We start from the raw sequence: 288,358 nt of genomic DNA on the forward strand, positions 1-288,358 counted from the left end.
TTGTTGCTGAGCTTTGTTGGTAACATATAGAAATGCTGATGATTTGTGTGGGTTTATTTTATATCCTTGCCTATAGTTATTTTAAATGAGATTTCTCTTCCTATGCTCCTGGACTTCGTTGATAACATAGAGAAAGGCCAATGATTTATGTGGGTGTATTTTATTTGGGTCCTGTAACTTTGCTAAAATTGTTAATTGTTCCAAGTAGTTCTGCAGATATTCTAAAAGCGGTATCTGGAGAACTAGGAAGTTAAAATTATTTGTCCACAGCCATACAGTCTATGGGGCAGCTTGGTGGTATGGTGTATAGAGTGCTGGGCCTGGAGTCAGGAAAACCCGAGTTCAAATTTGGCCTTACTGGCTGTGGGATCCCGGGAAAGTCACTTAACCCTGTTTGCCTCAGTTTCTTCACCTGTAAAATGAGCTGGAGAAAGAAATGGCACATGCCGGTTTCTCTGCCAGGAAAATCACAAATGGGGTCCTGAAGTGTTAGTTGAACATGATTGAAATGATGCAAGAAAAACATAATTTATAGTTGTCAAAAGTAGGATTTGGATGCAGTTCTAAGGACACTATATTACATTGGTTTTCAGCTGAATAACTATAAAATGTATGTATAAAATAAATATAAGCTAATTTAGCTTCTACTAGGGGAGCTTAAACTAGAGGAATTATAAAAAAGCCTCACAGAGAATATGTTTTTGAACTGAGCTATGAAGGAAACGAATGAGGAACTAAGAGATCTCCAAAATTCCAAGTGAGAGCTGCTTGGCAACAAGATCTCAAATAATATCTTTTAAAATCTAAATATGGCCTCTTCTGATTGAATTAATAATGAAGTAGGTAATTCTATTAGTAGGACACCATGCTTATCTACCTCTGCCAGAAGTCATTGTTCAGGCAATGTGCTCTATTTCTGGCAAAATATGAAAAAAAAAACTAAATTATAAACACTCACAATTTGTATATTAGAAGGGGTGGGCCTGGATGGCCTCCATGGAACAATGGTTAGAAAGTTCAAAGAGGCAGATTAAACTTGATGTCAATGAAAAAAATGTCTCGATAATTACAGCTGTTCCACAGTGGAATGGCCAGTACCCAGAAACAGTTGGTTTTCCTTTATTAGAGGTTTTCCACTAACTTTGGATAACAATTTGTTGGGTATATTGTAGAGGAAGATTCTCATTTTGTATGCTTTCGAAGTTCCTTCCATTCCTTCCAAATCTGACATCTGAGATTCTATCCTGTCCTGCTTTAAATCTCTGATCCTGGTAGCTCAAACTGTTTCCCCTTTATTTTTTTGGGGGGGGGTAGGGGGAATTTTAAAATTCTGAACTTATGACACCAAACAAGATGAACATATCCATATACAATGGAGAATAGACTATGTTGTATATGAAATTGAGAATTTCTATTATTTCCAGTTTTCTTTCTTTTTTTAATAATTATTGAATCCTAAATCCAACATGTATATTTCAAAGCTTTCCTGCTTGTTTATTAATCTGGCTTTCTCTCCTCTCCTCTCTTCTCTTTTCTCTTCTCTTTATTCTCTTTCCTCCCTCCTTCCTTCCTTCCTTCCTTCCTTCTTTTCTTCCTTCCTTCCTCCCTCCCTCCTTCCTCCCTCCCTTCCTTCCTTCCTTCCTTCCTTCCTTCCTTCCTTCCTTCCTTCCTTCCTTCCTTCCTCCCTCCCTCCCTTGCTCTCTCCCTTCCTTCCTTCCTCCCTTGCTCTCTCCCTTCCTTCCTTCCTTCTTTCCTTCCTTCCTTCCTTCCTCCCTCCCTCCCTCCCTTGCTCTCTCCTTCCTTCCTTCCTTCCTCCCTTCCTCCCTTGCTCTCTCCCTTCCTTCCTTCCTTCCTTCCTTCCTTCCTCCCTCCCTTGCTCTCTTCCTTCCTTCCTTCCTTCCTTCCTTCCTTCCTTCCTTCCTTCCTTCCTTCCTTCCTTCCTCCCTCCCTTCCTCCTTTCCTTCCTTCCTCCCTTCCTCCTTGCTCTCTCCCTTCCTTCCTTCCTTCCTTCCTCCCTTCCTCCCTTGCTCTCTTCCTTCCTTCCTTCCTTCCTTCCTCCCTCCCTTCCTCCTTTCCTTCCTTCCTCCCTTCCTCCCTTGCTCTCTCCCTTCCTTCCTTCCTTCCTTCCTCCCTTCCTCCCTTGCTCTCTCCCTTCCTTCCTTCCTTCCTTCCTTCCTCCCTCCCTCCCTTGCTCTCTCCTTCCTTCCTTCCTTTCTTCCTTCCTCCTTCCTCCCTTGCTCTCTCCCTTCCTTCTTTCCTTCCTTCTTTTCTTCCTTCCTTCCTTCCTCCCTCCCTCCCTTGCTCTCTTGCTCCCTCCCTTTCTCCTTTCCTCCCTTCTTCACTTCCTTCTTCCCTCCCTCTGTTCATTTATTCATTCGTTCATTCTTTCCATGATCTGAGTGGTTATCTTTTTGTCCGGAGGTAGGTAGCATTGTTTTTCACCTGTTTTCTGGAATCATAAATGGTCATGGGATTGATCATTCTTACATCTTTCAAGGTTGTCAAACTAACTTTTTAAAAGTATCCAACAGCCAAGCAGCAGCTGAGCTACTTCACCTCTCCCACGGAAACCTTTGGGGAGGCAGAACCTTCCAAGAATTTCAGTCACGCTCTTACATTCCCACAACCTGCCTGTGGGATACAATATTGTGTCTGACCCAAGCTTAGGAGTCCTCGAACTGTTCCCCAGTTGCCTGGGTAATTAGAAGCAGGCAGAGGTTTCCTGCTATGAGTCACAGACTATTCCCAAGCCTGGGTGAGGGGTAGGGCAGAGAGTCAAGGGTGTGTGAGCCCCACCTGTGGAAAGAATACCTGAGTGTGATTAGCATAAATCACCTGAACATATTTCAGTTGCTAAAAGTTCAAATCCATTGTGTGGAAAGCTGATGGTAAAATTGTCCAAGCTAAGGATAGGCACTGACTAATCAAAAAAACCAAAAAACTTAACCCAAAGAGAGGCTTTTCTGTTATTTTGATAAATACTCCATTTTCCAAAGCACTCCTTTACTGAAAAAAATTCATGAAAGGAGCTGGTCCCTCATCCCTCCTTGAAATCTTTAATTTTACTGTTACACATTATGAGAGATTTGCTTTGAGGCCCAGCATTTAGACTTTTCACACTTTATATGATGTGTTTATATCTGGAACCCTATAAATGAGATCATAGGATAATATCTTTTCTTGGGGAAAAAAAACCACAAGAGAACAGTAAAAATTGGGGTAGAGGAAGCTCTCCAAACTCTAGTTGATATGAGGCTAATATAAAAATGATATAATGAAGCAAGAATGGTGGATTAATTTTTTTTTTGGTAAATTATGATCTACATAACAACTAGATAAGCTTCATTTCCCCCAACTATATTAAAACTGGCAGGCTGGCTACTCCTCCTCCCAGGGTTCTAGGAGAGATCATATGAGTGGATATACTCCTTGTTTATTTATTTGTTATTCTATTAAGTATTATTTTTTCCACAGTTACACATCAAGAAAATTTTGAATATTCATTTTACAAAATTTTGAGTTCCAAATTTTTCTCCCTCCTTCCATCCTTTCCCTCCCCTCTTCTAAAGATGGTAGACAGTTGGATAATAGTTTATACATGTACTATCATATAAAACATTTCCATATTAGTCCGTTGTAAAAGAAGAAACAGTTCAAAAGGAAAAAAAAACATGAAAAAGAATAAGGTAAGTGAAAAATATGCTTCAATCTGCATTCAGAATCTATCACTTCTTTATCTGGCTATGGAGAGCATTTTCCTTCATAAGTCCTTCCTATATACTTGTCTTGTATCACTGTGTTGCTGAGAAGAGCTAAATTCATAGTTGATCATCACACAATGTCGTGTACAGTGTTTGAATAGATATACTTCCAACACTAGCTCAAGAGCCCCATTGGTATGCTTCACCTTAATTATTGGCTAGGACACATAGTAAAGGCATTTACACAAATGACATAAGAAAAAACAAACAAACAAGGTTCCCCCCAAAACCTGGGGCACAATTCTATAAATATACACCAAACTATTGAGGGGAAGAGTAGACACAAGCTTAAAGTAAAATGGAAGGCTGCTTACAAGCTTCAAGTAGAATGGTACTGAGACACACGTGTGGGTAACCCACAGGTGAGGTTTTGTAGCATAAATTTGTGGTGGACATAGGATGGTAATTCCTTACCTTGGTCCAGCAGTATGAGTATAGAAGTGAATGGTGACAGTGATCCAAGACTGAGGTTTAGCTGGGTGTACATGGTGATAGGATACGTGGGTTAGGGATTCAAGAAAGACAGTGTGGAATTGAGTTAGTTCACCAAGAACTGAAGATGGGGAGAAAAAAAGCCATTTGAGAGATGGCCCAGAAGAGAATCGAGGGGTGAAGGGAATGGAAGTCATGGTGTGGACAAAAAGTAAGGGGAAGGAGAGGTAAAAAGTTAATAGATTATAATCTGATAAAAGGATTATGGAATTTCTGAATGTGGAGGTGGTGCATTCATGGTTGATGGCAAGATCAAGAGTATGGCCATCTTTGTGTGGGGCTGAGGTGAGTTGGAAGGAGAAGCTCATGGAAGATGAGTGGGTTGAGGAACTGAACAGTTAGGGTATTTGACAGAGAATCAATATGTATGTTGAAATCCCCTAGTATGAGGGCAGGACTTGGAGAGGAAGTAAGGGGAATGACCTGGGGGTCTGTAAACAACATTGATCAGGTTGGGTGGTAAAAGGGAATATGATGAACCTCAAAGGAAGAGAAGTTACTGAATAATGGAGGAAGGGGGAGAACTCCTTCATTTGGGAGCTCATTTTCCGTTGGAATGGTACTGAGCTCTCTCAGGTAGTATAACCATCTTTGGCCATAGAGAGGTAGAAGTTTCTCCTTTTGCCTCCCTTCAAGTTTTGCCATCTTTCTTGTAGGAGGTAGAAGAAGTTTAATCTCTCCATTCAACAAGCCAGATCCCTGAATAAGATCCTTCACCCAGGCTATTGTAGATCATTCCCAATTCAGTCAAATACACTTCTAAGGGAGGAATGTAGTCTGTGCCCTAGGAAAAAATTTCACAATCTTTGCCCCTTCACTTGCAGTAAATTCTTCTAATGTTTATTTTGCAACTTCTATTTACATTTCAGTGTCTCTTTCTTGTGACACCTTAGTGAAAATGTGACTGGGTCATTTCATTGAACTGAACTTAAGTGTCTCTGCAACAATTTCAATAGTTTTACATTTTAAAGGATGTTTTTATTTGTGAGGGATCAAAAAAAGTTTTTCAGGTGGTTCTAAATTAAGTTGAGATGGAAACTTTGGATTGAAAACTTTTCACAAATACAGCTCAATAGCCTTATTTTCTGGTCTTAGAGAATTACTTAGGGAAACTAAAAATTTAAGTGACTTATTCAAGGCCATAAAGCTAATATATGTCGAATTCTGGGCTTAATCTCAATTTTCCTGACGTCAAGGTTGGTCAGTACTTACAATAGCTCTCCTTTATCCTTCTTATCCTGGAACTTCCTTCAACTCTTGGAACTTTCTTACCCTGTTACATCCTTCCCTTTGGACCTCTTTTCTCATTGGCAAATTCCTTTTGGGGCCTCTCCATTTGGGGAATGAGCTCAGTCCTTTATTAATGCTATTGCCTGCCTCCTCAAGATGACCATTTTATTAATAACTGTCCAAAAACAGAATAGATTAACTTGAGAGAGAGTGATTTCCCTATTAGTGGAGGTCTTCAAGTACATTACTCACTGGTTGGGCATATTGAAGGGATTCATGCTTCTGGTAGAGAGGAGTGATTTCTGAGGTCCCATATCTTTTATCTTCTCTACTATATTACCTCTCCTTCACATGCAAATCATTTCAATAATAACCGCCCATTCCTTCAACTCTCTTTTTATATATTAGTTTTCTTCATTATAATGTAAGCTTCTTGAGGACAAGAACTATCTCCTTTTTCTTGTATTATTGAGCTTGTCTGGCACAGAGTACACATTTAATACATATTTGCTGCCTTGTCTTGCTTTGAATGGATTTTTTTTTTTTTTTTTTTTTTTTTTTGGCAATGGAAGTCTTCAGGTTCATCCCTCTTCATCCGAAATGTTGCAGAAAGGATTTCTGCTTCAGGTAGGGAGAAGTTGGCTCTCTAAAGTCCCTTCCAACTCTAGAGGCTCATGAGATTCTCACTGAAGAATCAGGCTTTCTGGGTAAGGAGGAAACTCTGAACTACCTTCCCCTTCCCCTTCTCTTTCTTCTTCCCTTTCCCTTTCCCCTTCCCTTCTTTCTTTCTTTCCTTCTTTCCTCCTTTTCTCCCTTCCTCCCTTCCTTTTTTTCTTTTCTCTTTTCCTCCTTTCTCTTTTTTTTATTTCTTTTCTCCTTCTCCCCTCTTTCCTTTCTCTTCTTCCTTCCTTCCTTCCTCCCCTTTTTTTAAGACTATTTGGTTTTGATATTTACTTTTATAAGATCTTGATTTCCATTTTTTCCCTCTCTCCCTCCTCTATTCCTTCCCCAAGACAGCAATAAATCTGATATAGATAAGTCAGGCACAATACTATTAAACATAACCCCAACCTTTCAAGGTCACTCACATATGAGTTTTCTCCAACTTTCCTCTTTCCCCTCCTTTGCTTTCCCTCAAGTGTTTTGGTAAAGGGCTGAAACTCTGAGTTGATGCACTGGGGTTGGACAACCAAGAACTTAAGGCTAATTACTGGTTGGCCAATACTCTATTAGCATATGCTTGGAAAATGGTCCTTCCCACTACTCTGTGCTGGCTCAATCTTTTGGTGTATACAGAGAACTGTAGAAGGGATTAGGGAGTGGAGTAAACAAGCCAGAGTCACTTTGGGGATAGATGAAGAGAAGGAAGGTAGTAGAGATCCTGCATCCATCCCCTTCACTTCTACTCCTAAAGACCAAGAATAAAGACCAAGGACTTTTGCTTATCCTGACTAAGGTATCCAGGGTGCTAACTCAGTCTTCATATTTGGTGCTCAACGTGTGGATCAAGGACCCTGATTTCACTGAAGAAGTTGCCAATAACCAGGAAATAGGGTATTTTAATAGACAAACAGGGAACTTATTTTGTTAAGGGCTAAACTAGTAATCTTTTTTAGCTGAAATGGGGCAGATATTAGGAAAAGATTCTCCCCCAGCCCCACCCCGCCCCTACCCTGATGGGGCACTATAGAAAGCATACTTAAGTTGATCAAGGGACAAGGCTTAATTGTAACTTGGGAGCAGATCCCTGGACTCTTGGATACATTAGAATGAACGTCCCCTTGGTTCTTAAAGGAAGAGGATATAGGGACAGTGTGGTGTTCTCTTCTTTTCTAAAATATGATGGTTCTCTGGGAGCAGGTTTCTTGCGGAGGTTCTGGAGGCAGCCTTAATTACAGTTCAAATCAATAATCACCTCAAATGCAGCCAGGTGTTAAAAGTTTAAATCCTTTATTGTCGCCTTCAAAATAGCCGGTTAGTTTTCTTAGAGGCCTATCTCCCACCTTGGTTCCAAGAGCTCTTGCAGCTTGGCTGCCAGCTTCAGCCTCCAGCTTTCTCTGAATCTTGGTTCTGAATCTCCCGACTGAATTCTGGCTCTCAATCTCTTCAACTCACTTACTTCTGACTCCAGGAGCTCCTTATATATGATCTCTTAAAGGTGTGAACCCAAAAGTTGACTTCTCCTCTGAGAGAGTGGGATTGTTGGCTTCTTGTTGGAATCTTTACAAACTGTAACTAATTAGAATTGATCTGATCTTACAAGAAGATGTTTTGGGCCAGAACCTGAAACAAAGTACTAAGTAGAACTAATTAGTACAATGCTTGTGTTTACACCTTTACTCATTGGAGTTCACAAGTATGCCAGCTTCACAAAGTAAACTTTGTAAATTTGTGAGTTCACACCTCCCTTAAAGCTCTTTGGGCCAGAGAGCACTATGGGAGAAAACCCATAATCCCATTCTCTCAGAAGATATAAGGCCAGTGAAGAGAGATCTGTTCCAGAATATTTTCATTTTGTGGCAGAAGAGAGTTCAGCTGGATTGGAAAAGAGCACTCTGGTGCAGATACAGAGCACTTTGGGAGATTTCAGCGGAATTACGCCAGAAGCCCTCTCTCCGAGGCAAGAAAGAATATTTTCCACTTGGCTGGCTGGTGGCAGAAGAAGAGTTTTCAGAGGAAGAAGCTACGAGTCGAGAGTTCAGTGGACAACCAGATTCATCTTCATCTCACACTACTGTGGTTGGTGGCTGGGCTCCTGCACTTCCCCCACTGAGACCAAGTTGGTCTGAAAGACTCACCAGAAAGCTAGCCGAGCCCCAAGTGAAGGAGATGAGAGATTCATTCCATCTGGAGGCTGAAGAAAGCAGAGGCAGAGGCTGAAGGACAAAACCCTTGGATTTGGAGATATTCGGAGGGCTCTAAGCTAATCGGGCTATATTGGAGATAATAAAAGATCTGAAGAAGATCACAACAGCTTCTGACTTGTGAAACTCCCGAACTTGTGAACTCTAATGTGTGAGCTAATGTGTGAACTCTCAAAGGTGTAAACTTAAGCATTGTTTCTATCAATTCTAGTGACTTTAACACCTTGTTTCAAGTTCTGGCTCATAACAGGACAGATAATTGAAACTAGTAGGAGATCAACTATGTGAATAGTATAATGATAAAGGTCCTGATTCAATTTCCAAGGAAACATTCTATATACACAACATAATACAATTGGCCTTAAAAAATCTTGCAAGTTATAGAAAAAAGAAAAGTTTTAAGAACAGCCAAATGAGTGTGAGGAAAAAGAGGAAGACAAAGGATTTTTGCAATATCGCCAGAGAGCATGAGGAGTTAAGTGAACCTGAAGGGTGTGGTGATTCTTGCTCTCACAAGGCAGCTTCAACCCCAACTAAACCGGAACTGGTTCTTGACAGGCCCCATCAACTTCACCCTACAGGATAGAGGGAAGAGGAGTAGTGGGAGGGGCAGTGATATCATCAGCAACACCCCTCCCCTCCCCCACCCTCAGCAATCACCCCCTCCTATGACTAGATTGCAAAAGGCAGTACTTAAAGCCACAGAAGAAGGACAGGATATAGCTGATTTGAGAATAGAAATGTATCTTGTGATTCAACAGTTTAACTCTTCAGGTCAAGAAAGTAGAAGATATGCTCCTTTTGATATAGAAATGCTCAAAGACCTGAAAAAGGTTTGCACTCTTTATGGGGCTACATCAGCTTATGTTGATATTATTACGGAATTTGGCTTATGAAGTCCCCTAGGGACTGGAAATCTATAGCAAGGACATGCTTAGAACCTGGACAAAACTTGTTGTGGCTTTCTGAATATAGTGAGCTCTGTAGGATACAAGCCCAACGAAATAGTCAAAGTGGACTTAATCCTCCAATCACCTGTGACTAACTAACAGGTGTAGGTTCTTATGCAGACATTTCAGTACAGATTAATTACCCCTTGGCAGCATATGAGCAAATCGCTGCTGCTGCTGCTGCTGCTATCAAAAGCATGGGGTTTTATCCCAGGTAAATAGGACAAAGGAGAGGCTTTCACAAAAATGGCACAAAGGCCAAATGAATCTTTGCTGATTTTGTGGGACATTTGCAGACAGTTGTCATACGAATTAATGGTGAAAATGCAGTAACAGAAATTATGATAAGACAACTTGCTAAAGAACATGCTAATGAGGTTTGTAGAAGAATTGTACTAGGACTACGCAAGGATGCTCCTTTAGAGGAGATCATAAGACGCTGTGTCTCAGGGGGCACAAATATGTTTTATAGCCATACTATGATGCAGATTATCCAAGATCCAAACATGGGAAGACAGGGTCCCTTTTGGCAAGGGATTTCCAGAGAGACTCGTCAATGCTTTCAGGGTGGTAAAGTAGGCATCTGAAAGCTCAGTGTTGGCATAGAGATAGAGTGAGAAAACAGGGTGGGAGAATAAGATCCAAAACCCCATGTTCAAAATGCAACAGAGGCTTCCATTGGGCATCAGAATGTAGACTGATTCAGGGAAACTGGATGAGGGGCCCAACCCCAGGGCCCAAGGCAAAAAATACTTGGGGCATGATGGCAGCTGATGCTACACCCAGGAAGTATCTAGAAGTTCAGTACCCAGATATGACCAATGAGCCAGGAAGCAATCTGATGGGAGAAAGAGATTATACAATCAATCAGCCAGGAAGCAACCTGATGGGAGAAAGGGATTACAAGTGGGGAGAATAGAGCTGTATGCAGCTGGGACTACTGAGATACCCCCTAAAGAGGTGAAATCTGTTCCTCTCCAGCCTGTGGATCCCTTGCCTCCAGGCACAGTAGGCTTGACCATTTCACCTCCTGAGAGCACTTACAAAACAGTGTTCATCCATACACTGATGTGGGAAACTGGGGAATGTGTATATAATATCCCAGTTACTAATACAGGTAGACAATGTGTGACTTATCACCCAGGAGAAGTAGTAACATCAGGTTTACTGATACCGACTCCTAATAAGCAATCTTGTGATAGTCGCTCAGATTCTGACTCTAAGCAACAAGATCCAGGAATATATTAGACAGCAGCTGTGACAGCTGACCGACCTATGCTCACTATCTATATGAATGGCCTACCATTAGAAGGACTGGTAGACACTGGTGCAGATCATACAGTCATTAGAAATGCCAACTGGCCCAGTCACTGGCCAAAGAATAAGGCAGACACCTACATGTCTGGCGTAGGAGGATGAATAGCAGCTGAAGTTAGTGCTATCCCTTTGAGATGGACTTTTGAAGGTGAAATAGGAGTTTTTACTCCTTTTATAGTTGAAAAAATCCCCATCAATCTGGGGAAGAGACATTTTACAACAATTAGGATTACAAATGAGTACTTTGTTTTTTTAGGCAGGGCTGCTGTTGAAGGCCTGCCAGCACTTTCACCTGTTCCTATCCAATGGAAAACTGATACACCAGTGTGGATAGAACAGTGGCCCTTAGCTAGCGATACAATTCAGGCCTTATTAGACATAGTACAGGAGCAACTTGACCAAGGATGCTTACAACCTTCTCTAAGTCCTTGGAATTCCCCAGTATTTGTTGTAAGAAAGAAATCTGGAAAATGGAGGATGCTCACTGATTTAAGAAAAGTGAATGAACAGATGGAAACTAGGGGTACTCTTCAGCTTGGGCTTCCATCTCATACTTAATTGCCTAGAGAATGGCCTCTTTGGGTTATAGACATTAAGGATTATTTCTATTCTATCCCTCTAGATAAGGAGGATATGAAAAGATTTGCCTTTTTAGTGCCCAGCGTTAACTTAGCTGAGCCTTATAAAAGATATGAATGGACAGTTTTGCCACAGGGAATTAAAAACAGCCCTACTATGTGTCAAATGTGTGTTGCTGCTGCTCTTACTCCAGTAAGAAAAGCATTTCCAAAAGTAATGTTATTACATTACATGGATGATATAGTGGGATGTGCACCTGAGGAACAAATGTTAGAAGCGTGTTTACAAAAGACCATAGAAATACTAAGATACTACAAATTGCATATAGTTCCAGAACAAATTCAAAGACATGCTCCTTTTCAACATTTAGGATACGAAGTATATCCAAGGGTGCTCACAGTACAAAAACTTTCCTTAAGAACAGAGCAGCTAAACACTTTAAATGACTTTCAGAAATTGATAGGAGATATCTAATGGATGCGTCCAGTATTAGGCTTGACTACCTATCAATTGTAACCATTATATGGCATTTTAAGGGGAGACAGTGCTTTAAACTCACCACGCCAGCTTACAAAAGAAGCTCAAGTGGCTTTGAGAGAAGTTGAACTGGCTTTATCCAATGTGGTTGAAAGAGTCACTCAAAAACCCTTGGAAATATCAGTTTTTGCTACATAAGAGACACCCACAGTAGTCCTTCATCAAGGAGACAGTGTGATAGAGTGGGTGAACTTCCCAGCACAACCAGAACAAAGCCTTACTCCTTTTTTTTTTTTTTAATTTAATTTTATTTAATAATAACTTTGTATTGACAGAATCCATGCCAGGATAATTTTTACACAACATTATCCCTTGCAATCACTTATGTTTCGTTTTTTCCCCTCCCTCCCTCCTCCCCCCACCAAGATGGCAAGCAGTCCTATATATGTTAAATATGTTGCAGTATATCCTAGATACAATACATATTTGCAGAACTGAACAGTTCTCCCGCTGCACAGGGAGAATTGGATTCGGTAAAAATAACTCGGGAAGAAAATCAAAAGTCAAATAGTTCACATTCATTTCCCAGTATTCCTTCTTTGGGTGTAGCTGTTTCTGTCCATCATTTATCCAATGAAACTCAGTTAAGTCTCTTTGTCAGAGAAATCCACTTCCATCAGAATACATCCTCATACAATATCGTTGTCGAAGTGTATAATGATCTCCTGGTTCTGCTCATCTCACTTAGCATCAGTCCATGTAGGTCTCTCCAAGCCTCTCTGTATTCATCCTGCTGGTCATTCCTTACAGAGCAATAATATTCCATAACATTCATATACCACAATTTACCCAGCCATTCTCCAATTGATGGGCATCCATTCATTTTCCAGTTTCTAGCCACTACAAACAAGGCTGCTACAAACATTTTGGCACATACATGTCCCTTTCCCTTCTTTAGTATTTCTTTGGGATATAAGCCCAATAGAAACACTGCTGGATCAAAGGGTATGCACAGTTTGATAACTTTTTGGGCATAATTCCAGATTGCTCTCCAGAATGGCTGGATTCGTTCACAACTCCACCAACAATGCATCAGTGTCCCCGTTTTCCCGCATCCCCTCCAACATTCCACATTATTTTTTCCTGTCATCTTAGCCAACCTGACAGGTGTGTAGTGGTATCTCAGAGTTGTCTTAATTTGCATTTCTCTGATCAATAGTGATTTGGAACACTCTTTCATGTGAGTGGTAATAGTTTCAATTTCTTCATCTGAAAATTGTCTGTTCATATCCTTTGACCATTTATCAATTGGAGAATGGCTTGATTTTTTATAAATTTGAGTCAGTTCTCTATATATTTTGGAAATGAGGCCTTTATCAGAACCTTTAATTGTAAAGATGTTTTCCCAGTTTGTTGCTTCCCTACTAATCTTGTTTGCATTCGTTCTGTTTATACAAACAAAGCCTTACTCCTTACCCAGTGCTTGTGGCTAGAATTTTATTAAAGGCCATTAGGCGAGTAGTACAATTATCTGGGATAAGACTTGACAAGATATACAACTTTTGTACTAATGCACAAATTAATATATGCTGTGAAACCATCCCAGAATGGCAAATTTTATTGGCCATGGTTCCAAATTTTACACATGGGCCTCCATTAAAGATAACCAGACTATTACATAATAGGCAATGGATTCTTTTTTTTTGGAATTAAACATTACCTCTATTGTTTATTATTTGTGCGATCTTAGTTATTTCTTTTTTTAAATTATAGCTTTTTATTTACAAGATATATGCATAGGTAATTTTTTAGCATTGACAATTGCAAATCCTTTTGTTCCAACTTTTTCCCTCCTTCCCCCCATCCTTTCCCCCAGATGGCAGGTTGATCAATACATGTTACATATGTTAAAGTATAAGTTAAATACAATATATGTATATATGTCAACAGTTATTTTGCCATATAAAAAGAGTTGGACTTTGAAATAATGTATAATCACCCTGTGAAGGAAATCAAAAATGTAGGCAGACAAAAATAGAGGGATTGAGAATTCTATGTAGTGGTTCATTGTCACCTCCCAGAATTCTTTCCCTGGGTTCAGTTCATTAAATTGGATTTTTTGCTCTATTGGAACTGATCTGGTTCATCTCATTGTTGAAGAGGGCCATGTCCTTCAGAATTGATCATCATATAGTATTGTTGTTGAATATATAATGATCTTTTGATCCTGCTCATTTCACTCAACATCATTTCATTTAAGTCTCTCCAGGCCTTTCTGAAATCATCCTGCTGGTCATTTTTTACAGAACAATAATATTCCATAATATTCATATACCACAATTTATTCAGGCATTCTTCAATTGATGGGCATCCACTCAGTTTACAGTTTCTGGCCACTACAAAGAGGGCTGCCACAAACATTCTTGCACATACAGGTCCCTTTCCCTTCTTTAAAAATCTCTTTGGGATATAAGCCTAGTAGCAACACTGCTGGGTCAAAGGGTTTGCACAGTTTGATAGCTTTTTGAGCATAGTTCCCAATTGCTCTCCAGAATGGCTGGATGTATTCACAATTCCACCAACAATGTGTCAGTGATCCAATTTTCCCACATCCCCTCCAATATTCCGCATTATCTTTCCCTGTCATTCTAGCCAGTCTGACAGCTGTGTAATGGTATCTCAGAGTTGTCTTAATTTGCATTTCTCTGATTAATAATGACTTGGAGCATCTTTTCATATGGCTAGAAATAGTTTCAATTTCTTCATCTGAGAATTGTATGTTCATATCCTTTGACCATTTATCAATTGGAGAATGGCTTGATTTCTTATAAATTAGAGTCAATTCTCTCTATATATTTTGGAAATGAGGCCTTTATCAGAACCTTTGACTGTAAAAATGTTTTGCCAGTTTATTGCTTCCCTTCTAATCTTGTCTGCATTAGTTTTGTTTGTACAAAACCTTTTTAATTTGATATAATCAAAATTTTCTATTTTGTGATCAATAATGATCTCTAGTTCTTCTTTGGTCATAAATTCCTTCCTCTCCCACAGGTCTGAGAGGTAAACTATCCTATGCTCTTCCAATTTATTTATAATCTCATTCTTTATGCCTAGGTCATGAACCCATTTTGATCTTATCTTGGTGTATGGTGTTAAGTGTGAGTCAAGGCCTAGTTTCTGCCACACTAATTTCTAATTTTCTCAGCAAATTTTGTTAGTGAGTTCTTATCCCCAAAGCTGGGGTCTTTGGGTTTGTCAAACACTAGATTATTAAAGTTATTGGCTGTTTTGTCCTTTGAACCTAACCTATTCCACTGATCAACTAGTCTATTTCTTTGTCAATACCAAATGGTTTTTGTAACCTCTGCTTTATAATATAATTTTAGATCTGGTACAGCTAGGCCACCTTCATTTGATTTTTTTTTCATTAATTCCCTTGAAATTCTTGACCTTTTGTTTTTACATATGAACTTTGGAGTTATTTTTTCTAGGTCATTAAAATAGTTTTTTGGGAGTCTGATTGGTGTAGTGCTAAATAAATAGATTAGTTTAGGTAGTATGGTCATCTTTATTATATTTGCTCACCCAATCCAAGAGCATTTAATATTTTTCCAATTGGTTAGATCAGACTTTATTTGTGTGGAAAGTGTTTTGTAGTTTTGCTCATATAGTTTCTGATTTTCCCTTGGCAGATAGATTCCTAAATATTTTATACTGTCAGTAGTTACTTTAAATGGAATTTCTCTTTGTAACTCTAACTGTAGGATTTTGTTAGTGATCTATAAGAATGCTGATGACTTAATGTGGGTTTATTTTGTATCCTGCAATTTTGCTAAAGGTGTGGCTTATTTCTAACAGCTTTTTAATAGAATCTCTGGGGTCCTCTAAATATACCATCATATCATCAGCAAAGAGTGATAATTTGGTTTCCTCATTATCTACTCTAATTCCTTTAATTTCTTTCTCAGCTCTTATTTGGGTGATGGATTCTTGAAGAAAAAGTTTCTAAAGTTCCTCTTAAGGGATCAACTATCTTTATAGATGCATCAAAACATAGTATTTGTGCTGTGTACTCTCATGATTTAACTATAAAGAGAGTAATCAGAACTTCTTTTCAGTTCACTCAGCAGAATGAATTGTATGCAATCATGCTAGCTCTTACTTATTATCCAGGAGATATAAATATAATATCTGATTCGGCCTATTCAGTAGGTGTGGTACAAAGAATTGCCACAGCCCAAATAAAATTTGTAGCCTCTAATATATATCAGCTCTTTAAGGAACTTCAAGAGCAAGTGAGAAAACATCCAGGTAAGATTTATATCTTGCATTTCCACTCTCATAGTGGACTTTCAGGTCCTATTTTTGATGGTAATTCAAAGGCAGATAAGATAGCCTTCTAACTATGTTGGACAATCCTCTTTTATTTCAAGAAGCTCAAGAATCTCATTTGAACCAGGCTGCTCGAGCTTTACGTTTGCAATTTGGAATAACAAGAGAGGAAACTAGGAGCATAGTAAAAGTCTGTACAACTTGCCTTCCTTTCCACACTCCTACACTGCCTCCAGGGAAGAACCCTCGTGGTTTGAGACCCAGTGAAATTTGGCAAATGGATGTGACTCATTATAAATCTTTTGGTCGTCTGTCTTTTATCCATATTGTGGTAGACACCTTTTCAGGATTCACTTTTGCAATACCAACAGCAAAAGAGACAGCCCGAGTGATTCTTTATACAAGCATTTGCCATTATGGGGGTGCCACAAGCAATAAAAACAGATAATGGACCTGCATATACCTCCAAACATTTTGCACACTTTTGTGCTTGTATAATATTTTACACCCCACTGGCATACCCTTTAATCCTCAAGGACAGGCAATAGTAGAGAGGAGAAACAGAGACATTAAGATGCTCCTCTCATAAACAAAAGAAAGGGGGAGCCACAGGTAACCCTAGAGAGCTTCTAAATCTAGCTCTTTATACTATTAACTTCTTGATTTTTGACAAAGATGCACTGGCTCCAGCAGACAGGTTTTACAGCCCACCAGAAGAACAGTGTCCAGTGCGAGCAGCTCCACTATCTTTAGATAATCGCCAGGTGATGTGGAGAAACTCAGAAAGTAGTGAATGAAAGGGACCAGATAGGCTAACTGCTTGGGGGAGAGGGTTTGCTTGTATCTCTACAGATGGAGAAGGAATCAGATGGGTGCCAACGAGCCATATTTGCCTTGTCCATTGCAGAGAGACAGAGCAGACCCTTGAAATGAAGGCGAAGACCCAAGAAACATCGGGTGGTTCCATCGCTGACTGTGTCCACCACTGAAAGAGCCTGGCAGTTATGGCATTTGGCTTATGGACATCAAAAATTGTTAGACTTCAAAACCCTCAGGAATCATTGGAATCCCTGAGACATGAAAAGATTGTGTAGGACTTGAAAACCCTCAGGAATCATTGGATTCTCTGAGATATGATAAGACTGTTGTAAGACTTGAAAACCCCCAGGAATCATTGGATTTTCTGAGACATGATAAGACTGTTGTAGGACTTGAAAACTCTCTGGAATCATTGGATTTTCTAAGAAATGATAAGACTTAGGACTTGAAAACCCTCAGAAATCATTGGATTTTCTGAGAAATGATAAGACTGTTGCAGGACTTCAAAAACTTGCGGGGATCATTGGATTCTCTGACACGTGAAACAATGGACAATAAATTGGTTTTGAACTATATCTTGGCGGCTGAAGAATGTGTATGTGTGACTATTGTTTACATACCCTCCTTCTAGGACTTCTGGAAACCTTTTATTTTACAACACCATGTTGATTTATATTGTTTTTTATATCACTACTTGCATGTGCAATTCATGTTTGTTACACCACATTGAACCTGCACCGGATATGGAGAGAGTCATCACTAATAGACTGCGCATTATTGCTATGTGCTTGTGTAATACCTCCCATGCTGATGGGTTTATGCATAGCTGTTTCTAATAAGATCCTTCAGCCCAGAAACCCTCTAGCAATATCTGGCTTGACTCCCCGCTTCCCTTTGGTGCTTTTCATCTCCCTTCCTGAGAAGTCAGGGAGGGTGTGATCATCTCATTTTTAGTGCTTTTACCTCCCTTCCTGAGAAGTGGGGGGGACGTGATTATCTCCTTTTCTGTATTTTCACCTCCTTTGCTGAGAAGTCAGGGAGCATGTGATCACTTCCTTTTTGGGGTTCTCACCTCCCTGAGAAATCAGGAATGGTGTGACCACCTGTGTTCTAAAACAAAAGAAAATGGGGGATGTAAAGGGCTGAAACTCTGAGTTGATGCACTGAGGTTGGACAACTGAGCACTTAAGGCTAATTACTGATTGGACAATACTCTATTGGCATGTGCTTGGAAAATGGCCCTTCCCACTATTCTGTGCTGGTTCGATCTTTTGGTGTATGCAGAGAATTGTGGGAAGTATTAGGGGATGGAGTAAGACAAGCCAGAGTCACTTTGGCAGTAGATGAGAAGAAGGAAGGTGGTGGAGATCCTTTGTCCATTCCATTCACTTCTACCCCTAAAGACCAAGAATAAAGACCAAGAACTTTTGCTTATCCTGACTCTGGCTGATTCTAAGGTATCCAGAGCGCTAACTCGGTCTTCACATGTTTTCTTCCCAAGCTCCATCATGATTGATAAATCCAAATATGACAGTCCCTGTTCATACCAAATGTTTAGACGGAGGAAAGCTCTTCCTTGTTTGCATTTGAAACTTTTTTTTTTTTGACAGCTTGGGGGCATGAAGCCTCATTTCGTATTTGACAACGGAAGGTGGGAAGGGGAGGAATGTAAAACATCCTACATAATTTGTAAATATTGAGGGTAACAAAAATAATAAGGATTTTCCAAAACTTCTAATTTTTTTTAGCATTTATAAATGGGAGTCAAATGAAGGATTTCCCTATTTGCAAAGGAAGAAGACTGAAAAATACTTCCTGTTCAGTTCTTACAAAAAACATCTGGTAGTTAAAAAACAAAATAGGCACTCTCCCTATCCTTCAACATATAAAAGTCCTAATTCTGAAGTCTGCCCTCCCTAGTTAGGGTGTCAACATAAAGAACATGTCTATTTGATACACACGGTCATATATATTCCCCTCCACCCAACAGAATATCAGCTCCTGAAGGGCAGGGATTGTTTCACTTTGTCTCTCATTTTGTCTCTGCCAAGCAGGATGCCATCCCTGGACACTTAACAAATGCTCCTTGGATATTGACTTGCCAAGAAGGACCAAAAGGACATGACTATGTTAGAGTCGAGTTCCATTGTGGCTGATCAGACCAGTAAGAGCTTTGGACAGAAATGGTCCCCGGTGAATGTTGGGACTCTCTAACTTGGTGCATTTCGAGTTTCATCGTATTTGCGTACGTGTCTAGTAACTGACGTGTGTTCTTAAAGTTTGCAAAACTTTGAAATATAGTCATAGTTAGAGCGGTTAACTTGGAGGTGGGGGATAGGATTTGCCGCTCTCCAGGCTGCACCCTGGCCACAAGGCCAGAGTCTCTGTATCTATGTAAGCCGCTTGAGGGCAGGAACTGTTTCTTTACTCTCAGAGATTAGCACAGAGACAGCCCAGTAGTAAGTTAGTCTGTCTGCCTCCTGACCGACAGAATTCAGGTGCCCTCCAGATTCCCCATCTAAAACTCCGTTCACTACACCCTTATGCCACCTGCAAGACGTGGCCCTTATTGCCAACCGTATTGCCCCCTGTACAGATGTGGGATGGGTAAAGGGCTGTTCCATTTCAGTCTTTGTCCCTCTCCTCTCAGCAGAGTGTTTGGCACCTAGTAGGTGTTTGGAAATAAAAAGGACCCGCTGATGGATGGATTCCTCCTCCTTTTCCCCTCCCCCACAAAGTCCCACGGTCAAGTTCGAGTTTTGCAGCTTCGGTTCCTCCGTTTTGCGTTTTGGTGACCGGATTGAAGGGCTGGGAGACTCGCACAGTTTTGGGAGCTGGAGGGAAGCTCCCTCTTTTGCCCCCTCTCCATTTCTCTGCCCGGGGCGAGGGGCGGGGGGAGCTTGGGGATGGGGTGGGTAAAGGCTGCTGCTGATTTCAGGAAGATGTTTTATTTCAGTTCAGCCTAAAGGAGGAGGGCACGAACGCCAGCCCCCAAAAGCTGTAGCCTGCAGTTGGGAAGGCTCCGGCGTGTGTACACATACCCGATGGGAGCGATGGGAGTAGGGGTGGACCGAGCGTGGGCTACATCGTGGAGTTGCCTCGGGGAAGACCCCGGTTAGTGAATCCCATGGTCAGGCAGCAGGGGCGAAGGGGGTGCAGGAAAATAGGCATTTCGTGCAAAAGTTGGGGCCAAAGTTTGGCGGGAGGGATGGGGGTGGGGGCCCCCAAAACGACGACGAGGTCACTTTTCTCTCTTGTGTCCCTCGGAAACCGCTCCCCACAAGCTGGCCCCTCGCCTCTGTCCCCCCTCTCCAGGCTGGGGCTGACTCTCCTTGGGGCTGCTGAGTTCCCGGGCTCGGGCTGCGGGTGAGATCCCTGGGAGCTCATCCATTAGAGGAAGAGGGGGAGGAGAGAGGAGGCGGGGAGGAGGGAGGAGGCCGGAGAGAGGAGGAGCCCCCGTCCCCCTGCGGAGGAGGAGCGCCCTGCCCCCACCCCGCGCTCCGATTTAGGTGGCGTGTCCCCGCCCGGGCGTGTGCGCTCTGCTCAGCCCCGATGGGGGGACTCGGAGGCTGCGGGGCAGCTGGCGAGGGGCGCTCCTCTGCTCGTGAGCACTGAAGCGGGGCAGTGGGCCAGCGCGAGCCTTTCTTCCTGCGCGATTCCCGCGGCTCCCTGTAGGAGGTGAGCGTCCCCAGGCTTGGGCCAGTGGCGTCGTAGGGCAGAGCTGGGAGCGGGCTCCGCCGGGCGGATCGGCTCGGACTCCGCGGCGCTGCGGCTCCTGCGGCCGGCTTTGACAGATCGAGTCCGAGGTACGTCTGCCCGGCCCCCCGGCCCCGGCCCGAGGCTGCTCGGGTCCCCGGCTCCCGCGCGCGCCCCTCTCCTCCTCCAGCTCGCGAAGTAGCTCCGCGGGTCCCGGGGTGCCCGGCGCCTGCACGCCTCGCGACGCACGGCTTAACTGCCTGCAGCCGCGTCCTGGGTCCCCCCGGGCAGCTTGATTCACACTCAAGCCTGCGCGCGTCCTTCCGAGCTCGCAGCGACTGCCGGACCTCCGGCGTAGTCAGTAGCGGGTCGCGGGTTCGAGCCGGGACGCGGCTGCAGTTGGCTTTGGGGTGGCTCCCGGGGCTTGCGCCTTTCTCCGCGCTCGCTTTTCCAGCCTGCGGTTCTCTGAGCCCCGCGGCGGATCTGGCCGCCGCCCCCGGGGAGCGTCCCCCAGCTGCTGGCAGAAGCTCGCGGTGCTGGGCTCCCGCATCCTTGCCTTGGATCCTCCGTCCTTTCCGCCGGAGCTGGCCAACTTCCCGGTCCCGGAGCGGGCTCCGGGTTTCCCTGGGGGTCCCCCCGGTGCTCGCTCCTCTTCCCTCTCGCTGCTATTTCCCGACGCGCGTGGCTCGGGACCTTATTGCTGCCAGTTTCCTCCTGGGTTCTGATTGTCTCCTCGTCAGTTCTGTGCCCTTGATCGATTAATCAGCATAAATTTGGAGACAGTTAGGGGAATCTCTAGGGGAGGGATCATATGACTTCCAGGTCCACATGTTGGGGGAATCTAAACTCTTCTGTGCGGAGTTAATCATCCGGAGTGGGACCGATATATTTAGTGTCCGTGGTGTAAAAAGAGTCGCATCCACCTGGTGTTCCGGGTACCTGTTAGTGCCTCCCCTCAAGGACAGGAATCCTACCTTCTCCAGAGCGTCATTTGTGCAGGAGTAGAAAGCAGAAAGGATAAGAGCCCACATTCTGTAGCATTCCAACTTGGAATTTTTTGCAATTGGAATTCCAAAATTGGAAAATATTTTGCGAAGAAATGGCAAAAATCTGGACAGCACTTTTTTTTTTTTTTAACCTAGTATTTAAGGTCTCTTCCTGATGATTCTGTTGAATTGAGATTTCTGACTGCAGTCCACTTTGGCTGAACCTAATTCTTGGGCTAAGTATTGATTATTAATCGTACGTCATATAGCAGAAAAAGTTTGATTTTCCTTTTAAATTAGGAACCCTTAAAGCCGAATGGGGTACCTAGAACTTTCCCTTTTCGGAGCAATTAAAAAGTAGTCAAAATTTTAGGTGAAGTACTCCTGGGAGAACCAGAGCAATACTCTTGGGTCTCTCTACCCTGACCCATTCAGAACAATAAGATCAAGATGATAATAAAACGAATTATCTTTGTTTTTCCTTATTAGTGCGGTTTTTAAAATAATTAGTATCTTTCATTAGTTATGTAGATATTTTTTGATCAGCATTATTTGGCTTCCTTAGGAAACAGCTTGAGGTTGGCATAGGAGTCAGGGAAATAATTCTTACCCCCTTATGGGCTATTAAAATAAAATTGATTTCATGCCTTTTGTTAGCAACATCCTTTCAGCTATGTCTCTTAGAGTTCTCAGCTTTTGGCTCTCATTCTGCATTGTTTAGCATTTCAAGGTTTCAACATTTTTTTTTTTTTCCCCTTTTAGTTTGAGTCTTTGTCATTTGTCGGCTTTAATTTTTCCTGTTTTGATGGGATCTGAAATTAACTGGGCAGGTCTTAAAAAACAAAAAAACAAAACCCAAAACCCAAACCCCAGCAACGGCAGCTTCAATGACTATCCTTTTGTGAAACAAGCGTGGGACCCCCAAATCAGACTTATTGGTGCTAGGAACCTCAAAACTAAACTCTAGGGGATTGTGATTGTTATGCTGAGTGATATCCAGCAGGGGGAGTATAATATACTCCAGATGTATAAGGTGTAGAAACTAATTATTATAGGGTATTAAATAAAAACTAAAAACCATGGGCCTTTATCTCTTGGCTAATACAAAGTTGCTTTATGGACTTACACTTCACAAAGTTGAGGATAAAAGGTTTATAACCTCAGATGTCACTGAAAGAGGACAATAAACGCTTCCAGGGCAGTCATTATTGTCTGAAAAAATGCATTTTTTATTGATATATTTTGTTTTTACAGCAACTACATTTCCTCTTACAGCCAGCCATTCCTTAGAAGCAAGAATTTATTGTCTTTTTGCATATTGATTACACTGTCAATACTTTTAGTGCTCTAAGTTATATTAGGATAATTAATAATTATTAATATTAGCCAATATTAGGTTAATAATAGCCAATATTTGTATAGTGTCAGCCATTAAGTACTTTACAAATACCTCATTTGATTCTCACAACTACTCTGGGAGGTACATGCTGTTACTATCTTCATTTTACAGATGAGGAAACTGAGAGAAAGTAACATGTACATAGTTACATAACTAGTATCTGAAGTCATATTTAAATTCAGATCTTTTTTGACTCTAGGCCCAGCTCTTTATCCATTGTACCTACTTAACATAAAAGATGATTTTTTTTTTTTTTTTGCTGAGGCAATTGGGATTAAGTGACTTGCCTAGAGTCACACAGCTAGTAAGTGTTAAAGTATCTGAGGCTGTATTTAAATTCGATCCTCCAGATTTTAGAATGCCTACTCTGTTTGCCCTGCTTTTCTTTAAAAAAAAAAAAAAGTTATGTACAAATAGACCCAAATCTGTTATTTTTTTGTTATTGTGAATTCTTGGTGAGGAAACTATTTTGCCAGTGCAGATATCCCATATATATCTTAAGAGCCTATTGCCGTGGAGTAGTTAAGTAACTAATCCAGCCTCACTTTGCCAGAATTATGGATCAGAGATGAGACTTGAAATCTTGTGGATTCTGGTGCTTTATATCAGGCTGTTTGGAAGTGAATTTCTGTAACTGCACTCATGGCTTAAATTCATCGGGGAGTTTCTGCTCTAAAGAATCTTATTACAAATCCTTTTGTGAACCAAAAGTCATCATTCATGTAAATCCTGATGTTCATGTGTTATGTAATGTGAGATAGAAGCATAATTCCAGGGCTTATCTTAGGGCACATTATTCTAAATATTGGCAAATTCCATTATTATTTATGATGATCTCTAAAGAATTCACATCAGGCGTATTCCAACTGAATTGACTGATGCTGCTGCCTTTGTACAGGGGTTGTATGTGTGTGTTTAATCTGAGTGTGTATTTATATACATATAAATATAAACTAAAATAAATACATACATATACAGACACAAACACATTTCTGTATTTGTCTGTCCTCTTCCTTCTCTTGGTCTCTGTTTCTCTGTATCTCTCTGTCTCTGTGTATCTCTTGAAGCCCCCTTATAGTTTTCAAGGCTGCTGTTCTCACTCCTTTCTGAGATTCTCAATTGCTTTTGAGTTTGATTCACTCACCAAGTGGCCAAGACTTCCACCCTGAATTTGCATTAAAAGTAACCAAATCAGTTTCTTGTCTTTCCAAATCTGATTCAGGCTCAGGCTTTAAAAATAGAGTTTTGCTGAGGATTCAGCTTCCATAAAGTCTTAGTAGTTTAACTTGCCAACAGGGGTCAGGATTCCTTACTTAGCTTGAAGCTCTGGTGACTTGCTGAGATTTCTTTCCCCATGCAATGGGGGAGTTGAGGAGGGGGTTGTGTGCAGGAACCTGGCAAGGCTTTGTGCTTGAGAGAGAAATTGGGAAACCGATCCTCCCACTAGCTGGGAGCTTCCCAGAGCTTAACCTGACTCTCCTGACAAGAGGGCCTGGTTGCATCTTGTAAAAAGGCAGGTGTTAATTAGCCAATTTTACAAGGTAAGTAGCTTTGACGGCCTGCATATTTGGGGGAAGAATTTAGGTCCATGAGCTGAGGCCAGAGGAAGATTTAAAATATCTCTTACATGGGCTGGGAAGTGATTAGTCTTGACTTCTTTAGGACCAAAATGATTCCTAATTTCCAGGGTTCATAAATCACAGGAAAGTTCAGAATTCTAGTTTAAATACATTAGACAGGGTCAGCTGGAAAACTCAAGAATTCCTGTTAGGTATTATTACAGCCCTCATATTTTTGTCCAAGAATCGCTGATGATTTCTGATGCATAAAGTACTTGAGAATATATTTTGAAATCATAGCGGGCTCTATTCCCGACCCATTATTGGGTTAGGCAATCATTAATTCCAATCTCATTAGTTAATGGGAATTCTTTTTTTTTTTTTTTTTTTTAGATACCTTTAATGATTTTTTCCTGAAATTCTTTGATATTTGTCCACTAGAAAGACTTTTTTTTTAATTTTGGAAGGAAGAAATATAACTTTTATCCAAACTGGTCAAAAGAAGGCAGAAAATACACACACATATGTGCACATATACACAAGTTTGATATAGAAAGTCATTCAACTCAAGGTTACAGATAGGCTGTTAATTTAAAGAATTAGACCAGAGAAAAGCGGGGTGGTGAGACTACTGAAATGGAATGCTGTGTGCATTTTCAACTGAAATTGCTGTATTATTAATTAAGTTTGACTTTGTTACAAGAGATTTTTTTCTGGAGGTGGAGTGATCTAAATATTCAAACGCTAAAACAAAACACCAATAAAACCTAACTTTTCCAGTGAAAAATCACTGGAAAATGCTTTTGAGATTGTTAAGTACCTTTTGAAATATGTCTAACAGATGAAACTGAAAAACTTTTTAGGGATTGCAATTTCCAAGATGCTGAAGATACAGCCGTGGACTGTTCTTTCCAATGTGGAGAGAGATATGCTTCTGTCTGCCTGGGAAAAATTGTGGGTGCTTTTTATGACCTTGGGAAGGAGTAGGGCCACTTACCAAAGGGCTAGTAGTCATCAAGATGGAAAGACAGAATGGCTGTGATTCCCTAACTATATCTTGACACAATGAGAGAATTGCTCCCAGGACTGGAGCCTGGCCCATCCGATGTGATGTTCCTGATGAACTCTTTTTATAGTTGAACTATGACAACATGACTCTGGAGGTCTCTAAGGAACAGACCTGCATTTATTTCCTGGTCAAAATTCCAGATTTCTTGTTTTCTTTTTGATTAAAGAGCCCCTTTTAATCACTTGGACCATTTTTTAAAGGCTTCTGCAGGCTTTATTTTCACTTAAATGCAAAGTCCTAGGTAAAGATTTAAAACCATTTTTAAAAAAATCATGAGCTAGGTCAGTAATTTTGGTCACTGTTGAAACAGAGAGATAAGTTGGAAGGGAATTTAAGAAAGGGAATAACCATCAGTCATTTTTGAGGAAGGCCCCTGGAGTCCACTTGGGACATTTTCAGCTCACTTGCTTAAGAAAAAAAAAATTTTTTTGGCAGGAACATTTGTATTTATCTCTTTTATGCTGAAAACTCCTTAAATGACCTTAAATGTTTTTTAGCAGCTATCAAAACGTAGGGATAACAAGGCATAGTAGAGAGAGCCAATTTCAAGGCCATATAACCTGGATTCAAATCCTGCCTCTGATTTGAATTTACTGGTTGCTTAATTGTGGACAACTCATTTCTCAGTGGTCTACCATCTCTACAACAGAAGGAAGAAAAAAAGACATTTACATGATAATTTAAAATTATATATTTAAAAGGAATCACAGGTTGTACATAATAGATTCATGTGCTATCATCTTCCGCAATTCATGCCAAAGTGCTATGTTTCTATGTGCTCTAACCCTTATAGTTATTATTTATATTTACTTTGTCTCCTCCATTAGAGTATAAATTCATTTCAAATAGGGATTGTTTCATTCTTTGTGCTGATCTCTAGGACTTGGCATATAGGTTGTTAATAAATACTTGTTGATTAATATTTTCTTAATTTATTATTAATTATTTTAAACTTTCTTTTAAAATTTTGAGTTCCAGATTCTCTTCCTTCTCCTTCCCCCTCCCCCTTCTTCTCCTCCCCTTCCTCTACCCACTGAGAAATCAAACAATATGATAATTAATATGAAATCATGAAAAATACATTTCCATGTTAGCCATATGGCAAAGTAAAAGCAAAATATGAAGAAAGAAAGAATTATATTTCAATTTGTACTATTCAGTTCTATCTCTGGAAGTGGATAGATTTTTCTTTTTCTTTTTTCATCATGAATCCTTTGGAATTGTCTTGGATCACTGTATTGATTGGAGTAGCCAAGTCTTTCACACTTTATCATCATTACAACCTCATTGTGCACAATGACTTCCAGTTCTTCTCACTTTACTTTGCAATGGCTTGTATAGATTTTGCCATGCTTTTCTGACCGTCTCCCTCTCCATTTCTTGTAGCACAATAGTACTCCATCACAATTATATACCACAGTTTATTGAGCCCCTCCCCAACTGGTGAGCATCCTTTTGGTTTCCAGTTCTTTGCCCTCACAAAAAAGAGCTGCTATAAATAATTTTATATATATAGGGTCTTTTCTTTTTCTTTGATGTCTTAGTAGTGGTATTGCTGGATCAAAGGATATGCAGTTTTATAGCCTTTTGGGCAGAGTTCCAAATTGTTTTCCAGAATGGTTGCACTCGTTTACTTACTCCACCAGCAGTTCATTAGTGTAGGTTATCCTCTTCAGCATTTGTCATTTTTCAGAGATGTAATAGGGAACCTTACAGTTATTTTAACTCTTCTTTCTCTAATCAACAGTGACTTTGAGCATTTTTTAAAAATGACTTGATTTCTTAGTTTTGTTTTCATAGCTTTGATTTCTTTTGAAAACTACCTATTCATATCTTTGACCAATTATCAATTTGGGAAGTTTTAAATCTTTTATAAAATTGACTCAGTTCAATATATTTGAGAAATGAGGCTTTTATCATTGCTGTAAAATTTTCATTGTCTATGGTATATTTTAGCAATATGTAGTTTCCCATATTACCTCTTTTCATTAGGTCTAATTTTGCTTTTGCTTTATCTGAAATCATGATTGCTACTTCTATATATATATATTTTTTTACTTCAGCTAAATATTAGATTTTGCCTCTTTCCTTTATTTTAACTCTGGCTATGTCTTTCTGTTTCAAGTGTGTCTCTGTAAGCCACATGCTATTAGATTCTGGTTCCTAATCCATTTTGAACTATACTTCCATTTTATGGGTGAGCTTATTCATTCACAGTTATGATTTCTGTGTATTTCCTTTCAAACTATTTTCTTCTGTTTATGTTTCTTTCTCTCTATTCTGTCTCTCTTCTAAAGTTAGTTGTGCTTTTATTGCCTCTACCTTTCTTTTTATCACCCCTCTTCCTGTATCTCTTATCCCCTTCCCTTCCTATTTCCCTGTTCAGTAAGGTAGATTTTCTATACCCAACTGAATGTGTTTATATGTATCTGTCTGTCTATCTATCTGTCTGTCTCTATCTATCTTTTTGTGTATCTGTCTTTCTGACTATTTATCTACCTGCCTGCATGCCTGCTTGTCTGTCTGTATTTGTCTATGTCTGTCCATCTATCTACCTGTCTGTCTGTCCATCATCTATCTATCTGTCTGTCCACCCATCTAGCTACCTGTCTATCTATCTGTCTGTCTGCCCATCTATTTATCTATCTATCTGTCTGTCTGTCTGTCTATATCTATTTGTCTGTCTGTATGCCTGCCTGTCTATCTATATCTATCTATCTGTCTGTCTATTTTCCCTCTCTAAGCCAACTTGGACGAGTGATGTTTATGCATTGCCCACCACCTATCACACAACTTCCCCTCTAAAAACTCTTCCCTGTGCACAATTTCCATGTTCTCTCTTTCCCTTTCACCTTCTTCCAGGGCATTTTTTTCTCATCCTTAGTTGCTTCCTTTTGAAGTCATCCCAACATAATTGACTCACATCTGTCCCCTCTGTCTATGTAGACTCTTTCTGACTTCCCTAATTCTGATAAAAATTCTTAGGGATTACACATGTCCTATTTCCATATAGGAATGTAAGCAATTTGTTGAATCCCTTAGAATTACTCTTTTATGTTTACCTTTTCCTGCTTCTGTTGAGTCTTTTGTTTGAATGCCAAATTTTTTATTCAGTTCTTGCCTTTTCATGCTTGGGAGTCCTTTATTTCATCGAGTATCCATTTTTTTCCTGAAGAATTATGCTCAGTTTTTCTTGGTAGGTTATTCTTGGTGGTAATCCTAGCTTCTTTGCCTCCTATAATAACATATTGAAGCCCTCCATTCCTTTAACATGGAAGTTGCTAAATTTTGTGTGATCCTGACTAGCTCTGTGGTATTTGAATTGTTTATTTCTGTCTGTATCAATGTTTTCTCCTTCACTTTGAATTTCTTGAATTTCTGGCTATAATATTCCTAGGAGTTTTCATTTTGGGATCTCTTTCAGAAGGTAATTGGCAAATTCTTTCAATTTCTATTTTATCTCTAGATCCAAGATATCAGTTAGTTTTCCTTTATAATTTCTTGAAATACAATGTCTAGGTTCTTTATTTGACCATGACTTTCAGGTAATCCAACAATTCTTAAATTCTCTCTCCTTGATTTATTTCCCAGGTCAGTTTTTTTTTTTGATGATATATTTAACATTCTCTCTCCCTTCCATTTTTCATTCTTTTGACTTTGTTTTATTGTCTCTTGAAGTCTCAATGTGTGATTAGCACACCCCCCCTTGCCTAATTCTAATTTTTAAGGAATTATTTTCTTCAACAAGTTTTTGTATCTCATTTTCTATTTGGCCAATTTTACTTTTACAGGAGATTTTCAGTGAACTTTTGTGCTTTTTTTTCACCATATCTTGAATTTTATTTTTTAAAATTTTATTTTCTCCAGTAATTTTTGTGCCTTTTTAACACGCTGTTAATTCTTTTTCCATAATTTTCCTGTATCACTCATTTCTTTTACCATTTTTTTCTTCTACCATTCTTCTCTTTCTTTTAAAAACTTTTCTAGGAATTCTTACTGGCCTTGGGTCTAATTAGCATTTTAATTTGAGGCTTTGCTTATTGTTGTTTACACCTTGTTGTCTTTCTTTAAATTTATGTCTTAGACTTCCTTTCTTCTGTAGTAACTTTTCAAAGGTCAAGTTCTTTTTGTTTGTTGTTGTTGTTGTTTGCTCATTTTCTCAGTCTACTTCTTGACTTGGAACTTTGTTAAAAGTGAACTCTGCTCACCTGAGGATAGGGAGGTACCATACCAAGTTTTAGAATTTTTTGTGCAGTTATTTTCAGGTGCTTCCAGGGTGGTATTATCCTCGGACAGGTGTGGTCATTGCTTTCCTGAGTTCTGGTCTTTTTTTTTTTTTTTTTCACTAAAACTTTTTATTTTCAAAATATATACAAGGATAATTTTTGACATTCACCCCTACAAAACCTTGTGTTCTAATTTTTTCCCTCCCTTCTCCCTACTTTCTCCCCCAGTTGACAAGTGATGCAATATATGTTAAACATGTTTAAAAAATAAAGCAGTTCCTCTATACATATTTCCACAAATATCACTGAGCTCTGATCTTTCCCCAGTAAAGTCCCTATTCCCCTGCAGCCACTCTGCAACTATGACCCAGACTGATTATGTGCAATAAAGTTGCCGGTCAGCACCGACTATATGCAGTGGCTGGTATACCTGAAAAAAGGAACTTTGCTAAACAAACCTGGCAGTTTTTAGTCCTTGAACTTCTGTGGAGCTGCAATCAAGCAAGGACTATACCTTTGGAAGGCTTTGTGTATATAATTGAAATAAAATTGCTTATCTTCTGAAAAAGGGAGGAGGGATGGAAGAGGAGAATATTTGGAACTCAGAATTTTAAAAAGTGATTGTTAAATTTTTTTATGTGTAATTAAGAATTATTTAATGAAATAAATGAAAATATTTTTAAAAGGTTTGGAAGGTGAACTTTTTAGCAGTTTTAATAGATATGTCTCAATGGATAAAGTGGGGTTGTTTCATAATCTGATTTATTTTCTACTCCATGTTATGCTGTTACGGTTATTGGAAATGGAAAGAATATGTAGGGTCATTTTGCAGATGACTAGATTCTCTTTTATGTAGTGTTTCAGTCATTAATGTCCTGACTGATGCTTTTGAAATGTTCTTGTTTTTGAGAACCCTAGTTCTCAAAAATAGGGGTATGATTTAGCTGTATGACTTAAGGAGGCTTCCGTAACCTTTCTGTGTCTCATTTTTTTCATCTGTAAATTGAGGAGATTGGATTTTTTGGTCTTTAATGCTGTCTTTTCTATTTCTAAATCTATATATTTAGAATTTCATTTTACAAGTAGCTATAGATTGTTAAGAAGATAAACTTATATGAGGTAAAATATGAGTTGATTAATTCTTCCAAGCTTCCTGGGAAGGTGACAACCCAGACACTTGTATAATATTCACGCAATATTGTTATTTAGTACGGGTTCTCTGTTGGGTGGATGCTTCCTAATCCTCTCCCTGCCATTTAAGAACAGACATTTCATCTTGTTAAATTTAACTCTGTATTACCGAATTATAGCAGACACTTGTTTTCAAGTATTTGATCAGGAAGTTATCGGGAAGAGGGACTTGATTAATCCTGTGATGTACCAGAAGGCCGAGACCAGGGTACAGTGGCTGGGAGGTAGATTTTGACTTAATAGGAAGTCCTCAGATGGACTGATCTGCCATGTAAGATACCAAGTACCTGACTACCTGGAGGTGGCCGGGGAGGGGAGGCTAGATTAGAAGGATCCTTTGTTATTCTATGAATCGATGAGTAAGAGTAAATCCACCTTTGAGGGGAAGCACCTCTGACTCATACATTTTGTTTTGTTGCAGTCTTCACTTTGTGTGTGTGGGAGAAGTTTCTGAACTCCTTAATGTATATATTTAGTATTGCTGATTTACACTTTTCAACAAAGTTCCCAGGCAAATGAGGAAGTTGTAATTAATAAGCTGAAGATGCCTCTTTCTTTGGTTTTCTTGAATTTTGAATGACATTTGCTTTGTTGTTGCTGTTCACTTATTTCAGTCACGTCCAACTCTTCCCTATTTGGGATTTTCTTGGCAGAGAAAGTGGAGAGACTTGCCATTTCCTTCTCCAGCTTATTTTACAGATGAGGAAAGTGAAGCAAATGGTTAAGTGACCTATCCAAGGTCACACAGCCCTTAAGTATCTGGGGTCAGATTTGAACTCATGAAAATGAGTCTTAATGAGTTCAAACCAGTGCTTTACGCTCTGTGACACCACTTAACTGCCCATGGTATTTGCTACTTGCCTTTTCCACTGTATCCATGGTGAATTAAGAAAAACAAAACTGCAATGTATAATTTGAGAAAATAGAATATCAGTCCATTTTTCCAATTAAGTCAAAATTAGGATTTCCTCCTCATTATTCATTCTTATTAAATAACATTTACTTATATTATTATATATGATATTATTTACCATTATATAATATTATATATGTACGTGTAACACCTGAGTCAAATCCCACTTGTGACCCTAAGAAACTAAGTGACCTTGGGCAAATCAATTATCTTCTTAGAGATTCAGTTTGAGGAGGCCCGGCTAGTTGACTTCTGAGGTCCTTTCTGGTTCTGAATCTACGAGCCTGTGATAATAATAGCCAGTCTTTATATAGCACTTTAAGGCTGGAATAGTACTTTGTGTATATTATCTCACAGCTGATTTTCAAAACAGCTCTGGGAGATATCATAATTTCTACATTATAGTTGAGGAATCTGAAGCTCAGAAAAATTAAATGACTTGTTTAGGATTACTCGATTAGCTACTATTTGCAATTTCATTTGAATTCAGTTTCTTCCTGACACAAGGCATAGTGCTTTGTGAAATAAATGCTATAAGTAATGGGGACAAACTAGAATCGTTCCCCTTAAGATCATGGGTGAAACAAGCCCACTATCACCATTACTATTCAATATTTTATTAGAAATATTAGCTTTGTCAATAAGAGAGGAAAAAGAAATTAAAGGAAATCGAGTAGGTAATGAAGAAACCAAATTATCACTCTTTGCAGATGATATGATGATATACTTAGGTAATTCTAAAGAGTCAACTGAAAAACTACTAGAAAAAATTCACAACTTTAGCAAAGTTGAAGGATACAAAATAAATCCACATAAATAAATTATCAGCATTTTTATATATTACCAATAGAGTTCAGCAGCAAGAAATACAAAGAGAAATTCCATTTAAAATAACTGTAGATAATATAAAATATTTGGGAGTCTAAGTCAAAGCCCGGAACTATGTGAACACAATTACAAAACACTTTCCACATAAAGTCATATCTAATCAGAAAAATATCAAGTGTTCATGGGTAGGCTGAGCTAATATAAAAATGATATAATATATAATAAAAATGACAATACTACCTAAATTGATCTGCTTATTCAGTGCCATACCAATCAAACTCCTAAGAAATGATTTTAAAAAGCTAGAAAAAAATAATAATAAAATTCATCTAGAAGAACAAAAGTTCAAGAATTTCAAGGGAAGTAATTTTAAAAAATGCACATGAAGGTCTGTATCAGACCTAAAACTATATTATAAAGCAGTGGTCATCAAAACCTTTTGGTACTGGCTAAGAAATAAAGTAATTGATCAGTGGAATAGGTTAGCTTCACAGAACAAAATAGTCAATGACTATAGTATTAGTGTTTGATAAACCTGAAGATCATAGCTTTTGGGATAAGAACTCACTATTTGACAAAAATTGCTGGGAAAATTGGAAATTAGTATGGCAGAAACTAGGCATTGACCCACACAACACCTTATATCAAGATAAGGTTGAAATGGGTTTATGATTTAGGCATAAAGATATATATATATATATTTATATATACACATGTGTATATATAAATATATATATATATATGTATATGTATACATTATACAAATAAAACCAAGGCAGACAAGATAAGAAGAGAAGCAATAAACTGGGAAAAAATTTTTTACATTCAAGGGTTCTGCTAAAGGCTTTATTTCTAAAATATATAGAGAATTGACTCAAATTTATAAGAATTCAAGCCCTTCTCCAATTGATAAATGATCAAAGGAAATGAACAATTTTAGATGAAGAAAATGAAACCATTTCTAGTCATATGAAAAGGCGTTCTGAATCACTATTGATTCGAGAAATGCAAATTAAGACAATTCTGAGATACTATTACATACCTCTCAGTATGATGAATGTTGGAGGGGATGCGGGAAAACTGGGCCACATTGTCCACATTGTGGTGGAATGGTGAATGCATCCAGCCATTCTGGAGAGCAATTTGTAACAATGCCCAAAGGGTTATCAAACTGTGCATTCTCTTTGACGCAGCAGTATCTCTCCTGGGCTTATATCCCAAGGAGATCTTAAAGGAGGGAAAGAGACCTGTATGTGCAAGAATGTTTGTGGTAGCCCTTTTTGCAGTGTCAAGGAACTGGAAACTGAGTGGATGCTCATTAGTTGGAGAATGGCTGAATAAGTCATGGTACGTGAAAGTTATGGAATATTGTTGTTCTATAAGAAACAATCAGGAGGATGATTTTAGAGAGGCTGGAAGAGACTGACATGAATTGATGCTGAGTGAATTGAGCAGAACCAGGAGATCATTGTACATGGCAACAACAAGACTATACGATGATCAATTCTGATGGACATGGCTCTTTTCAACAACGATTCAGGCTAGTTCCAATAGACTTGTGATGGAGAGTCATTTGCACCCAGAGGGAGGGTGAGAATTGAATGTGGATCACAACATAGTATTTTCACTTTTTTTGTTGTTGTTGTTGTTTGCTTGCATTTTGTTTCATCATTTTCCGTTTTTGATCTGATTTTTCTTGTGCAGCGTGATGATTATGGAAATATGTATAGAAGAATTGCACATGTTTAACACACTTTGTATTACTTGCCATCTAGGGGAGAGGGTGGGGGGAAAGGGAGGAACACAAGGTTTTACAAGGATGAATGTTGAAAATTAATATGTTTTGAAAATAAAAAAGTTTTAATAAAAATACTATTTAATTATTTCCTTCCTTTTCTTCTCTCCTTGGTATCTCCTTTTTTGCCCCCCCCCCATTTATATATTTGTTTTCTTAATCTAACGTTTTCTTCCCTTTTTCCCTTCTTCCTCTAAAAGTTTATTAGTAGCCTATGTGAGCATTGTCCTCTCCTCTCTAAAGCCTTCGTCCTCATGCAGGCATGAGGGTCACTCAGTGCTGACCAGGGCAGTATAGGCAGAATGTAAGCGCCTGATGCTATTCCTGAGTGACCAGTGGCATCTCTATCATGTCTAATAAGCTTAGCATAGTTCAGAAAGTCTCATCATCAGATTTACTAAGCACCGTTTATTAAGTCAACAAGAGGATTTTATGGTGTCAGGAAGGGAGAGATTCCCACTGAATAAATAAATCAGTTCTTGTGGAAGGCAGGGGCTGCCTCAAGTTGGCAGATTTATTTTGTAAAAAATTGGGATGCGATTTTTTCTACTTTTGTTCTTACCTGTGTGGGGAGCTCTCTCTACTATGGCAGGTAGGCAACCTGAACTACCTTTGTCTCAGAGAAGGACTCGGGGCACTCACCGACTTACTTATGGCCGGCATGGGTCAGAAGCAGAATAGGACCCCAGCTGTCCCAGTCTCCAGGGCTGGTCCTGGTGCATACCAAGCTGCCTTTCACTGGGACATAGGGACAATCATCAAACTGGACTCAAGTTGTTATTACCGAAATCATCAAAAACAGGGCATCATATTCCATCCAAGACAAGGGGGACTGCTGGGAGCAGCCCTTTCAAGTTGAAGCGACAAAAAATCGTTTGGTTCCCCAGTAATGTAGAAAGAGTAATTAATCATGAAAAGAATATATCTATTGCCATCAATACAGGTGTTAGTCTTACTATTGCCTTCTCACTTAATCTTCTTTGGGGAGATTAAGCTGTATGGTTAAGAGGCTTGGTTTAATAAAACTAGAAGAGCAATATTATTTGTATTAAGGTATTGGACTTGGCAAGTATCATAGCCATGAAGATATTGCGCTCCACGCCACCTGTTTCCAATTATGTATCACAAAACAGTGAAACAAGCCAAGGAAAATGATCATTTTGAGGTTGGAGCCTTGGAGGAGGGAGTGTTGGGAAGAAAGGGTCGCAGATACAGTTGCAGAGAAATTGACATTGGCTTTTAGATTGGTCTCGAAATCTTAAGTGTTGGCAATGTTTTTCTTATTTTAAGGCTTGGAGGGAATCTTCTGTTCTGCTGCTTGTTATTTCTCAGATAACATACGGAAAAGTCGTTGGGTGGTTTTTGCCAGCTCCTGAGGAGTTGAGTTTCAGGCAACAGTCAGCAAGCATTTATTAAGCACTTACTATATGCCAGGCTCTGTATAATCTGTGTGTTCCCAATTGTGGATCTGGAAAAGAATTGGAAGAATTTTTAAGTCTTTACCCATTTTGTAACTACCTATCATCTAGCTGGAGGTACAGTGAATAGAGTCAAGAAGTCCCGAGTTTAAATCTAGCCTCAGATATTTACAAGTTGTATAATCTGGAAATATTACATAAACTCTGTCTGCCTTAGTTGATTCATCTGTAAAATGGGGATAATAAAATAACACATATCTCCCATGGTCATTATGAAGATAAAATGAGATCATATTTGTAAAGTGCTTTGTATACTTTAAAGCCCTAGTAAATGCTAGTTTATCATCTTCATCCCCATCATCATCATAATCATTATGTCTTCACAACATCTCTTGAATCTATTCTTTCCTCTCCATTATTATGGTTACCATAGCCAATCCTAGACTTCATTATCTCTTGCCTAGATCATTATAGCAGCAGCCTTTTAACTGATATTGTAGTTTTAATTCTTTTCCCTTTCTAGTGCCTCCTCCACAAAACTGCCAAAATAATCTTCCTAAAGTATAAATCTAATTCTATCACTCCTCCCTGTTTAGAGACCATTGTCTGTAGGATAAAATATAAACTCTTATTTCTAAGATAAAATACAAACTCTTGTTTCCAGGATAAATTACAAACTCCTTATTAAATATTAAAATATGAACTCCAAATAAAATAAAATACAATATGAATTCCTTATTAATTTTTTTTATTGAACAGAAACTTAACTTTCCTCATTTTTTTCTCCCCAATGAAAGAAAGAAAAATCATAGCCCTTGTAACAAATCTCAACTTGACTTCCAAGCTACCTCTATACTAACTTTCTAAGCTTATTGTATATATTTTTTGTATTCATTTGGTATTCCAGCCAGATAAGCCTTTTTTCAAACTTTTTTTGTTGTTGTTTGCTTTTGTGAACCCATTTGGGGGTTTCTTGGAAAAGTTATGGGAGAAGTTTGTTTGCCCTTTCCTTTTTCTGCTCATTTTCCAGAGGAGAAAACTGAGGCAAAAAGATGAAGTGACTTACTGAAGGTCACACAGCTGGTAAGGTTTTGAGGCTACATCTGGTCTTCCTGACTCCAGGCCCAGCTCTCTATCCGCTGCAACACCTAGCTTCCCAAAATTTGGCATTCCCCAACCCTGGGCCATTTTCCCCTCCTCTCAGCTCTTAGAAAATCCCAATATTCCTTCAGACTCTGCTCCTGTGCCATTTCCCATGTGGCAACATTTCTTGATCCTCTTAGTGATTGCTCTTTACCTCTTTCTCAAGTGATCATGTGTTATGTGCTCATCTGTTCACCCGTTGTGTCCTTCCACTTAATTATAACCCTGAAAGGACAGGAAATGGTTTTCATTTTGTTTTATTATCCCTGGTACCCAGTTCAATGCTCAGCACAGCATGTGCTTGTTGGATTGGACTGGATGTTGGATAATAGTTGATGTCATCATTTTTCAATGCTATATTTTTTACCACTAAGTTTTTTTTCTCTTTTTTAAATTAAGGGGCAGGGGTGGAAAGGAGGGAATAGGAAAAAGCCTAACTGGGAGTATCAGAATTACTGGGTGTGATAATTTTTATCACTGTTTATCTCAAGAAATCAGCCTTTCTCAATACCTCTGAGTTTCAGTATTTGAGATGCTGATGATAATTGAGAAATTCTCTCCTCTCCCACTATTAAAAGTATACTCCCAGGGTTCCTTTCCCATACAGACCTCTCTGGCAGTGGTTTCCAGACTTTATAGAGGGACATTCCCTGCTTAAAGATGTAGCCCCTCTTTTCTTAATACAAGCTACACAAATAGTTTTCCCCCTTTTCTTCAATCTACACAAATAGTTTTTCCCCTTTTCTTCAGTCTACACAAAGTTTTTCCCCTTTTCTTCAAACAATCTACACAAATAATTTCCCCCTTTTCTTAAAACAATCTATACAAATAATTTTCTTGGTTCACATTTTATTAAAATAAAAAGTTATCATAATTTTAATAACACCCAAATGTTAACCCCCCATAAAAGAGAACAAGAATGTAATTAGTTGCTGTGCAGCATTCACCAGGATGTCAGAGGAGCATGGATTGAGACATGGACAAGACTTTTTGGGTTATTGAAGTCCAACTTCCTCAATACATAGTTAAGTAAATTTTGGCTCAGAGAAATGAAAGGACTCAGGGACAGAATGAAGGTTTTCTGTCTCCTGTCCTCCAAATTTCCACTGCCATGTTAATCTCTCAAAGGTCTAGTGGTCTCCCTAGCATCCCTGTGGCTATTGGATATCAGGGACCAGGGTGGAGAGGAGGAGGTAGGAGAGGAAGTAGTAAATAAAATTTACAATTTTATATTGTCCCTAGTAGTGGGCTCCAAAGGACCTTGACTGTCAGACTTTTCATCAGGCTCCAGAAACCTCCTTAAGTGCCCATTTTTGACTGCTAGCAGATCTTTCCATGTCTGATCCATGGGGATTTTCATGGAAACTGATCCTGCCTCTTGTAGAATGGTGTTTCTAAGGGGATATTCCATTCAGTATATTACCATAAGTACATAACCTTACTCCCCCTCCATCTCTGCTTAGAGGATCCCAACCTTTTCTTCTTATGGGTGGGATAAGATGGTTGTTCTCTGTTGAGAGAATTTGGGGGTAGGAAGCAGGGAAATTAAATAGCAAACAATGGATGATCAAATATTGGCTATGTCAGAGAAGGGATCTAGGTTGGACTGGAGCCATTCCTGACAGACCCCCAAGGTCCTTCCACTTTAACACAGTGTCTAGCATATATAGTAAATGCTTAATAAATTCGTGTTGACCTTGACTGAGCTCTTGGGGGTGGAATCACCTTTTTTTTTTTTGTTGTTGTTGTTTTTTAAAGCAGCCCCTACTTGCTGTAATTTCTGTCTTCTTGAGTTTGTCCTTTAACCTACTTAGCTACAACAATGTCAAACTAAACACAGCCATAAAAAAATGGGAGGAGGAGGGAAGGATGAAGGGCAGAGGGGCAGAATTTCCAAGTGGTACAAATATCTTCCCTTGGCCCCGCTCCAGTTCCCATAGACTTGGGCTGCGTCTTACTGAGCATCTGTCCTGTGACCGTGCAAAATCAGTGACATCTCGTCTGGGTATATTTGCAGTTTTGATTGGCTTTCTTCGTTTCTCAGAAAACTGATTTATATATTTATTTTTGCTTTTTATTTTGGGTAAGAAGGACAGTGAACTGAGATTTGCATTAATATTTGGGATAAGTAATTCTTCTCTTTTTCACACCTGTACTTTGACCTTTAGTTTGTTAATGAGATGTTCCTGTTAATTGTGTTTGGATGATAGATTTAGAGTTGGGAAAGACCTTTTTAGTTCATCTTCTGCTCCACTTCCTTCATTTTTTTTACCCCTTCTTTCCATCAAGATGTTACCACAATAATGTTGTACTGATAGTTTACAAAGTATCTTCACACAAACATCTCTTTTGATCCATATACACCTGAAAGAATGGAGGGCAAGTATTAGAACCCCCAATTTTTAGAGGGGGAAACTGAGGCTCACAGACTTGGCTGGTTTGAGGCAGTAAGATTTTCTCTCAATCTAGTGATCTTTCCTTTGGACTGGCCATCCCTAATGATTGGAAAACATTCCCTCATGATCTCCTTTTATTATAATCTCTTGTTTCCTTCAAAACTTAGCTTTCTACATGAGACCTTTATTAATTTCATCCCTTCCCCCATTATTAGAACAATCCCCCCAAATTAGCTTTTGTTTTCATTGTCTAAATTTTATAAATGCATGTTATCTTCCCTAATTGAATGTAAGTTCCTAGGAGAGCAAAATGATCTTTTTGGCTCTAGAACCCAGAAACCTGGCTCATGGTATTTAATAAAAGCTTGGTGTTCAATTGATTTCCATACTGCTTTGAGAATGGCTCTGGTCCTTGACTTAGTTATGGGCTTTTATTGCTTTGGTTTTATACCTCTAATGGAAGGGAGGATACAATCTTGTAGCTTAGGCAGCTTTCCCCATTATTTATTTTTTCCTAAGTATAGTGTCTAACAATCAGACTTCCAAAGATTAGCCCTGTAAGCTGTATTACTTCTGCTCTCCAATCCTCCAAAGAGCCATCTTTCTCACTGGCAGATTTATGTTCTGAGCCGGGCATCCTCACAGCAGACAGGGAAGCTGACATTGCTTTGTTTGTAGATGCACTTGAAATATGGCGCTGAATTAGCAATATTGTGGTCAAGGTGAGACAGCCTAATGAGGAGCCCCTGGGAGAGGGTCTGAGAACCGCCCCATGCCCACATGCTGCATCCTAGCAAGTTTGCAGCGTGTGAAGGAGAGCTTAAGAGAACCAGGGAATGGAAGGCTCTTTGGGGAATTGAATGGAAGGATGGAGACATATGCACACGTGTGTGTGTGTGTGTGTGTGTGTGTATATACATATATATATATACAGACATATGCATATGTACATATATATTTAGAAAGATAGACTGTGTTTATGTATATATATATTATGTATATCTATCTATCTATACATATATATATATATTTGGAAAGATAGGCTGTGTGTGTATATACATAATATATATAAGTAATATATATCATACATACACATACATATATGTTTACAAAGATAGGCTGTGTGTGTACATATAATATATAAGTAATATATATTCTACATACACATACATATATGTTTACAAAGATAGGCTGTGTGTGTACATATAATATATAAGTAATATATATTCTACATACACACACATATATATTTAGAAAGATAGGCTGTGTGTGTATGTATAATATATATAAGTAATATATAATACATACACACAAATATATTTAGAAAGATAGGCTGTGTGTGTACATATAATATATATAAATAATATATATTATACATATACACACATATATATTTAGAAAGATAGGCTGTGTGTATATATATATAAGATATATATTTAGAAAGATAGGCTGTGTGTATATATAGATATATATTTATAAAAAAATTATATATACATATACATATATGTTTAGAAAGATAGGGGATGTGTGTGTGTGTGTGTGTGTGTGTTATAGACCAGTCATGGGGAGGGAAGGGGAATAAACAAATGGCTTGAATGTTCCGTAAGTTCCTTCAAGATGTACAAATGCTTAAAAGGCTTGTAACCTACATCCTTGGGAGGATCTTTAGACAAATATGGGTAAGAATAGCATAGGATGACAAAGCAAGTCTGGATTGTGATCACTGTTGTCATCCATCTTTCCTCTTTGCTAAAGTCCTAGTATAACCCATCGAGTTACCAACATTGGAACAATTCTTTTGCCCATTTTTGTTTAACCCTTTGTAGAAGGCTTTCCTGTAGAAGATGGGATTTCAAGGTTGACTGTGGCTAAAGCCAGTCCCCATAGGCTATGTGTGTGTTGCAGGAATATAGATTTAAGGTCTGTTTTAGAGGACATCCAGCTCAGCCTCCAAACTTACAAATGAGACTGAAAATAAGTTAAGTTAGGGACTTATCCGGTGTATGACGAGAGATTAGAACCTAGAAATTTCTGACTCTTAAGCCTATGTTTCCTCTGTATGAAATCATTTAAGTTTTTCCAAGTTTCTCTGTATTCTTCATATTTGACATTTCTCACTGATAGCTTTTATTCTGAGAGGCAACGTGGTCTTGAGCCGGGATGGTCCAGCCATGGCGATGTGATGACAGAACACGCTCTAAAATTCTAAGCTGTAGAAAGGGGCCATCCTGCATTGGTGGAAGGTGTTTCCTTCCCTGGGAGTTCCTTTTGCCAATTAAATCACAAGACTAATCCTAGTCTATTGCATAATAATATCTCCATTTCCTTCAATACTGTGATTTGTTCAAGTACTGCCCAGTTGGTTCCAGAGTTTGTTAGCATAAAAAAATGCTGCTGGAAGTGTTTTTGGGCAAAGGGGACCTTTCTATCTGTTGTTGGCTTCCTTGAAATCTGTGCCCATGAGTGGTATTGTTGATCAAAGTCTTGTACAATTTAAAGATCTTTTAAATAAAAGTATAGTTCCTGTCCTACAGATTCTAAATGTGTCTTGGTTCAATCATGTCCAGTTCTTCATGATCTCATTTGGGATTTTCTTGGCAAAGATATGGAGCAGTTGGCCATTTCCTTCTCCAGTTCATTTCACAGATGAGGAAACTGAGGTAAATAGAGTGAAGAGATTTGCCTAGGGTCACACAGTAAGTAACTATCTGAGATAGTAATGTGACGTGGGAATAATATTAGATTTTTTTGGACATCAATTTTTTTCCTCATTTGAAAGGCTTAGTGGTTATATTAGCAGTTTTACCCTGAGGTCTCTGATCTCTGATGCTCCATTCATCCTGGATGGGAAAAAAAAATCTTTATTTTCACAAACCTCTAACTGAAATTTCATGTTTCTTTCAATTATAAATGAAGACGACAGAATATTATTCTGTGATGGAGTCCATTGACTTTCCCAGATTGGGAATCTTTGATTTATTAAAAAAAAAGGATAATAATCCTTGGACTAGAAGTCCCTTCAGATTTTCAGATTGTATGGTTCTGAGAGAAAAGGGTCCATGTCTAACACCCATTTCTATACATCTTTAGAGCTCATTCTTTTGAATCTGGATCCCTTCAGGCTAGAAGCTTATTGTGGGCTTGCTTTGAGTTTCTAGTGCCTACAGGTGTTATCTATTAGGAGTTTCATAATTTTCTTTTATTGGCTCTTGGATGAGGTTACTGCCAGAAATACATTTTATAGGAGCTGGAGCTTTTTCCCCCTTGAAGATGGAGAAAGACAAATTTGCTATTTTAGAGCTGTTCTTCAGGCCAAAAAAGATCTTCCTTCAATCTTTACAGACATTATAAACTGTCCTAATGCATGATAAGGAGTGATTTTGAAAAAAAGATTTGAACTGATCTTGGTCTTTACATTTGGTCTCTGATGACCTCGAGATGATAGATTATAGAACCAGCCACGTTATAGATTTGAGGGAAAATGGCAGGTAGACTCTGAGAGGAGCAGATCCAGCTCTGGTTTTTTGTCTTATCTCCCCACATTTGTTTGAGACAGCAATAATTTGGGAGCATAAAATATACGTTTGATTGAAATATGGGGATCAATAATGACTAACAGGTCACATTTCTATAGTACTTTAAGATTTTTTCAAATCTCTTTATACATTATCTCATTTGATCCTCAACACTTGATCCTGGAAGAGAGATGCTATTATTATCTCCATTTTACTGATGTGTCTGAGACTGGATTTGAGCCCTACTTCCTAATTCTAAGTCCGGCACTTTAGTATAGCACATTTTGTGATCATTTCTGGTCTGGTCAGAAAGTCCAGTTTGTGTTTCCTTGGGCTCCACTTGAAAAGCTTTTTTGTTAGCTGCCACCAAGATCACCTCTTCTCATTGGTTAGTGTCTGGACCCCTAAGGCATGTAGGAATTGGACCTGGTCGAGTATTTTCATTAGTTTGGCCCAATCTCTGTCAAAACTGATTGTTGAGTTGAGGGAGAGCCTGGGCGGGGGGCTCTGGCCTCCTGGTTCTGGTTCTGCTGTGCCACGGGGCACAGTTGCCAGTCTGGAAGGCCAGACCCAAGCCTTGAGCAGTTAATTTTGTTGTTGAACGCCTCTATCAGAGAGGGGCTTTTGAGAAGCTAAAAAAAGGGGAAAACCTTCTCCCTGTTAGAACCACAGCTTGGAGTCCCAGCCTGCCTTTGACATCCCAGTGATGTTTTAAGATCTGGTGTAAACGCACTGTGGTTTGCCTTTGGGCAACGGGCTTGTTTAATTTGGCTCCATTATATTTGTAATTGCTGCATTTTAATAATTGGCCAATATTCTTGTCAGCAATTTGCAGGCCTATTTTTAGTGGAATGCTTTCTTTGTCTTTCATTTCCGCGGTGTTTCGTTCAGACCTGGGCTAAGCTTCTGGACTAATGCTAGGCTAGCCAATGAGTCAAACCAACAGTGTGCATCCATGAGGGACAGGGATCCACAAATGCCTTGTAATGGCCCTAAGATGTAGCTTAAGTACCTTCTACATGAAGCTTTTTCTGATCCCCTTCCTTCCCAAATACCTTGTGTCTAAATACTTTGTATATATGTTTATTAATCAATCAATTAGTTAATTTTCATTAATTGATAATAACATTTTATAATAATAATTTATATCTATCTGCATATTTATATAGTTGTCTCTCCCATTACAATAAATATTCACTTCAAATAGGGATTAATTCATTCTCTGCACCAATCTGCCTGTAATAGACTTTTAACAAATCCTTATTGATGGTTGATGATCTGGTCTCTTAAATATCCTTAGTCACTTTGGGTCACTTTATATGCCATGTAAAATTCTTTTGATAGCCAACCTTTTTTTCGGACACATATGATCTTCTCACTTCCTTTTTTGGTCTGAACTTGGGATTTTATTGATCTAGAAACTCTTCATTTGTGCCCATCAATAACCCTTTGTAATAGACTTAGAGAGATACATGGAAAACTGGGGAGGATTTATGGGAGACAAAAATAAGGTGGGAAGAGTGAGAAGACATGGATAGGGTTCCAATCTGTATAGTTGACCTTGATCTATTAATCAATATTTTTTGAATCTGGTCATTATAGCTTATTATCTCTCTCTGTTAATCACAAGGATAGAATAAGAAAAATCGACAAATATCATACCATAGAGGTAGGAGTGGAAGGAATGTCAAAAAAAAATCTAGGCTAACTCCTCTTTACAGGGACTGTGTTTGCCTTTCTTTGTGCTTAGTCTATTGTCTACCCCTTGGTTATTGATAGTGGCTCTTAATTAATTTCAAAGATCATGTGACTTTTAAATTTATATTTTCAGAGATTATTTACACTTTAATTAATTAATTAACTTATTACACTATTATTTTATTAAGAGTATAGTGAAATAGGGAAAAATAATTAATAAATGCTTGTTGACTTGGTTTAACTTGACTAGAAGTGTCAGTCCTGGAACCCCTAAGTCTTAGCTCTGGTTCTCTTTCTAATTAGATCATTCTAACTGTAGTCCTTTCTAAAGAGCACTAAATTGTTCTAAGTTAGACTGGTCTTGGGGAGGCTAAACAAGGCTAGTCGCTGATATTCTTCATAATTCTGGTGCTGTCTCTCCAAGATAAGAAATGTTGTTTTCATTTTATGTGACCATAAATCTTATAAGGTGATAAATCAAGCACTGTGATATCCTGACAGAATTCATTTTTCCAAGATATTATCAAATAGATTTTTATACGTGTTTCTAACTGTTAAGTAGAGGCTTTTTGTTGTTGTTATTATCGCATGATCTGATTGATGGGATGGCGAAAATGAAGATAAAGTTTCTGTTTTAATGCTCAAACTGAGATTGGCAACAAGCCAATAATGTGTACGTGGCAATTTAAACTATATGTACAAATCCACAGGTGGAGTGGTCTTATCATAAATGCCTAAGTTGGGTGGAGAAATGAATCTCTAGAGTACCTAAATAAAATTAGGCCTCCATTTTAACCTTAAAATAAATTTTCTAAGTCCTTAAGATCTTAGAAAAAGAGTGTTTAAAAAATATACTGATATACCTCCAAAATTACACACGTTCAAATATTTTGGGCAAATTGTGGACATCTTAAAATCATAAGACCAAACTCTTACCTAATACAATCTTGCATATTTGCCAAAATATCTTGTAAATGAAGATGAAAAATCTCCTCCTGAATACCAAATTTTAAAATCTATAAATACACACAAATTCATCATAAGGATAAAATTTACTTTGAAATATCCAACTTTGAAAAGAGCCTGTCTCAGACCCCAAAGGTCTTCAGCTGGTTTTGAGGCTGGTACCAGAAACAGGCTTGATTTAGTGGATAGAACACTGAATCCGGAGTCAGGAAAACCTGAATTCAAGCTATGATCCTGGGCAAGTTACTTAAACCCTGAAAGTCACTTTCCTCATATGTAAAATGGGTATAATGAGTTATGAGGATAAAATGAAATAATACTTATAAAGTGCTTTGCATATCTTATCAAGAGGCAGCAGTGGACAGAACACTGGCCTTGGAGTTACAAGGATCTGAATTCAAATTCTGCCTCAGATACTTAACACTTCCAAGCTGTGTGACCTGGGCAACTCACTTGACCCTAAGTGCCTTGCAAAGAAAAAAAAAAAGAAAAAAAACCAAACCCCACTATATATGAGGATCAATCTCATGTAGAGAATGTATATGTACATATATATATATATATCTTTTGGGGGGAGTGTTATTTATTTATTTTAATTTTTTTTATTAAAATTTTTTATTTTCAAAATATATGCATGGATAATTTTCAACATTCATCCTTGCAAAATCTTGTGTTCCAAAATTTCCCCCTTTTTTCCCCCTGCCTTAGACGACAAGTAATCAGATATATGTTAAAAATATGCAGTTCTTCTGTACATATTTCCACAGATAAAATGCTGCACACACACACAAAAAATCACTTTATCTATCTCTTTAACCATTCACTTATCTATTCACTTCCATTTGCACTGGTTATGGTTGCCATGGTCTTTATGATTGCACTCTAGTTCTTGTGCTGTGGGGATGCAATTACACATTCTACTCCAGTACTGGTCATCAGTATCTCCAGGGTAGACTATCCATGTAGGCCATTGCCCTTTGGGAGCCTCTTCTGCTCTCGAAAACGAGCTCTTTGATCCACCAAGTCAATGACTGTTTCTGACTATTAGACACTGCCATCCTGGTAACTAGCGTTTAGACTTTTGTTCCAGGTTCAACGTTGGCTACGGTAGATAGCTATGAACAGGTTATCCATAGAGACTCTTAAATAATTTAAAAGATTATATGCTTTATAATATTTATTTTAAATTTAAGAGATTACCTACACTTTTAGTAGAAATAGAAAGTATCCAAACTTTGATAAAAGTAATGAAATGGAGAAAAAGCAGAATTAAAAGGAGCATATACAACTGTTAGCTGAGGGATCTCTAGAGCCCATCCAGTGGTCTTTATGCCTGAAGCCATTGGTGCCTCGGGCCTGTAGAGAGCAACTTATTCCTCATATTTGAAGTCCTTATGAGATGTGATTGGCCTTTAGATGTGTGGAATAGCTTGATCTCTGCAGCCTTTCTGAGGGTTAGCCTCTAGGGACAGAGGCTAAAATATCTTCAAGAGTGCTCTTTGGTCACGTGTCTATGACTAATGTGAAATATATTTTCATTAGTTATAAAAATTAAAACTATAATTGTTGAAATTCAGTGGAATGCACATATCAGTGTCTACTTTTTTGCCAAGTTTTTTCCTTTTTTTTTTCAATTTCTATTCCTTTTATTTTATTTTTCATCATAAATTATACCTGAGAAATGATTCTTTAAAAGTGAAAAATTTTTCTTTATTTTGAAGGATATGTGTAAGTTATATAATTTATTCCCATTGACAGTGTTGTAGGAGATGCCATTGAAAAATGGTACAGGCTGTTCCAGTTTGTGTGTGTGTGTGTGTGTGTGTGTGTGTGTGTGTGTATTTCCAAAAATCATCAATTTATACAAAATTGAGCAATAAAACCCACAGAGTTTATGGGAAGAATCTGGCTAGGGGCACTATACTTGAAAACTTTGTGACATTAAAAATTAGATAAGAACGTAATTAAAATGGCAGCATAGTTTTATTTATTTTATATGGTTAAGAAAAACAAAAATACTATACTAGATAGTGGCCGGGTCTGAGGCCTCAGGAATAATGCTTGATCTCCACTTTGGATTGCCCAAGCAAGTTGAGCAAGTGGATGTTGGTCAGGCTGACTTTGGGCAAAACAGCTCTGGGACCTTGGACCAAAGCCAGGTTGTATGGGAATAGTGAGGATCAATCCTCATCCCTCCACCAGAGAATTTACAGTAAATATCCCCCTGTATTTGACTCTCAAATAATGGTTATGTTCTAGAAATATTATTAAGTAAAATCATTTTTAGTGGAAGAGAGACTTGATCTATTTGAAGGAATCTGGTGGTAAAAAGCTTCCTGTAAAATGAAGAGTTCTTTTTGTACAGTGAATAATCAACCAACTATTTTTGCCTGTGATGTTTCATGTGTCATTTAAAAAATTTTTTTTTTAAAGTTTGTTGGATGGCTTTTGTTTTTGATACTCAATTATTTCCTGGTATAATCAAAAATTATATCACTCTCACTCTTTCCACTGAGTCATCTCTTGTAACAAAGAAAAATACTTAAGTAAATGTGAAGGACAGAATGACTTTCTTTGGATGGTGTAGACAATATTCTAGTCTTGTAGGTCCCTGTGTCTTTGCCATGGGGAGGCCTGTTCTTGGAACTAGTTTTGTTCAGTAAAATTATTCCGAGTTTGAATGCTTTTTTAATGTTTTCATTTATATTTGTTTGAATTATTCTTGGTTCTGATTGCTTCAACTCTGTATCAATTTATACAAGTTTTCCATTGGGCTCATTGCTATCAACAAGTACATATAATCACAAAATTTAAAAACAGTTGTTTTGTGGAGTCTGATAAAGATGGAGACAGGCCTACTGAGAATGGGGCCTGGAGAAGGAAAAAAAAAGTCAATATATTAATAGACAAAAGGTTCCTTTTTTAACCAACTCATAAAATTAAAAAATTGGCTCGTATGTTTTGGAAATGCTTCCATTTCACCTTAATTTGATTTTTCAAAGGAAAGGGCATTTTTCAAAGAAGGATCCAAGTTAAAATTTATGTTTATTTTCACAGGCAATTGAAGAGTTGCAAAGAGGTGATTTCAAAGCCTCTTCTGATTTTCAAAGGCAACCTGTGACAGGAAGAATTAAAAGCCAAGCCGACTGGGGAAGGCCGAGTTTCACCAAGGGACCAAAATGGCGTCTCAATGGATGGTTACCATGTTGGGGCTGATGAATTGGTGTTTGGTGACAACAGGTAGGTCAGGTTGGTCCATGCGACTCCCATGCTTATTATTTTCTTTTGGAAATATTGTACACAAATCACTTTATTTTAGAATTCATTTCAATTCAACTAGCCTGCTTTGTGTGAGGCCCTGTGTTTGGAATGAGGCATTCAAAGACAAAAAAAAAAAAAAAAAAGAGAAAGGTTGGATTCTCTGGGAGTTTATTTTCTCTAAGAAGACATTAAATAAGCCAGAATTTCTGCAGCCTAGTTGGGGGGGATCAGATGCTGGGTCTGTCAGGACCTGTCAAATTGGTGGAATTGCAGGAATTACAGATGATAAGGTTCATTGATTACTATATCTTATATATATATTTTTATATCACATACATATTATTACTATATCTTATTGAAGAGCTATTTAAAGATATTTCACTAAAAGTAAATGAGAATAAACATCTTTTTTTTTTGAATGCCATTTTGTGACAATGAGCTGCTTATTCTTTTCTGTTACCTTCTGTGAGCATTTTCATTTGGTGACACGATGGGAGGGTGACCCACTGGTGCACACTAGCTTCTGGAAGCCAGTTTTAAATTAAATAGTTTTAAATAAAAAGCTGATTTTAAATTCCCTACTTTCCCCTACCCCCCCACCCCCGGATGCTTATTACTTGTGACTTGAGGACATGGGAGATAGATCCCCCAACTGACTCTGTGGGGTCAATTGGTCCAACCCAGACCCCATGGAGCCATATTTGAATTCACAATGACACTTATTAGCTGTGTGATTCTGGGCAAGTCACTTTTAACTTTAACGCTGTCTGCTCAGTTTTCTTATCTGTAAAATGAGCTGGAAAAGAAACTTTCGGATCACTGCCAAGAAAACTCTAAAGGGCGTCACGAAAAGGCGGACATAACTGTAATGACTGAATAGCAACAAGGCTCATTTAGGATCTGTAGAATAGGAATTACACTTTATTTTTTTAAAAGCCATTAAACTGTACATATCTTTGATGCAACAATACTATTCATGGGCGTTCATCTCAAGGAAGCCAACAATAGACAGAAAGTTCTCCTGTGCCCAAAAGCACTTCTAGCAGCAGATACAGGTAACAGAACCAATATTCCAACCCAGTATTGGACTGCAGTATAGACTTAGGAGGGATCTTAAAGGTCAACTGGTCTGTTGTCATAGGACACACATGAGGAGCCAGGCAATTAAGAGAAACTAAGTTCTGCTGTGGAGTCCTATTGGTGGAAATTACAAAGAGGGAAATTTAAGCTTGAAAAATACCCTGATTATTAGAATATTCAAAAGTGGGACAAACTGCCTTGAGACACGATCAGGGAAATGAATGAATGAATGAAAAAAGTGTTATTTACTGGTTACTTTGGGTTGATTTCCACTGTTATTTACCCATTACTTTGGGTTGATTTCCATTGTTATTTACCAGTTACTTCAGGTTATTTCCACTGTTACTTACCAGTTACTTCCCGTGTATTTCCTCTGTTATTTACTAGTTACTTTGGGTTCATTTCCACTGTTATTTACCCATTACTTCATGTTGATTTCCAGTGTTATTTACTGGTTACTTCGGGTTGATTTTCACTGTTATTTACCCATTACTTTGCGTTGATTTCCTCTGTTATTTACTGGTTACTTTGGGTTTATTTCCACTTTTATTTGCCAATTACTTCGAGTTAGTTCCACTGTTATTTACCCATTACTTCACATTGATTTCCAGTGTTATTTACTGGTTACTTCGGGTTGATTTTCACTATTATTTACCCATTACCTTGCATTGATTTCCACTGTTATTTACCAGTTACTTTGGGTTTATTTCCACTGTTATTTACCCATTACTTAGGTTGATTTCCATTGTTATTTACCAGTTACTTCAGGTTATTTCCACTGTTACTTACCAGTTACTTCCCGTGTATTTCCTGTTATTTACCAGTTACTTTGGGTTCATTTCCACTGTTATTTACCCATTACTTCATGTTGATTTCCAGTGTTATTTACTGGTTACTTCATGTTGATTTTCATTGTTATTTACCCATTACTTTGGGTTGATTTCCTCTGTTATTTGCTGGTTACTTTGGGTTTATTTCCACTTTTATTTACCAATTATTTCGAGTTAGTTCCACTGTTATTAACTCATTACTTCACATTGATTTCCAGTGTTATTTACTGGTTACTTTGGGTTGATTTTCACTGTTATTTACCCATTACCTTGCATTGATTTCCACTGTTATTTACCAGTTACTTCACATAGATTTCCTCTGTTATTTACCAGTTACTTCGGGTTAAGGCCCCTCTGTGGAAAGCCTTCACTAGCAGCCCACAGGAGGCTGGACTTGGTGGGAACCATTAAAGGTCTTTGCCCATCAGGGGATGGCATGAGTGCCTTGGAGGTAACTGAGACTATAGTCTCCTTTATTGACACCCCCTCCCCCCCCAATCAACTTCAGCTCAGCTGGTTAAACACCACTTTTGTTTTCTTTTTGAAGATTAGGCCCTAAGGAAAATAAACTGGGGCCCAGTTCACCCCTTTGGGTAGGTCTTGTGTTATTTACATTAGTCCTTCCTCTGAAGCTGGTGGCTCTTGGGCACAATGGAGAGTAGTATTCTAGGGGTCTCCTGGGGAGCTGGGGCTTGAGATCAGAGCAGAGCTGAGCCAGTTACTCAAGATCTGCTCCAGTCCCAAGAAGACCACCCCATCTGTTCCAGCCCTGTGGCCTTGCTGCCCAGGATGGCAGGCCAAACATTTCTGCTGGAGCCTGTGGTGAGGAACCAGGGGGCAGGGGGCATCACGCCCCCTCCTAGACTGCTGACTGCTTTATTTGTATGAAGCTTTTCCTCACCTGCCCCTCATCCTTGATGGCTTGAAGAGCCTTCTGGGAAGGGAGAGGAGGCGTGGGGAGGAATGGTGTGGCTGCAAGAGCCCTGAATCCCTCCAACCTCCATTGGCCGACACCCTCCCCGCTATCCCCTAATCTTTACAAGGTGTCTGAGACGGAGACTTGAAAGAAGGTCCTTGAGATTGTCGCCTTCCAGCACTGCAAAAACGGGCCTGGATCTCTCATTTGGGAGACAGGGTTCTTAATCTGGGGTCACTCAACTTGTTTTAATGCAGTGTGTGTGCATCTATATGTATGTATATATCACACATATGTAGATGTATTTGTATATGTATGCAATTCAGGAGTGTGTATTGTATATGCACACACCCATGTGCATCTACACACACTATCTAGCCCACAATGCAGATGTGTATTTGTATGTGCACACACATGTATGTGCATGCGTGTGCACCCACACATGTCACAATGTAGATGTGCACGTTTGTACATGCACGCATGCGTGTATAGGTATTATATATACACACCTATATTGTGCATATTACACAGATGCAGATGCATTTGTCTGTGTATATGCAATACATGTATATGTGTTTATATAAATTCTATTTCAAGTAATTCATTTTCATAGCTATCCCCCACATTTTAGACTTTAACAGCATTACTTTGAAATGGGACCCACAGCTTTCAGCAGAAAGAGAGGGTTGAGACCCCTGTTTTGGAACGAGACCTGGGGTGTTGAGGGAGCAGGTGATTTGATTTGGGCAACAACGACAAGCATATCCTGGAAAATCCCAACTAATTAATGCTGCACAGCTTGTTTCTGAAGTTGCTGCCGAGTGCCATACACACACACACACACACACACACACACACACACACACACACACACACACACAATTTCCTGCTGCTTCTGAAGCCTGCCAGAGTTAATTAGGATTCAGTTTCCAATAACAGGAAAAAGACGCACACAGGAAGAGTTCGGGGAAATCAGTTGAGATCGAAAGCCTGGAAGCGCCTGCTCTTGGCTTCTGAGCCAGAGTCAGGGATGAGCACGGGACCAGCCATGTCGGTTTCCTCGTGGGGGCAAAGGTCGCTGCCCGTGCCCCTGTCTCATTTTGGGGCCCAGATGCACCCTTCTGCACACGCACACGCAACTGTGCCGCTTTTCCTCTCTGCTCATGTCCCTAGGATTCCAGGGGGGAGATCTCGTGGGGGCGTGGGGAGGAGGACAGGGGTTTCTTTCAGTCAGACCCATGCTCGAGCCACAAGGTCGCTTGGGCCTTAGCTTTGGCTGCTGTGCCAGCCTCCCGGGGCTCGGGGTTTTGAATGGCCAGTCTTGCATCTGGGATTAAAACTCATTAAGTAATATGAACCTCGAAACAATTCCCCTCCTAGAATCCTGGCGTTGGACGGCTGCGGCCTCCGCAGGAGAGAGGTGGTGTTTCTTTTGGAGGTCACTGCCCCTTCCTGCCCTAAAAGCCAGATTTCTGTTTTTGGTTTCTGGGGCTGCCTCCTCCGGGAGCAGCTGAGTGAGCCCCAGGGTCCTCACTGGGGAAGACTAAAGCCTAGCTCTGATCACTCAGGGGTTGCTTTAATCTTCCCTTGGGGGAAGGTTGGTCTCTTATTTAACTCTGACTGCTTTGATTTTTTTAATCTCTCTTTTGGAACTTCGAGATGGATTCTCTCTTCCTCTCCATGGGAACCCTAGCTAGCTCAGCCCTCCCCTCCCCCTATGAATAACCATCCCCCATGAATTCTTCCCTGAATACCAGGGCCGTATGAATTTCATGAGTAGATAAGGATGTTGGAATCGGGAATACCGATGTTTAAATCCCACTTTTTTCTTTTAGTTTATTTTTCTCGATTATGCATAAAATTAAAAAAATATATAATTTGCATTCCAAACACTTTCTCCTAGCAGTCTGATATAGATTATGTATGTGAAATCCTGCAAAACGTATTTCCTTATTAGCCAACATTGCAAAAGAAAACAGACCAAAAACCAAAAAAAAAAAAAAATCCCAAGAAATGTAGGGGGAGGGGGAAAGCACGCTTTGATCCGCCTTCAGACGCCATAGATTCTTTCTTTGAAGGTGGATAGCTTTTTCCTTACTCGTCCTTCAGAACTGCCTTGGATCGTTTCCTGAGTATAGATAAGTCATTCACAGCTGATCATTGCATCAGTTCATATAATTCTTCCAGAGTTCCAGACTTGGGCCAGAGCTTTGGGTTGGTCACGGACATGGGAGGATGTCGAGATGATTGATTGTCCTCTTGCTATAATGACAGTGGCTTCCCAGCTATTCCTCAAGGATTTTGGGGAGAGTGGGGGGAGGAAGTGGTCAATCTGAATCCAGGCAGGCTGGACTTGGAGCTCAGAAGCTGGACGTTCAGGTTTTGCCTCTGACTGTTAAAGGACATGTGACCATTAGCAGACCATTCAACCCTGGTGAGAGTAATAATACTCCAAGTACAACCCCCACAGAACTGGGTGGGAATAATGATTGCAGAGAATTCTTTAAAAACACTATATATAACAACTCTCTCTCTCTCTCTGTGTATATATATGTGTGTGTGTGTGTGTGTGTGTGTGTGTGTGTGTGTGTGTGTGCATATATATATATGTATGTATAATGACTATAACAACGTCAGTTTTTTAAAATTAGATACTTAGAGACCCAAAATTGAGATTTTGGTCAAGTGTCTGAGGTAAGATTAGGTGAGTTTTTGGTGACCAAGGCGCAATTTGGCGGTGGCCCAGATCGATATTTTTGGTATTTGGATCATCCATTTCTTCCCGTTATACCGACTTTTAATATTTGTGAGATTAAATTTGATTCAGTCCTACTATGTGCAAAGAAAGACCTATGGTAGGTACTGATACCAGACAAAATAAGGGAGATAAACAGTTTATATTTCACTAGGGAATATGACTTATTCATAGATAAATATGTACATGGTAAATGGAAGCCAGAAGAGCGCTCACACCTGTAGTTTTGGACAGACAGCAGCACTTGAGCTGATTCCACTGAAAGCTCAGGTTTCCAGGAGGGAGTGGTTCCGGCCATGGTGGTGATGGTGATGGTGGTAGGGGGCACTGCCTCTGCAAAGGCGTGGAAGTGAGAGAGGGCGTGGATGTGACTTAATCAAAGTCAGGAGGTAGGAAGGGCTGGAACCAGGTTGTGAATATAGAGCTTCTTCACTGCACCCCACTAACGCGAATCCTGCTCTGCCATTTTTGACCCATCAGCACAGCCTCACCTGTTCACCCTTTCCACCTCCCAGGCCCATGGCTATCCCCCCATCCCCCAAGCTCCACCTGACACCCCCTAATCCCAGTGGAGAGAAAGCTAATTGATAGCAATAACAACAACAAAATAACAACAAATTATAACTCAAGGGTCACTTTCTATGGGAAGCCTTTCCAGATCCCAGATTTCCTAGCTATCTGATATTTATTTCCATTTCTCCTCTTTATGGGGCAGTTAGGTGGATAAAGTACCAGGCCTCTAGTCATGTGGTCTTGATGTCAAATCTGGCCCCAGAGACAGACGCTTGACCCTGTGTGCCTCAGTTTCCCCATCTGTAAAAGTATCTGGAGAAGGAAACGGCAAATTACTCCAGTATCTTTGCCAAGAAAAGTCCCGGTGGGGTCACAGAGAGTCGGACACTACTAAACAACGACAATAATCCTCTTTATAGTCTTATATATGTATATATCCATTATATATGTGTAGATACTGATTACATATGTGCATATAATTATATGTATATATACTAAGTGTATAGACGTGTAAATGCTCTGTGTGTAAGTGTATGTATTAACGTGTATTAACGCACAGATGCAATGGTGCAAGTGTACACATTTACACACATATAATAACACATGTGTGTAATAATAAGCCGTCAGATGTTTGTTCATATGTACTCATGCCCACAGTGTCTGCAGTAAGCACGGGACAGGATGCACATGCACAGAACATGTTCACACACATGTGTGTGCAACACAGGACATGCATGTAATTGTGGTGCAGTGTGTGCACCCAGAGACACACGATGCATTTGTGTCCCATGTGCACACATGGACACAAGCGTAGATAAGTAATACATGTGCACACACGTGCTCACAACACACACATGCACAGCACACGTGAGGATACATGTACGTGTCTATGTAAGAGCCATATTAACTTTATTTCGAAGCCTGCTTCAGGCTTCGTGTTTGTAGGGAACGTTTTCTCTGCTGGCATTTGTCTGGGCACTCAGGGGCTGATCACGTTGGGGGCCCGGGGCCCCAGAATCCTAAGGAGCCTCAAGGGCAGGGCTCTGGGCAGCCGGCCCGCGGGCCCCGAGTGTTCTGGGCCCCGGTCCAGCCTCAGGAGACCGGTCGGCAGTGACATGGAGGAGAGGCTGATGGGTATTTTCTCTCTCCTCCCCAAGTGCTCTCGAGCTACTGCATTTTCCTTTTTGTCAAAACATTCCCTGTAACTGTATTGGGGAGAGAGTTCTCCAGATGGGAAATCACCACTTAGCAAGGCCGTCTTCACACTCCCCTTCCCCCACTCTGCTGCCTTTTCTGAGAGTTCTTTTAAAAACTGGGCAAATTATTGCAATTTTATGCAGGGATGCTTAGGTGAATTCCTTTCCCAAGAATAAAAGCAGTATTCCTTAGGATCAGGCTGCAAGGTAAGCCTGGGGGGAGGGGGGCGGGCTAAATCTCTCTCTGTCTCTCTCTCTCCCTGTCCTCCTCTTCCTCTTCTTCCTCCTTCTCCTCTTCTTCTTCTTCCTCTCTTTTTCCTCTTTCTCCTCCTCCTCCTCTTCTTCTTCTTCTTTTTCTCCTCTTCTTCTTCTTCCTCCTCCTCCTCCTCCTCCCCTCCTCCTCATCTTTCTTCCCTCCTTCTTTTCCCCTCCTTTTCCCCTCCTCCCTTCTTCCTTCTCTTTCTCCTCCTCCTCTTCCTCTTCCTCCTTATCTCTTTTCCTTCTTTCTTGTTCTTCTTTCTTCTCCTTTCTTCTTCTTTCCTTCTTTGCTTATCCTTCTAAAACTTGGAAATCATAACTAAAAAAAGAATCTCGAAAGTAAGTCCACAAACAATAAATCCATTGAGAAAATCCATAATGTGATGATTTATTTCCAAGGAAGGAGTGGAGATTGTGAACTATTTCAGTGTTGCTTGTTCAGGTGTTTATAAGCTGTGAAACTTTCCCATGTCCAGCATTGTCCATGAAGAGAAATATAATCTGTCCCACATCCAATATGCATATGTTAGATGGAGGATTGGTAAGGTATCCACAATGAAGGATGTACAGATATGAGCTATGGATAAGCTGTAGCTTTTGAAGGTATTTGGAAGATTCTTTTTTCAATTATTTTAATTTATTACTTGAAGACTCTTTTTCAATTATTTTAATTTTTAATTTGAAGATTCTTTTTTAATTATTTTAACTTATAATTTGAAGATTCTGTTTTCAATTATTTTAATTTACTTGAAGATTCTTTTTTAGTCATTTTAATTTGTTATTTGAAGATTCCTTTTTGATTGCTTTAATTTATTATTTGAAGTGCCTTTTTTGATTGTTTTAATTTATTATTGAAGTTTTGAAAATTCTTTTTTTTGAATTTTAAAAATTTATTTCATTGTAGATTTCTCTCTTACATATAAAAAAACACCCTATGATGTGCCAATTATTGGGGATACAAAGACAGGCAAAAGACAATCCCTGCTCTCAGAGAGTTCACAGTCTAATGAGGAACCAACTCTGCATCTAGTACACAGGCCGGATAGATGAAGCTAACATAGGACAAAGAATGGACCGTATAACGCCATACAGTGCAGTTCAATGCCATGTAACTCAGTGTAATGTAATACAGTACCATGTGCTAAATGCTGGGGATGCGTACAAGAAAATCACCTGCCCCCAAGAAGCTTACAGTCTGGCCATTACTTAGTGCCCAGTCCCTAAGTAAATAGTTATAAGGAATCCCTCCTGTATCCACCTCCTTGCAGCTCTCCCGTTTGCTCTCCAGCGGCCTCCTATGCCCACAAAAATAGGAGATGGGACAGAGAAATCTGGAATACCACCTTATTTCCTCTCCTGCTTGCCCGCCCCTGGCCCTGACCAGCTCTGGACGGATGGAGCATCGGCTTTGGAAAATCACCGAGCCCTGCACTGGTGTTTTTGCTGGGGATGTTATTGCATGGCCGTGGCCCTGGTCTGTGATAATCTTTTCCATTGGAATATGTTGGCTGTTGCCAACATTGTTGTTTGATTGCTAAAAAGGTTGGGTTACACATGGTGTGTGGGGAAGCCAGGGACCAGGCCTTTGCTGTGTCTTCCCAAAATGTCTTTTTGAGTTAAAATCAGAGGGTTAAGGAAATTAGAAAAAAATTCTTTATTAGGAGAATTAATCAGTTTTTGAATAATGGCCATTTTTAGATGAAAACCGTATGCTCCAAAGTTTCCATTTTCTTTTTCATGGTACTTAGTCATCAGCCTTATTTCTGAACAAGATAAAAAACTGTATTTCCAAGCTAAAAGTGCCTGTCTCTTAAAAAAAAAAAAAACACACACACAAAAAAAGAAACTTTATCTAATAAGTAGAGATCTTTTGCCACTAAGAAACTCTCAGAATATAGGATTTTGGAGGCAGTGAAAAATGAAAGGAAAAAAGGCTTTTTTTTTTTTCCCTGATGAAATGTGTCCTCTGAATTAGCAATGAAGAAATACACTTGGGAGTGACAAGATTGGGAATTAAAAGTGAGGATTTTGTGACTCTTAGTTGATTTTTCCTAAAATAAAGGGACCCACTCAATTTAGCGGAGGCCCTATCCCAAGGGCCAAGACTCTGAGAATACTTTCCCCAATGTCACATAGGAAGCAAAGGGCAGAATCAGAATTTGAATCCCAAACTTTGGACTTGAGATTCAGTGTTTGTTATCCCAGGGACCTTAATTTTTCTGGCACACTGTACCGTGACTCACCAGAAAAAAAGACTTTATTTTGTAGAGCCAGGAAGAACTGTGTATTTTTCTTTTTAAAAATTTCACAGGAAATAACCAAATTGGTGTCATCCCAATTGATTTGTCCTTTCTTCAGTAGCCTCCCCTGTTCCACTTAGAAGTGATTCCTTCCCCCTTTTAAGATCGTAAGATTAGAGAATCATTGTCCAGTGTTCCCATTGTACAGATGAGGAAATTGAGGCTAATTGACTTCCCCAAATCATACACGTAACAGAGGCAAGGCATATGATAAGCTCTCATAGAGTGTTATTTTTTTATTTAATGTTTTATTTTTCCCAATTACATGTAAAACAATTTTTACATTTGTTTTTTAAAACTTTGAGTTCCAGATTCTCTCCCTTTTTCCTCCTCCAGACCTCCCCACACTAAGAAAACCCATATGAAGTTATGCAAAACATTTCCATAAAGAAAACAATAGATTCCCCCCCGCCCCCCTCCAAAAAAAAAAAAAAAAAAACAAACCTTCAAGAAAAATAAAATAAAATTAAAAATGCTTCAATCTGCATTCAGACACAATCAGTTCTTTCTCCGGGGGTGGACAGTATTTTTCATCATAAGTAGTCATGGATCCTTGTACCGCTGAGGATAGCAAAGTCATAGAATGTGATTTTTTTTAGGGAGCCTAGTGAAGGGGCCAGAGAATCCGGCCTAGAATCAGGAGGACCTAATTCCAAATTTGTCTTTAGACCCTTCCTAGCTGCGCGATTCTAGGAGAATCAGTTATTTTCTAAGCTTCTGAAGTGGGAATAATAATAGCACCCACTTTCTCGGTGGCTTCTGAGAGTAGCTGTAAAGTATTTTGCAAATCTTAAAGCATGAGTAATATTATTTTTGCTCTCCTTACTGACACAAGCAGATTCTAATTTGTATCTCAGTAATTTGTGAAAATGCCTTGCTGCACTTTGCGAATAGCTGGCGCCCTGAAGGAGGAACTCATTGGAAGCTTTCAGCGGCTGTTCCTGAAATCTCTGCCTTTCCCCCGTCCTGGTGAAATACTGCAGGCAGCTAGCTGGTATCATAGAACACAGAGCACTCCCCGGAATCGGGAAGACTCATTGTCCTGAGTTCGAATGTGGCTTCAGATACTTATCAGCTGGGCAAGTCACTTCACCCAGTGTGCCTCAGTTTCCTCATCTGTAAAATGAGTTGAAGAAGGAAATGACAAATTACTCCAATATCTTTGCTAAAAAAAACTCCAAGTCATTGTGATTTGAAACAACTCACCAAAATTAAGGGGTGAACCAAAACCCTATTTCTATAGCTCTATGAGATTCTCTAAAATCTTTACTTCCTGACAACCTTTTGAGGTAATTGGTCAATTACCATTGACCAATGGCTTTTTATTTACAGATCTGAAAACAGATTTGGAACAGCTGGATGACTTTGCCCGTATTCACACAGATATTAAGTGTCTGAGCTGGTCTCTGAGCTAGAGTTCCAAACTCCAAGGCAGGCTCTCTTTCTACCCCACTGCACCAGATAGTCCTGGACAGATTTCCTAGATCCATGACCAGGATCTGGAAGTTCTGATCGTGTTTTAGTTCTGATCTGCAAACATAAATTTCATATTAGTTAACTAGTGTCTTCCTGTGCAGGATAAACACAGTTGTGTCCATCTGTCCGGAAGATGACTTTCTGAGGTTCCAGGTAGAGCAGTGTTTGGGAAGTACACGTAGAGCAATTTTTAGAAACCACATATAAAGCACTTTTTAGGAACCACACATAGAACAATTTTTAGGGACTACATATAGAACAATTTCTAGGAGTCAAGATTTTACATCTTAGGAGTCAAATTCTGGCTCTTGGTGATTGCTGCCCTCTGGATGTTTCCAATCTACCAAGGGAACGTATGGTAAATATAGATAAAGCTGTCATATTTGATTTTCTTTTCTGCAAAATTAGATTTTTAGATGTGTTTGTCAATGCCAAGGGAAGAGTAGATCCATAAAAGAACAGATTAAAGCAAAAGCTAAACAAAACAAAATAATTTGCTCCCTAAAATTGTGGAGAATAAAACTTTCCTAAAAATTTGAACTGTCTGGACATGGAATGGGCTGTTTTGAGTCATGGTAGTTTTCTTCTTCCTTGGGAATCTTCAAGCAGAAGTTGGTTTTGTTGGCTATTCCATAGGGAGGATCCTGTTTAGGTAGGGTTAGCCTGGATGACTGCTAACATTACTTCTAACTCTCCAAATTTTTGTTTTTTTTGAAAAATAACAGCTAACATTTATATGGCGTCCTAAGTTTGGCAAAGCACTTTATGTATGCTTTATTTCATTTGATCCTCAAAACAATCTTGGGAGGTAGAGGTCACTATTGTTCCCATTTTATAGACAAATAAACTGAGGTCAACAGAAGGCAGTCCTCTCTCTCTACTGGATTCCCTCTTAAATAGCCTTGGAATTCTTGGTATTAGGACCCTTCTTTTAGAGCTCAAGTGATGAAAAAAATAGAAAATCACATATCAGACTTGCTCTTTTCCAGTTTAAATTAATCTGATTCAGCAAGCATTTATTAAATGTATACTGCATACCATATATAATGCCACAGATAAGGCACCATCTCTGATCGTAAGGAGCTTGTCTCGTCCTGAGGGTGATAGAATACAACATATAAATACTTTCCCATTTTCACTAGGCTGGTAGTTGGGTCTCTCATGGAAAAATGGGTTAAAAAATCATAATTCTGTGTCTCCAAACATCTCCTGGGAGGGAGCCCAGCCACTTCCCCTTTGGAAATCTGCTTTAAAATTAGTCGTCTTTGAAACAGCTGCCTCTCAATTCTCCCAGTACCCACAATTTAATCCATGTGCTGGAGAGGAAACATGCCTTTATTGTTTATTGTCTGTGGGAGTGGGTGACACAGGATGCACTTAGCTCTCCTGTTATAAGACACCTGCCACACTTTATGAGGTTAAAGCAGAAAATGAAACTTGGCCGGACACCTGCACATACACTAAACGTTGGGCCGACACCTCCTTGAAATGGTAATTTTATTTGCCTATTCTGTAATAAAGGAAAATAGCTTCTTTTCTTCTCTTGTTTTCCCTGATTCAGCAGATGGAGAATTTAGATCATTTCTGGGGAACAACCTGGAAGAAATTCGGTTCAGTTCTCTTAAATATGTGTTACGTGCAGGGCAGTGGGCTGGGTGCTGAGAATACAAAGTTAAAAACAGAATAGTACCTGCCCTCAAGGAGCTTACACTCTATTGGGAAATTATAGGAAATGCACATAGGAGAAAACACAGTTTATCGACAAGCTGATACAAAGGTATTTTGAAAGTGGGAGCATCTGATCAGAAGCTAGCCAGGAATTCTGGGAGGTCAGGCTGAAATGAGAAAGCAGTCAGGCAGAGGAGGTGGAAGGCTAGGTATGGGGAGGGGGCTATGGGCCAGCTGGACTTGAATAATGTGTGAAAGGGGAGTGTAAAATAAGACTGGAAAGGTAACACAAAGAAGAAGCATTTATTAAGTGCTTACTGTATGCAGCTAAGCCCTAGGGATAGAAAGAGGGGCAAAAGATAGTTCCTGCCTTCAAGGAGCTTACACTCTTAACTGGAGACTCAACATGCAAACAAGCTATAGACAGGGTTTTAAATAGCAGATAGTCACCAGAGAGAAGGCACTTTTCTAAGATGCTGTCATTTTTTTTGTGAGGTTTTCTTGGCAGGATCTTGGAGTGGATCTCAGGGGTATTAAGAAGTGGGACTCCTCCCCTCCCTCTTTACTTCTGGTTTATTTAGATCTCACTCATGGCACGGCATCAGAGGGCCAGGATGGTATTAATGCATTAACTTCTGCTTCTGGTCGGCTTGTTTCTGAGATGAAAATAGGAGAGGGTAGAAGAAGACACAAAGATTTTTAGTTCTTGCCTCTTGCCAAGGTTTTTCCCCTTTTTGAGGTGCCGCACTCTCTCCCCCCTCCCCGTTTGTTTATATTTCTACTCGTGCATGTAAACAGTTGGATTCTGGGGAGTGTGAGACAGTGAAAAGACATTACCAAATGTCCAAAGACAGATTTTGGGAGGGGGAAATGGTGAATTATGCAGGATTCATTGGTTGGGGTCAGAGAGAAGATGGGGGATGGGATTTATTTTAAGATTTGTTTTTTGTTTTTTTTTTAACTATGTGTGAGAAATATTGAAAACTTGGGTTTCCACAGTATGGCAAGCTTCGAGGTAGTTTGGGATAGCGGGTACCACTGACCAAAAGGTTAAGGAAGGTTAAGATTGCACAGAACCATTAATGAAGTGTTCAATAGAAGCCTTGAGCAAATAAGGAATTGGGGGGCTAGGAAGGCACAGGGGGATCCAGCCAATCAGAAAGAGTCTCCTGGTCAATGTTGGGGTCAATGACTTGATTTGATCAAATCACTAGCAAGCCAATTGAATATTCAATAACATTCATAGGACTTTTCCACCATTTTTGAACATGGGATGTATGACAAGGGAAGGAGGACATGTTTATACATATTTAGACGGGAACATATAGTGAGTGAATCAGAAAGATTGTTACCCAGAAGGAAACGGACCAATCCGGTGTCCGAGCTAACAAATATAAACTTCTTTCACTTCTGGACTTGGGGCTCCCTCTTCCCAAAGAGCCGCTTCTGCCAGAAACATTAAGGACAATTCCTTAAGATCCTTCTTTAATAATTTTTCTTCCATATTTGATTTTCAGTATCAAGAGTGTTTCTAACACTACATATTTTAAACTGATTTTGTATGTGTGTCTGTCTAGTCATCATAATAAAACTTTTTTTTTAAGCACCAAATTCCCCAAGATTTTCCCCATAACAGCTCCCTGTTAAATACAAAGGAGGAGAGAGGGAGAAAAATTTGGAACATAAAAGTTTTGCAAAGGTGAATGTTGAATGTATTTGGAATGTATTGCATTTATTTGGAAAATACAAAGTATTTTTACTGTCCCAGGTAACTCTTTCTGACTCTGTTGAGAGTTTTTTGAACCTCAAGAAATGAAATCATAGGGTAGAGTGGACTAAAATGAGCCTCAGAAAACTTGCCCACCTTCCACTCTTGCAGAATTGCCCCGAGACACACCAGTCTGACATTAGTTTCAGTCCCAGGTTTGTCCTGGTGGGGAAGGCCTCTCTGAGCCTTCCTGGTCAAGCTTTGTACTGGAGAAGGACCTTGGGAACCAAATTAGCTTAAGTTCCTGGCAAGAGTTCAGTAATGATACTGGGGGAGTCAAAAGCACTAATTAATGGTTTCAAATCATCTGCAGCATGCAGGTCGAAAATACAATGTTTATTGGGCAAAGTTGGCAGAAATAAGCATTCAGAGATTAGGTTGCACATTAACTGGCTCAGTTGCTTTTTGGACCTGGGCCAGTAAAGGAGATATTTTTCTTTAAGGGTATAGGCCATATTGTTCTGTTACTTTCCGGAAGGCTTTTTTGGATTTCCTTGATTGATCAAATTCACGAGACCTTTTCCCACTAAAGAGCCAAGGCAACTCAAATACCCTCCTTGGGGAGCTTTTGTTGGCATTTTGTTTGGTCTCAACCTTGGGCCAGTACTTAGAGACACTGTTAGCTACAACTTTAATCTATTGGGCAACTATTCACTTTCTTTCTTTCCTTCCTTCTTTCCTTCTTTTTTTCCTTCCTTTCCTTCTTTTTTCCTTCCTTCTTTCTTCCTTCCTCTTTCTGTCTCTTTCTCCTTCCCTATCCCTCTCTCTTTCTCTCTTTATTTTTTGAAACCATTCACTTTCCAAGTGTTTAAAGGCTTGAAGTAATACAAAACATGGAAGTTTGGGGTCTTTGGTTTCCCTCCCCCATCCCTTAAAAAAAAACAAACCATGAACCTGCTTCCAATTTTCGTGTAGCTCTCCATGTCAGCAAAGGGTGCACTTCCTAAGAGCCTCGCACATCTCAGCCTGGAAAGAATCCAACTCTTGAAATCTGGTGAAATTCCTCTTGATTTTAACTTTGATGAATCACTTGGGGCTGGAAGTTTTGCTAACAGAGACCTGCTGGCTTTGGGGTCCGGCAACGAAACGGGGCCGGGGAAGGGCTTGCCAGTTGGGCAGCATATTTCAGACTTCTAAGAGCCAATTAAATGTGTTATGTAAGATAGTTTTTTCCTTACTAGCATATGGCTTTTTGCAAACATTCCTCTTGGAATCTTCCCGGTCCAGACCCGTCGCCTGCTGCCGTTTTTGCCCCTCTCCCCTTGTCCATCTGTGCTGAGTGGGCTGGTGAGTAAGGCCCCACTTACGAAACCCAGACCAAATCTCACTTTATTGACGTGATTCAGGAGAAAAGAATTCGAATGGAACGTCAGAATACTCCAAGGAGCTATTTGACAGCATCGTCCAATCTTTCTGAGCTCAAGGAAGGAAGGGCCAGCAGAATCTGCTGTTGTTTTGTTTGTTCCTACGTGAGGAATTTTTTGAAGAAGGCTTCTACTAAAAAAAAATCTCACTGGGTATGTGCCAGGGGGAGGAATGTATTTATCCCTGGCTGCAGCCTCCCTCTAGGTCTGCTCTTTGGGAGGCTGAGGATGGCCTGCTGCTCTGTGGTGATCCCTTTTCCAAAGGCCCAGAGTTAGGATACTTGGCTTGAACTGCTTTTGCAGTTCATATGCTTAGGTGGCCCCATGGAGGCCTATTAGCATAGATCTCTCTCTCTCTCTCTCTCTCTCTCTCTCTCTCTCTCTCTCTCTCTCTCTCTCTCTCTATTTATTTATGTATTTTTGGCTGAGGCAATTGGGGTTAAGTTGCTTGCCCAGGGTGTCTCTCTCTCTCTCTCTCTCTCTCTTTCTCTCTCTTTTATTATGGCTTTTTATTTACATGCATGAGTAATTTTTCAGCATTGACAATTGCAAAACCTTTTATTTCACTTTTTCCCCTCCTTCCCCCCTCCTCTCTCTTCCAGATGGCAGGTTGACCAATACATGTTAAATATGTTAAAGTGTAAGTTAAATACAATATATGTATACATGTCCAAACAGTTATTTTGCTGCACAAGAAGAATCGGACTTTGAAATAGTGTACAATTAGCCTGTGAAGGAAATCAAAAATGCAGGCAGACAAAAATAGAGGGAGTGGGAATTCTACTCATTTTCCAGAGTCTTTCCCTGGGTGTAGCTGGTTCAGTTCATTACTGCTCCATTGGAACTGATTTGGTTCAACTCGTTGCTGGAGATGGCCAGGTCCTTCAGAATTGATCATCATATAGTATTGTTGTTGAAGTATATAAGGATCTCCTGGCCCTGCTCGTTTCACTCAGCATCAGTTCGTGTAAGTCTCTCTAGGCTTTTCGGAAATCCTCCTGCTGGTCATTTCTTACAGAACAATAATATTCCATAACATTCATATACCACAATTTACCCCAACCATTCTCCAATTGATAGGCGTCCATTCATTTTCCAGTTTCTGGCCACTACAAAGAGAGCTGCCATAGACATTCTTGCAGGTCCCTTTCCCCTCTTTAAACTGATCTCTCTTTAAAAAAAAATGCTTATAATATTTTTTCCCAAATGCATGCAAAGATAGTTTTCAACATTCACCTTTGCAAAACTTTGTGTTCTAAATTTTCTTCTCCCTCTCTAAGATAGCAGGCAATTAATAGATTAAATAGGTTAACCACGGATAATACAGATATCTCCTTAATAAATGGCCAGCGACTTTAGAATTCATCCCTTCCATTTTCCTGCTTTCAGAGAACACGAATAGTCTTTAGCAGGGGCAGAATAGTTATTTGTCCATCATCCAACTTAAAAAATCAGGATTAAGTCTAAGAGATGGAGAGGAGTTGTTCGGCTAAGGTAGAATGCATAAGTGGGAGTATTGGTATGTTTTTTGGCAGAGGAAAAGTTTTGCACCAGTTTTTGAGGCAGATTTTGCCTGCGTTCTGTTCTGCCCCTTTGTACTATTTTTTCTTTCTGTACTATAGGAAGGGGATGCAAGACTATAGCCCTGCTTGTATGCCACATGTTTTAATTAAAGTCATCACACATGCATTAAATGCCAACTGTATACAAAGCACTTGGCTGAATGGTATAGATACCAACTGGCTTCAATGAGTTTGCACATCTGGCTTTATATAACTTGGCAGAACATGGACCCTTTCTAATAAAACCTTCAAACATTAGAATTACCCTCCCACTGTAAGGTGATGCATTATTTATCATATGAAAACAGTGATTTTGAGGTCTTACTTTGTGTTTAAAAGAACAGAAAGGTGAAATTGGTAGCACAGTGGGTTTTGGGGTGGGTTGAGCTATTATTAAGTTGTTTGTAAATATATAAACACACAGAAATTGATGCACTGGAGTTAGCTGTGTAGATACCACAACAGTGTGGGAACAGAATGGTGTAGTGATGAATCAGAAAATCCAGAGGTTCTGAGTTCAAATACTGACTTTTCCACAAGGCTGTGGCTCATCTTTAGACCATCTACACCCACTCTATGGGGAAATTGAAATCTAGAAAGGTTCAGCATAAAATGTGAAATGTAAAATATTTAGCTTCAGTGACCTTTGGGGTGTCTTGTGGTTCTGGGTCTTAGGTAGGGTGAAAAGCAAGAAACAGAATTTCAGGTGCTTTGGGGAGAAATATTTTTCTATTCCCCTATAAAATGGTAGTAGTAGAAGTGGGAAGCCCAATGGATTGAGAACCCTTTAGCCCAGCTGTCTTTTCATACTTGTACTGTTCTTGGACTAGGAAACCAGAAGGAACTGCCTGCTAAGTAAAGAATTGGCTTCTTAGAAAGAATTTGTGATTTTAAGATTAAAGTGAACGTTTCTTCCGGCTAATTCATTGAATGCTTTGTTCAGGCATGTATTTCACAAGGCCTTGCTTTTGTTCCTTTCATCAGATTCTCTGGATTTTTTTTATCCATTAGAAACTTGGCATTATAGACATTATTGGATTTAAGTTCTTTACTCTCATCTGTAAGACTTCCAATCACTCTAGACTGTTAGAAAAAAAAAATATTTATATACAAGTATAGGCCCTCAGACATAATTCTACATCCTGATCCAAAGATAGTTAGATTAATAATATAGGATATTTAATATAAAATGTTAAAATTGAATATGACAATGAAAGGACAGTAGGTATATGAGGCCTTTCTTAACTCTCCTTTCCTTATTACTTGTGTCCCCCTCCCAAATCACATTATATACATCTATAGCTATCTATCTGTATACACACACACACACACACATATATATACACACATATATATATATATATTTCACATTATATATATAAATATAATGTATATCACATTATTTTATATATAATACAACCATATTAATAAGACAGCTTTGTGGCTCAGTGGATAGAGTATTAGACTTGGAGTCAAGAAGATCAGAGTTCAAATAGCCTCAGACATTTACTAGCAGTGTGAGTCCAGGTAAGTCACTTATCTGTTTGCCTCAGTTTCCTTATCTGGAAAATGATCTGGAGAACGAAAAGACAAAATGTTCCAGAATCTTTGCCAGCAAAACCTCAAATGGAGTCATGAAGAATTAGACATGACTGAGCAACAACAATTTTTTTTTAATTGAGGAAAGACTTTTGGTCTTTTTTTAAATTATAGCTTTTTATTTACAAGACATATGCATGGGTAATTTTTTAGCATTGACCTTTGCAAAACCTTCTGTTCCAACTTTTCCCCTCCTTCCCCCATCCCCTCCCCTACATGGCAGGCAGTCCAATACATGTTAAATATGTTGAAGAATATGTTAAATGTAATATGTGTATACATATTTATGCAGTTTTCTTGCTGCACAAGAAAAATCAGATTTAGAAAGAAGGTAAAAATAACCTGAGAAGGAAAACAAAAATGCAAGCAGACAATAACAGGAGTGTAAATGCTATGTTGTGGTTCACACTCAGTTCCCACTGTTCTTTCACTGGGTGTAGCTGGTTCTCTTCATTACTGAACAATTAGATTTGCATCATCTCATTTTGAAGAGAGCCATGTCCATCAGGATTCATCATCATATAGTATTGTGGAGCAACAACAATTTGACATTACAAATCTCTGCTTCTTGAAAAACTAAAGAATAAATAAATAAATTAATTCAGCTTCACCAGAAACTGAAAGTTTCTTCTGAGGTATACCTCATGTATGTCTGAAATATACCTAGTTGAAAAGAAGGAATATCACAAATGGTATGGTGTATATGTGATGTATATATATACCTATAATAATATAGTTTATTCATGGAAAGCTGATTTCTATAATATTTTGGTTCCTATTAGAAATGGTAACCAAATCATACTAGCAAAGAGCCAGCATCAGTATCAAAATGATCAATGTTCAAGAGTTGTCTTTAACGCTTTGAAACTAACAGTGGTCCTGGGCAAGTCACTTAACCTAAGAGATGAAGCATCAGAAATGTTATTGGTAGATCTTCCTTCGTAAGAGGAAGCACAATTTCTCTAGTTCCATTAACTCCTCAATCTTAGCCAAAAGTGAAGGCACATACCTTGTTTAGTTATTAGTCCTTCCTTTTTTCAAATAAGATGTGGTAAGGAAGTATCTCAAATTTCAGAAATAACATTTTTTTCTCCTTTTTCCATTAAGCAAAAAGCCACTGAATGACTTTAGATTTTTTTTAAATGAAAAAAAATAAAAGGAAAAGAATGGCCAGTAGAATGCTATGGACCAAAATCCAAATAGTTTTAGACAGATTTTCACATTCCTTTAAAACAGATTTTTGCCACAGCATGAGGTCAGTCCTGTCTGTCTCTTTTACCAACTGATATTTTCAGAGATATCATTGCTTAATATAAATAAATATATCTCTGCTTCTATAGATAATAGATACTAAGGTAAGATGCATAAGTGGGGGTATTGGTATGTTTTTTGGTAGGGGGAAAGTTTTGCACCAGTTTTTGAGGCAGATTTTTTCTGTCTTCTGTTCTGCCTCTTTGCACTACTTTTTCTTACTTTCTTTTTTTTAAATTATAGCTTTTTATTTTCAAAATAGATACAAAAATAGTTTTTAACATTCATCTTTGCAAAATCTCGTTCCAAAATTTTCTCCCTTCCTTCCCCTCCTCTCCTAGACAAGTTGTCCAAGTTAGGTTAAACATGTCTTTGCATTGTTTTTCAAAGCACTGGGATGCTTCACGAAGAACACGAGGAAAACCAAGGAAGATCTCAAAATTGACGTACAATGTACCGAGCAAAAACGGAAGAGCAACTTAGATAATGGTTATGGAAAGTCTTAAGAACTCTAATCAATTCGGGGATCACTGAGTCTCAAAATGAAACAAACTACCCACTTATTGGCAAAGGGATGGTGGACTAGAAGTCCAGGATGAGATGTGTGTTTATCTTTGAGAGTATAGAGGCTGAAAAATTCACCACCCAATGGCCAGCCTGGTGCTGATGCCTGTGACCTTGAGTGCACTTGGCTTGGCTCTCGGATGGCAGAAGTCATTGGGCCTCTACTAGAAGCCTTGCCAGCTTGGCAGAACCTGCCAGGCTTTGTATTCCATTGGCACAGCCTTCAAAAACCCAGGTGTGCTTATAATCTATAACTATGTTTCTTTTTTATTTTATGTCCAAAAAAGCTTTATTTTTGAAGCTCCAAAAATGTTCGCTTGTTAGTATTCCCTAAGAGAAAGCCAGTATTTTCAAGTCTTGAAAAATAAAAACTTTCTTTTTTTCTTACTAAACCCAAACAATTTCATCTGCTAATATTTCAGGACTGTATTTCATAGAGCTTCGATTGGATCCAGTAATCATTTTTCAACTGGACTTGTAATGCTTGTGGATAGACGGCGGGTGCTCTGTTTAGCTTGGACCCTGTGGGTCACCCTGAGTCCAGGGTCTGGTTTTTCAGACCAGGCTGGGTTCAGACCTCAATGGTCAGTTCATCCAAGAGTGATAAAGCCCAGAAATCTGACTGACTTGAACCAGGCTTCAGGGAACGGCTGGAGGATGACCATTTGTCAGGGATATTGTGGGAGGATTACTGTCTGGGTTCAGGCTGGATTAATAGCCTCTGAAGTCTTTTCCAACTCTGAGATCCTGGGATTTGGTGATCCATTAAGTTGATTTGGGGCAGTTAGGTAGCATGGTTGATTTGACTCTGTCGACCTACTTTGTGGCACATCGTGGGCTTAGCACAGGAAATACAAAGTATGAAACCATTCCTGCCCTCAAGGAACTTACATTCTAATGGAAGAGGTGGCAGGTATGCATAAAAGTGTACCAGTAGTATACTTATATAAAATAAATACAAGGTGGTAAATAGCTTTAGGGGATTTGGTACCCTCCATGTTCTAGGCATTAGACTAAATTATCATCAAGAATCTTACAATATATTTGGGGGACCGATGTATAATAATTTACACATAATCATCAAGAACCTTACAATATGTTTGGGAGGGTAATGTATAATAATTCACACATAATTGTCAAGAACCTTACATTATATTTAGGGGGTTATATGTAATAATTCACACATAATCGTCAAGAACCTTACAATATGTTTGGGAGGGTGATTTTTAATAACTTACATATGATTGTCAAGAACCTTGCAATATATAGTAATTCATACATAATTGTCAAGAATCTTATAATATATTTCGGGGGGCAATGTATAATCACTCACATATAATCATCAAGAACCTTATATTTGGGGGGCAATGTATCATAATTCACAATAATTGTCAAAAAGCTTACAATATATTTGGGGGGCAATGGACATAATTGTCAAGAACCTTATATTATATTTAGGGGGTTATATATAATAATTCACACATAATTGTCAAGAACCTTCCAATATGTTTGGGAGAGTAATGTATCATAATTCACATATAATCATCAAGAACCTTACAATATATTTGGAGGGCAATATATAATAATTCACACATAATCGTCAAGAATCTTACAATATATTTGGGGGGACAGTGTATAATCACTCACATATAATCATCAAGAACCTTACAATATGTTTGGGAGGGTGATTTTTAATAACTTACATATGATTGTCAAGAACCTTGCAATATATAGTAATTCATACATAATTGTCAAGAATCTTATAATGTATTTCGGGGGGCAATGTATAATCACTCACATATAATCATCAAGAACCTTATATTTGGGGGGCAATGTATCATAATTCACATATAATCATCAAGAACCTTACAATATATTTCGGGGGCAATGTATCATAATTCACACATAATTAGTTGCAAACTAGGTACCTTAGTAAACATAGAGTAATTTTGGAAAAGGAGTCAGCTGGAAATTGGGAGGCTCAGTAAGACCTGGCTTTTGCAGCATCTGAGCTGAGCCTTGAATAGAGGAAGGGATTCAGATGGGTCAGATCCTCCTATTTGCTAAGTTACTTTGTATCCTTGGAGCTAGGAGACCCTGAGAATTTCCTACATTCTTTTCTTTTTTCTTTTCCCCATCTTGAGTTCTTGATGTCTTTTGCCCTTCTCTTTATGGTCACCCTTCTTAATTAACCAGTTAATGATTTACATTCACAGATGAATTTACCCATGCAAACTTGTTCACACCGACTTGTTTTATTTTTTTACAACAAGCCTCTGATAATGAATTTTCCCCATTTTACAGGATGAGAAAGATGAGTCTTAAGGAGTATTCTTTCTGACTTTCTAATCTGGTATTTTTTCCAGCATATTGTGATCCCTCCTTTTTTAGGTGAATACGCCTACAACGGAAGTTTAGAATTAATCGTAGTTAGTTAACATTAGACCAGGTGATTTCCAAGGTCTCTTCCAGCTCTATACCTATGATCCCATCTAAACTACTTTTATATTTCATGCTTGCCTTTTCTGTATCTGAATTCTTTCCCGGAGGGGGGGGAGTTGTGGATATATTTGAAAAATGTACCTAGTTCTGGGATTTAGTTACCTTATGACTGTATTTCCAGTTTGGTACAAGAAGGAAAAAATGACCTTTTTTTCATCAGCGATGGGTACAAGAGAGGAAAATACCAAAATTTTTAGTCCCGTTCATGTGAAGGCTTGAAACACTATCAAAATTGAAAGCCACATTTACCATAACTTGACATCTTTAAATGGCTTTTGGTAATGAAACTCTTCTCTTCCCTTCCCCTTAAACCCATGTGTTAGGTAACCTAGAAACAGGAAGGAAAGATTTCTGATCGTGATATCAAAGACCGAGGCATAGACATGTGAACAGAATAAGGCTGTATAATCTGCACAGCTGGATGGGAACTCCAGCTGCAGGCATGGGTAATGTATTAGGAGCTTAGCTCTTTTCTGAGTGTTAAAAAAACCTGCTTGCCAGTAACATGAATTGTAAAAAGCCATCAAAACATATTACAACGCAGGAGAAAAATGTAGTGAAAATTCCATCCTATAATGCCAAAAAAGTTTCTTTTTGCCCGAAGTTGTTTTTGATTTCTGCTAGGTAATTTGCAAAGACGATCTGAGGTTGCGGAGAATGCATATAAAATCAAAACTGAATTATCTGAGAAAACTCTGGTGAATAGATAATTGATGGAAATTGGAGGCCCCTTTTCAGTGTTGGTTTTAATTTAATGCACCACCAACTGCTAAGCTCACGCTAAGTGATAGCACATTTAAGTCAGAAATTATTGACATATTCCCTGGAAGGTATTTTGATTAAGGTTCCCCCCTCCCCCAGGAAAATACTTTTCCTGAACTTGAACCCCAAACAAACACTGTTTGTTGGTTCACGTGGAAAGGTACTGGGCTGGGAGCCAGGAGAGCTGGAAGTACATGCATCTGGGCACCTACCAGCTGCATGGCTCCAGGACAGTTATTTGTTCTCGCGGGGTCTCCTGTCCTTTCTTGTAAGATAGGAATCGAATCAGTTCTATTGATGTCTTTATGAAATTGAAATATAGCCAAGTCTACATTAACATGAAGAAAAGGGGGATTAGGAATTGCTCTGAGCTGACTCTTGAATTCAGGGAGCCTTGAGCATGTTTTCAGCATGTATTCAGAATAATGTATTTCAGACTTGGGGGCCAGTCCATGAAGATATACAAGGAGGGCTTGAAATGACCTATTTGATGCTGGGGCCAGAAGGAATGGGAGTTTGGCTTTAGGAAAGTGATCCCAAACCAAATTATCTGGGCTATCATCGAATTGTAGAATTTAAAGCCATATGGTCCAAACTTTAGTTTCAGAATAATTTCCTCTAACATATACCTTACAAGTGATCATTTCTATCCCCTCAAGGCAGAGGATCCCCTTTTGGGATGGGGGAACCTGTTGTGAGATAGTATTATACATCTAGTCTAAAGGGGCCGTTTTTCCTGTTTTTCAGTTTCTGTCCACTGTTCTCAGTTCATCTCTTTGGGGAAAATTGGACAAATGTATCTCTTTTAAAAATAATAAATTCAGTCCGTCGCCAAGCAGTTATTAATTACTCACTAAGTGCCAGGTTCTGTGCCAGAGGTACAAGGAAAAGCAAAATCATGTAGATGGGACATCATCTCAGAGGAAAGACACATTAACATGAAGAAAAGGGGGTAATAGGAATTGCTCTGAGTTGACTCTTGAATTCAGGGAGCCTTGAGGATGCTGTTTTTCAGCATGTATTCAAGATAATGTATTTCAGACTTGGGGGCCAGTCCATGAAGATCTACAAGAAGGGCTTGAAATGACCTATTTGATGCTGGGGACAGAAGGAATGGGAGTTTGGCTTTAGGAAAGTGATTTTTGCCTCTCAGGTGGACCTTCATATGGGATGATAATTATCTTGTCTTCCCTTTTCCTTCACCCCGAATCTTTTCAGCTCCTTTGGCCAATGGCCTTCACTGTGGAGGTCGCTCTCCTAGACACTCTCCAGCTGCTTAGCAGCTTTTTCCTAGCATTATTGCCACGAGAGACTGTGCAGCATCAATATGTTTGGAGCTTCCAATATTTAGAGTCAAGCAGAACAATCTCTAGCCTTGTGGCCTCCTAATATTCTATTTTTTAAAATATTACTAATTTTTTTTTACCACCCATTGCTTTTTGAATCATGTTAGGAGAGAAAAATCAGAGCAAAAAGGGAAAAACCTTGGGAGAGGAAAAAAAACACAGAAAAAAAAAGTGTTGATTCACACATTCAATCTCCTTAGTTCTTTTTCTGGATGCAGCTGGCATTTTCTGTCCAAAGTCTATTGGGATTGCTTCGGATCACTGAACCACGAGAAGAACTAAACTTTTCATAGTTGATCATTGCACACACTTGCTGTTACTGTGTACAATGTATTCCTGGTTCTGCTTGTTTTGCTAAGTATCAGTTCATGTAAATCGTTCCAGGCCTTTCTATAATCAACTTGTTCATCATTTTTTATACAATGATAATATTCTATTATCTTCATATACCACAACTTGTTCAGCCATTCCCCAGCTGAGGGACAGCCATTCATTTTCCAATTCTTTGCTACCACAAAAAGCTGCTATAAACATTTTCGCACATGTGGGTTCTTTTCCCTCCTTTAGGATTTCCTTGGGATCCTCTCAATTTTCTAGACTAAAGGTTCCAAACACAGTGTTTTGCAACAGTCCCTGCCCCGATGCTCTTGAACAAGATTAAAGTGTGATGATATGAGAGATTGGTCCCTAACCAATCAGTAATTCTATTAATCCATCTGTACTTATTATTTTTCACTTAATAGAATTTTATTTTTTCCAATTACTGTGATGATAGTTTTTTACCATTTTGGTAAAAATTTTGAATTCTAATTTTTTTTCTCCCTCCTTTCCTTCCCTCTGCCCTCTCCAAGACAGCAAGCAATATGATATAGACTATATGTATACAATCATGTTAAACATATTTATCTTATTATTACAAATTAATAAGTAGACCAAGCATGTCCCCTTGACTCTTGTCTAATCCTTTGGAATATTGGTAACGTTTGCTGTGATTATACTATTATGTCCCCTCATTAATGAGCCAGTTAAGATTGGGGGGCAGTTAGGTGGCTCAGTAAAGTGGGGAAGATGGGGATGTGGAATCAGGAAGATCCGAGTCAGATTTAACTTCAGCTATTTGATCCTGGCCAGGCAAGTCACTTAATACCTGTTTACCTCAGTTACTTCTTCTATAGAGGTACCTCCCAGGGCTTTTATGAGGATCCAATGAGATAATAATTGTAAAGCATTTAGCACAATGCCTGGCATATATTGTGGATGCTATATAAATGTTGGCCACTATTCTCCTCCTCCTTATTATTATTATGATGATGATGGCAGAGAGTTTTGTGTTATTTACCTGATGGGATATGTGTACATCTACCTGGAGAAGTGATTCTGGGAGTAAATGAACAGAGACACCACAAAAAATACATAACTACCTAGATTGTAGTACACTACATGTTAGTATTTTAAGTAGTATTTACAAAGGGCTTTCCTCTGAACAATCCTAGTGAGAGGGATGCTTTAGATACGATTAACTCCATTTTACAGATAAAGAAAGTGAACCTCAGAAGGGTTAAGGGATTTCCCCAGAATCCCACGCTAGATAAGTAGGAGACAAACTTGAATTCCTTTGAACCTCTGGACTCTTTTCCAACTCCACTATTGCCTTGGATGACCTCAAGGTCACAGGGACTCTGCTTACAGAAATCACTTACAAAATCATTTTTTTTAATGTTATGTGTATATAGTGAATCAGCTCATACTTCATCCCATTAGGATGGCCATCTGTGTGGAAAAATTGATATGATTGACAAAAGTTGGGTCTTGGGAGAAGGCTGCTGTTGAAAAAATAGCGTTTTGGGGGTCAGGGAGGAAAGTAATTCATTTTGATGCTTGATATTGATAAGTCTCTTCTAAGTTGAATGTAAGCTGCATGAAGGTAGGGACTGTCTCTCTGGTCCCCTGCTTCTAGCCCAATGATTGCTCCATGGGAGCTTAATAGACTTTGGGAGCTTAATAGACTTTTAATACATGAGTATTGACTGATTGATCAGATTCCTCAGGCAAAGGCTTAAATTTCCCCTTTTGTTTTGCTTGCATGGACATAAAGCTTTGGGTGTGTATCCATGTGTTCTGAAGTTAGAGTTCTAGTTTAATGATTTCCAGGTATCCCATTACTTAGGTTATACAAAGACTTTTCCTTTCTTTACTTTTTTTTTTTAACTTCTTGATAAATTTTAATAGGAGAGATGATTGAGTTGGAGAAGTGATTGATTGTGAAAGATTTCAATGTTTAACATACAGAGGAAACACTTTACTCTGTGCAAACAGGAGGTCACCTGAAGCTTTTCAATTCTGCATCCTTGGGCTGTTTGTTTTAAGAGATCACCAAGATAAACTCTGAAATTCAATTTCTTTGGAAGGCACTTTTGTTTTTCCAAACACATAAAACTTACTTACCTTTCTCTACACCTGGAGCAACATAAAGCGTTCACAGAAGATAAAGATGGGAGCACTTATGCTGGAAACTATGAATCTTTATTTTCTTTCCAGCTCTATTTTCCTTGCCAATCCTGAACTGGCACTTGGGTCCACCCAATATGGAAGACTGCCATATTATATAAATTCTTGAAGCAAAGCCAGAGCATTTATTGAGCACCTACTATATGCAAGGCACTGTGTCAAGCACTAGAAATATGAAGAAAACCACAGCAAACAAAAAAAACAACAGAGAGCCCAACTACATTGGAAGCACCATACTCTGCTCATAGTGGGAGACCTTCCCATAAATCAAGTTTGTTTTGGATTAAAGCCAGAACTGTAACTAGGGTGGGGTAGTAGGTGTCTGGGCTGCCAAATTCAGAAGACTGGCAACATTTGTAGCTTTTCAACGCATGTTGTTGTTCATCCTTTTTTCTTGATGGGGACCAATGACGTCCCCGTGAGAACCAAAGTAACTTCTTGACTTGTGAGTGGTTTAAATGTGGCAGGACTGCACAGAGTTGTCAGTCTCCCTCTTTCCTAAAACCATCAAAGTCCAGGGGCAGAACAGAAAACAAGGCAATGAACTGATGGCCCAGGTTCTCGAACCCTAGTGCCCACAGAAAAGCATAGAGCCATTCTGCTCCCTCAGAGGCAGGACGTCAGAAATGGCAGAAGAATGTGTTGATTCCAAATACCAGAAAGGAGATTTCTGAGATGAGAGTTTTTGATACAGCACATTTCCTTATCTCTTTCCCTATGTGATTTCTGAGCCTTGAAGGAGTCATTGCTAAGTAGGTTGAAGGCAGAAGGGACAGAAAATAGAGAATTTGGAATTGCACAGAAACCAATATATATCTGGCACTTAATTTTGAGTTTGGGTTGTAGCTGCAGTTTAATTTGAGGGAGGGAGGGCATAGAAAATGAAAACTGAAAACTGAATATTAAAGAGATGAAGCAATTTTCCTGGAAAAAGCAGAACTTTTGTAACTTTTACATAATTAATAGAATTCAGTAAGCAAAAAAAAAAGTTAAATACCACTGAACAGTGATAACAGGAATCTGTCCTTGCCACTTCTAATTCTATTGAGGAATGGTTCATTTGTCTGTTAATAAAGAAGCCTTAAGAAATTCAGAGAATTATAGTTTCTTAGGTACCACTGAACAATAACAAGAATCTGTGCTTGCCACTTCTAACTCTGTTGGGGAACGGTTCATTTGTCTATTAATAAAGAAGCCTAAAGAAATTCAGAGAATTATAGTTTTAGAGCCAGAGAGAACTTTGGAAGTCAATTAATCCAAGTCCTTTCTTTTATAGATCTGGAAACTTGCACCCCGAAAGCTGAAATAATTTTCCCTTGGTCATATAGAAGTGAGATTTAAAACCAAGTTTTCAAATTGCTTTTTAGAACCAGGTAGAACTTTTGAAGTCAATTAATCCAAGTGCCTTCTTTTATAGATCTGGTAACCTGTACCCAAAGAGCTGAAATGATTTTCCCTTGCTCATATGGAAACGAGATTTGAAACTGGTTTTTCACATTCTAAAACCAATGCCTTTTAGAACCAGAAAGAACTTTTGAAGTCAATTAGTCCAAGTGCCTTCTTTTATAGATCTGGAAACCTGTGCCCAGAGAGCTGAAATAATTTTCCCTTGGTCGTATAGACGTGAGATTTGAAACAGGGTTTTCAAATTCTACCAGGGCCTTTTGACTTTGGCATCCCATTTCTCCCAATAAGTTTCCCATCAGTCTCCCATCTTTACTACCCATCCTCCTTCTGCAGGATATTAAGGAAATGAGCCAGCAGCTAGCTGCTCTGTTCTTGGAGGTCATGGCCAAGCTCGCCTCTCCTTCACTGATAGTCGGTCATGGAATTTGATCTTTGTGTGAGGAAGCAGACAAAAAGTAGCCAAACTCCGGTCTTCCTCAACTTGGGCAAGGGCAGCAGTCTGGAGATTAGCGGCTGCCTCTGGAGGACATCACCTTAGCAGCTGCTTCCTGGACCCATCACTGTGGCAACTGGCCCCTGTTTATGATAATGAAAGGAGCCATAAAGCCCCTGAGTGTCATCACCATGGACAGAGCTTCCCCTGGAAATGGACCGCTTGCCAGATTGCCAGGGATAGACCAAAACAAAGGCGAACCAAACAGATGTAGGGAGGGAAACGTCATGCCGTCTGTAAGGTCAGCACATCCTGAGTGCCCGAGAACATCCTCCTTCAGCACATGCAGTCACGCCAGGGCAGATTCCCATTCATCCCCATGGAGCCAGAGATACAGGGAAGAGTAAATACAATGGAACATTCTTGGAAACTCTCTTCTGGACAGAACCTTGAATCTCCTTGGCGTGATGGCCCATCGAGGAATTACAGAGTGGCGTTTCATAGTGCCCAGTGTGGGGCACTCCCATAAGGGTCATTGGGAGGAAGACATTCTTGTCAGCCTTACTGCGATCTGGAAATAGGAAGTGACGTTTAGCCCACGTTTAGTGGTATAGATCATCATTATTGATCCTGGAATCACATTCTGATAGTACATAATAACATCTCCTATTGACAAAATGACCCGAATAAAGAGCAGTTTTTCTTTAACGGCTCAGCTGTAACCACAAGCATCCTGTGAGTCCTCATTTCTCTGCTATTAGTCAATACGCTGGGCCCTATATTTGATGTTTCCTTCCCCTCTTGGCTGAGGTGCCAGGTTTTATGTGAATTTGCTGTTTGGCACACTATTTTCTGCGGTAAAATGGAACGGGAAATATTGGAGGGGAGAGTTGTTATGTTTGGGACCTCAGCATAAGTATGAATAGACTATAGGGGAGTGAGTTTGATAGTCACCCCAGTTAATGAGGGTGAGTGGCCATAAAAAGAAACGGTGTCCCTTTCTAATGGCCATCCTCCTGGAAGAATGACCTCACCATTTTGTTTTGGTGATGGGGGTGGGGTGGTGAAAACAGTGTCTTAATTGCGGCTTGTGCTTGTTGATTGTGGTCAGGCTTTGCAGAATGTATTTCTGGGTGAATCTGAAAGTATTTGCAAATTGAAACAGATGAGATCATTCAACCAAAAGGCTTCACTGGACAGAGTATTCCGGACCGACCTTGTGGTTAGATATTGGCTGTTGAATGTTGGTGAACAAGGGACTGATGAAGTTAAGAACAAGTTAGGAGAAATACTTGTCTGAACTGGCCACAACCGATCTGTACTCTGTCTTGTTGGAGATCATAGAGATTAAGGAGGCTTATTCATTCAGTAAACATGGAATGAGTAACAACCTCAGGTCGGGAGAACTCCACTCCCCAGATGGCTCAACACTGTTATACTGTCATCATAACAGAGAATAGGATGAAAATTTAACTTAGGAAAGTGCTTGGAATAATCAATAAAAAACTATCAAGTACTTATTATGTGCCAGACGCTGTAGTAGGCAGTGGGAATACAAAAGGGAGGCAAGAGACAGTCCCCTGCCCTCAAGGAGCTTATATTCTAGCGAAGGAGAAAACAGTCCTGTCAGTTAAAACATTTATTAATAGGCTACTATGTAGTACTAAGCATTGAAGATTGAAAAAAGAGACAAAAGACAAGTCTCCTCCCCTCAAGGAGCTTACATTCTAATGAGGGAAAAAACAAACCTGTTAGTTAAAACACTTATTAATCCACTACTATGTAGTACTAAGCATTGAAGATTGAAAAAAGAGACAAAAGACAAGTCTCTTCCCCTCAAGGAGCTTACATTCTAATGAGGGAAAAAACAAACCTGTTAGTTAAAACACTTATTAATCCACTACTATGTAGTACTAAGCATTGGGGAATGAAAAAAGAGACAAGAGACAGTCCCCTGCCCTCAAGGAGCTTACATTCTAATGAAGGAGTTAAAAAAAACCAGTCAATTAATAAACATTTATCAAGCACCTACTATGTGTCAGGCAGTGTACTGAGCATCTTGAATAACACAGCAGTTTCTGAACACTAATCCTCTAAAAATACTTATTTGTTAGAAAAAGCAAAGGAGGCACCCCAGAATCCTTATGGACAATATGGTGAAACCTTTGGAACTTTTCTCAGCACCAGCTTTGTAAATGCATAAAACAAAATGCCTCAGATTACAAAATAGACCAATCATTTTGAAGTATAGTTGTCAAAATATAAAAACAATAAGAAAGCCATGGGCCCTTAGTGGAGAACTCTGTTTTATTTTTTGAGAATCATTTCTTTATCTTGTTCAAGCTGGAAGCTACTTAAGAACCCAATCCCACTGCTGAATTAGCATGGGAGATTCAATCCACTTTATTTTCTGAGCTGGGCTAGTTTGTCTCTTATTGGGCAGTTCAGTCCTTTTCCTTCTTCCTGTTCTGGAAGGGGCTCACCATATTAGTATTTCATTTAGTTTAGATACCAATTGGAGTTGCAGCTCAAACTCCTGAGCACAAGAGAACCACCAGCTTCACTCATCCACTGGCAGGAATTGGGCTCCTGTGCTTGGCCAGTTTAAACTTTTTAAAAGATAATTTTTATTGCTTTGTTTTTACGTATACATACATAAATACCAAAAATATATAGCTACATCTGTATCTATATCTATATCTATATCCTTTTGTCTTTCTTCCTCATAGCTAAGACTAAAAAAAAAAATAAATCAGCATCATGCTATATAGCATTTCTATAGGAAATAAAGTCTTTTCTAACAGGTTATGTCATTTGACAAATAGGATATCAAAATGTCAATATATCATATTTAAAAAGCCTAACTATAGATGTAGTGTTCTATGCCCGTAAACATCTCTGCCAAGAAAAAGAAAGAGATTAAATGTTCCTAAAATATAGGAATTATTCTATGAGGAAATCATTCTCCATCTGCTTTCCCTCCAGAAAATAAAGAAGTTGGGTTTGTAACCTTGCCCTCTCAACTTGGAGTGTAATCAGTGTGTTTGTTGGAAGGCTTGAGACAGAAGCAATAGCAATGAGAGACCTTGTGTTCTGACAACCATGTCCTGCCTTTGTCAACTGTGGATTTACTGTCCCATCAAGGGCAATAAATCACCTCCCGGAAGAGGAGTTTATGTTTGGCTGCCAAAGGGTCCCTAGGTACTTACCTCCACTAAGGGAACAAACTTCTGGGTACAGCCTTAAGTGGGGGTGAATTGTCCTGGTTTCCTCTGAACTTTTGATTTCCTTGTAGGTCAGAGGGTTATTTTTAACCAATGAAGTCCACCAGGGCTAGAACTCATCAAGGCCAGGGTCTTTGGGTACATAGTTCATAGGTGAAACTCCTTGAGAATATTGAGCTTGTAAAGAATCCCTGAATCCATAGTCACCTTTGCCGGGTTAGTGAAGTGTGATCCATGAGACTTTGTATTCCAGAGGTGTTCTTGGATGTGGAGAGAAGAGAGAGAACAAAGTTAGGAAAGAAAAAATTCTTTTAGTTCCTGGCTTGTAGCATCCATATTGAATAATGGGGGTTGGAAGAAGAAACTAGCCTCAAAATCAGCCTCTGATTATTGATAGGTATGTGGTGTTTATCCTTCCTGAGCCTCATAAAAGGGGATGATAATTATTTTAAAATTAAAATTTGTTTAAAATTAATTTAAAATGAAAAATAATATTTTTCACAGGGCTATATCAATTCTTTGAATTTATGTAATCAAAATCAGTCTCTAGTTATTGCTAGATATGGGGTGCTTATCCTTCCTGAGCCTCATCTATAAAAGGGGATGATAATTTTTAAATTAAAATTTATTTAAAATTAAAAATATCATTTTCACAGGATTATTATATAAGTTTTTAGCAAATGTTAAAGGGCCTGCATATATACAACTTGTTTTTGCAGTGGAAAAGCAAATTATCTGGCCTAGCAGTTTGGGAAAAAGAAATTTCTTTTCCTCTGCATTCAGAAGTAAGCAGAACTGATTCTCACAAAATGAGCAAATTAAAATCCAACCAACCTTAAAACTCATTTCAGAAAGATGAGCAAGTCTGAACAAAGCCTGGGGAGGATGAAGGCTTGTTCCCTCTGCTGCATTCTTGCACAGCCGGAGGTGTCATTTGGCAGGATTTGAAGCCAACTTTTCCCAGCTCTCACCTTCAGCTTTCCAGCCACCATGATATAGATGCAACAAGCCAAGGATGGAAAGATTTGCCTTTATTAACTTCCTTTTCTCTTGTGTACATTTCCCTGGATCACAAAGGGCATCCCACTTGTGTCCTTGCTTGGAAGTACATCCAGAAAGACTGCTTCTCCTTGCATCGCGCAGCCTTCCTGCATCCTTCCCAAAGGTGTTATGATATATGGGCCCAGTAACGGTGTTAATGATCCTCATAGTCTGGGGGGAGTGTAAGCATTTCATCATGCTCATGTGCCTGGAGTATAAAATGCTAGCAATTGAAAACACCAGGCCCGCGATTGGCCAAGTGGGGCTGCTACATTCCTGCATCAGGCCAGGGGGACAAGCAAACGATTTTGGTTTTCAGCTCATTGTTTTTTGGGGCTATCATGAATGTTCACTTATATATGCTTACTCAGTACTTTTTCTCATCCCTTCTCTGCCTCCCCACTACATGCATCAGTTTTAAATTAAAAAAAGAAAAATCATTTGAAATCTTTTTTTAAGAGTTAAAAGTAAAAAATTGGACATGATAACCAAGATTGTATGATACTTCCAGTAAAACCTGGACTTAGTTTCATATAGGGAATAATTTGCTCTGGACTACTTTCTCTACCTCCCACTACATGCATAAATTTTAAGTGAAAAAAAAAAGGAAAATAATTTGAAGTCTTTTTTAAGAATTAAAAGTAAAAAAATTCAGACATGGTACCCAAGATTGTAATGATGCTTCCAATAAAACCTGGACTTATGCTTAATATAGGGAGTAATTTGCTCTGGACTATTTTCTGCCTCCCTACTACATGCACAAATTTTAAATTAAAAAAAAAGGAAAATAATTTGATTTGAAGTCTTTTTTAAGAGTTAAAAGTAAAAAATTGGACATGGTACCCAAGATAGTGGTGATGCTTCCAATAAAACCTGGACTTATGTTTAATATAGGGAGTAGTTTTCTCTGACCTGTTTTCTTGGTTGTTAGAAAGACTCATTTCTATTTTCCCCTTACCTAAATGTGCATACATAGTTATGTCTCTTTAGTTCTAAGAAAGGCTTCTTTTGATCTTTGTACCTCTTGAGCTGTTGCCATTGGCTCAAAGATTTAGAGAGAAGTGGACACTTTTAAATGACTTGCTTCAGATCTAATGCAGGTTTTTTAAAAATCAGGGATTCATAGAACACCAGGGTAGTAGTAGGAGTGGGTGGATTTATTTTTGTTATGCTTATGATGCTCATGAAGTTGTATGGAGAAAGAAATTACATCATTATTTCATTGGTAGTAATATTTATTTTATTTTTTTTTGCATTTAAATACTTTATTCTGCAAAGGGTCTATTGGCCAAAAGGGATCTAGGACACAAAAAAATATGGGTCTAGCATTTACCCTTGTAAGGCTATTTTCTATCTGCATACAACTAGCTATTAAACTGTTAGTTGTTCAATCAATTAACAATTGTGTCTGACTCTCTGTGAGAGTTTGGGGGTTTTCTTAGCAAAGGTAGTGGAGTGGTTTGCCATTTCCTTCTCCAACTCATTTTACAGATGAGGAAACTGAGGTAAACAGGGTAAAGTGATTTATATAGATAGGATCACACTGCTAATAAGGGTCTGAGGCTGCATTTGAACTCAGCTCTTTTTGACTCCTGCCCCTTAGACTGGTGGAGCTAGAGTCAAAAAGACCCGGATTCAATGTGTCCTTAAATACTGAGTGATTCTCTCTTAAACCTCAATTTCTTCCCCGAAACAAACATGGAGATCATGACATCTATAACACTTAATTCACTGTAAAGATACCATAGGATCCTTATATGCATATAAAATAATATGCATGTAAATATTGCATATAATGCACATAAAAGTGCTTTTGTAAATCTTCAGGTACATTCACCTCACTTACTAATGTTTTGTGTGCTGAGGACATACCCTGATTGAGAAGGAATATTCCACACTTAGCACGCGCTTTCCTAATGCTTTGTCCCAAGTCAAGGCCGAGCTTTGTTTGGGACTTCTTCCAAGAACATTGGCTTTCTGATTGGAAATAATCAGGGCTTGCCTTTGACCTTCCAAACATTCATGCCCTCGCTGGACTGGATGTTGGCCGTCCACGGGCAGTTTAAAAATGGCGTCCACGGGGCCCTGCTCACAATGGCTGGGATAAGGACATCACTATAGTAACTTGTTCACCATTTTTATCTTTTCTCTCCAGCCAATCTAGAGGGGAATTTTAAAAAGCAATGCTTGGAAAAAAAACATTTTTTTGTAATCCATATTTGTGTCAGCCAAAGTCCTGATGCTCTATCGCTCTGACCTTATTTTGAAGCGGGTGCGGGACTGGGCGAGGAATCTTATTTATGATGTTGTACAAGAGTCTTAAATCCCATCATGGAAATTTTCAAATGCAGGCCTGAGGAATGCACGGAGCTCTCTGGGATGATTTGTCAGCTGCCTGGGGATATGTATTCATTAACATACCACTTCATGCTCGCGGCCCTGCCCTTCATGCTTGCCTGCCGTTCATTTGTCCTGGATGTTGCTGGCCTTGGTTAATGAAGTCAGAGGCTGAGCTGGGAGAGTTAAAAATTCATTAAAAAATAAATAGACCGGTTATGAAAGAAGTCGACGAATGAATGATCAGAGGAAGGAGCCTCTTGGAGCAGAAAGGAAGAAATCAGTTTCTAGAACTGTGAGTGAATTCAGTCTTTGTGGAGAGAGTACTAAGGACCAGGATGGATGCAAATCCCAGACATTTATCACCTTTGAGACAAAGTCACCTTAGTTTCTTTATCTGTAAAATGGGGAGAATACCTTCATATAGTGCCTATCTCATAGAGATGTTAGGATGAAAACAAAATAAGGCTGAAGCAAGTCAAAAAGCTATTATTAAACACCACATGTTTAACTTATATTGGATGACTTGTTATCTAGGGGAGAAGGTGGGAGGAAGGGAAAGATTTGGAACACAAGATTTTGCAAGGGTAAATGTTGAAAATTATCCACGTATGTTTTGAAAATAAAAACTTTAATAAAAAAAGAAAAAATGTGTTAAAATTATTAAGCACCTACTGTGTGCTAGTCATTGTGGATTGATATCTTTTTAAGAACTAAAAATAATTTGAAACAGCCAGCTCTGGGAAGACAAAGAAAGGCCAAAAAAAAAAAATAGTCTCTGTCCTCAAAGGGCTTACAGACTAATGGGAGAGATAATTTGCCAACAACTATGTACACATGGGATAAATTGGGGATTATCTAAGAGGAAGGCTTTTCTGGCATTAAGGAGCAGCAGGAAGGAAAGATTTGTGGACAGTGGGATTTTAGGAAGTAGGTTTGTAAGGTATTTTGTGGACCGTTGTGAATCATCTAGCTTTATTATTGTCGGACAAAGTCTTGAGAATGGATGCCAAAGCATGGTGGATGGGTGACCTGTCACATAACTTATAAATACTATACTCAGCACAGCCAACATGTGGCTTTACTTTATCATCTAATCAATAAATTCAAATTGATTAAAGACTTGCTATTACTATTTGTCAGGTGCCAAGGACACAATAATGAAAGGAGCTCCTTATTCATAGGGAGCACTCATCATTTAAATATATAATAATTGTTTATTAAATGTAAAGAGAATATATATAAGGTAGTTATTATCCCATTTGGTCCTTATTACAGTCCTATGAATTATTAAGCGCCACATATTTAGCATATATTGGATTACTTGCCATCTAGGGGAGGAGGTGGCGAGAAGGGAGGGAAAAAATTTGGCACAAAAGGTTTTGCAAGAGTGAATGTTGAAAATTATCCACGTATATCCATGTCTCTTTTTTGCAGGTGAGGAAACTGAGGTTGAGGGAATAAAGTAAAGTGAAATGTGGGCCCTAGCTAGTCTCTTTTGAACTCAGTCTAGGTGGCACAGTGACTGGAGCAGTGGACATCAGAGTCAGGAAAAGCTGAATTCAAATCCTATCTCAGACACTAGCTTTGTGATCCTGGATAAATCATTAAGTTCTTTCAACCTCATTGTCCTCATCTGTAAGATGGAATGATGGGGGCTGTTGGATAAAATGAGATAATGCAAACAAATGTTGTTGTTACCACCTTATGCTACTGTTACCGCTTCTTTAAGACCGATGGTTTCCTTGGTGTAGGTGTCCCCGTCCTGTTGTTCAAACTTTGTTTTCTGGGAGGATCGATGACGTCATGGGGATGTCTTGACTCCCTCATAAATTAGATTTCAATGAGGCAAAATTGCACAAAGTTATCAGTCGTGATCTTTCTTCCAGAGTCGACAGGACGTCCTCGTTCTGTAACTTGATGGACAGTCTTTGAAAGTTGATATAACTGAAAAATTTGTCACCCCGCAGTTGACCTGATGATGAGACTCTCTGAATTTGGCGGGGCTGGTCCTTGGATGAGAGGAGCCCAGTTTCTTGCCAGGTCTATTCTTGAAGCTTTTCCAGCTTGGGAGGATCTGCCGTGGCTTGTGCCCTGCTTGTAAAACCTTTGAGAACCCACGGTTACCCCCCTCTCCCCACTTCTGAGCCCATGAAGCAGAGAGCAGGACTTGGGCGTATTGAGTTTAGAAAATACTTTGAAATAATCTCAGATTCCTGTGTTGTAACACCTGGAACAAGAATAACCATTGCAGTTAGAGATGTTGAGAAAATCCTGAAAATAGCTCAGCTTTTCTCTTGAGAAAATTAAAATCAAACAATAATCAAAATATCTTTAAAGCAATTTCCTTGGCCATATCTACTAAGACTTAGAAATCTGTAATCTGCTTTGTTGGAAGGAGTTCCAGTAATGCTGATAAAATCACAGATCCTTTGCTTCTATTGTATAATATAATTAAGTGCAAGCTCTACTCCATTGAATGGAAGTCATGAAACCAGACATAAGAATGCAAAGCTCTGAATATTTCACTCATACACTGGATGACACAGTTTCATCTCGGGCAATTCAGTTCATTTCTCTGTTCCTCAGTTTCCTCAGCTGTAATTTGACTGAATTGAATGAGATGATCTCTAAGCTCCCTTCCTCCTCTAATCCTATAATTTTTAGTGACTGATTTATTCTTGTCTTGACTTACTAAAATTCGGTTTATTACTTTTCATTTCAACAATATAGATCTTTTATGAATAGGGCTATTTTATACATAGTTATTTCTTATGGACAGAATCATTTCCCCATTATAATGTGAGCCCCTTGAAGCAGAGATTTATGTTTTTGCTGTTTTTTGTATCCCAGATCTGGGTGCATAATAAGTGTTTAATATACACATGATTACTTCCTGGATGACTTCAGCTAAACACATATTTATTTTAACTCCTGTGTAATGGGCACAGTGTTGGGTGCTGGGGATATATAAATGAGAATAAGACAATCACTGCTCTCATAGAGCTTACATTCTACTTGCAGGAAACAACATGCACACAAATAAGTAAGTACAACATATATACAAAATAGCATCCAAAATAAAAATTAAATGGAAGGTGGGGAAGGGGACCAATAGTGAGACAATCAAGATGGCCCTCATTGCCCTGAAAGAAATGATTTATTTTTATTGTTGTCCAGTCATTTTAAAATCATGTTTGACTCTTTGTGACCCCCTTTAGGCTTTTCTTGGCAGAAATACTGCAGTGGTTTGTCGTCTCCTTTTCCGGCTCCTTTTATAGATGAGGAAACTGAGGCAAATAGGGTTAAGGGATTTGCCCAGGATCACACAGCCAGGAAATGTCTGAGGTCAGATTTGAACTCAGGTCTTTCTGATTCCAGTCCTCATGCTCTCACCACAGCACCTTCTAATGGTTTATTAGATGTCATCATATCAAGGTGCGTTCCCAAAATCATAGCTATATTATATATATTATATTATGTTACATTATATTATATTTTATCATATTGTATAATATTATATCATATTGTATTATATTGCATATATAATATATATTTATGTAATATAACATAATGTATAATATACATTATATTGTATTATAATATATATTATATGGCATGTCTGCTTTCTGTCCCTTTCTATTTTGGTTGGAATTAGACAAAAACCAAAAGTTCCATCCCAATCTTTGGTTCAGTTCAGTCTGTAGAGAAGATTATTATTACTCTGCCTTGACGTGGTCACTTGGCTCAGCATGGTCAGCAATTGGTGGACGGAGAAGGAAGGACAGCAGAGACCATAAAGAGCAGGGGAAACGACCAGGACTCATTTTGCTCCCTGTGGTTGAATGTTTTCCCAAAGACAAGCCTGAGGTTTAAAGTATTATCAAGATGTGGGCTTTGGCCTTGGGTGGTTGACTGATAGGAATTCAGCCTTGAGCTGAACTTTGAAAATAGGTTATTTTCTTTGCCTTTTATTTAATTCCTAAGCAACCAATCTGTTGCAGTTTGTTGACCTATTTTCTCGGCTTACACTCCTTGTCTTGCTCTCTCCCCGACGCTGTTTGTTCTGGCACTTGGGGCCAAAAGCTTGGGTGCGGTTGTGCCCTCTGCTTTGGGGGATCCAGTCCTACTGACTGACCCATTTCATGAGTTTCAGGGACCATAAGTCAGGACTTCTTAAACTTTTTCCACCTCTTTTTGCCCCCAAAATGTTTACGTGACCAGGGTATATGGCTGTATAAAATAGGTATACAAAGCAAACATTTGCTGGTAATCAATCATACTTTTGCCCCGCCACATTCAATTACGTGACCCTACATGGAGTCGAGAACCACAGTTTAGGAAGGTTTGCTGTAAGGGATGAGTTATCTCACTAGAGTCCCTGGATCAGTGACAACAATAAAGAGAAAATCTGTCACCTGTGGCAGGTGGGAAGAAGGAATGAGCACCTGAGGGCTTTTAAAAAAAATTTAGTCCCTGCTAGTTACTACTAGTGTGACCCCTCTGTACCCCAATTTGGATATAAGAGGAATAATAATTTTTGTACTTCTTGTTAAGTAAAATTCAATTATGGTGACTCTATATAACTTTATGATATTATATAAATATCAATAATCCTCTTTCTTCTTTATAACCCCTACTATACTGATTACAGGATTGTTAAAGGCAAGGGCTAGGTAAAAGTGAGCCGCTCTAGGAATGGGGAAGGCTATTAGATATGGAACTCTGCTCAAACCTGGGGTCAGGGGGGACAGGTTGAAATGTAATTAGGAAATGTTTAACAAAATAAATAAGGATACAATGCAACATAGATAATGTTAATTTGTGGTTTTCTAAGTCAGTATGTAGTTTGATTTCTATTTGAGTCTGATACCAGTGACTGATTCCGTCCATTCCCTCCACCTAATCATCAGACTTGGTTTTTCCAAGCAATGCACACAGGGAATAGAACTTCAGCATTTACATCCTTTATAAGGGAATACAATTCATTCATTCCCTTGACTTTCAGTCAATATTTACTCCTGTACACAAGGCTTGAATTCTAAAAGATAACCCTTAGATTCTTCCTAATCCTGAATCAGCCCCCTCCCTTCTTAAAGCTATGGATGGGATTATTTTAAGGGAATTAGATTTTTCTGCTTTTTGGAATGTTACCAAAAGGTTTCAGGACCAGAAAAGTAGGGTCTATTTTTCCCCTTTTGTTTTAATATGCATTTCTACCATAAACTACCCATTATTTCCTGTTCTTGTTTTATTATTATTTTTTTTTAACTTCTCTACTTACTGAACTACACTGCCTTTTGGCACAGAGTTTGGAGCTGAAGAAATAGAATTTTCCTTGTTTTTCCAGGAATTGGTTTGAGTTTGGGGAGAAGGAGCTGTTCAACTGAATATTGAATAAAAAGGGAGTGTAGCATTTTGGGGAGACCCCAAATTTATTTATTTATACGTGTTGAATCCAGACCCATGTTTGCTTTCACATTCTTAGGTGTTTTATTTGTCAGGTTGTTTTTTGTTTTTCTTAAAGAGGTAATTGGAGTTAAGTGGCTTGTTCAGGGTCACACAGATGGGACATATATAAAGGGTCTGAGGGCTCGTTTGAATTCAAGGGCTGGAATTCTATCCACATCTGGCTGTTCCAATGCTATGTATTTGGATATAAAAATAAATTTCTGTTTTTGGCTCCCTGCAATCATTTTTTGTATGTTTTCTAGTATTTCCTCACTTAATTGTCTTTAGAAGGTCCTTGAACAATTCAATAATCAAAGTATGTGTTGCTCTCAGGGGTTCATTCTGTAAGAAAATATATATAGGAAATACAAATTTAAAAGCTGAATCAATCCCCTCCCTCCTTGTAGCTGTGGATGGACTTATCTCCTGGGAGTTGGACTTGTGTGTTTTTTGGGGTGTTACTGAAAGGTCTTGAGCTGAGAAAGTAGAGCTTATTTTTTCCCCTTTTGTTTCAATATGCATTTCTACTATAAACTACCCAATATTTCCTGTCCTTGTTTGATTTTTTAAAAAAAGTGTACTTCCATTCATTGTTTCCATGTGACTTCCTATCCCTTTTACGGTAAAGAAGGTTAAAATCCACGACAATTTATGGGCTATCTCTGGGGAAAAGGAAGTACATTTCACTGCTAAAAAGCACTTAAAAAAAGAAAACCTTAGTTATCTTGAATAAAGGAAATTTTAACAGCTCTAAGGCTATTTCCTCACCCAACTTGGGTTCCAAAAGAATGACTCTGCAAATGTAGAAAATTGCTTGGATTTTAGACTTTTATAAATAGGACTATTCAGCTCAGAGGCACAAGGGGATTCTCTGGGATAAAATGAAGACCACTGAAGGTTTTTTAAATTTTTAATGAAATCAGTTTTCTAACTTGAAATCCATCCTTTGATGTCATGGCATCATGTACCTGACATCAGAACACGAGATGGGATCCTTTAAAAGGTATTCCTGCATAGGCAGGATTAGAAACACTTATAGTTTTGAATTCATCCAGAATATTGAGTTTGAATTCTCCTATTGCATTTATTAAGCACCTGCTGTATACAAAATATTATATCTGCTGCTGAAAGAGAAAAACGCATCCAACCATCCTTGCCATCAAGGATAGAGGCTTTAATATTAATAACTACAGTAATACTGACTGACATTTCTGTAACACTTTGAGGTTTGCAGAATAATTTGCAGATATTTGATCAAATGAGATAATGCATGTAAATTACCATGCTAACCATAAAGCATTCAACAAAAGTCTTAGGGCTTTAACCACTTTAAGCTTTAATAAAACTGTAATATAAAGTTGAAAAATGAATCAAGACAGATTGCTTATTGGTTTGGAGAGGGGGAAGGTAAGTGAGGGAAGGAGAAATAAATTTGGAATTCAAAATCTTACCAAAAAGTATGTTGAAAACTATCTTTACACGTAATTGGAAAAATAAAATACTATTGAATTCAAAAGAAAAAAAAAAGATTTTTGGTCGATTCTGTATAAAAGTTAACTATTATCTTGGCAATTCTGTAAACTTAGTGTACGATAGGTCTAAAAATTCTCATTTAATTGATGAGAAAATGGAGATATAATGTGGTTTATTAAGACTTGCCCATAGTCACATAGCTGATGGATGTTGGAGCTTCACGTTCTGTAGCTCTGTGGGCCCCACAGTAAATAATAAATGTTCACAATGACTCCATGTCATCAAGAAGAAAGCTAATTATGCTCAGTGTGTTATGTTTAAAGAAGCAGGCACACATGTAGCAGATTTGAGAAAACTGGTTATCAAAAGGAGATCATATGAGTTTAGTATTTTATAGGGCGAGCTTCAGGTTGTAAGGAACATCTCATTTCCTGACCATTTGGCACAAATATAGTGTTACTATACAAGGTGTGAGCCCACATTGGGCCCATATGAGTGAAGGTATGGAGAAAGGAATTGAAAATGTGATAGATTCTTTGGTGGTTTTAAGTCATGGATCCCGGGGGGCCAAAGCTTTGCTTTGGTTCCTGTGATATGTCCTGAATATGGACCATTTTCATATGGAGAAAATGGGCATATTTCTTTTTTTTTTTAATTTTTAATAGTTTTTTATTTACAAGTTATATGCATGGGTAATTTTACAGCATTGACAATTGCCAACCTTTTGTTCCAATTTTTCCCCTCCTTCCCTCCATCCCCTCCCTTAGATGGCAGGATGACAATACATGTTAAATATATTAAAGTACAAATTAAATACAAAATAAGTATACAAAAATGGGCATATTTCTTATAGGGTACTTGCTTTTCAAACATTGGGCTGGTTGGGTTCTGTTAGAAAAGGTATGCTCCTTCTGGAAGGCAGGTTTCTCCAATCTCATTTGGGAGGAAAAATGTTGGTCCAAAATGGAAATTTACTGTGAGAAAGTCCCTTCCAAAGTAACCCACATGGGGTTGTTTCTCGCTCACAAAGACCAGAAAAACAGAAATGACTTTGCTGGGAAGTAAGTGAGGGGACAGACTTTTTTTTAAAAGTTGGGCTTTGAAATACTGGACCGCACATCTGTTTTGAAAGGTGTCTTTGTCTTAAAGATACAGATGTTTGCTTTTCACTGCTTGACCACATTGCATACCTCTGGCCAGGGCCTGGGTTTAGCAGATGTTGGATTGAACAGGTCTCATTCAGTCCATTTTATTTGGGGGGGGGGAACCCTATTGAGATGAAGCTGATTAAACAACATTTACGGCAATTACTTTCTTTTTACTAAATTCTCAGCAATGCCCCATGGGGGTGGGAGAATTTTGTATAATATGATAGAAGCAGATTATTTTCTATAAATGTAGAGTGATGGAGTTGTTACCTCCTATTTCATTTTTCATAAAACTACTGTCCTTTAGAAGATATAATTTCCTAAATAGACTTAAAGATGATGAGAAATAATAAATAGAAGTATGTATAGAATAATTTTACATACATAGAATAATTTTACATAAATATATAATATGTATTTATACATATACTAGTGTATATGTAAAATTACTCTATGCATACTTCTATATATCAGTAATATGTGTGTATACATATACCAATTTGTGGCCATGGGCAAATTATTTACCTATTTAACTGTAACAAAAGTTGATCAACATCGATGGAGGGACTTTCCACATTGGAAGTTCTGGATCATTTTATGGTACATATTGAAAAAGTGAATTTGTGAAGTCCCTCAAACACTTTGTTACATTATATACTGTCAAACTGGCTTCTTGGATTCATGCATCAATTTTTTGACATATAAATCTATAGTTCAAAAATGGAAGCATCTATAGTCTAAGTAAAAAAGTTCCAACCTGTTCATAAGGCTTCAAGCCCTGAATGCAAGGATTGTGGAAGATAATATGTCCCCTTTGGTTGGGCTAAGATGTTTCCATAAGTGGGACTGATCAAGATCAAAGGATCTAGAGGATTCATTAATCCATGAGTCTTTAGAACCAGAAGATTCAGTAAAGGTTGTTTTGAAAAAGTAAAAAGAGGATGGGATATACTAATGGAAAAGGAGAGTGTGTTGGAAGAGATTTTTCAAATTAGCTGGAAGTAAAAGAGAAAAAACAACCCAGATTTGTTAAGCTGTGAAAACACCCCTCAGGAAGCATCAGAACCTTAGGCTTCAATTCAGGTCAGTTCAACTAACACTTAGCCAGGTCTGGTCTTTGCCAGGCCCTGGCGTTGCTAGACATGGCAGATGCAGACTGAAAGGAAGCAGGCCCTGCCTTCCTAGCATTCTGTTGTGGTAGATGGAAAAACAACATAAAAAGATAAATAAATACTGCACATGTACTTAGCAAACTGAAAGCAATTTCTTTTTATTTTTTAAAATAGTATTTTATTTTTCCAAATACATGCAAAGATAGTTTTCAACATTCACCTTTGCAAAACCTTGTATTTCATTTTTTTCCCTCCCTTTCTGCCCCTCTCTTCCCTTCCCAAGACAACAAGCAATCCAACAGAGGTGAAACATGTCTAATTCTTCTAAATATATTTCCATATTCATCATGCTGCTCAAGAAAAACCAGACCAAAAGGAGAAAAAAACAGGAAAGGAAAAAAAAGTAAGGATACAAACAGCAACATGATGTAGGTGAAAATAATATGTAAAGCAGTTTCATGAGGGAGTGTTGGCAGGATATTACTTCTTGGGAAGAGTAAGGCTTTGTGTTAGGAGGTGACTTTAACCCTTGAAGGAGGCTAGATATTGGAGGAGGTAGAGCATTTAAGGCATGGAGGATATCTCTGAACTGGTGCTTCATGGGACAGAGTGCTTGGGAGATGTGGGTACTGATCTAGTACTTATTTTCTTTGTATGTTATAGGCAAGTTATTGAACTTCCTTCCTCACCTATAAATTGAGGGTAACAATTTATACCTTCCCTCACAGAGATATTGAGGATCCAACAAAATATTAAGTAAATAAAGTGCTTTATAGGTTTTCAAGAACCAGGGAAATTAGCCATTGATACTAATATTAAGGTGATCGGTGGATTTGAGAGTTGCTGCTATGATGTATCCACAGGCATCTCTGAGCTGAGAGAGGATGCTCATGAATCTTGGTGCAAGAGGATTGCTTACTTGGGAGTCCCCTGAGTCTGAGCAACCCAACACTTCAGTCTTTACCGTTTAATTGGCTTCTTTCTTTGGCTTAGAATGAGGAAGAACAAAGTAAAGAAAGCATATAGTTTTGGTTCTCTTCTTCTGTCATAAGTAACAGATTAGCAAAATTCTCTTTGATGGTTTCATAAGAAAAAGAAATCTGTCCCGTTGACTGAAGAGATATTAGCATTGTACACAGTGTACCCCTTCCAGCCAAAGCAATGGAGTCAACGCACCTTGTCATCCATAGATTTATCACGTTAAAAAAATGTGTCACCAAACAGGGTGAGATTATAGCAGCCTGTTCTCTGCATGGTTTCTTTGGCAACAGAACCAAACTGAGATAAATCTGGATGGCTGACCTTTGTGTTCAGACATTGTAGATTTAGAACTTCAAGCAAGGGATTTTAGCATAGATTAACTAGTAAAGTTCAACCCTCCCTACTCCAGAACCAGCATTAAAGATCCTACTTTTAATAAAATCTCACAATGAAACTTAACTAAACTTAGACTTAATCTTTAATATAATATTTAATAAATAACAACTTGTTTGACTTATAATGTTAATATTTAAGTTTAATTGTATATAATTTTTATTGTGCCATGAAGGAAAACATTTGATGTGATATATGGCTTTTATGCAACTGACCTGTTTGTTTTTTTTTCAAACAGTTTTTCTCTCATTTTGTCAGTTCTCAAGTTTTTTCTTTTTTAAAATATTTTTTTCAATTACATGTAAAGACAAGTCCTTGAACTTTTTAAAAAGACTATTTCATTTATTTCCCAATTATATGTAAAGACAAGTTTTTTAAAAAATAGATTTTAAAATTTATTTTGTTTGTTCTGTTAACCGATTTAATTAATAGTTAATTAAATTTGTTAATTTTGAAATTTCAACAGTATCTTTAATTAGCATCACTGTGAACAGTCCTCGATGAAGTTTTCCAATATTCTTACCTTCCCCTTGACATCACCCCTAACCTGGTCCCGCTTGAAATTCTGTGTTCCCAATCCTCTCCCCACTCCCAACTTTGTGCCTCCAGATTCACTGTCACTGGAAAAGTGACATCTTGAATCACGCGCTTTCCCTGTTTTGATAGAGGCAGGAAGTTGGACAATATGAAGACTTGGAATGGTTTGTTAGTGTTGAGAGCATCAAAGGGAGAAGTCACGTGGAAAGGGAAACTCAGCTTTCTTAGGATCCTGAATTATGGAGTTAGAGAAGTGATCAGCTCTGGCTTTTTCTTCCCAGCGCGGGGTCACCAGCCCCTTGGTCAGCTTATTAATGGGGTAACGTTCCCCATCCGGCCCAGTCTCATGAACTTTTATGTAAACAAAGATGTGTTTATTGAAATAACAGCCTCATCCCTGAGTTATAGTTCTAGCAGGATCTCAGCGGTCACTTGGGCCGGCCCCTCATTGCATAGATGAGGAAGCCGAGGTTTAGAGATCTAAGGGATTTGTCCAAGTTTAAATAAGGTCATAAGAGCTCCTCATCTTCTTCCCTCCATACCGCAGCTCAGCCAAAGGCTAGGATAACACACTTGGACTCTCATCCAGGACCTTTCTCCGGGGTACCGTGGAGCAGCCTCTGCCCTGTGGCCCCCTTGTCCTCTGAGTGACTCCTTCCTGGGGCCTGCCATTGAGGAAGGATCCCCTCACAAGCCACCTTTGCTCAACCTCCCAAATATGTGCTGTCTTCCCCCATTAGAATGGTAGCTCTGTGAAGACAGGGAATGTCTCTGTATTTTTTTTTTCTTGGTATCAATGCTTAGGCTTATGGCTGACACATAGCAAGTACTTAAGAAATGCTGGTTCTATTTTTGTCTGTTTATTTACCCATCTATCAGTGCATCTGTCTATCTACTTATCTGTCTGTCTGTCTATGTGTCTATCCACCTATCCATCTATTTATATTTCTATCATCGATATATATTTCTATCTATCTATATTTCTATTATCTATCTATATTTCTGTTCATCCAGCTATGCCTCTATCTGTGTATCTATCTATATATCTGTCTGTCTGCTTCTCTGTGTATCTATTCATCTATCCACCCACCCATCCATCCATCCATCCATCTATCCATCTGTCTGTCTGTCTATTCGTCCATCTGTCTGTCCATCCATCCATCCATCCATCCATCTGTCTGTTTATCCATCTATCCATCCATCTGTCTGTTCATCCATTCGTCCATTTGTCTGTTCATCCATTCATCCATCCGTCTGTCTGTCTATTCATCCATCTGTCTGTTCATCCATCCGTCTATCTGTCTGTCTATTTGTCCATCTGTCTGTTCATCCATCCATCCATGCATCTATCCGTCTGTCTTTCATCCATCCATCCATCCATCTGTCTATTTGTTCATCTGTCTATCTGTTCATCCATTCATCCATTCATCCATCCATCCATCCATCCATCTATCCCTCTTTCTATCTATCCATCCATCTGTCCTTCTTTCTATATATCTATCTATCCATCCAACAATTCCTATCTTTTTTTCTTACTTTAGTAGGCTACCTTTACTGCCTTGGTCTTAGAAATGTAGAGACCCAGTGTTCTGGAAGGTTCCTGAGAGAACATTCTCCTTTTACAGATCAGGACATCTTCAGGTTGGGTAAGAAGATATTGCAAGCAGAGCTGGTACTCAAACCCAGATTCTCTGACTGAAAAAAAAAAATGTCCTTTCTATTATAGGGTTGGAAGAAACTAGAAAAGACACATTGTAATACAAAGAGGAACCTGAATTATTCTTTCTTATCTTTTGCAAATGCTTGCATTCACTAAGAGAAACTTTAGCTGATGTTGGGATTTATAAATTGCACTGCACAAGTCATCCTTAGTGTATATACGTTCACTATAATGGCCTTATAATAAAAGTTTTTCATAAAAACTTTCCTCTTGCATCATTTTCACAAACCATTTGGGAGGAGTAATCAATCAGTGGGCATTTAACAAGTACTTTCTATGGATTCTTCAAATATTTTCTTTTTATTACCATTATTTTATTTGATCATTGTACGTTAATTCGTTTATTTAAACACCAAGTTCCTGCTTCTTGACTTTCTTCCTACCTTTCATTTTATTGTTAAAAATAATGAACCCAAACTTTTTTGGGGGCAGGAGAATAAAACCTCTGAAAAACATTTTTTAATGACTTATTCTGACTCCAACCCTTTTCTCTTCCCCAGCCTTGGGGGCCCTTGCAAGGGAATTGCTAGTTTTCACTGATTAAAATTCTTTTTTCTGTTGTTCTTTTTTCCTTTTCCCTCTAGAGTTAGGGCAGGCACCTTGGCCCTTTCACAAGAGGCCTGGATAATCTCCTTCCAATCAGGAAGAGCCTTCTTTTGGCAACCTGCCTGCTAAGGTCACTTTATTCCCCGATTTTGAAGCTCTTTGTTTTTTCTCCTTAGGTTGTGTGTGTGTGTGTGTGGTTGCCCATGTATGCAAAACATACATTGTTTATGCAGTTTTAAAAAACAGATTGTCTGGAGATTACACATCCCAAGAAGTTTAGCAACTTCTAGTGGTTTTAGAAACTGCTTTCTGAAAGTGTTTCTCCTCTTCTTTCTGAGCATTTAAAAACACAACAGAAAGGTTTATAAACACAGTCACACATTGATTTCCACATAATAGTAATACATTTGTAGACTTGACTTCTTGGAAGTGGGGGGTGGTAGAATGGCTTGGGGTTCACACAGTGGAAGCCAGGAGGGCGGGGAGACAAACAGGTGATGAGCAGCTTCTAAGAAGCTGCATTATTGAAACATCCCACTGCTTCTTTCCTGGAAACGGACGCCCTAAGATTTAGGAATATTCCCCCGTGCATTTATTTCCCTTAGATGGCTAGCTAGCCCCAGTCTGCCCATGTTTTATATTTTTGAAAAATGTCAGTGGGGGAGGGGAAGAGGGGTTGAGGGGGGATCCTTTTATGGTTTAAGAGTGGGGCGTTCCCAAGTCCCATCCCAGATGGGCTGTAGAACTGCAGAGGTGTAACCTGAGACCTTCCAAACACGAGCACATGGAGTATGTATACCCCCCGGGGACTTCTCAGCCCAACCCTTTCCAGGTGTGCTTTTTTTTTTTTTTTTGTCTTTTTCATTTTCTTTTAGTTTTTATTTTTGCATCAAATCCTCATGTTCCTAAAATTCCAACTCATAAAAGCCAATTAAGTTAGATTGTGTTGTAGGATGAGAAACCGTGGGGTCCGTGTCGGAGTAGATTCCATCATCCCAAGGGGGCCGGAGGGATTTTCAGCTTAAAAGCAGGGGCTGAATCCCACAGTCTGTGGGAGTTTGTCCCTCTTTGCAGCTGACAGCATTGCAGAATTCCCTCTGGGGCCATAAGAGAAACTATATTAGCCAATGTTGTTGTTCGAATGAAATCCCCCACTGTTATGGGCTGGTCCCAAGCTATACGATTACCCCCCTTCCTCCCTCGCCTTATGATTACATTTATTATAGCTGAACACACGTTCCTAATTAGTATCTTGGGTAATAGGGGAAATCAGAGGGCTGAAAATTAGGCAGAATAGGTACCAGATGTTTGTATTAGCTTGTCATGCATCTGTATTCAGAACGTTTAAGGATCATATTTATCGAATCTGAAAATTACTTAATGCTCTGCCTCTCATTGGACAGTGGTCCTCCCCCAGATGATTTTATTCTCTTGCAAGAGGTGGGATATTAATCTCTCCTTGTAGGAAGGATTAGGTTTAAAGAGTGGGCAGCAATGACATTAATATCCCCCTGCCTCCCCCCCCCAAAAAAAAAAAAAATCTCCTGTATTTTCTCCAGGCTCAGGGCTGGTCTGTAATCAGTCCTAAGAAATGGGCGGTGCTCCTGGCTGAGGTTGGAAGCCTGCTTTGGATCTAAAAGGCCGGAACAAAAGGCAGAGGCCTTTTTTATATTTCCTTGCTTGCATTTGTGGGGAGGGTAGGCTAAAGGGAAGTCTCCTTATGGCACCGTGAAACCAGAAAGAGTGGGAGAGTAGGATTTACAATCAATAAACTGTAAGCATCGATTAAGTTCTTACTGTTTGCTAAGCATTGTGCTATCAATATCAACTTCTGGCAAGGTGAAACCAGAAAGACTGGGAGAGTAAAATTTATAATCAGTATACAATAAGCATCTATTAAGTTCTTACTGTTTGCTAAGCACTGTGCTATCAATAAAAAACCCAACTTCTATGAAGTATTTATTATGTGCCAGGACCTGTACTAAGTGTTGTGGATACGAAAAGAGGCAAAAGACAATTCTTGTGTTCAAGAATCTTACAATCTAATGGGGTTGACAACGTACAAATAAATATGTACAAAGAAACTATATACAGCGTGAATAGAAAATAATAAGAGAGAATTTAGAGGGACTAGGAAAAACTTAGTGGGAAAGATGGGATTTTAGCTGGGGAATAAATAGCATTGGGAAATACTGAGAAAAGCAAAAATATGGTTTTTTGGGGTGAATTTCACATCTGATAACACAGGCTGGATCTAATTGACTTTTATGAATCAGAACATTAAGAAGAGGGAGATTTCGCACAAAAAGTCAAATCTCTAGAAGAAAATGAAAAAGATAAAAAATGACTTCATAAGATTATAGAATTAGAGAGATCATCAAGGTAAAATGAAAGGGACCTTCAGGTGTTCTAGTTCAACCCACTCATTTAACAGAAAAAGCAGCAGATTCATTGGGATGAGTTGGCTAGGCTGACCCTTTAGTGCATACAGTGCTGTCTATCTGAGGCAGAAAGGGAAGGGTTGAGATTTTCTCTTAAAATACTTATAAGTTGTCTGACTTTCTGGAGATTGATTTAATCCTGATGTACCTCAGTTTCTCATCTGTAAAAATGGAGATGACAATGGCATCCACCTCCCAGGGTTCTTGTGAGAATAAAATAATTATATATATGTTATAAGGTGCTTTGGAAAGTTTAAGGCACCATATAAACACTGTCATTATTCCCGCTATCACTCAAGTCATTTATAAGGGGTTGGCAGTTGTGTAGTCTGTCCTGGCCAGGCCACATTTGAAGTTTGGTTCACATTTTAATTAGGACATTGATAGAGGCGTGTCAGAAGAGGAGATCCAAGAAAACAGGTCATTGAATCCACCCCAAATGAAGATGGATTGATGGAACCAGGGCAGTTTAGCCTGGAGAAAAGGCTGGGACTTTTTTTGCCTTTGTGTGTCCAGCATTTTCACAGTGTCTGGCACATAGTAGGTCCTTAATATTAATTGATTGTATTTGTACATAATTGTCCATGTGTGTTTCTCCTTGAGAGAGCAGTGACTCTTGTTTGCCTTTCTTTGTATCCCCAGAACTTTACACAGTGCCTGGCACATAGTAGGTCCTTAATTGATTGGTTAATTGATTGTATTTGTACATAATTGTCCATGTATGTTTCTCCTTGAGAGAGCAGGGACTCTTATTTGCCTTTCTTTGTATCCCCAAAACTTTACAGCATCTGGCTCATAGGTACTAATACTTGCTTATTGACAGTACTGACCATGGTCCGGAGAGATTAGCTGTATCCTGTTTGGCCCCAGAGAACAGAACCGGGAGCAATGGGTGGACTTTGGAAACAGGCCGATTTTGGCTTCTGGTCAAGAAAAACTTCCCAATAATGAGAGCTCTCCAAAAATGTAGGGCCGCTCTGGGAGTTGGCGGGTCCTCAGGCAAGGTGGTGCCCAAGGTTCTCTTGGGATGGAGAGGAAGGAGAAGGTCCTTCAGCTCTGCAATTCTGATTCCTCAGAAGAACTCCATCAGGGTCTGCTGCCTACAATGAGGAAGGCGTGAAGGGAGGAGGAGGCTGGGCTCCAGAAGCCAGAGCCTCCCAAGCTTACGTGTGGGGGCCACAAAGTTGGACAGTGGTCGGTCCAGATGCTTTTGTGCCCTCTCGGGTAACGAGGTGCTCACCCCAGCAGACTTGGGACCTGAGAGTTCCTAGTTCCTGAGCTTGCTTGATTAGTGACGGGCCAAACCCTTGCTGGTAAAAATAAGGAGATTTCCTGCCATGCTGTGAAAGGGTTCTGGAGTGAACATTGCTGTTTATAGAATAAAGAAATGGACCTGCCTCTAGACCAGGTGTTGATCCATGAGGTCGGGGGATGGATTTCAGGGGGCTTGAGAACTTGAATGGGAAAAACTACAACTTTATTTGAATAGCATTGGTTTCCTTCTTAATTCTATGCATTTTCAAGTATGTACTTAATAACATGATCCTGAGAAAAAGGTCCATTGACTTCTCTAAGACTGCTGAAGTATTCTATGGAAAAAAAAATTGGGGCTCCTGTTCCAGAACTTCTTGGCCAAATTTAGGGCCATCATTATGAGGTGGAGGCCAGAGGCAGGAGGGGGTTCAAAGAGTAACGAGGACCAGGATGTGGTTACAGGAGAAGTGGAGGTTGTTCTGAAGCAGGGGACTGTTCTAAGGCAACGCAAAAGTAGACAGGATGAGGTTGAGGGCAGGATGTGTGCGTGCGTGTGTGTGTGTGTTTGTGTGTGTGTGTGTGTGTGTGTGTTTGGGGGGGTGGGAAAATGCAGTATTTTAAATACCACTTGGAGAGGTGTAGGGCAATGTGTCGTATTCAGGAAAGGGGAGAAAAACAAGTGTGTTTCCTGCCTTCGATAGCTTTCGAGGGTGGGGGGAGCCCCGTGGGTCTGGTTGCTCAGCAACCACAAGTGCCATCTCCCTCATTTCAGGATCATTTCTCTTCTCCGAATTGAAGATTTGATATAAGTGATGGGGATGGTAAGGAGAGCGAGGGCAGAGCTGGGAGAAAAGCATGGGAACCCACAGAGAAATGGGGAAAGAATGAGCAGAGAAAGACCTCTAGCACTGGACAGCAGCTGGGGCAATAAGAAGAGCAGCAGTGTATTCTAGGTGACCAGGCAGAGATCCCAAGGCAGCCTGGAAAAACTGGGAGAGGCTGCTCTAGTTCTTTTGTAAAATCTGCTGAGGCCATTGTGGGTAGTGTGGATAGAGACCTGGATTCAAGTCCTGCTTCTAATGGATTGGCCATGTGACTGGCCAAATTGCATATTCTTAACTGTGGACTTGTTACATCTATCTATCTGTCTTTCTGTTTATCTATTCTTCCTTTCCTTTCCTTTCCTTTCCTTTCCTTTCCTTTCCTTTCCTTTCCTTTCCTTTCCTTTCCTTTCCTTTCCTTTTCCTTTCCTTTTTCCTTTCCTTTCCTTTCCTTTCCTTTTCCTTCTTTCCTTTCCTTTCCTTTCCTTTCCTTTCCTTTCCTTTCCTTTTCCTTTCCTTTCCTTTCCTTTCCTTTCCTTCCTTTCCTTTTTCCTTTCTTTTTCCTTTCCTTTTTCCTTTCCTTTTTCCTTTCCTTTTTCCTTTCCTTTTTCCTTTCCTTTTTCCTTTCCTTTTTCCTTTCCTTTTTCCTTTCCTTTTTCCTTTCCTTTTTCCTTTCTTTTTTCCTTTCCCTACCTGTCTATGCATCTATTCATCCATCTGCCTATTCATCCATCCATCCATATTTCTTTCTTTCCATTTATCTGCCTGTCTATGCATCTCTTCATTCATTCATCTACCTATCCATCCATCTATTCACCCCACTTATCTATCATCTTCCTTCCTACCTTCCTTCCTACCTTCCTTCCTTCTTCCTTCCTTCCTTGCCTCCCTCCCTCTCTCTATTTTTTCTTTCTTTCTTTCTTTCTCTCTTCTTTTTTCCTTCCTTCCTTCCTTCCTCTCTTTCTTTCTTTCTTTCTTTCTTTCTTTCTTTCTTTCTTTCTTTCTTTCTTTTCTTTTCTTTCTTTCTTTCTTTCTTCCTTCCTTCCTTCCTTCCTTCCTTCCTTCCTTCCTTCCTTCCTTCCTTCCTTCCTTCCTTCCTTCCTTCCTTCCTTCCTTCCTTCCTTCCTTCCTTTCTTCCCTTCCTTTCCTTCTTTCCTTTTTTTCTTTTGCCCTATTTCCATTTATTTGCCAGGGATGGGGGAAGAAGGAGTGAGGCATTGGTGAGGGACTAGTTAGGTCAATGTAAATTATAGATCTCTGTCTAGATTTTGTTCTGATAAGCGGCTATCCAAGCTGTAAAACATTTTTGGCTGTGCTTTGAGTGGTTTATTTAGCATGCATAGGATCATGACAAATTTATGACATTAAGATGAAAATGCACAGCTCAGCACAGACATCCCAACAACACCATGGAGACACTAGAACTGCATGGGGGAAACTTTGCTCTCAAGCCCTCCAATGTTAGACATACAAGACCTCCCATGAGCCCTGGCAAAGGAGCTGTGCGGGAAATGTTTGCCTTGTTTTAGTGACTTGCTGGATCAAGACTAACTGTGCCATACAGGCTCTTGCTGCCATTTTCCCTTTCTCGCCACCTCGCACTGTCTCCCAGCATGACACAGGGTGCCTCTGAGTGCTGGAAAAAGTCATTCGCCTCATGGCATAAACCAGATAGCTGCTATTGGGGTAGATAATTTTGGTAGCTCTGAAAGAGATTTGACAAATGCTGCGTCTGCTTATGGCTTTGGGACAGTGGGTTGGTGCTGGCCCAAATCTGTGTTGCCTTTGTGCTGTGAGGGCAACATCAAGAGGATGAAATGTTTTTGGAACCTATCTAGTTTAACACATCATCTTTTTATTATTAAAGCTTTTTATTTTCAAAGCACATGCATAGATAATTTTCAACACTCACCCTTGCAAAAACTTGTGTTCCAAATTTTTTCCATCCTCTCCCCCACCCTCTCCCTCAGATGGCAAGTAATCCAATATATGTTAATCATGTGCAATTCTTCTACATGTATTTCCACAATTATCATCTGCACAAGAAAAATCAGATCAAAAAGGGGGAAAATGAAAAAGAAAACAAAATGCAAGCAAACAACAAAAAAGTCAAAATACATGTTATGATCCACACTCAGTTTCCATCATCTTACAAGAAGAAAAGAGAGGTTAACTTTGGACCTTGCCCAAGGTCACATTGGCCATCAGTTCCAATTCATCAGCTCCAGATGAATTGTCCCTCTTCATTGGAGGGAGCTTCTATCCAGGGAACCCCCATCATGGATAAAGCCTCAGCTCTGCAAACTCCATCCTCCCAGTTAACAGCAACCAAAACACATCCATAACCACATAGACAGATATTGATGCCTTTCTTGCCATTCAATGAGGCAAACATAGTGAAAAAAGAGACTGGAGCTGGATGGAATGAGAAAGAAGTATGGGAGAATCTCTCACATCAATTAGAGGGAGGATTTTTTTTACATAGCAAAGCCATGATTCAGTCTCAGGACCTCAAAGTGGGCATTTTCTGCGTGTATCTCTTGGATATTGTGAAGAGGTAGCCAGCACGGGTGATCCTTTGACCAAGGAATTCTGTAGATAGACTTTGAATGTTGCTGTGAAAAAAACAAAAAACAAATAAGGCAGCTAGATGGTGAAGTGGTTCGTTTCCTAGCTGTGTGATCCTGGACAAGTCACTTCTCCCTGTCTGCCAAAGTTTCCTCATCTGTAAAATGGGCTGGAGAAGGAAATGGCCATCCACTTCAGGATCTTTGCTACGAAAATCCCAAATGGGGTCATGAAGAGTTGGTGGTGACTGAAATAACCGAATAACAAAGATACTCAATAAAAACCTCATCCACATGGGCCAGAGGTCAGTCTGTTAATAGGCTTTTAAAAATGCTTACAATGTCCTCAGCATCTTGTGAAGCTCTTGGTAGATATAAATAGAATCAAACAAGATGGTTCTCAAGGTGTTTGAAGTCTAATGAGGGAAGACAGTATATTTGAGAACGTTGTGAATGAGGAAGGGCATCTATAGGGGTTGTGGGTAAGAAGGAAGATTTAGGGCAGAGAGCTCAAGCAAGAGGGAAAGCTGGAGTTCTTTCTCAAATGGTGGTCATAAGAGGGAGCTCCAGTGAAGGAGGGTCCCAGGATAATCAGTTCTGTAGGAGACTTATTATCTCTTCCATGTGGATTTGGGTACCTCCTTCCATTGGTGTAAATCAGAGCTCCTTAAACTTTTCCCATTCACAACCCATTTTTGCCTGAGAGATTTTTATGTGACCCTGGGTATATAGGTTTATAAAATAGGTATATAAATCAAATTCCTGATACTTATAAATACAAATTACAAACTAATTACTGCTAATAACAACTTAAATTACTGATAATGGATCCTGAAGAAATTTATTTTAAAACAATTCTTTGATATACATATTATTTTGTCATTTATTAAAATTGAAAGCATACTAATGAGATGGATATGCTTGTTACTTTACATAAAAAATTAAATCTTGTTGGAATATTTGAGACCTTTTACTGTTGCCAAATTTTTCATGACCGCCACATTCAGTTACATGACCCCACATGAGGTTGTGACCTACAGTTTAAGAAACTTTGGTATTGATCCCTGCCCATCCACACTTGTGCGATCCTTATTTTTATTCTGTTCCTCTCCTGTAGAGACAGTCCCCAATAGGCTGGAGACCTCCTTTAATGATTTTTAAAATATGTTTTATGGGAACTGGTGGAACTTGAACTTAATTCAGCACTTAATCAATATTTGCCAAATTAATGAGTGAATTTGAATGTATTATGTAAATCAGTGAATAAATATATTTGTTTCTAGGAGGTTTTTTTTTTTTTAAATATCCATTCTGGAGGGAGGAGGGGAGAAGTTCTTTTGATATTTGGGAGGAGACCTGTACAAATGTCAAATGTGGAGTGTTCTTGCCCAGAGGAATTTTATGTAGTATTATGAGCCAAAAGGCGGATAAAAAAAATCATTCAAAAGAAATGAAACATATTGGTTTCTTAGAAAAATAGTTTAGTTATTCTCTCTTTATGTTGGAAATACTAACCACCCATTGTCATCCTCTGGCCAAGCTAAGTTGGCAGTGGCTAGAGGACCCAAAAGCAGATTCTTCATCCTAAGAGGATGCATGTTTTTCTGAGTTTGGAGGAGTTCTGATCTTTCTGAGCTGAATGTGTATGATTTGTCCCTGCCTCTCCACAGGTCCTGTGCCTCCGACAGAATGTGTCCTCTCCCCTGTCAACTCCTCACACCCTGTCCAAGCTCTGTTGGAGAGTTTCACTGCCTTGTCCGGCTGTGCGAGCCGGGGCACAACCAGTCTTCCTCAGGAGGTACATGTCCTGAATCTCCGGAATCCTGATGAAGGACCTGGCCAGCCTGAGAGAGAGGTAGGGTGGATGTCTTCACTGTGCGTTCATTAGCCAACACACTTTTTTTTTTTTTTAAACTAGAGGGTCTCCTTCCAGTACTGTACTAAATCAAGGTTACTTAGATATGAATGAGAAGTTCTTTAAGGGGAATTGTGTTCTGACCTGAGGAAGAGGGTGCTAGAAAAATAAAGAAGTATTTCAAAAAGGGAATTCCTTAGAGGCTCATTGAACTTCAGAGAATCCTCTTTGGTGATTACTTGAAACTATTCCAGTGTCTGAAAGATTTTTTTTCTTTAGAAGTTCATCTTTCAGAAGAATTGGCCGTCAGTTATAATCATAATAATAACAATAATAACTGACATTTATGTGACTCTTAAAAGTTGTAAAGTGTTTCCTGTATTATCTCATTTTGTCATTTTATTCTGTCAATGTTTATATGTATACATTTGTCTCCTCTGTTAGAGAGTAAGAGCCTTGAGAATGGGGGTTATTTCATTCTTCATACAGGGCCTACCTAGGGGTTGCAAGCACAGGGGATTAGTACCTGGAACACTAGTGCTTAATGATTGCTGGGTGATTGACTAGTTGATTGTCATTATCAAGCCAATCTCAAGTATCATCATTTTAGGAAGGTCAAGTGACTTTTGGAAGGTCACATAGCTAATGTCAAAGGTGAGATTCAACTCTAGCTCATCCTTAAGCCAAGCAAGACATTCTGTCTTTTGTGCTGCATCCTCTCTGGATAGATGAGGGGTTCCTGTATTTTTGTGGTTATCAGACTCTTTGACAGTGATGGTGAAAAATATAAACCTCTTTTTAGAATTACATATATATATGTGTGTGTGTATATGTATATATATTTAATTTATACTGGAAGGAAATACTAAATTTGGCTAGTAAAAATAAAGATGTGATCCTTGTCCCTTTCCTTTCCCCCAATCTAAGCTCATGAACCACTTTCATTCTATCTGCATACCTGGTCTATGGAACCCAGTTTAAGAACCCCCCACTGATATGATATAGATTAGGGTGAATTAGTCAATATATTTGACAGAATGGGTTTCCTTATCCAATAGTCTCCAATAAGCATCTATTAAATGCTTGCTGTATGCTGGGCACCATATAGTAAATGCTGGAGATAAAAAGAACAAAGTGAAGCAGTCTTTGCCCTCAAGGAACTTAGCTTCAAATGAAAGAGACAACACCGGGCAGGAAGATGGTACAGTAGATTGAGCAGTGGACTTAAAAGTAGGAAGATCTGAATTCAGATCCTTCCTCAAAAACTTACTAGATGTCATTTAACTTTTCAATATGGGGAATAATGTAGATGGGGCTAATATTAGCACTTACCACCCAGGGTTGCTTTGAGAATCAAATGAGATAATTCTAATGAGCTTAACACAGTCCTTGGCACCCAGCAAGGGGTTCATAAATGTTTGCTATTAGTTTTAGAAGGGAGTGGTGGGGATTAGGAAAGCTAATTATTGAAAGAAATGTTTGAGCCAGTCTATTTCTTCTTCAATCCATCAGTCTGTCAATGAACATTTATTAAGCACCTACTGTGTGCTAAGTACAGTGCTCCTCTGTGGTTTAAATGCTTCATCAGATGTGTCTGAAATGTTATCACTTCTTCTAGAGTAAAAGAAGCCACATTAGACACGCTCACATTTTGTGGTTGTTCAGTCGTGTCCCATTCCTCATGATCCCATTTAGGGTTTTTTTTGGCAAAGCCACTGGAGTGGTTTTCCATTTGCTTCTCCAGTTCATTTGACAGATGAGGAAACTGAGGTAGACAGGGTAAAGTGACTTGTCCAAGGTCACATAGCTAAGTGTCTGGGACTGGATTTGAACTCTGGTCTTCCTGATTCTAGGCCTGGCACTCTCTCCACTGTACTACCCAGGGCACAGTAGGAAATGGTTAGGAAAGCTATTTCTTGCTGACCTTTCTTCTCGTCAGATCTGGACAATTTGCCAAACCATTTATTTAGTGTCACATATGCCTTCTTCCTCCTCCTTTTCTTCCTTCCTCCTCCTTCTCCTCCTCCTCCCCTTTAGGCAGGAATGGGAAGTTGGGGAGGAGAGAGCAAAGAGGAAACAGATTTTAATCTTGAAAAGAGTGTGCAGAGCTGACTGTTTTCGAAATAGGACCATTTAGGCCGCTCCAATATGTTGTAAATTACTCCTCCTGATTCTTTTGGGGGCATTCCACAGCTGCAGCTACAAATAAATATGGAAGCTCCCATTCCTTTATCCTAGAAACACATCTTTCATTCTCCACTTTCAGGGGGAGGAGAGAACGTGCAGGGGAAGGAGAGGTAAGGAAATACAGCTCTTGGGGAATGCTGGAAGACACCCAATAATGGCTTCTTTATAGATGTTTCCTTCGGAGAGATTAAGAAACAATTGTCCCTGCTCACGGAGCCAAGGTCTGGCAGAATTGGTGTTAAATGGAGCAGGGCTTGTGTTTACTCTGAAAATAGATTCAGATCAATTGCTGTAGTAAAAGAAAAACATTTCAGGAAAGGATGGGAGTGTTTGCCCATTCTGGTGTTTATCTTACTATACTGAGATAGGCCGCTGCATACGGCTTTATTTGGTTTAATCGAGCACCTCTTATTTAGTTTAATTAAGCACCTCTTAAGCTTTCTTTGGGCTGGATTCTAGAAATAGAAGGACAAAAATCAGCAGGTCAGTCTCCCGGGAGTTTGTAATAATGGAGTTGTTCAGTTGCCTTCACGCTTCATGGCTCCGTTTGGATGTTCCTGGCAAAGATGCTGGAGCGGTTTGCCCTTGCCTTTTTCAGCTCATTTTACAGATTAGGAAACTGAGGCAGGCAGGATTAAGTCCCACAGCTAGTTAAGTGTCTGAGGCTGAACTTGAACCCCTAAAGGCTTCCTGACTCCCAGTGCTGTGAGCATGATGGCGCCACCTAACTGCCCTTGAGCTAACAACAACAACAACAACAAGGGTTTTATCTATGGCTAAATTACATGGTTTATCTCTATGGATCCTCTTTCCTACTCAATGCAGTAGGTGCTATTATGATTCCCATTATACAGATAAAGAGACTGAGGCTGAGAGGTTAATGGTTTGCCCAGGGTTACACAAGAGCTTGAGTCCTAACTCCCAAGTCCAAACTCCTTCCAACTGTCCAATTATATTTGTGTGTGTATTTGCATAGGCTCAGATGTATGATATAGATACGTATTTTAAAAATAAGTGGAGATAAATGAGAAAATCATCCAGAGGAAAATAGGAATATTTGAAGAGGGAACAAGTGTTTTTAGGTATTGCAATCAGGGAAGTCTGTGTAAAGAAGGTGGTCCTGAGGGGAACCTGTGAGGCAGATCAGGATTCCTGGAATGAGGGAGGAAGGAAATCATTTAGTGTCCAAGTTGTCAGGGGGAGTAATAATGTGAAATAAATCTGAAAAAAGTAATTGGAGGTTTAAAAAAAAAAGTGTAGCAGAGAACAAACGAATGACCTACAAGGAAGTAAAGAAAAGAGGGACACTCATGAATATAATTTCTTCTGCTATTATATATTTTTTCTTGAACTGGTAATTTATTGTTATATATATTTGAATCCTCCTGGCTGGGAACGCAACAATGTTTTGTTTTGTTTTATTTTCCTTTTTTTTTTTGGTTATTTTGGATTTTTAAAAATAAAATAAAAATAAAAAATAATGGGAGATCATCATTCATTCATTTATTCAGTTAACACTTATTAAAGTAGGCACCTGAGGGAGGAACTTGTCTGCCCTGCTACAGCTCCTGTGTACTAAGAAGGTGATTTTGGCCCTTGTGTAAAAGATTGATTGGAGGAGGAAACTGGAAAAGCTGGAGATGGAGGACTTAAAAAGCCGCATTTAGGAATCTGTATTTTAATCTAGAGGTCATAGGGAGCCGTAGGGAATTTGTGAGCAGGAGAGTGACCTGATAACAATAATAACTGACCTTTATATAAGGATTTGAGTTTTCAAAGCACTTGACTCACTTTCTCTCATGTGATCCTCACATCAGAATTGGGAGGAAAGCGATACAATAAATATTTCCATTAGATGAAGAAACCAAGGAAACATCAGCTCAACTAAAGTTGTTACTTGGTTGTCCCAGAACTGGAAAGTGCTTGAAGAAGAATTTGAATCCAGATCTCTCTATCCCAGTCTAGCTTATCGCTCGGTAAGCATATATTAAGCTCTCACTGTGTGCCAGGCGCTGTGCTAAGTACTGGGGATACAAAGATGGTTCCTACTCTCTAAGAGCTTACAGTTTAAGGGAAGGGAGATCATCATTCATTCATTTATTCAATTAACACTTATTAAGAGCCTGCTTAAAGTAGGAACCTGAGGGAGGAACTTGCCTGTCCTGCCACACTCCTGGGTACTAAGAAGGTGATTTTGGCCCTTGTGTAAAGGATTGATTGGAGGAGGAAACTGGAAAGGCTGGAGATGAGAGGCTAATTCGGAGGCTGCTGTTTGAAATTAGGAAAGATTACGTGGCGTCTGTGAGAGTGTAAAGCAGGGGCCAGACAAGAGATAGAAAGTTGGTTGTGTGTGTGTGTGTGTGTGTGTGTGTGTGTATGAGTGTGAATGAGTGCAAGTATGAGTGTTTGTGAGTGTATATGTAAGTGTGAGTGTGAGAGAGACAAAATTAGTCAAGTAATGACTTCTGTGGAGAAAGGGTTGGAAAGGACCAGTCAGATGGGGAAAGTAATGAGATTTCCTCAAGGTAGGTTTGATTAAACCTATTGTTCAAAACAAGGTCAGCAGGGAGGCTTTTTCTAGTATTTTGGAATATGTATGTTTAAAAATTGAGTTAGACACTAGGAATGGTTCGCATTTATGGTAATGAGCTACCGAAGAAAATTGGGAAATTTCCTTCCCTGAGGACCTATAAGAAGTGAATGGCTGTGGTCCATCACTTTTGTAATTGAGACAATATACCAAGTGACCTTTGGAATTCCCATCAGTTCTGTGACTCAGCCGTCCAGGAGAGACACAAAAGATTATTTTTTACAAATACACACACACATGCATGTGGGGGGGAGAGAGAGACAGAGACAAGGAGAGACAGAGAGGGAGACAGAGAAAGAGGGGAAAGAGAGAGAGAGAGAGAGAGAGAGAGAGAGAGAGAGAGAGAGAGAGAGAGAGAGAGAGAGACACAGAGAGAGAGAGACAGAGACAGAGACAGAGAGAGAGAGAGAGAGAGAGAGAGAGAGAGAAAGAGACAGACATGGAGAAAAAAGAGAGAGAAAGAAACAGAGACAGATAAAGTGACAGAGACGGAGAGAGACAGAGAAATTGTGTAGGCAAAGATGCCAGAAGGGAGTGAGAGAATGAAAAAAAAAGTTTATTTCCAGATGGGGGATGGATACTTAGAATCCTAGTACAAGAGTCAAAAAATAGTATTAAATATCTTTTACTTCCTGTATATGTGAACATAGAAATATAATATCATTGCAGCCTTGCAAATAGTTTTCAAAATTCATCAAGTCTGCCAAAATGCTATTGAATCCATAAAATTTGCCTTGGCCCTCTCTACTTTGAGCAGTACTACCTCCCCTTCCCCCAACTTTTCTGGACTTTTAGTTGTCTTCTTTGTGTTCTTGTGTTGTTCTTTTATGGATAATGGATCCCTTTATGGATTATGTCTCTCTGTCTCTACCTTCCTCCCCCCCATATGTATGTGTGTTTACATATTATTATATATATTAATAAGATATTAGTTTGTTTCTCTATTGAATTGCTGAGCCACATAATTGATGGAAATTCCAAAGACCATTTTGTGGTTTTGTGGTGTTCTTTTATGAATAAACCATTATTGATCCAGGCAGGAAATGGAATTGATTATTTTGAAAATTGTTTGTAGATTAGCCAGTCAATTAATCAGCATTATTAAGCTCTAAATATTGAAAGTTTTTAAAAGTGACATTTCCTTTTTCCTTTCTTCCTTTCTTCTTTCTCAATTTCACTCTCTCCCTCTTTCTTTTCTCCTATCTTATATCTATAGATGTTAACAATCCATCCATTTGTTTTGAAACTCAGAGAGCAATGCTTGATACCAATACAATATCTGACCTTTGCTCTAGGAATGGAGGAAAGAAGGGGGAAGATAGGCTCTGATGTCATGGTCCTCCTTATTTCCTTGCATCTCTTTTATGTGTAGTTCTCTGAAAGAAAATTAGCTCCTTGGGGTCAAGGGTTGTTTGATTTTTATTTCTGTATCCAGATTGGTGACTAGGGAAAAGTTCTCATTTAGTCATTTTTTCTAAAATGAAAGTCAGCAGAATCATTCACGGAAAGGGTGTTGGTGTATAAAAATAGCATACGTTTGTATGGGAGGCACAAAGAGCTCCCTCCTCTTTTATCTTTCCCTCTCCCAAAAGGCACCTTGGAAATCACTCAGTCCAGCTGAAGGTCAGGGACTTTTCCAGCATCAGCCATCTCCTTGTAAAGTTAAGCCTGTCCTATTAGTTCAGTGTACTCCCTCTGTACCCATTTTCCTCACTAGGAACAAATAACCCCATCCAAAGCACCCCAAAGTTCCATGCAGATGTGAAACTGAATCATTTAGTTCAGAGCTCAGAATGCTGCTGTCCCACAGGGGAACCCCTTCTATTTCGGTCCTTCATGGTTGCTTGGGGCAGCCTCTGCTCTGATTTCCCTTTTTTGTGTCTCAGTTATTTTGTTTTCTTCCCCTGAGCAAAAATAAGTAAGCATTTCTTACACACTTCTTACATTCTAGGCATTGTGCCAAGGGCAAAAATGAATCTGCTCCTGCCCTTGAGGAACTTACAGTCTGTGGGGGGAAACAGCTTGGACACATGAGAGCAGATGAAATATATCTACAGTGAATAAAGATGTTCCAAAACATTAGTGCAGATGAAAAGTTTGACTGCCTTAAAGTTAATTTCAGGTAACCCTATTAGTGTTTCATACCAATAGAACAGGGGTGGAGAACCTTTTCTTCTGCCAAGGGCCATTTGGATATTTATAGACATCATTTGTCGGCCATACAAAATTATCAACTTAAAAATTAGCCGCTGCATTTGGACAAGTATTTAATTAAATCACCCTCTACCTAATGGGATGGCTGGAACTGCAATTGCTTTGGCAGGACTAGCCCAAATGATTTTGCTGGTCTTCTATGGCCTGCGAGCCAGATGTTTCCTACTCCTGCAATAGAACATAAGCTCTGTTAGCACAAAAATTGATTATTTTATGTTTTTATCTTTGCATCCCTCGTGCCAAGAACATTGTAGTTGCTTTTTAAGTTTGTTGAATTGAATTTACTGACCTTAACCTCATTGGGTCTCAAATGCTTATTATTATTATTATTATTTTTTTTTGGTTCACATTTGTGCACCTTGAATGGTGATGGCTCAGACAAAGAAGACTTGCAGAAGATCTTGATATAAAAAGATGAAGGTCACCCACTGCATAGACTTTGGTCTTGCCACTGGGCTCCAATGGCTCTGGAGGAGAAAGTGAGATAGATGGTTTTCACTCTCAAGTCAAGAGATTAACCTTATGGTGCTATTCTTTGAGAATGAAATATGAACAAGTCAACTTGTATAAACTATTTCTTCTCTTCCCACTTCACAGTAATCTTCATGCTAATCTCCATATTTGAAGACTGTGTTTTCAGTATCTTTAATATCAAATTTCCTGCCTCTCTTGCCTTTATTAATTTATTTCTTTTAACTTTTAAAGTTATCTATCTTCTTTCTGGTTCCATTGATCAGCTGAAGTTTATGGGCATTCACCGAGTAAAAATTTTTTTTATTATAGCTTTTTATTTACAAAACATACGATGCTTTGGTAATTTTTCAACATTGACCCTTGCAAAATCTTCTGTTCCAAATTTTCCTCTCCTCCCCCTTTCCCCTACCCTAGCTGGCAGGCATTCCACTACATGTTAAAATATAAGTTAAATCCATACGGTTATCTTGCTGCACAAGAAAAAATAAGATCTAGAAAGAAAAAAAATCTCAGAAAACAAAAATGCAAGCCAACAGCAGAACGAGTGAAAATGCTATGTTGTGGTCTACATCACTGAGTAAGAATTTATCTTAAGTATCTACCATGCAATGGTAGGATGGTTAGGAGACTAGGTACTATATTCCCTAAGAATCCAGTGAAGGAACTGTTGTTTTTCAGTCATGTCTAGCTTTTTGTGATGCCATTTAGGATTTTCTTGGCAAAGATAATGGAGTGGCTTGCCATTTCCTTCTCCAGCTCATTATATAGATAGGGAAACTGAAGGAGTTAACAGTAAAATGAAGAAAAAGAAAAAGAAAAAAGAAAAAAAAGTCAGAGCCTGCCCTCATGGAGCTTCCATTCTACATTATTTATAACTCAAATTGGATGCTCTGCTTTGGTAGAAGGAGTACTTTGTTTATAAATTACTTTGCAGCGGATTGCCTTGTCCCCTTCCCACTCCCCACACGAGACGTTCGGACCCAGCGGACCCCCCTTCCCTTACGGTGCCTCCTGGAATTCTATAAAAGAGACCAAACCGCTCCCCATGGACGCCTGCAGCCACGCTGAGCTCTGCCATCTCTCACAGGCTGGGATGGTTTCCAGGGCAGCTTCCTTTTAAACAAACTCTAGGCGATGCTCTGTTTGTTTGGTAATTCTGCTTTTTCATAAATACCCAGTGTTTGCATTTGTAGAGTTTGCTCTGACACTCGCTCCCTTTGCTGCACATCAGATTTCAGACGTAAATATTTCCAGGTTTGTTTGTTTCATTGTGGGTCCAGGGCTGTCATTAGAGCTGGAAGTGGCTCGGTCCAGCGGGAGAGCCTCTGGGTCCATCTCCTGCTGAAGGGATGAAGCCATCTCCAAGATGGGTTCCCTGGGCAGGAATGGCCCTCAGAGCTCCCTGGGCTGTCACTTGGGACATTGGATCACTTTGTGGGGGGAACTTTTCCCCTTGGCTTGCTTTCATGGGGAGACTTGATAAGAACAGAGGAATTAAAAGGAAGAAACGTCAGAATGTGCCGTGAAAACTGGGCTAAGTCAGAGGCTGTTTCTTGAATGAGTTCACTTTGAACTAGTTTTTTCATCTATAAAATGGGTTGGTGGGATTAAGTGACTTTGGAAGACCCCTTCTACCTCTGAACTCTATTATTTAGGGTTATTTCATCCTCTCTCATTTAATTGAGCAAACTGAACCCCCAAGAGGCTGTGCCCTGGCCAACAGTACACAATAACTGGTTATTCAGTCAGTTAGCATACATTTATTAAGTGTCTTCTGTATACCGGCACAATGCTAAGTGATGGGGATACACAGAAAGGCAAAAAAAAGAAAACAAACAAAACCTAAACAAAATAATTTAGTCTCATGGGACTCAGTCCAATGAGGAAAGCAGCTTGCAAACTATACAAATAAGAAATATACTGGATAAATCAGAAGAAGAAAGGCAGGAAGGTTTAGGAGGACAGAGAAGAAGGCTTCCTACACATGCTCTGAGATCTCTTCCAGCCTTCTTCATAGTTTTGTGGGTCCTTTCCCCTTTTTTATGAGACACAGTTTGATAGCCATTATAAGCATATGAACCCCTCATTTTCTTTTTTTTTTGCTGAGGCAGTTGGGGTTAAGTGACTTTCCCAGTGTCACACAGCTAGGAAATATTAAGTGTCTGAGGCTGGATTTGAACTCAGGTCTTCTTGACTTCAGGGCCAGCACTCTATCCACTGCACCATCTACCTGTCCCGAACCTTTCATTTTCTTAACTGCAGGTATAACATTCTGTCCATTCTGCCACAGTCCCTCCTAAGAGGGACTTGTTACTCAATTGTTTTCAGCCATGTTTGATTCTTTGTGACCCCATTGGGGATTTTCTGGCAAAGATACTTGAATAGTTTCCCCTTCCTTCTCTAGCTCATGTGTTAGATGAGGAAACTGAGGCAAAAAGGGTTAAGTACCCTGGGGTCCCATGAAGGTCGGCTTTAAACACAACTCCCCTGGTTCCAGACCTTACACTCTATCCTCTGAACCACCTATTTGCCCCAAACTTCAACTCCCCAACTCATAGTGAATAACTGAAGGTACAAGAGAGAAATCTTAGGCTTGTTCATGGACTTTTCCCTCTAGTTTTCTCAGACATCCATAGTGTGGTCAAGAAGCCACAGCCTATAAGAATTTTCAGCATAAACTGCAATGGCAAGGAAATTAGCCAGTTTTTTGAAGTGTCTTGAAAGTATTTTTTGGGAGGGGGGTTGAGTGTGAAGGCAACACAGGTCAAATAGAATTGACCCAACTTAGACTTAAGGAAAGCATGTTTAAGAGGAAATTTCCAATCTCCAACCACAACTGGATGACTAAATTATTGTTTGCTAAAGAGCCAGCTTTGGAGTTTTGAGAAACGGTGGAAAGGCACATTAACAAGGTCGTAGTGTGGGGCGAGACCGGGGCCAGCTGCGGCCGCCCGGCCCGGGGCCCCCGTGTGGTGTTAGAGGGACTCCCCGTTTAGAGAAGAACATCATCTTTCTATCAGAATGATATGGAGATGGTTGACCTTTGCCCTTCTGCAATGAAAGGCTCCATTGCAACACAAAGCAAGACTGTTTTATGTTCTCTGCTGTCTAAGAGTTGACAGTCGAGTTGAAAAAAGCATCTTGTATCATTTCCCCATCCCCGCCCCCTCTTCCTGGCTGGAGTGCAAGATGGCCTTGGCCCCCATTGCCCTGCACCAAAATGTTTCCACCAAAAGGGCATTTTGCCTGTATGGAGACAGTCCTTTCATAGCGTTGCCGTAGTAACCATCCTGATGCATTTTTTTTTTTTTTTCATTGTATGGTTGGCTGTGTTATATATCCCTTAAGGCATCATTCACAGATGAGAATGTACGTTTTTGATTTTAAGATTTTTTTTTTTTTGGCAACAGTATAGACAGAAAGAGTATGTGCAAATCCGTATCCCAGATGGCTGGCTTGCCGGTTCTGCTCCACTGTACATATGCTACTTGGCCCATGCAGGGTCCAAAGGTCTCACTGTTCTAACTCTATGTTTTCCTGTTATCTTGGCTTGACTGTGGTTATAGAATTATAAAGTTAGATGGGGATCTCGGAGGTCAAAGAGGGGGGAATGTTTTCCTGCCAAACAGACAAATAGGAGACTGGAATTTGAACTCGGTTCCCCTGACCTCATAGTAAACTCTTTCTCTTCCATAATGTTGGTCTTGATAATTTTTTTCTTCTTTATTTCTCATAAATATCCCTAATTCTGATTTTTCTCTCCCAATGTGATTCATAAAGAAATGTGTATTTAAAAAGTTTATATAAATATATAACCAAAAAATAAAGTTTATTACTCACAAATTTTATTTATTACTCATAAATATCCTTAATCCATTCCCTACATAGAGGGGACAACTAGATAGCTTAGTGGAGACAACTTGGCCTAGAGTAAGCAAGACCCTATTTCAAATTCAGCCTCAAACATTTCATCGTTGTGTGATTCCAAGCAAGTCTTTGTCTTAATCCACTGGAGAAGGAAATGGTTAGCCATAGCAATGTCTTTGCCAAGAAAAAACCTCATGGACAGCATGGTCATGAAGAGTTGGACATGACTGAACAACAACAAATAGCTCCATTGGTATTTATTAGATTCTTTTTGGTCAGTTAGACAGATTAATTGACTTTGTGGGGGCCACATGGTAATTATGGTGGGGAAGGAGAGGAACTCAAAATTAGGTCTTGTCTGATTCCAAGTCCAGTGTTAATTACTTCTACTATAATTTCAATAATTTAGCACTTAGATATTACTTGCTTTTGACTTGAGAGGCAACATAGTAGAGAAGCTGGAATGGAAACTAAGAAGACCAGGGTTCAAGGCCCAACTTGTACATTTAACTCAGAGCAAGTCACTTAACTGGTCAATGTTCCTGTATTACATCCAATACTATAATCTCTATAGTATTGAAGTTTTTGACTTTTTTTGTATCATCGATCGTGTTGGTGTTTTGGTGAAATCTACCTCTACCTCTTCAGAATAAGGTTTTTTAGTTTCCTAAAATAAAATAGATAGCATTACAAAGGAAACCTAATGTCCTTTATCCTTTCTAATCCTCCCCTTTAGTCATTTCCATTTATCCTAACCTCCATTTTTCCATTTGTCCAAATTATCTCTATCTTTTCATCATTGCCTTCAACCAGCTTTCTCCTACTGGCTCCTCCCGTATGATTTTTTTCCTCTAGTTAAATCTCATGCTCTTTAGTTTTGCCCAATTCTGTTTCTGCCTCCATCCAATTTCCCGACTCTCTTTGAGGTTGTTTGTTCCTTTCTTCTTTGGGTGGCAGATGTGGGATTTGACCGCCTGCCAGCCTAGTTCTCCCTAGGTAAGTGAAGACAGACACACATCAGTCTCATTTGGTGCCATTGTTATTTGTCCTATATTATATTTTTTATTATTTTATTTTTTTCTGGTTACATGTATATATTCATTTTTAAATACATATTTCTTTATGAATCATGTTGGAAGAGAAAAATCAGAATGAAAAGGAAAAATCATGAGAAAAAAACAGAAAAAAAGAAGTGAATATAGCATGTGTTAATTTACATTTAATCTCTATAGCTTTTTCTCTGGATGTGGATGGCATTTTCCATTCAAAGTCTCTTGGGATTGCCTTGGATCACTGAACTGCTGAAAAGAACCAGGTCTTTCATAGTTGATCATCACATAGTCTTGCTGTTAGACACTCATCAGTCTCATTTGATGCCATTGTTAGTTGTCCTGCATTATATCTTTTGTTGTTGTATTTTTCTTTATTTAAAATTTAAATGTATATATATACATAAAATACATATATGTAATATATATGTTTTATACATATATGTTAACTTTTTAAATACTCATTTCTTTATGAATCACCTTGGAAGAGAAAAATAAGAATAAAAGGTAAAAATCATGAGAAAAAAAAACCAGAAAAAAGAAGTGAATAGAGCATATGTTGATTTATATACAATCTCCATAGTTTTTTCTCTGGATGCGGATGGCATTTTCCATTCAAAATCTATTAGGATTTGTTGGCATACGGGAGCCACCTGCCAGCGGCTGCTGGAGGTATATCATCATCCTCCTCTCACCATTCTACAGGTCTGAGTTAGACCTGTAGATTACAACAAGGATTGCCTTGACTCACTGAACCGCCAAGAAGAACCAAGTCTTTTACAGCTGATCATCACACATTTCTTGCTGTTACTGTGTACAATGTATTCCTGGTTCTGCTTGTTTCACTCAGCATCAGTTCGTGGAAATCTTTCCAGGCCTTTCTATAATCACTGAGTCCATCATTGTTCATTAGAACAACAACATTCTATTACTTTCATATACCACCATTATTCAGCCGTTCCCCGATTAATGGGCATCCAATCGGTTTCCAGTTTTTGCCACCACAGAAAGAGCCGCTACATTGTTGCTCTTGTGGCTCTTCGTTCCTCCTTTGGGATAAAGTTTGTTCTGCAATCTCATCCCGGATGACATTGGGAGGGTGATGTCTCTGACCTTGTCTCAACTCTGATCCCGAGGCTGTGCCCTGGACTGTGAACTGCTTTCATTATGCTAGCAGTGCTCTGCCCCCTCCCCAGTTAGGACAGTCACCTCCCGCTAGCCAGCCCGCTTGATTTCAAAGAGCGCCTTTCACCTGGTCCGTGCTGAATGCTGACTCTCCTGCCTTTCCCATCTCGGTTCTCGAAGGAGGAGCCCTTGAAGGTATTCCTGCCCGGAGAGTAATTTGTTCTCTGTTTAATGTGGCTTTCCCCCTTGTTTACTCTGGACTCGGATCTCCCCCGCTTGTTTTCTAAGTCAGCTCCAAAGTTGCTGGTCATTGCATTTGGCAGCCTCGGCGAGCCTTTACCCACCAGAGCTCGACAGGAAGTCTGTGTCGGCCAGAGGAGTCTGTTTATTTAGAGCATGGTGTCCAGGAGAGGCGACTCGTTTATGAGCACACAGTCTTAAAGCCGCAGGAGTAATCAGGGTCTGTCTCTGGAGGACCTGTGTCAACTTGCTTTTTCCTTTCTGGGCTGCTGCTGGACCTCGGGTGGACTCTTGGTTAATAGAAAGAAGGCTGCAATTTTTTTTTTTACTGAGTCTTTTGATTGAAATAATGAGCCATGCTTGTAATCAAACCCTTTTATATTTATAGTTAGGGACAAGTCAATCTTTTTTTAATATCCTTTCAAGGATGTGCATTTTGGTTGCTGTGGGTGGTCACTCCACGGATGCAGGTTGCAATCCCCCTTCCATTACATTGATTTTTGAGAGCTGCTATGACTGAAAAACAAAACAAAACAAAACCAAAAAAACCCCAAACAACCAAAATCTTCCCACCTGTAGGTAATATGGTTCTTGGAACTATGATGGCTCTTGGATAATAGACCCACAGCCCTGAAAGGACTGCATTTAAATCCTATTTGGGGGGGAGGGGGAATGTTCGAAGTCTGTGAATATCTACTGAGAATTTTTTACCTTCTGTATTTTTAGTTTTCTGTGGGAAATTGATCATAGTTGGAAAGAAGGAAATAAGCAATATTAAACATTTATGATGTCCCAGGCACTATGATAAGCACTGTACAAATTTGTTTCATTTGATCCTTATAACAATCTTAGGAGGTAGAGATGCTGGTATTATCATCCCCATTTTATATGTAAGAAAACTGAGGCAGACAGGTTAAGTGACTTATACAAGGCATGCAGTTAGTACATATCTGAATTTGGATTTGAATTCAGATCTTCCTCATTCTGAGCCAAGTGCTCTGGTCACTACAGCAGGCCACTTATTGCCAGGCGGCTAGATGATGTACATGGGTTGATGCTTGTAGGCTTCACTAGGCAGAAACACTCAGAGAGAGCCATGTTTCTGGAAGGAGGAAGCCTGGAGTTCAAATCCAATTTCAGTTACTTATTTAGTAAATTATTTAATTTCTGTCTGCTACAATTTCCCCAACTGTAAAGTGGGGGTGATAATAGCATTTGCCTTCCAGGATTATGAGGAATAAATGAGATAATCTTTGTTATTTAATTTATTTCCATGCAGTAGGTACTTAATAAATGCACTTTTCCTTCCTTCTTTCCTTCCCACCTTCCTTCCTTCCTTCCTTCCTTCCTTCCTTCCTTCCTTCCTTCCTTCCTTCCTTCCTTCCTTCCTTCCTTCCTTCCTTCCTTTCCTCCCTCTCTTCCTTTCCTCCCTCCCTTCCTTTCCTCCCTCTCTCTACCCTTCTGATAAAAAAAAAAAACAAAAAAAAAAACAAAAACTAGGAGACTTTCCTTTGATAACAACCTAGATAGCAGTAAGGGAAAGGGTCCTGGGGATCAGAGAGGGTCTGAGAAGTGCGCACGGATGATATAGCAGAAAAACTTTCCTTTAGTTTGATAGTCCAAGGGGCACTCTTGGTTCTTGTCCAGTTGCCGGGATGAAAATCAGGTTTGGTGATCTTCCAAACCCAGAGCGGCTAGAGTTTAATTTCCAGTGCATGGGCACAGCTGGGGCTGTTTATTTTCATCTGACCGCCCCTAGAGGACCCTTTTGGACCACTGCCCCTCCCTCATGTGTTGTCCACACACAGCCCCCGAGCATTCACGTGATGCAGGAGATTAGGAGATCGTACCTCTTACTGATGGTGTAATTCTGTTCCTGCCAAGGTTAGCATCCCTCAGGGATCCTTAATCCCAGCCTTTTTGTAAGTCTGCTTCATATACACACGGCTCTTTACTTGTGTTTCCGGCCATCATAATGTGTGTAAAATCCTTTCCTTCTCCCTCATTTCAGATACATTTGGAGAGTCCTTTTTAGTACCTTGTTAAGTTAAGGATCTCCCTGCAAATGACACCGTGGACTATCCCACCTTCTTTTGTGGAATTCATCTCTGGGGTTCCTTTTCGGTTTCGAGTGTTTGGTGTTACATTTGGATGCAGTTCAGATCCCCTCAAATCATAAAATCTTGCAGGGCTCTTGCTAATACACTTTTCCTTCATTAAATTCTCCTTCCCTTGATTTCCCAAAAGAAACCCTGAACACTTCCAGATAGGACTCAGATTTGTTGGAGGACATGGTGAGATGTGGGCTCTTGGCTGGCCTGGAGACTTCAGAATGAGGTCTGGGCAGTTTATAAAGGCAACAGCCTCTCTTTGTCTTGGGGCCGTCACTGTGCCTACATCCAATATGTTTCCTGTTATTTCTTTTTAATAATTTGGACGTAAAGCATTCATAAAGATTTATTCTACATGTTGGCTCAAGAAATTTGTTCTTTTCCCATTGCCAGCAAAAATATGAATTGGATTTTACACATAATCCACCCCCTCTCCCCCAGACTCCTGTAAGATATAGAACAGGAAGTATTGAAATTCAATAGCACTCCACTTCGAGAATATGGTCAGCAACATGCTCATTGGTGTTTCATTCTATTTTGTGGGTTTGTTATTATTGTTTTTGTTTGTTTAAGACCTCCCTTTGGTTTACAAGAAAGACACTCTAGTGCTGCAGGACTTTTTTTTTTTTCTTTTCACTAAAGCAACTGGGGTTAAGTGACTTGCCCAAGGTCACACAACTAGTAACTATTGAATGTCTGAGGCTGGATTTGAACTTAGGTCTTCCTGACTTCAGGGCCAGTTCTCTATCCACTGATTTTAAATTGGGTTGTTTTTTAATCCCTCCCTTGGACACTTTGTGATTGTGGGCTCTGTCCTTGCTCTTCTCCTCTTTCTATCTTGTTTTGTGATCCCATCACCTCTCTCAGTCATTTCTAAGTAGACGGTCTCCGTGGCCCAATCTAAGTGCTCCCTTAGGCTGCCACCTTCAGCTGGATACCACATAGACATTATAGACTCAACATCTCCAAAATCATTCTCTTTTCTCTTTGCTTTCCCTACCATCCATGGTATTTTGCCATCTTCCCATTCACAAAGCCGTGGTACCATCTTAAGATTCCTCACTCACTTAACATCCCCACTTTGTTGCCAAATCTTGTCATTTCTACCTTCACACCTTTCCTTTCTGTCCTATTCTCTCTACTGACCCACCCATAATCCTGATTCAAACTCTTATTATCTCAAACTAAAATTGCCTTCTCTCTTCACTCTAGTTCATCATCCAGTCAGCTTGCCAATGTGATTCCCCTCCACCCAAGCATAACTAACCATATTACCTTCTTACTCAATGAACTTCATTGGCTCCCTATGACCTTTAATCTCCCATCTCTGTGACTTTCCACTACCTATACCTTCTGTTTGGAGGGCCCTGCCTGATCCCTTCCTACTCAGAGGCTAAACTTAAGTTTATCTTCTGGAAGAGATCCTTCTTCATCTCATCAGCAGTGATAACTTTCACTCTCAGATTATACTCTATTTTTTGTGAATGTTTTATATAATTTATTGATACTATATAGTTATTTTAGTTCTTATTATTATATCCTTATTATTTAGTTATTATTAGAAATTATTTATATATCTCTCCCATTATTTTTGTTATAGCACTTAGAAAGCACTCTTCTTAAGTGCTATAATAAGTCCTATTATATGTGCTCTGGGGCAGCTAGATGTCAGAGTAGATAGAGCACTGGGCCTGGAGTCAGGAAAATCTGAATTTAAACCAGGTTTCTTACACTTATTAGCTGTGTGAGCCTGGCTAAGTTACTTAACCCTGTTTGTCTCAGTTTACTCATCTATAGAATGAGTTGGAGAAGGAAATAGCAAACTGTTCCATTATCTTTGTCAAGCAAATCTCAAATGGAGTCACCAAAATAGAAAACAAATGAATTGACTGAACAATAAAAAAAACCTACTCTATAATTTGACTGCTGTTGTTTCAGGTTTAAAGATGGAAGAGGATGCAAAGGTTGGCTGAGACGAAACTTTTTTTGTGTGGTCTATGCTATTCATTCTTATCTCTAGAGCTAGTTTTAAGGAGTTAGCAAATAGACTTACATGGAAAATTTCCCGTTCACATTTTCTCAATGCTACCTGTCTTTCATGAAATTTTTGTTTATATTTGAAATCCAAAGTTAACATCCCTAAATTCTATGGTTCAAAACATTTAAGACAGGATTCCAAAATAATAATAATAATGATAAAAAAATGAAGACAGAACTCTAAAATTACTATAATGCAGAAAAGTGATAAAAAAAATAACTTCTAGTTCAATGCTAAGGATAAAACCAGAGTAACATTTACTAAGAGCTGGAAGAGCTTCTGGAATTATTAAACTAGAAGATATCCTGAAAAAATCATTTTTTGTGGCCATTTGGGAGTATGTTTCTAACAGCTGAAAAGCTGAGTTAAGATGCATCTGATGTCTTCTCATGTGATTTTTAAAGAGATGGATTATGTAGGATCCAACTGGCCTCGAAATTCTTTTAAAAAAAGGAAAATACGGCAGGATTTCATCCTCTGATCCCAAATGAGAATTTTTAGGAGCAGTAAAACTTTCACAACAGCTTCTCGATTTCATCTAAGTAAACTAGATGACAAAAGCTTTAACAGAGTTATGTGGATGGACAATTCATTTGTCTCTTTATATTCTCCTCTAAGGCTTTGCAATAGCTGGCATTGCCTCTTGAGCTTGAATTTCTCAAGTTCTCCCCAGTACAAGGAGTTTTCAAGGGAAGGATTAGATTTTGGTCACTTAAGAATCATCAGTTCAAGTCAGAGATTAATCCCTTGAAAAGCCAGCCATAGCAGCAGCCCATGAAGACTACCTAACATGTCAATTACTACCATGTCAGTTACTACCATGTCAATTACTACCATGTCAGTTACAGAGGTGATATAGTACATCAAGGTTTCTCAAATTTTTTCCCATTCATGATCCCTTTTCACCAGAGAAATTTTTACATGACACCGGGCATATAAGTATGTAAAATAAGTACACAAATAAAAAATTCACTGATATGAAACACAATTTCTTGACCCCTATCTTCAGTTATATATATGGGGCCGCAAACCATAATTTAAGAATTAGGGAACTAGACCCATGTCCTTGGAAACCATAGTTTTCTAACTCCGTGTTTTATTTCTGGATTAATGCAGTATGGACTACATATGTGAAATAATAATTTCTTAAAAGACTGTAGAATGGAAAAATCCAGATTTAGAGGAGACAGGGAACTAAGAGACTATGTAGAGCAACTTGAGCAAATTGAGACCCAGAGAAATTTTTTTTTTAACTTTAGAGCTTTTATTCTTTTGAACTGTACAATATTTCTCCCTTCAGTTGGAAGAGACCTAAAAGACCAACTAGTCTAACTTCACCTTCTGCCAAAATCTCTTTTATAAAATTTTCTAAGATTTGGAGGTCTAAAGGACCTCAGTTATTTATTGCCTGCGTGTGAGTAAGTCAATCATACACCCTCTTTGGCTTATCTGTGGGTTGGTTGGACTAGGTGATCTCCAGAGTTCTCTACAGGTAGTTCCTAGATCAGGCATTATTGGTGCACGTGTGTATGTGACCCTTTTAGCAGACCTTTTCTCAAAGAATGTCTTTCTATACACAAACTAAAGTGCATAGGATTGCAAAGGAAACCAATTCCACTGAAATATTGTTATCAAAAGATTTTTAAAAGTTCAGGAAGTTCACTTTAAGGATTTCCTACTCTAAATCTAGGCTCTCCAACTTCTGAGTAAATCCCTCCATCAGTGGAAAGAACTCTCCATCCCATGGTGGCCTCTTCTACCTTGGGACATCTCTGATTGTTGGGAAATTTCTCCTTAAATTGAGCCAAAACATGTCTCTCCACCACTGACAAAAGAGTAGGATGAACCATTCAGGCAGGAATTCTTAACGTGGGTTCCAGAAATATTAAAACATTTTCAGAGAGGCCTGGAGAGACTTGAACTGGTGCTAAGAGAAATGAGCAGAACCAGGAGATCATTGCACACAGAAACAGCAAGGTTATATGGCAATCAATTCCAATGGACATGGCTCTCTTCAACAATGAGATGATGGAGGCCAGTTCCAATGGCCTTGTGATGAAGAGAGCCATCTGCAATGAGCACTGTGGGGACTGAGTGTGGATCACAACATAATATTTTCACTCTTTTTGTTGTTATTTGCTTTGAATCTTGTTTTCTTTGTAATTTTTTTTCCTTTTTGATTTGATTTTTCTTGTACAACATGTTTGTGGAAATACGTATAGAAGAACTGCACATATTTAACAGATTTTGAATTACTTGCCATCCAGGGGAGAAGGTGGGAGGAAAGGAGGGAAAAATTTGGAACAAAAGGTTTTGCGAGGGTGAATATTGAAAATTATCTATGCAAATGTTTTGAAAATAAAAAGCTTTAATAAAAAAATTTTGTATAACTTTCCATATGCTCAATTCCCTCTCTGTGTATGTTAATTCTATTAGACTCTCTATGGGGTCTGTCTGCTGCACATGAAAAGTGAAGAATCTCTGGGTCAGAGTTTAATTAACTGATGTGAGGCTTTTGCTAAGATAGGCAGATATTGATCCATTTTATTTGGGCAGGGTCCTATGAGAAGTTAAAAAGGAAATAACCCTCAGGGACCTTATATCCACGAAGAGTAATGAAAAGGACATAAAAGTGCCATAAGTACAAGTGACAGAAATAGCCAGACCTGCCTAACCAGCAGCAGCTGTACAAAGAGACCCCCAAGTATCGGGAATCGGAGAGGCCAAGGGGGCGGCCAAGGGGAGGGGGCTGCAGGGCCACGGCCAGAGGAATTGGAGCCAGATGGCACAAGCCTGGAAGGGCTTTGGGAGGAGGTGAGATTTGAAAGGCTGATGTCGGGGGAATTTTCCTGGAAGGAAGGGGTTGGGTGGATAGTGCAAAGCCAAGAAAATGCCATGTGCTTCGGCTAGCAGCTGCAATACTCCTGGGTGATGGGCCCACAACTTCAGAAACTCTGGATTTCTCAGCGGCTGCCCCGCTGCCCCGTTGCCCCCACATCAGGTCCTTGGCAACGAGGACATTGCTGAGAATGGTAAGAAAAGTGGCCTGGGGGATGGGTCCTCAGAGCTTAGCCAGGCTGGCCTTCAAGGCCATAGATGGAGCCAGCAGCAAAGCAGTAAGGGGCAAACCAAGGTCCTCAGCCCCAGATCCTTCACTCTTTCCTCCCAACCACTTCCAGCACTCCGTCTGAAACCTTCCCTTCCTGGCAGGGCCAGAAAGGTGGTAAGAGAATGACTGATGTCATTTGCAAAAGCTTGGTGCCAATTATTGCAGGTATAGAACACTCCTCCTCCTCTCACCATCACCACCATTACCACCACTACTACCAATTATTACCATTACTACCTCTACATTACTAGTTACTATGAACTAGTTACTAGTTTATGAACACCACCACCACTATTACTACCTAATTATTGTTGCTGCATTACCACTAACTGCTATTTATTACTATTACCACTACTATCACTACCACCACTACTATTATTACTTAATTACCATTACAACCATTACCACCACTACTGCTAATTACTATTTACTACTATTACTACTTCTATACTATTAGTTACTACAAATACCACCACTACCACTATTACTATTACTACCTGATTACTATTGCTAACCACTAATTACTATTTACTACTATTACCACTACTACCACCATCACCACTGTTATTACTTAATTACCATTACTACCATTACCACCACTACTACAAATTACTGTTACCACTACTACCACCATCACCACTGTTATTACTTAATTACCATTACTACCATTACCACCACTACTACAAATTACCACTACTACCACCATCACTATTATTACTTAATTACCATTACTACCACCAATACCACCACTACTACTAATTACTATCTACCACTATTACTACCATTACCATTATTTGCTATTTTTTTTTTTGCTATTACTACACTATCAATATTACAATAATACTATGACTATAACTACCACCACCATCACCACCATCATGACCTTTGGATACTTTTTCTGTCTTCATCTTAAGGAAATCCCTGCCTGGTCTTAAAACTTCCAGAGGAGGGTCTTTAAAAAATTCTCCCTAATTAGTAGAAACTATTCTGAGTTTAACACAGTGCTTGGCATGTGGTAGACAATAAATGTTTATTGACTGACTGATAACTCGTAATTTATATTTTCCCTATTAAATATTTTGGAGGTATTGAAGTCTATTGCTTAATACTTTGGGAAGAAAAAAAGCAAACAGATTAATAAGGAAATAGAAATAGACTGGAAGTGAGTTTCATGCCCAGTTACTTATGAACTATTTAGGGGAAGATCTGCATTTTCAGGGCAAATTTCTAATAAACTTTATGAATTTTCAAGATAATTATTTAAAATATCTTAAAGAATTACCTTGTGATCCCCAAACCATCCCTTGGTACTCCTTTCAGAAATGTGGTATTGGCCAGAGTGTCTCCCCACTTTGAATCTAAGATGACATCTTTAATTTTCAGTTGAAAAAACTGATAAGTAAATATTTTAAATATTTAATGGTTGACTTTTGGTTTTTTTTTACAACAATCATTTCCTGACAAAGCTATGAAACAACCATTAGATTGTCAACTTCTTGAGGACAGGAACTGTCTTTTTGCCTTTTTTTTTTATTCCTAATGCTTAGCACAATATATGACATATTGTAATGACTTAATACATGTTTATTGATTGATTACTGAATGATAGACCTCCTGTGTCATCAAAACTTTCTCTTAACATAAGAAAGTAGCCAAGCAAAACCCATCTTGCTGATGGCTGAGTCTGACAATATATACAGCCATAGTGCCCTGTCTCTCCATCAGAACAAGGGAAGTGTATTTCATCATCTTTTCTCCTGGACCAAGATTGGTCATTTCTAAGTAGAGTTTGGCTGCCTTTCAGCATTACTTTTGTTTATATTATTGTCATCATTGTACTTATTGTTGTCTTGGCTCAGTCCATTTTTTTCTACTCTAGTTTATTCAAGTCTTCCCGTACTTCTCTCCATTACTTATTTTTGTCATTTCTTATGACATAATATTCTGTGATGGCCACCTGCTCTTGTTCAACCATTGCCTAGTTCAGGGACATCCTTTTTGTTCCCTGTGGGAACATCATTAAAAAAAAAAAAACATGAGGCAGCTACGTGGCGCAGTGGATAGAGCACCAGCCCCCAAGTCAGGAGGAGTTGAGTTCAAATCTGGTCTTAGACACCTAATACTTCCTAGCTGTATGACCCTGGGCAAGTCACTTAATCCCAATCACCTTAGCAAAAAAAAAATTCAATAGTATTTTATTTTTCTAATTATATGTAAAAATAATTTTTAACATTCATTTTTGTATGACTTAAGAGTTCCAGATTTTTTCTTTCTCCCTCCTTTATCTCCTCACTCCCCCCAATTAAGCAATATGATATAGATTATACATGTACAAGCATATTTAAACATGTGAAAGAAAAAGCAAACAAATAAAAAAGGTGATGCTAGTATGTTTTGATCCACATTCAGTCTCTGTAGTTCTTTCTGCTTGTGAAAGGCATTTTCTATCCTAGGTCTATTGGAATTGTCTTAGATCAATGTATTGCTGAGAAGAGCTAAGTCGATTATAATTGGTCATCACGTAGTTTGGCTATTATTGTATGTAATGATCTCCTGGTTCTGCTCACTTTACTCAGCATCAGGCCTCTGAAATCATCCTGTTGGTCGTTTCTTACAGAACAATAATACTCCATAACATCCATATGCCATAACTTATTCAGCCGTTTTCCAACTGATGGGCATCCACTAAGTTCTTTGCCACTACAAAGAGGGCTGCCACAAACACTTTTGCACATAGGGGTCCCTTTCCCTTTTTATGCTCTCTGGGATACAGGCCCAGGAGAGACCCTGCTGGATCAGAAGTGTTAGCCCTTTGGACCGAGGGGAACCTACTTTGAAAGGGAATCTGTAATTGATTAAATCCTAGATCTAAAACTGGAAGCAACCTAAGAGGTCACTTAGTGCAGCACTTCCCTTTTTTAGCAGATAAAGAAACTGAGGGCAAAGAAGGGGAAGCTGCTTCCTTGCCCATATTCCCCTCTGGACTAGCTGAGTCTGGGAGGATTCTCTCGAGCCCTCTGACCCCAAATTCTGCATCCCTTCCAGCGTGCCATGCTCCTAATTCAAGGGATTGCAGCATCATGTTCAGTTTCACATGTGTTCTAACAAAGTGAACTCTTTGGGGGATGGGGAAGGAGGTTATTCTTTGGCAAAAAATTTGATTTCTTTCTTTCCCATCCTATCCCAGCATTGAAAGTGCAACTCCCAGAAAATAGGCTTGCTTTAAACAAAGGTGCCTTCTCAGTCCTCCATGAATGCATCACTTACTGTGTTTAATTATTTTTTCTTCTGTTCTTTGTATTGTCCACATGACAAATCAGACTGTCTCAGCATCAAGCAGGGCAATATTCTCTCCATCACTGGGCATCCAGAAAAGCAACCCTGTGCTTTACGCTTGTCCTGTGGCTTTTTGGATGTAAGATTACAACAGCATGGTTCAGAATGCTAGTTCTTAAATTTTGATGTTGGGAAAGAACTTTTTTCCCATAACTTGAGAATTGGAAACACAAAACTTTTAATTGTAACCAGAATAATGGAGGACATGGGTATAATTAATGGCAGGTGTAATTAAAAACTAGCACTTGGGTGACCTGAGCTGGAGTCCAGTCTCTGTAAGAAACTAGACCTCCAGCAAGTAATTTGCCCTTTCTGGGTCTCAGTTGCTTTATCTGTCATATGAGAAAGTTTGATAATGTCTTCCAACTCAAAAATTTAATTTGGTTGTTTGTTCATAAATTCCTCAAATGGGCGTGGTAGGAGGAAAAGTGGTAAAACATAAATTTAATTTTGGGTTTAGCTTTTTTCCTCTCCTAGAATCTGTTTTCTAGAACTTTTAACAAGTAATTCAATGGGTTGGGTTCACTCTTGTTCTGCCTTTGCTTGTGCTTTTCTAATCGACTAGTGACTAATGATGAGAAGTGACAGTTTTCTAGTGTCTGAAGATCTGCAAAGTGCTTTCCATTGATTTTTCTGACTTGAGCGATAACCCTATGAGATTGATGATGTTATAGATTTTATTAAGCTTGTGACAGGAAGAAAAAAATTAATCAAAAGAGCTGGCCAATTCATAAATTGCATAAAGACCCAGCCAATGTCCATTCACGGGAAGTTAGCTAGTAGATTTAAACAATTTTTTACTCATTGGTGGTGGTGGTTGTTTTTTTTTTTTTTTTTTTTTCTGAGGCATTTGGGTTTGACTTGCCCAGGGCCACAGAGCTATGATTTGAACTCAGGTCCTCCTGACTTTTCAGGACTGGGGCTTTATCCACTGTACCAACTAGCTGCCCTCTCACTAATTTTTAAATGATTTTTATTTTCAATTTGTTCTTCCTGCATTTCCTACCAAGGGAACCGCTTTTTCTAAGGAAAAGGAAAGTCATTAAACAAAACAAAACCAATCAATGCTTTAATCAAAGGAAGAACAAACATTTATTAAATGCCTTCTACATTCTGGGCATTATGCTAAGCGCTTTACAATTATTATCTCATTTGACCCTTACAACCACCAAAGGTACTGTTGGTATCCCCATTTTGCAGAGGGAGTAATTGAAGCAGATAGAGGCAAAATGGACTTGACTCAAGTCACAAAGAAGGTTTTCCTTTCTCCCAGCCTAGAACTCCATCTGGGTTTTCATAGCTGCCCCCATCAAGCCCCACAGTGTATATGCTACTTTCCAGTTCTTCAAGGGAGGGAGAAGGAGGTACGTTCTCCTATGTCTTCCTTAAGTCTAGCTTGAATTGTAATTACACAGAGTTCAGGTCTTGCCTGTGACATGTGCCAATCCTGGGTTTTTAACCTATTTCTACCCTAGTGTCTAAGCTATTCTCTAAGATTGTAAATTGCAAAGATGATGGTAGCCAACAATGGTCTCCTTCTTACGAGACTTTTATATCAAGGAAATATCAGGGTTTTCTGGAGCTACTAATCTAAAAATTATTGACTTGGAGGTAGTTTGTGAATTTTAAAAAATGGCTTTAAATCTATTTCAGCATAATCCTGTGAATCCTACACATTTATTTTACGAATTGAAAAACATAAGGCCTCATAGTCTGCCCAAAAGTCTGCTCTAGTCCAACCCTCTGATTTTATGCATCAGCCTTCTGATTTGAAATGTGATGGTTTTGTTTGTTTGTTTTTCTGGTCCCTGGAGCTTGGCCTTCCTCTACCTTTTAAAGAACACTTTATTAGATTTTTTCCCTTCCTTCTCCTTCCTTCATATGTTCATGTTCTTAATTATCACACTAGATTGCTAACTTAGTGACTTAAAGCTAAACACTTTCAGTTCATCTTTATTATTCTAAAGCCCAGCCCAGCCCTTACACAGAATGGAAATTTGATAAATATTAATTGAATGTAGCATCAGAAAATATCCCACTCTCTCCCTCTCTCATCAGTTTCTATTGGAAAAAGGAACTCCCAGCATGGACAATCCTTCCAGATTTATTGACTGATGTGTCTTAGTGGTCAGAGTGTTTGTACAGATCCCACCCTCTCCCTTTCTCATCAATTTCTATTGGAAAAGGAACTCCCAGCGTGGACAATCCTTCCAGATTTATTGACTGATGTGTCTTAGCAGTCAGAGAGTGTTCAAATGGCTTGCCTAGAGCCAGTACACGTCAGAAGTGGAATGTGAGCCCCCATCTCTTAGATCTGACCAGTTTTTTATCTGCTGAGCTAGGGTACTAATTGCTTATTGACTCTTATCTTGAAAATAAATTGGCCCAAACCAGTGGCTGGCTTGTTGGGGAACAACTGGCGTGTCAATCCTGACAGCTGTAAAAAACATCAGAAAATCTCCCCATTAGCCTTCTTGCTTTTGCCCAACAGAAAGGATTTTAGAGTTCATCCCGAGTCAGGGTGAGTGGGCCCACACTGCGCCAGAAAGGCCCGCTGGATGCCTTGTTGGATGGCCTCCAGACACACATGGAGGACTCGATGTTCAAACTGGATTCATCCTCCTCAGCAATGTAAACACAGCCTCTTCCAGCCCTTTTCTCCCCTCTGATTACGCAAATTGTTTTGTATTAATTACTAACACTTGTGCTGTGCTCAGACAAATATTATGACAGTTTATTCATGTGGACAATATTCCATTGAATCTTTATTTGTTGAATTGCTACCAGGTGCTTGGCACTGTGCTGGGGTCTGCCAGGGGGTCTCCGATGAGGAGCTCTAGGTCTCACTGAGGAATGAGACGATGCAGAAAATAAATCTGAGTTAGCTCAACAGATGACATCTTTCCCAGTTCTCAGGGCAGTGGGTGGTGAGGAGATAAAGCTTGGAAATTGAACATTGGAAATGTGGTATGATCTGGTTATTTCCCAGGGGGGAATCTTTTTGGAAATAAGTGGATAGCTAAGGCTGACTTTTAAAGGTGAGGTTATATAGGTGGTGAGGAGATAAAACTTGAGACTTGTTCAGATGCTGCCTTAGACACCTGCTACTTAGGGGATGTCATTAAACCTTGATTTTCTAGGAAACTTTGAGACTCTCAGTCACAGGGAGGGTGGTAACCTGCATTGGAAGTGTGAGATTCCTTCTACATAAGTTCCCTATGTCAATGAAATTCTTGTCCCTAATGATTTAACAAATGTGAGTAAATTTATTAGAAATAGCCATTTTCTTCTTCTTAGAACAGTGGAATTCATCTGATCATAGAATCCAGAGCCAGAGATCCTTAATCTGGGGTCCATGAATTTAAGTTTTTAAAATATTTCAATCATTCTACTTTAATCTATTTCTATTTGTGATTTTATGCATTAAAAACATTATTTTGAGATTAGACCTATAGAAAGAGGTATTAAGGTTTCCCTAAGCTACAAAGGGGTTCATGACACAAAAACAATGAAGAACTTTTGAAATAGAAGGTGGGTTTTGAGACATCAGGTCTACTCCATCACTTTACAAATGAGGTAACTGAGATTAGATGGCTTATCCCCAGTAGCGACAGGAAGCCAAATCTCTGATTCCAATGGGCAGCAAGGGAGTGCGATGGATGGAAGACCAGAGTCAGGAAAACTTGAGTTCAAATCCAGTTAGATACTTACTAGCTCTATGAGCCATTTCATTCTGTTGGCCTGTTTCCTCATCTGTAAAATGAACTGGAGAAGGAAATGGAGAGTTGGATACAACTGAACAATAACAAAGGGATTCCAAATTTACTATTGTTTTCCCAAACGGTCCTGCTCCCCCTCCCCCCCAATAACCAAAGGTAGTGGCAGCATACACAGTAAGGATACATGTTATTATAGTGTTTCATTTTTCCTCATTTTTGCTTATATTCACCTATAGAAATTCCACTCTACTTGAAAATGTGGTATAATCTGGTCATTTCAGGGGGAAGCTTTTTGGAAATAGGTAGATAGCTAATGCTGACTTTTAAAGGTAGCTCATTGTTAGTCTTCTCAGCTACTCTTAGTTCATAAGCATTTATTAAGCACCTACAGTGTACCACACACTTTACTATACAATAGGAATATAATATATATATTATAGTAATTTAGAACTGAAAAGAACTTACAGATCACTCAATCTAACTCTTATTTTTTGCATAGGGAAACTGAGGCACAGCAAGGTTATAATTCCTCAGTATCAATCATTTTTTTGATGCATGGTGTGTGTTTTTGTGGCCATTTCCAGGAAGAAAGAGTATTGAATTTAGAATTCAGAAGAATTCAGTTCAAATCTTGGCCTTTCTGTGTGAACTTGGGCAATCCCATCCACAACAATAACAACAAATATTTTATGACACTTTAAGTTTGCAAAGATGCTTCATGTGTGCTATATTATTTGACCCTCACATCAATCTTATGAAAAATACTATTATTTCCCTCATTTTTCAGATAAGTAGTAAAATCAGTTGCAGAGAATGACACAATAATGAGTGTCTGCAGCAGATTTCCGCATCAGATCTTCCTGATTAAAGTTGAGGACTCTTATCTCGTGATATCTGGCTGCTTTAAACTCTCTGGACCTCAGTTTTTTCTTCTGTCAAATGACCAAGATGACTTATGAGGTCTCCTTTGTAGTTCTAAGCTTGGGATCCTATGATTTTGATAAATTATGAATCCTACTTAAAAACTAAGGATTGAGGGATAGCTTGGTGGCTCAGTGGTTAGAGCACTAGTCCTGAAATCAGGAGCCCCTTAGTTGAAACAATTAATACTTTCTAGCTGGGTACCCTAGGCAAGTGACTAAACCCCATTTGCACCAAATCCCCCCAAAACAAAAACAAACAAAACTAAGGATGACTCTCTATTTGATTAAACATTTACCAACCCGATAAATATTTTATTGAACGTTTCATATGTGAAAAATAATATATCATTGGTTGATTATGAACTGGGTAGAGGGAAAGGGAGATACTGGCAGTTTGGAGAGAGAAATTTGAGTTGAGGGAATCAGGATGGGATGAGGGATGGCTTTACTGAGGAGGCGGTCTACGAGCGTGGGAAGGATTTCGACAGATGGAGACAAGGGGGAAGTAGACATGGGAATGGGCACCAAGACTCAACAAAATAGGACTGAGGATTGATGAGGAATTCAGTTGAAATCTTGGCTTTTCTGTGTGAACTTGATCAGTTCCATTATCATCGCCATCAACAACAATAACGACAAATATCGTATAGCACTTTAAAGTTTGCAGAGGTGCTTTATTTGTATTATCTCATTTGACCCTCACTTCAGTCTTATAAAATAGATACAATTGTTTCCCCCATTTTACAGATGAGAGTAAAAGTAAAAGTCAGTTGGTGAGAATGACAGAACTAGTAAGTTTTTTCACTGAAAATTAGTGCATTAAAGTGAATTATTTGCAGTTTATGGAAGGTCTTTCATGCTGGCTTAAGAGTTTATTATTTTTTAAATTGAAGTATGTGAGGATTTTTTTCAACATTGATCCTTTTGTTTTATTCTTAAGGTAATTGGGGAGCTGCTGGACATTTTTGGAGGGAGCACCCCCAGATTGCATTTTTAATTTCCTATGAATAATCAAAGCCTGACAATTTCCCATTTGAGTGCTCAGAAAGGTTTAGATCAATTTCCCATCCAGCATCCTCAGCTGAGATCAGTTTCCCATCCAGCATCCTCAGCTGAGATCAGTTTCTCATTCAGCATCCTCAGTTGAGATCAATTTCCTATCCAGCATCCTCAGTTTCCCATCCAGCATCCTTAGCTGAGGTCAGTTTCCCATCCAGCATCCTCAGTTGAGATGACCTCACAAGACCTGACCTCGCTTCAGGTTTTGAAATGCCCCTCCCCCATTCTCAGCCCTCCCTGGTTGAGACCGACAGCTGCCGTAGCACGGACAGAGTAACTTGATCGAATGACGGACGTCTCTCCTGTGCTCTACCCCTGCAGATCAGTCACAGCTATTTTGGAAAACCGGCCGGGGGGAGGGAGGGCGGGTTGACGTCCAGGCTTTCACGCCTGCGCAGTGAGGGCAGCTTCCCAGATCCCGGGCGTCTTGTGCTCATCTTTCATAACAAAACCCGGGGTTGGGACTCGCTGCTTGAAGTCAGCAAAACTGGAGCGGTTCTTGAGCGGCGGTGTTTACTTTGATCGTTTTTCAGCTTTTGTGCCCCGGCCGCTTTACGAATACAAATTGCTTTAGCAGAGGAACGGGGCAGGAGCCGGGAAACTGTTTTTGTACTTTGGTTGCCATGGTGATTCCTAGCCTTCCGTGAAATAACCCTCTCTAGGGAAACGGGAACCTCTGCAGCTGTCTCAGCCTTGGGGTAGCTCTGGTTCACAAACATTGAGGTGGCCAGCTTTGGAGTCAAGAGCAGAAACTTGGGGAAATAGTGGGTCCCTTTTGCTACAGATACTACAGAAATCCCATCCCCCACTCCATCCCATGTGGATGAACCCCCAGTTTAATGGGGATCACAAGAGGGAAACTCTAATTAAATGGTAGATTGCCAATTATGACTTCAATGTTTGGGATTTGGAGAGGATGATTATTATAGCTTGTACAGCCAAATTTTGGGATGAGTGTAGGGTAAAGGCTATGAAAATGTCAGGGGATTAGTCAAAACTTGGGTGCTAACAAAACTTGGGTGAATGTAAGGAGAAAAGTTTCAACCTCAAAATGAGAAACAACTTTGAGCTTAATAATATTACCTTGTATGTCTGTCCAGTTGTTTTTCATTCAAGTCTGATTCTCTGTGATCCCATTTTGGGGTTTTCTTGGCAAAGATTCTGAGTGGTTTACCCAGTGGTTCTCAAACTTTTGTTTTCTATCTTTATCCTATTAAAAATTAAAAATTATTGAGGAGCTCTCCAAAGCGTTTTTATCTGGGTTATATTTATAGACATTTACCATATTAGAAATAAATACTATTTTTGAATTTGTAGATCCTCTAAAAGGGTTTCAGAGATCCCCAGGATTCTCTAGACCATACTTTGAGAACCACTGGGTTTACCATTGCCTCTCCAGGTAATTTTATAAACTGAGGCAACAAGGCGAAGTGCTAGTCATTGTCTGAGGCTGTATTTGAACTCGGGGAAATAAATCTTGATGACTTCAGGATCAGCTCTTTTATTCACTGAATCACCTATTGCCCCAATATTGCATTATATGGAATGTAATTTGCTGTATTCACAAAGGAGCTAAGATAATATCTAACAGTTATCTAGTGCTTGCTTTGTACCAGAGACTGTAATAAGTGCTTTACAATTACATAATAAGGGAATCTCCCCTTTGCCCTCTACCCACTTCACAAACCACCTTGGATGGTGTACTATCTCATATTGGTTCTCTCAATAACTCTGGGAGACTGAAAATCTTACTATCCCCATTTTACAAATGAGGAATCTAAGGCAGAAGTAAAATGGCTTTGCCCAGAGTCACAAAGTTAATAAATGTCTGAGGCTAAAGTGGATTATAACAATCTTTCCTTGGGTTACAGGCAGGGTGGCATATGGATGTCTGGGAAGAAGAAGTCATTCTAGGGGCCCAAGTAGTCCTTGTGGGAAACCTTGTTTCCTCCATCTTGGATGGCTGTTGACTTTGTGGAAAGTTACAAGGAGAAAGCTTTTTGAGCAGTACCCTTGCCCATCTTCGCTTCATGCCAGGGGGCTCATGGAAAGTCACAGGGTGTTTAGTACAGAGCCCACTTAAAGGCCTTTTAGCGAGCACTGTAATCATTGAGTTTTAATAAATGGTTATCTAGCGAACTTACTATACACTCAGCATTAATTACTGACGGTCTATTCCATTCAGGATCTCGACCTCTCATTTCTCAGCCTCTGCCCCTTGGCCACATCCCTTCTCATTAATGAGCTCTTTTTCGGTGAAATTATAACCATTTTCCTACTTGCTAGTGAACTTTCCAGATAGGAAAAGAAGAGAAAGCCATAACTTAAGAATAAGAATTATTAGCCTGAGATCTGCGAACTTAAAAAATATTGATAATTGATATTTCAATTTCAGTAAAACTTTAAAATATAACTACATTTACATTTCAATATAATTTTAAAATATAACTATATGTCAATATTTGATAATTATAATAATAAATTAATTTATATTTAATTTTCAATATAACTATTTCAATAAAATATTAGTGGCTATAATTCATAATATTAATGTATGATAACTATATTTCAGTTTCTTTTGGAATTTGTATTTTATTTTCTGCATTTAAATGCATCATTCAGATGAGGGGTTCATGTGTTTTATCAGACTTCCAAAGGATAACCTTCTCCCCCCAAAAACCCAAACCCATAAACCTAGAATTTGTATAGAGCCTACTACTGCTCAACATTATACTAACAGCTTTATAATATTGTCTCATTTAATTCTTACATTGGTCCTGGGAAGTAGGTGCTATTATTATTACTCCTATTTTGCAAATAAGGAAACCAAGGCAAACAAGTTCAGATCCTACTTTTAACATAGTATTGTGTGCCCCATCAGCAAGTTATTTAATTTCTCAGGGATTTAGGTGGTTCTCTAAGTCACAGAGAAGGTAGTAGTCTATACTGGTACAGGATCTCCTCATCTTAGAGTTTCTTATATTGAAATTTAAATATAATAATCAATATTGAAATATAGTTATCAGTATTTAAAGTTAGATTGAAATGTAAATATTGTTACCAATATTGAAAGAGTTATCAATATTTTAAAGTTTTACTGAAATTGAAATATAATTATCAATATTCTTTTAAGTTCACAGAACTCAGGCTAAGAATTCTTATTCTAAACTATGGTTTTTTCATCTTTTTCTACCTCGATAGTTCACTAACAAGTAGGAAAATGGTTAGAATTTCACTGAAAAGTACTCATTATTGAGAAGGGATGTGGCCAAGGAGCAGAGGCTGAGAAATGAGAGGTTGGGATCTTGAAGCTAGTGGATGGTAGCTCTTTCTGTTTCTTTTTCCAATCATCATGTATATTGTTTTACTGGTCCTGATTTTTTCAGTATCAGTTTGTCTCTCCTCATAATTTTCATACTTAATTCCAGCATAGTAACTAATCTTCTATCTCATTCAATTATCACAATATATATATATATCTGGCCATTTTCCCAATAACAGGGTATAACTTTGTTTCACATTGTTTATTATTATAAATTTTTATAGGTTTACAGATTATAAATATTTATGGTATATATGAAACTTTTTTTTTTTTGGTAATTGACCTCTGAGTATACACCTTTCTTCTAGTTTTTTGGGTCAAAGATAGGGATATTTCAGTCATTTTGCAAATTACTCCCCTGAATGGAAGCTCCATTGTAGATAAGACTTTTTCAAAACAAATTTCTCTGTCACTCTGTTTTGTAGGTAGACAATTTCACAACCTTCTTAGAAAACTAATACATTAAACCTTAAAGACTTTTCATTCTAATGTGATCTCAGGAATTCATGTTCCCCAGGTTTCTACTCTTTGGAAAGGCTTTAGAGTAACTCATCATGGTGTGCCAATCTTTGCACTAAATAGGGATGCCTTCTATTACTTTTTCTTGGATCTTCTTACTATTCCTTGTAACAGACTTAAGCAATTAGAAAGTTGACATCATTCACAGTACTAAGAATGCTCCTTTATGAGTTTTCCCCTAATCCAAATTAGGATTAATTTGGTAATAAAATTAATTAATTTGGTGTTGCCGACCCCATTGATTTGGATATTAATTTCCAAGAGTGAATGTTTTTCCCCTATGTCTCTGGAATCTTTGTCAAGCCTGTTTGATTAATTGTCTCTAGCATTTCCTGTCTAAGAGAGATACAGTTCATTTTAAGAAATTCTTGTATTTATTTAATTAAAAATTGTTGTCTTCCAATTTCTGCCCTTTGGTCCAAGTTTTGAATCCATATAAAATAATTCTACCCAGTTCATATGAAGAATGGTAGGGATGTTGCTTAGGGAGATGATGTGGATTAATGGCAAGAACGCTGACTCTGGGTTCTATTTTCATTTTTGAAAATTTGAAATTACCTTGAGTAATTCACTTAAATTGTTTGGACCTCAGTTTCCTCATCTGTAGAAATTAGAGTATGGCCTCAAGGGTCCTTTCCAGGCCTAGATCCATCAACCTGCTTTTAAGAATCTTGGATTAATGAGAACATTTGCATTTTTAAACATCCAAGGATTTAAGATAAATCTCCCATTTTTCTATAGAAAAGAATCATATAGCAGATTAAATGGGGATTAGATATCCATTTACCCTCCTTTGAGACGGGCCATTAGCCAGACATCTGTCACCGATGTTCAATTACACAGTAATCAATCGTACATTACCAGCCTGATCATTTTGGAGGTGGTGCTTTTGAAATCAGTATTGTTCAGGGAGCTGTGATTGCCCTTGACAAATGGCAGTCTTGGGCTGAGTAACCTAATATTCAAAAGCCAGCAGCCCAAGAGGAAGCTTAATGCTTGATCTTTTTTTTTTTTATTTAAAAAATTAGCTTGTAGCAACAGTTGACATGGCTGCCTTCTCTATTTACATGACACCTATCATCAAAGTATTTAGTGGGTATTTTAGCAAATAATCTTCTACCACCCTTGTAGCACAGATGTGTATATATAACACCAACAAACCCAAGCATAAATGGGGGAAAATGCCAAAATAGAGGCAACCAGAGGATGTAGAGTAGCCGACTTGGATGCAGGAAGACCTGAGTTTGAATCCTCCCTCAGACCCTGACTACTGTGTGACCCTGAAGAAGTCACTTTATGGCTCAGCTTCAGTTTCTCAGGATATGGGGGTAATGGTAGAACCTTCCTCCCAGGGTCGTTGTGAGGATCCCATCAAATGAGATAATGTATACAAAGAGTTTTGGAAACCTTTAAGTACTGATAAATGCTTTTATTACTGACAATAATAAAATTTTATTTATGTATTTAATATGTTTATATAATAAATATAATTTATTATATTTTGAAATCAATTTTTTAAATAGAGAATAGACTCTTCCTAGACTTCTCTTCATTGATCTCTGGGATATCTTCTCTGGATATCAGCCCTTGGGATGCTTTATCTCACTCACCCCCAGATTCTCACCATTTTTTTCCCTCCTCTTTTTTCTCTTCCTCCTCCTCCTCTTCCTCTACTTTCACCATCTCCTCTTCTTTCTCTTTGCCTAATACATTGCTATTGGGTTCTTAATTATCCTTTCCTTAATGCTTTCCAGCCCCTGCCCCCATATAGAGTATGAGATCTGTGAGGTATACATTAAGCACTTAATAAATGCTCTTTTAACGTCTCTCTAACTTTCTGTCTTAAGCTTTCAGCTTTGAAAAGTATTATATAGACGTTATTTAACATAATGCAAAGTTGTGATGCTTATGTAATTATTTTCAAATAATTTTTCTTTCTGAAGCAGCTCAAGGCCCCAAAACAGTATTTTAGAAACAATATTGGAGACCTTGGAAGAAAGTTAGAAAATATGACCTAAGCTTAAAGAAACTATGAATGAGAAATTGAAAACACTTACTCAGGTCAACAAGTATATAAATATTTGATTTTCTTAAATATTTGAGTTTCTTAAATGTACCAAGAGCTTTTTTCAAACCATAATTTCAAATAATTCCTTCCTTCTTCTTTTATATTTTTCCTTGTCCTTCCTCTCCTTTCTTTCCTTTCCAGTCCAGACCAATGATCTCTTTGTGGTAGGGAATCCGTAGGGAGGAGTTCTCCCCACTGAGACATATCTATAAGTGTTCTGTAACTTGTCATTTTAAAGAGCTGCCAGGAGCCCTGCAAAATAAATTATTTTTTCCAGGGTCATACAGATAGTATGTGTCAGAGACAACACTTGAACTTGGGTCATCTTGACCTAAGACTGGCTTTCTAATCATTATCTCACAGAGCCTTGTATAAACTAAATACTTGATAAAAATTTTTTGAATTGAACCGAATAAAAATCGTCCTTGGTTGTGTGTTTGTGGTCTGGAAGAGTAATTATTCCCATGTGTCAGAGGCAGATAGGTGGCCTATTGGATAAAGTGCTAGGATTGGAGTTGGGAAGGTCTTAAGTTCAAATCCAGCATCATATTCTTATAAGCTGAGTGAGTGTCCCAGTATATATTATGAAACCTGTGTGCCTCAGTTTTCTCATTTGTAAAATGGGAATAATGATATCTCATACCTCCTAGGATTATTCTGAAGATCAAATAAAATGATACTTTTAAAGCACAAAGCTCCAAATCAAGGCTCTTTGTTATTATTATATTTTACCTCTGTGAATAGCTTAGGCCCTATGAAAAATGACCACAAAGGACCTGTGGGAAGACTCTATTTCCTTTAGACACTTTTATGCTGTGCTCATTTCAGCAGCACATGTACTAAAATTAGAATGATACAGTGAAGATTAATGTGGCCCCTACTCAAGGATGACATGCAAATTAGTGTAGGAAGATTTTATACTGCTGAACTCTCTGATTCAGATCCCAGCAATAACAACAATATCTAGCATTTTAAGATTTGCTCAGCATTTTACATATGTTATCTTATTTAGTCCTTACAACTATTGTGTGATAGATATTCTTATGATCCCCATTCCTCAGATGAGGAGGTTGAGAAGACATAAATGACTTTCCCAGAGGCAGGATTAGAACTCAGGACTTCCTGACTCCTCAAGTCCTGGACACTATCTGGATGCTACAGTATGGGGAGCTTTGAGAGAATTGTGACTTTTCATCACAAATTCTGTTGATCACCATCAGTTCAAATTGAATTTGAGTTAATTAGGTTTTATGAAAACAGGAAAACATACATTATTTTTTATAACACAGTAGTTCGAGAGGCAGTGGGATAGTGGGTAAAGGGTAGGCTTTAGAATCAGAAAAACCTTGCCTTGCCTCTGTCACCTACTAGGAATATTATTGTTACTCAGTTATTTCTGTCACATCTGATTGTGATCTCATTTGGGGTTTTCTTGGCAGAGACACTGGAGAGGTTGGCCATTTCCTTCTCCAGCTCATTTTACAGATGAGGAAACTAAGGTAAATAGGGTGAAGTGATTCGCTCAGAGTCACAGAACTAATGAGTATCTGAGGAATATGGTCACAGGTAGATCAATTATAATTAAATTAACTTCTCTGGTCCCCAGGCAACTCCAAGTTAAATTAAGTTGAAGTTGATCTTCAGATCTGCAGTATTGGAAGGAGGTTTCACACTGGAATTTTCCTACTAGGATAAAATAATGGTCTGGATCCCCTTCTCCAAAATGATTCTGTCTCTTTCTCTGACGCATGTGCGCGTGCGCACACACACACACACACACACACACACACACACTCTTCAGGGAGCTATCATTATGGATAAATAGACCAATCTTGTTGAACTGTGAAAAAAACACAAGACTAAAAAACAGTGACAAAATGTTTCTGGGTGAATTTATAAATATTTTACAGATACCAAAACTTTCTTCCTCTCTCCTTGCTTAGGAGCAGACAAACTCAACATCCAATAAAAAGTTCAACATTTCCTTTCATTTTCAGCCAGTAGCATTGACTTGGTTTTATAGTCTATGACATTGGGAGTAAGTTTTGGAAACCACAATTGTGACGGTATTTCTGACAGAGAAAATGTTGCACATTTGGAATAGGACTGCAGCTTGGATTTCTAAAACTCCATCTCACTGTGTCTAACTGAAGAAGGGTGCTAGTCCTCTTCCAGTAGGAGATGGTGCTCAGTAGTGCTCAGAATGGTAGCTTCTTCTTTTAAGACATAGACATTGGAGTATTTCACCTGGCAGATACTATTAATGAGGCTGTCCGGTTTTCTCAAAAAGCCTATGCTTTCTGTGCGAGGCAGTACCATTCTAGGCAATGAACATCCTCCCCCTACTCCCACTCACCCCAATATATACAATGCTGTGTAAGGGAGGGAAAAAAAGAGAGTGGGGAGGGGAGAGAGATTTAATGAGGACTATCAAATTTTTGAATAGTTAGTAAGCACAGGGAACAGAGCTTGAAATCAGGAAGGCCTGGATTCAAGTTCTGCCTCTGCTACATATGACTCCTTTCATGTTTTAGGCGACTCTTTAGGATAGAAGATGCAGATCTACATGGAAAGGAGTTGCTGAAAGGGTTAAATGAGATAACAAAAGAATAATAGTTTGAAAACTTTATATAGAGTTTCATTACCCATGAATTTCTTATACTAATGTACTCTCAGGTCTATTCCCTCTGCAGAACATGGGCTTTGGGGGAATTTTCCCACTTTGTACAAACATCCAGGCCCATCAAAATGACTTGTTGAGTTTCATAATAAATTCTTTAACAATAAACTCAAATATAAGAGATAGCGAAACATTCCTGAAAGGAGGATGATAGTGGTACCAGTGAATATCTATGTGAGACAGAACAGGGTCTTCAATGCAGCCACCGGAGACAGCAAAAGAGCCCAGGAGATGATCTTTGTGTTTTAGAAGGAGCAAAGATGGAGTGACAGGAGAATGTTGAACTTCTCCCCAGTGAAGGAGGAGGGACAAAGAAAGGGAGGTCACTGAAGACACATGCCTTAAAGCCCCATTTACAGGATTCCTTCTGATTAGCGAACATGTTCCAAATTCTGGTTATACTAAGCTCTAAATAGCTTCAGCTAACCTTAATTTCTCATTTTTCTTTCTAGTTTTTAAAAGTTGAGGCCAGATAATATTCCCCTCATTGCCTCTTTTATTCTTACTAGCTGTGTGACACTGTGCAAATCATTTAATCTGCCTGCCTCAGATCCTTCAGCTCTGAGATGGGGATGATTAAGAGCATCTCTCTCCTGGAGTTATTGTGAGATTGAAATGAAAAAAATATTTTTAAAGTGATTAGCACAGTGCCTGATATGTAGTGGATGCTTCACTCCTTCCTCCTTCCTCTTTCCTTCCTTCCTTCCTTCCTTCTTTCCTTTTTTCCTTCCTTCCTTCCTTCCTTCCTTCTTCCTTCCTTCCTCCTTCCTTCCTTCCTTCCTTCCTTCCTTCCTTCCTTCCTTCCTTCCTTTTTACTTCCTTCTTTCCTTCCTTTCTTTCTTCCTTCCTTCCTTCCTGTCATGTCAAGTTTTGGGTCAAGATCTTGCCTAGTTAACAACAGAAAGTCATTATCTCAGTCCAGTCAATATGATTCTTTGGGACCCAGTGTATTAGTAACCAACAAAGCACTTGACACATGCTACCTTATTCATTCTTTACAAGAAAGATATGAGATAGATGCCATTATTAGTCCCATTTTTACAGTTGAGGAAACTCTAATGTAGAGAGGTTGTGACCCAGGATCCTACTGGGTGGAGCCAAGTGGGAAGGGACTGAGTTATTTTGCCCCTTCACCTCTTCCCATTCCTAACCTGGAGAAGGTAACTAGGTGTCAGCAGTAATTAAGATATTGCCAAGTCTGACTAAAGAGGCAGGCGCCTAGCAGTCCTGTTTCATAAAAATCAAATTAAATAACCAGGAACTTCCTAGACAGGCTTCCCTGGGGAATCCATGGAGGTCAATCAAAGATGGAAGGTGCAGAATTTCCCCAATATTTGTTAATATTTAGAGTTGCTGCCCTCCAGCTGAACCCTCCTATATGTTTACTCTTCCCTAGTTGGAACTTGAATTCCTTGAGAGTGGGGGGCTGCAGCCCATTTCATCCCATTCCAATGGTGCCTTCTCTCTACTAGCCTCCCTATTAGCCTCCTCAGTCCTGGTCTCAACCCTCCCTTTATAGGATTGCAGACTGTCAGAGGTCAAAGGCACCTTAGGGATCATCTATTCTAACCCTCTCATTTTAAAGAGAAAATTGAGATTTAGCAAGGATAAAATAGATTGTGTAAGGTCATGCAATGAATGGCAAGGTTATGACTTGAAATTTGATTATCCACATTTTGCAGTTGAAGAAACTGAGAACTAGAGACATAAGGGGCTTAATTAGGGCATAGTGTTATTGTCTGAAACAGGATTTGAATCGGGTCCAACTGATTCTACATCTGTCACTCTGTCTTCTTAAATTGAAGATCATAACCCCATATGGGATCGTGTAATTAATTGTGGCATTACTAAATTATGATTTTTTTATCAGTAAATGTTCAGTTTGTGTTTAATACACATATATACCCACGGTCATGTTAAAATTTTTTGAGTGAAAAGGGGTCACAAGTGGAAAAAGTTTTAAGGAGCCCTGTTCTCCTTTATGCCATCCAATTACCTTAACTACTTACTATGTGTCAGACATTGTGTTTACAAAGAAAAAAGTGAAAACATATTTACTGAGTTCGTTTGTCTAGACCAAATTTACCTGGATTTTTCTCTACTTTAGACAGATCAAACACTCAACAAATACCAGCCATTTCAAAAAGAAATGATTGCATCTTCAGAGATATCATCCTAATTAGAGTAAATCAAATTAAACTTTATTTAGGACTCCCATCAATTCAGGTGCTCCCCTTGCTTGTTTTTATAAGAATCAGCTCTCAGGTTGGGTAAGGAGAGACCAGGGGAAGTCATTTTGTGAAACTTGCATGAATTTCCAGATTAGAAATGAGATAGATAGATGGATGGATGGATGGATAGATAGGTAGATGGATGGATGGATAATTAGATAATAGATGGCCACATCAAAACTTATTAAGTGCTCACTTAGTTTTGAGCATTCCACTAATGTCTGGGGGATACAAATGCAAGTAAACAAAATGTCCCCACCTTCAAGTAGTATATATTATAACAGGAGCATTATTGGCTATAGGAAAGAGTTTTTTACACACATAAAGTAGGCGGTCAGTTTATGTTTCTTGAGTAGATTTTAGGGAATTAATTATTCAGATGATCAGAAGGCCACACTCTCATTTCTGTTCCTCACTTTAATTTGTTCTTCATGTTTATTATCTGCCATCCCTTATGCCAGATTTACTGCTAGGGGAATGACTGGGAGAGAAGATTTTTTGGGGGACCCCTTTAGAACATTGAGGAGCCACTTAGGGGCCTTCAGAAGTCAGTTCTTCTACTCACTCCCCATTTTCTACTCAGGAACATGGTTTGGACCAGTTTTAGTCTAGGGGGTATTGTTGACCCAGTCTACTGAGAGGAGACTAAGCGCTGTGTGGCCATATTTTAATTCATTACACCATGGAGAATATTTTATGTCTAGCTTAGGTTTGTGTTCATACAGGGTTTCTCCAAAAAGGAGGGGAGTAGAAAGTTACTCAATGAAATGAGTAGGGGGCAGGTAGGTCATTTGTTCCCATATCCAAAAGGGATGCTAAACATAGGACATACCATACATTTGACAGCAAATTCAAAGTAAGAATCATTCAAATAATTTATAATTTGTATTATAATCTGGGAAGACTAAACTCCAACCCCATCACATGATAAAGCTATTTATGTCAGGACAGCTATTCGTCTCAGCTCTGCACTGTCCGGAAAACCCAGGTACACTTTTGCTGGTCAAATGGTCAGGCTTGAGTCCATCCATTTGTTTATTACCATCAGTTTCAAGAATATGAGAGAGTTGCTGGGGGTTCCCTTTACTGAGACCATCTAGGTTTGAGCAGAGGAGTTTTAGAGTCCTCCTGAACCTACATGAACTGGCCCTGGATAGGTCCATCCGAGGGGAGTTAGTTCTCTGTCTGGAATTGATGAAAAACAAACATACAAAGGGCAACCCCCCAAAAACCAGATTTGTCTCGGCAGAACATGTGCTTTGGATGCCCCACATGTCTGGTTGCATGGAGACTGGATTGTTCAGAACAAATATTCACCACCCCCCAGTCCCTCAGGAGGCAACTTTAATAGTTCTGAGGATTCCCATCCAGAAAGGAAGAGTAAGTCTGGGGGGTGGGGGGGGAGTTTCTCCTAAACATTCTCTGAGTCATCAGTTCTTGGCTCCCAGACCCTTCAGTGTTGAGTCATCCATTGCTGGAAGCGATTTCCAACGTTTGGTCCACAGGAACCGGTTCCGGCAACTCTAAGCATGCTCCACTGGATGCCCCTGTCGGCCAAACCTTGTTCCAATCCAATTCGACAAACATTTCTTAAGCTCTCATCACCTTTCACCTTGACTGCTTTAACAAGCCCTAATTGTTCTCCCTGCTTCAGATCTTGCTTTTTAAACCATTCTCCCCAGCTCCATACCCACCCCTTCCTGGACCAGTCCTGTGTTTGACATTGAGAGTCCTCTGGCCTTACCCTACCTTACTAGACATGTTCCTTACTCCTTTCACAAAGGCACTAGGATGCTATTATGGTTTTTCTAGGTAGGTCTCCTCTCCTATCCTTGGGCATTTCCATGGGGCATCACCTAGTCCTGGAATGTCCCTTCTCACTTCTGCCTCTTAGAATCCGTATTTCCTTCAAAGCTCAGAAAAATGCTTATAGGATAACTGACTTTCTATATAAAGCACCTACTATGTGCCAGGGACTGCATTAAACATTGGGCGCTTTTCTCTATCTCTTCAGTTGCTAATGTCTTTCCCCTATCTAATTCACCATCGCTGTACATATTTTCCCTTACCTTTGCCCCATTAAAAATAATGATCTTTTCCACATCTCTCTATGTGTACATTTTGTCTTCCTTGTGGTACCTGAGAATGAGAGTGTTTTATTTTTGCTTTTGTAATCTCAGTTCCTGATGCAGTGGATAAAGTACTAGGTGTGGAGGTAGAAGGATTTATGTAATTCACTTAACCCTGTTTCCTCAGTTTCCTCATCTGTAAAATGAGTGGGAGAAGAAAACGATAAACCATTCCAGTATCTTTGCCAAGAACCCAGAAAGAGTTAGACACAACTGAAAAACCAAACAAAAAATTTTCAGTTCTTTGTATTCAGAAGGCAATTAAAATTATTAAAACACCTACTATGTGCAAAGTGAGAAACACCACAGTGTTTACAGATAGAAGGCCAACTTTGGAGTCAGTTGAACCTGAGCTCACGTCTACCCTCTAACACATACTGACTGGGCCCTACCCAAATTTTTAAGTGTCTAAGCTACAGAGGAATTCTTTATCTACATCAATGGCGTTTCTATATCCTAGGAAATTTCCACATCTAAGAATATGTTCAAATATTTTCATACCTAGAAATATCCTTAAATTAATTGTCTGGACTGAAATATGTGTTAGGTACTGAGGACACTGTAATAAAAATGAATTAGTTCACTTGCCTTCAAAGAGCTTCCATTCTACAGATGATGGGGAAAGGTGATTCAGCATATACACAGATAAAGTATTAAAAGTGTATAAGGTAATTCTGGAGAACTAAAGTGGCTTTTTTTTTTCTTTTTTTAGTGAGGCAATTAGAGTTCAATGACTTATCCAGAGTCGTACAGCTAACAGGTGAACTCAGGTCCTCCTGACTTCTGAGCAGCTGCTGTATCCATCTAACTGCCCGTGAACTAACATGACTTAAAAAATACATTGGATGTTTTTCCTCTTTAATTTCCAAACCATAGTATGAATTTTTCTTTGCTAAACGGTTCTTGGGACTTTGCCTGTGCTGAATGTGCCAAGATGAGTCTTCTTGGCCAGACACGGCCACATATTGAATAAGGAAGTCTTTTCCAGGAAAGCAGTGATAGTTGTGACCCTTAGTAACCTTTCCTTGATCATATGTGCCATATTTCAAAGTCTTTGAGCCATCTGGAGGATGCCTTGAATTTCTCACTCGTGTATATTTTCTTTTCACTTTAACCCATTTGAACTTGTAAAAATGTTATTAACTTACTTCTCCTTCCCATTTTTATTTAAATTTGTTTTTATGTGACCTTCTTTCAAAAAAAAAGAAAATAGGGGAATACGGAATCAATCAGTCAGTAAGCATTTAGTAAGATAGCTACTGTATTCTGGACTGATAGGATTAGAGTCTGGATTTGGGATTTTGTTGGTCAGGTGAACTTCCTTGTGAGGAGAGACCCTTTCCCAGTGAAGATCAGCACCTTTTCTCCAATTTAAATTCTTAGAATTTCCTTAGAGCACCATGACCCTTGGCTTGTCCAGTTTGCCCCCAGGCCCGGAGCTAGGAGGTCTCAGTGTGGACTCAAACACAGGCCTTCCAGGCCCCAGGGCTGGCTCTCCAACTATCAAAACCATCCGATACATTTCCAGAGTCCAATGTGCAAATAAATGAACGGATGAAAAAAGCTGTTGTGTTTTTAATATGTGCCCAGCACTCAGGCACTGGGGATACACGGACAAGTTAAGAGACCACCCCATTGGGTGGGAGATGGCACTTGGGGGGGAAATGTGGCCAGGGAAGCCTGGGGAGTTGCCGAGGTGAAAAGTGCACTGGCAGAAGTGACCTGATAACTGTATCCAGCAGAAGAATGGTCTGGGTGGCTAAGGGTGCCCTGACCGGTCAGGGTACCAGAAGTCAAGATGGCCTGGGTGGATGGCTGGATGTGTTCTGTGGTCCATGGCCTAGGGCCAAGAGGTAAGATCGAAGTCCTTAGAAAATCAACATCTCTCAGCATCGTGGTGGGAGTTCCAAAGCTAAGTGGATGGATTTCCTCAGGGACCAAAGGGAAATATTTCAAAATAGTTTTCTACAGTGTGTTTTTCTGGCATTTATCACATTTTCTCAGGATCAGTCTTTAACAGCAACTGGTCCGAGTGAAGCAGGCTGCACTGTCTCCAATAAAAGCTTTTCTGATGATAATAACAATGGCTAGCATTTATAGAGTGTTACAAAGTGCTTTACAGATAGGGTTTTATTCTCACAATAACCCTGGGAGATAGTTGCTATTATTGTCCCCATTTCACAGATGTGGAAACTGAGATTTGAAAGATTAAGTGAGTCCCTCACTCTATCTGCTGTACTACCCAGATGCCTAAGTATGATGAGCCTGCTGGAGAAGGCCATTCGAAAAATATTTTAATATGATTATATGTGGGAATGTACCTTGCTATACAGAAAATTGATATAAAGACATATGCCATATTAATTCTCATCAGTCTGTCTTTCAGGACCCCTGACTCAGGTTTGAAATTAGAATTAGAATTTTATTATTATTATTAGAATGCTATTCGTGTTATTATATTATTGAACAGCAAGATGGTGCAGTGGAGAGTGTCAGAAGGACCTCAATTTAAATCTGACCTCAGATGCGTGTAAGCTGTGTGATGCTGGGCAAGTCACTTAACCCCATTTGCCTGTTTCCTCATCTGTAAAATGAGCTGGAAGAGGGCAATGGAAAATCGTCCCAGTATCTCTGCCCAAAAAGCCTTGAAGGAGCCTGTAGAGTCATTAAGAGTCAGATATGATAGAGGCAACTGAACAATGAAAATTATTATTAGATCTAGCATATAATATTATTATTAGAATAATTAATAACTCTGACCAAGGATTTGAGACAAATGTGCTCCCTCACTGTCTTCATTTATAATTGGGTAGAAGTATCTCTCTGCTCATTTACCACTGCCCTCAAAATCTCTGCCTCTCAGGATTCAGTGTCTTCTCGATCATCCCTCTAAACCACTGGCTTCCAAAATTAATTCAACAGAACAAGTGCAGAGATAAGGGGATTTGACTGGAGTTTCAGGATAGGCTGCCACCCAAGGTGGCTCCTGAACTGAGCTGTGATGGAGGAGAGAGAGCCTTAGAAGAAGAGATAAGGAGAGAGCTTTCCATTGTGAGCAAATGCTTGCAGGCTCTGCCAAAATGGTCTGTATTTTACCTTAGCAGCTGTGGGGAGCAGGATAGGGCCACAGTAGGAACCGATTAGGAACTCATTAGGGTCTTCCATTAAGTGCCTAGGGCCTAATGTACTTTTCATATAAGTTTAAGAATTCAAAATTTAAAAAATAACAAATTTATCCATATACATAAAAACATTAATATACACTTATTTGTGTCTATGCACATATGGCTATGTGTATATATGTAGTGTGTGTATATATTTATATGTGTACATGCATATGTGTAAATGCATTAATATACATATTAGGTGAGGGTGAAAATGCACTCTGGAAGGTGGTATCCGAAGGGTGTCTGCCCCAGGTAGAGAGAGTATATCATTGTTCACTGTTGCCTAATGGCTGTTTTCTGAGGCTAGGAATGATTGTTCTTTGGCATTTATGAAAACAGGACTTAGATTTCCTGCCCAGGCTCATCTGTGTTTCTTTCCTGTTTTTCTCAAAGGCCTGGCACAATTTACTTTTTTGTTCCTCTGTCCTTTGGGCTTTATTTTTTGGGAAAACCCCTTGAAACTAACAATTGGGGAGATGCAAGACAAGGCCGATTTTTTTTTGGCTTTCCTGTCTTTTCTTAGTTTTCTTTGGCAAGCTGTTACTTCTTTTTGAAGGGGCAGAAGCTTACCTGAGAAAAAGAAAAGGAAGGTTCTCTCTAGAGGTCCCCAGGACCAGTTATCTTCCACACTGCCTTCTTCTGTTCTCAGATTTTCAGTTTAGTCATTTGACCTCAGGCTAAGGCAGTTCAGGGAAGACAGCTTTTCTTTGCCTTGGCCCAGTTCTGTATTTGTTCCTTGTCTGTGTTCTACTTGGATACGGGGCTTGGGGTCAGGCTCACCCACTGATTTGGATGAGTCAATCAGCCTGCAGAATCTGACCTAAAATATGGGAACAGTCCTCGGTGCTGGAAGGAATCGGGGTCCAGACGCCATCCTGAGGGAGTTTTAATAAAATACCCCATTTCTAATGTGTCTTCTTTTTTTGCTCTTTTCTAGATCACCCTGCACCTGAAACCCATCTCCTCAGTACACATTCATCAGAAGTCTTTTGTGTTCCTGCTCAATTCCCCTCAGCCTTTGGTCTGGAAGTTAAAGACGGAGAGGCTCGCTCCTGGCATCCCCAGATTTTTCTTTGTAAGTGCTTCTTATTACCTTCTGAAACTAATGACTGAGTGAAGAAGTGGGATTCCTTACTACCTTGGTGGAGTGAGCATTGGAATTGAAGTCTGAGGGCCCGTTCAGGTCCTACTTTCCCCACTTACAATCTGTGTATCCTCTAGCAAGTTGTTTAAAAGCTCTGGATTTCTGCTTTCTCATTATAAAGTGATGGGGGTGAATTAGATCACTTTGAAGCTCCCTTTTCTGGTCTAAATCTGTGTTTCTGTGATCTAGGCTGACTTTGGTCTTGGTATCCTTAAGTAAGAGAGGGGCAATGTAGTATAGTAGGTAGACAGCTAAACTTGGAAGCAGGAGGATCTGAGTTTGAGTTCTAGTTCTGACATATACTGCATGGCCCTGGGCAAGTCACATAAACTTAGCATATTGATGTCAAATTCACAGCCCACCAGATACCAGAACTAGATTAGAATATAATTGGGAAATGTTTAATAACAAATATATTTATATAAATATGTACAAAAAATATAGTACAGCATTTGGTGGTCGGTAAATTGTTTCCAATTCTGTGACTCCATTTGAGGTTTTCTTGGCAGAGTTACTGATTTGCCATTTTCTTCTCTAATAGTTCAAAATAGATAATGTTAAATTGTAGTTTTCTAATAATAATAATAACAACAAAAACTCAGTATGCAGGAGCATGGGGATCAGTTTCTATTTGATTTCGACACCATTGTTTTAGGCAGAAAAGATACTTTGGTGGAGCCAAAAAGTCCCCTACTAATGAAATTCTTCAGTTTCCTCACCTGTAAAGTGAATGGATTATATGAAGTTTCTTCTGCATTTACATCTTCTGTAATTGAGAGTTTATAAGCTTCTTTTATGAAGCAGTTGCACCCCCCACTCCTATTTCCTCCAAAAGATATTAGTAGAAAGTCACATCTTGGGTGTACGTTCTTGTAAGGTGTCGGAAAGCTTGATCAGGCCAAAAGTACCCCGTGGAAGTTTTGGTGAAGTCTGATGGCTAACGAACCCAGCAGGCCGGGCCATCAGAAACACTTGTGTGGCCTAAGCTTTGATTTCAGCCTGCGGCCTGCCCTCGTGGCACCAAGAGCATTATAAACATTGTAAATAGTCCCTCGATGTGTGGTCTGGGACCACAAAATAAACATGCACGAGACTATCTTATTTTGTCTATAAGCCGGGCCCTATTTCTGATAGGAGGAGTCCTCCGGCCTCTGCTGTGGGCAGCTCCCCAATGAAGTAATTTCTGTTTGGTAGGAACACTGCGTCTATGGAGAGATCCAAACATTACCTACTGTTTGTAAATCATGGCCTCTTCCTTTGCCAGCATCTCCCAAGTTTGCCGGTTGTCATGAATTAGACGCGTTGTTTAGATGGGATTTTTAGGGTATGATATCATGTCTGATGATGAACACGATGGCCACTCTGCCATGATAGCTCCCAGTCTCTCTTCATGGAGATATAGGCTCCTATCATTAGCTGTTAGAACCTCAACCGTGTGTTCTTCGCTTTCCAATGTTGGCCCCTCCTAAGTGGGAAGGAACACAAGGCATTTGGGACGAGTAAAAGCCGAAGCGCCGAGTATTTCTGCCTTTGGGATCTCCAGGAAAATTGGCAGTGAGAGATTGAAACTAATTCATAGTATGACTGCTTTCCATGCATAGATGAACAACTCGAAGACTTAGCAATTAAGAAAGAGCTTTAGTTTAATTCCGTTAGGTTCCCCTCCATGTAAAACTGCAAAGGGGCCAGTGATCATTTAATAATTAGGATTGCTCCTCTTACCTACTGATATAGAGTCACTGCATGTGGTTGGGATGTCCACACACACACAGACCTTACTTTGCACAACTTAGGCAATACTCCCCATTATCATGGCCCAGGGAAAATGTATGTTGCAAGATGATAAAGTTGGAGCCTGGATCTGTTGGGTTGACCTTTATTTCCATTAAAAGCATGTTGGCTCAAGAATGTCTGATGTCAGCTAGATTTCTGAGGAGCTCATTTTGTCCTAACTTTGTAGTTCTGTTGGAAAAATGCATTTATATTCTTAATTATAAACAGCTCCTTGGTGCCCAGATTCTTGTATGCCCATGTCTTAGGGAGCCATAATAAAAGCACAGCTCATGTAATGAATAGAATTTCAGAATTGGAACGGACATCATTGGTTATCTAATTTCTGTCCAAGAAAATCTCCACACCCTGTGAGGGAGGACTCTGCTTGGAGGGAGAGTCCACCACCTCCCACTGTCCACTTTGGGACAGTTCTCATTGCTCAAACATCATTCCTGACATTGGGCTTAAATTGGCCTTTTTAGGATTTTGGGGGGGTGCAGTGGATAGAGTACTGAGTCTGGACTTGTCTCATCTCTGAGAGCTCAAATCCAGACTCAGACTCTTAACCCTGGGCAAGTCACTCAGCCCTGTTTGCCTCAGTTTCCACATCTGTAAAATGATCCAGACAAGGAAATGGCCAACCATTCCAGTATTCTTGTCAAGAAAACTCCAAAATGGGAGTACAAACAATCAGATATAACTGAAATGACTGAACAGAAATGCAGCTTCTACCTATGACTCCTGTTTCTTGGCTTTGGGGCCAAACAGAATCAATTTAATCACTGTTCCACTAGACAAAATTGTACCAGTTTTATGAACAGTGGGTAGAAGTTGCAGACACACAGATTTAGGCTCAACACACAAGAATTTCCCAACTATCTCAGCTGTTTAGATGTAGAATCTGCCTTGAAAGATAGTGAGATCTTCAAGCAGGAACTGGATGACTCCTAGGGGTGATTCTTTCTTTCTTTTTTTTTTTTAATTTATTTTTCATTAAAGTTTTTTTATTTTCAAAACATATGCAGGATAATTTTTCAACATTGACCCTTGCAAAACCTTGTGTTCCAAATTTCTCCTCCTTTCTCCCACCCTCTCCCATAGATGGTAAATATGTAAAAAATATGTGTTAAATCCAATATATGCATACATATTTATACAATTATCATGCTGCATAGAAAAATCCGATCAGAAAGGAAAAAATGAGAAAGAAAACAAAATGCAAGCAAACAACAACAAAAAGAGTGAAAATGCTATGTTGTGATCCCCACTCAGTTCTCACAGTCATCCCTCTGGGTGTAGATGGCTCTCTTTATCATGGGAATTCTTTCCAAGGTACAAGTTAGTCTGGACATCCCCCTCCAGAAAGCTTTCCTTTATCATTGCAGCATCTAGATGATTAGACCACGAGTCAGGAAGCTCCGAGTTAGAATTCTGCCTTAGATTCTTTTAGCTGTGTGATCTTAGGCAAGCTTTTCATCTTCTCAAGGTCTCTGAAGTGATTTTCACCCCAAATCTTTGATTCTATAATGAGGAGTAAAGTCAATATCTATTCTTATCTCTGGGTTCTCGTACAAGGGGATGTTCAAAGGGATGTCAACTTGTCATAGATCATGAAGGAGAGAAGATGAGCATTTCTATTGGATCTGTGGTGAATATAGAAATTAATATCGATAAGCCCTTTTATTTAAAGTTATGCTTAATCAAGAGATCATTGCTAGAAGGACCCTTAGAGAGATGTCCGTTAGTCTACCATTTTACAAATGAGCAAACTGAGGCTACTACAGAGATTTAGTGTCTGATCCAATGTCACCTGATTTCTCTAAATCAGTTTCAATGAAAACTACAGCAGTAAGTGATGTTTGTTATATTTTTCCATTGATTATTTAATATTAATCTATAATCTGTAAGATTTACTGAGATGCTGCAAGCTCTCCCTTTGACCAAATCTCAGTTACTTTAGAAGGATTTGGACCATGCTCCTGTCATCATGGGATATGATCCCAAACAGCAATTTTCAAACCCACTTCTTTGGAAGTTTTTAGAGGACAATAATGTTATTATAGTTACGATCACATTCAGCATATCAAGGATCTGCCATTTTGGGGAGACTCCCATCATTGTTCACTGATGTGATGTTCCCCCTTTATTCCCCCCATAATTGAATAAATTTTCTTTAAGAGTCATTCTGGCCAAAAAATTCTTTACCCTTTTCCCACCTGGTGTTGACTTCTCTCAATCTACCTAGATTAATCCTCGGACCATAGACACATAGTCATTGGACCTTGCAAGACTTAGAAGTGACAATCCAAGGGTAAATCATCAATTTAGATCTGGAAGGAACCTTAGTCCAACTCTTCATTTTATAGATGAGGAAACTGAGGCCCAGAGAGGTTCATTAAACTGACCACAACCACACAGGTGTCACAGACAGAGCTAGCATTTGAACCTATGTCTTCTCTCTCCAATTATAATCTTATTCTATAGAACCACCATAAAGGAGCCATTGTGAACAGAATGGAGCTTTCAATTCTAACACTGTTTTCAGACTCCCTTAAGGAAACTTAAGGTTAACTCTTTCCTTCCATTTCGTTTTCTATGGGAGATATTGGAAAATGTTTCCCTTTCTGGGTCTCAGATTTGCAGATAGTGAATAAGACTTCTCCAACTAGAGCCTCGTCGTCTCTCCTTCCAATATCTTCCCTCTCATCTTTCAGAAATCAGGATCAATATTGAAATGACAACAAATGCTTTTTTGTGACGGTGAGACTCCAGGATTTCTGCCATGTCTAGAACCAGGGCCATGCTCCTCAGAGTGCTGGTCTTCCCTTTGATGAGCACATCGTTCAGTGTAACTTTGGGCAGTCTCATTGATTCTTCCGTAAGAACATAAGACAGAGGGGCTTAGGTCAGAAAGCCTCTGAGGTCCTCTCAGCTCCTGATATGTGATCTATAGCCCTACTCAGTGCAGAGAAAAAGAAGACAAGAAAGTTGGTTATTTGTCTTTGCCATTCCCTTCCCCACCCCCTCAAAACCCTGAGATGTCTTGCTGAGTTGTGGATGGAGGAGAGAATTTTTGTCCATCCCACCAGACAGGAATTTCCTCTGTGGCAAACTCAACAAGTGACTGTCCATCCTCTTCCAAGAGACTTTCAAAAAAGAGAAACTGCCTCCTCTTCCTCCTCCTCCTCCTCTCTCTCTTCCTCCATCCCCTTCTTCTTTTCCTCTTCCTTGTCCTCCTCCTTCTCTTCCTCCTCCTCTTCTTCTTCCTCTTCTTCCTCCTCTCTTTCACTCTTCTTCCTCCTCCTCCCTCTCTTCCTCTGTCCCCTTCTTTTCCTCCTCCTCTTCCTCCTCTCTTCCTCTTCCCCTTCTTCCTCCTCCTCTTCTCCTCCTCCTCCATATTCTTCTTCTTCTTCTCCTCCTCCTCCTCCCTCTCTTCCTCTGTCCCCTTCTTCTTTTCCTCCTCCTCTTCCTCCTCTCTTCCTCTTCCCCTTCTTCCTCCTCTCTTCCACTCTTCTTCCTCTTCCTCCTCTTCTCCTCCTCCTCCTCCCTCTCTTCCTCTGTCCCTTTCTTCTTTTCCTCTTCCTTGTCCTTCTCTTCTTCCTCCTCTCACTCTTCTTCCTCCTCCTCCTTCTCCTCCTCTTCTCCTTCTCCCCTCCTCCTCCTCCTCCTTTTCTTTCTCCTGTCTCTCCTCTCTCTTCTTGTTTCTCCTGCTCTTTTTCCTCTTTCTATTTCTCTCTCTCTCTCTCTCTCTCTCTCTCTCTCTCTCTCTCTCTCTCTCTCTCTCTCTCTCACACACACACACACACACACACACACACACACACCCCATTACAGTATTTCTCTGCCGCTAAATCTTGGAAATGCTTTTCGCTTTTCCAAAATAAGGGGAAGAAGGAGTATGTAGGGCAGAGAGAAGTGGAGTTTTGTTCCTTTCGGCCATGTGCTATTCATTTATCCCGTTATGCTGGTTACCTAGGAAGCAGTAGCTGCCTGAAGATTGATGGTAGGAGTTTGGGGCAGAATTTCCTGTGGTGAACTTTTTGTATATGAAACACGCTCACACACACACACACACACACACATACACACACACCACACAAAATAAAGAGACAGGAGACAACTTGGAGCACCTTATATATTGGAGAGTTGAGGACTTCTTCACCTGAGGCACTCAGGGACCAAGCCCCCACCCTTTTTTAAAGATCTAAGTGGGGTCGTTCTGAAAAGACCAAGTCCAGAAATCCGTTGGCCGGGTATGTGAGGACGGTTGGCTGCTGAGGTCTTAGCTCTGAGATTCCGGCTTCTGACCGGGGCTGGAAGCCGCAGGATGCAGCTTGGCTCGATCCCCATGATGTTTGGGATCACTGTCAGAGCTCTGAGTTAGACGGGCTCTTTCCTCGTTGGCAGAGCTAGTTAGGAGGTGGGAGGAGGGTGCCTAAGAAAGCCAATATCAGGCTCACCTTACACGTTCCACGCCGAGTGGTACAGCCGGCCCTTGGATGGTTTTTGAGGTTGGCTAAGGCCTTTATAAAAGTGTATTTGTTCCTTCCCAGAATCCTGTGAGGTAGGTGCTACTTTACCCCCATTTTAAAGACTTGGAAACTGAGGCTTATAAAGATTAAGTGACTTCTTAGGTAGTAAATTTTGAACCCAGGGCTTTTGACGTCAGTGCGGAACATGCTTATCAAAGCTGTTAGAACATAGAATTATAGGATCAAAAATTTAGAGGTAGAAGAAGACTTTACAGACCACTGAACCCCAACTCCCCATCCATGAAAATTGAGTCTCAGAGAGTTTAAGGGGCTTGTCCGGAGTCACATTGCTAGTAAATTTCTGAGATGGAACTTGCACTCAAATTTTCTTAATTCAGAATTCAATGTCCTGCACCATGCTGAGTCTAATAGAAAAATTTGGATTCTCTTGCAAGGGATATCACCCCCTTGTGAATGGTTAGATTTAGCCTCCCTGGTCATAACAAACCATTCTAGCAAAGAACCAAAAAAACAAAGCAAAGCAAAACCCAGTCCTTTTGAGTGCAGGGCAGACCCAGGTAGCCGGCTGAAGAGATGGTGGACTAAGACTGGAATCCCAACATTTGTGAAAAGAGGGCACTTAAAACCTATTAGCAAATTTATGACAGGAGTTTTTGATGTTATCTTTTTATTTAATAGACTTTTCTTTCTTATATTTATTTTTAAAACATCTCTCATTGTTTTAGGCTGCAAGGGCACACTCACGATGAATAGGTTTTCCAACATTGGCTTCCCACTAGCATTTTGTGTTTGGAAAGGAGCTCAGATGGTTTTGAGCATAATTGGATCCTTGGACCAGCAAGAAGTTATGATGAAGCCATTAATGATAATTCTGATTTTGGAGCACGTCTCTAGATTAGTAGAGTTCAATTAATTGATTTGTGACTGGGTTGAGAACTGATCATTTCACTTTTTAGAACTGGGATTTCATCAGTGATCCATGTGTGGAACTCCTGATATGGAAACCCTCTCCATTGATATAGGTGGGCAACTTAAAAGTTTTAGAAAGTGGCTTGGGTCCCTGAGAAGTTAGTGACTTATTTGGGGACACAGAGATGAACATGGATCTTCCTCCTTCCGAGGCTGACCTTGTCTTCTATCGCTCTACATCATGGCTTCTGCAAAGATAAAAAAAAAAAAGATGAAGCCAAAGGTTAAGTAGGTAAAAGTGTCAATTGGTGAGGAGGAACAACTTCTGGCTGTCACTTTTGGATTCCTGCCTTTGTATTTCCTTTTCCAGCAATTAATCATGGAGGCCTGTGAAAGTAATTTATTTCCCTTTGGATTCCTCAGTTTTTTTTTTTTTTTTTCATTAAGTAGATTGGATGAGGAAGCAGTAGATCTGCGGGTCTGGCTCTAACTGTGTCATGAACTATAGTATTAGGGGAGGTAAAAATCTCAAATGCTTCATTGTCCTCATCTGTAAAGGGATCAGATTGAACTAATTAGCCATCCAGAACCCTTTTTGTGCAATGGACTTCTTCAGCAGGCTGCTGAAGCCTACGGTTGTCTTCTCAAAATCAGGTTTTTAAAAGTCTAAAATAAAATACAGAAGATTATTAAAGGAACCAAATATGTTGAAATTCAGTTAGTATGGTAATTTAAAAATGTTTCTGGTTAAAACAAAGTTCAGAAGTCCTGGATGAATCAGTTAGTAGATAAAACTAATTTTCGTGATGCTATGATATTATAAACCATTAAGATTAATGGAAGAGGAAACTGGCAATAATTATGGTAAGGTACTAGAGACCCAGTTCAGCAAAGCTCAAAGAAATATTGAGTTAATACAGTACGAATAAAAAAGTGAAACCAAATTCTGTTCTCTTGGTTTTGTATTAGAAACAAACCAAAATCTTACCCTAATGAGGTTAGACAATATGACCTCAAAAGTCCTTTCCAACTCGGAGATTCTATGGAAAAGCAAAATTAATACCAGGAATGAGCCTGGCAATTAAAAACTATTTAGGCATTTCTAAGAAAGGGAATGGGATGGGTGAAAAGGTTGAAGAGATAGGGATGTCAAAATCTGGCTTATTACTTTGGCTTTTTTTAAAAATATGGTCCAAACATTTTTGGGTCTCTGCCATGAAACCACAGGCAGTTCTATGGGCTGCACTGGAGCTTGGATTCATGACAAGACCAACTGTAAAGCAAGTGCTATTTGTTTTCCTGTGCCTTGGATTTAACGGGAAATCAGAAGGCTAAATTCGAAATCAGTTGTTAAATGGCCCCAGATGTGTACCAAGGGCTTTGCAAGGATGAGTATGAGAGGTGGTGGGGGTAAGAAAAGCCAGCACCAGCAGTGGGTAAAGAGTAAATGTGTGCATCATCCAAGGAACAGGCCACTGAGGGTTTGGTTTCAAAAACTATACTAAGAATAACTTCCTAGGCCATTGGTGAGTTTTATCAAGGCAGAATTTTGGGGGAGGTCGGTTGGGTTAGGGAAAAGGAAAGGAACTCTTTCTGTGGGTACCTCTGTTATTTCTCAATTAGAAGCCTGGAAACGATTCTTTCTTTTGGATTTCTTCTTCCCCTTTGGCAATCGTTTTCCCCACTGGATGCAGAAATAATTTAAAATGAATATACCTGTTTTTATTTAAAACATGCAGTCAAGGGCTGCATAGTGATTTATATTTAGGTCAATGGGTTTTGTACCCCAACAACATTATCATAAAATCATAGATCTAGCGATAGCTGTCTATTCTAACTTTCCATTTTATAGATGAGGAAACTGAGACCTAATGGGGTTAAGGAATAATCCCAGGATTATATAATATCATAAAATAAACTATGTAGACTTGGAAGCCATCTTTGTAAAGCACTTTATAAACCTTAAAGTGCTTTTCGTAACTACAGGCTATTTTAAATTATTACCCATTCCAACTCTCTTACTTTCTAGATGAATTGGAGGCAAGAGAGGTTAAGTCAATTGCTCTGCATGCCACAGAATCAAAGAATCATAGACTTAGAATAGTGCCTCACATAAAACAGGTACTTAATAAATGTTGATGGATTGATTAAGGAAGAAGAAACATCAGAGATCAGCTAGTTCAACCCCATCACTACTGACCTTTTTATAGATCATGATGAGTCTTGATTCTCCTAATAACCCTGTAAAGTAAGGGCTAGTGTTATTAATACTTGCTTTTACATTGCTTTTACTTCCCAAACTATCTCTCCTTCTATTCCCAAGAGATGTCTCTTATAATGAATCTCTTATTTAAAAAAAGAAAGAGAGCAGTTCATCAAAACTAATGAATTTATCAATCAACTTATCCATTATATTATCGTTCCCACCCATGTACCTGGTCCCTGCAAAGCAGGCAGGGGAGTACGATCTTTTACCTCTTTCAGTCCAGGTTTGATCATCATAATTACACAGCATTCAGCTGTACTTTTTTGGTTCTTTTCATTTCATTTTCATTTAATTTTGTTCATTCACTTATTTTCTTCTTGTAAATTCATTTCTGTTCATTTCATTCATGTTTGTTCATTTCATTTGTTTTGTTCATTTAGTATTTGTTCATGCTTATTTGAACACTTCATTGTTCTGTTCATTTTTATTTTGTTCATTTCTGGGTCTATAGTTTTCCTGTTTTTTCTGACTTCCCTTTGCATCAGTTCATATGAGTTCTTTAACTTTTAATCCAGCACACTTTCTACCATTGAAGAGTCACTGTCAACTACTGACTGAAAAAAACAAAAAGATCATCCAGTGACTAGCTGTGTTGATCTTCAGGTGCTTATATTACAAGCTTTCCCAGCTGGAAGGGATGGTCTAGACAGACTCTGTTCTGTTGATATGCTCTTCAACAACCTTTCATACCATTGCAAGCCACTTCTGTCAGTCATTATTTTAATGTCCCATCTGGAATGATCACTTTTATCTTCCTTCTGTCCCATCTCTTCCATGTTAACTTTCCGTTACCATCACCAGAAGGACTATTAGACCCTGTTAGAACATGGAATTTGTGGAGAATTATAATTATTCTTTACACACACACACACACACACACACACACACACACACACACACACACCTAAGCATATGGAGCCCCAGTCTTGTTTCCTACTTATATCAGGAGACAGTGCCCATAAAAAACCAAGGTATCTCCATACTCCGATTTGAGTTTTGGCAGATCAGTATTTTTACTATGTAAGTTTTCTTTGGAAAACAAACTTAATGACTGAGCATTTTGGGATTGGTCGTTTTTCTGTGTCTCCAATGGGTTGATGACTCAGTGTCCCTTGTGGGATGAGTACCATACATTGTTATTATAAAGGACACTTATCTGTTGGTTTTGGTGGCTTGTTCTTAAGAGTCTTAATGCCTAGGGACAAAATCTTTGGATGAGTCAGGATCCATCACAGATCATATTTGACAAGAGGGAATCACTGATTCTTTTGTATTGAAAGAATTCTAACAGAAATGAGTGTGTCATTTAATCACTGGAGTGAGTTTCCTTATCAGCTGCTTTTATCCTTTTGCTTGGAAAGAGCTCAAATTATGGCCCAACAGTTTACAGGTCACCACCTCCTATTTGTCTAGAGCACTGAGTTTAAGTGACCAGAGTGACAAAATCAATATATGTTGGGGAGAGATTTAAATTGAAGTCATCTAGGCTTTGAGGCTGATCCTCTGTCCTCTCTGAAAAGCTGCCTTTTATATAAGTATTTACTAAATAAAGACAAAGTAAATATAAAATAATTCATTTAAGCCAATGAAATTTAAAATGTATGTTTCATATATAGGACTGCTTGCCATCTTGGGGGGGGGGGGAATGGAGGGAGGGAGGGGAAAAAACGAAACATAAGCGAGTGCAAGGGATAATGTTGTAAAAAATTACCCTGGCATGGATTCTGTCAATACAAAGTTATTATTAAATAAAATAAAATTTTAAAAAAGCCAAAAAAAAAAGTATGTTTCATGGGGTACACTTATGAAAGATGTGATTTCCTGCTATCTGGGTTCATTGGCATCTTTTGGGACCTTATTATGTACAAATCCAGAATTTAAGGTATTTGTCTCAAAAGTGGCTTGTTAGCAAAGGTTCTGTTCCCCATAGGAAATGTGGGAAAGTTAATAGAGATGCTGCAGGAAGAGGAGTCTTTTTGATCCCAGATCCGGTACTCTATCCACTAAACTACACCATCTGAGCTTCCTTGCCCACCAACCACTTCTTCCACTCAACCAGTCTACCAGCCAGCTTTTATGTTAGTTTTATTCATAACTTATTATCAACATAAAGATGTCCTTTCTTTATTCTTTGTTCTCAAAGAGGACCATGACATGCAAGTGAATTGGGTTGGAGTGAAGGAGGGTTGGGCAAAATCACCAGTGACATGTTCTCCCGGGTCTGGGTCTTGTGGCCAGATATAGATCAGGATGACTAGAGATGCTGTGCTATGTGCTTTATGAAAACTTCCTCATTTGATTCTCATGATAACCACAACCACCTTGGGAAGCAGGTCCTACTTATCCCCATTTTGCTGTTGAATAAATTGAAACAGAGAAAAATTAAGTGATGTGCCAGAATCAATTAGCTAGTAAGTGCTGAAAATGGTCCTTTTTACCCCATTCCATAGTAAATGCACTATGGCATGACCTCATTGCCCTAGTTAGATACAAGAGATCATGGACCAATCTTATCCTCTCATTTCAGTCTCCTTATCTGTGGATCTGATCATCGAACATTTACTAAGTGGGAAAATGATCCCTTTAAGTTTGCTCAGTTTCATTTTCCTCATTTGTAAAATAACAGATTTGATTCAGTGGTCTCCGAGATCTCCTCCAGCTTTGTATTTTTGATCCTAGAGAAGATAAGCCAAATTTACGAGTGTGGTGGGATGACTTCATAAAAGATTCGATTCTTACATCCTTATATCCTCCCTACAAAATCAATTATTCTTCATTGGTTTGCCAAACTTGGGAACTTAATTCCTTTTTCAGATGGATTGGTGAGATAGAGGGCTTTTTTCTCCCTCCCTTCTTCTCCCTCATCATCCTCCATCTCCATTTCCACCCTCTTTCCTAACATTTTTATGGGAGATTAGAGCAATGCATTCACTTGTGCTGGTCCCATTTCAGGTCCCACCATGTTTATTTTCCGAGGGCAGCATCTCAACACTCTCCCTTGGCTTGTATAAGCATGTAGGGTGATGTAACCTTTCCAGGGAACCCCAATTCTTGAGCCTTATCATGTCCATCATGTTGAAAACCCATTTTCAACATAGGAGTAAGTTACCGAGGTTTTGTGGAAAGCAAGGAAGCTCTTGACTGTTTTAGAGAAAGAAGGCCTGAGGACCTCTATGGTAAAGAGAATTTTAGTTGGAGGAAATGTTTGCAGGTCTCTTAAATGCGCGGACCAATGAAATTTTTTTTGGGGGGGTGTTCATATTTTTTCTCAATAGTACTTTATTTTTCCAAATACCTGTAAAGACAGTTTTCAATACTGATTTCTGTAAGATTTTTGAGTTCCAAAATTTTTCTCCCTCCCCCTCTCCTCTCTCCCAGACAGCAAGCAATCTGATACAGATTAGACCTGTTTCCATATTTGATAAACCAGTGAATGTTAACGAGATCATAGAACTACAATTAGAAGGATATTTTCCTTCCTTCCTCCTTCCTTCCTTTCCTCCTTCCTTCCTCCCTCCCTCCTTTTCTCTTTCCTTCCTTCCTTCCTTCCTTCCTCCTTCCTCTTTTTCTCCTCCCTCCTTCCCTCCCTCCTCCTTCCTCCCTCCCTCCTTTCCTCCTCCCTCCCTGCCTCCCTCGCTCCCTCTTTAGAAAGGAGACTCCTCAGAAATGGAGCGGCGCAGAACCACTTTCCCGTGAGCCGCCCCAGAGGGAGTTTGTGGACGCGGAAGTTTCTTTAAGGAAGCCGGCCTCAGTGCACGGCTCTCTTTCCTTTGGTTCTCGGGCCTGACTCTCGGGGGCCGGCAATGGCAGCGGGGCTCGGACGCGGCGGGAGCGAGGCCGCGGAGCCGCCTGAGGGCCAGAGGCCTCGCTGCGGACGGAGCTGAAGCGGCAGCCCCCCCGCGGGGCTCAGGCTCCCCGCGGGTCCTCGCTCTCTCCCTTTCTTGCTTTTTTTGGCCGGGTCCTTTCCTCGCCCCACACAAAGCACTCAGGGCGCCGTCCGCTTGTTCCAGCCAGGGGCTGCGGGGGCTCGGGGCGCCGGCCGCGCGCCCCTCCCCGCCACATTTGGAGCAAGAGCCCCCCGAGGCTTCCTCGGGAGCCTTAGTTTCCCGGAACTGACTTGGAAAACTCAGCACAGAAAGCCTTTTTTTTTTTTTTTTTTTTTTAACAGGCCTGAGGGCTCCCCTTTTGTGTGAATTCTTTACCGTGTTTTTCCTCTTTTCGATGCACCGTTTGAACTGTAGGGCAGGACGGGGAGCGCGTGAGGCAGGGCTCGGGAGGGGAGGGAGAGGGAGAGAAGGGGCGGGGGGCGGGGGGAGGGGGTTGCGGACCAGAGGGATGGTCCCAGTCACGTGAGATTCTCCCGCACTCACGGCGCTGGGCAAAGCCGGCCGGGCAAGGTAGAGCGCCCTCCCAAGAAGCTCCAACCTGAGCCTCTGGCAAAACCCCAAATGATAAATCAGCCTCCAGAGGGGCCCTGGCGGGATTCCAAGGGGGTGTGTGTGTGTGTGTGTGTGTGTGTGTGTGTGTGTGTGTGTGTGTAAATGTAAGGGGGGAGAGAGGGAGAGAAGGAGGGAAAGAGAGAGAGGAAGGGTGGGAGGGGAAAGAAGAGAGAGAGAAGGGGGAGGGAGGGGAAAGAAGAGAGAGAAAAGGGGAGGGAGGGGAGGGAGAGAAGGAGGGAAAGAGAGAGAGAGAAGGGGGAGGGAGGGGAAAGAAGAGAGAGAAGGGGGAGGGAGGGGAGGGAGAAAGAGGAAACAGATGGAGAGAAATGAAGAGAGATGGAGAGAGACAGAGAAACAGATACGGAGAGGAGACAGACAGGTATTGGAAGGAGAGATGACAATGCATAGAGATTATTGGTCAAAAAATAATCTGTAATAATCCTAAAAAATTGCACCCTCCCCACTTTTGGAAGGTAACAGCCATACCCATCCACCTAAACTCACCGCAGTGTTGGAGGCGTTCAGAGAGCCAGCTTTAAGTTTAGAAGGATCTGCCCCAGAAGTTGAGGGTTAATTTCTGAAGGCAGGTGTGGAAACAAAAGCGCTGGTTGCCTCTTTGGTGGCTTTTTTTTTTTTTTTTCATTCTCTTTTGGAAGAGTTAGCTGGATCCACTCCATGAAAAATAACAAACTTGGCTCTCCTTCCTGAACCTCAAGTTCTTGTAATAAAACTCCCTATCCTGGCAGATAGAGTAATGTTCTGCTCTTAAAAAAATATTTAGTAGTAGCCTAACCAGTGTTTTAAAGCCCCACTTTGTACATAGTTACAGTGACAGGAAGCATAGAGTAGAGGGGGCACCCCTGAAGCATCCCCCAAACCAGCTGCTGGATTGGTTGCCCATGGGATGAAGGATCCCACTAGCTTCGGTGCAATCTCTTGCTAAGAAGGAGGAACACTTGGCTTTTTCAGTTAGTTATTCCCACTGGAAGACATTAGTCATATCACAGAATGTCAGGGTATGAAGTTTTAATTAGGGAGGAAGAAAACGATGGGTTTTGGAGAAAAGGAAGGAAAGTGAGTCTTGAAACATGTTTAGTTATTGATGTTTTTAGGCAGAGATACTAGATGAGAAATTGTGTTGAGAAGACACTCATGGATGAGTAAGTTTGATCTTAGAGCCAAGATCTAAGCTCTATAGGGATATAGTCCTCCCTCCTTTCACTGAAGAGGTGAGAGGCTACGGATGAGCAATGTATACGTCCTGAATCAGCCATAAGAACATGAATGGCTCTTAATGCATGGCTCACTGGATGGTGGGGAAAGAAGGGAAATCTATTTTTAGAAATGAAGGTGTTATAAAAACAAAAGGCATTCCTTAAACATTAAAAGGAAAGGAGTCATGTTAAGTTTAAAGTATGACTAAAAGATCATTTCTTAGTGGAGGGAATGAGAGATTTTAGTTCTTGGAAGAAGGAAGTTGTGAAGTTTCTTACCCTAAAAGTCTTCAGATACAGAACCCATTTTCATTTATAAATGAATGATAAACATCCTTCCCTTCTCCCTTATTTCTCCTCCTTGCTTCCCCCAAAATGAGGTTTTATATGTTGAATAAATAATCTCTTAGAATCAAAGATAATAGAATCATAGAGTCAAGGGAACCCTGGAGATTAGACAGCATAGCCTCACTTTTCCTGATGAAAACTGTGCAAAATCACATGGGTAGGAAGCATGAGACCCAAGGATCCAAATCTTCTGACCGCAGGTTCATGAGATTATCTATAAAGTCCCTCGCTCTTCTAAAGCCATAATTCAGCAATTCTAATTCATGTAACTATGAACCTTTTTCTTTTTTTAAAAATTTTAATAGTATTTTATTTTTCCAAATACATGCAAATATAGGTTTCAATATTCACCTTGGCAAAATCTTGTGTTATAAGTGTTTCTTTCTTTTTTTTTAACTTTTTATTGACAGAAGCCATGCCAGGGTAATTTTTTATAACATTATCCCTTGCACTCACTTCTGTTCTGATTTTTCCCCTCCCTCCCGCCACCCCCTCCCCCAGATGGCAAGCAGTCCTTTACATGTTAAATAGTATGAACCTTTTTCTTAACTGATTTACGTTTAGGGAATCAGCTTTAAAACTGAATTCCTTATGAGTGGGCAAACTCGATCATTTTTCCATTTGCCACTTTGGAGAGAATCTAGAATCAACTCAATTTATGTGAGAACACAATATAACAAATAACAGCGTCTATTATTGAACTGCGAGAATTATAAAAAGCAGCATCATAGAGCAAAGTCTTTGGTCTCCATCACATCAGGTTGACCACAATATGTCATGGTTAGTGCTTAATAAGTGCTCGATGATTGAGTGATTCAAGTCTTTAAAAAGGGAAAGAAACCATGGACAGTACTGAGAGGAATAAGTAAGGTGATACTCCCCCATTGTCTTTTTCCTCTGGTCAGACCCTATATGAAGTATTGTGTTTGGTTGTGACCGCCAGGCTTTGAATATTGACAAGTTGGAGGATGTCCCATGGAGAGAGACCGAGATGGGCCAGGTCCTGGAAACCATGTAATATGAGCAACAATTGAGGGAATAGTGCTGTTTAATCTGGAAAGGAGGGATCCTAGAGGCACGTTGTGGTATATTCAAATATTTGAAGGGTACTTTTGTGGAAAACTTATTCTGTGTTGCTAGAGAGTAGATAAAGGATTAATGGTCAAAAGTTACCAAGGGAACAAGTTTGGGTCAATAAAGTCAGTGCTTAATATATGGGGATTGAATGAATGGATGGATAGATGAATGAATGAACAAATGTTTTATAATGCTTCTGGAGAAGCAGACCTGCTTCATTTTTGCCTTTCTCTCCCCAGCGATGTGCTAGATTTATTTTATTAACAAATATGCTTGTTGATTGAATAAATGAGTAAGGAGAAACTTTCTAATAGAACTGGCCAACATAGAACCTTATCTCTGGTTTCTCTACTACCCAGAATTTATAGTCTTCTTTTTAGTGATCTTTCCATTTAGATTGTTGCAGCATGATCTTAAGGGAGCTAGAAGTGGCAGATCTGGAGTCAGGAAAACCTTCCTGACCCTGAGCAAGTCACTTCACCCTGGGTGCCTCAGTTTTCCCATCTGTAAAAATGGGGTGAAGGAAAGGCCAACCCCTCCAGTATCTCTGCCAAGAAAACCCCAAATGAGATCACGAAGAGTCGACATGACTGAAGGGATCAAATAACAGTAACAGTCATGATCTAGATTCTCCTTATTTCCCTCTCTTCAGTTCATACAAATCTAAGTTTCTCTGAATTACTCTTATTTTCCATTTCTTACTAATCAGTATTATTTGGTTACATTTATCTGCCATAATCCCCCCCCCCCAGATATCTGATGGACCCTCACCTTGTGTTTTTAGGTTCTTTGCTTCCAGGAATTGGGTTGTCATGAATATTTTGGTATCTATTGCATAAGATGAGTTCGTTGATTGGTTGACTAATTGTATTTCATTGCCTCAAACAATTCCAGCTACATGTTGCTGTTTCATCATTTGAATTGTGTCTAACCCCATTTTGGTTTTTTGTTTATTTGTTTGTTTGTTTGGCTTTTGGCAAAAATATTGGAGTGGTTGGCTTTTTCCTTTCCAGCTTATTTTACAGATGAGGAACTGAGACACACAGAGTTAAGTGATTTGTCCAGGGTCACACAGCTAATAAGTGGATTTGATCTCAGGAAGATGAATCTTCATGATTCCAGGTCTGGAACTCTGGGTGTCACTTAGCTGTTCCTCCCACAGAGTTGGTACTTTAAAATGCATGGTAAATAGAAATGGATTGAATTAAGCAAGGACAAGAGATGACAAGGATCTAAAGGAAAATAAAATGTAAACCTAACAAAGAAATTTTCCATTAATCTGAAGAAAAGGATGCTTTATTCCCTTTGTCTCTTCTGGAGCAGGGCTTCTTCACTTTCTTCCACTGCCCATTTTGTCCGAGAAATTTTTACATGATCCTGGGTATATAAAATAGTTATACAAATCAGACATCTATTGATAATAAATCATAATTTTGCAATCCCCAATTCAGTTACAAGAACCCAGGTGGGGTTACAAACCATAGTGTCTAGAGCAAACCTGAAGAATGGCATTTACTTGGTTTCCAAATAGACACGGGGCATTTTAATCTCTTTTTTGCCTTTTAGCCCAAGGGTGACATTGAGATCCACTTGACTTATGGATCACAGTGGAGTGAGCTGGTCTTTCAGTTCCATTCCTCAGGACTATGATGTCTCTTCCAGTGTGGCAGCTGTGCCCACTGGCACAGACTGGCATTTCATCTTGTAGAGTTGGGGGGTAGGCGAGAGCCCCCATGCTCAGTCATTGATGCTGCCATGACAAGCTGCCTTTCAGTTACTGCACGCTTCCCTGAAACTCCTCAAAGAATCAGGCACCCAGCTTTTAAATAAGCCAGAGCTGCTTGTTGCTCTAGTAGTTACATACTTAACTCCCTGTCGACATGGTTCTGTTCTTGCCTCCAAACGTGCCCTAATAGGATTTATAACATATTCCACCCTGAAGACACGGGCTCTTCGGTGCATATATTTTAAAACAAAAATGTTTTATGGTTTGCTCACAAATGAGAGCACATGAGATAGATCATCCAAAGGTTAAGCAGATGTTACCCTAAATACGGAACGTGATTTTGGCAGCTGAAGAAAGGACTTCTGGGCCCTTGTGTTTTTCTAGGTGACAGCTTTGTTAAAATGACTCCTTTCTGCAAAAGGAGACAAGCTAAGTCTCTGCCTTTGGCTGCGTGGCTTATTATTAAAGTTATTACATATATATACTTACAATATTATTATAAAGATTATTATTAAAGTGCAATGGAGGACAAAGTTATGGAGAAGCAGACGCTCAGGCCCTTGTCTGAGAGCAGGTGAGCACTAGGGCGTTTCTGGGGAGTGCAGCATGATCTAAGTAACTTTTGCCGATTTTCCCAACATCAGGAGCTTTTGGAAAGTCAGGGGTTAGCTCCCACTGGGCTGGGTTGATGGTGTAAAATCCATTATTTGCCAGAGTTTATGTGTGGTGGTGAACCCCTGGTGACCTTTCAGACCTCCAGTGTGGAAGGAACTCCTTTTTGGGATGGGGGAAAGGATGGGTATCCCCTAACAGAGACAAAATTAGTGGCATTTTACATGAAGAGAAAAAGTCTCCCCAAAGCAGCATCTCCTCCATAAGCCCTCGGATATTTGGATTGAGTGGTAGAGGCTGGAGCCTGGAGGTGGTGGTCACTGTGGAAAGTCATCTGTGGCCCCCAGGAAGGCGCTTTGTGGATGGGAGATGTTCTTGCTGATTCCTCCTCAGAGGTGTTTCCCTCCTTCATCCCCTTCCCTTCATTCTCACAGCTCCCACCCCTTTGGATCATCCTCACTTCTTGCTCCTATGGGTGCGTCATCCCCTGGTTAATATCTCCAGTGTCTCCCCTTTAGGCAACCGCCAAACGGATTCTCCTAAAGTATTTCATTCCCAAGGAAGATTGGCCCCTTCCTCCGTCCTCCTCCTTCTCTCCCCTCCTTACCTCTTGGATGAAACACAACTGCCTCCTATATATTATACAGCAGACTACAGTAATAATAGCTCCCATTTATAGTGTTATACCATATATGAATACATACTATATGTTATATAGCACTATATATTAATAATAGATTACACTTATATAGCCTTATTCTGTGTAATTATTTTATTATTAATAAAAATAATATTTTTGTCTTTGTCTCCCTAGCACCAACTTTTGGATAGTTCCCAATAACTTAGTAAATGATTGCTGAATAAATGAAAGAAATGAGAATAATAATAACCCAAATTTAAGCATATAAAAGATATATTCCCAAGTACAAAATCATTTAACTTTGGTCAGAATAGAATGGTCTAAATGTGGGACTTTTAAATTTCTTTTGTGATGTCAGCATTCATAAATCAGCCAGAAAACTTTTTTCAGCTCATTTTAATAGCCTTTTGACTTCATTATCTCTGGAAATTTCAAAGTAAACTCTGGTCATCATGAAAAAAACTATAATGGGATGGACATCTTTGGGACTTCTGACTTTGCTCCATGCTTGAGACAGAGCCTCCTGAAGCTGGATCCTGAGGTGCTGAGAGGAAGTCCTACCTTTGTTAAAAATTCATCTCTTTCCCTTGGATCATGTTAGCTGGTCCTTCCTCTGTCAAAAACATTTTTGGAATTTATTTTCTTTGCTGTAGGGCAGTCAAATTTATGGGATTCTGTGTGTATCTGTCTGTTTCTCTCTTTTTTTCTTCCCCTCGGAAAGGTGTACAAATTACAACGTAATTTCCAGTTTTTAAAAAGTGCTTATAACTTGACAGTCGGATGGATGTGCACGTACATGTGTGCATTCCTGCCTGTATCTGTACGTATTCTGGTGGGGATGTATGTTTCTCCAGTGCTTTGAGTACGTGGGACTGGGAATTAGTTTTTGGATTTTGTTCTGCTTAGAGCCAGGCCTAGAAAAATTGTGCACAAGGGGATTTAGGGAAGTGATTACAGGAGTTACCATTATTAATTTGGAGCGTGTGAAGGGGTAGACATACCCAGATTACTTTGCTCTTCCATACTTTGGAAGAGGTGGGACATCTTTGGCAGAGGCTGCAACTCAGATGTGTCCTTTAGTTCACGTTGAGAGAAGGAAGTCAGTTGGTTACTCATTCAGAAAGCATTTTTTAGGCACCTACTATGTGTAAGCCATTTTGCCAGATCCTGGGGATACAAAGATATACACAAACATACATGACCTCATTTGCTCCCCTCCCCCCCCAAAAAATCCTCATAAATTAGATAGGTGCGGATATTTATCTATATTTTACACATGTGGAAACTGATTCACAGAAAAGTTAAATATGCACCTATTTATCTATGGATTGTTTTTCCTTTAGAATGTCAGATCTTTGAGACCAAAGATTGGATTTTTTTAAATTTTAAAATCTTTTTTTCTTATTATCAGGCTTTATCATAAATACTCAACACATAATAAGTCCTGAATAAATGCTTGTTGACTGACTTACTCAAGTTCGGAAGACTTTATAAATAGATGGTAGATGTAGAATTTGAAACCAGTTCTGACTTCTAATTCAAGTATCATTTCCCCCGTGCTACCTTACACTGTTTCAGAGAGACAATGATAGATTTGTATTATTTGAAAACTACTCGGGTCAATGGATGGAGTTCTGTAAAAGGGAGTGTGACATACTGAATAGTTTGTGGTTTTGCCATTAAGGAGGGCCAAGAGATATTTGAAGTAATTGTCTTTTTTATGACTTGCTAAATAAATGTTAAAACGTGTATTGCTTAAAGAGAGAATATTAACTGTAAACGTCCATCAGTTACTTGGTTCTGGCTGTTGCCACGAAAGCGCGGTAATGAAGGAGAGAATGGGGTCAGCCAGGAGGCTGCGTCTCAGAGCGTACCTGCTCTTCAGTGGATTCTCCGAGGAATCCTGGACTGGTTCTTGGATATTTACAGTTGGAAACTCATTCCTGTCCGTTTGCCCGACAGCAATTAATCTCTTAGGACTGAATAAACTCCAAAGGGACTAAGTCATAAAACAGAATTCCAGTTTGTTAATTTGAAATGGGAACCATGCTTGTGAGTGCCCCGATCCCGATTGTCTGCACAGGGCATGGCAATGGTGGTAGGGCTTCTTAAAATGCTCAATTTTATGTTAGAAAGTTGTTTTGTGAGCCCAAAAGAACAGCAAAAGAGGGAACTGGATGTTCCTCGGGAACAGTTCCATCCTCTTAGCGGTGACCTACAAAAGTTCTTTCTGCATTTTAGAGGAATTATTTTTGTCCAGATAATTCATACCATTCACCAGGCTCAGGGTCCCAGTGCTGTGGACTGGGCCTGGCAGATACTGGAACACTCTTTTTAGTCCATTATCTTCATGGCTGCCAAATTGTGGTTATACAGGCCATATTTAAAGGTCTGGCCCCATTCCTTCTTTCCATGCACTCAATATCGCCTTTCCTTTTGCCTTTTCTTTCCTCTTCCTCCTTCTCTTCCTTCCTCTCCTCATCTTTTTCCTCCTCCTCCTCTCCTTCTCTACCTCCCCTTAATTTGCCTCTTCCTTCTCCTCCTTTCCCTCTCCTTTCTCTTCCTCCTCCTTCTCTCCTTCTCCTTCCTTCTCCTTCATCTCCACGTTCCAGCCAAAGTGCCCTTTGCTCTCTCCTCCGATACAGCTTCCCTCCTCCTGCCAGGATTGCTTCTCTTGTTCCATTTCAGACTTGGTTCAGGAACCATTCCTAGGAGTAAAAAAACTTTCTAGTCTAGTCCCTTCATTTTTAGAGATTAAGAAACTGAAGCCCAAGATCCCATGGCCAGTATGTGTCAGAGGGGAATTGGAGGCCTGGGGACCTTTCATTGAATCGCACTTTCCATTACACCTTACAATATCAGCTCTGTATGGGGCAAGGACTCTCTTTATATCCCCAGGGACCAGCCGGCAATTATAAAATGGAAATGCTTAATCAATTCTTGTTGATTGATTAATTGAATTCTGCTTCCTTTAGGTGTCAGAAGGCTCTGTGGTCCAGTTTCCAGAAGGAAACTTCTCCCTTTCAGCAAGAACAGAAGAAAGGAGCTTTCCCCATGGAAATGTCCATTTGTTGCACTGGGCCCAGAAGGAATATGGAGCAGTCACTTCTTTCACCGAACTCAAGATATCGAGGAATGTTTACATCAAAGTGGGGGAAGGTAAGCCCTTGGCCCATCAGTTAAAGATGGCGGCCAGTTTGCCTTTTCTGTCCTGTCCCTCGGGTCCCTTCCAAGTCCCTTCCAAGTCCCAAATTCTGCTTCTGCTTCTTCTTGAGTCTCTGAGCTTCCCTCCCAGCATCCTCAGTTTCTAACTCTTCACCATATGCTTCGAATACAATATTTCCTCCGTGTGTGTATTTTGTATCCAGGCTCCTGTTTCCATCAGCGTCTGCAGGTCCGTTAGAGTCTCGGCCGTTGCCTCAGTCACTGACCAGTTATGTGACGTGTTTAGGGTCACAGTTAATCTAGCTCTCCCCATCGGGACTCTTCTTCCTGACTAAGACCACTCTCTTCCAATACATTTTGTTTCTCAAATTTTGGTCATTGAAGGGGAAACTCTCTGTGTATAGGATAACTATCTCTCTGGGAACAGAGGAGGAAAAAAATACCTTTCTTCTCGGTCTGCAAGGGGAGAATACAATGGACTTGTGTTCATTCACTGTGATGGTTTCGACAGGGAGGAAGCACTTTTGCTTAATCACTGCAGGGGAGAGAGGCTAGATCACTTTCAGGGAGTCTGTGAGCTTAGATGAGGAAAATAATTACATCTTTACCCTCACTAAGCTCTAACTAAAATTTAGCAGCTTTCAATTATTTAAAAATATTTTTTAATTTTTAAAAATGTTTTTCAAAAATATTACTGGACTCTTTTTTTCTTTTTTCATCTTATTTCCCCTTTCCTCCCTAGAGAAGCCTAAACAAATAAATTGGGCTTGTCTTAAGATGTGTGTCTTATTATAGTATTTATTATAATATATTAGTATATGTTAGTATATTTTATATAAGATGTATGTCTTTGTATATTTAGGTACTAAACTTATGAAGACCTGAGTTCAAATCCTGTCAGGCATTTATTGGTTATATGTCACTAGGCAATTTATTTACTGTCTTTATACCTCAGTTTTCTCATCTTAAAATGAGATAGTTAAAGATCTTTTCCAGCTTAAAACAATGATATTGTGGCTTCTCTGCCTAGAGGCTGGAAGCAAACTTCATGGTCTTCCTTCTAAAGAGTTCTTTGGTTGCTGCATTAATTAGAGCTCTGAATGTTTCTTGATCATCATATATATTGTTTACTTATTTCTGCTTGTTTTTATCATTTCTTGTTCTTTTCCTTCACTATTACCTACTACAACTCTGTATAATTCAAGGCCTTATTATTATACTTTTTGGCAATAAAAAGGAAAAAAAAGGATAATAGAGAATAGGAGAAGAGAAGATGTGGGAACAGAACCATAACTAGGGTAGGCTGATCAGAGCTTTGACCCAGGGCCTAGAAATTTATAAGGGGCACATACTTCTGTATCTTAGAAACAATTGAACTTTGCAACTGGTTTGTAAGAATAATGAATTAAAATACAAAGCTACCAGATTATCCCAGGTAAATCCCTACTGGCTGGACCTTGCCCTGCTCACCTATTCCTTCACTGTTACCATAGCCTCTCCAGTAGTCATCTCCCACTGTCCCAGACCTGATGGTATCTTTTTTGATATTTGCCCTGGTATAACCTTGCTAGTTATGTCTTTGGAATGGAAGGGCAATAGGAACAAAAGCCTAATTGGTATCAAAGTTTTCTGGTTGCTGTAGTGCCATTACATTTGAAATCAAAGGTGACTTGTGATTTTATGTGATAGTAACATTTCAACTAAATATTTGTAACTGCAGAAAAACCTTCAAGTGTTTTTATATTGCAGTGTTTGTTTCATGGACAGCTACGTTATTGGAGAAAGAACTGGTGTTTTGCTTTGATAAGAGGTTGCCTGTTTCAATCTCTGGGCTTTGCAGAGGGATAGAAATAACCCATGACTTAATTATGAAACTCTATTGTTCTAATAATCCCTTTCATCGTATTTTTGGTCAAGTTAGTATAGGGTATAATTAGAGCCAAGAATAGCTCCTTGGAAATAATAAAAAAGATTGTGACAGATGCTCTGCAGCCAGGGGCCTGGGTAAGAAGTAGACTATCATAGGATCTTTGTGGATGGGTGCCTTTTGTTGGTCCTAGATCCATGGGGTACCTAGATAGGTGCCAGCATTGTTCACCCAGCACTGGACTTCCAGTTTTCTTAGGGTTTTTTTGGTTGAGGGAGGGTTTCCTTGGGCTACATAAAAATGCAACAGAGATCAAGGGACTGTAGTAAAATATAGCTCAACGTATAACTAAAAGCTCTCTGAAGAGTAGAATTTAGTGAGATGTGGGATTTTAGACCAGGGCTGGATCAGATGAATGGACATGGGACTTTGAGTTCACCTCGAAACAGGAAACTGATAAAGGGGATGGGGTTGGATCCCTTGGACAGAAAATGAAAATCAGAGCCTTAATCCTCTATAGAGTTTGTAGAATGTGTCCCCTCTGGAAAGCCTAAGCTTTAAAGCACACACAGATGGGATCATCTGCTCCTTAACTTAAGAACTTGATAAGTGTTCTCCATGGTAGATAGAGAAATGCTTCTTAGATATGTAGCTTTTGAATTTTCAAAGTACTTTAAATGATACTTATAATAATGATGATGATGACAATTAGCTTTTATATGGTTCCTCGTGGGTAATCTCCTGGATACAGCTTTACAGATATACCTCATTTAATTATCTCAGCAACTCTGGGAGACAGGTGCTATTATTATCTCCTTTTACATCTGGGGAAACTGAGATAAATCAGGATTTGCCTAAGATCACAGAGCTAATAAATTTCTGAGGTGAGCTCTGAATTTATCATTTATCACATTTTACCTGTATAACAACCATCTGAAGAAGGGGTATGATTATCCCTGTTTTGCAAATGAAGAAATAGGGCCAAGAGTGGTTAAGCCTCCAACTCAGGGTCCCATAGCTAGTAAGTACTTGAGGCAATATTCAAACTGACAGTTTGAAATTCTGAAAAGGTAGTTGGAAATTCCCTATATCAATGAAATCACAGGTCTGCCCTATCCTTTCCTCCACCTAAATAAAAGTCAGAAATTAAGTAATTTAAAATTAAATAATTCACCCAAAGACATGGGTGAACCCGGGAAAAAGACCCAGGAAAGAGAAGTTGTCTTCCAGTTGGTTTCTTAGTGTTATAGGCTTTCCCCTACTTACCTTTTGTTCTGCCTAAAATCTAGGTTATTCTAGGTATGTAGAAGCTACCTAGAACTCTTGTAGCAACACACTGCTTGCAAAACAGTGGGCTAACAGAAAGTGGCAGAATCATTTGGATCTTGACTCAATCGATAGCTGTGTGGCCCTGGGCAAATACTTCTCGGTTTTCTTTTCTGTAAAATGAGGAGATCAAACTCAGTCACTTTTAAGGTTTCTTCTAAATTTATGCTTTTGATTTTTAGCATGGCCCTAACATTTTGTCCTTTAGACTGAGCTTCTTAAACTTTTTCCACTCACAAGCCCAAGAAATTTTTATGTGACTTTGGTTATTATACACAGGTACACAGATCAAACATTTGCTGATAATAAATCATAATTTTGGGAGCCCCATATTCAGTTATGAGACCCATATGGGGTTGTGATCCATAGCTTAAGAATCTGGGCTTTAAACTAGGGGACCAGGTGGTGGTAAGTCCTAAATAAGACCCAGAGAGATTGGGAGGCAGGAGTTCAGGGCCAGCGTGACCACTCAGTTGTCTCTGTGACCATCAGCCACTAATTTCTCCGGGTGTCTGGCTTTAGTGTAAAGGGTATTGACAGGCTGCCTGTTCTAAGAATAACGGCTATCATCTGCATGCTTTATATGTCAAAGTACTCTATATTCGCTATCTCATGTGAACCTCAAAATAGCCTCACAATAGCCGTGAACCTGGGCTATTTTCATCACTATTTTAAAGCTGAGGAAACTGAGTCACAGAAGCGTCAGATGATCGCCTAAGATGACACAATTGGCAAATGTTGGAGTTAAAACTCAGTTCTCAGGCTGGTTCTCCTTAGTATATTGCTTTTTCCCCAGCTGTGTGCTATTGGACAAGTTACTTTAGTTTCTTTGTAAACTTGAGATTGGGTTGGACGGATAGTTTCAGTGCTGTGTCCTCTGTTGGATGAACTTTTTGAGCCTCAGTTTCCCATTCAGTAAAATGCAGGCTTCAAACTCGATTCCTGTCCTGTCTACCTGTAATATGATGCCATTTAATGGCCTGAAGCCTCTAGCCAGCCCTTCTCCTAAAATACTTGCCAGCACGTGGCTGGTTTCACCCCAACCTGCCAGGTTCTGCCCGGGGATTTCCCTTTGTGTTTTCTTTTCTCTTTGGCACCGGCTGTCACTTTCAGTGCCAGGTACCAGGAGAGTCATTCAGAAAAAGGAACAAATCCATACACACAGCACCCCATCAGCCCTTCTCCTGGAGCAGCAATGGCCCCAGAACAAACTCATCAGCACCAGTAGTGCTACCGCAGCTTAGAATAATAAATAGAACGTATGGGATAATACAAGGAATACAGCATCTTAGAATAATATAAATAGAATGTATGGAATAATACATGAACTAAAGCATCTTAGAACTATGAAATGGAATGCAAGGATTAATACATGAACTAAAGCATCTCTGTCTCCCTCTCTGTCTTTCCATTTCTCTCTCCCTCTTTCTCTCTCTCTCCCTTCCTCCCTATTTCTCCTTCTCTATCTCTTTCCCTCTTTGTCTTCCCCCCCTCCTTCTCTTTCTCTCCCTTTCTCTCTCTCTCTGTCTCTCACCTCTGTCTCTTCCTCTCCCTCATCTCTGTCTCTTTCCCTCTTTCCTTCTCTCTGTCTCTGTGTCTTTGTCTGTGTCTCTCCATTTCTCTCTCCCCCTTTTTCTCTCTTTCTCTCTTCTTCTTCCTCTCCCTCTACTTCCATACATACACAGTATAGATATGTTTACATATATAATACACACACACATGTATAGATATATATAAATTAGAAACAATATATAACATCCACTGCACACGTGTATAACTTGTATCTATACATATGTATGTTAGATTTGTCATTTATCTATTACATCTAATCTCTATAACATGATATGCTCACACATCACGTACCTTCTCATTATTCCCTCTAACTAAAGCTCATGTGTCATGAACGCCCGACCCCTCACCAAGCGGGTGACTTTCCTCCGGACACTCTGATCTGAACCAAGAACAATGTTTGCCTGAGGACGGGCCCCCACCCCACCCCCACCTCAAGGGGACACTTGTGTAGTGCAGGCCCCGCCGCTGGTATCTGGGGCTGATATGGCCCAGTTTGGCTTTCCTGGAAACCTACAGGTCCGAGATAGGGCTCCGGACGGTGCCAGAGGAGGCATTTGGCATCTATCTCGCTGTCCACCCCTTGATTTCAGGTAATTATAAGTTAAGGCCATAAGTGTGGAGTGTGGGGAAGTCACTTTCTCCACAGGATAAGCAGAAACTCATCACTCTTACTGGGGAGCCCGAATAGGGAGTTGATATTTGACAGTCCCAATTCCTAAGCCATATACATAGTCTTAATAATAATTTCCAATGTCCATGTTTGAGAAGAAGTGTGATATAGGAGATAGAATTCAGGGTTTGTCATCTTATGTCTGATCCTTGCTAATTGTCTCACTTTCTACAGAGGGAACATTGAGGATCCATGTGAATCCTTTTAATAAACAATCCATGTTTAACATATATTTTAACATGCCATCTGGGGGGAGAGGGTGGGGGAAAGGAGGGGAAAACTTGGAGCACAAGGCTATGCAAGGATCAATGTTCAAAAATTATCCATGCATATGTTTTGAAAATAAAAAGCTTTTATAATAAAAAAAAGTAAAAAGGATTAAAGACAAATAAATAATCAGTCAATCAATCCATGAAATGTATTGGAGAGGAGAACAGTTGGCCCAGGGGATGGAGCCTAGGACTTGAAATCACAGAAAGATCTGAGTGGGAATTTGATCTCAGATATTCACTGGCTGAATGCCTCTGGCCTAGTCATCAAAAACAAAAAAAACTCCCCCTTTGCTTCAGTTTCCCCATCTCTAAAATGTGGATAATAATGAGTTAATAGAAATACTCTAAACTTAAAGTGCTCTAAAGTGCCAGATATCATTATTAATAAGGAAAGTATTATTATAAAAATGTGGTTTCTAAAGTTGACAAGAAAAGTTTTCACTAAATAAATCACCATCCAAAAAATTGTGCAAGAGATGCAGACAAGAAGATCGAGTGCTAGATTTGGGTTCAGGCAGAACCTGACTTCAAATCTTGCCTCAGACACTGCCTAGCTGGGTGGTCCTGGGCCAATCATTTGATCACTGTCTACCTCAGTTTCCTACTTTGTAAAATTAGGGTGATAATATCACTGATCAATAGGATTGTTGTGAGGCTAAAATGAAATCATTTTTTGTAAAGTGCTTTGCCAATATTAAAGTATGCTCCCTATTAGTACAGCAGCAACAATTTTATCATAATCATCATTATTATTAATTCAACCAAGAGGATTTTGACCAAAAAAGGTGGGGCTATCTTGTGTTGAAAGAGGATAATTGATAGACAGTTTGTGTGTCCTATTGGTATCTAGGTATCTGTGCCATGTCAAGGGAACTAGAAGACATCCTCTCTTTGTTTGCAAAGCACTTCATTTATTTATCTGTTTGTTTGTTTTACCAGGGCAACTGTGGTTAAGTGACTTGGGTAGGGTCACATTGCTAGTAAGTGTCTAAAGCTGAATTTGAATTCAGGAAGATTAGTCTTCCTGACTCCAGGCCGCACAGATCTCCCATTCACTGGGCCACCTAGCTGCCCATCAGATAAGAGTAATAATTATTTGGATAATATTCAGACCTGCTGATCCTTATCTTGGTATTCTTAGTAGGATATGAAATCCTTGGGAATAGGGATTGTTTCTTTCTTTGAGTTGTATCCTCAGGCATGATGTCTGGGCCAGAAAAAGCACTTAATAATTACTTGTTGATTGATTGATCAATTAGGATCAATTAGGAATTTTTTGACTCCAACAGAGATTTTAAAATCAATTCAACAAATGTGGTGGACTAGGACACCATTTTCCATATCCTAATGAGAGGTGAGATGAGGAGATGGGTAAGGGGACCAGAAATAGGGAGCTTTTCCACAGTAGATTTTAGACAGATTGGAAACTTCCCGCACTGGATAAGGGAGAGGAAAATCTCTCTCCTGAAGCTGTTAGGGTGTGGGGCTGCTCCTTTTAGATTTAGACCTGCCTGCCTTTGTGTACAAACCGATCTGGTAACCTCCTTCATGTTGTTTCTTACATGCTTCTCATAAGACCTCTAATTCCTTCATTTAAAAAGGGGGGGATTAGAGGAGAGAGACTCAGGTAAGAGTCCTAAAGCAAATATTACTGGTAGGAGGGAAACTGCCAGAGAATCACAGTCCCCTGCAATAAAAGGAACAAAATCTTCTCCGAATGTCATATTTTGCACATCAAAAAATACTAACGGTCCAAGGAAAGTCACACCAGGTCCTTTTATACCTCCTTTGCAATGGGCGATCCAGCCAGGAGGAAGGTGCTGGCAAGGAGCCGTTAGCACAAAAGCAGAGATAAGAGGAATCTGGGCAGACATGATGCAGACAGGACACAGTCACAAAAATATCATTCGGCAATGAAAAAAAAAAAAAAACCCAAGATCTATTAGACAGGGAATAAAAGTCTGTAAAGTAACAAATTTACTGTAGTTTCTCTGGATCCCAGTGGATAGTGCATAATAGGTGCTTAACAAATGTTTCTTGACTGCCTTGCTCTGGATTGCCCACGTCTCCCCCAATTTTGAAAGCGGTAAATAATTTGATACAGTTGGTTTTGTGTGGGACCGGGGTGGGGGGGAGTGTGCTTCTGGCAAAAAGGAAAAAATTAGAAATAGGACATCTCAAGAGGTTGAGTAATTTGGGAGAGGGTGGTGGCTGGTGAAAAATATGACTTATAAAACTTATAATTTTAATCTTACAACAGGTGTGTAAATTCACCTCAGTTATTAAAAGCCTTCAGTAGGCACTGGAGATGCAAATTCCCAAATTAAAGATTCCCTGCCCTCCAGGAGCTTATGTTCTACTAGAGAGGATATGGCATAAAAATGTTGATATTCAGTTATTTTCAGTCATGTCCAACCCATGTGGGGTTGGTTTTTTTAGCCAAGACACTGGAGTGATTGGCCACTTTCTTCTCCGGGTCATTGTACGGATGAGGAAACTGAGGCAAATGGTGAAGGACCACACAGATAGTGTCTGAGGCTGGATTTGAACTCGTGAAGCTGAGCCTTCCTGACTCCAAGCCCAGGCTTCTCCATGCACTGACCGCCCAGCTCTGCCTAATTCATACCTGAAAGAGAACCCCTATAAAATAAGGGCAGCAGAGAGCAGCGAGGAGGTCCAGGGGATGGAGCACTGGACCGGGAGGAGGGCCTCTGTTCAAATCCAGCCTCAGACACTTACTAGCTGTGTGACCCTGATGGAGTCCCTTAACCCGATTGCCTCCAGAATAATATAAAATACAATATATGCGGCAAATGTTCCCCAGGCTGGGCTTGGGGGCCTCAGGGGAGGCAGTGAGCATCTTTAGTAGGGGAGGCCATGTGCAGCCTTCCTGATCTCTTTCTGCCGCTGGGCCAGCTGGCTCTAGAGGGAAAGTGAGCCTGGTCCAGTTCACTGGCACCCCCTCCCTGGGGTCATGGTCTTCTCCAAGAACAGGGCAGACAGCGATGTTGGGGAGTGTTTCCCGGCCCCTTGGTAACATCTGCCTCCTGGCCCTGCTGCTGCCCTCTGTGTCCTCCCCCGGACCAGCCCCAGTCCTCCCTGAGCCACCCCCCAGCTCCTTCCACCCATCCCCACGTGGGGTGGCTCCTGCAGTGATTCAGAGCTGGATTTTTGCAGACCTCAGGGACTGTCTCATCCACCCCACTCATCTTAGAGAGGAAGAACCCGGGACTGAGGGCAGGGTCCTGATCCGCTTGTGGTCCCAGAGCTAGTTACGGGCAGAGCTGGAATTCGCACCCGCATCCCGGCGCCGGCCGGTGCTCAGAGCGGGGAGACACAAGAAACAATAGATATTCTGGAGGCTTAACACCACCATTCCTCATTGCAAAGCGAAAGGAGGAAGGGATTAGCCCTGGCGCCGGGCCATGGTGTGGGGCGTTGGATGTTCCGTGTGTCGAAAGCCCAGCTAATGACACTTTTTTGAGTTGAAGGAAAGTTGTTTCTTATTAGTCGTTGTTATTTATCTCTGTCTTTCCCCAAACCTCTGGGGCCTCTGGATAATGGATATCATTAGTGCAAGGGACCTCATTTTTACAAAGGAGGTAACTGAGTCCTGAAGAGAGAAGGGATTTCCCAGAGGCTTCCAGGCCTTGGGTGTGAATCCCGGGGCTCTGACTGCAGCTCTAGTCTTTTTCTCCTTTTCCATATCCGCCCTCCTGCATCCAGACAGGGCTGCGCCCATCACATGGCGATGCCCATGTGCACGAGGCCCTCCCACATGCTAGCTTTCTTCCAGCATGTGCCATCCCAACATGACTTTCCATCTGGGGATCCCCTGGGAGGCTTTGGCGGGACGACAGCTCAGATGTTAGCAGATGTTCGTTGGGGCTGGGAGGGGGCTGGGGTGCGGCCCTCTCCGACTCCCTGAGCTGTCACAGCCCTAGGAATGCTGCAAGGAGGGAGTCTTCTGACCGAAAAATTCTGAGGAAGGAGCCCCAAGGGCCATTTTCTTTTATGAGTTTGAAAGGAGGGCCTCCCGGACTGGTCCAGTCATGTTACAGGGGCCTTGAGTCACCGTGGAGCTGTGGACTCTGCACACTTCATTGCCTGGAAATAGAATAACTGGAGAATTAAAGAATTTGTTTAAACTTGGGATGCTCCTTTTCTTAGTAATATTCCAGGCCTGAGTCTTCCCAATTGGAGTGAGACCTGCAGACTGGGATTCTGGTTCCCGTTAACTTTTTCTTTTCTCTCAGTGTGAAAGGGGCTACGGTGCCTTTAATTAAAATCCCAGGACTCTGATTCATTGCCTTTCTGACCAAAGCATGCTATATCTAAAAAGTCTTAGATGACCCACTCTAAGCTGTCTCCCTTCTTCCACAGCTATTTTCAATTTGTTTAAACATTTATTCAGTTGAAAGGAAATTATATCCACCAAAATCCTATATACACATCTTCAGCCTCTTTTTAGTGAAATTTTCAAACACCGTAACTATATACTTTTTTTTTTCTGCATGAAGAGTTTGTCTAGATCATTTGTGAAGAGAACATGGAAACCCTGCACCCTGACCTTTCCTGATGTTAGGGCTTTTCAGGGAAGAGTTTCATTAAGGCCTGGAGTTTTTCTTGAAGTTAGTTTTGGGGAATCATCATTTTAGAGCTGGAAAGGATCTTCTTTTAATGGATGAAGAAATCAGTTTGCCTAGCACATAGTAGATATTTTATAAATATTTATGGATTGACTAATTTGCAAGTTCGATCGGTGGGCAAACAAGATCTTCCTTTGCGGTTGTGGCTCAATAGTTTTTTAGTCATGTCTGACTCTTCCATGGCCCCATTTGGAATTTTCTTGGAAAAGATGCTGGAGTCGTTTGACATTTCCTTCTCCAGCCCATTTTACAGATGAGGAAACTGAGGCAGATGGATTAAGTGACTTGTCCAGAATCACCCATCTAGAAAGTGTCTGAGGCTGGATTTGAACTCTGAAAGATGCAGTTTCTGAACTCCAGGCCTGGCGCTAGGCTCTATGGTGCCACCTAGCTGTGATCACGGATTTCAATCTTTCACTCATTACTATTCTAAAATCCCTTGCCCTCTTAGAAATATTTGCAGCGCATTTTTTTTTTTTTCATTCCCAGCAAAAACAAAAGAGAACAAAACAATTCCAGTGAACCAGCCTGCCCCACTGAAGGCCTTGTCTGCAGGTTTTGGACACAGCAAAGTGATATTTGATGGAATTTTCTTCACTTTTATTTCAGATCAAGTTTTTCCTCCCACTTGCAACATTGAGAAGAATTTTCTGTCCCTTAATTATCTTGCGGGATATCTTCAGCCAAAGACGGCCGAGGGATGTATAATGTCCAGCTTGCCTCACGGCCAGGAAGTACACATCATAGAATTAATCACACCCAACTCAAATCCTTACAGGTAAGCAGTTGATCGTTTCTTTTTCTTAATTTTCAAATAAGTTTGTTGGCTATCTTTTGTGTTTCCATTTTTGCCTGCTTTGCTCCTTTTCATCACTGAAATTCCAACCTCTTGAAGGCTAAGGATTGGGTACCGACTACTCCATGAGATCTTTCTCCACCTCCCTATTCTCAAGTTTCTCCTTCACCCTTAATAATTTTATGCTGGTTTACCAGTCTTCATGTTGTGTCCGTTTAGGATAGCTTTTAAGTGATTTTAAACCTGATATCCATGAACTTGGGTTGTTTTTTAATTTTTTAATCAGAAATTATTATGATAACTATACTTTGGAAGAGTTTGTTTCTGCTGTGTGTTATTTTATACATTTAAAAACATGATACGGAGAAGGGGTTTATAGATTTCAACAGACTCCCCAAAGGAGATCCATGACACAAAAAAATTGAGAACCTCTGCTTGAGGAGAATATAAAATCCATGGGGGCAGAAGCTATTTCTTTTTTGTTCTTATATCCCCAAATCATGGAGGGATGCCCTGCACATAGTAGGTGCTTAATAAATGTTTGTTAAATAATTTGCGATCACATCACACCATCTTCATCATCATCCTGCTTCTATATTCCCCTCTTTCAAGAACTTAAGAAATTTTTAGAAAGGAAAGAAATATATCCATTTCATTTCCTTTAACTTTAATGTGGACTAAGGTGGACTAGGAATTTAGGATTTGGAATATTTTTATCATAAAGGGAGCTTAACTGAAATATTAAAAAGAGTGTTATCTCCATTGAGAATCCATTCTCTCTTCCATATAATTCAAATCATGTTAGACTAACAAGCATGTAATAATAGTGGTCTGCTATGTGCCTGGGACTGAGACTACAGAGATAAATATGAAACAATCTCTGCCTTCTGCTAGTAGAGGGGGAAAAGTGTCCATAGGTAAATAAACTGGAAACAGAAAAATTTAATAAAAGCCAGAGGGGTGTGTGTGTGTGTGTGTGTGTGTGTGTGTGTGTGTGTGTGTCTACTTGCACAAATTTGGAAGAATAGGGGGCAGTGAACAAAGCACCAGCCCTGAAGTCAGAAGGACTTGAGTTCAAATAAAGTCTCAAATACTATGTGATCCTGGAGCACTTAACTCCAGCTGCTTCTCCCCAAAAATAAAAATTTGGATGAACACTAACAATCAGGAAAAGCCTCTTGCAAAAGATTACCTCTGAGCTGGTTTTGAAGGAAGTTAAAGACTCTGAGAGATGGAAGTGTGGAAACATCATCTCATGTAAAATATTGAATGGGAAATCAAATAGAAATGGCACAAAAAAAACATGAGACAAATAAATGCCTCTGGATATTAGACTAAATTCATATTTATCATTTGTTTTGTAAAGCTTTTTAAGATTTATACATGAATTTAACCAGGATGGAATTAAGGATTTTATTCTTAAAGTTATATTTTCACGTATGCAAAAAGTACTTATTCTTTTATTTTTTTTACTACATTCTTAGAAGTCTGGATAGTGTTCATCACTTTCCCAGCAATCACTTGGATTAAACATCTGTTTTCTTTATTTTAGTAACTGTATATGCAGAAGCTTTGGAAAGTTGGTACAGAGAGACTTTCTGTAGCATTTGCAAATGTCATAAGCAAAAATTGCACAAAAGTAACTCTTTGGGTATTTTCTTTGCTTGTTTTATTGTATTGGTGAAATCCCCTTGGTCACTTTAACCCCTTCCCCATTCTCCCTTCAGTCATCCTTGTAAACAAGATGCTTTGTTTGGGGGAAAAATTAATAATTCCCCTTTAAATAGCAACTTTCATGATTGGGCTCCCATCTTTTTCAAATATAGTGACATTAAATAACCTCACTTGAAAAAAAAAAAAAAAAAGGAAAAAATGGCTAGTTACCGGCGGGCATGTGTTTCTATTGTTATGTAAAATCACTTGTGTGTGTAAAATAGTGCTGTTTTGTACATGCAGCTTTGGCTGGGATCCGCTCCAGTGTCTTAATCAGCTGGCCAGACACTGGAGACTCGGAGGATTGGAAGGGGGGGGATGGCTGCGGATTTCTGGCTTTGGGGTCCTGACTTGGTCTTTGTCTTATTTCCACACTCAGCGCTTTCCAGGTGGACATTGTAATTGACATCAGACCATTTCGAAAGGAACCTGAGATGGTCAAACATGTCGTCCTGATCTTAAAGTGCAAGAAGGCTGTCAACTGGGTGATCAAATCCTACGATGTCAAGGGAAGCCTTAAAGTGATTGTAAGTTGTCAGAGGGTGATGGCTGTCCAGCACTGTATCTGGAGTTAAAAACGCTGAGTATTTTGGGTGTTTTGTTTGGTTTTCATTTTGGGCCTGCTTGCTGAGTTACAGTTGAAGGAAATGGGGATGTTGTAGCCTGATTTACCAAGGAGGAGACTTGGTCTCAAGAAAGGGATGGAAGTTACAAAAAGGAAATTTGCATCTTGATATCAGTAAAAACTTTCTGACAAAAAAATGCTCTCTGAAGATAGAATGAACTCCCTCGAGGTATAATGGGCTGAATGACCACTCACTCGAAGGCTAGATTGAACAAGGAATTCTTGTTCTGGGACAGGTTGAATGAGATTGAATTAGTTTGAATTCGAGAGCTTCCTGCTCTCAGATTCTGTGATGCTTCCTCTAAAGTCATTCAGTAATAAGGCATTTTCTTCCACCCTACAAAATAATAGACTCTCAAGCCACTCACCGGCCAGTTCATGATTGTTCGTGGCTCATAATTATTCCTTAGGGTCATCATTTCAGAGCTGGAGGGGAAAAATACTGAGGCTCAGAGAACTTAAAATACTTGCCCAGAGTGAAGTACTTGTATGTCCAATTCAGATTTACCTCACCCCAACTCCAGCCCATTGGCCCATTGTTTTATTACTTCTAGGATCAAATAGTCTTCTGTGTGGCAGTGAAAGCTTTTCACAACCTGGCGGGGCCTGAAAAGGTTCTTATGTCCTCCTCCCTTGTAGTCCACCACGATCCAGCTTCCCTTGCCTACTTGGATCCTATTAGCTCAGTTCACCCCCATCTTCCAATTCCTTGCCTTTATAATGGTTCTTCCTCTTGGCTAAAATGCCCTCCTTTCTCACTACTGCCTCTTCTGTTAGGACTTATCTCACTTTCTGTAGCAGGTCTTACATCTTCCACACAGCTGGTAATACCTTCCCCTTTCAGATTAATTGAAAAAAAAATTAAAAATTAAAAAACAAAAAACAGATTAACTGGCCACAAGTCAGGACCATTCTTCATGGCCTCCCTAGCCATTTCCTCAGGCTATCTTTCTACCCATCTTGCCTCCCATTACTTTACATTCTGGTTGTAGGCTCAGTAATCAGTCTGATGGCAACATTGCTTTTGGAAAGAACATTTCAATGGATCAACTCAGTATGCCTGGGATTCCCCAGAATAAAACCCCCTTCCCCAGCCAATATTTAAGTGGCCTCCTTGTATTACAATGTAAACTTCTTCGGAAGAGAGACTCCCATTTTCTGTTCTTTATTTCCACAGTAATTATCATGGTGCCGGCATAAATGCTTACTCATTCATCTATTCATTCACTCATTCACTAATTTATCTTGGGTAATTGTTCATCTCGTCACCGCTTCTTCTTGAGTTGAGAAAAACAAATTCAATTAATTGGAGGTTCCCCTAAGTTGAAGTGGTATTACATATCATTAAAAAATAAACTCCAGTTGACTAATTAGTGGGAAGAATAAACATGTCTCATTTTATGCCAGAAATATATCCTTATAAAGTTGTAGTTCTGAATTTTAAAAAGTCAACTACTATTTTAAGCCATCGAGGAAACTCACCAATTGAAAGAAATCTGGAGGTGAATTATTTTATAAAAAATCCATTAATAAAAATCCCCTCTTGTTGATTTTATAGAATCAGAATCACTATCTGCAGCAATTATTCTAGTAGCAAATATTCTTCAATGACATGCAGAGTTTTGGGAAACAATACAATGTACCAGTAAGGGTTGAGTTAGGAAGATATGGTTCCCCTGGACAAGTCACTTAAATTCAGTTGTAAAATGGGTGAGTTGGACTGGACAGCCACGAATGTTCTTTCCCGCTCTGAATCTATGGTTCTTTAAGAGGAACCACAGCCGGCAGAACTGCTGGTCTCATGACTTTTCTTCCCCCGGTGGTGACCGCCCGCCAGGATAGGGGAAGAAGGGCATCTGGGCATCCGGGACACATGGAAGGTCTCCCACAGAAGCAGCAGCCACCACCACCATGAGGACCTGCTTAATCCCCGAGGGCTGGTTTTGGCTCCCGCGGTTTCCGACAGGATCCTAACAGGCCGTGTTGTGGGCAGTGGGACCTGGGCGTTTGGGGTTGGGCACAAAAGTGATTCTCCAAAGCCCAGGGTTTGGGCTGCCTTCCTCGGCCTTGGCCCGGCTCCTTCTGATGACCTAGGGGAGAGTTTGCCTCGCAGCATGGCACACCGAAGGAATGTTTTTAATTTAAGAATAACAAAAACAGGAAAGGGATCTTGCTTTGAAAGACAAAAACATATGGTCCTTTTTAATTCTCTGCTGGAGTTCTTGTATGAACGTTCCCTCTGCCATGACTCCCAGCTCAAAGCTTCCCCTCCCCAGTCTTGGAGCTTGAAAGCCCATGGGCCTGCTCTGTGGGCACTGGGGAGGGGAGATGTGAATGCCCCTCACTCCTCTAGGTCAAAAGATGGGAAAGGAGATTGCTTGTCCCAAAGCAGGCTCTGTTTATTCCTCTCATTGGCTCCAAACTCTTGGCCAAGTCCAATTTTGGACAATGCATGACAACATTGCTAAACAATTAGGTCATGTTTCATAAGCTTTTTTTACTTGCCCAATCGGTTCCATGCTTTTGGTTTTGCTAACTCCATGCTTTGCGTGTAAATTATGATCGCACCCGGTGGGAGACACATGCTTATGCAGAGTGAAGAATGGATTGCCCAAGCCAGAGGGAGGGTGTGTTTTCAGGAGGGCTGGGGGCGGGGGACAAGGGGAACTTGAGACCTAAAAGAACAGGGCTTAATTTTTAGGTGGGAGACAAATCTTTAAGACTCCAGGCTAGTTGCAGCTGAATGCTGCCCCACAATTCCCTACACTAATAATGATATTACAGGTTTCTATCACCCCTAACCTCCCCCCCCCACAAAATAAATAAAAGGGCCATCCCCGATCCCTCCCACACAAAATAAATAAATAAAAGAATAGCATCCTTCAACTCTGTGTTCTGAGTAACAGCTAACATTTTAAAAATATACAACTCTTTCAAAGGCACATCTACATTAGCAAAGAGTATTCTCTAAACATTATCACAATTAAATATTGTCAACTCCATCAGTCACCTAGTTAGTTCTCAACCTGTCAGTGCCTGCTGGCTCAGGGATAGGCTAAATAAGGCCCCAGAATTGTTGAGAGAAATAAAAAATTATGGTTCGAGTCAGGACAAAGATGAAAACAGTATTAGGCTTTGAGGGGCTGTGTATCTCCTTTTTCAGATCCAGGCTGTCCCCAAAATCTTGGTGCAACTTTAACCTTTGATAACTTAAAGCCACACTAAACTTTTGATAACTTAAAGTTACACTAGGATTTTTCATAACTTAAAGCGACACCTTATGATTGCTAAATAGCTCTTTACTCATGGGGGGCGCATACTTTCCATTTTCTAATATCCTTGGCTTTCCACGTTTATGACTCAAGAGATCATCTGTTGCTCACACACATATGGACATATATGTACATGTATATGCACATGTGTGTTTGTATGTATTGCAGATAGGTGTATGTGTACATATATGTGAGAATATATAAATATATATCTAAATAAATATATAAACAAAAAAGTATAAATATATGTGTATATTTACATATATGTGTGTCTGTATGTATATACATACAATCATCATATCTTCTGTCTATTTCAAGGTAGGGTCAAAGACCTATGTAGGAGTTAGAAAAATAAGCAAACTGTGGATTCGGCAATTAGAGCCACTTTGAGATTGACAGTTGGCAAGGCCCAGGGCAAGAGAGAAGCCTTCCATCTAGTTGGTCTGCCCCAGATTTCCCATTTATTAAACGTGGCTACTTAAAAAAAAGTACAAATGAAATTTTAGCCTTCGAAGGCCCAGGGCAGATCAGCAGGAAGGACACTGACATCTCCTAGATTTAATGTGGAAAGGTGTAAACAGATCACACTATATTGGTTTAAAAAAAAATGGGGAGGAGGCTGTTATGATGAGAGTGTTCTAGAAATGTGCTATTTTTCCAGCTGTTGAACATAAAAGAATAGGCATGTGATACCAGTCCACATTATTTGGAGCCTTAATCTCAGCTGTGTTTCCTGGAAACCTACCAAAGGAGCGCCCAAGACCAAAGGCATAACATCGGGACCCCTTTTACCTCCATCTAGCTTTCTCCTTTCCCTTTTTCAGACAGGCCGTCCCATCCCTTAAATTGGCCATAGTTCCCAAAGTTTCTCACCTTATCAGTCGGATGGTCTCCATCTGATGTCCCAAAGGCTCCATCAATAGATTACAAGGAGTCCGTGGACATGTATGGGAATATGGTTCCATCTTTATTTTCTTGCACCTCTAATGGAAAGTAATACTTCTTTTGACTACAGACAGCAAAGGTTGTTGGAGAAGGGGTCCTTGGGCTCCGTGGGACCACCAGGACACATTTCTAAGCGCCCTCAGCTATTAGCCCACTGTTACAGTTGAGGACGTGAGCTCAGACTGGGCCTGAGGACCCTTTGTCATTGGGTGGCCAGCTCAACCCTTCGTGAAACATTTTTGGGAACAGAAAAAATAAAGGGTCATTTAAGTTTTGGATTACAGTCCTCGAGACCCTTGACCTACATCCTCTTGGCAGAGCTGGGCCCTGTGAACCGTGGGTTTTACAGTGGGAAAAGATTAAGTTTTCGTCATGTTAGGGGCAGACAAATGGGGAATTCAGCAGGAATGCCCTATGCATGCAAGAGAAGGAGAACTGGGCATGAGAATTAAAGCGATTTTCTTAGGCAGCGTGAAAATGTTCTGATCTGCACGCTGGAGGAGCCGGGCAGCTCTCCTGCGGCGCTTGTTGAAAACGGGATGCCTGAGCTTTCATGCTTGCTTATTATCGAGTCATCCTCCCAGCCCACTACTTGTCCTCTGCAAGGGAAGAGCTCAAAATTTTGCATGGGAGAACTTAGGTTTTCACTTTTTATCCTTGCTGGTCTGTTTTTCTTTCTTGGGATAATTCTACATTTAGCTTTTCCACTCAAAGCTACCGTTACTGAGCATAACTGTAGCTAAATAGGGAGCTCCCACCAAGGCCTTCCTTGTGTCATAAGACTGCATTTTGCAGGAGAACCTGAAATTATTTAATACATTAAAATATGGGATGATTTAGCTTGCATTTCAGGATCCCTCTTCCAAGCAGCCAGTGCACCATAATGAAGGCTATTTTAAAAAAGGAAATTCTTAGTGACCTTTTTTATTATTTAAAAATATATATCTTCACTAATAGGAGCAGGTCATGGAATACATTGTTGGAATTTCTATTGGCAGGATGAATGCTGATTTAGCCCTTGATGACCTTACTGTTAAATCCCTGGACCTCAATTTCTAGACACAGATCTACGGAAAAGTTTTGTAAAAGTCTTTTTTTTTCAGTCCTGTCCCTAGCTGGGGTTTTCTTGGTTGAGAAACAGGCCTGGTTCGCCATTTCCTTCTTCAGTTTATTTTGCAGATGAAGAACTGAGGCAAATAGGGTGAAGTGACTTGTCCTAAGTCACACAGCTAATAAGTGTCTGAAGCCAGGTTTGAAGTCAGAAAGATGAATCTTCCTGACTCCACTCGATTCATTACACTGCCAGATTTAGAGATGGAAAAGACCTAAATATCTATTAAGTTTCCTACTATCTCTTTATAGATGAGGAAAAGGCTTCAGAAACCCAGGTAGCTATATAATTAAGTAAATTTATATTATATAATTATGTATGTTTGTGTATTCCACATTTATATTTCTATAATATAATTATATGTTTATATATTACATGTTTATATATATTTATATATAATATTTACATATTATATTTTTATTTATATTATATTCAGCTTAAATGACTTTTCCAGGATCATCCAGCTAGTCAGTGTCTGCAGTGGGATTTGAACCTGTTATTTTCTTTCTCCTAGTCCAATGTCCTCTCCCCATCTAAGAAATTTTTATATATAGGTACATAAAATATGTATACAAATCAAACATTTATTCATATTAAATCATAATTTCACAACGCTCACATTCAGTTACCAGATCCCAGTTTAAGAAGCTGGAGTATATAGTATAATAATTTAATCACATATAATTGTAAAATATATTTAATTATAATAAATATGTCAATATAAATATTTTTAAAATCTTCCATTTGATTTATAGAGGACTCTGTAAGCTGGTCCCATCCTCCCTTTTCTATTTATCTCCAAATATATGTCCTGTGATGACTTTGGTTTCCTTGCAGTTTTTTTTAATAGACACTCCATCCTTCTACCCTGACTATCCTCCATACCTGGAATTCCTCTTCCTCTTCTCTACCTCCCGGCTTCCCTGACTTCCTTTGTTGTACTTTCTCTAAGAAGTCTCTCTTGAGTTTCCTTAATGCGGATGCCTTCCCTCTGGTAACAACCAATTTGTCTAGTCTGTATCTTCCTTGTACATAATTGCTTGCTTATTATCTCCCTTGTAAGACTGTAGAGTCCTTGAGGGCAGAGTCTGGCTTTTACCTTTTTTCTATCTCTAGCTCTTGGTACAATGCCTGGAACAACATGGGGACTCAATAAATGGTGGTTCATTGATTAACTCACTGACCAAAAGCAATGCTAGAACCCTTTCCTTCAGTTCCCCCCCCAAAAAAATGGGGAAAAACAGGGGGGAAATTCCCTAATAAACTGAATTTTATTCTTTTCAAAAATTGATTTTATTTACCTAAAGGAATCTTAACTAAGTTATTTCTCTGTTATCCTTAGGCTCCAAATAGCATTGGCTTTGGGAAAGAAGGCGAGAGCTCCATGGCTGCAACAAAATCCGTAAGAAATGATATTCCTTCAACTCAGGAAAATTTGGTTAAGTGGGCCTTCAATAACGGCTACGGTCCAGTGACATCCTACACCATGGCCCCAGTGGCTAATCGATTTCATCTTTGGCTTGAGAATAATGGTAAGCTGGAAAGATTTCTGTGAACTGGTGCAAAGTGAAATGAGCAGGATCAGGAAAACATTGTAGACCATTAACAGCAATACTGTACAATGAACAGCAGTGAATGACTTGCTTGTTCTGAACAATACAGTGATCCAAGACTATTCCAAAGGATTTATGGTGAAAGATGCTATCTCCCTCCAGAGAAAGAACTGAATGCTGATTGAAACCATTTTTTCACTTTTTTTTTTTTGCAACATGGTTAATATGGAAATGTTTTGCAGTATTTTGCATGCATAATTGATATCACATTTCTTGCTTTTACGATTAATGAGGGGAAGTTGGCAGACAGAATTTGAATCAATTTTCTAAAAATGAACATGATAATCTTGAAAGCTAAAGGAATGGTAACTATAATGACTTTTAATGTATGAAGAATTATCTATGGTGGTGTTGGCTTCCACCTATGAAACTAAACTCCCTTCTAGGTTTAAATCCTAGGAGAATATTTGGGGCTCTCTGCTTTGGGGCACAGAAAAGTGACTTTTTAGCTGGGTGACTTTGGGTAAGTCAGTTTAATATCTCCATGCCTCAGTTTACTCATCTGTAAATTAGGCATGAAAAAGAGGGAAGAGTCCTGGGAACTAGGAAATATGGAATCCCCATTCTGCCAGTACTAGCTATGGAACCCCGAGCGGATCCTATCATTTCTCCCTGCATAGTGATTCATTCGGGGTTCCAGGACACTGTGAGTCACGTACGCATGACTCAAATCCAAGCCTTGCAGCTTTAGGCAGCGGTCCAGGCCGCCTTTCTGGAGAAGTCTTTAGAGAATCCATTCCAAGGGACTTCAAAAGAAACCGAAAGACTGTTTGGGGAGAGCTCAGATCAGCTGACTCTGTCAGCTAATCAGTAAACATTTATTTGACATTATTATTTATTAACATTATTATTCTCTAAGCTTGGTGCTAAGGGCGCTCCTGTTTCGGGCTTAGAATCCTTAGCCAGGCCGCCTTTTAGAAAGGAGGGAGATGACTCCCCGAGTGCGAGGCGGGCCCCCGGAGCGCGAGGCAGGGGGGCCCCCGGAGCGCGAGGCGGGCCCCCCGAGCGCGAGGCGGGCCCCCGGAGCGCGAGGTAGGCTCCCCGAGCGCCAGGTGAGTTCCCCGAGTGCGAGGCGGGCTCCCCGAGCGCGAGGCGGGCCCCCTGGAGCGGGAGGCGGGCCCCCTGAGCGGGAGGCGGGGCCCCCGGAGCACGAGGTGGGCTCCCCGAGCGCCAGGTGAGTTCCCCGAGTGCGAGCTGGGCTCCCCACGGCCGCACTGCCAGGTGTCCCAGAAGCCGGGACTGGCATTCCTGTATCCCGGGAAACAACCTCGTTAGGAGACTGGAGGCCGTGCTGGAGGCAGTCACCCGGAGCCAGATGTGAGCCGCGGCCATCTTGCGTTCCTTCGGTCTAACCCGCGGCCGTTGTTTGTTCCCTTCTCTCGTTTCCAGAGGAGATGAGCGACGAGGAGGAGCACTCGGTGCCCCCCGAGCTGCAGATCCTCCTGGGAGGCAGCCCCCTGCCGGCCCCGGAGAGCCCCGCCGGAAGCTTCCCCTTCCCGTTCCCTCCCATCCACCGGAAAGGCCGGCGCGAGGAGAAGGCCGGGGAGGGGCTGCCCCCGCCCAAGAGGCCCCTGCCCCCCACGCTCGCGCTGTTTCCCGGGCCCCTGGAGCCGCAGGAGGCGCAAGGACACGCGGACGTCCCCTTCTCCGTCACCTGCGACGAGCACAAGATGGTCGTGGCTATGGAAAAGGAGGCTCTGCAGGTCGGGGCCCGTCCCTACGGGGAGGAAGGGGGCAATGGCCGCCTTCCTGTGGGGCAGCCCGCGGGAACGGGACCCGGGTGGGAGGCTCCGAGTTCCAGTTCCTTCCCAGGCAGTGACTGCGGCAGGGCCCCATGAGAGTAAAGTAATGTGCCAACAGTGCGCACATCTAGCTCTTTACGCATATATGACACAGACACGTTCACATCCATGCTGGTGCATATGCGGGCACAGCCTAACACACGTCCACAACATGCATGGGCACCAAGCCGCCAGTGCATGTATGTGTACGTTATATATGTGCTTTATAAGTAATCTATATTATGTATATGCGCTGCAAGGTAGGCAGGCACATACATATATGCACACATATGTACACAATTTTATATATGTACACATATTTATTTAGTGTATTATATTAACATTTATATTAATTTATGAAGCATATATATGCTTTATAAATTAATATATATAAAATACATACATACATGTGTATGTTTATGTTTTAAAGTAGACAAAGCATGGGATAGCTGGGTGGAGCAGCGGATAGAGCACCAACCTTGAAGTCAGAAGGACCTGAGTTCAAATTTGATCTCAGACATTTACTTCCTCACACTGTGATCCTGGCCAAGTCACTTAACCCTAATTGCCTCAGCAAAAAAAAAAAAGTAGACAAGGCCTAAGGTAGACAAGCACAGCCCTGGAGATTTGGATGGGGGTGGGGTCCGGTCCGGTCCGGTTCCGTCCAGTCCAGCTTGGCGCAGGGCAGAAGTGGGAGGGCGTGGGGAGCTTCCGCATCCTGGCGTAGAAAGAAGCCTTAGTGCAGTGATTGTACATAACAACGTTGTCTCACGGCCATCCTGCTTTTGGCGATCTAGGCGACCGGCTACACAGGGACGGATCTTTCCCTGTCGGATCCCACCTGCAAAGCCAAGACCAACGGGACCCATTTCATCTTGGAATCCTCCCTGAAAGCCTGTGGGACCCAGCAGCGCCCGTTGGCCCCCGACAGCACGGTGTATTATAACTCGGTATGATGGACCGGTTTCTGACAAAGCCCTGCTTAGATTTCTCACTGTTATTCCCAAATTTCACAGGTGACTTTCCTCAACCTTTGTTCCCTCAGCCACGAGTGACGTGGACACGTTCACCAAGGTGACGTGTGTCACATGGCTGACTTGAACCCGGTCTTGCTGACCCAGCAGCTATTAAGTTCTGGTTACAGGACTTTTACATTGCCAATGGAAATAAGTAACCAGCCCAAGTGTTATAGGCTGGAGAAGCTAGATCAGAGCTTGAAAGGAAATTTAATATCCTTTACTCTTCCTTTCGCTTCCTTTTTTTTGGGGTGGGGCACTTTTTAATTGTATCCATATATTTCTTGCAAGAAAGGTATATATTCTATTATATCATCTAATACATAATTTTATATTATAATGATATTTTTTAGATTTTTATATTATATTATAGTATTGTTGTGTTATCTTAAGGAGATTTGGGTAGATGTGACAAGTTCCAAAGTAAAATATTCAGATTGAACATAAATTTTTCTAGTCCTAAAGAGTTTTGCAGACTTTTTTTTTTATCACTAAGCATTACTGAGTCTGTGTTTAATTCAGATGATCATATTACTCATTGCACTTAAGAACTTTTCTCAGTCTTGCTCCCTTCCCCACTGACTCTACTGAAAACTTCTCTAAGGTCCCAGCGATCTCTTCCTTAATTTTTTTTCTAGTATTTTTTTATTGAAGTTTTTCATTTTCAAAACCTGTGCAAGGACAATTTTTTCAACATTGATCCTTGAAAAACCTTCCTTGATGTCCAAGCCCTGTGGCCAAACTCTTCCTCGGTCTTCAGCATCCTCGACTTTGCCTCTATCATCCAACCCTGCTGAAAAGTTCTCTGCTTTTGATATTTTCTCTTCTTTTAGCTTCTGGAAGGATGTTTCCTCCTGGATGCTCTTTTTTTGTCCCCTGTACTCCGTCTTCATTTTCTCTCTGCCTCTAATTGTATTCCCTATGTACCTGTTCTCAGACTTCTCCCTTGTTTCCACATTCCCTCCATGTTTTTTCCAGCTCTGTGATCCCGCGGTCCCCATGTGGCTCCAAAATGAACATTTTGTCTTTCTCTCTTTCTCTCTCATCGTATACTTCTAATTGCTTGTTAATCATATCTCCTGGAATATTCCGCTTTGTGCTTAATATGTCTTAAAATAAAAAAGTGAATAGGGAGAAGACTTCTTGTTTCATTGCTGTGAGGAACTACCAGATGAAGAAACTGATACCTTTGATCAATACAGATCAGCATCTTGTTGGCAATTTCTAGTCCTAGGGAGTTACTTTTATCATTGAGAAGTTACATTGCTTTATAAAGGGTCACATAACCGCTATGTGGAAGGGGCAAGCCAGGCTCCCTGGCTCTGAGGCTCACTCTCTACCCATTCTGTCGTGAGTAATATCCTAGTTTATTTGTTCATTTGTTTTCCTCCAAGGACCCTGACTAACATAAAAAGGAGATCTTTATTATTCTTTCCTGACAGCATTTTAAATTAATATCTTAGTTCCTCATTAAATCTATTGTCCAATCCTATTAGCTCACAGAGCTATTGTAAAGTTTTTGAATTAAAAATTAATATAAGTGTTTAAAGAGTGAAATCATATTGATGGTTAGGAAGACACTGTTTAAAGGGAACCTTCCCATATGGACATGAGGAGAATGGGTTGAATTACGGGCTGCTTGTTGCCCAGCCAGCTGCCATGGACACTTTCCATTCTGAGTGTGGTCTGGCCCAGGACTCCCTCCTGTTCATCATTCTTTAAAGGAGTCTGTTCTTTATCAACATGTGAGATTCTCATCTGCACCAGGACAGAGAAGTGCTAGGGAAGAGGGTGGCAAGGGGGAAGATACAGTTGGACAGTTTACAAGAGGACTGAGGAGGAGATAGGAAGGATGTGGTTTTGGACCATCTTACTACTTGTTTGGTCCCTTGAGAAACTTTCCCTGTAAATAAAGTTCAAGGTAGGAGCTTGGGCAAGCTTATTTCCGTAGGTAAAACCTAGTCTGTTCTTTCAAGGTCTCCTTGACTTGCGCTTTTGAATTTTTATTTAAAAGACAATCATTATTCAGACCAGATCCAAGGATCTTGTAATGGAGAGAGCCATCTACACCCAGAGAGGATTGTGGGAACTGAGTGAGGATCACAACATAGCATTCTCACTCTTTTTGTTATTGTTCACTTGCATTTTGTTTTGTTTCTCAATTTTTTTGGTTTGATTTGATTTTCTTGTGCAACAAGATAATTGTATAACTCTGTATGCATATATTGGATTTAACATATTTCTACCATGTTTAACATATATTGGACTATTTGCCATCTAGAGGAGGGATTGAGGGAAGGGGGGAAAATTGGAACACAAGGGTTTGCAAGGATTAATGTCAAACAATTATCCATGTATATGTTTTGAAAATAAAAACCTTTAATTAAAAAAAAGAAAATCATTAAAGAAATTCATTGGTGTTCTACCATCAGGTAATATTCCCTTAAAGAATTTGGTTTTCCATTACGTTTTATAATTCAGATAAAATACTTCCAAACTTTTGACTATTGTACCATCAGGATTGTCCCTATGGGGAACTCATGATATAGAAACAATGGTAGTTGAGGCCTTTGTCAATGTTTTTTAATCAGGTTTCATGCTTCCCTTTTTATAGATTATAATGCAGGTATCAGCCCCCGGGGACAGCAGTGGCTGGCCCACTGATTACGAAGACCTGGAGTCTGGCAATAATGGCTTTCCAGGAGATACAGATGAAGGAGACAGCTTCTTCATAAGCAGGCCTGAGATCATCGTGGTACGTATTTGGCTTTGGAAGATGGCTGGTGGGGAAGGATATTCAATAGCCTGGGAGGGGAATTGAAAAAAAAAATCATATTGTACATCAGTTGATCAACTCATAAAGTTGCCTGGGCATTCTTGATCCTTTGATGCAACACTATGGTTTATTCTCTTCCCAGTTTAACTGCAGCCTGAGACAGACAGGTATTCCAGAAGTATCCCATCAGCCCCAGGCCCAAAACATCACCTTCAACATGGAACTGTATGATACAGACCTCTTCCTGGTGTCCAACTCGAGTATCTTAACAGTGGCCAAAAATGGGTACATTTATGTTGAGGTAAGAAAACAAAGACTGATGGTGTTGCCCTTTTCAGCGAGGTTTTGGGAGAAGCTGATCAGTCCAGTTTTGGACATGTTGAATATAAGGTATCTGCTGGATGTCCAGGAGCCAGTGGGAGATGCAGAGAGGTCAAGGCTAGAGAGCCAGAATCATCAGCGTAGGGACAGTAATTGAGTCCAAGGGAACTGATGAGATCCTCGAGTGACAGTAGAAGTAGCATAGAAGGAGAAGGAAACCCAAAAAGTGGGGATGAGGTAGTAAATTGCTCCTTAAAAAAATCTATTGGAGAACATGGACCAGAGTTGTGCAGTTGAAAGATAATGTTACATTGTGGATGGAATGGTCGTTCATAAATATTTATAAAGAACCTACTATGTGAAAGGCAGTGGGCTAAGTGCTGAGGATCCATCAAGAGACAAAAAGATAATTCCTTCATTCAAGCAGTTCATGCTGTAATGACTGGGTCCCCTTCACTCAGTCTTTAACCTGAAGTCGGATGACTGCTTGTTGGACATGTTGTAGTGGAGATTCGATCAGACTAATTGCATTAGTTATAAATCAGGTAGATCTGAGTTCAAATCCCAGTTCTGCTAGTTATGGCTGTGTGATTATGAGCAAATGACCTCCTGTTCCCTTATCTATAAAATTGATGTAACGGTGTCTACTTATCTCTCTGGGCAGCTTCAAGATTCAGATGTAGTAATGTATAAGCAATGCTTTGCTGACTTTAAAATGATGCATAAATGTGAATAAATCGTTTCATAACATAGGTAATCAGGAGCAATTTGCTAGACTTGCTATTTTCCATAGAACCTAACAAGACACATGTACACTTACCATTTGCTAAGGGAAGCATCACTTACTGGGATGTACCCCAATCCAGCAATTTAGCGATTTCCCCATCACCTCTGCCATGAATGGAAACTTAAATTTCATTACTTCCCAAATGATCATTTTATTAGGTGAGTGACTATTAAACTTGATTTTAAAATTTTAATTTAATTGTTTTCAGTGCTCAAAGATCTATTTATTCAGTCAACAAGCATTTATTAAGTATCTGTTAAGTTCCAGGCACTGTGCTAAGTAAGGGTTGGAGCGATAAAGAATGGCAAAATATAGTCCTGACCCAAAGACTTTGCAGTGTAAGGGAGGAGACAATGATGTACAAACATACAGAATAGATTAGAAATCATTTCAAAGGTAAAGTATTAAAATTAAATGAGAACTCAGAAAGACTTCTTGCAGAAGGAAGGACTTTAGCTGAAACCATAGAGTGGAAAAGAAGGGGAAGAGAGTTCCTTCCATAGAGTTGGGGGTGGAATAGGGAGAACAAAACCCTTGTAACAAATACTCATTGTCTGGCAAAACAAGCATCTCATTGTGAAGCTTGATTTCCCACACAAAGCTTGGCTCAGTTGGCCCAGATCATACATGTCCCTGATTCTCTGGAATTGTCCTATGTTCCCTTGAAATAAACTGGAGACAGAGTGACCGAAGACAATGTCTAAATTCTTTTTCTGAAAATCAAGCAAATTTTTCTTCTGCAAGATCCCAAGTTTCTGTTCGTCTCTGAAAGATGGGGCTTTTTCAGAGCTGAGAGAGCTGCTCTTGGAAAATCACAGATCTAGCTCCCCAGCGTAATCAGGCCCAATATAGTATTATATTATTATTATTTTGCTCCCAGTGTTGTGTGACTGGCCGGTGTCTCACAGCATCGTCGTCAGCAGGTTGAAACGGGATGCTTCCATAAATCTCAGATGATTTAGACACACATATTTCTGGTTTAGGAACACAAACAACTTTCCCATTTGGATCAGGACTTCCACTTTGCCTCAGACTCTGGGATGGGGCCCATTGGCGTCCAGCTCTGTCTGCTTCTGTGGTTCAGACATTGTGACTTTTGGATCACCTGTCCTGATAGGAGTCTCCATTCTTTAGGTGAACCTCTCCTTTCTGCCCTGAGGAAAATGTGTTGGCTTCTGGCTAATGCTCCCCATTATTGCCTTATCTCCCAGTCTTCCTGTATCTCCTCTGTCCTCTGAGTGGGTACAGTGGTTCATGACTCCCCTGTGTTTCACTGGCCACCTGGGCTCTTACCCAGGTTTCATCTTTACAAATTTGTTCCTCCAAAAGTTTTGCTTTGTTTCTTTCCTAGTCATTGGGCATAGTCTTTCTCGTGTGTCCCATTCAGGATCGTGCCCTGCCCCCTTTTAATATTTCTCGTGTTCTCCTCACTTGCTTCGCTATTGTTTTCATCCTTTGTTTTTTAGTTCAAGGTCAACCCACTCCTGTTTGTCATATATATATATATTTTTTTTTTACCCTTTTAAAGATCCTCTCTGATTTTATAATTTGAAATTATTCCTCAAAATTTGTAGAGCTGACACTATTGATATCTTTAATATAGAAAAAGAAACAAGCAAGAATTCAAGAAGATTTGGGAAAGTAGTTTGTAGATTTTTCTTTTAGATGTTATTTAAATATGAGAGAAGCAGAATTTTTATTTTCTCTTAAAAATCAGTTATTTCAGAATTAACTCTTGCCTCTGTATTGTCCCCTAAATTCAATAAACTTTTACTTGTAACATCCCAGCTAAAAGAGTAGCTAAGCAGAACTAATTAACCCAGTGTTTTTGCATAAGGTCTTCTACCTTTTACATACGAAAATCCCTACCTAACCAAATAAAAGTGAATATCCTTAGCATCGAGGAGATCCTCTCTTTTTTTTAAAAAAAAGTGAACAAAAGTAAATCAACTCATACCTTTGTCAACTGGTGTTCTTAACCTGGGATCTGGGAGGTATTTTTTAAAAATGCATTTTGATGACTTTATTTTATTTTTTATTCAGATTTAAATAGTTTGATTTTGTGAACCCAGCAAAGAGGTGATACATTTAACTTTAGAGACCTTTATATATACATATACAGACAGATTTTATATATATACATTTACATATATACATATATACACATAGCTTTAAGATAGCATTTGTGTTCTTGCTAAGTGGCAGAAAGATCATTATAACAGTCCTTTAATTCCAAATTGACTTTTGTCTATGAAATTATCACTTTCCTATAAACTTCATTACTTTTTTTTTATGAGGCAATTGGGGCTAAGTGATTTGGCCAGAGTCACACGGCTAGTGTTGATAACTTTATTTTTTAAAAAGTTGATTTCTTTTGTAATTCTTGGCATTTCATTGTTTATTTATTTATTTACCTATCCATCTATTTGTTTGTTTATTTGCTGAGGGGATTGAGGTTAAGTGATTTGCCTAGGATCACATAGCCAGAAGTGTTAAGTGTCTGAGGCCAGATTTGAACTCGGGTCCTTCTAACTCCAGAAGTAGTGCTCTATCCGCTGCACTACCTAGCTGTCCTGGCATTTTATTTTTAATAAATACATTATTTAGAGAAAGAATTCCTAAGTTTTAACAGGTTCCTGAAGTAAGACCATGACATCAGGAAGGACAGGAGGAATATGCAAAGAAATGTGCCATGTGCTTTACAAATATCATCTCCTTTGTTCTTTACAAAACTCTGAGTTGGGTACTATTAATATATTTTTATAGCTGAGGAAACTGAGGCAGATAGCTAAAATTACTTTTCCAGAGTCACAGAACTAGGAAGTTATCTGAGGCAGGATTTGAATATGTGTTCCTAACTTCAGACTCTATCCATGATACTACCTAGCTGCCACCTCTTTATGGAAAAGAAATACCCCATTCAATTAGAATATAGTCTTGTGCCTTGAAAATAACTATTCTTATGAGAGGTAGTTTTAAATATATATATATAAAATCATTTAAGAACTTTGTTGTTTCTTCCCCACACTCCCCTCTTAAAGGTCTAACATTTGTATTTTGGGCATAATCATAATTTTATATTTTAAACTTTCATCAAGACCTATCTTAGGTTAAACATGAACATTAAACCACTTATTTACTATGAAATCTTAATTCCACAGAATGCAGAACAATTAGTTGAAGCTGCCTATAGCTAGGTTTCATTTTGCCTTTGTCTCTAGCTTCTAAGTGTTGTTTTATATATATTTGGTGAAAGAATAAATGAACAAATAGAACAAAATTCCTTCCAACAACTTAAACTGTCCATTAGGGCAATGGTTTGCCTCCAGAGATCATGGCTCCCTTTCCATCATTGGAGGTTCTCGGGAAGAAATCAGACGATCACTTGTTGGGAAGAAAAATGATAATAATAGTTTACTTGCATGTGACCCTTTCATTTGACCAAGGTTATATCTTTTATCATATATGAAAACATGAGCTTCTTGAGAGAAGAGGCCATCTTGCCCTTCTATTATTTTCTTCAGTGATTAATGCTAGAAAGACAAAGCATGTTAATTAATTAATAAATATATTTGATCAGCATTTCTTTTATCTGCACAAATGTACTTTAAATGCGAACAATCATATGCAACAGATGTTATCTTATTTCGAAATAAAATTTTATACAACTATTTTCTTTGCCTTGTGGGTAAAAATAATTCATGGTAACAGCTTGTTCCTTCTTAACAATTCTCAAATCCCAATCCTTTTTAATGGTTTTTATATGTATGCAATAGTCCTTATCTTTGCAAAGAAGGTACATTTGGTCATTCTGTTCTTTGGGGACAGCTCAATAATTATATTTATATAGTATTCTGATATAGATTTTTAAATTGAGCTTATATACATGTTCAAAGTTACTTTTAAAAAATAAGATATTATAACAGCATTTTAAAAAAGTTGCATTCGTTATACATTGATTATGGTTTTTATATTTGTTTTCTGGAAAGGAAAAATGTACTGAGTTCAAAAACATCTATTTTATAGAGTTTTTTTGTTTTTGTTTTCCAGAATAGAAACATATTGAATTTAGGATCCTTTTTCATAATATTTTTGTTTTCCTTCTATAGAATGTAAAAATTCTGAGTTTAGGACAACTTTCTTATGTGTTTTCTTCCCTTCAGGAAAGAATAAACTTAATTTAGCAGTTCGGAATGAAATGATACCTTTCTCTTAGAAAAATTAATTCATGATATTGTTCTCAATCTTACAAAGTTAAACCCTGAGATTAAGAGACATAACAAAGATTTTTTAAGTTAAAAAAAAATTCATTTTTCTAGAAAGGTGACTTAGCAGAAAAAAATTTCAGTTGTCAGACCCATTCTCCAACAAAACAAAACAAAAACAGACCACGTCAGACTTTAGTAAATTTAGATAAGCCATTCTGTCAGAATCATTTGGAGTCCTGAAATTGATTGTATGAGTGTGTTTCATATCAGAAACAGTCTGGAGTAGGACAGACTGTCCTAGAGGGGAGAATTGAATCACATCTTGACTCTTGCCAAAGTTCTGAATCTCCAGTGGCAAGCATTGGGCAATACATAAAAATTCATTTTTATCCCTAAAGTATCAGTTTTACATTAATCCTTAATTTGGTCGAGAGTTTCACCAGAAAGAAAGTACTTGAATGCCACTCAAGGAATCATCCCAAACTATGAGGCAGAGTTTTTTGAAGGGAGTATCTACTAGAATCTAAGTTTAGAACTGAGTTTGAGGGTTTGAATTTTGTTTACCTTTGACCCAACACAACCTCATGCTTCCAAAGAAGGGAAACTGCATAGAATCTGGTCTTACCCCACACCATTTTATTTTATTTTTTAATAAATGTAAACGAATTAAAAACATTTTCAGATAAGATTTTCCCTTAAAATCCTCCTCCAAAGCTTCAACCAAGAATGAAGGGAAACTTGTGTTGGACCTGAAAACAACTTGGGACATTTGGCCAAACCAAGTCCTGCACCAGATTGAGTCACCCATTATATAATATTACAAACCTTGAAAGGGAAGGTTGGTTCTGCCTCTCTTTTTTTGCAAGAAAGATTACTACCTTGCTAATACTGACTTTCTGCAAGTCCTAAATTCAGCTTACCTTTTCGGTGTTAAATAAGCTCTGATCTTTTTACTCTTCTCTTTGGAGAATCTTTTTTTAAAAAGAGCAGTCACTTTATAGGACTAATATTATTGTAAAACCTGAGAGCTAATTTTTAATTTAGGAAAATTAATTTTTTTGTGGCTTATATCTTTTTGTTCATATTTCCAATAGAGTGGTGAAGGTATTGAAGAATCGAATGGTGAAAAATAACTTTTCTCCCTAGATCATGTGGGTTCATCATCAATAACTAACTAGTGACTGTTATTTCATTGTTATTTTTTATAGTATTCAGATAGAAATGACTTGAGGACAAGTAGTCATACTGCTCTTTTGTATTTAATACTAAACAAATTGTTACTTAGTTATATAATAGATAAAATTTAAAATATATTTATATAATTTATAATTGATTATGTATTAATATAATTATGTATAAACATTATTTACATTAATTATATCATATTTATGTGTATTTATATATTGTATACATTGTTTATATGTAATTGATATTAATATATTAATAGTGATATTAAATCTTATATATTAATGTAATATACATATAATTTCTATAATATATTATTTAACATATAATGGATAATAATATATAAAAATATAATGTATAACTAATATAGCATAATATAAAATTTTAAATATAATTCATTAAGAATATTGGTATGTAATCTCATTTTCTGAGAATTCACTCAAAGTGTCTTCAGAGCAATTCCTATGACACCCACAATAATGTACTTTGTCCTGTTCAATCCATCAATCAGTGAATATCTGTTAAGTGCCTACTATGTGCCAAGCACTGTGCTAAGCACAGCAATACAAAAAGAGGCAAAAGACATTCCCTGCCTTCTTATTCTCCTGTGTTTTTAATTTCTTGTGTTTGGCCTCTATATTTTGCCAGTTTTCTATTCTTTGTGCTTTAGATATTGTTATGAACATTTAGTGTGACGATATTGTTGAAAATGTTGTTTTTGTATTTTTTGTGGATTATGGTAGTACCCGAGTAATGGACAATAGTTCTGCCTCTGGATATTCAGATTCCAATGTGATTTATTATTTGCTGGTTTCTCAGGAATATTTGGGGCTTTGTTCATATTTGGGGTTTGTTAATTACTGGTTAATAAAGGGGCACAAGCATCTGATGTATCAAATCCTAGCCACCAAACTGTGGCTAATCCTAACATTATGTCAGTTCTTAATAATAATAATTATTATAAATAGTGGCAGAGCAGAATCAGGAGATCATTGTACACGGCAACAAGATTATACTATTCTGACGGACGTAGCTCTCTTCAGCAAAGAGATGATCCAGGCCAGTTCCAATGATCTTGTGAAAAGAGCCATCTATAACCAGAGAGAGGACTGTAGGGACTGAGTGTGGATTACAACATAACATTTCCGTTCTTTTTGTTGTGATTCGCTTGCATTTTATTTTCTTTCTCATTTTTTTTCTGGTTTGATTTGATTTTTTGTACAGCAAGATAATTGTATAAACATGTATGCATATGTTGGATTTAACATATATTTTTACCATTTAACATATATTGGATTACTTGCTATCTAGGAGAGGGGGTGGGGGAAGGAGAAGGAAAATTGGAACACAAGATTTTGCTAGGATTAATGTTGAAAAATTATCCATGTATATGTTTTAAAAATAAAAAGATTTAATAAAAATAATAATTAAATTATCTAGAAGATGGGGGTGGCAAGGGAAGAGATAAATAAATAAATGATGACATTAGGAATCTGGATAGGGAATGGATCAGTGATTTTATTGCACCAGGGAATTCCCAAGTCAGGAGATTCCTTCTGTTAATATAGGTCAGCATTTTTGTGCAACATGTAGTCTTCAGAGAATTGACTAGATCATTGGGAAAAAAGTTCAGTGACTTGCCCGAGGTCACACAGTCAGCATGTGTCCTTGGGAGGACTTGAATCCAGATCTTCTCCAGCTTTTTCTCCACTATGCCATGCTGCTTCTATTAACAATAATTACAGCTAACAATTATGTAGCCTTTAAAAGTTTGTAAAGCACTTTGCACCTTTCATTTGATTATTCCAACAGAATAAGAGCTAATAAGTGTTCTTATTATTCCCGTGTTGTAGGCAAGGAAACCAAGGCTCCAGCTTGCCTGAGGTCTCACAAATAGTGATTGATTGATATATATGTTCTTTTTTAATTTGGTGGCGAGCTCATCTGGGGAGGAAGTCATTATATGCACTAGAAAGGGGCACTTGTGACCATAATGGAACTGAGTTCTGGGGGATTAAGTTTAACTTGTGTTGGAATTTCTCAGGCTGATGCACAAAACTGCAGGTTTAAACTCCAGTTTAAATTAACAGCAGCTCCGTCCCTTTGAAATGCAGCATCTTTGGGCTGCCATGTCTGTCTGAAGCATGGCTGAAAGGCCGTGCCAGTCCCTGATACTTTGGGCTCATTCTTAGTTTATCTCCTTTGTGTTGTTGTTATGTAGGTCTCTGTTACCAAGGCCGACCGAGACGTGGGATTTGCCATTCAAACGTGTTTTATCTCTCCGAATGCCAACTCTGACAGGATGTCTGATTACACTATCATCGAGAACATTTGTCCTAAAGATGAATCTGTGAGATTCTATTCTCCCCAGAAGGCCCATTTCTCTCGGTTCCACACTCATATGGACAAAAAGAGATTTAGCTTCAGACTTAAACCCATTTTTAACACTTCCCTGCTCTTCCTACAATGTGAACTCACCTTGTGCACAAAGAAGGAAGAAGATACCCACAGGTTGCCAAAGGTTAGTAGTTCATTGGCTCCCTTGAACTTTTAAATTTCTTCTTTAAAAAAAAAAAGACAGTGATCTTCAGAATAATCACAAGTTATGGCAGATTTCAATGTTCAGTTTTAGGACAGCCAAAAATAGAGTAATAAAGTAAATATAATTTCAGTGACCTGTGAGTTTTATGAAATCTTATGGAATAAATCTTGACAATATAATTTTTTTTCCATTTGTGTTATTAAAGAGTACATTACATGTGATAAATTAGGATTATTTTCCATGGAGGGAGTGGTCTGGCTTTATCTCTGCTATTCAGATCATGTGGAGAGCCAGGGCTACAAATAGACTAAAGAACAAGTCCAATGCGAGCATTAATTTTTCCATGCCCCTCAAAGACTTGATTTGCAATTTTTTTTAACCTTCTCTGTGTGGATTATAAATTTGGTTCTATTCAGGAACGCTTTTAAGGGAATTTAGCAGATATTTATTTAAACTTTATATTGTGGCTCCTCATGCTGGAATATAGTGAACTATTATAATGGTGGACCAGAAGTCTTGATCATAAGACATTACTGGTTATATGGAACTGTTGCCAAACCATAGAACTGCCAAGTTTAATTAGGGCATTTAATCACATCAGCCTTGTGTGTGCCTGTGACACACACGGTTTAAAAAAAATATTTATATAACCTTGTCATTTCCTAGTACCATCTCTCTCCTCATCATCCTTGTACAAAGATGTATTGTTAAACAAAACATACTAATCTTGTGTGAAAGCATGGGCTTTATTCTCTACCCATAGTTCATCACCTCCCTATGGAGAAAAGGAAAATACTATTTATTATCGGTTCCCTGAAATCAACATTGGTCATTGCACTGATCCAGTCATAGATCTAGAGATGGCAAGAACCTCAAAGACCATTTAATCCAAACTCTTAGTGGAAGCCAAGAAATGTTAAGTGGCTTGTCTTAAGGTGTAGGATCATAAGGCCAACAGCTTAGAACTAGAAGGGACCTTAGAGATCATAAAATCCATTTTTATAGGTGAAGAAACTGAGGTACAAGAGGTTATTTGATTTGCCCAAACCACTCAACAAATAAATATCTATAATGGGTTTTGAACCATTCCTCAAACTAGTTAACACTGAGCCTAATATAAGTATTCTGTATTTTGCACCCATAGCCTGACCTCTTTAATAAAAGGAGAAGAGCTAAATTACTAATCCTTTTGACTCAATTGACTGAAACAATTCATATGTATACATTTCTACATCCAATGTGGATAAAGCCTTCATATCTCATCAAGCTGCTGAACAGAAAGCACCAGGTCTCTGGTTTATCTAGAGAACCTTTCTCTAAGCCCAGCAGTGATACCAAAGCCTCCAGTCATGATGGGAAAACACAACCCGGCCTGTGGGGCTTGCCTTTTGAAATGCAGCTGAGAATACATTTCCTGCGCCAGTAGATTGTGCAGCTTGTTGGGAGTTTGGTCTGATAAATGCTTCCATCTCCTGTTTCTCCTCAGTAAATAACACTGAGGCACTCTGATAATGAGGCAGCCCCACAGCTGTGCTGGCAGGGGCTGGGAAGGCTCGCTTCTGAGAAAATCCCCGGCCCTGACCTCTCTCTTTCTCCACAGTGCATCCCTCCTGACGAAGCCTGTACCTCTCTGGACGCCAGCATGATTTGGGCCATGATGCAGAACAAAAAAACATTCACCAAACCCCTACTGATCATCTCTGGAGACGAAGCCACAGGTAAGCCTTGGTGCCTTTCGAAGAGAGCACCCAGCCTTGAGACTTGACGTCAAAGCAGCTTATCTTCAAGAGATAAGCTTTTCCTTCCTTCCTTCCTCCTTCCTTCCTTCCTTCCTTCTTTCCTTCCTTCCTTCCTTCCTTCCTCCCTCCCTCCCTCCTTCTCTTCCTTCCTTCTTTCCTTCCTTCCTTCCTTCCTTCCTCCCTCCCTCCCTCCCTTCTTTCCTCCCTTCCTCCTTCCCTCCCTCACTTTTCCTTCCTCCCTTCCTCCCTCCCTCCCTCTTTTCCTCTCTCCCTCCCTCCTTCTCTTCCTTCCTTCTTTCCTTCCTTTCTCCCTTCCTTCCTACCTCCTTCCCTTCTTCCTCCCTTCCTCCCTCTGCCATTTATTTAATGTCTGAGTTGCCACAGTCGGCTTTCTTAAGCTAAATATTACATAGGAGTTGATAGCATCAATCAATAGAGGGGGTACCTGACACTGATAAAATCTTAGGTCTGCTTGCCCTCATCAAAATACATATATACACATATATATAAAACATGTAGCATTTATATAGTGCTAAAAGTTTGCAAAATGTTTTGCAAATATTATAGCATTTGATCTCACAACAACCTTGGGAGATAGGTGCTATTATTAGCTCCATTTTACAAATGACATGTCCAGGACCACACAGCTCATAAATATCTGTGAGAGGATTTGAACTCAGATCTTCCTGACAAGCTCCAGTACTTATCCACTAAACCATCTAGCTGCCTATAAATAGGAAAAATGTGCTTTAAAAAGTTTTATTGATTCCTTTTGTTCAGTGATTTCCAGATGTGCTCTATTAAACTGCACCATTAAACCCTCCCCATTAACAAAAAGTTAAGTGAAACCAATTCACAGAATCATGGATTTTGAGCCTGGAGGGATGTTAGTGGTAACCTTTTCTTGTTGTGGAAGAGGAAATCAAGTCCCAGAGCCAGGAAGTGACTTGTTTACAGTCAGAGGGATAGTAAATGAATAGCAGAACTGTGATTGAAATCCAAGTTCTCTCCCTTGGAATTTTAGGCGCTTTCCATTGGGCCATACATCCCCAGTAGTCACCCTCCCATCTCCTTAAACTGATCAGATCTAGTGACTGAAATTGCTGATCAGTTTTACACAAAATTTCTTTATTCTCCTATTGTTTAATGTTCCCTTGTTGCATTTAAATTGATTTAATTAATATTGGATAGAGAAATTTTTTTTTTCAGGAGTAAATGTTTTGCCTAAAGCATAATTTGCATCTATATACAAAATGTGTGCTCTCTATTTTTTACATTCTCCCTACCCCCATTCCTGTCTTATCTTCTACTTAATTTTTTTTCTTCTCTGTTTTCATCTCCTTTCTCCTTTTCCCTCCCTCTCTTACTTTTCTTCCTTTCTTTTTTTCTTTCTCTCTCTCTCTCTCACATATATGTGTGTGTGTGTTTGGGTATACAAATATACATTTATAGCAGCCCATTCCAGTGAAATTAAAAAGGAGAGTTATTTGGTCCTCCCTCCCTTATGAAAAGCCTGAGATTTACCCTTCTGTTTCTGAGGTTTTTAGGCTGGGAAGTTCATCATTTAGAACAAACGATCATGGAATGTTGTAATAAGAGTCTACACCAGGGGACAGGGCTCCGGCTCCTGCTCTAGTGGCAGCAAGGGCCAGGACAGCAGATTGCTGTGTGACCTTAAAAAAGTTACTCCAGTTCTCAGGCCTTCCTGTCCTACCCTGGGAATGAAGCTTCCAATCAAGGGGCCAGGATCCCAGACCCCTTCCTCAGGCTAACATTCCATGATTCTGCTTGTGCAAATATTCGGGATGTTGCCATTATCCATCTTCCTCCTCCACCCCTAAAGCCAGCCGGCCTAGGGAGCTGCAGTTAGGCGACTTGCCCAGGATCTCCTCGCCACTGGTAGAATTTGAATCCAGGTCTTGCTGATTCTAGACTCCTTACCCCATATTGCCTCAATGTGATTCTATTCATGTTAATGAAGTGAGTTTTAAGCTAATTTCAGCTAGTGATGCCATAGACTTCAAGTCAGTTACAAAATGTCCAGCTCTGACATTTACAAGGTAAAGATTTTTATTAGCTAATTTCCGACCACTTGAAGCAATAGTTGTAATAATCATCACAAAAGCTCCCTCTATGAATGAATGGCTTTTGATTTCATTGTTAAAAGGAATGTCTGAGGAGGAAACTGGCTGTACCAGCACAAAACTGTATGTGCCCAGTCATTTATAAGCTTAGAGAATTGCCTGGGGCCCCCAGACAGTAAATGACCAGGGTCACCCAACCAATCTCTACGGGTCAGAGGTGGGTCTTGGAGCTCCAGCTTCCTGACTGGAAGGCTAACCCTTTATCTATTCACTGGCTTCTCTCTTAAATGGATTAGCCAATTTATAATCCAAGTTTCTAATTAGAGCAAGAAAAAAGAAGCAACAATTGTACAACCAAGTGTCCCAGAAACTGGGCAACAGCTGGTGATCACCCAAGGTTTAACAAAGCTCCTGCTTCCTCCTAATCCATCTGTTTCCATTACCTATTTTGGAGGATGTATTCCTGCTGGTAATGGGTCAGCAGCATGCTTTTCCCCAGTCCAGACAATTAGGCGTTAATAATGTAACCGTTATTACTTCCAGTAATTCATTCTGCTTTCAAGTTGGGTGGCTTGATTTTTCTTTCTAATCTCCGCTCCACGGTGACTTAAAATCATTCAGGCTTAGGGCAATTATCCTGAAATTTCAGCGTTTTTTGTTATATGAAAAGTAGTCATATGGGAAGACTTTAATCCACAGTAAAACAATTTAATGAGGTTTGCTAATTAGGAGGCTATTGCTGGATGGGATGAGGGAAGAGTTCAGAGTTTGGATTGCCTTACCAGTTGACTGGATTAAACTGGAGGTGAACTTTATGAGATGAGTAGAACTGTATTTAAAAGTATTGTTCTAACTAGTGCCCTAGAGGAAAATAAACATTCTTTGTGCATTTTTCAGCCTTTTTTTTTTTTTTTTTTTTTTTTTTTTAGAGATCACCTTCATGTTTCAGATTTTCTCTTTTTTAGAGCCCATAAAATCACAGAATTATAATTAGAACAAACCTCAGAGGGCAGCTATTTTTACAAATAGGTAAACAGCAGTTTAGGGAGGGTAAGGGCCTTGCCCTTGTTAGATAGAGAACAATGGAGATGGGATTTGACCCTCATCTTCTCACTCTCTAGAGACACTGCCTTTTTCTTACTGAAAGAAAACACAAAACTCCCAAATATAAGTGTAAAGTAGAAAAGGGAAAATATACATATCGTAAGGTTATTTGAGTGATAAGAGCAAGGTCATTCATTTAGAAGACCAAATATTGCAAACTGAAAGGAATCTTAGAAAGCTCCTTCATTTTTGATAACTCAGTTTTATTATTTTATTTTTGATTCCAAATCTTCTCCCTTCTCCTTCTCTTGTCCTACCCATTGCAAAGACAAGAAAAGCAAAATGTCTTTGCAATATGGATAGTTATTTAAAATAAATCTCCTTAGTAGCCATGTACAAAAATAGAATGAAAGAAAAAAAGAGATGAAAATATATTTATTTCTGTACTCTTGAGTCCATCGGCTCACTATCTTGAGTTGTTATTAGCATATTTCATTAGAGGGTTAGGTCTTAAGGGAAATACAAAGATACATGATGTGACCCTCTTTCCGAAATTGTTAAAAGGCCCCTACTTGAAAATAGCCCTGGGAGAAAGGATTGGCTAGGGCCATCAAGAACTCAATTTTAATGACTTAAAAGCAACTGGATTGATTACACAAATTCCTACAAAGCTGTGTATAGGATTTGGCAAATCAAATTGATATCACAGCAGACTCCAATTGCCTTGTCCATTTTATACCTTAACCAAAATTATCCTATAGGATAAAGGGATATATCCCATCATTCCTGAAAGATCTCTTAGAGGTAGGGATGGGAGGGTGGGGAAGAGAGTGTCTGTTTTACAGCTCTGCGGAGTTTTAACATTACCATGTTTTTCCAGAATGCCCCTTTGTACACACATTGCCGATTAATTCAATCCTCTAATCAGTTTTCTAAATGGAAATCTTTAGTAAAAACCCTCGAAAAGCTTTGCTATTGAACAGAACTCTCCGGTGAATCCATTTTAAAGTGGACCATCTCTTAATTGATGTGTTTAGAGAAAATGTAGATTTCTGTGTCTCTGGTTTTCTTTATGTGGGCCATACCTACAAGTTCATTAACAATTTAATCACCTATATACTGAGAGAGGCTCTTGATGGAATGCCTCGGAGTTGGGTAAATCACTTTGTCTCTACTAACTATATGACTTTCAGTCTTGAGATATTCCTTGGACCTCAGTTTTCTCAGCTGTTAAATAAAAAGTTGGACTATATGACCTCTGGGAATCCTTTTCGCTCTGGATCTGTGATCCCATTAGGATCCTGAGACTGTGGATAAGCGGTATAACAGCTCAGCTCTCCTGGAATTCTCTCAAACTCTGAAGTTAAAAATAAGTAACTTGCTGATCTTCAGCCATGGAGAGAATCCCCTCATGGGAGTTCCCACATGGATGAAAGCTCAGTCCCAGATCAAAACAACAATGATAACAAAATCTACAAACCCTCTAGGGTGAATTTCAGATCTGAAGAGACCCTTAAATGAAATTTCATAAACCATGACTATTAGAAAGTTCTGCTGGTGTAAGCTAAAATGTCTGTTTTTGCAACAACTCTGTATTATTAGCCTTTGGCTAAAATGTTGATGATTGCTTTGGATTTTGATAAGGGGACACCCTGTGATTAATGCTTCTTTTTCTTATTCAGATTCAACTATTGCCAATCCAGTTGGGAAATCACCACGTAAGTTTTCATAAATCTTCATATTTTGAAACGAAGCTCCCTTGGGCTTTTCTCAGAGCATGATGGTCGATGTAGGTTTGCCAGAAGTTGAGGTTTTGATAAGAGATTTCTGCTCTCATTCCTTCTCTTGCTTCTTCCTTTTCTCTCTTTCTTCTCCCCTCCCTTCTTTCCTGCTTGGCTTTGGCATCCTTCCTACTTACCTGAACTTATGTTGATATATAAGGAATGGGCAGGAAGCAGGTGCTTTAATGTGGAGAAATTCATTCATTCTTCTAAAGTACTAAGAATTTTTTGGACTTAAACTTAGGATCTGAAAGAGTTCATGCTATATCTATGGGGAAAAAAGTTATTTTCAAGTTGAAATAAATTCGGGACCCTCCTAGATCAATGAAAATAAGAGCTAACATTTATTTAGTGCTTTGTGGTTTGCAATGCATTTTACAAATATTGTCCCATTTTTATCCTCCCAGCAACCCCGGGAGGTGGGGGCTATTATTATCCCCATTTTATAGATGAATAAATTGAGATAAATTGATTTGCTCGGCATATCTGAGGCCCAATTTGAACTCAAATCTCCCTGGCTTCAGGTCTAGTGCTCTAGCTACTGAACTCTCTAGCTACCTAGGAAAGTCTTTAGATTGTGAATCATGAGACTTGGAATATTGTGCAAGGGTTGCAAATTTGGGACCTCTGCTTTCTAGACCATTAAACTCATGGATGGAAGTACTTCTTCCCCTGGGTCCAGCTCAGACTCCGTCCACTCTTCTCATCTTGTATGGTCTTTGATTGTGTCTTTCCATAGCTCCTCCATAGAGAATTCTCAAAAAATGAACATATGAGCCTGTATTTTCCCAGTTTATTACTTGTGTTCACAAATACTCTGTTAAAAGAGTGAAGGAAGCATGATTAGCAGGACAGGAAGGATTTGTAATTTGGGCCTTCAGGTTTTGCAGTTGGAAGAGAGGATTTCCATTGTCCTTTCTAGGGATGGCATTCTCCATAGAAATACCTATCCCCATAGTTTCTTCATCAATCAGCCCATCAACAAGTATTAATTAAGCACCTGTTATGTGCCCTATACTTTGCTCCTATTTTACAGATGAAACAGTTGAGGCTTAGAGATAATCAAGTCTCCCTAAGGCCATTTGGTCCATGAGAGAATGGAGGCAGGTCTCTCAGCTGCCAGTATACTTCTTCTTCCGGTTGACCATCCAGAGTCCCTTTGCTCTAGAAAACCTGCTTCGATTACTTACATCCACAGCTCAACAGTATCTGGCACTTAGTAGGCACTTAACAGAATGCTTTTTGATTGACTCTAACTAGACATTTTATAGTAGTTTATTGGAAAGCAGAAATAACTAGGTCAGAAATTACATAGCTAGAGAGCATTTGAAAAAGCCCATGACTTGGAAATGATTGTAAGGATGGGGGAAGACCCAGACCTGTCATTTATAACATTCAAGATCCAGGGACCCTACGAATTATATACTCTCCATCCAAGGCCTTGCCCTTATAAAACAGATTTTAACTTTTTAGTTGAAGACTTGAAAAAGGTAGTTTCCTTAGCAGAAAGGAAATATTCTGTTTTTATGGCCTGGAATTCATCTTAAATATAAAATTCATTGCCAAGAATAAGGAACAATCACTTCTACTTATGTGTTTCACTGACTGTAAAGCTGACATCACTCCTTTGAAAAGCCCTTCCGCCCCCCTCCGGTTAGTGAGGCTGAGCTTGGAAAAGTGGCTTGGTCGCCCAATGGAATCATCAAGGTGGGGAGCTGACTCTAGGAAGGGATCCAAGAAATGAGACCATCCACAGTGGGGTTTTCGTTCCTTCTCTCCCCCATTTTCTTTTTTCTTTTTTAGATTACTCATTCAACTTTTAAAGGCCCATAAAATGTCCCAAAATAGCCTCTCTCTTTCCTCTCTTACTTGCTTTATTTTAAAAGTGCATATTTCTTCATTCATTGTAGAAGCATTTTGACTCAGCTGATAGAGGGTTTGGGCAGAGAATCAGGAGGATGAATTCAAATCCCACTTCTGAGATGGCCTAATTCTGTAGCCGGGAGTAAGTAGGAGAGGTATCAGGGCCTAGTGATTAGTACTGGGCTGGGCATTGGGAAGGCCTGATTCAAATCCATGTCAGATACTTTTTAGCTGGGTGGCCCCAAGGCTGTCTCCGGCTCAATTTCTTCACTTCTAAAAGGATAATAAAGGCTCCTCCTCTGAGGGTTATTGTGAACATCGAGTGAGATGATACAGAAAGTGCTTTCAGTCAGAATGCTTTTTTAACTTTATTATTCTTGGATTTGGGGTCTGAGTTTTCTTTCGCAACATGGCTAATATGGAAATATTTTGTATGACTACACATGTATAATATATATCAAATTTTTTGCCTTCTCAGGGGAGGAAGGAAACTCAAAATTTATACAAATGTTAAGAAATGTTGTTAAAATGTTATTGAGGAAAAAAAAATCTTAAGCCAGATAAAGTGTTTGCAAAACATAAAGCATTATATAAATGCTAGTAATTATGACAGATTGCGGCTGGTGTCCCGGTGTCCTAGCAAACCTGCTTGTATCACCTTCATCTGGCACATAGTAGGCACTTAACTGGTGTCCATAAAAGACATTGTGTCAGTAAACAACGACATGACTGAAAACAGTCATTAAATTGAGTATAGTATAGTACCGAGGTGACTGTTGGGCACCCGAAGCGTGAGCTCCATGTCAGTTGACTTTTTGTCTCTTTGCTTCCCTTCTGGCCAGACTTTTTACCCGGCCTGGACACGCTGACCGTCATGGGCATTGCCTTTGCAGCTTTCGTGATAGGAGCACTCTTGATGGGCGCCTTGTGGTACATCTACTCTCATACAGGTGAGTGTGGCCACCGGGCTTCTGTGGAGAAAGGAAGGGACCAAATATTGAACATTAGTCTACCTCCAATACGCGGACCTGGATAATCCTTGCAATGAGTTTTTGGTTTTGTTGTTTGGCTCTTTCAGTCATTTGGGGTTTTCTTGCAAGAGGCACTGGAGGGGTTGGCCATTTCCTTCTCCAGCTCACTTTACAGATGGGGAAACTGAGGCAGATGGTTAAATGACTTGCTCAGGGTCACACAGTGCCTGAGACTAGATTTGTCTTGCAAAAATAAATATAGCACCCAGCCGCTCTACTTTCCATTCCCAGTTGATACATAGTCTCCTTTGCTCACAATTACCTTCCAAGAAACAATCACATGTTGAGTTCCGTAAGGGCCAGAAAGATCCTAGGACTTTGAACACTACTGAGCTCAGACGAGAACCATTCCTGCTCCTTGCAGGTGGTTTAACATTTTCCCACTGGGCCAGGTTTGTCCCTGATTTCCCATTCTAAGCATTCTAAGAATTCTCCTTCTACCCCAGGCAGAATTCTCCAGGATTACTGAAGAACCAGAATTGAGTCTTGTCTTATGTCATGCAAAGTTCAGCAGGTTCAAAGTCTACCGCACAATTGAACTTTGGAAAGCATTTAACAAAGAGGCTGAGACTTTAGGTTATTGAATTCATCCCCTTGCCCAGCATCCAGACCAAGAGGAAGCTTGCCATCCAGCATTTATGTAGCACGTTAAAGTTTGCAAGCTCCTGGCTGTAAGCGGATGGGGATGTCTCATTGAAATCTAGAGGCAGGGACTATCACCTCCTCCCACTTCCTTGGCAGTTTTTCTCCATCTAGAATATGAGGTTGCTATAGGCGGTCCCTGAGGTGACTGCTAATGCTAAAGGTGGGTGATTCTGGGAAACTCAGCAAGGTTCAGAGAGAGACACCGGGAAGAAGAGTGAGGAGCACAGGTTCCCAGCGCCCAGGAGCACCTAGACTGAAAATCACTATGCGTCTTCCAGGTGATCACCTTTGCCTGTGGAGAAAAATGAATAGCTGGTAGGTATTATAAAACCAGCTTGAAGGTCTGCAAAACGTTTACAAATAGTATCTGCTATTCATCTCACAATTCTAGAGGGTAGATGCTTTAATTACATAAATTATATAAAATTATAATTTTACAAATAAGGAAACAGATATAGAGGGTTAAGTGAATTACTCAGGGTCACTTAGATAGTGTCTGATACTGGATTTGAATTCATGGAGAAGCAGCCCAGTATTTTCTATGCATTATGGAGCCATTTAGCTCCCCTTATAAATACCCGCATCTTACAAATGAAAACTGAGAGCTGGTTCTACTGAATCACCTAAGTGCCTTCTGAGTCTTTCCTGGGAAACTAATTTCCTTATCCCGTTATGACCTTCAGATACTTGAGGACTCAAGTTTCCCTTGACTTTTGTTTTCTCTGGGCTGAACACCTTTAGCTTCTTCCACTGATAATAGAGCCATCCATGACTATGGTGGAGACTCAAGACCATTTGCCATTTTGGATTTCTTTCTCTGGACACTGCAGCTCTTCTGCGCTGTTTCTAAGTTGCTCCCCAAACTGAACTCGCTCCTATGGATGGTGTCTAGCCAGGGCAGGTGTATCGTGACTCTTACCTCCTTATTGCTGGAAGCCACAGCTCTCCTAAAGTAGCCTACTTTATCCACCCCCACCCCCACCCCCACCCCCACCCCCACCCCCGCCCACCCTATATATTTGTCCTGAGCTTGATTTGAGTCCTATGGACTTCTGAGCTCCTTTCTAGCCCTCCATGGAGAGTCCCTATTTCTTATGAATTCTCAGGCCCAATTATTTGCAAAATTGTCCTCCCCTCTTCCCAAAATAAGGATAATCCTGTTTTAGTAAATAGCAGAGACCTATTTTAAAACAAATAAGACCCCCCAGAAAAACATTGGCTAAAATATCACTAATCCACATTATACTAACTCACTGGGGGAGGGAAGGCAGAAAAATCATAGGCCATAGATGGTACAGCATACCAGCAACCTTCATCATATATCAAAATGATCCCATTTAGAGTATAGCTGCTCTCCACTGGTTTCTTTCCATTTCATAAACAGCTCAGGGCAACTAAACCAAACCAAACCATATATTTAAATTTTAAGTGTATTGTAACCAAGGCAAGAGTCTGCATAATTTCAAATTTCCACTTTGTCATAAAACAGCTTTTTGACTATGGATTACATTCTCTATTTACTGTATTTTGACCACATAGCCCTCAGTGGGAGCTATAACACTCTCATTTTAGCCTACATAATTTATTCTTCATCATGGAGTAGGATTGGCTAGAGCTGGGGAGAGTAGTTTGGGGAAAGGGGACCGGGTGGGGAAAACAATAAGAAAAGTCTAGAATGAATAGTTTTGAGTCACATTGATTGCCTTTGCTTATTAGATGCAAATTTCATTGAATTAATGGGCTGGCTGGAACAATGAATGGATAAATAGAGTCCTGGCTTTGGAGTCAGGAAGACCTAACCTGGGCAAGTCACTTTAACTTCTTCGCCTCAATTTCCTCTCCTCTCCTCTCCTGGGAATAATAGCATCTACCTTCCAGTGTTATGCGAATCAGTTGAGATTACATCTTGCAAACTGCTTTCTTATATGTTAACGGCTCCATCAATACTATTATTAGTATCACTATTATTTTCCTTTCTTTTAAACTTTTTAAATGTAATTTTCCTACTCTAGTGATTTTTAAATCTTTTTTTTAGAAATGTTATTAATGACTTTCTTTTCTTTTCTCCTAAAGTCTAGTCATTTCCATATGTAACACCTCCATTTTATTGTGATATAGGTTCCTTTAGAGTCAGGACAGTTTCTTTTTGTTTGTTAGTTTTATAGTTCTGGGCACATAGTAAGTAACTCATTGATATAAAATTCATTAATTCTCATTTCTCTTTGAGTGGGCTGTGAACCAGTCACAAGCCTATATACTGATTATCAGAAGTTAGACAACAGAACAGAACAGAAAACTTGAGAATGCTCCCTGCAGACTCTTGAAGGAGGGAATACAGCTTTTAGTGTTGGAGGAACTTGACTGGACAGACAGAAAGCTGATATGATAAAGCCCACAGGGAAGAAAAAAAATCTTTTTTTAAAGTTAAATATAGCACTAAAGTACATACTACCCTCCCATTGCTGGGGGCTCGGGAGGGAAGTAAGGTAGTACTTCATCGTTTCCTCAGGAAAAAGATAAGGTGGAAGGCCAGGAAGGTGGAAGGAGAAAATTCACTTTGTTTCGTAAGATAGTAAACACTGGCTCACTCTTCCAGGCATTTGGGAAATGAGTTGACTTCCTTCCTCTGATGTTCACACACGTGGTCTTCCCACTGGTTCTGTTTGGGCAACCTTGGTCTTATCGCTGAGGTCTGTGCTTAGTCTGGAGAGACACATTATCTCACAGTTTTCTTCCCATTTGTACTGGACCTAGAATATTTGTAGAAACCCTCAGTTTCTTAGAGAATTTGAAGTCTCAAAAAAATTGGAGCCGGTGAGGGACTCACCTTGCTCTAGGGAGCCAGGAAGGGAGTGCTGCTCTCCACAGACCTTCTTATTGAATTTATCACTGGGTCTTCCTGGATGCTCACAACTGTGGGGATGGGACCATGGCCTCCAGATTCCCCTCTGCCTTTCACTGATCCCAGAAACAGGAAATCAAGGCATTCTTTGGCTTTAGAGATGCGGCTAGAGCAGGTGCCTGCATATTTGAGCCCTTTTGCTGCCTTTGGGGAGACTTTTTAGCCAACCCAATTAAAGGACCCAGATAGCCAGTTAAAGCAGGGATTCATAACCTTTTTTAAAATCATGAATCCCTTTGGCAGTCCAGTGGAGTCCCATGGACTTTTTTTCAGAACAAAGTTTTTAAGTGAATAAAATAAGATTTATAGCATTATGAAGGAAACTGAGTTATACTGAAATAGAGTTATTCAAATGTTTTTTAAATGCCACGGAATTCAGATTAATAATCTCTTTTTTAAATATATAAATGTTTTTTCATGATTGCACATGTATAACCTGTCTCGGGGGGAAAGAGAACTTGCAGCTCAAATTAAAAAAAAAAAAACCTTAAAAATTATTTTAACATGTAAATTACATGTTTTATCTGTGATTTAAACATGTAAACATTTTTAATAAAGAAAAAAAGAATTTCTTAGTAAAAAAATACACACACACACACACACACACACACACACACACACACAAAGTGTGAATATAAGTGGGAAAGGCTCCTCTCCAAGTAACTGCTCCAAAGAACAGCCAATTTTGAACCAAAGCCTGCCTTTCTAATTCTGTAAAATCATCATTTCCCCCATAATCTATAAGGATAATGAAATGCATACTTGTCACTGCAGTTTTCAAAGCCTGTTGTAAATATTAACAATCCTCTAAGGTAGATAGTGCAAAGATTATCTGCAGATATTAAAAATTCCATAAAGTGGATAATGCAACTATTACTTGTAGATATTAACAATCCTGTAAGGTGGATAGTACAAGTATTACTTGCAGTCGTTAGCAATTTTGTGAGGTAAATAATGCAAATATTACAATTAGCAGTTATGTGAGGTAGATACTGCAAGTTTTACTTGCAGTTGTTAGCAATTGTGAAAGGTAGATAGTTCCAAGTATTAATTGCAGATATTCGCAATCCTGTGAGATAAATAGTGCAAGTATTATTTGCAATTGTGAGAAATCCTGTGAAGTAGATACTGCAAGTATTATTTACAGATATTAGCAATCCTGTAAAATAGATGGTACAAATATTATTACCCTTATTCATTCATTCATTTACTTATTTTTGCCAGGGAAGAAACTGAGGGTCAGAAATATTAATTAGCAGAATATAAACTTGGGACTTCCAGTCCCCTAGTGAGACCCTCAATCCCCTGTGCCTCCAACAGGCTTTACTTTTTACTTAAAAAATGAAGAGAGGGTGATATTTTTTGGTCGAGAGAGTTTTTGCCCCACAGCTAGATTATAAGCTTCTTGAGAACAGGGCCTGTATCTATCCCATGGCCTGACACACAAAATTTGTTGTTTGTTGTTGTCAGTCACTGCATGACTTCATGGAGCCATTTGGGGTTTTCTTGGCAAAGATACTAGATTGGTTTGCCATTTCCTTCTCCAGCCCATTTTATAGGTGAGCAAACTGAGGTAGGCAGGATTAAGTGACTTGTCCAGGATCATACAGCTAGTGAGTGCCTGAGGTGAAATTTGAACTCATGGGAAGATAACTCCTTCTGATTCCAAGGCTGACATTCTATCCCCTGTGCCACCCAGCAGCAGCATACAGTAAACACTTAATAAAAACTTATTGATCGATTGATGCTCTAAGAGAAACAAATGTTGAAAATTTTTCCAACTTACAATTTTAATTTATTCTTCTTAAGAGCAAGAAATATGAGACAGTCTTAACCAGGAGGGTCCGTGAAGTAGGAGACATTAATTTAATAGAACTACTTTCTGAAAAGAGGGCAGGCTCCTAGAACGAGAGATGGAGATCTCTTTCATCCTTCTCCCCTCTACAGTTACCTCTGAACAGATGGTTATCAATCCTATCCTTAAGTTCCTCTAGGGAAAGATTCCAGAAATTCTCTCTTGTAACTAAGCAGGTTCTTTTATGTCTTACCTAAATCACTGCTGCTGCGATTTAAAACCATTTCCTCTTCTTCTGCCCTCAAGGGAGGTAGAGAAGCAGCTGGGCAGTATCCCCTTTGGAATAACCTTCCTATACCGTACTGGTGGAAGTTTTCTTTAGTCCAAAAAATCAAAAGGTTGTTCATCCCTTTAAGAAATCTCCCTCCCCAAGTCTGGGGGCCTCTTCCAGTTGTCCATAACATCCTTACATCTTTATTTTCCCCCCTTGGTTTCCTAACCAGAGCTGCTGAGGGCTGGAAGGTGCGTGTCTCCTCATGGGATGAGCACTAAGCAGGATAGGGATTAGGAGGAAGAAAGATTCAGGTGTGGAGGATGGATCTCAGATTTCTTATTGATTCCAGCTGGGAGAAGATACGAAGATGGGGACTCTAGGATCAGTCCAAATAAATTATGAAGGGGGCTTCTCCTATCTCCCTTCTAGCTCTCTCTTACTGGATCTAGGCAGGCCTGCTTGCCCCCCAAATACCCCTTCTTCACCATCACTCCCCTCTTTTTCTTCTCTTTACTTCTCCCAATCCCAAATCAAAATTCGTATTCTTCTTTCAAGTTTTGCAATTAAACAACTCTTAGGACTTTGGGAAAATCACATCTCTTTGGGCCTCAGTGTCTTCATCAGCAAAATGACTAAGTGATCCCTAAGGTACCTTCTGTTACCTTACCATGATCAGTCAACAAACAAATCAAAGTAACAAGCACTTTTTGTGCCTACGGTATATTAGGCAAAAACCGGGCCCTTCCCTCAGAGCTCACGTTTTAATGGGGCGTGCAGGGGCAGTGTGAAAACAACTCTTTACAGTGAGAATAGAAGCATTGAATAAGTGCCTACTGCATACGAGGCCCTGAGGATCCAAAGAGGTCCCTGCCCTTAGGCAGCTTACATTCTTTGGAGGGAGAAACAACATATACACAAATAAACAAACAGACTGCTTATAAAATAAGTACTAAGTAATGGGGGGAGGGGAAATAGAGGGATGGGGAGATAGGGAAGGAGCACCTGAGATCTGAAGGGAGCAGCACAGTGTCAGAGGTTAGTAAGAGTTAGTAAGTGAATGAGGCTGGATTTGAACTCAGCTTCTCCATCCCAGGTCTGTTGCCACTTCTGCTCACTCCTAGGGTCAGCCCTGGCGTTGTCCTTTGGACACTTCCCCTGAAATGGCAGGCTTTGCAGGGCTATCTGAAGTCCCCATGAAAAAGAGTGCACAAAAAGAGCCTCTGGGAGAGCCAAGAGCCTCTCCTTCAAGCCTATCTGTTCCATGCTCCACAGGGAAGAGTTCCACTAGAATTCGCCTAGAATTCCAAGTTAGAAGAGGACTCTTTTTTCTTCCATCTCCTAACATCTGATTTTCTTGGAGTCTACCTGCACAAGATCGGATGGGCATAAACGGCCTTTTTCTGTCCCATGTCAGCAACCAATTTGGGTGGGAGGGACTCAACCCAGTAATGAATCATACGTAACCAGAAGCAAGCAGAGATCTCTGATTTTCCCTGATCCCTTTCTGGAAATCATCGGATATGTGTTAACGTTAGAGGGAAGGGAACTTTACTCCAAGGACACTCATTTTAGCTTTTTTGAAAAGTAAACTTTACATATTAGAGATAGTCATAAATTCCATAAGGGTTTTAATGTGAAAACAGCTCAGTGTGTCGGGACATATGAAAGAGAAAATGGCAACATTTCCAAGCAGGTACTAAGAGAAAGAAGTTGTTCTTTTTTTTTTTTTTTTTCCCCAATTTTTAAGTAGACTATTAGGTACAACTCAATTACAGAAACTAAAATAGAGCATCTGAGACTAGTAAACACCTGCAACCTCATCCTGTGAGTGAGATTTCCCACCCCCACCCTCCTTTTCTTAAGAGTGGGCAGTGGGAGTAAATATCCTTGTATGGAGCAAAAGTTATTTGCACAAACAGGTCAAGACTTTCCAAAATTCTGGAAGTTGAAAGAACTTTTTAATGGGAACTGATTAAAATAAACTGACATAGCAACAAATTGTACTTGGCAAATAGAGATTGGAAAGCAAATATTCAGACTTCCTGGGCAGGGAGTCGAGCTGGCCCTTTTCCGAAGTGTGAATAAGCAAGCACATGTCCCTTTCACAAGGGGAAAATGTTATTTACTGTCAGTGCTGAAGCTTGGCCATCTTGCTCAGGCTAAACTCGGGCCGAGAAAACAGCTCCGAGGGGGTGGGGCTTGAATGAACTGCTATACCCTTTATCAAAATGAGTCAAAAAAGGATCCAAATGGAGTTTGGGTCTGCTTCTGTAGCTGGAATCACAGTGATGAAGTCTGGTGGGAAGAGAGAGAAACAGAGATAGAACCCAGAGAGTGTTTGTAGTTGGTACTAAGTCAGTCAGTCAGACATTATTGAGCCCGTACTGTATACCAAGCCCTGTGCCTAAGTACAGGGAACATAAAACCATTCCTACTCTTTAGGACTTCACGTTCTAATAGGGATGGGGCTTGGGAACTACTTGCAAACAATTTTATACATACAAGATCAGTTGGACATAGTCTCCCGGGAAGGCACCAGCTTTAATGGGACTGGGGAAGGTTTTATGTAGAGGGGGGATTTTAGCTGAGGCTTGAAAGACTTCAGAAGGCAGAAGGTGGGGGAAGACAGCCAATGAAAATGGCCCCACAGCAGGAGCTTAGTGCCTAGAGAAAATGTAAAAGTCTGGAAGGATTCTAACATAATAATTTATTAAAAGTTGGACTTGTGGTTTCATACTTTATAAAGGGTTATTTGGGGGAAGAGGAAGCAGCTAGATGGTGCAGTGGATACAGCCCTAAAATCAGGAGGATCTGAGTTCAAATATGGCCTCAGACATTTAACACTTAATAGCTGTACAACTGGGCAAGTCACTTAACCCCAGTTGCCTCGCCAAAAAAAAAATAAAAAAGTTATTTGGGGAGACCAAGAGGTGAAATGACATGCCCAATTAGACAGTCAATATTTATCTGAGGCAGGATTTCAACCCTGCTTTGCTGATTCTAAAGCTGGCTTCTGTCCACTGTGTGACAGTGCCCCTTGACATAATATAAAAGCAGCAGACCTTGGCCCAAGGCTGGCTCAGATGTGTGAGGAATACTGATTTGGAAAAGGAGGGTCTGGATTCGGATTCCAGTTTGGCCATTTGGCCATCCAGATTTGGGCCAAGTCAGCTCCTTTATCTGTAAGAAGTGAAAATACAAAATCAATTTGTTAATATGGTTTCAAAGGACCTTCAAGAAGATTCCATTTGGTTAATTTATTAAGAGCTTACTTTATGGAAGGTGCCCTGTATTATGGAAAGTGCTGGAGATAGAGATGGACACCATTCCCTCCCCTCAGGGGGCTTTCATCCTATTTAGGAAGGAAGGTCATCCAAGCCCTTTCCTCTGGGTCCTGATAAGTCCTGATGATGGAATTCGGATTCTTTCTAGAAATCGAACATTTTCCTCCCAGGATTCTCCTTCATCTCATCTCATTAGTTTCTTTCATGGAGGACCGCCTCCAATGTCAGGTCTATCCTAGCACCTTGCCTCAATCCCCCTTCCTCAATTACTTCGGTTTTAATTGTAATGTGTTTTGTAAAATGTTGCATCAGTGCCCACCAGCAATCCCTTAAGGGGCTTAGTAGCAGAGCAGGGGCCACTCTGTGGGTAAAAGGAGTTTCCTCAATGAATTCCTTTATGCTGATGGGAATCACAAGTGAATCCCCAAACATATTTTTAATTGACTTTTTGCTATATATGTTATTTCCCCCACTTGTATATGAGCTTCTTGGGAGCAGGAAGTGCTTCCTTTTTCTTCTTTGTTTGCCAGTTCTTGGCACATACTAAGTGATTAATAAATGTTTAAGGGAAGGGAATAAGTATTTAATAAGCACCTACTACACCAGGCACTGTGTTAAGCCCTTTGCAAATGTTCTCTCATTTGATCTGCAAGATGAGGGGGGAAAACAGCCCCCATTTTACACATGAGGAAGACGAGTGTCATGCCAACATCACATAGTTAATTAGTGTCTGAGAAAATTTGAACACGGGCCTTTCTGACTCTAGACTCATCTCTCTCTGACCATTTTTGCCCCTTTAGCCACCAGAAATGGAATTATCCAGAAGTCAAGGACTGGGAGAAATCTCCTATCCCTAGTTGCTCTGCCCGTCCCCTGTCCCTACCCAGCTCAGGAGCAGATTTCTTTCTTTTCTTCCTGCTCTTTCTTCCTTCTCTCCCTTTTTTTTTTTTCTTTTTCTTCCTTTTTTGTATTTTCTTCCTTCCTCTTTTTCTTTCTAATTTTCTTTCTTTTCCTTCCTTTCCTTCTTTCCCTCCTCTTTCCTTCCTTCCCTCCCTTCCCTCTTCCATACTTGCTTTTTTTTCCTTCCTCCTTCCTTCCCTCCCTCCCTCCCTTTCTCCTTCCTTCTTTCCCTCCTCTTTCCTTCCTTCCTTCCCTCCTCTTTCCTTCCTTCCTTCCTTTCCTTCTTTCCCTCCCTCCTTCTCTTTCCTTCTTTTCTTCCTGCCTCTCTCCCTTTCTCCTTCCTTCCTTCTTCCCTTCTTTTCTTTTCCTTCCTTTCCTTCCTTCTTTCCTTTCTCCCTTCTCTCTTTCCTTCCTTTTTTCCTTCCTGGTCCCTCTGCTCCCAGGTGCCCCTCATGTTAACGATGGACCTAGTCTGGACACCTGGTGGACTTTGGTCCTCCGTAGCTCAGAGCTCCAAGGTTGCAGCTTCCCCAGGACTTTAGGCTGACGGTTTCCCAGAAAGGAGAAAGTATACGGATCTCATGCCTCCCCTTCCTTGAAGGTCCCTGTGCTAGCTCTGCTTGCCACCTGCTCTCAGCTCCCCAGAGAAGAGGCACTCTGGGTAAACAGAGTCAGGGCCAGGCTGGGTTAATGCTGGAATCGTGGGCGGCTTTTCGGGTGGTGACACCAGAGCTGTAATTAGACCCAGCAGTGGGGAAGCCACAGGGGCCAGGTCTGCATCTGGCTGCTGGGAGTTTCTGGCAGAAGCCTTGAGGGGCCCTGGAAAGGGGTTGGAAGGAGCTGGAGGCCTGCTATTGAGGATGCTGCAGCTTCCTCCGGGAAGAACCTTGAGCTGGGGAGGGGGGGGGGGGGAAGGCTTCAGCCTATCTCTGACTTGGAGAATGAGCCTCCTTCTCATTGGTCAATAGATCTGACCTGCCTGGAGCTTTCCAAAGGGGTTAAGGTATTTCGGAAGGCCCTGACTTTGCAAAGAAATTGGGAGGTCTGTCTCAGAATGCATCTACCCAGGGGCCCAGAGCCCTGGGGATGCTCAGGCCGGTCGGGGCCCAGAGCCCTGGGGATGCTCGGGCCGGTCGGGGCCCAGAGGCCTGGGGATGCTCGGGCCGGTCGGGGCCCAGAGGCCTGGGGATGCTCGGGCCGGTCGGGGCCCAGAGGCCTGGGGATGCTCGGGCCGGTCGGGGCCCAGAGCCCTGGGGATGCTCGGCCGGTCGGGGCCCAGAGCCCTGGGGATGCTCGGGCCGGTTGGGGCCCAGAGGCCTGGGGATGCTCGGGCCGGTTGGGGCCCAAAGCCCTGGGGATGCTTGGGCCGGTCGGGGCCCAGAGGCCTGGGGATTCTCGGACCGGTCGGGGCCCAGAGCCCTGGGGATGCTCGGGCTGGTCGGGGCCCAAAGGCCTGGGGATGCTTGGGCCAGTCGGGGCCCAGAGGCCTGGGGATGCTCGAGCTGGTCGGAGCCCGCTCGGGCCGGTCGGGGCCCAAAGCCCTGGGGATGCTCGGGCCGGTCGGGGCCCAGAGGCCTGGGGATGCTCGGGCCGGTCGGGGCCCAAAGGCCTGGGGATGCTTGGGCCAGTCGGGGCCCAGAGGCCTGGGGATGCTCGAGCTGGTCGGAGCCCGCTCGGGCCGGTCGGGGCCCAAAGCCCTGGGGATGCTCGGGCCGGTTGGGGCCCAGAGGCCTGGGGATGCTCGGGCCGGTCGGGGCCCAGAGGCCTGGGATGCTGGAGACAATTGGGGCCCGAAGGCCTGGGGATGCTGGAGACAATCGGGGCCCAGAGGCCTGGGGATGCTGGGGCCAATTGGGGCCTGAAGGCCTGGGGACAGCGTCCTGAAGGCTGGGGCCACTTGGAGCAAGGACTTTATTCTGGGAGGAATGCAAACCATGTGTGCAGCCCCGGCGTTCCCTGCTCATGCCTCACACACTTGGCGAGGGAATCGAGTTTAGTGAAAATGCAGTGAAGTGTGTAATGAACACTGGCGCAGTTGCTAGGGGGGGTGGGGGGCGCAGAAGTAACCGGGGTACTTGCCTTGAAGAAACAACAGAATTTTGACCTCGGCCTCTGGGGAACACACCGGGCCACAGGCACCATGTGCAAGGGAGCTCAGCTTAGCCCTGCCCTTAGAATGGAGAGAATGTGTGGGGGAGACAGCCTGGCATATTAGCAAGAGCTCTGTGTGCCAGGGGAGCGAACAGGGCCAGGATCCAAATCCCGACCGTCATTTACTTCATATGGCAACTAGGGCACGTGTGGTCACCCCTCTGGGCCTCAGTTTCCCTGTCTGTAAAATGAAAAGACACGCCTGGACTCGGGTTGTCTGATGAAGTTTCTCAAATTTTTTTGTGAAGAAAATTTTTAAGTTCATAAAGTACAGATTGTTTTTGTATTTAATACAAAGGAGATACATTGAAATCCCATTATCAAAATTCTTTTTATCAAAAGTTCAGTTCCCGATGAACTTGAGCTTGATAGTCCCAAGAGTCCTTTCTGCACATGCGTATACACCCCCTACCTAGCTACACAAACCCACAGACACACACACACGCACATATACACGGACTCAACGTGCACACAGACTCGCACATCATTCTTACCCACGAACCCCCTGGACTGCTTCCTGATACCGTTATTCTTGAAGAATCCCTCCTACAGACCAGAGGAGTTGGCTAAAGAGGCGCCCGGGTAACTGACGCGCGCATTCAGGGTTACTATGGGGCCCGGCGGGCCTCCCGGGTGTCGGTTCGGAACCCCACTTTCTTGCCCGAGAACCGCCACCGTCTCCTGTTAGTGCTTCCCGCTGGAACCTCAGCCGCTGTGCTCCCGGGGTTGGGCCTGCCTTACTGCGGCCACTGCAAGAATCAGGCCTTTCCTCCAGGGCGGGCGATCCCCCACCGGGCGGACAGATGATTGACCCCCTGGGGCCCCCACTTAGCGGATGGGGCTCTCCGAGCTCGGGAGGTTGGTTCCCACTCGGCCCTAGAGCAGTCTCCCCGTGGGGGTCCCTTCGAGGCTCCCCCCCGCGCTGCCGCCCCACCCTGCCAGCTTGTCTTTGCCCTCCTTCGAATCCGACACAATTCTTAAATCAACCGCCGGAGGGCGCTGCTTCTTCCCGGCCTCCTCCTGCCTCGCTTGTGATGGGAGGGAAGCGAAGCAAGCAAAATGGCGGAGGAGGGTGACGTCATTTCTCAGCGTTCTGACGTAAGTCCTTTTCTCTTTTCTCATTGGTGAACAGGAGAGACGGCGGGAAGACAGCAAGTGCCCACCACCCCCCCTGCCTCGGAGAACAGCAGCGCCGCCCACAGCATTGGCAGCACCCAGAGCACCCCCTGCTCCAGCAGCACCACCTAACCCCGCGGCGGGCAGGAGAGCCTCCCGGGGGCCGGGGGCGGGGGCCGGGGACCGTCCATCACTGGGGCTTGGCCTCCAACGGGGGAGGGTTAACTCGGTTCCCTTTGGAAAGCGACAAGGGATTTTAGCGTTAAAAATCGCCAGGTATATTTGTACTCCCCCCCACCCCCCCTCGGTCATAATGGTTTTTTGGATCTTTCCCTGACGTGTCAGGATGCGCGTAAAAAACCCAAACTCTTTGTCCCTCCACTCGGTCACCTGGTTGGAGGCTTCTTAGTGGGAAACACATAACCTTGCTTTGTCTGTTAAAAAAATAATCCCCTTCCTTGGGATTTCCAGCTTATACCTTGGTGCAAGGAGTTGGTACGGGATAGAAATATGGGAAAGGAGGTAAGAAGGGCGGTTGATGTCACCCAAAGGAGAAGCTAGACATTATTAGTTCGGATTGAAGGAGCGGCGCCTTGACCCTGGGCCGCTGCCGTACCTTTGCCACAGCACTCTTACCTGGCCCGAAGCCTCCTGGGTGTGTTGGGGCGATGGTTCCTGCCCTGGAGCCGCCTCTCTACCCACAAGGCAACGCGCCCTTCCATTGCTGTGGGTTGGAGCTACTCCTGGTGACGTAAGCACGGGCGCCGACAGCAGCCGCCGGCCGCGCCCGGTGACCAAGGCCTGCAGCCGCTGATCGGCCGTCCCTCTGCCTTTGCGCTCCAGTCAGGCTGGTACTGAGCTCAGCCCGGAACGTGGCACTGGGCCCCGTAGAGCCTGTCCCGGGATAACACATAAGCATGCATGGAGATGCACGGAGAGGGTCACTAACTTAGCATGAGTGGTTTCTAGGCCGGGAAGTAATGAGTGCAGTGGTACTCTGAAAATGCTGTAGGACTTCCCACCTGGACCTTACCTGTGTGTGTGTTTGGGGTGGCAAGCTCTACCCTTGCAAAATAGGTCAAAACTATAGGCCCAATTTATATATTAAAAATATAAAGTAAAAAAAAAGCAAGAACAAAACCAGAAACTTTAATTTAAAGATGAAAATTATGGTTGTTTCTGCTAAACTACTGGTTTGTTGCCTGAATGATATAATTGACTGACAAAAGTTGAGTCAAACATGGAAGAGTTTTTATCTGGCACCCTTGCTCTAAATACATCCCAAACTTAGAACAGCTTAGAGGTCACTTTTCATGACATGAAACTATATAATGCAAACGAAATATCCTAAGCTGATACCTCTGTGTTTAATGGATGGAAAAAAATCCTCCAGAGGAAATTTCTCATGCTAAATAATTCACTGATGGTGATAGCTTCACCAGCAGTTCTTTATTCAGTCACTTTCTAGAATTCCCAAAGTTATTTAGAATTCCCTAAGCAGGACCAACCACACCCCACCCTCCCAGACTCACCAGCCAATCTCATTTACTTGAAGACAATGTGCCTTGTTTCTGATTCTCCACCAGCAGAGATCGAACATCAAATTCTAAGTAGCCATCAAAGCTCATATGGCAGCCATTTGGTCAAAGTTAAATGAGTTTAGGCAGTCTGGAAAAGTTCATTCAGTCTATTCAGGGGCTGTCAGATCAATTTAGCCCAAATCAATCTTTTTATTGAAATGATTAGTTTGGCTATTTATTGAGATGTGGATCAATGGGAAAAAAAAAAAAAAAACAGTTTCCAGACTTAGAAAAGTGTGGACTAGCAGGGACATTTTTGCTTCTGGGGCTTCTCCCCCCCCCCACTTTTGATTGTTAAACACAATAGGCATCAGAGTAGGGAATCTAAAAAATATGCTACCTGTGTTTGGGAATAATGCGCTTTTGCCTAACCTTCAGCTGAATGTATTGTTTTAGTATAGTCTATGTATAAAAAAAAAATCTTAAAAGATGTCTTCAAGGAAGATGAGTCTTTAAGTCACTTATAACTATATTTTACTACATAAAATTTGTGTATAAAGATATATTTAAATGTTTTTGGTAAATTTAAGTTACTCAGTATGAAATGTCAAATTTCAATTACTGTGAATTCTTTTGGTCAACCTTTTTTTTTCCCCCTTGCTTCTTTTTTAACCCTTTCTGTCATTAAAAAAAATAGCTGTTCTCATGGGAACTTTTAGAAAATCCATTTTTTAGATGGACAGGGTTAAAAAACCTTTTGTAAGATATTTAAATGTATATTTTTGGAAGAAATATGCTGCATTACCAATGATTTTTTATCAAGAATTTACTCTAATTTTAAACTAATTTTACAAATTTATATTTACAGACTGACAAACCAAAAGTTGCTATTTGTTTTTTTAAAAAGAAAGAAAATTGAAAGATGTTTTTGAAATTTTTAAACTTCTCTTTTAGATCTGTTTGAATATATCCACTTGGCCCCACCCACCTATCTGTGGGATTATTCAGTTTTGAGAAATCTGGACTAATGGACCATTAGTGTAGCAGGTTATTGGGGTGATGAATGCTATCAAATATTACTAATGGGATATTTTTACAAAACAAGTTTCAGAGACCGTGTTTCCTAAGCCCCTTTCCCACCCTGCAGCCGACCACAGCCTTAGTCCAAGAATGTACACGACTCTTAAAGCACTATTTCTAATGGCTTCTTAAGTCACTGTTCTGATACAATCCAAGCACAAGTCCTCATTTGGTAATATTTACTGCAAGTTTCTCATAAAGCTCTTCTGTGTTCTCTATCAGCTGAACGTTTCTACCCACAATGTGTTATACTTTAAACAAAACAAAACAAAAAAACTAGGAAAGCTCGCTTGGTTCCAATACTAAGATCCTGAGGTCAGTTGATTAGCCTGTTGGATTCTTGTCTGAGTAATCGATGACAGCGCCTTCATCAACGTGGTGCTGGGCAGGTGTTACTCTCCATTCTGCAAGAAGCCTGCTTGGGAAGCATTTACTGTGGGGAGGTGGTCGTCTGCTTGTCTCTTACCATGATTGTAATCTCTGTGCCCTGATTGTTTTCTGTGATGTGTTTTGTACCAGTCTTTTCTGTAATGAATCTACCTCAGGGTTTGAAAGACTTGTACTGCTGGGTGTGCCAAAAGAGCACTTTTTGTTGGGTGTCGCGTGTGGGTGTGGGTGGATGGGTGTGTGTGGGTGAGGGGCTGCGCTCGCCAGCCCGTGTTTAAATGTTTGTGTGTTTTTGTTGGTTTGTCCTTCGTGGGGGTTGTTCATGAAATTAACAGATATTTTGAGAAAATGTTGGTCAGTTTCCACATACAATGCATCTCCATCTCGCTCTCATTTCTCTTTCCCTCTCTCTCTTCCACCCTTCCCTTCTCTTCCCTCCCTCTCCTCGTCTTTCTTCTCTCCTTCCTTCCTTCCTCTCTTTTTCCCTCCCTTCCTTCCTCTTTCTTCCCTCCCTCTCCCTTTTCTTCTTCCCTCTCTCCCTCCTTTCTTTTTCTACCTTCTTTCCTTTCTTCTTTCACTCTTTTTTCTTCTTTCTTTCCTTCCTTCCCTTTTCTCTTTCTCCCCTCCCCTCCTTTTTCTTTTTCTTCCCTCTCTCTTCCCCCCCCCATTTTTTCCTCTTCTCTTTCTCTCTTTCTGCCTCAGTCTCTGTGTGTGTCTGTGTCTCTTTCTCTCCCTCTCCCTCTCCCTCCCTGCCTTAGTTTCTTTTGAATGAGCCTGAATTCATTTCCGATTTTTATTATCTAGGGGAACAAAAACAAAACCCCTTTAATCCCTGTGGCCAGTTTGAACACCCCCTGCCATTTTGTAATTTTGCATTCTTTTCTGCGTTCAGTGTGTTGGCAGACTTGTGAACTTGCTAAGTTGTATAGTTTTGATAATCATGGTGTTATATTCTTTTTATCTCTGTGCATAATAAAGATATATATCAATTAATCAAAAACTCTCATTTGTACTTATTAAACATTCATTCATTGATGTTTTATTTTCTTTCAGCTTTTGTGAAACATAATTTACTTGCCAAACATTTGGATCATTTTAACATTTTTGTTGTTGTATTTTTATGTTGTATCACATATATGTATGTTATATTTAGATATATTTTTACATGCTAGCATCTCTCCCCTTCCCTATGCTTGCACATATGCATATACATACATGCACACTGCTTATAAAACTTTCAGTGTTAATGAATCAGATTCATTTGTTGAGAATTTTTTAAAGCAAATGTCTCAAAAGATCTGTATTTTTAATAATCTGAGGATTGATTTAAAGAAAACCTTCTTTAGCCTGTTGAACGTTGTAGCGTAAAATTCTATACTCCTCTCTTCCCTGTCAGAATATAAAAACTCAGAACATGAGCTAAGCGAACACCATTTATAGAGTGTTGGTTTCTTCTCGTCATTTGTGAATGATATAAGCTTTCTGGAGAGTGAGGAAACACCGCTAAGTGCCAATTACAAGGAAAACACAGACCAGACCTCTCTTTCCCCCCTTTTTTTTTCCTTTAAAAAAAAAGGGAATGAAGTCTGTACCGAATCACAAGTGTCACAGAAGGTCCCGTGGCTTGAGTAGTTTTTATAGATGTCTTTTTGGTCCTCGTTAATCCAGCATTGGAGAGAGGACGCTGTCTGATTCCTTTTGTTTCCAAACTTCACTTTTGGAGTTGCTGATCCCACACAGGAGTTCATTTCACTTACATGGATTTTATTTCACACATGCTCAGATGACATCACCTCCCCTTCCTCCCAAGGTCACAGCTTGAACTGATTTCTAACAGGTTTCTCCATTTACAGCCCTGGGCTTCGACAACCATCTTTAGGGAGGGCACCGCCTGCCAGGCTGAGTGTGGACTCTGCCTTAGAGAAGAAGCAGAGAATTTGCCATTTCCAGCAAATTCAATAGACTTCCTCCTGCCCCTTTCCCTCCCTCTGTCTTTCCTTCCTTCCCTTCCATCTTCCCTCCTTTCCTCTCTTCTTCTCGCTCAACTGACATTTATTAAACCCTTACTATATGCTGGGCTTTGAGGCTTAAAGACAAAATATCAATCATCGTTTACCCTCAGGGTATCAACATTTAATGGGAGAGAGAAAAATAAATACAAAAACATATACAAAATACAGAATGTTTTCAGAGGCATCCATCCTATGCTTTTAACTCAACCCATCCATCTTCCCTCTTAAAAGATCTTGGATTTGACTCTTATAAACCATCTAATCCAACACTTCATTTTATAGGTGAGGAAACTACATCCTAGGGAAGTTACAGAATTGCCCAGGATCAAACATTAGAGACAGTGAGCATTTATTAAGTACCTGCTGTATGCTAGACATTCTGCTAAGCAGTTGGAAATATCAAGAAAGACAAAACACAGTCCCTGACCTCGAGGAACTTGAATTCTAATGGGGAGAGCAGATGTATATAGTTGTACAGGTGAGATATGTGTAAGGCAGGATTTGAATCCGGCACTCTGCCCACACTTATAGTTCCAACTTTCCTAGTTAGCTTTCACATCCATCCAGCCCCAGCAAGCCCTGGGAGCCTTGTCTCTGAGGATGGCATCTCCGCTTGGCCCCCCACAGAAAGAAGCAGGAGGAAGGTATTTGTTCTGGTCTTCCAAAAAAACCAACTTCGCTTCAGTAAATATCCCAATTAGAAATTTGGGTGGAGCTGCTTTTTCTGGTCTGTTCCTTATTCTAGTTTATAAACTGTCTATGACACAGTTCCTTTAAGGAACAGGCTGTACTCTCAGTGAGTGTTGAAACGATGCTGAATTTTAAGAGGAAAAAAAATCCCACATAAATTCTCTTTTGGTGGAGTGGGAGAGTCAAGGGAGAAAGGCACCTGGATGGTGACTTAAAAAAAAAAAAAAAGGAATAATAAAAACCATTTGTTGCGTGGGGATCAGAGCTTCCTATGCCTGTTTTATCAGAAATAAAAGGATCCACAGCACCAGCTCCTTGAGGCCAGAAACAGAGTCTGCAGAGAAAAATCCTCCTTTAAAAAAAATTTTTTTTACTTTTAATTTATGGAAAAAACAAGCGTTTCCATGATGTGGTATAATAACAAAGAGGACTGTGCATAAAACTGCAAATCCATTATGTACAATTTGCTGTTCCCTCTAAATAATCAACAAAGTTATAATGTACATTTCTTTTTTTTTTTTTTCCCCTTGATCAACCAATGGAGTAAGATCTTTTTCCCTAAGTGGAAAGGGGAATGAAAATTAAAAAGGAATTAATCTAGATAGAAGCCTGAGAAAGTTCTGTTTCTGAGAGCTGGGGTTTCTTAGGATTTCTGCCATTTGACACTCTTTCTGGGGCAGGATCCTGAGAAAAGGTAACTTAATTAGTATTGCCAATGGGGGGTGGGGGGTGGGAAAGAAACCTGTCCCGGGGCATTTTGACTGGATGTATTCCTTCCCCCACCCCCTTTTTTTTTTTTTTTTAGCTTTTCAGCAAATGCCATAAAGGGCTGACAGACACGGTTTCTGTCACGTGAGGAAGCCACTAAGGCAGGGCAGGGTGCAGGGGAAAGGGGGGCGCTTCTCCCACATCCCCGAGATGCATCGAGTCTTGGAACCAGCGAGACGGGGTTCAAATGCCGCTTCTGTAACTTCATACCTCAGTTTCCTCATCCGTAAATGGGGGGGATTGAACTAGACGAGTGGAGGTTCTTTTGCCTTCCTAGATTTCTGTTCCTCAGGGTCCTGATCTGTAATAATGAAGAGATTGGACTAAATCAGTGGTTTTTAAACTTTTCCACGGGGGTAGAAGCTTTCAGTTTAAAGAAAAACTTGGGCAGAACCCTGCTGAAATTAGTCGGGTTCGTCTCCCAGGGACCCCGTGTTCTTGGCAAACATCCTGGCGCGGCTGGCCAGGGCTCATTTTACAGACGAGGAAACTGAGGCAATGAGGCTTCCGCGATCCCTCAGTGAGCCGGAAGCGTTCCGGTTAGGCTTGTAGAACCCTGTACAAAGGACTGTCATAAACCCCCCTAAAGTGTCCTGTCCTGCCCTTTGACAAACGCGGAAGGTTCGTGAGGGCCGGCAGCGGCCTCGGCTGATCCCAGCTCTCCGCTTCTCGGAAGGGCCGGCCAAGGTCCCGGGGAGCGATGGGCGGCCCGAGGCTCCGCGCTCCGCCGCGCTCGCGGAGGATTTATGGGAGAGGCGGCCGAGGGCTCCCGGAGGCCGCGGGCGCGGCCGGTTCGGACGTGGGGGAGGGCGCGCAGCCGGCCGCCGGCCGCTGGCTTTGCCCGGAGCTCGCCAGAACAGGTCGGAGATGGTTTTGATTAGAGAACCCGGGCCAGAGCTCCGGCCCCTCCGCGCCTGGGGTTTTTCCAGTTTCTCCCACCGCGCAGCCACCCGATGCTGAGAATGAAGGGAGTCTTGGCGCTCCGGTGGTTTTTATGGAAGGAACCTCCATGAAGCGCCTACTGTGTGCTAGTTGTGTCCGGACCTGTGATTTTCTAGGTTTGGGAGCCTGCCCTGTTCCATCTTTCCAGACTTAAGAGACTTTACGCCCCTCGCTGTCCACTCTGAAATCCAGTGACACCGACCACCTGACTGTTCCTTTAACGAGAAACTCCGTCTCCCGACTCCGGACATTGTCACTTGCCGTGCCGCCTGCCTAGAATGCCTTCCTCCCTCACCTCCCCCTCCTGACGTCCCATGTGTCCTCCGAGTCTCCGCTAAAATCCGTAGGAAGCCTTTCTCCAGCCCACTTAATTCTACTGCCTTCCCTCTATTAACTTTCCCCTTACAGCTTGTTTGCATGTTATCTGTGAGCTTCTGGAGGGCAGGAATTGCCAATTACCTTTTTCATATCCTCACAGGATCTGCCACACCCTAAGTGCTTAATAAATGTTTACTCATTGAGTGACTGACAAATCTGCTATTATTCTGCAACTTAGTTATTTTTTTCATAGCCACATTAGCCACTGTTATATAAAATATGATCAAATGTCTCATTACAATAGCTCAAAAAAGCATCTAAACAATCAGTGAACTTAAGTCTTAATCAACTTTAACAATTAGGGATGAGCTTTAATTTAATTTTTTTTTTTTTCAACTTGAAGTTTTAGTGGAGTTGCACGTTAAAGGAAGTGCCCTAACCCTATCTCCACTTCATCAATCCACTGTTTTTCACTTTCTTTGTATCTCCAACTCTTGGCCCAATACCTGGCATACAATAGGTGCTTAATAAATGTTTTTAGCTACACCCAAAGAAGGAACACTGGGAAACGAATGTGAACTATTTGCATTTTTGATTTTCTTCCCGAGTTATTTTTACCTTCTGAATCCAATTCTCCCTGTGCAGCGGGAGAACTGTTCGGTTCTGCAAATATGTATTGTATCTAGGATATACTGCAACATATTTAACATATATAGGACTGCTTGCCATCTTGGGGGGGGGGTGGAGGGATGGAAGGGAAAAATCGAAACATAAGCGAGTGCAAGGGATAATGTTGTAAAAAATTACCCTGGCATGGATTCTGTCAATACAAAGTTATTATTAAATAAAATAAAATTTAAATTTAAAAAAATGCTTTTAATTTCTTGAATTGGCTTTATTTCATAATAGTCAGGATATAATCAAGGATCAATGAACAATTATTTACTATCTGCCAGGAATCTGGAGTCTAAAAACAAGAGCGCAGTCATCTCTGCCTTCAAAGAGCTTACATTCTACACATAAATAAACAGGTACAAAACAGCCACAAATTAGAATAGTTCATTTACATGGGGCTTTAAGATTTTGCAAAGTGGTTTACACATATGTCCTTCATATTCAATAAAGAAGTTGCTATTATTATCCCCATTTTTTAGATTAGGAAATTGAGGTTAAATTATTCCTCCCCATCCTGAGTCATAAAACTATTATAAAGTATCACATCTTCCTGGCTCTAAAACACGTTCTCTACTAAGCTATGTCGCCTCTCCAGATAAATGGTCATCTTGGAGGGGAGGGGAGATACTGATAGTAGTTGGGGGTCGGGGAATGGGATCTAGCAAAGATCTCAGATAGAAAGTAGTGTTTGAGCTGAATCTTAAAGGAAACCAGGGGTTTTGAGAGGCAGAAATGAGGAAGGAATGAGCTCCCAACCAGCCAATAGGATGGAACCACAGGAAATATGTTATGGAGGGGAGTAGGATGTAATAAGAAAGGAAAGGTCCAAGCACACCTGATTGTGACAAATCTTTATATCCTAAAAGGGATAGGAAAGTAATTGAGCTGGACCCAGGTCTATGCAGGTACGATGAGAGTAGATCAGAGAGGGAGAAGTGTTGAGAAATTAACAGGCTATTCCATTAGCTCAGAAAAGAAGTAATAAGGGCCTGAATTGGGTAGAGAGAAATTAATGTGGGAAAGGTGTTTGTTGCGGAGGTAGAAATGGTCAGATTAGTATCTGATGGAATGTGTGAACCTAGAGTGAGGGACTAGGGGAAATCCTGAGACTGGGCACCTGGACAAAATAGAAAAGGAAGTGGGGAATCAGCGTGGGCTTTGGGAAAAGGAGTTGTTTGGGTCATGTAACTGTTAGGAGAATATGGAGGTCAGGGTAAATCTTATGGGGTGGATAATACCTGAGAATGGCCTTAAAGCAAGGGAAAGACCCCAGTGAATGTTCATGCATAGGTGGGTGGGCCAGACTATGAAATTTCATGGGGGACCATCAATATAGCTCTCTTTTAGATTTCCTGAGATAATCTTTATCTCATATTAAAATGTGAGCTTGCCAAGCTTGTTCAAAGTTGGGTTTTCTTTTCCCCTTTATATCCCCAGTACTTATGGAATACCTTGTTCATACTAAAAGATGTTTTCATTCATGAATTAATCCATTCATTCCAGGCATGGGAATACAAGGATACAACTTTCATAAAGACTTGGCAAAGTCTTCATAAAGACTTCCAATTTAAGTACCATGACCTTTTCCGTCAAATCATTAATTAATGTCTTATCTGTAGAGAAATCAAAAGAAGGAAGGAGAGAGCAAAGGGGAAAAGGGGGTTGAGTTCTTCCCAGATTGACTGGTTTGATGTACATGAAGAGAATTGTGAAGAATAAGATGGGCAAGATGGGCTAGAACCAGGGGATCAACTGAGGAGTTTAGGATTTGTTCATTAGGGAATGGGGAGTGATTGGAAGTTTTTGCGAAGGGGATTGATGTCATCAAAGCCAGACATTACAAAGATTCCTCTGGGGTGCTATAAAGGGCGGGGAGAAGAGAGAAGATTCTTTATTCATTATTCAGAATAATATTCATTATTTTGGTCTTTTCCTTCTTGTGAGGATCTTTGTATTTGGAAATTAATCTCTTCTCTCCCTTATAGCTTCTGAATTGTGCAGAAAAAAAAAAAGTTATTTTAAAATCAGGATTCTAACAGAGGACCTTTAGTCCTCCCTGAAGAGAACAGCCCAAAGAGCAATGGAAAGATGTAATAAAATGAGCGCAAGCAGGAGGTAGCCACTTAAGAATGAAGGTTTGTACAGAAGAAGGGAGTGTACCAAGAAGTGTATGGACTGAGTCAGAAAGTTTGAATCTTTTTGAGTCTCAGGAATTTCCTAGCTTTGTGTCTCAGGAAAAATCACTTCCACATCCCTCCAGCCTCAATTTTCTTATCTATAAAATGGGGCAGGGACAGCTGGATGGTACAGTGGATTAGAGCACCAGTCCTGGAGTCAACCTCAGACACTTAACACATCCTGGCTGTGTGATCCTGGGTCACTTAACCCCAATCATCCTGCAAAAATCAATAATAAAATGGGATAATGTCTCCCAAATATCCCAGGGTTGTTGAGGCTCAAATGATATCCTCCATATAATACTTTTTTAAACTTTTAAGCGATGATAATAACTGTAAACATTCGATAGTGCTTCAGTATTTGCAAAACATTTTATAAACATTATTTTATTTGTTCCTCACAACAACCCTGAGAAGAAGGTGCTGCTATTCTCCCAATCTTACAATTAAGGAAATTGAGCCGGGCATAGGTTGTGATTAATAAATGTCTGAGATTGGATTTGAACTCATTTTTTCCTGACTCTAGAGCCAGGGCTCTTATACACTAATTTTGTGACCTTCCCGTTTTACAGAGGAGGAGATTGTGGCTTTGAGAAGATGCACAATGTGCTCCTAGTCATTCAGTAAGTGTCAGAGGAGAGGATTTGAACTCAGGACTCCTGAGGTTAAACTCAGTACTCCATTCTCTACAATCATATCCTTCTCTGTTCCTTTAAACATGTCTATTGTTTACTTCCCTCCTAAGGGCAGCGAGGTGGTTCAGCGAAGAGAGAGGACTGAGCCAGGAGTGAGGAAGAACTGAGTTCAAATATAGCTTCAAATTCTAGTTGCCATCAAATGCATAAAGGCAGAAATATTAAATGCATCATTCTCAGAGCATGATGCAATAAAAATTATGTATAATAAAGGACTGTGGAAAGATAGACTAAAATTTAATTGGAAACTCAATAATCTGATCCTAAAAAATTAGTGCGTCAAACAACAAATCATAGAAATAATTGATAATTTCATCAAAGAGAATGACAATAATGAAACAACATACCAAAACTTTTGGGATGCAGCCAAAGCAGTTCTTAGGGAAAATTTCTCTAAATGCTTATATGAACAAAATAGAGAAAGAGGAGATCAGTGAATTGGGCACACAACTCAAAAAGATGGAAAAAGAACAAATTAAAAATCCCCAATTAAATTGGAAATTCTGAAAATCAGAGGAGAGATTAATAAAATTGAAAGTGAGAAAACTAATGAACTAATAAGTAAAACTAAGTTGGTTTTATGACAAAACCAATAAAACAGATAAACCTTTGGTTAATTTGATTTAAAAAATGGAAAAACCAAATTACCAATATCAAAAATGTGAATTCACTACTAAGAAAGAGGAAATTAATGCAATAATTTGGAGCTATTTTACCCAACTATATGCCGATAAATCTTGCAATTTAAGTGAAATGAATGAATATTTATGAAAATATAAATTGCCCAGATTAACAGAAGAGGAAATAAAGCACTTAAATAACCCCATTTTAGAAAAAGAAATTGAACAAGCAATTAATGTATTCCCTAGGAAAAAATCTCCAAGGCCAGATGGATTTGCAAGTGAATTCTATCAAACGTGCAAAGAATAATTCATTCTAATGCTATAAAAACTATTTGGAAAACAGATTCTAGTTATGAGACTCCGTATTTACCTTAATCCATTGAGAAAGCAATGGCAAATCGTTCCAGTATTTTTGCCAAGAAAACCCCATGGACATCATGATCCACAAGGCCACAAAGGAACACAAATGAACAAGGATAATTCCTGTTTCCAAGGAGCTCTCTATAAGGCTCTTGACTTCAGAAAATCAGTGAGTTTGACCCCACAGTGTCCAATTCAATTCATTTCAATTCAGCAACAATTATTAATTGCCTATTATGTTCCATGCTTGCAACACAAAGTTAGTAATCAATGTTTAACTTCTACTATGTCTCTGGGAATACCAAAAACGTGCAAAAAGACCTTTCTGTCCCGGAAGAACTTGCAGTCTACTTGGGGAAACAACAAGCAAACACATATAAACAAAGCAAGCTATATACAGGAGAAAAAGGAAATAATTAAGAGAAGGAGGGCACCGAATTCAAAGGTTGGGGAAGGCTTCTTGTAGAAGGTTGGGGGACATAATGGAAGGTCAGTATTTGGAGCAGAGAAAGGAGAATGTTCCAAGCATATAGGGGACAGGCAAGAGTCATCCTTGCCCTTGCCCTAACTCTTTTTCACTCTTTAATTTACTAGTGAGATATCTTTAAGACTAAATTAAAATCCTGAATCCACCCAGGAGGTGAGCTAAAAGTCCAGGCCACTGGGGATTCACTCAAGCCAACAGTGACTCAAGAGCAAGCAAGCTCTAGAAAGGTGTTCTCCCCTCCCATCTGGGCACAAGCTCCCAGAGGGGAAGTTACTCTTCAAATTCTAACGTACCCCCATTCCCAACACCCTCTGGGAGGCTCTAACCACTAGTCACACCCAGTCTCTTGGGTCACATTGGGTGGTCTCCCTGCCAGGGTCTTGCTGGAATTACTCAGGATCAATATTTCAAATATTTTCTGTTTATTTCAAACCAGAGTTAAGTTCATAAGCTATTTTTTTTTAAAACCACTGAATACCAGAAATATGATTTTGGACAATAGCCAGTTTGACTCTAAGCCAGAATATTTCCCCAGATCCTAAGAACTTTCCCTCAGTCCCAGTTGTTTTTCCCTTTGGTTACTTACATTTCCTCCCCAAAGTGAAGTTATTGCCCAGCCTTCTTTGCAAACATGTATCTGAGAACTTTAGGGCTGCACTGATACCTAGATATCCTGCCCCTACCCCCTACGGCCTGATTATTAAGTGCAGGCCTCCCTCCTAATTCCTGCCATCGTGTTCTCTTATACCTCAGCTTTGGGACGTGAGGAATTTGACCCCCTGGGGCTCCTGGTTCTCAGTAATTTTCTTTAAAATGGCATTGGGGGAGGGTGTTAATTGTTAATTCAGCAAATATAGAATTGCTGACTGAGAGGGTTGGGAAAAAAGGCACAGGAAGAGCGATTGAGGAGGAAGAAGAGAGGAATGAATGGAAGAAGAAGAAGAAGAAGAAGAAGAAGAAGAAGAAGAAGAAGAAGAAGAAGAAGAAGAAGAAGAAGAAGAAGAAGAAGAAGAAGAAGAAGAAGAAGAAGAAGAAGAAGAAGAAGAAGAAGAAGAAGAAGAAGAAGAAGAAGAAGAAGAAGAAGAAGAAGAAGAAGAAGAAGAAGAAGAAGAAGAAGAAGAAGAAGGAGCAGGTGGCTTTCTGGTGAGGAAGGGGTTTGGGATTTTTAAGGTTAATCTGCTCCGAACACAATCTAAATTCAGAAACTTTGGAAGGGCCTGGAGAAGCAGCCCCACCAGACTGGCCCTGGTGGAAGTATCCCTGCTCTGGCCTCCTGCTCCTGGTCAGCTACCAGCCAGATTTGGGTTGGGTGACAGCTACAATTGGTCAGAATTTCTGGGATGAGGGTCCCCGTCCTTCCCCAATTTGTGGACCCCCTTCTTCTCGAGTCTCCAGAAAACTGTTCCTCAAGGTTGGCCTTCTAAGGCAAGCCGGACTGTGAGTCAACCGTGAGTCAGTCACCAAGAGTCCCACCCATTGAGCCCGAATCCTCCTTGTGTCCTGATGGATCCAGCTGGCAAGGGTCGGAGACGCGTCTCAGCAGATCCCTTTTTGATCTTCCCTACAGGTTTCTTAATGTTTTTTCTTACCAATGAGTCAGCTGCTTTCCACATGGGCTCTTGAAGGCCAGCCCCTTTCCCCACTTGTCCAGTGGAAAAAGTCATCCTACTTGGGCATTCGTTTCTAAAATCTTCTTTAAACCTAGAGAATACATACAGATTGAAAGCCTGCCAATTGGCCCACCCTCCCCCTGCCCATTAGACTCTTGCCTAAGACTTACAATCGGATTCTTAATTTTTTAAAAATGATGCTTTTCCAGCAGTTTTTCTTTAGCGAAAGCACCATCCTATCCATATCTACATTCCCATTCCCTTCTCTCCCAAACTTTTTACTGCTATCATCTGTTCAACAAAATGGACAAATCCAAAGGCTGTGACCTTGAACTTTTGGCACCAGTAATGTTTTAAGTCTTAATCTAAAGAACCCGCTTTCTTCCCATCTGTGTTTTAAAGTTTTTTTGTCTTTTTTGGCATTAGTGAAAGTTCCTTCTACATTTTCTGCCTTTGCAGAGAAGTGGAAGATGAGGCTTTGCCCTATTTGATTCCTGTGTGGGTGGCCCCAGCTTGGTCAGAGGGGAGTCCGTTTCCCACTCCACCCCCCAAAAATCTGATTCTTCCATTTTCCTCCCTTCACTACCAACAATGACAGAAGGCTCTTGGCTGGCTCTGAGTTTGGTTAATTCTGTTTCCCCTGGATCACTGGATTCACTGAGAGTCAGCAACTAACAATCAGGATTGAAGGGAGGGGATTCTATTTTAGTTCATGACTCATGTACTACATAAGTCAGCCTCTACTCCATTCTCCTTAAGCATCTGTCCAAGGGGTTCCAGGAAATCCTAGAATTGAAGACATGGGAGGGCCTTCAAGTCCAAACCACTTATTTTACAGGTGAGGAAACTTTGGGTTAAGTGACTTGTTCAAAGCCACACAGCTTGTAAGCATCCCAGGTGGGATTTGAAATCAGATCTTAAAGTCCAGAAATGATTCTTTCCACTGATCCATCCTACAGCCACCCAGTGACTCTCTTTTAAATTAAAATCTTATGATTAATTCTGATGGACGTGGCCTTCTTCAACAATGAGATGAACTAAATCAATTCCAATAGAGCAGTAATGAACTGAACCAACTACACCCAGTGAAAGAACTCTGGAAGATGACTATGAACCACTACATAGAATTCCCAATCCCTCTATCTTTGTCCACCTTCATTTTGGATTTCTTTCACAGGCCAATTGTACACTATTTGAAAGTCCGGTTATTTTTGTACAGCAAAATAACTATATGGACATGTATACATATATTGTATCTAACTTATACTTTAACATATTTAACATGTATTGATCAACCTGCCATTTGGGGGAGGGGATGGAGGGAAGGAGAGGAAAAGTTGGAACAAAAGGTCTTGCAATTGTCAACGCTGAAAAATTACCCATGCACATATCTTGTAAATAAAAAGCTATAATAATAAAAAAGTACTTAACCAAAAAAAATTAATTAATTAAAATCTTAGACATAAATTTTTTGCTTAATAAGTAAAAAGCAAACATAACACGTCAGCCTTACTAAATAAAAAGCAAATATAGAAATAATCATTATAACATAATATGTAATATGTAAACCCAAGTCACACTGTGTGGGACAATGTCGACCACAAAAACAAAAGTAAAAAGGGTTTATTAAGATCTAGTGAGAAAGGGCATCTCCTGTCTGACAAGGTGTTTGCAGAAACTGCAAGATTAAATACCCTGAACACAGAAGCCTCCACCCCCACCTGGATTTTTTGGGAGAGTCATGGCTTATATTCTAACCCTAGAAATCTGACCCAGAAACAAAGGAATACAAGTCAATAATAAATTCTTAAGTTAAATCTTCCTAGAGAACTGCTATACAAGCAGATATCCTCAAGAGAATTCAAAGCCATTATCACCTTTAAAAGAAGTACTTAAATGCTAATTAAGAGGTGGTGGGAAACAGGGGGGGGACAAACACCTGCAACTTTTAGCTACAGCTCTATTTGTTATTATAAAGTCTCAAGTTACAATTAAGGTATGGTTTAAGGCTATATTCCTATGAGAGTGTTTTCACTCAATTATTCCACACAATCCCTCTGCTTTTATTCATCCTTTGAAGACCTCTCACAACATTCTTGATACATTTCCTCTACCATCTAGTTTTCAGTCTCCAATCCCTATGGACTCACCTCATCCTTTTTCTCTACTAGGGTCCATCCTTGTCTAACTGGACTGCCATCTCCAGGTCACTCAGTCTGCCAAACCTTCCCTACAGAACACACCGGTAGGATCCCATTGCCACCACTCACCTCTGGGTCAGCCCACCACAGCATCCTCCTTGGGACATTTCCTTTCCTTTCCCCGTGTGCTATCTCCCTGTTTTCTGATCCCCCTTCTCCCCCAGATAACTCTTTCAGAGTACTATGTCCCTTTCAGGATTTAGCCTGCCAGCTAAGAGCATACTCAAACCTCATGGGATGCTCCCTTTCTCCTGGGTAATTCCACCAAGGAACTTAGAAAAGACCTTTCCTTGCTAACTATACTTCCCTCAATCCTATAACAAATCCATTGCCTTTGTCATCTGGTTAGTAATTATTTCAACCATGGCCTGGAGTCTAATGAGCCTATTCAGCATACAAATCGGGGCCCCAACTCCCATCTGGGACCATCTGTCACTCCAACCATGTGTCCCCAGTAATTAGAGTAGGTCACATTTCACAAATAAAAATGTCCATCAGCAACAACAACAAAAAAAAGATATGTGTATCTAGCAACAAATAGATGACTAGGCCAAATATTAATTTACCTACTTATTTAAGATATAATGACCACCTATTTTCAGATAGAAAACTGCAAGATCTTACATCTACTGAACACTTGCTCTGATTAAAGAAATTTGCTATAAGAGGAAAAAGAAGGGACATGATTATAATCAAAAACTGGTCCTTCAGGCCTCAGTCTAAGAGCACATACATGACAGGATAAAAAGCATCTTTAGCTTAGTTTAACCATTCCACCTTATAGCCAGACTCATGGATAATCAGGCAGGTTCTTACACTACTGGGAAACTGAGTCAGAAGGATCCCACCTTTAGTGGAGGACAAGGTTGTCCTCCCAACTCTTGCCCAGATTCTAACCTCTACCTGTAACAATTCAGGATCACATTCCTCTGAGTAGCTTGAAGCATATTCCTTTTAAATGGCAGATTATTGGCTTGATGATCCATCAGACAAATATATCTGAATTAAAAACTCCAAATAATGTCAGCTACAGCCCCAAGAGTTTTATTTCAAAGAGCAAATCTCATTAATCAAAGATCCAGGTGAATTTAGCCCTCAAAAATCACATATCCTAAATAAGTATTGAATGTACCTACTAACATTGATAACAGTAGGAGATTCATCCTAGAAAGTTCACAGGTTATCTTCATATCTATCTTAAGATGCTCAATAACCACTCTAAAGCAAAACATGTTAAGGTATTAACTATGTTCAAAGGAACAAAGGAAGGAAGGAATGAATGAGGAAAGAGGGAAGGAAAGAGGGAAGAAAAGGAGGGAGAGAGGAAGTGAAGAAGGAAAGAAGGAAAGAAAGAAGGAAGGAAAGAAGGGAGAAAAAAGGGAGAAAAGGAAGGTAGGGAGGGAATGAGGAAGGAAGGAAGGAAAGTAGTAAAGGAGTAAGGAAGGAAGAAAGGAAAGAAGGAAGGAAGGAAGGAAGGAAGGAAGGAAGGAAGGAAGGAAGGAAGGAAGGAAGAAAAAGAAGGAAGGAAAAAAAAAGAACAGAACAAATTTGGTCTCTCCTTCACATGGGAGGTCTCCAAATTCTTTAAGAGAGCTATCATGCTGTCCTTGCATCTTGTCTTCTCCAGGATAAACATTGCTATTTCCTTGAATCAATCCTCACACTTTGTGATCTCAAGGTCATTCACCTTCCTGTTATGCTCCCCAGCATCCTTCCTGCAGTGTGATGTGCAGAACAAACTTTGCAGTCCTGCTGTGGTCTAATTAAGGTCTCGAGCTGAAATTAAGTGGATAATTTCATAAATGCATAGAATTTAAAAATTATTGAGGATCCCAAAGAACTTTTTTTCTTTTGGGTTACATCTAGAAATATTTTCCATATTTGAAATTCAAATGGATAAATGTTTAAAATATTTATTCATTTAAAAATAACAATAATCTATTATGTATTCATATAAACATTCTTGTGAAAAAGAAACAAAACAAAAACAAAAACAAAATGAGAAGCATGGCATCTCACTCTTTTTGTTTTTGTTTTTGTTTTGTTTCTTTTTACAAACTCTTTTACAGAGTTTTTACAAATCTATTTAAGGTCTAGTTCAGTGGTTCTCAAAGTATGGTCTAGAGAATCCTGGGGATCTCTGAAACCCTTTTAGAAGGTCTACAAATTCAAAAATAGTTTTTATTTTCAATATGGTAAATGTCTATAAATATAATCCAGATAAACAAAAATGCTTTGGAGAGATCCTCAATCATTTTTAATAGGATAAAGATACTGAAAACAAAAGTTTGAGAACCACTGGTAGTTAATTGAAGACAGCTGAATTCTCTTATCTACTTCTGCAATCAATCTGTTGTGATATGTTGTTTTGGATGCAAGATGTGAAGAAAATACGGCCTCACAGAAACATGCAGTGGAAAAAGGATGGAAATTTTAACAGGCAAATGTCTTAATAGCATAAAAAATTAGTTTTGTCCTTATGGACCCTTGAAAAGGCAAAAGGTAGTCACTGAATAGGACTATAGATCTAGGGTTAGAAAAGGGGTGGAAATTTTAACAGGAAAATAATGTCTTAATATCATAATAAAAGTAGTTTTGTTTTTATGGACCCTTGAAAGGGCAAAAGGTCGTCATTTAATAGGACTATAGATCTGGGGTCAGAGACGATTTAGTCCGAGCACCTCATTTTAGAGATGAGGAAACCAAGGCCAAAGGAGGGTAAGGGCCTTACCCAGATCTCACAAGTTTTACCTGTGAGAGATGGGATTTGAACTCAGGTTCTGTTATTCCAGAGTCAGTGCTCTTTCCATTAAAACAAGCTGCTTCCCATTTTACAAATAAATAAATTAAAGCCCATTGAGGTTGTGATTTCTCCTTCCCATTATTTGATTTTAATTTATTTTGATTTTCATATTTTCTACTTCTCTATTTGTGTTGCAAAAATATCCTTTTCTCAGGGTGCCTATTTCTTTAAAGAGTTTTTTCATTGGTTCTGAGAAATGTATCCTCTTATTGGTCTTTGTTCTCGGGGTTTGATCATGTTCAGTTCTTTGTGACTCCATTTGGGGATCATACACCCTAGTGTCAAAGACCAGATCTATCCACTGTGTCACCTAGCTGCCCCCGATCCTATAAAGGTGAAAATTGCATGTAGAACAGATTATTCTTGAAAGCATCTTCTATAGCAGCTACACCCAAAGAAAGAACACTGGGAAATGAACATAAACTGTTTGCATTTTTGTTTTCCTTCCCACATTATTTTTACCTTCTGAATCCGATTCTTCCTGTGAAACAAGAGAACTATTCGGTTCTGCAAACATATATTGTGTCCAGGACAGATTGTGACATATTTAACATGTATAGGACTGCTTGCCATCTTGGGGAGGAGGTGGAGGGAGGGAGGGGAAAAATCAGAACAGAAGTGAATGCAAGGGATAATGCTGTAAAAAATTACCTTGGCATGGATTCTGTCAATAAAAAGTTACAATTAAAAAAAAAAAAGAAAGCATCTTCTATTGTCTATAAAATACAGCAGAGTCCCTTTATGCACATTGTGGATAGATGGTGTGGTGGATAAAGAACTGGATTTAGGATCAAGAAGAGCAGAATTCAAATCCTAACTCAGACACTTCCTTAGTAATCCTGGGCAAGTCACTTAATCCAGTTTGCCTCAGTTTACCCATCTGTAAAACGAGCTAGAGAAATAAATAGCAAACTGCTCCATTGTCTTTGGCAGGAAAACCCCAAATGGGTCATAAAGAATCAGATATGACTGAAAAGGACTGGACAACGAATATAGAAGGGGTAGGGGAGAGGAGGCATGACCTCTGACACGTACGGGCTTTGTGCCCCCAAACAAGACGCTTCTCAGTGGCTCAGAAACGTGCATCTGTATGGAGGAGGACAGGTTTCCATCCAACTTGGGCATCCCAGGTCTAAAGCTTTGATCCTGACTTGGAGCAGGGCAAACAATTCAGAAACTGTCAAATAAAAACCAAAAAGATAGCTATTAAACTTATTTTAAAAATAATTTTTCCACCAAGGCACAGGGAATTTAAGTGATTTGCCCACAATAATACAAAAAATAAGTAACAGAGACATTTCCCCCTAAAAGGGGGGTGGTGGCAACCACAACTTAATTGTAAAGGCAAAAAATGTGGTTTAAATGTTATTTGTGCTTCTTTCTCGAAGAGGACCATATGTCATGTGGGTTGGGTTTGAGTGAGGGAGGACTGGGCAAGTCCCCTCCAAAGCCTCCTGGGTCCTGTGACCCGAGATCAGGATGACCGCAGCTGGCTCTGGATGCAATGGGAGACAGGGCTCAGGTGGATCCCCATTCAGTGACTAAGGCTGGGGAGCAGTGTGGTTTAGCTAAGTAGGCACAAAGGAACTCCACCATTGCCCTAGAGACCTCCTGGGACATCACCCAGGAAACAATGCAGCCCCTAAGGCAGAGGGCTCCTGTTGTCCCCCTCACTCACCCTGGCAAAGGGCTCAGGGGGCCTTCATCTCCCATTGTCCCCCTCACTCACCCTGGCAAAGGGCTCGGGGGGCCTTCATCTCCCATTGTCCCCCTCACTCACCCTGGCAAAGGGCTCGGGGGGCCTCCATCTCCCATTGCCCCCCTCACTCACCCTGGCAAAGGTCTCGGGGGGCCTCTGTCTCCCATTGTTCTCCTCACTCACACCGGCAAAGGGCTCGGGGGGCCTTCGTCTCCCATTGCCCCCCTCACTCACCCTGGCAAAGGGCTCGGGGGGCCTTCGTCTCCCATTGCCCCCCTCACTCACCCTGGCAAAGGGCTTGGGGGGCCTCCGTCTCCCATTGTCCCCCTCACTCACCCCGGCAAAGGTCTCGGGGGGCCTCCGTCTCCCATTGTCCCCCTCACTCACCCCGGCAAAGGGCTTGGGGGGCCTCCGTCTCCCATTGTTCTCCTCACTCACACCGGCAAAGGGCTCGGGGGGCTTCGTCTCCCATTGCCCCCCTCACTCACCCTGGCAAAGGGCTCGGGGGGCCTTCGTCTCCCATTGTTCCCCTCACTCACCCCGGCAAAGGGCTCGGGGGGCCTTCGTCTCCCATTGCCCCCCTCACTCACCCTGGCAAAGGGCTCGGGGGGCCTTCGTCTCCCATTGTTCCCCTCACTCACCCCGGCAAAGGGCTTGGGGGGCCTTCGTCTCCCATTGTCCCCCTCACTCACACCGGCAAAGGGCTTGGGGGGCCTCCGTCTCCCATTGTTCTCCTCACTCACACCGGCAAAGGGCTCGGGGGGCCTTCGTCTCCCATTGCTCCCCTCACTCACCTTGGCTTTCAGCCTGCTCATCCCAGGCTCCCTAGAAGCTCTGAGACAATCTGGACTCTGCTCTCAGGGGTAACCTCTGCCCTTCCTGACCCCTGGGGATTTGGGGAGCGCAGCCCCTAACCCTGAGAGCGTCACTGAGATGCCCCGGCCCAGCCAGCTCCCAGGCTCCCTTATCTTGGGTGCAGGGGCTGGGATTTCCTGGCAGGAAGCACTTTCTGCCGGACACAATGAACAGAGGCTGGGGACCGTTCCCGGCCGTGTCAGGAGGGACACATCTTTGGAACCCGGCTCCCTTCACCATATCCAGGGGGGGATATACCAGACCTTTCCTGTGTGAGTCTTGGTTCATCCCCCTTCTTACTTCCTCTCCTTCATCACCCTTTCTTTCCTGCTCCTCTGACTATTCATTTACTTCGGATTTTCAAATTTCATTGAAATGTTAACTCAGGTTGAATCTGAGAACCAGCTTAGGCTTAAATCAATTTAAGGGCAATGGAAGGGCCCAGGAAACTTCCCCAGAAGTTTATTTTTCTTTGATCATCTCAAATGACATTGATATCTTCATATTAGGAGAATCTTAGGTTAATTTTTTAAAATAAGTTTTATGGATGCTTTTATTGTGATTTGACAGTTCTTAAATTATATATATGCCATACCAACAATCAGAATCATTGATTTTTTATGACAGCTTTTTAATTTTCAAAATACATACAAAGATACTTTTCAACATTCACCCTTACAAAACATGGTGTTCCATATCTTTCTTTCTCCCTTCTCTCCTCTCCCCTCCCCTAAATAGCAAGTAATCCAATATAGGTTAAACATGTGCAACTGAATCACTGATTTAGGCTATCTAATCCAGACCCCTCATTTCACCGATGAGAAAACTGAGGCACAGGAAAGTTAAGGGGTTTATCTAAAATAGCACAGATAATAAGGATCTGAGGCAGGATTTAATCCCGCATCCGTTCATTCTTGAATTAGTATTATTTCCAACATGTCAGGATCCTAAATTGTTACTATGTGATCTCAGAGGTCAGGAAAGCTAACTTTTCCATTTATTTTGCAGAGAAAGATACTGAAATTTAAAAAAAAAAGTAAGATCCAGGGACATGGACCTCTTTTTGTCCTCACACTATGAGACACTAGCTCCTGATTCCAAGCATTATCTCTGATTATCCCCCATGAATGACATTTCCCCCTTTTTTAGACCAAGTCCTCTCTATCTGGCTTCCCTGTAAAAATTAACTCTAGTGCTTAATTCCCTCTGTTGTTTATTTCCAACTAACCCTGTATGTCTTTTGGGTATATAGTTGCTAGTGTATTGTTCCCATCATTAGAATGGGAGCTGGGTTTTTTTTTTCCACTTTTTTATTTCCAGTGCTTAGCCCAGTAAGTGTATATGTACCTCCCAAGGTTGTTGTGAGAATCAGATGGGAATTGTATGTCAAAACATTTTCAAACATTAAAGTATCATAGACTATCAATGTCTGAGATGATTATAGGATCAGGTAGGAAGCAGGAAAGAATAATGACAGAGTATCTAACCCCAAACCTGGGTTCGAATCCTTCTTCAGCTGCTTCTTTAACTGTATGATCCTGAGTATTTCATATCAGAGGAATTATTTCTACACAGGATTATTTCTTTTTTAGATGAAAATCATCTTGTTGGGGGAAAAAAAGTCCTTGATATGGTACTTCCCTCTTTCAAATCATGTTTTTTTCATAATAAAAAACAATAAGCTCATAGGGATCATATATTTTTTATATCTTTGATTACAAAATGATAAAGCTATGTCCACTGCTGAGTATTGCTCATGAGAGCATAGTTGTTCCCTACTAATAACCCATTATAATGAGAAAAAGATACTATATATGATTGAAAAAACTCATTCCTGAACTAATTAAACAAATAATTAATAATAGGACATGGGAAATGAACATCAGAAACGACATCAGTCAAGAACCCTTGATTTGAGTGTGGATGACTTGGATACAGATTTTGAATATTTATGCATTTATTGATATTTCTGAGTCATCTTTTTTTTTTTGCTTTTAATAAGGTCCTAAATTATTTTTCCATCCTCTTGTTATCTTCTCTTCCTCCAGATACTTCATATATCTCCAGACACAGAGCTGTGAGGGTACAATTCTGTCTATGTTAGCACAGATTTCTGTATATATAGTTACTCTTTTGTTTTCTTTAGTATTATCTCTATCTCCCTTCCATGTGAGACGGCATTATTAGGGTCCATGTGTGGGAACTCCGCTGTTCTTGGTAGTGAAAACAGTTTCCTCTAGTAATCTTTACAGATCTTTTCCATTTTTTTCTGCTGTTAATTCTTCTTTTCATTTCTATATTTAAATACTCTTATCTTAACAGGATTGCCCACTATTCTTGCCAACTTTTCTTTCCCCTTTATTGATTTCTCCCTGCTTTACTGATATAATAGGCCATCAACATTCTTTGTAAGAATTTATAAATAAGCTTGTATTCTAAATTGTTGCTACTTTTGTTTTGCCTCCATCTTTCTCTGTTTGCTCACCAGTGTGCTTTCTGGGCTCTTTTGTGTTTCTTGTGGCAACAGATTTACAGCAGTCAAATGTTTGTAAGACATGATTATATAACATTATTACGATTGCTGTTTATTTGCCATTTCCTATTGCTGATTATCTGTGTAATCAGTTCAAGAATGAGTTGTTTCAATCATAAATCAAATCTTTTTCTCATTATAATTTTTTTTGCCATGTGAGTAAACTTTACTTTATGTGCTAGAGCTAAAAAAAAACCCTTCAAGAGGCTTCCATTCTATAAAGGGCTCTAAGAAAGCTATACAGACAAAGAAGTATAGGATATTCTGTGGGAATTCAGAAGACTAGCTGCTGGAATCTGTCTCTGTCTGTCTCTCCCTCTATCTCTCTCTGTTTCTGTGTGTGTCTCTGTCTCTATCTGTTTTTCTGTCTTTCTCTTGCTGTCTTTTCCCTCTGTCTCAATCTGTGTCTGTCTTTCTCTGTGTCTGTCTTTCTCTGTGTCTGTCTTTCTGTGTCTCTGTCTGTTTGTATTTGTCTGTCTCTGTCTATCTGACTGCCTCCCTCTGTTTGTCTCTCTGTCTCTGTCTGTCTGTCTCTGTGTCTGTCTTTCTGTGTCTCTGTTTCTGTCTGTCTGCCTCCCTCTGTCTTTCTGTGTCTCTGTCTATGTCTCTGTCTGTCTGTCTCTCTGTGTGTCTGTCTTTCTGTGTCTCTGTTTCTGTTTGTCTGTTTCTGTCTGTCTGTCTCCCTCTGTCTTTCTGTGTCTCTGTCTATGTCTCTGTCTGTCTGTCTGCCTCCCTCTGTCTCTGTCTATCTCTCCACCCTAATAGCTCCTGAGTTTGAGTATTTTGGAAATCCAGCTTGCTCCATCTCCTAAGTTCTGGACTTTGTCTCTTTCCCTTTCCAATCCTCTCCCTTTCATGGCAGGAATTACGAGCAGCACCCAGAAGGGAAGAAGAGGAGAAACAGCAAGAACCTGGGGTGGGGGGTGCTCGACCCTTGGCTCAGGGAGAGTTGGCCGTGTTCGTCTCCCCTCCGAGCATGGGCCTGCTGCTCGCCAAGGAGGCCGAAGCCAAATTCAGTGCTTCATTGTTTATGTTCAGATTCAATCGGACCCATTTTGCAATGAGTCAATTTTGCTCTGACTGCCCAGAGCAGCCTGAGGGGGGTATAGTCAGCTCTCGCTCAGCATCCAAAAAGCTCATTTTATTTATTTAGCTGATTTTTTTTTTTTTTGCATTTAAGCAGGCCCTCCAGAGCTGATGGAAGAAGCCTGGTTAGATCATACACTGACAGATGTGTCTGAGAGGGTCATTATCTCTGCAACGAAGGCAGAAAGTCATAGCCCAGGGACATGAAGCCTGCTTCAGGAAGAGCCTCGTGCCGTGTGTGTCCCAAGGAAGAGCCCGTGAGTGGATGGGGAGCCCCTCCGAGAAAGGCAGTCGCCGTGGGGACTGCACCTGGCTCTCCCACTGGTACTGATTGATTGATTGATCACCTGCTGTGCTCCCTGCTGTGCTCAGGACCCACCTGGAGGATGGTTTTCAGTGCCAGAGGTCATGGGTTGATAAAGATATTGACAAATTGGAACATGACCAAGGAAAGCAGCCAGGATGGTGAAGAAATAATTCATATCAATCAATAAGCCTTTTAGGTGGCTAGATGGCTTCATGGAGAGAGAGCACTGACTTTGGAATCAGGAAGGCTGAATTCAAAATCCGCCTCAGATATCTCTGTAACTGTGTGAACAAATCACCTCAATCTCTCTCAGCCTCAGTTTTCCCATCTGTAAAATAAGAATATCAATAGCACCTACCTCATAGGGTTGTTATAAGGATTAAAAGGGGATCTGCAAAATGTTTTGCAAAACTTAAGGAGTTATTTAAATGTTAGTTATCTTTGTCATACACAGGGAATACAAAGCAACAACAAATAATCCTGGTCCTCCAGGATCTAATGTTCTATCAAGGACAAAATGTACACAGATAAGAAGATGCAAATAGAGATAAAACTCTGTAAAACCCTTGAGGGTCTTAATGAGAGTGAGAAAAAGAAAATCCAGTTCTGGGCTCCAATTTTTCTTCATCAAAGGTACATAATTTTAATCAAACCAAGATGAGGAAATTCAGCTTTTCCTCTTGGGATGTGAAGGGTCATTCCAGAGAATCAAAAGCCAAAAGCATCATGGTAGTGACTCACATGGGCCCAGCCGAGGAGTGGCCGGAGGGGAGTGAGAATGACACAAGAGTCCGGCCTCTTCATCACCATCTGTAACTCATGTTTTCCATCCTTCAGATGGGCTTGAATGGGAACCTCCCATTTTCCAACATCACTTCTGTACATGAGACCCATCTCCGAGCCAACTTCGGTCCTTATGGGTCAGGGTCTGGTTCCGGTGCTCAGTATGGAAGAAACCTTCCCTCCCAACTCACTTCAGCATCCTGGGATGTGATTCCCAATCTGCTCTAACAGTCGAATCTGGAGCAACTTGTTCACTTCTGTCAGTGAAGGTTTCTTATTAAATCTAGTTCATCAGATACTTGCCCAATGCTTTATTATAAGTACCAGGTAGAGGCAGTCTGGTATATTGGAGAAATTAAGAGCTCCCCTCGTCCCTGTCCCTACCTGCTGAGCATCCATAATACAAAGGCAAAAGCCCAATAGTTCCTGTTCTTCTGAGAAGAGAATCTCCAGCTTGGGAGACTTCAGAACTGAGACACTGAACAAGTACAACTGGACGAATCCTGCTGGCCCTCAAATAAGGCTTCCTTCTCTTTCTCAAAGAGCACAGCAGCATCCCAGCCAAGGATGTCTCCCGAACCAGAGATAGTGGAGACTACCGCCAAGCAGCATCCTACAGCATCACGTGGACCATCCCCAGGGGAGCAGGGTCCGGCTGGGGCTATGACAGCAAAATCAGTGGGAACAGCACAGAGACATCTTTAGCCCTGGCTATGTGTACCCTGTATGTGTGCCTTTTCCTTCTCAGTGTATACCCTTTTCCTCTGAGGCTAGACCTACCTCAGTGACAGAATGCTCCTGGTTTATGGAAGAAATATTTTGCTAATATTTTTCTTACCATACCATAAATGTCTTTTCTTTGAGTTAATCCTACTCTTTAATTGATTGTTAAAAGCCAAATTAAAAAAAAAAAACATTTTTCTCATTTAATTTTTATTTTTTCTCAACTACATATAAACAAATAAAAATTTTAATTCTTTTAAAAAATTTTAATTTCCCTATTCTCTCTTCTTCCTTTCCTTCCCTCCTGCTTGAGAAGGCAAACAATTTGATATGGATCAAAGCTTTTAAAACTGTGGATTGCAATTCCATATGGAGTTTTGTAACTGAATGTAGAAGTTAGGAAATCATGATTTATTATCGGTAAATGTTTGATTTGTATACCTAATTTATATATCTGTTATATGTGGGGTCATGTAAAACTTTCTCAAATAGAAAGGGATCATGAGTAGAAAAAGTTTAAAAAGTTCTAACGTAGATTATACAAGTGGTGTTATGCAAAGCATGTCCATATTAACCATGTTGCAAAAGAAAATGTAGACAATCCCCCCCAGAATAATAAAGATTTTTTAAAAATGTATATTTCAATGTGCATTCATCCTTTATCAGTTCTTTCTCTGAAAGTAGATAGCATTTTTCATCATAAATCCTTTGGAAATGTTTTGGATTACTTTATTGCCAAGTCATTCACAGTTGATCATTATAAAATTATTGTGTGCAAAGTTCTCCTAATTCTGTTCTTTTCATTTTGTATCAGTTCAAGTTTTCCCAGTTTTTTCTAAAAGCATTTTGCTTGTCATTTCTGTTAGCAAAGTAGTATTAAAAGGCAAGGGCAGTTAGTCAGTGCAGTGGATAGAGTACTGGACCTGTGGTGAGGAAAGTTCATCTTCCTGGGTTCAAATGTGGTGTCGGACACTTACTAGCTGTGTGACCCTGTACAAGTCATTTTGCTCTGTTTGTCTGAGTTCTTCATCTATAGAAGGTGCTAGAGAAGGAAATGGCAAATCACTCCAGCATCTCTGCCAAGAAAACCCCAAATGGACTCATGAAGAGTCAGTCATGACTCAAAAATGACTAAATTGAATTAATAAGCAAATACATTGATGGGGACCTAGGAACAATATTTTAGGTGTGTGTATCTATAGATTACCTTGACCCTGGGCTAGTTGTTTTCCAAGGAACCCAACCTACCAGTATATATTTTAGGGAAGGAAAGAACTTAAAGAGGCTCTACAGATAACAAGCAAATACAAAGTAAATTTAGATTTGGAGGGAAGAACGTGGGCAGCTACGGACATGAGAATTACAGAGTCAGAAAGGAGCACAGTGGTCATTAGTCCAGGCCAAATTCAGGAAAAAAATATCAATGAAGTCATACAGTCCCTGTTTGAAGACCTCCAGGGATGGGAGCCCACTTCTTCCCAAGGCAGCCATTCCATTTTGGGATAGATCTACCAAATTTGTAAGAATCCTCTCCTGCTCTCAAACCTAAATTTGTCTCTTTGCCGTCTCAAGTCGTGTCCCCTGAAGCCAAATAGAAAAATGAATAGTCTTGGGAAGAAAGACACAGATATAAGAGAATGAACATGGAATATGTGAGGAAAAGTAATATGGAATCAGTGTCTAACAGGCTAAAGTTTACTGCCGAATAACAGTTTGTACTTGGTCCTGGCGATGATAAGGGATTATTAGGCTTTCTTGAGCAAGTGGGTTACTTTGGGGAGTTCAAACAAACATGTACATATATAAGCACATACAAAATAAATATATAAATATGAGTTTGGGGAGGAGGGGGCACTAGCAGGTGGTAGGGTTGTACCCATTCTTTAAAACCTAAAAATCCTTCCAATGTCACATTCTCCAGGAAATTTTCCTGGGTTCCCTCAGTTGGAAGGACATTCCCTTTCTCATCCCCTAGAACTCACATAGAATGAAGCTTCTGTGTCTCTTGACTAACTCCTGTATTATTTTGTGATATGATTATCTTTTTTACACAAAATATATTCTTCCCCTACCTTCGTATTTGCCCCCATGAGACTATCTGCTCCGTGAAAGTAAGAATGTTTTTGGCACCCTCTATATTTCCATCGGTGCTGGAGATAGAGGTTGTGTACACAAAAGATGCTTCATAAATATTTGTTAAACATAAATTGTCTTCTGTGGCCCGTCCAAGGGCTCCAACCCTATGGGATATGGCAGGAAGGGATCAAGAATTAGGTGGGTCTGGGCAAGTAAGAGAAAACGGAACTATGGTATAGATTAGAATATGACTAGAACGTTGGATCTAAACTCAGAATTATCAGCATTTGGTTCCTGTAAAATACTTTGTGAACATTCAAGCACCATATTGAACTAGATGACATAGTGAAGAGGGGCTTGGGACTTCAGGAACAGAACCCGAGTTCTAATCCTCCTTCAGATACCTAGCAGTTCTGTGATTGTGGGCAAATCACTCCCTGTGCCTCAGTAAAAGCAGGGAATTGGACTCTGTGATCTTTAAGATCTCTTTCAGCTCTTGAATCATGGTCCTATGACATAAATGACAGCTATAATTATTATTATTCCCATAGACAAATTAGTTAAATTTTCTAAGTCCAATGAGAGTGTTGGAGTAAATGATCCCACTGGTCTCTTCCCAATCCAAATTTATGATCCTATAGGATCTGTTAGTTCTTTTGTATGGGGGGTGAAGAGAAGGGGGTAAATTCAGGGGCCTGGACTGTTAATTCATGGAATGCTAGCCTTGGGAAGCAATTACAAACCATTCCCTGAATTTCTTCTAGTTCTGACTATCCTACAACTCCAAAGAGAGTCTGTAAGCATTCTTGGAGACTCATTTCAAGACTGAGCAATCCTCCCCTTGGGAAGTGTTTTTTTTTTTTAATCCAGATTAAATCCTTGAAGTTAAAAGTCTATTTTAATATGACTAGTAATGAGGAATAGAACATGAGTCCCGTGAGAAAATTTTACTGGAGAAAATAGGGATCTGTGGAAATCAGTAAAGATACCAAAGGGATAAACTAAATTAAGGAAACAATGTATTAGTAATTATGAGAAGAGGCCTAGCTAAAGGCAGTATCTCTATCCATACATCATTAATCAACCTATTAAATAGCATTTATTTTATGTCCAAGGTGCCGGGTCCTATACTGATCACTGAGATACAAATGTGAAAGGGAGTCCCTTCCTTTGTCTCCTCAAGGAATTTACATTCTACTAGAGTGAAGGTAGCTAGAGGTAGTAATGAAACATCATGAGACCTTGGGAAAACACTGCACCTCCAAGAATTTTGGATGGTCACTATCAGATCACCAGCATATTCCATGAATGGTATGTCCAGATTTTCAACAGCTGTGATTGATTTGAAAACACATGGAAACCTTTTTTGGACTAATCTGAGATGGAGGAGGATGATTTACAAGGGAAATAATTTAGGGAGGATGGCACAGTTGTCAGATAACAACCATCCTTATCCATTCCTATAGAAATATTTTATGATTCTTTCTCATTGTTTCTGTGGATTTTTTAATTTTCAGAAATGTAGCCAGAAATTTCTGATAAAAGTGAGAAATGGGAAAACCATGAATAACAGATCGAATCTTGGAAATGAAACCCAAAGGAGATCTGTTAGCTGTCATTACATCTTTTTTACTTGTAAGATCCCCAAGTTTCAGAGTGTTTAAGTCATGTAGGAGAATGAGCTTATTAATCATAGATCCTAGTCCTTACTGCTCTCTCTATAACTATTGTTGCTGTTTGGGAATATCCATGTAGAATTGAAACTCAAGCAGTTGAAGCTGAATGAATTTACTCATTTTTTTTCCTTTTATTCCATAAAAATAAATGTTTTATTGATACTTTTTCTTTACAACATTCTACCTTCCCATTGACTCCCCTTGCCCCCAATTAATCCTTTCCTCATAATAATAAATCACAATTAAACAAAACAAACCAATATATTGCCGATACAGGTCTTATTTCCCGCACCTAGAGTTCACTACCTCTCTGCCAAAGGGAAAGAGGAAAGTTTTGTTAGTTCTCAGAAATCAACTCAGAGCTACATCGACATTCAGTATTGTTTTTCTGTGGTATATTATGGTCATTGTTTACATTGCTTTCTTGGTTTCTTCTTATGTTTCTTATCTGTTTTCCAATCTTCCCAATTTTCACAATTTTTCTTTCTTTCTTATGGCACAATATTTTATTGCACTGATATATGCCAACCCGCCAATTTAGGAGCTTGATGAGCATCCATCACTGTTGCTATTAAAATTTTTGCACATTTGAAACTTTTCTTTCCATCATTGTCCTTCTTAGGGAACATATCCTGAAATGGTATCATTAAGTCCAAGGATATATACAATTTAGGGACTTTTTAAAGTCATATTGCAGATTGCTTCTCAGATTAATTAGATCAATTCACAGTTTAACAACTGTTCCACTAATGTGCCATTCTCCCCCCCCCCCCAGTTCCTCCAGCATTGAAGATTTTTTTTATTATTATCTTTATTAATCTGATGTCTGCCCATTTCTTTCATACATTAAAGGGCATCCTTCAATCCACTTGACGCTCTAAGATCATCCAGTTTTCTTAAATATGTAAATGAGTTTATAGGTCATACATCCAAAGTTTGATCTTTAATAACACTACTTAAATGACCCAAATTGAACTGTGAATAATTAGGGAAATGCCTTTTTCTTTTTTCTTTTTTGTCAGAAAGGCCGTTTACCTCCTTCCACAAAATATGCCTTTTTCACAGTCCCAAAGGGCAGCCATAAATAAATCCCTTGAGTGATTCAGGACCCTAATTGGAAGATATAAGAGTCCAGGCTGTTGGAAATACTAGAAGCTTGCAACAATCACATTTTAAAATGCTGTTATTCTAAGGATTTTCTTTGATTTTAACTGTTGTTTCTCTTGGATGGGACTTTTTGTTTGTCCAAGCAAGTTAGGCCACCGCGCCTGGCAAAGAAGGAAGAAGGAAAATTATTAGAAAAGGAAGTTAAAATAAGTTTTTGCCATAACTTGCATTTTTAAAATCTTATTCTACAATGTACCAGTTTTCGAAATCGACTTTGTCACTCTCAATTTAAAATTCATTCAGAAGTACAATTTCATGCCAAGTATTTTTATCTTTTTTTTTTTTTTTTAAGGATTTATGTCTTTTGTCTTTAAATCACATTCATTTCTAAATATATCTTTCCTCCCCTTCCCAGCAAGCCAGCCTTTGTAGCAAAGAGAGAGGAAGGGGGAAGCAGTTCAGCAAACAGCTCAGCCAACACATTATGCAATACTCTACACCTATAGTCCCCCACTTCTGCAAGGAGAAGGTGGTGGATTTCCTCCCACTCTTCCTGCAACTAAACTTTGTGCCAAGAATTTCTTTTTTGAAAAGAGCATTTCTTTGCTTTGAATGCTCAAGAAAGACTTCGAAGCCCACAGGTTCCCAAGCATGGGAAAACTTCCAAATATTGTCTATATAAATGATATCTACCAGAAGGGGGAAAGCCAAAACAGCGAAAACCTGTTGCCTTCATCAATGTCCCTTGTGAGTTTGTTTCAGAGAAAGGCAAAGTCCAGTTCATGTGACATTCGATTGAAGGAACTGGTTCCGTTGGACTGGAGAAGGAGAGTCCAAAATTAAGTCTTTTGAATGGTTATTGTATGAAAGAATAATAGACTTGTTCTTTTGGGCCCTGAGGGGCAGAATTAGAAGCACCAAATAAAGCCCCAAATGAGTGCAGAGAACGAGGTTGGAAATTTCTGAATCCTGATGGAGAAGTAAGGGGCTGAGAGTCTTGAGTTCATATCAACCCTCAGACCTTTCTAGCTATGTCATCCTGGACAAGTCACCTAATTCTGTTTGCTTCCTCTCCTCCCCTCAAATGCTAGCTAAGAGAACAAGATTCAGGGACTTAATTTATCATTCATAGAAGCTCATAAAGTAAAATCTACCTGTAGAGACATACAGAGTATGAATATCAGTGTTTGGTCTGTCAGGAAGCTGATTTTAAACCTCATTAGAACATAAAGCAAAAAATAAATCAATTAAAAAAATAAAGCTGTTTGCTAGGCTGATAATTAAGCATTGTGGTGGTGATGCTAGAATGGGGGTAGGGGAATGGAGCAGCCACCTCTTCCCCTCCTGACTCCTACTTGGAGTTTGAAACAGTCCTTAGCTGGAAAGGAAGGAAAAAGTGTGTGTGTGTGTGTGTGTGTGTGTGTGTGTGTGTGTGTGTGTGTAAGAGACAGACAGAAGGAGGGAGGGAAGAAGGGAGGGAGAGAGATGGAAAGGGACAGAAAGAGGGGGAGGAAAAGAGAGAGAGAGAGAGAGAGAGAGAGAGAGAGAGAGAGAGAGAGAGAGAGAGAGAGGAGAGAGAAACAGAGAGAGAGACACACAGAGAGAGAAACAGAGAGACAGAAAGACAGAGAGACAGAGAAACACAGAGAGAGAGACAGAGAGAGACACAGAGAGAGAGAGAGAGAGAGAGAGAGAGAGAGAGAGAGACAGAGAGAGACAGAGAGAGAGACAGAGAGAGAGAGAGAGAGAAGAGACAGAAACAGAGAGAGAGACACACACAGAGAGAAACAGAGAGACAGAGAGACAGAGAGAGACAGAGAGAGAGAGACAGAGAAACAGAGAGAGAGAGACAGAGAGAAACAGAGAGAGAGAGAGAGACAGAGAGAGAGAGTCAGAGACAGAGAGAGAGAGAAGTAACTATCATACAATCAGTGTGACTGAGAAACTTTCCTTTGGGACTAAAGGAATGGAAAAAGCTTGAAGCTTCGAGGGGCATCTTTTGGGAAGACCATTTTTGTTCCTCTGCTGCTTGGAAAGGGATAGTAGAGAGTATTAGGGACAAAGCTGACCCTGTTAACGCGGAGCCCTATCGTGCCAGTTGGTTTCCCCAACTTTTGTTTCTTTGTTTTGCTGAGACAGTTGAGGTTAAGTGACTTGCCCAGGGTCATACAGCTTGTAATAGTTTTTTTTTTTTAAAATTATAGCTTTTTATTTACAAGTTATATGCACGGATAATTTTAAAGCATTGACAATTGCCAAACCTTTTGTTTCAATGTTTCCCCTCCTTTCCCCCACCCCCTCCCCTAGATGGCAGGATGACCATACATGTGAAATATGAATTAAATACATGTATACATGTCCTAACAGTTATTTTGCTGTACAAAAAGAATCAGACTCTGAAATAGTGTACAATTAGCCTGTGAAGGAAATCAAAAATGCAGGCGGCCAGAAATAGAGGGATTGGGAATTCTATGTAGTGGTTCATAGTCATCTCCCAGAGTTCTTTTGCTGGGTGTAGCTGGTTCAATTCATGACTACAGCTAGTGATTGTTAAGTGTCTGAGGTTGGATTTGAACTCAGCTCCTCCTGACTTCAGGGCTAGTGCTCTATCCACTGTGCTGTCTAGCTGCCCTTGTTTGCCCAATTTTTTGAAGAAGAAGTCTTATGGAAGACCAAGAAGATGTCAGTACAGCAGCTTGTAAAATATGGGGACTTCTGGGGACCCCGAGACCCTTTCAGGAGGTCTATGAATTCAAAATTATTAGAACAGTAATTCTAGAATAGTTTCATTTCTAATAGGGGAGATATTGATAGAAACCATACAACCCAAAGCTCTTTGAGGGAAGTTTTCTATCATTTTTAGGAGTCGCCACAAATCCTATGACCAAAAAGTTTGAGAACTGCTGCATTAACATTAATAAAGGGAGGAGTTCTTCCATCATCCCCAGGAGGGAGCGATGCTCTAAGGTGGCCGGTGACTCACGGCACCACAGAGTTAGGATGGGAAAGAACCTTAGAGGTCACGATCCTGAGCCTTCACTTTAGGAATGAGCGTCCTGAGACCCTGAGACCTTCCCAGACTTTCCCAGGGATACATTCAGGGCCGGGTCCTCCTCTTGATCCCGGGTCTAGCACCGCCTTCCAAACTGTCCCTGTGAGTGACTCTTGTACTTTTTTTCTCTGCCCCACCCAAGAGCATAGCTGTGGACTGAGGCTAGAAGCCGTCCATGCTATGGGCTGTGGGGTCAGTGGTCTGACCTAGTCTGGGTGGGACCGTCTACGATAGTCTAAGTGGGTCATTCAGGGAAATGGATTCCACTGTTTGATTCATTAATATGAAGTAAGCAACAAGTGGAAGCCAGAAGCAGTGACCACAATGGAGAAAATAAAAATAATTTTTTGGGGGAGGGAGTTTCAGACCAGTGATATCATTGGTTAGGGGGACATCCCGATGAGGAAACCCCCTTTACTAATGCGGATAAGCAACTGTTCTTCCCCTTTTGATATGAGTGCTGTCTGGGGGCAATGAGAGTTTCAATTATTTTACTCAGGGTCACACAGCTGGGATCTGTCAGAGGTAAGACTTTCTGCTTCGGAGACTTTTCTAATTACAAATCCTATTGTTTACAATAATAACACAACCTGACATCCATATAGTACTTAAGAGTTTCCAAAGCACTTTACATCTCATTGGACCCTCACAGTGACCTCTTTTGGCAAAAATAACTCCAGTGATCATTGCTGTACCCAGTTTGCAGATAAAGAAAGTAAATGACATGGCCACAATCCCATAGTTGGTGCTGGAGGTAGTAGTCTGTGACTATTTGGAAGCAGGACTTGATACCTAAGCTGCATTGGAACAGAATGGGCAAATGTTCTAAGGGAAGGTCAAGCAAGAGGTCAAGAAACAGATCATCTCTGAATTCCCTTGAATTGAGATATTTTTAGTTGCTTGGGAACAAAGCTGCTATTTTATTTCTTCTTTAATCCTAGAATTACAGATTTGTAGAATCTCAAAGTTCAGAGGAACCAATTGGCCCAATAAGGGGTTTTCCATCCTTTACTCGAATACTTTCACTAATGAGTAACTCACTACCTCTCTAGACAGATACCCCCACTTTGGCAGAACTCTGATTATTTTTAAGAGTCTTTCCTAATGAGTAACTCACTACCTTTCTAGGCAGACACTCCCACTTTGGCAGAACTCTGATTATTAGGAAGTTTTCCTTTATAGGTATTCAAAATCTGCCTCTTTTCAGGGCACTAGCATGGTGCAGAGGGAAAAAAGCTTGCCCGATCTAGAGTTAATAATTTATTTTTTGTCGAGTGGGAATAGTAATAACACCTTCCTCCTGGGGTTCCCGTAACGATCAAATGAGATAATATTTTTACAGCATTTTTGTCAAGCACCAAAGTGCTGTGTAAACGCCGCCTATTATTATTTCTTCCATCTTCCCCAGGAATCTTTCATCTCGTCTTATCGTCCGCTGGGCAGAAGGGTCTCTCAGACCCTTTCAAGTCTAGCTTGGAGACAGGCTCCCATCTGAGGCACAGGTCCCGGGGGTCACTGGAATTGCTCCCCGCTGACCACACTCGCTGGGCTCAGAAAGGAGCCACACTGGCCCTTTAAACTTCCCTGGCAACTTCTCTGCTTGCTGAGCATCTGATCTCTCTTCTCCTGGGTCTGAAGGGTTCTTGGAAAGCTGCTTTTCTGTAGCTTTGTGGAACACTCCTATAATAACAAGCGTAAGGGCCCAGGACAGGCACTGGGAGGCCGGACTACGATAGCCAGAAGTCTCTCCCCGCTCCAATCCAACGTCCACTTGATGTCAAAATCCTCCGTTGACACTCTATCTTGTATGAACATAGTGCTTTGTACGGGGTCTTCCAATGAGAACCGGAATTGTTCTCGACTTCTCTCTGTCCTTTGTGCTTAATCCAGTGCCTGTCATGCCAAGAGCATTTAGGAACTGCTTATGAACGTGATTTGGCATTTTGATGAGCGTTGCTAGGTGCCGTTGGGTGCTCCAACGGGCAATACCTATTTCCTAAAATGCAGCTCTGATCACGTCGCCCCTTCCCCCCTCAGTAAACGCCGGGGTTCCCTATTCCTAAGCCCTTTCCTTTTCTTTCTTACCTCTGATCTTTTACTTCCTCTGTGATCTAGCAACGTCCTCTTCCTGATTGCTGCCCACCCACATGACGTCCCCCTTCTCAATTCCATGCCTTTTCATTATTTAGCATTTATACAGTGCTTGGAGATTTGCAAAGCATTTTACAAATATTATCTCATTTTATCCATATAATCACCCCGGAAGGTGGGTGCTCTTATTATTCCCATTTTACAGTTGGGGAAATGGAGGCAGAGAGAAGTGACTTGCCTCAAGTCATGCTCCTGGTAAGTGTCTGAGGCTGGATTTGAGTTGGGGGCTTCCCGACTCCCAGCCCAGCAGCCCAGAAGGTGGGTGCTCTTATTATTCCCATTTTACAGTTGGGGAAACTGAGGCAGAGAGAAAAGTGACTTGCTTAAGTCTGAGGCTGGATTTGAGTTGGGGGGCTTCCCGACTCCCAGCCCAGCAGCCCGGAAGGTGGGTGCTCTTATTATTCCCATTTTACAGTTGGGGAAACTGAGGCAGAGAGAAAAGTGACTTGCCTTAAGTCATGCAGCTGGTAAGTGTCTGAGGCTGGATTTGAGTTGGGGGCTTCCCAGTCCAGCGCTCCGTGCACTATGATGCCACCTAGTGGCCGGCTCCTATTCATCATGCTAGTCCCTCTCTAGGTCTCTTTAAATCGAATCCCAGATTCTGCAAGAGTTCTTTCGGAGCCCTGAATGCTGGGTCTTTCCCGCTGAGACTTCCCTTCGGTTTTTAGTTGTTGTTCACTCGTGTCAAACTCTCTGTGATCCCACTTGGGCTTTTCTTGGCAAAAATAATGGAGTACTTTGCCATTTCCTTTTTCAGCTCATTTTACGATGAGGAAACTGAGGAAAACTGTCACTGGACTTGCCCAATGCCCAGGTAGACATGGCTAGTAACTCAGATCTTCCTGACTTCAGACTCAGCGCTCTATCCCCTGCCCCACCCAACTACCCCTTCCTTCCATTTATCTGTCCCTATCTTGTATGTACATAGTTGTTTATCTGTTGTTTTCCCAGTTTAGAACAAGAATTGTCTTTTTTCACCTCCCTTTTTCTTTATTTTTAGTATTTAATACAGTGTCTGTCATGTAAAGAGTCCTTAATAAATGCTTGTTGGCTTGATTTGGCTTTTTGATGAGCATTGTTGGTTGCTTGCGGGTACTGTGATGGGCAACACCGATTTTATGAACCCTGGTAATGTAGGACACCTAGATCATGCAAACGAAGGGAAAATCTAGAGCAGTGGTTCTCCAACTTTTGTTTTCAGTTTCTTTATCCTATTAAAAATGATTGCGGATCTCTCCAAAGCGTTTTTGTTTACCTGGGTTATATTTATAGACATTTACCATATTGGAAATAAAAACTATTTTTGAATTTGCAGATCCTCCAAAAGGGTTTCAGAGATCCCCAGGATTCTCTATTCCATACTTTGAGAACCACTGAGCTAGAGGATGGCCAAAGCCCACAGCTTCTTTCTCCCTCCAAACAATTTTGGTCTCTTATAAGGGACCTCAGGAGGTGTCAGATCAGCTCAGAAATGCTTCCGTATTCACTACAATTCACAATTCCCTCTAAAAGACAGATAAATGTCCATAAAAATGAGCTGCAGCGAAGCCTTTGCTGTAACATAGTGTAAAAATGGTGCCAGGAGAAAGTATAATGTCCTCAGCCTCATTTGCCAGGAGCTTGTAACAATCCCAGGGTAAAGTCATTTTGCACGGCTACTTAAAACAGATGGGTAGGAAACCGTCCATAAGGTGCCCTGTTGTGGATAACTTGTTAACACAGTCACTAATCACTTCTCAGAATGGCTGACCTCATGAATATAACAGAATATTTCTGTGCTACAAAAAAAAAGATGAATAATAAGAATCCAGAGAAACATGGAAAACATATGAACTCGTGCCGTCAAGTGAATAAAACCAAACAATGTGCCCTCTTCTCTCCTGCTCCCTATGCTCTGGGGCAAGGACTGTGCTAGGCACTGGGACTATGAAGGCTGGTTTTCAAGGTGCTTCCTGTATATCTGTTGGTCAAAAGAGAGCCGATATTTCTTGCTTCGAGCTCCAGTTTCTCCTCATACCTGCCACTTTAGTTCATCCTTCTTGCTTAGTTTTTTTTTTTTTTTTTTTTTTTTTTGCAATGGTCTCCTAGTTGTTCTTTCTTTTACAAGTCTCTGCCTGCTCCAATCCATTGCTCACACAGCTGCCAAAATGATTTTCCTTAAACACAGATCTGATAATGCTCAATAAGCTCTATTGCCTCTAGCATAAATATAAACTTCCATGGCCTCATTATCTTTCCAGCTGCTTCCTTTTTCAGCTTCTTTTTTTGTTGTTGTTTTGGTCTTGCCAAAATGCTCTTCACACAAGACCCTCCATTTTCCAGCTCTGTGTCTTTGTGGTAGCCTTCCCCCATTTTTTGGAATATACTCTCTTTATCTCTTACTCAAAGAATTCTTTTTTCCTCCTTCAAAATGCAGTTCAATCAACTTCTGTAGGAAGGCTGACTTAATAGTCTCCCTTCCAAACTACTTTGTAATTAAGTATCATTGATTTATTTTATATTTTTTACCGTATATACTTATTATATATGTAGACGTTTTCTCACTACTCCCATTCTCCTAACAGGTAAGCTCCTTTGAAATGTGAATTATATCATTTTTTTGGTATTTGTGTCCATAGAGCATAAGATAGTTCCTGGCATATAATAGGTGTTTAATAAATGCTTGCTGACTTAAGCAAACTTGACCCTGAAAAGGAGCCAATGCATTGTCATAGAGGTGGGGACTATAGGTGTGAAACTGGTAGTTCTGTCAGACTGAGTGAATGTGTTAATTTTGCTGAAAAGTTTTTTTTTTCCTTCTTCATGATGAGGGGTAATTCAATAGATGGAGGGGTAATTCAAGAGATGTGAGGGGAACAGATATATTTAGAAATGAAGATGATGTCAATGTAAAGACACTGACTCAACTCTCTCATTTTACAAATAAGGCAAATTTGTGCAGAATGATTTGTCCATGGTCATACAGCTAATTAGTCTATAACATGAGATTTGAACCCAGTATTTTCTGAGTCTGAGACCAGAACCTCACCCATCACCTCTCTTATACATGAAACCAAGAATCTCTAATATTAGCTAATTTAATAATTTACAGTTTAATTTTCCTGTTAGTCATATAATATGTATATACAGGGCAACTAGGTGGCAAAGTGCTGGACATGAAGTCATGAACACTTGTTTTTCTGAATTTAAATCTAGCCTTAGATACTTATTAGCTATGTGACCCTAGATAAGTCACTGACCCTAAGTGAGTTTCTCATCTGTAAAATGAGCTGGAGAAGGAAATCTCAAATTACTCCAATATCTTTGCGAAGAAGAAGAAGAAGAAGAAGAAGAAGAAGAAGAAGAAGAAGAAGAAGAAGAAGAAGAAGAAGAAGAAGAAGAAGAAGAAGAAGAAGAAGAAGAAGAAGAAGAAGAAGAAGAAGAAGAAGAAGAAGAAGAAGTAGCAGCAGCAAACGGTGTTGACATGGAACCAACTGAAATGACTGACCCACAATAACAAAATTGTAATGTAATATGTAATTTGTCTGCTTTTTTCCAGCTTTCCTTCTATTCTCTTCTATTCCTCTTTAAAAATACATCAAGGACCCTTAATTATTTTGAGCCCTCTTCTAGTTGATTATTGTCCTCATTGGAAAAAAAAAGAGACAAACAGATCCCTTAACAAATATACATAGTCAAGCAGAAAGAAAAAAAATCCCTCATGATTATGTACAAAAAATATGTGTCATTTTGCACCTTGAGCCCATCATCTCAATGTCAGAAAACGAACAGCCTGTTTCATCATTGTGCCTTCCGGAATTGGGGATGGTCATTGTATTGGTCAACATTTCAAAGTTGTTTTTCTTTATATTTTCCCCTCATGTAAATTATATTTGTTTTGCTCATTTCCCTCTGAATCAATTCATACAAGTCTTCCCAGGATTCTCTAAAATCCTAAGAGCTTTTAATTGGTTGGGATGTGGGGGAATGTCAATGCCCCTAACTTAAGAGTCTCCAAAGAGCGAGATACCATACCAACATGGTATTGCAATGTGTTGAAGTAGGGATGGAGTTGGAGGAGACATGAGAATTTTTCTCTTATTTTCTTTCCTGAAATGTTGTCCATATTTTTGATGGATAAAGATGTCAGTATGAAGGCAGCAGAGCAGGATGGAAGGCTGATACCCACCCCCCACATCAGTCTCAGTAGAGTGACAGGTATCAGTATAGAGATTGCAGAACATCTCTTTCCCAAAGGCATCTCCTTAGCAACCCCTTACTCCTCATGTGACAGAATGTCTAATAATTGATCTGGTTAGGACGTTCTGGGGATGAAGGATGAAGGATGTGGAGAACTTTTTATTATTTTTCTGTTCTCATCTCTCTTACATAGAGATAACTGGGTGATATAGTAGAATTCAAATCTAACCTTTATCACTTCCTAGCTATATGACCTTGGGTAAGTCACATAATTGCAACCTGCCTCAGTTTCTTCATCTGTAAAATGAGAATAATAAGAACACGCGCCTCTAGCATTTCTATGAGGATTAAATGAAATGAAATTTGTGAAATGCTCAACATGGTGTCTGGCAAATAGTAAGCATTTAATGAATGCTCCTTCTCTTCCCTTCGTCATCTGGCGCTCATCCATGACCTTGAATTCTGCCTAACTTTTTTCCATGTCCTTCCATAAATCTCCCACAGGGCGTCCACCCAACAAACTTAGAGCCTTCATTTTGATCTCTTGACATTGTCTGGATGTTAGGGGAGCAAACAGGCAAGTCCATTAGTTTTCCTTGCCCTTGATTTATGACTAGTTCACTTCCTTTTTTGGTCAAAGGATTCACTGAACTTACTTTATCCAGCTTTTCTTGCCCAATTCTTGATTGGTAAAAGATTGCATCCTACTCATAGCCATTACCCACCTCTCCATTCCCCTTTGGGTGACCCGCTTCTCCAATTCTTCTGACTCGAAGCATTGCTTTGGTGACTGGGTCAAGGATGGACTGGATTTAGGGGGAGGTTTAGGCAGAAAAACCAATTAGTAAATTATTGCAATCGTTTAGATGAAAAAAAAATTGAAGGGACCTTGAATTGGGGTGATATGTCTGTGTGATTGAAAAGAAGGAATGCTCTATTTGACTCACTGCTCCTCACCTTCAGCCTCTTCCTCAGCTTCCTTATTTTCTCCCATTAGAATATAATCCCCTTAAAGGTAAGAATTATTTTGTTTCCTTGGATTTGAATTCTTAACACTTATCACAATCTCTGACATATAGGATGCTCTTAATACACGTTTTGGCTGACTACTTATACATCTACCTGTCTATCTATCTATCCATCCATCTATCTATCTACCTATTTAGTTATCTATCTGTCTGACTGTCTATCTGTCTATCTATCCATCCATCTATCTATCTATCCATCCATCCATCCATCCATCCATATATCTCTTTGTCCATCTGTCTGTCCATCCATCTATCTATATGTTTGACTGTCTATCTGTCTATCCAACTATCCATCTATCTATCCATCTGTCTATCCGTCTGACTGTCCATCTGTCTATCTATCCATCTATCTATCTATCTATCTGACTGTCCATCTGTCTATCTATCCATCCATCCATCCATCCATCCATATAACAACTAGCTAGCTATGTTCATATGTGAAAGATATATGGAGAATAATACCTACTTGATCATGTGAGGTGAGGGAAAGTAAGAAATCAAGGGTGATACAAAAATGTCAAATGGATAGAATGGAAGAATGGTGGGCTTTTCACAGTAAGAGGGAAGTTCAGAAGAGGCCAGAGTTTGACAGTAAAGAAAATCAATTCTGCTTTGGCCATGTTGAGATGTATTCTCTGGAACATTCACTTTGAAATATCTAAGAGGTAGTTAATTAGTGATGTGGTACAGGAGATCAGGAGAGATACTAAGGCTGGATATACAGATCTGGTAGTCATCTGTAGAAATTATATGTGAAATACAACTAATCTTGGAGTGTTCCTTAAACTTTCTAGCTTTGAGGGAAGTTCTATTTATTTTCAGGGGCATACTTTGCCTTTGTTTTCCTTAGTTATTACGTACCTTTGATCAACATCCATAAAAGGTGTCAGTATGGGGGAAACCCCAAACATTAGCATTTAATAGGTAATATTTATAACAATCCTATTAAATTTATGATAATCCTATTAAATCAGTTTTACAGATGAGAAAACTGAGTGGTGATTTGCTCAAGTAATAAGTGTCTGAGGCAGAATTAAAATCCAAGTATGTCAGGCTCAAAGTCTTGAGCTCTATCTGGACCCCAGGGGCTTTTATATGCTTGCAAATAACCAAAGCAGCAGTCTAATGTCTAGAGCAGGGCTTATTAATCTTTCCCCTATCATGGACTCCTTTGGCAGACTGGAGTTCTGACCTCTGGCAAGCTACAGCTAATCAGATGTCAGCTCTAAATGGAGAAGAAGGAGGGGAAAAGGTCCCTAGGCTGCCTAAGCTGGGGTGAGCTACCCTTGGCCAGAAATGGAGCAAGTCAAAGCTCTGGTACTGATCAGGGTCTGGGAGTGGTTCTGCAGGTTGGATGAAATAGGAAGAACCAACCTCAAAAAAAAAAAAAAAGAATATTTTGAAATGCCTAAAATCAGTGAGATTACAAAAGAGGCCAATTATATTGAAATACAAATTTATGTTCAATTATATTGAAAAAATATTTTTTAAAAAGTAAATTCAGAAACTTTAGGTTAAGAACTCCTGGTCTAGAGGAAGCTGGTAGCCATCACATTCCATGAAATCGACATCTAAACTCTATTGGACTAAAAAGTATATTTTGTGTGGTCATTATACTGTGATTTCATACAAATGCTTTGGGTCTTAAACATTTTTCTTCTGTCTTTTCAAGCCTAGCATCCAATGCTTGCTACCATTCTAAGTTGGCCTGGATTCCATTTAATTTGTTGTGATGCTTTACATTTCTGTGTGGCAGGAGGTCATTATTTTTAGGAAAAAATAACAGCTTTCTCTCAAGTAGTTTAGATATAGTAATTTGCTGTAATTACATTTTAGGCTATGTGCCAGCTTCCTTCTCCCATTAGTGAATTCTTTCTATGGGACTCTATTTTGGGAATGGGCTCAGGCCAGCTAGGCTCTAGTGCCCTCTCAATTGTACTTTTGACTCTCTGGGCTCTCTGGGCTTTGCTACCTGGCCCCTGAGCAGGTACTTTTCTCTTCTTCCTTCCTGCCCCAATGATTTCAGTTCTTTTTATGTGTTGTTTTCCCTTATTAGAATGTAAGCTCCTTTAGTGTAGGAATTACTTTTCTTTTTGCTTGTATTTTGATCCCTACCCCTTAGCACTGTACTTGGCACCCAGTAAGCACTTAATAAATGCTTGCTGTTTTGCTTTACCAAGTACCAGTACATGTATTTTTCCCTTTCAAAAAGATTTCAACTTAAAGATTTGGAAGTAGTCTTTATTAAAAACTCAATTACTACATGGCAATGTGTAAAGTATGGGTAATAACCAAAGTGAATTAAAAATTTTAATAACAATGTTCTTAAAATAAAGACATTTGTCTAAGGGTATCAAATATCATCTCATGGTTTTCATTGAAATGGTTGGTATGGGAACATGACTGGAATGTGACAATGGAAGAGCATTTCTTTTTTTCAAAATAAAGAAATGTAATAAAAGAGAGAAAAGTGACGTGGAACTTTCATGGAAATCCATGATGAGGATAGAAGTATAGTAGTGAGAGTTTGAAGAAAATAGAAAAAGAAATTAAAATCATATTGTTTGTTGTGTGGCAGTAAAAAATAAATAAACCACAAGCGATAAACAGACCACTTAGCCAGATAGAGGATATGGATGATGTTTTCCTTATACATATATTATATAACAGGTGCAGAGATAAAATGTAATAATGATAAGGAACTAGTTAATCAATATACTTTTTTCTCTTCTAATGACAGAGCAGCTGTTACACGTCACTTGCCTTAATAATTTCATTTACTAAATCAAAGAAGTACCCACAGGCACTTCCATTTGGGAGCTTATTTTCTGACCAACAAAGAGGAATTATTTTTTATAGGAAAAATTGTTGAGAGATTAGATAATTGAGCCATTTTAGAGTATATGACCAATGAGGAAGAAAAACCAGATGTGGTCTGACATACATTGTAAATTTAGGGACAGCAAATTTCAAATAATTTAGGAAAAAAGTTAAGTAGGATATTATGGGCTAAAAAAGCTACAAAAGAAGTCCTCCCAAGAGAGTTGGTCTGCTTTTAAGAATGAAATTCTGTTGATAGAAACACAAATGAGTCCAAGAAATAAGCACAGAATAGGCTAAAGAAACTGATGTGGCCAAATTAACAATTTACCAATCAAGTTATAAATAAAATAGAATGAAGGGCACATAACTGAAGATAAATATAAAAGCATGCTACAAGCCTCGAATCATCAATGCAAAATCTCAGAACAAGGCAAGGCTGAAGATGAATGCTAAAAATAACAGAAGGAACATTTGGAGTGTTATTAATGGGGGGCAAGACAAAGATCAAAGAAAGAATAAAATTGATTCCAAGGGAGCTGGGATGATAATAACAGATGACAACAAACAGACAGAAATACTTAACTCCTACTTTGCTCCTCATTTCTCTCCCTCGAAGAATGATCTTTTGACACGGAAAGACAGAATCAGAAAGACAATTTGTAGGGATCTGAAACCTAAGATAAAGAAGTTAGTAAGAAAATACCTATCTTTTCTCAATGAGTTTGAGTTATTATATTTATTGCCAGTGAATTAAAAAAACAAAACAAATAAACAGAAAAATATGGAGAACTTGACTCCAGTCTCCAATGAAGAGATAGTTTTACTTATCATCAAACCTTCCCTCCCCACTTATTTGCCTCTTTTGTCCTGTCCTTATTCACCTCCTTTTTCATTATAGCATTTTCTCTCTTATTTTCAATCTGCCAACAGTTTCTCACATTCTTAAAATATAAAACAAAGGAAAATCTTTTACTTGACTTTAGTATCCCCTTAAGCTACTGTCCTTTATGTTTAATCTCCTTCTCTTCCTAAGTTTCTAGAAAAAGCTGTCTATATTCATGATGACCACTCATTCCCTACTCAATCATTTCTCAAACCTTGGCAATTTTTGCCCTGACCTCATCACTCAACTAAAACTATTTTCTCCAAACCTAACAAATGATGTTTAAATTTTCAGATGCCAAGATCGTCCCTGTCCTCCTCCTTCTTTTAAAATTATTTTTATTATTATTTATTTCATTAGATATTTCCCAAATACAGGTTACATTTTTAAAATTTTGAGTTTTAAATTTTTCTTCCCTCTCCTCTCCCCCAACCCCCTACCTTGAAAAGGCAACAAATTTATTTTCAATTATACATCTGAGGTTTTGTAAAACATAGTTCCATATTATGTTGTTGCTAAAGGAAACACCCAAAACAAACTAAAACAATAAAAACAAAGAAAGTAAAAAAAAAGTATGCTTCAATCTGCATTCAGAATCTATCAATTCTTTCTCTGGAAGTAGATAGCATTTTCTACCATGAGTCCTTGAGAACTGTCTTGGATTGTTGTATTGCTGAGACTAGCTAAATCAATCATAGTGGATCACTGCCCAATGTTAATGTTACTGTGCGCAATGTTCTGGCTCTGTTCAATTCATTTGGCACGAGCTCATGAATCTTCCTAGGCTTTTCTGAAACTATCCTGCTTGCCATTTCTTATAGCACAATAGTAGTCCATCAAAATCATATACCACAATTTGCTCAGTCATTCCCCAATTGGTAGATATCCTCTTGATTCCAATTCATTGCCATAAAAAGAGCTGCTAAAAATATTTTTGAACAAATATGTCCTTTTTCCTGTTCTTTGATCTCTTTAAGATATAGACTTATTCAGGCAAAGGGTATGTACAGTTTTAAGGGTGTTTGTTGGGGGAAATTTCACAAAGGAGATGGTAATTGGGTTGGACCTTTCTTGGGGGAAGAGTGTTGAAGAGGGTCTGTTCTAGTCTTGGGAGATGGGAGGAGGCAGAATGAGAATAGATTATGAAGTCCTGGATGAGAATGTTGAAGGAGGGTGCAATGAAAAAGGGAACTAGAGAATGGTAGAAAATGTTAGACTGGAAAGGAGTGAATCTAATTTCAAATCCTCATTGCCCAAGGACTTCAAACTCTTTATCTGTAAAATGCAGGATTTGGACTTTATAGCTTCTCAGGGCCCTTTTTCTTGTTCATTTTTGAAATTGTTAATTCTGTGATCTTCCAAAATGAAAAGGTTGATTTGATTCTGATAATGGACGGCATGGAATGCCAGGATCAGGAGCAAACGCCATACACACATGGGCAGATAAGCAGATATCATCTCGCCAATAAAAGTCTGTATGATCAAAGCTGTGCTTTTTCCAGCAGCACTGTATGCCTTGAGAGTTGGACTATAAGGAAAGCTGAGTGCCACGGAACTGATGCTTTTGAATTGTGGTGCTAGGGAAAACTTTAAGAATCCTTGGACAGCAAGGAGATCAAATCAGTTAATTCAGGCTATTCATTGGAAGGTCAAATACTGAAGCTGAAGTTTAAAAATTTTGGCCACATAATGGGAAGATGGGACTCATTGGAAAAGACCCTGATGTTGGGAAAGATCGAAGGCAAAAGGAAAAGGGGATGGCAGAGGATAAGATGGAGAGGGAGATAGTGTTACAGAAACAACCATGAACTTGGACAGAATAGGAGAGATGGCGGAGGAGATATGGTCCATTAGATCATGACTGAACAAATGAACAGCAACACTGAAAAATGTGAGTGATGTAATGAAAGTGATTCATTAGGAAGATCACTTGGGCAGGGGGGCCAGGTTGAATTGGAGATCAGTTAAAAGTCTAGGTAGAAGACTTGAGTCTCTGTACTTGGGTGGTTGCAATGAGAATGGAAATGGATTAGATATGAGACACTTGCAATTAAATCTCTTAAGTTTACAGGATTTTGAGACTCAAATGAGTGGGGGGAAAAGGCTAGCTCTTTGAAAGCATCACCTCCATTGAGGACTACCTCACTGGTGTTTTGAAATCAAGGGAAACACAAGTAAATGAAGGAGTATGGGAGAAGCTTCTTAACAATTAAAATTTTCCAGAAGTGGATGGGGCTGCCTCAGGGAAAAACGGGTTCCTCTTCTTCAATTGAAGTCTGGATTGTCATTTTGTAAGATTAAAGTAGAAAAGATTCTTGTATAAGTATAAGTTGGATTGTGTAGTCTTTGGGATCCATTTTTTTCAAAAAATTATTATTTTTATTAAAGCTTTTTATTTTCAAAACATATGCATGGATGATTTTTCAACATTGATCCTTGCAAAACTTTCTATTCCAACTTTTCTCCTCCTTCCCCCCACCCTCTCAATGAGATGGCAAGTAATCCAATATATGTTAAACATGTTAAATATATATATATATGTTAAATGCAATACATGTACACATATTTATACAATTATCATGCTGCACAAAAAAAATCAGATCAAAATGGAAAAAATGGGAAAGAACACAAAATGGAAGCAAACAACAACAAAAAAGGTGAAAATACTATGTTGTGATCTACATTTAGTTCCCACAGTCCTCTCTCTGGGTGTAGATGGATCTCTTCCTCACAAAATCATTGGAACTGACCTCAGTCATCTCATTGTTAAAAAGAGCCACATCAATCAGAATTGATCATCACATAATATTGTTATTGCTGTGTACAGTGATCTCCTGGTTCTGCTCATTTAACTCAGCATCAGTTCGTGTAAGTCTCTCCAGACCTTTCTGAAATCATTCTACTGCTCTTATAGAACAATATATTGTTTTTATAGAACAATAATACTCCCTAATATTCATATACCATAACTTATTCAGCCACTCCCCAATTGATGGGCATTCACTCAGTTTCCAGTTTCTTGCCACTACAAAGAGGACTGCCACAAACATTCTTGCCCAGATGGGATGAGTTCCATTTTTAATACCGAGATTCTCTGATTTTGTGCTCACTGTGCTACAGTAGGCAGAGATTGGCCTTGAAGTCAGAAAAATCAGATAATCCTATTCTGCTTTGGTCACTGAGCAAGTCATCTGACTTTTTAGTGTGCCCAGATAACCCTCTCTGTGATTTAAAGATGCGTTATTGATCCCCTGCTCTGGAGAGACTTTCCACAACTGGGAATTCTCCAAACTGATGACATCACATTCTATCTATATCCACTCCCATCCCAAATTCTAAAAATAAATAAAATACAAGAAATAGTGGGTAAGATGGAAAATATTTGTTCTATTGTCTCCAAAGACTCTCCAAAAGCAGAGGTTCTGTTGGGAGGAATTCTTGTCTTCAACCCTTCCCCATCCTGGCCTCTCTAGCTCTTCTCCCAGTTTCTTGAACCTGCAGGTGCTGCTCATTATAACATCCTTGACCCTTGAGAATTCCCACCTGCTGTTTTCCAATTAAGTTTGATGTTTAAGCCAGGCCAGTTCAAGGTTGGGAGATTTACAAGTTCATAATCTCTTTTCCCCTCATAAACAAACCCAGCTGATAAATACCTCCCTCCTCGGCTGTCCTTGTAAGCTCTTCAATCACAGATGTGTTTGTAGTTGGCTCCCACAATGCACCACAGCAAAGGGACTCTTCCATGGGATTACCTAATAGCATGGCTCGCATCACTTTTCCATTGGCTTCTGTATTTCTTTATGTCTCACCATGTGCAATACAGTCCTTTGGGGATCTTCTGGAGTCCAAACTCCTCTGGTGCCAGGACCGAATGGCAGGTTCCAAGACTAGAAGAAACAAAAATAATAGTGCAGAACGCAGTCCTTGTGGCTTCTCCAAAATTCCTAATTAGATCTACCCTGGCGGCATGTGCAATCTGGCTTCTTCCATCACTCCACTGAAGCTACTCTCAAAGTTCACCAGTGAGCCCTCCACGCCAAACCCAGCCGTGGGTTCTCCTCTTGGTCTTCACCCTTCTTCACGTCTCTTTTTAGTGCCTTTTACCATAAACCATCATCTCCTAAACTCTCTCTCCTGTGGTATCTGGGACACAATATTTCTGGGTTCTTCTGTTCTGAGTTCTCCTTTGTTCTCTTCTCTAGCTGTTCTTTTTTCTTTCCAGTTCCTAGTTTGGCATTGCCCAAGACTCAATTCTTTCCTTTTCTGTTCTCTCTATCTTGTGTTCTTGGGAGAAATTCCCTCCTTCTTATGGCTTAAATTATTACCTTCTTTTAGATGACTTTTAACTCTTTCTTTCCAGCACTAAGCACTACCCCCTGCTTCAAAGACTCATCATCTCTTTTCCAAAATGTCTCTTGGAGTCATCCCTTTAAATGTCAGTTTTAAAATTCCTTTAAATCTCATGCCAATATTTAAGAGTCTCCTATTATAGAATTTCTTAGCCCTTTGCCTTTTCCCTTTCCTCCCTTCTCCCTCCCTTCCTTTCTTTCTCCTTCTCTTTCTTCCTTCTTTCCTTCATCCCTTCCTTCTTCTTTCTTTCCCTCCTTCCTTCTTCCTTTGCTCTCTTCCTTCCTTAATTCTCCCTTTTCTCACTTCCTTCTTCCTCCTTTCTTTCTTTCTCTTTTTTTCTTTCTCTTTTTTCTCTTTCTTTCTTTCTTTCTTTCTCATTTTTTCGCTTTCTTTCTCTTTCTTTCTTTCTTTCTTTTTTCTTTCTTTCTTTCTTTCTCTTTTCCTTTCTTCCTCCTTTTCTCCTAATTCTTCCTCTTCCTCTTCTTCTTCTTCCTCCTTCTCTTCTCTTTCTCACTTCTTCCTCCTCTTCCTTTTCTTCCTCCTCCTGTTCTTCTTCCTGTTATTATTTGCCAGACAGTGCATGATACAGAGACAAAAATAAAGGATAAAAAGATAAAAATAAAGCAGTACCTGCCCTCAAGGAGCTGATATCCTATTAGAAAGAGCAACAAACAGAAATGAGGGTACTAATGGACCATTCTTGTTCCCAGATTAGAGAAAAGGCATCTTTCTTAGACAGTCGGAGGGTTAGGATGGGGTGGGGTAGTTTTGAGTGTGGACTGGTACTCCTGCTTCCAGGTGACATCGATATGCTTGCTGATTTCTCTGAGCTTTTTTCCCCCTTTTTAAACTTTGTTAAAAGGGAAGTCTAGCTGGGTAGGGGAGTTGGAAGGAGATATATTCAGAAATGAATGTCATGTACAAATAAGTGATATCAATAAAACTTTAAAACTTACAAAAAAAAGAAGGATCTAGCTCAGCTGCACACTTCAATAACAGACTCTGGGGACAGTCTTGTCCACCTCTTCTTCCTTCACACCAGCTGTTTCTGTGTTGTTAATGACTAAGGAATTGGGCCGGGTGGGATGACTGGAGGAGAGCAGGACATCCTTCGCCCATTGTGGGAAAGCTCTATGGAAAAGGAAAGTTGTTTAGGTTCCTGACCCTCTGGTCTTTTCTTCTACCCACTTCTCAGAGGTGCCTCCCAAAAGACTTTAGTTTAAAAAGCCCCTAGCATGCCCTTTTTTTGCTAGCAGTTCTATGTGGGAAAGTAGAACTATGCATTGGATGTCTCCAACAGATAAACATGGCGCCGAAGCAAAAAATAGAGAAACAAATGCATGTGTTGTTTTTGCAACCCCAGATCTGAAAGTTTCCTGCATGCCAGTGGAATGCTGTTCTCCCTGAAGCATGAGGATTTTTTGAACTATGACCTAACATGGTAAATGGTGAGGACTCCCCTTCTGTTTATAAAAGTGAAGAAGACCACTTCATTTTAATTGAGGTTCAATTCCCTTTGATGGAAATGGCCAATAAGGATCCTGTCTGACTTTCTATGGAATCCTTGATATGGAATACCGGTAATCTGGGAAAATCCAAGGCCAAAAGAACTTGTTCTTACATTGAATGACCTTAGACTTTTGCCTTTTTCAGAAGGATTGAATCATACTCTTACTGAAATATTGAAGCTTAGTTATTCCCTAAATAATATTTTTCATCATCACAAACTGTAGGTGAAAATAGAGGTTAGCACATTAGTGTAATGGATTGTTTTCAGTCATGGTTAACTCTTTGTGACCCTAATTGGGGTTTTCCTGGCAGAGATACGGGAGTAGTTGGCCATTTCCTTCTCCAATTCATTTTACAGATGAGGAAACTGAGGCAAACAGAATGAAGGGACTTGCTCAGGATCATATAGATAAGTGTCTGAAGCTAGATTTGAACTCAGCCACCTAGCTGCCCAGTGTAACAGAAAGCATATTGCAAATGAAGATTCAAATCTTGTCTCTGACCACCTATCTCTGTGGCCAAGGACAAATGACTTCTCTGACCATCCATTTCTTTATCCAAAAACCAGGGAAAAAATACTTTGAGGCTACATATGTCAAAGTACCTTGACAATTTTAAATTTTAAAGTCTTATATTACTATTACTAATAAATTGAGACACTAGTAAAAAAAATCTTTAGGACAAATATGATAATGTTTCTTGAGTTAGATACTAATTATTAGTAGTAATTAA

General features: G+C 39.9%; 1 protein-coding gene and 1 non-coding gene across 2 annotated transcripts; both read left to right on the forward strand.

Annotated features, from left to right (window-relative positions):
* The first annotated feature begins 20,339 nt into the window (after positions 1-20,339).
* Positions 20,340-239,445, forward strand: TGFBR3 (transforming growth factor beta receptor 3). Its single transcript, XM_052000008.1, has 17 exons — positions 20,340-20,627; positions 48,677-48,859; positions 107,655-107,839; positions 154,934-155,071; positions 177,613-177,796; positions 188,768-188,936; positions 191,047-191,194; positions 197,963-198,152; positions 199,623-199,936; positions 200,812-200,964; positions 203,645-203,785; positions 203,949-204,107; positions 212,529-212,828; positions 214,450-214,567; positions 219,399-219,434; positions 222,203-222,310; positions 235,475-239,445. Exons 2-17 carry the CDS (start codon positions 48,799-48,801, stop codon positions 235,588-235,590), a joined length of 2,520 nt encoding a protein of 839 aa, XP_051855968.1. The 5' UTR covers positions 20,340-20,627; positions 48,677-48,798; the 3' UTR covers positions 235,591-239,445.
* Positions 144,605-144,711, forward strand: LOC127563570 (U6 spliceosomal RNA). Its single transcript, XR_007954019.1, has one exon. It is a non-coding gene; the product is annotated as a U6 spliceosomal RNA (small nuclear RNA).
* Positions 239,446-288,358: the final 48,913 nt, after the last annotated feature.

The sequence above is a fragment of the Antechinus flavipes genome, chromosome 4 (assembly GCF_016432865.1).
Source record: "Antechinus flavipes isolate AdamAnt ecotype Samford, QLD, Australia chromosome 4, AdamAnt_v2, whole genome shotgun sequence".
NCBI lineage: Eukaryota > Metazoa > Chordata > Mammalia > Dasyuromorphia > Dasyuridae > Antechinus > Antechinus flavipes.

Coding starts and splice junctions, on each gene's coding strand:
- TGFBR3 (XM_052000008.1), top strand. CDS start 48,799: ATGGCGTCTCAATGGATGGTTACCATGTTGGGGCTGATGAATTGGTGT. Junction 191,195..197,962: donor AGGGAAGCCTTAAAGTGATT/GTAAGTTGTCAG, acceptor TGTTATCCTTAG/GCTCCAAATAGCATTGGCTT. Junction 203,786..203,948: donor GCAGGCCTGAGATCATCGTG/GTACGTATTTGG, acceptor TTCTCTTCCCAG/TTTAACTGCAGCCTGAGACA.